This window comes from Wyeomyia smithii, chromosome 3 (assembly GCF_029784165.1).
Source record: "Wyeomyia smithii strain HCP4-BCI-WySm-NY-G18 chromosome 3, ASM2978416v1, whole genome shotgun sequence".
Classification (NCBI taxonomy): Eukaryota; Metazoa; Arthropoda; class Insecta; order Diptera; family Culicidae; genus Wyeomyia; species Wyeomyia smithii.
The window spans coordinates 261,477,964-261,766,321 of NC_073696.1; the positions used below are offsets into that span (position 1 = coordinate 261,477,964).

The 288,358-nt window shown below is 38.3% G+C and overlaps 14 protein-coding genes and 2 long non-coding RNA genes across 37 annotated transcripts; 9 read left to right on the forward strand and 7 right to left on the reverse strand.

Moving 5' to 3' along the window:
• Window positions 1-8,801: 8,801 nt before the first annotated feature.
• Window positions 8,802-10,012, forward strand: LOC129732882 (uncharacterized). The gene is made up of 2 exons (XM_055694261.1): window positions 8,802-8,958; window positions 9,020-10,012. Exons 1-2 carry the CDS (start codon window positions 8,938-8,940, stop codon window positions 9,965-9,967), a joined length of 969 nt encoding a protein of 322 aa, XP_055550236.1. The 5' UTR covers window positions 8,802-8,937; the 3' UTR covers window positions 9,968-10,012.
• Window positions 10,013-10,064: 52 nt separating this feature from the next.
• On the reverse strand, window positions 10,065-113,449 carry LOC129732881 (dual specificity tyrosine-phosphorylation-regulated kinase 1B). 7 transcript variants are annotated; one of them, XM_055694254.1, is made up of 10 exons: window positions 112,868-113,449; window positions 88,117-89,862; window positions 36,599-36,720; window positions 36,310-36,447; window positions 24,098-24,266; window positions 23,873-24,040; window positions 23,638-23,811; window positions 23,467-23,579; window positions 22,831-23,407; window positions 10,065-15,401 (listed from the first exon to the last, which is right to left on the reverse strand). In XM_055694254.1, the coding sequence occupies exons 2-10, from the start codon at window positions 88,850-88,852 to the stop codon at window positions 14,401-14,403; spliced, it is 3,198 nt and encodes a 1,065-aa protein (XP_055550229.1). In that variant the 5' UTR covers window positions 88,853-89,862; window positions 112,868-113,449; the 3' UTR covers window positions 10,065-14,400. The 7 variants fall into 7 exon arrangements, with proteins under 7 accessions (XP_055550229.1, XP_055550232.1, XP_055550230.1 ...); XM_055694257.1 differs by lacking the exon at window positions 112,868-113,449 and adding an exon at window positions 108,837-108,996; XM_055694255.1 differs by lacking the exon at window positions 112,868-113,449 and adding an exon at window positions 108,655-108,996.
• On the forward strand, window positions 45,898-46,896 carry LOC129732883 (uncharacterized). Its single transcript, XR_008729372.1, has 3 exons — window positions 45,898-46,004; window positions 46,098-46,254; window positions 46,366-46,896. It is a non-coding gene; the product is annotated as an uncharacterized LOC129732883 (long non-coding RNA).
• A 5,239-nt stretch (window positions 113,450-118,688) lies between the features above and the next one.
• LOC129732884 (small G protein signaling modulator 3 homolog) lies at window positions 118,689-122,019 on the reverse strand. The gene is made up of 4 exons (XM_055694262.1): window positions 121,793-122,019; window positions 120,751-121,715; window positions 119,706-120,543; window positions 118,689-119,649 (listed from the first exon to the last, which is right to left on the reverse strand). The coding sequence occupies exons 1-4, from the start codon at window positions 121,859-121,861 to the stop codon at window positions 119,110-119,112; spliced, it is 2,412 nt and encodes an 803-aa protein (XP_055550237.1). The 5' UTR covers window positions 121,862-122,019; the 3' UTR covers window positions 118,689-119,109.
• Window positions 122,020-123,816: 1,797 nt separating this feature from the next.
• LOC129732885 (DNA-directed RNA polymerase II subunit RPB7) lies at window positions 123,817-124,664 on the forward strand. The gene is made up of 3 exons (XM_055694263.1): window positions 123,817-123,973; window positions 124,038-124,496; window positions 124,560-124,664. The coding sequence occupies exons 1-3, from the start codon at window positions 123,962-123,964 to the stop codon at window positions 124,608-124,610; spliced, it is 522 nt and encodes a 173-aa protein (XP_055550238.1). The 5' UTR covers window positions 123,817-123,961; the 3' UTR covers window positions 124,611-124,664.
• A 2,318-nt stretch (window positions 124,665-126,982) lies between these two features.
• On the reverse strand, window positions 126,983-128,015 carry LOC129732886 (60S ribosomal protein L32). 2 transcript variants are annotated; one of them, XM_055694265.1, is made up of 3 exons: window positions 127,877-128,015; window positions 127,444-127,539; window positions 126,983-127,374 (listed from the first exon to the last, which is right to left on the reverse strand). In XM_055694265.1, the coding sequence occupies exons 2-3, from the start codon at window positions 127,534-127,536 to the stop codon at window positions 127,063-127,065; spliced, it is 405 nt and encodes a 134-aa protein (XP_055550240.1). In that variant the 5' UTR covers window positions 127,537-127,539; window positions 127,877-128,015; the 3' UTR covers window positions 126,983-127,062. The 2 variants fall into 2 exon arrangements, with proteins under 2 accessions (XP_055550240.1, XP_055550241.1); XM_055694266.1 differs by having other exon boundaries at window positions 127,444-127,542; window positions 127,877-128,002.
• A 1,104-nt stretch (window positions 128,016-129,119) lies between these two features.
• Window positions 129,120-166,050, reverse strand: LOC129732888 (axin). Of its 7 annotated transcripts, none has more exons than XM_055694271.1 (11): window positions 165,597-166,050; window positions 163,878-164,445; window positions 140,102-140,476; window positions 132,915-133,720; window positions 132,152-132,280; window positions 131,835-131,940; window positions 131,635-131,766; window positions 131,202-131,424; window positions 130,830-131,142; window positions 130,520-130,756; window positions 129,120-130,447 (listed from the first exon to the last, which is right to left on the reverse strand). In XM_055694271.1, the coding sequence occupies exons 3-11, from the start codon at window positions 140,192-140,194 to the stop codon at window positions 130,321-130,323; spliced, it is 2,166 nt and encodes a 721-aa protein (XP_055550246.1). In that variant the 5' UTR covers window positions 140,195-140,476; window positions 163,878-164,445; window positions 165,597-166,050; the 3' UTR covers window positions 129,120-130,320. The 7 variants fall into 7 exon arrangements, with proteins under 7 accessions (XP_055550246.1, XP_055550242.1, XP_055550243.1 ...); XM_055694267.1 differs by having other exon boundaries at window positions 163,878-164,737; XM_055694268.1 differs by having other exon boundaries at window positions 163,878-164,737; window positions 165,924-166,038.
• Window positions 154,674-156,897, forward strand: LOC129732889 (uncharacterized). 5 transcript variants are annotated; one of them, XR_008729376.1, is made up of 3 exons: window positions 154,674-154,827; window positions 154,892-156,330; window positions 156,397-156,897. It is a non-coding gene; the product is annotated as an uncharacterized LOC129732889 (long non-coding RNA). The 5 variants fall into 5 exon arrangements; XR_008729377.1 differs by having other exon boundaries at window positions 154,892-156,296; XR_008729375.1 differs by having other exon boundaries at window positions 154,892-156,094; window positions 156,158-156,897.
• Window positions 166,051-177,699: 11,649 nt separating the features above from the next.
• On the forward strand, window positions 177,700-183,506 carry LOC129732895 (ninjurin-2). 4 transcript variants are annotated; one of them, XM_055694283.1, is made up of 4 exons: window positions 177,700-178,085; window positions 181,959-182,135; window positions 182,546-182,830; window positions 182,884-183,011. In XM_055694283.1, exons 1-3 carry the CDS (start codon window positions 178,035-178,037, stop codon window positions 182,783-182,785), a joined length of 468 nt encoding a protein of 155 aa, XP_055550258.1. In that variant the 5' UTR covers window positions 177,700-178,034; the 3' UTR covers window positions 182,786-182,830; window positions 182,884-183,011. The 4 variants fall into 4 exon arrangements, with proteins under 4 accessions (XP_055550258.1, XP_055550260.1, XP_055550257.1 ...); XM_055694285.1 differs by lacking the exon at window positions 182,546-182,830 and having other exon boundaries at window positions 182,884-183,506; XM_055694282.1 differs by having other exon boundaries at window positions 182,546-183,012.
• An 8,168-nt stretch (window positions 183,507-191,674) lies between these two features.
• Window positions 191,675-192,904, forward strand: LOC129729228 (odorant receptor 94a-like). Its single transcript, XM_055687726.1, has 3 exons — window positions 191,675-192,510; window positions 192,577-192,855; window positions 192,898-192,904. Exons 1-3 carry the CDS (start codon window positions 191,675-191,677, stop codon window positions 192,902-192,904), a joined length of 1,122 nt encoding a protein of 373 aa, XP_055543701.1.
• A 19,429-nt stretch (window positions 192,905-212,333) lies between these two features.
• LOC129729229 (odorant receptor 94a-like) lies at window positions 212,334-215,671 on the reverse strand (the record flags this gene model as incomplete). Its single annotated transcript, XM_055687727.1, is given in 4 exon segments — window positions 212,334-212,660; window positions 212,724-213,527; window positions 214,570-214,675; window positions 215,616-215,671. Coding segments are annotated over 4 exon segments (1,293 nt in total), but the record flags the coding sequence as incomplete, so codon positions are not given.
• Window positions 215,672-231,554: 15,883 nt separating this feature from the next.
• Window positions 231,555-232,952, forward strand: LOC129732893 (odorant receptor 94a-like). Of its 2 annotated transcripts, XM_055694280.1 has the most exons (3): window positions 231,555-231,626; window positions 231,680-232,503; window positions 232,565-232,952. In XM_055694280.1, exons 2-3 carry the CDS (start codon window positions 231,817-231,819, stop codon window positions 232,889-232,891), a joined length of 1,014 nt encoding a protein of 337 aa, XP_055550255.1. In that variant the 5' UTR covers window positions 231,555-231,626; window positions 231,680-231,816; the 3' UTR covers window positions 232,892-232,952. The 2 variants fall into 2 exon arrangements, with proteins under 2 accessions (XP_055550255.1, XP_055550254.1); XM_055694279.1 differs by having other exon boundaries at window positions 231,594-232,503.
• A 314-nt stretch (window positions 232,953-233,266) lies between these two features.
• On the reverse strand, window positions 233,267-236,334 carry LOC129732894 (actin-related protein 1). The gene is made up of 4 exons (XM_055694281.1): window positions 236,107-236,334; window positions 235,354-235,418; window positions 234,298-235,171; window positions 233,267-234,228 (listed from the first exon to the last, which is right to left on the reverse strand). Exons 1-4 carry the CDS (start codon window positions 236,152-236,154, stop codon window positions 234,085-234,087), a joined length of 1,131 nt encoding a protein of 376 aa, XP_055550256.1. The 5' UTR covers window positions 236,155-236,334; the 3' UTR covers window positions 233,267-234,084.
• A 4,079-nt stretch (window positions 236,335-240,413) lies between these two features.
• LOC129732890 (uncharacterized) lies at window positions 240,414-245,902 on the forward strand. The gene is made up of 5 exons (XM_055694275.1): window positions 240,414-240,610; window positions 240,674-241,027; window positions 241,085-243,778; window positions 243,853-244,050; window positions 244,107-245,902. Exons 2-5 carry the CDS (start codon window positions 240,710-240,712, stop codon window positions 245,757-245,759), a joined length of 4,863 nt encoding a protein of 1,620 aa, XP_055550250.1. The 5' UTR covers window positions 240,414-240,610; window positions 240,674-240,709; the 3' UTR covers window positions 245,760-245,902.
• Window positions 245,903-246,059: 157 nt separating this feature from the next.
• Window positions 246,060-247,852, reverse strand: LOC129732891 (ATP synthase subunit beta, mitochondrial). The gene is made up of 2 exons (XM_055694276.1): window positions 246,766-247,852; window positions 246,060-246,697 (listed from the first exon to the last, which is right to left on the reverse strand). Exons 1-2 carry the CDS (start codon window positions 247,760-247,762, stop codon window positions 246,165-246,167), a joined length of 1,530 nt encoding a protein of 509 aa, XP_055550251.1. The 5' UTR covers window positions 247,763-247,852; the 3' UTR covers window positions 246,060-246,164.
• A 5,398-nt stretch (window positions 247,853-253,250) lies between these two features.
• LOC129732892 (suppressor of fused homolog) lies at window positions 253,251-255,404 on the forward strand. Its single transcript, XM_055694278.1, has 2 exons — window positions 253,251-253,561; window positions 253,617-255,404. The coding sequence occupies exons 1-2, from the start codon at window positions 253,422-253,424 to the stop codon at window positions 254,827-254,829; spliced, it is 1,353 nt and encodes a 450-aa protein (XP_055550253.1). The 5' UTR covers window positions 253,251-253,421; the 3' UTR covers window positions 254,830-255,404.
• Window positions 255,405-288,358: the final 32,954 nt, after the last annotated feature.

The following is a 288,358-nucleotide window of genomic DNA, read 5'->3' on the forward strand; positions in this document are numbered from 1 at the left end:
CTTCTACTTTACTGAAGACCATTTATAAATCAAACCAAACGTTCTGGCTTTCAATATAAATTTAATGAAAAATTTTAATTTTTTGTTTCTCATTTCTTCATGACCGGAAAGCCATCAATGCTAAGCTAACCCTTTATAGTTTTTATAAACTAAAAATAGATTTTAAAATTGAGCTATTTTTGATAATAACCTCTTACTTATTACTTATTACGGGAGTCACTTCATGGTCAAATATAAATGACTCTCACTCTCACTTCACTTTTTTGACTTATCCCGATTCCTCCTCAAGTGAGTTGAGAAAAATTAGTTTTCCAAAAAGTTTGAAACAATCTGCATTCTCGAACAATTTCTAAACCTGCTTTCAGAACCTTATAAAAACTGATGTCTTGAAAGAAAACATGCCGGTTAAAGCAACAGCACCAGTAGAGTAAAGAACCGCAGGTCTCTCGTCGTCTATGATTGCAGCGGTACTCTTCTATTCGTACTGCAGCGGTACTATTCGTATTGCATTGGTACACTTTTCTTCGTACATTTCTATACTACGTGTGCAATCGAGGAAAAACTGCAATGCTGCTGTTGATGGTGATTGAAAGTTTATCTCATAAATATGATAACCATAAATTACTCAACAAGAATTGTAAATTTCTGCAATGGATATTTATTTAATTTTATCTTCGATATTCACTAAATAATCGTGACCGGATAGTATCGAAGATTCATTCAGAATCTCCTTTTACATTTCAAAATTGTTAGATGAAATACAGTGATCACCCGATTATATTACCCCCTTGATGATTTTTAGGGTGATAAAATAGGGAAAGTGATAAAATCGGGAAATTTTTTTTTATAAATATTTTGTTATAAAAGATGGTGAACCATGATTTAGAACGTAAAATCAGCGATTAAAATTACGACAAGAAATCTAATCATATGAAAAAGCTGTTCTATCTGTCTGTCTGTCTCTCTGATCCTTATAGACGTAGAAACTTTTTTACCAATCAGCGTGAGAAGTTTTATGTAGGGATTTTTGAGGCCAGAAAAGGAGTAGCTTTAGACCCCTCCCTCTTCTTATAACACAAACTTCTGCGTAACTAATGAAACTAATCAAGAAAATGGAACCATTTTGACATGATGAGGTTTTCAGGAGTAAGAAATATGTCAATGGTAACTTGATACCCCTCCCTCCTCTGGAAGGAGAGGCTCTCATATAAGTGAAACATAAATTGCGCTACTAGTTCGTAGGGGTTAGGTACTAGTGTTTGCATAAAGCTGTGAAGTTGTGCTGTTAGTGTCATATGTACCTCAATCAGCTTTAAAAATTAATTTCTCGTGATTTTCAGCTATTTTCTAAGGTAACGGAAGAGGGATCAGAAATGACCCTAAATATGTATACGTGGTTTACTGATAGCCCTTTTACAAAATTTCTCTTAATACATTTTAAAACACATGAAAATTGAGACTTTTTAGTTTTGCTTCATTCACCCGCAAGCAGAAAACAGAAGAAAACTAATCGATGACGTAGTTGAAACAACACCGATAAACTTAAAAATAAAAGCTAATCGAGGATGTTGCTCACACTTTGAAAGACGAAAGTTTGTATCTTAATTGACAGTGGAACTGTCACTTGTCAATAATTGCGAGATTTGGAGATGGTGGACGTGCAATTACCCCTGAAAATATTATTAGATGGCAAATAGCTTGTTCATTTTATTAGATTAAACATATTTTTTTTTTGCAAAAACATGCATTTTTGGAAGGCTTATAACTTTGTAGAAGGTTTAAAAATTCGGAAAAATGTAAGAAAAAGTAAGAAAGAAAATTGGGATTTTCAGTGCCTTTTACAAGACAACTTCATATTGTTCGTCATATATAAAAGATTTGCTGAAGACACTATGCGTCTATCTCAATCAAATGAAGAAGGAATTTTTCTATCTAACTTTTAGGTGAATTGATCACCCATTTTTCTATATCAAAAGATGCGTGGTTTAATAGCCTAACAAATATATGAATATACGTTATGGTTTGAATAACTATTCAATTATTCGAACGAAAACGTCAAAATAAAACACTCTGCAATGGTTGAGTTTTCAATGAAACCTATATCCAGAATGATGTTATCCTACACAGAGCTGTGCAATAGTACTAAAATATTGAATCTAAATAGAAAATCAGTTCATACTGACATTTTTTGATGAAATATTATATGGTGATAAAATCGGGTGAAAAAGGTGATAAAATCGGGGGCAGATAAAATCGGGTACTGATATAATCGGGTGATTACTGTATTATTATTCTAAGCTTTACCATAATAAACGTTTATTAGCTGTCTTCGTAATACAGCGAATGTAGTTGTAGACAAATGAAAAAAATTGTCAAGCAAAAAACAAAAATGTAATTGTGGATTGCTACGATTTTTCGCTGGAACTTGTTAATAGTTTTGTTAAAATATCTCCTTATGTTTGCCACTTAATGAACTATTGTAAGGGCTCCCATATTATTTTGAAAGTAAGATCCATATTATAGATTTTATTTAACCAGAGTTAAATAAGACAAACCCATTCATTATGACAACGTAAGTATTATTGGATTTGGTTTTTGAGGATATAGGTTAATTCTGACTTTGACGCATTACGAGAAATTCTTGGTGCTTCTTCAACAAGCACGATATGCTTGTGCCTTGTCAAATACATGTCGTTTGCAGAAAAAATACTACAGGCATAATATCATCAGATATAAACAATATTCGTTCGAGTGTTGTTGAATATATTTCAAAAATTGATTTCCAGGGGAGGCTGAAAATAAAAATACGTACAGTCGCTGAGCAAACACATTGATTCTGTCTGCAGACTCTGTATATCTTGTAACAAAAAAATTACAGAAAGATTGTATGCAAAGCCACGACCGCAAGGTTGAAGTAGAATACTTTTACAAAAAAGATAACCCGGCTGCTGGCGTGTCAGTCATTTTTTCTAGTAAATAAACGCTGACCGTTCATTGGCAGTATTATAATTTCACTTTGTTTGATATTTTGAATGAAGTTTATTGAATATTTTTATAATTTTGCGCAAATGAGAAGTTGAAGTGCTGCCGAATTATAATATGCACATTAAATACGACATCATTAAACGGGAACGGAACAAAGGCTACAGTTATGCAGAACGCGAATGACGGCGCGATGCGATTCGCCTTACCGTGGTTAAATGTACAGCTCTTTTTACGGCGAAGTAGAGCTATACATTTCAACACATTTCGTCTTACCGAATCGCATCGCGCCGTCATTTGCGTTCGGCATAACCGTAGCCAAACATTAAGCGACGCAAACACGCAATAATAGTCAGAGTATGCATATATATGAAGATAATTAACTTTGGATTATAGCGCAAAACGAGAAAATATTAACTCTTCAAATATTCATTTGTGTTCTTTAAATTTCAGTTGTTCTATTCAATATCTGATGGAATGTCTGTTTGATATCTGATGAAGGCTCTTATATAGGCCAAATAATGCATTTCCAATTTACTAGGTCCATAACTCTGTCGACCGTGCTTGGGAAAGCAATCGTATAACGACCAATCAGAGGTCGAATTTTGTGTTTTGACAAGGCTTAAGAATTTTCAATAGTACAATATACTAAAGTCGCTTTTTACGCGGGGGATACATGCCGCGTAAAAAAAAACCGCGTGAAACAAAAAACCGCGTAAATTCCGGAATCCGCGTGAAAAACCGCGTAAATTCCGGAATCCGCGTAAAAAACCGCGTAAAAAGCGACCTTAGTGTAGTTCAAATAAAATTGCAATTGGTCACCTGAAGATTGGAGACAGTCCCTGAGACAAATTTCACCTCCTCGAGTATTTCAGTAAGTTTTGAGTCGTTATTTGTATGAGGTTTCAATGACTCAGCCTCTGTGATTGAACTAATAAAATTGCTTGTCAGGCTTGAGAGCCGTTCGTCAAAATATTTATGTATTTTTGTGGCATCGTTGAAAACGACTCGCTGATGCCGGTCAATGTCGTGTGCAATTTATTGTCACACGACTTTATGTGCTGCCCGACCGCACTGCACATGTTTTGATTGCTTTTGTTAATCGCTGACAAAGTTTCTTTGACATCATTAAGCAGGTGCTCAATACTGTCGAACAATTCTGACACTAAGCAGATTTTTTTTCATGTCCGCAGCAATGCGATGATTGGCGTCCGTCTGTCGATGAATTGCCTCCACAAGCTGCTCCTGTTGATGAAGCAGCTTCCGTACGTCAGCTTCCTTCCGGAGAATTTCTTGACATTCCGTACACAATGGCGCCATATAAGATGTGATGAAAAGTTCGCGGTGTCGTTGTACGCCGATACACGCAGCATGGTAAGTTCTACTGCAGAACTCGCACTTCCAAAGAAAGCGGTCGTCGTTTATGCTGCACGAATTTACACTGCACGGCATGGTTATTTACGTTAATACACTAAGCGGAAAAGTTACGACACGGATGGTCAGCAAAAACACGCGACGTTGTCAAGGTGTGAAAAAAAAAACAAAAAAAATGTATACTATACAAGTTAATTGCGGAGCGAAAAGCAAACGCGTCCGCGCCCGACGACTGTTCGAGACGAAAAAAAAAAGATTTACTGCATTTGGTAGGAATTTTGAAAGATTTTTTAATCGATTGCCGCAAAAACGAAGGAAATCCATCGAAAACGATCCGGTTTATTAGCATTTGAAATTGGACATATTACTCACTTTTTTCTGTTTTAGATTTTTATTTCACATCCCTATGTAACCCAACTTCCTGAGAGAAGTATTCTACTTCAAAATCCCCTAATTACAGTGTTTAGTCCCACGTAACCATTGCCAACCAAATTTTCAATTCTTGTTGAGTAATTTATGGTAATCATATTTATTACGGATAGAAATGTACGAACAAAAGTGTACCACTGCAATACGAATAGTACCGCTGCAGTACGAATAGCAGTGTAGAAGAGTACCGCTGCAATCATAGACGACGAGAGACCTGCGGTTCTTTACTCCACTTGTACTGTTGCTTTTACCGGCATGTTTTCTTTCGAGACATCAGTTTTTATAAGGTTCTGAAAGCAGGTATATAAATTGTTCAAGAATGAGGATCGTTTCAAACTTTTCGGAATACTTTTACCATTATTGTGGAATTTCGCTATTTTGTTATCCGAATAACAAAATTCGAAAAATTTATTTTTAGGTGTTGCTTTGTTTATTTATTTTTGAATTCATTGGTTGTAAGTTTGCAGCTGCTGGAGCTGATGCTGCTACGGAAGCTGCGCCTGGTGCTGCTGCTGTAGCATTGGGAGCTGCCCTGGCTGCTGATGTTGCGGGGGCACATTCAGGGCTTGCTGTATTTCCCGCAGAATCGCCATTATTTCGACGTGTCGTTGGTGTTCTACAGTTGCCAGTTGATCTAGCTGTTGTTGAACCTGGACCAAGCTCGCGCTCGGCGGACGTGGCGTGAGGATCCACCGCCAGTGTCCACGAGGGTCCCCGCGTCCGTCCCGCTAGTCGCTGTATTGCACATTATTATTTTGCATGTTTCAAATTTGCATATTAAATAAAAAACAAAAACAAAACAAAATTAAATTTGGTACTTACTTTTAATTTAAGCCGAGCCGTAAATTTTTTCGCGCCTCGCGTTTAATCGTAAAACTTTTTATAGCGCAATGTTGACTAACTTTTTCATTTGACTCGTATAATCGGTGGTGACGATAGAAGTACTAACCCGAAAAAAACCTTAAAATTGCTGTGATTGTACATAGCTATACCATAATTTAACTATGTTTTTTCATTGTAGATACATCAGTTTTACATTACCAGAACAATAAAAAATATCGTTTTTGCCATTTTTACCATGAAAAAGGGGGGTCGTTATGTATCTTAACAGCATTTTTCAGGCACTTTTCCCATACATTTTGAAGTCACTGACAATGTTTTTCATGGTAAAATTATTGTCGGTGGTAGATTCAACAACAAAAAACGTTGTTAAAACATGGTAATGACAACAATCGTTTACAAGCTTACAGTAAAAATACCGTTTTTTTTATTGTAACTAAGCCCCTCTTTTTAGGAGGGGAAAGAGTATCGAACCATCAAAGAAATATTACTTGCTCCTAAAAATCTCCACATGCCACATTCGGTTTCATTAGCTTGATTATCTCTCGAGTTATGACGGAATTTATGTTTCATTTGTATGAGAACTCTTCATTCCAGAGAGGGGATGGTTTTCAAACCGCCATAAGAGCCTTTTCCGGCAACAAAACCCCTAGATACAAATTTTTACGTCGATCGATTCAGTAACTTCCAAGTCTAAGGGCCAGACAAAAAGAACTCCAATTTTCTAGGTTTGAATAAATTGTCATATAGGTATTTTGGTAGGTGACGAACGGCTTTTTGGTAGATGAATTCACAAAATCGTACTTTACACACTCATTTCGCCGAGCTGTCAAACCTGCAATTCATCCAGCAAAATAAATTTTGCTGTTTATCCAGTAGAGCGAAACAGTTAACCAGCAGTAGGTTTGCTGTAACTTCAGCAAACTTGAATTCAACTACTGAATAATCAGCAATTTAATTTCGCTATACATTCAGCAAAGCAAAGTATATTCCGCTGGTTAACTAGTTAGAGTAAAGGAATCATGTTGCCTTCAACCGCCACCATTTACCCACCCACAGCCACAGCATCATAACCAAATTACTGTTGAACAATACATGTGTATTTATCATTTTTCTTTTACGTTTAATCTAGCTCAACAGTAATTTATTTATGGTCCCATAGCGGCTATCAGTAACATAGCTGTGATCCCGTATGAGCGTCGCAGCAGTTTGGCGGATTTTACTAATGACAGTTTGACGTGAAAATTTTTAACACATCGATTTGCTCGCTGATTTCCAGCAAACATTCATTTACTGTTTTGTGTTCAGCAAATTGTTTTGCTGTATTTTCGTGAATCAATGAATCGACTACTGATTTTCAGTAAATTAATCAAATCAATACTGGTTTACAGTAGAAATAAAATTGCTGAATGAAATTTAGCAAATTTTGGAACTGAATTACAGCAACATTTTAGAAAGAATGCTGTTAACCAGCAAACTAGCGGTTTGCTGATATGCTTTCAGCAAAGTATTTTGCTGAACCACGAAGAGACATTTCGGTATGTACCTAGGGGCCGTTCCTAAACCACGTGGTCATAAAGAGAGGGACGGGGGGTTTGTCAAAAGACCATGAAAGACCACGCACGAGGGTGGGGGGTTGACGAAATGACCACGTGGTCTTTTTTTTCTGTCTTATAATTTATTGTTGCCACTTAGTTAAGAATGAAGCTTTTGCATTTTAGCAATATAGAATGTACTGAAAGTTTAACAATAAAATGTAAAAAAATTAAGCGAATTTTCGGCACTTGACAAATAAAAAGACCACGTGGTTAAAGTCACAAGGGGGGGGGGGGGGGGTTGGCCAAAAGACCACGAAAGACCACGGGGGGGGTACGGGGGGTATAAAAAGTGATCAAAATATGACCACGTGGTTAAGGAACGGCACCCTACCAAAATCTAATCTACCAAAATTGTTAGTTTTAATACCAGCCACTTTTCCGAAAGGCGCTAGTTTCCAAGCGATTTATAGCGGAAAAATTTCATTTTGATCGCTCACTGTAAATAAAAATCACGTCGAAGTAAAGTGATTTGCTGTTGAATTCGCACTACTTGCCTAACATTTCAGAGTTGAATGGAAATCTTTCGAAATATAATAATGCAAAGAACGATTAAATCAACAGCAAATCACTTTATTTTCTGTTGTTATGTTCATCTTTCTTTATATGCTTATGATTGAGATACGGAATGTCGGTCAATTGGATAATTGTATAAATTCACAATAAATTCAAGAGACTTCTTTTTATTTCAGATTTTTCATTTTTATTTTTTTCAGATTTTTAATTTAATAACAAGATGATCCTACATAGGGATCGATTCTATACTTTGTCCTATAGCTGTTTTTTTTTTTATTTTCCGTACTATCCCGGACTACCCTGTTTCTGTTCCGGACAGTCCGCGAAAGAAACAGAGTGCAGTTTTGAAGACACCAACACATTCACACGTATGTGTCAAGATCAAAAAAAATGTCGAAATCGGTTTGCTTTGATTATCGTTCTTCGTGTGTCAAACATCAGGTTGGATTTATTTATTTTATTTTATTATTTTGTCATTTTTCAGTAAATTGGCAAATTTTTCGTAGAGAAGCACAAACGCGACAAAAAGACAATGGCGATAATGACCAAAACAAAAGTGACAGCTACCTCAGGTATCACGCACACCATTGCAACTGCTCGGAAAGTGTTTTTTTTTTCAGCTGCAAAGTGTAGTCCGAGACGGTGTAGTCCTACCGTAAAAACGAAATTTTCTCAAAATATGTACATAATTTGCGGGCTTTTGTCCATGTGAATTTAAATCTTTAGAGCAGATTTATTTTTTAGCCGATTTTTCAAGGGAATGGTAGCCTTCAAGCGTTACGAACATCTATTTCTGTACCGTTTGTCCCAAAACTAGTTTTTCTGCTGTCACAGTTTGCTTCACTTTGCTTTGGGACACAATTAATGTACTAAATATCACTTAGAACATCACATACCATGTGAAAACCTTAAGAAATTGCTCAAAACTGTCTGATATGCTATTAATAATTGCAGTCAACATTTAGCCGGTTTGCCCGAATCAACATAAGATAAGGGTAAACTGCCCACTTTTCGGGTGCCAGTGCCAGTGATGTTGGTAACGCGTCAAATGTATGGTAGCTGACAGCGATGCCATTCCCGTGCGATTTTTAGCCAACTTATTTTGGGTTTTTCAAAAGCTACTGGCATCTCTGAAACAAGGTTATTCATATGTTTATTTTATCAATAATACTAAAAACAAAGTACATTTTTGTGTGAACAGATGGATAAAAGTATCGCAAGAGTGAGTCATATTACCGGTGTACAGTCATTAGTATCCAAACAATAAATACGATTCATTCTAGGCTAAACGACGACAAGACAAGAGTCACAAAAAAAGACCCCCAGGAAAAGGAAGTGAAGCTGCTCCGAAAACAACCAAACCAGTTGATACTCCCGAACCCCTCATTGTTTATGATGATCGCTATTCGAAACGTCCAATCCAATCGAATTGGTCCGCCCAACAAGAAATATCCTCGGACGAGTCGGAAGACGGCCAATCTAGAGCAGCAGATTTTGAGAAACTCCTTCGACAGCCACACTCCGTCAGTGGCCATTTCTTTCTCAGCACCGAAAAGCACTGGGTCAAGGAAGCCTCCGAGCCGGTCATCAGTACGGGAAAAGGCAACGAACGGTTTGCGAATCATTTTAAAATCGATACTAAACAGTTGAATGCAAGTTTCGCCACGATTCCATTCCACGAACGAAACGAATATCCGCTGGAAATATTTACCGAATCGGAAATAAACTCCATGAAACTGAAGGCCGAACTGGAATCGAAAAAATACCAGAATCTCTGTAGTAAACTTGAAGCGAGCAAAAAAATGGCCGATTCAAGAAAACCCGTTAAAAATGTTAAGGAAAATGACGCACTGCCGCTAAGGATTTCATCGAAGAATAATGCGGCACAAGTAGAGACCAACCAGCCTCAGCAGCCAGTACCCTGTTTGATTGGGCCGATGGCACTACCTCCTGAATTACACCACAATTCGAACGACCAAGTGACAATTCAGCCACAGCAACCAGTGCCTTGTTTGATAGGACCGATGGCTCTGCCTGCAGAATTGCGCCATGATCCGAACGTAACGGGAAGCTATAATTCTTTACAACAAGCAACTAGTACCGAAATTACAACGCCTAACCGGAGCCAAGATGCACAGGCTGCAGCCGGTGTTAAAAATTCTACTCTGACGAGGCAAGAGGACACTAAGGAAGCCATCCAACAGTGGCTTGACGATATACTTGATATGTGATGTGTTACACAATTGTTTTTAATAAATCAGACATTTGAATCGTCAGTCGAATGGACTTTCTTTACAGCTTTCTACCAGGAAGCTCATCATACACCTGTTTTTTTTAATTGTTACTCGCATTCATTTACTTTTAATACACTTTTCTCGTCTCAGTTTTGTGGTTTTCTCTTATTTGTTTTTTTTTTTTTTTTGTCAATTAGTTTTATTTTGCATCAATTTTTCACCGCTTTGCCCTTCAATGATTTCCAATCTACAATTTTTGCTTCGGTTTCGTGTGTTTTTTTATTCATTCCTTCATCAGCGAACTCGCGAGAGTTCAGCGCGTTTCGATTTGGGGAGGGGGGGGGGGGGTCTCGCACGCTCACACACCCGGCCGCGCGTGGTTTCGCGACCGCGCACTCTTTCGCACACTGTTCGCACTCAGTTGCCCATCTCGGTACACTTATTGCTACTTTTCGGTTACAGCACTCTTTACTCCTAGCCGTGATCGCGTCATCTCCCCACACAACAGCCAGTCATCTTCAAATCAACAATATGCCATTTTTTTGTTTCTTTACTTTGTTGTTCTGAATTTCGCGACGCAGTTGGTATCTAATTGTATGAGATTTATTTTTTGGATTTTATGATAGCTTTTTTTATACAAATGTCTTTTTTTTTGTTCTGTCATATCATTGATTTTTTTTTTGCAATTTGTTTTCTCTCTCTCTTTCGGATTCCCTTCTCTGCTGTTTGGCTTCCAGCGGTTTTACGTTCGGTTCTTTTCGTTCGGCTTTTTCTTTGTCTCCGATCTTAGGTGTATAAATATAATAATTTAAGTTTACATTACTCATTATTTTTTTGTTTTTCCATTTTTTTTATTTTGTATTTCGATATAATAATTAAAGAATAGAGTTTGTTTCCTTCTGTGCAATTTGTTCCGTAAGGAGACAGCTTTCTCGCCGTCACTGTTTTAGTCGCTTGTCTGTGTGTTTGAGGGTGTTTAAGTGTATGTGTTTGTTTGGTTTGTGGAAAAAAAAGATTGAATGAAATTCGTTTCAGTTCTTTGCTGGCTTAATGTATCGACCATAAAGGCATATCTCTGCATTTTTTGTTAGGAAACGTACGGATATACTTTTATGGGCAGTTTTAAATGGTTCTATAGCATGATTGGTATGATGGCTGTTTTCCTAATCCAGTCGTTTTTGTTAAAACTTTCTTCTATCGGACTCCACTGTGATTACCTGCAGGTACTCCGACGGAGGGAGATGAGTTATCAGACTCTTTACTGCATGTGTTTGTGTGTGTAAGTGTATGTGTGTGTGTGATTCAGTTAGCAGGTTGATCACTGGAAACAAAACCCGATGAGTTTTCGCGCATTTTTTTTTTTTTTGTATTTGGCTCGACTTGGCTAACCTGATTAATTTTCTTAGCTTCTTTTACCCGAGTGTAATCTCTAAGAGAACTTAGTACAAGTTAGTACAGCCGAACTGTAACTGTACACCTCTCTCGCAGGGAGTTTTCTTTTTACGATGCTTTGTTTTCACTAATTCACTGTTTTGTTTGCTGTTAGCACTTTTTCCTTCTTTATTACTTATCAATTGTCCTTACTTAGTTTGCTGGTTGTATTTACTTATCTTACTCGCTACTGTTTAGGTATTAATTTAATTCATTTACTTCCTTCCATTAGTTATTGATCTAATTTCTCACCATTTTGCAGTGTTTGTTCTTTCCCATTTTTGCTTACGCTTAATCTTGCATAAACGTATTGTTTTCAGTTTTTTTTTTACTCATTCCACTAGTCATTTTTATTAGTACTATCAGTTACTATGTACAGGGAAACATTGTCCAGTTCCATGCCTTCTCCGTTTTCAGCTTTAGATTAGTTTTAAATAAAAATTTAATAAATTAAATGATTGGTCTGACCATTCTTTTTTTTTTCTTCTAATATTCTGTTTACATTGTTGCCCCTCTGCTTACGGAGTATCCCCGGATTTGCCCTTAAATAAACGTGTTTTTTTGTTTTTGTTTTGTTTTGTTGTGTTCGTTTGTAATTTCCGTTTCGTGTATAACCGAGAAAAAAAAACTAGTTATTGGCGTATTGATCGCTTTGATGTGTTGTTGGTGTCTTTCTGCGCTCAGCAAAGTTCGCTGGTGGTTGCGTACGTTTGTTGTAGCGTCGTTTTGTTGTGATTTCCAGATATACTAAAGAGATTTTTCGTCGTTACATGAAACTACGCGCAGCGGCGACATAAAAAAGATTAATTTACACGTACGCGTCGTTTGTATGCACGTACGGGCGTGATTGGTGTAATGCAGTTTATTTGTAATGGTAGTAGAATGTGGTTACTTCTTCTTCTAGTTCTTGTTCGGGAACTCAGCATTTTTTACCTATAGGATCGTTTGATTTGCGGAAAAATAAAAGCGCTGTTGATTTACATAAACAGAATGACAGTGAGAAGGAAATGTGATGAAAATTATCACCACAATCAGTCAGTATGAGTTCGCCATATTTCGTAGTAATGGGTTAAGCCGTCCCTACTTATACCGGATATATGCTTGATCTAGTTTCGTTTTTTTTTTTGTCCTAACCATAAAATGTGCACTTTACGTTTCGTTCAAGCTATACACTATCCTTCCCGCGCGCGGGGGTTATCAGTTATTCACCTTAGTATTCATAATAGCCTTGATCTCCTCTATAGGTAGGTTGTACAAACTGTACAAAACTGACTAACTGATTCTGGTCTTCGAGAAAAAAACATAGCAACAAAAGTGGTTGGTAGTTTGAAAGTAGGACTTTATAGTGAAAGGAAATTGCTACACATTGTGTGGTGCCGATTGCTTTTGCCGTCCCTAGCCAATGAATGCAAACTCCATTCTAAGTTTTTTTAGGTTAGGGTAGTTTGTTAAAACTAACAACTATTGCCACTGAATTTCATTTATTACAAAGATTTTCCACCGTAACCTTAAGACATAGATGCATGAGGATTATGCTGAGGAATTCCCTTCTAGACCTTCTGTTCGGTTCGGTTATCTTCGAGGTACGATGCTAGTCTGAATGAACACTCGCAATGAAAAATGAACTCTAACGTAATTATGAGTATCTTATGATGTTATCGAGCTCGATTCTCAATCGATGCCAGAAACTCTACGGATCATAAAAACAATCTCAAATGAAGCGGCGCATATTTATGGTTACTGAACAAAACTTTCAAGCAGGTTGTTAGCATCCTTTACAAATAGTGTCTTTCAAGTTGACTATTTGATATACCATCATGTAAAGAGAGAGTTTGTTTATAAACAGCCATTGGAAAACAAATTTTTGCATCGTTAAGTATATTACTTAGATGCATTCAAATTGTAAATATGACAATGTTACATACCTTGCTATCAAAATTCGTGCTTCTTAAAAGCGCCTCACAAGTTAAAACACATTTTTCTAGTGAGCAAGGAAACATAAACAAGGAAAAAAATCTCCAGAGCCTACTTTTTGATCAAACCTTTACACCATGTTCTACTCATCATGGGATTCACGGTACGGGTCGTAGAGTAATTTAATATTGAACCGTAAAATTATTCTGAACAGCTGCTAGTGGTTAGTCTGGACTCATCTGGAGGTACGATGCTGATCTAACAAATAAGGCGTCCTATGCTCGAGTACCAGGTTGGCATAGATCCGTTGACCGTTCTAAAAGCTTCATTTCAATTCTGTGTCGAGATGAAATCGGACTCAAAGATTGAGTTCTTATGGTACTTTCCGAACTCCTCCCGGCAGGAAGTCGATTATTTATCCGATTAGACCGTAAACTGACAATGATCCTTGTTTACGCTCGAATCTGAGAACGAGAATTTTTCACTCCTATTTTCGTTTGGATAACGATATCATGTTGAGGTCAAATGAAACTTTAGTCCGTAAAAAAAGCTTTGCATCGCTGCAGAACCTTCTAGCTAGAGAACTCACTCTCCAACGTTTTGTTCCACCTGAGCTGCTTGGTTTCGATTTCAAGACAACTTTCGGTGCCAAAATCTGGAACATTCTAGAGAAATACTCCGCGTTTTCCCATTTTATTGCACTATTTCGAAAAGCATGTCTATATACTTGGCCCATAATATTAATTATTCTTCGGTACTTATACCTACACTACCTTGGAGAAAAGGGGATGTTTTTTTACAATCTCATTGTCCTAAATGTACCGAAACCTAGCACCGTGAGAAGAGTTAGAGTTTGCATTCAGTCGCCCTATTATCACGTAAACCTTCGGCATCACAAAGTGTCAAACCTAAGAAAACAGATTCTCTACAATAGTACATAAAGTAGTATTATATAAAGCCGCAGTCGATTCCCCGTGTATCTCTCTCTCACACACATTCAGTTCCGGGCGTATATTAGTCTGCACCATTTCGGACGCACTTCCACCTCATCCTGTTCCCCCGCCGCTTTCACCCAACCACAATCGTCAGTGGATTATGACCGGACTGGGCTGGACACAGACTCCAACCATGGGTGATTCGTCCCGTTCGCTAGAAGCCGCGGCAGCGACCGCAGCAGCCCGCCCTAAGCCCTTGGAGCTGGCACTACTACTGCTGCTGCTGCCGCCCCCGTTGCCACTACCCACGCCGCTTCCGATAGGTCCAACAACACCACTACTAATGCTACCAATCAGCGAGTTCGGACCGCCTATCCCGCTGTTACAGATGGGACCTACTCCGACAACCGGAACCAGCCCTAGAACTCCACCGTGACTGCTTCCGAGACCGCCGGTGTGACTCATTAGCAAGGCTGCATCGTTCATAGAAAAAGGTGCATAGCTCGCGCTGTGAGATAGTAAACTCCTACTGTTTCCATTGCCGTTGCCGCCACTACTGCTGCTGCTGCTGGTGCCTCCAACCCCCGCTGACGGATGACTAATAAAGCTGCCAGACATCAGTGCCGCTGCAGAGGAATCAATCGCTTGGCCAACATGCGTAATGCCCCCCAAGTCGATTGGCAGTGAAGCAGGGGCGTAACTTTTGTGACCAAGCAGCTGATGATGCTGCTGTTGTTGCTGGTGGTTCTGCTGCTGATGCTGAAGGTACCGGCTGCGGTGATAATGGTTCGGATTGGTGGAGTTTGAAAGAACAGAATGGACAGTTGCCACCGGTGGATCACATTCCATGGCCAGTGGGTTGTTGTTGCTGCTGTTGCTGATGTTATTACTGCTGCCGCTGTTGTTGGCGCTGCCTAGATTGTTGACAGTAGTCACCGTAACGCCTCCGGAACCGGTGCTCCCACCCAGGCCAACGGCTGCCGCCGCTTGCGAGAGGAGAAGCATACTTGCAGATTGCGCCTGTACAGCTGTAGGTTGATGATGCAGCTGTTGGGGTTGTTGTTGTTGTTGCTGCTGCTGCTGTGGTTGCGATTGTTGCAGTTGCGGCTGTTGATGCACTGACTGAGCTTGGTGTTGTAACGATGATAGACCTAGGAAGGAGAAAAGGGATTTAATTCGAAACTTGCAAAGAATGTTTAGAAAGATCAAATAGTAAAAAAATGGTGGAAACCATAAACATGCTTCTAGTGATTAGAATTTAGTTGATAAAATGATTGTAGTTAGAAATGTATTATGCATACCTTCTACAAATTTCAACTAATTGAGATCATGAACAAAATGCCGCTACTTTTAATCAATGGCGTAAAAAATCATTATCAGACGGAAAAATTTTGAGTCATTACGAAAGAAGATCATGAAAATTTTACGTTATTCGGAAATAACTCGTCAGAAATTTCTAAAATAATGTTCAGTAGTATAAATCTTTACTACTGGGGAATCCAATTTAACGAGGAAAAATATTATTTATGAGGTGTGAGCGAGTGTACTAAAAATAGTAACTAATCGAAAAGGTCAAACGATATTTACAGATGATACAACAACTAACATAATTAAAATACCTTAATCCTAGGGAGTAGGTATTACAATTACATAAGTGTAAGCCTATAATTTCGATAACACCAATATTGGTAACAATTCTATTTAATAAAAAAGAATAATTGAGGAAACATTACAAAAAGCTGAACAATTGAGCTTAAAAAAATCTATACAATAATATCTACATTAACCATGCACAATTGCTAGCAACAGTCAAAACTGGATAGAAGAAAAAGTTATTAGTTACCTAAATTAATCTATTGGAACACAGTTTTTTGTTTAGTTTTGGCAAATCGATTTGTTGTTGTTAGTGTTGGATGAGTCGTGATGTTTGTGCCGGCCCCGCCTGCAGCTTGTCTCGCGGATCGTAACGACAATAATACTAATGATAATAACCTTCGGTGCATCCGTTACACACACGCACGCACGTGCGCACGCACACACAGAAAACTGACCAGAATGCAATTCGTTTCGGCAATCAACAACTGTACAAAAGTTTCTCTAGCTTTCCCTCCTGCCGTCCTGCTTTTCTAATCGAGTGTGTTTTTTTTTTATTTCTACATTCTGTTTTATCCCTCGGATTGCTATCGCATACTGATTATTATTTTCCTAGTAATACTCGTTCGGTGCCGTTTCACTACCTCCTGCCTCTTTCCACCAGCTTTATCACACTCACGCACATTTTCTGTCAAACTTTGCTCCATCTACGACGGCTGTTGCCACCAAGTAATTTTAACAGTTGGTTTCTACTTCGATTTACAGTTTTGCTCTGCTGTCTGGTACTCGGTTTTGGATTTGTTCTGCTATGTGGTATATATTTTGTTCGCTCTCTTTCCTGGAGTTGTTATGTACTGTTTTTGCTTTGTATTATTAGTTCAAAATTTTGTTCGATTTGATTTTGCCTTTTCGTGGGTTTTTTTGTTTGTTTTGTTTTCCTAAAAACTGTCGTCGTATTGTAATTGTCGCGCTTTGCGTTCTTGTTTTTGTTACATCTGAAAAATTTCAGTTTATTTTTGCTTTATTTGTTAAGATTGGTATGCCAAAATAGGTAGAAATTTCAAGGGAATTATTATTCATTTTTTGTGTCAAAGGTATCAATTTAGCAGTATCTTACTTTCTTATCCGTTTTTCATCTGTAAACTACCGTTCTTTCCTAAGAATTTTGTTTTGACTTATTGGGTATTTGGCTTGCGATCATCCTTAAACCTGTCACTTCCATCACAGCAAGCACGCGTCATACGCTGGTATTGTAGTCAGTATTTCGAGAGAATAGTTATTCTGGGAATTTTTAATGTTTACACTTATCGAAGACATTGTTTACTACAGCACAAGCGCACCTCAGCACCATAAAACGCTAATTCAACCAACTCTGGAACTAGCTTCCTTCCATTCTCTGGCACAGGGGTTAAGACTAGAGTAAACTATAGGGTAGAGTCAGCCTGTTCTTTTTTTTTTCGTTTCGTAGTTTTCTACAGGCCTTTGCATGTCCTATGTAATCTTCCTGGTGAAGACATTACTGTTCCTGCTGTTGCCTACTGTTGTTAGTGTTATTGTTACCGCTGTTAGTATTAGAATTATTTTTATTATTATTGTTATTATTACTGCTACGATGTGGCTGATGCTGCTGCGACTGCTGATGAAGAGGAGGATGATGAAGGCGAGATTCTCTTTCACTTGACTCGAGTCATCGGCGGTCATCTGCTGTACAGTGTGGGTTAGTAAAGGACAATGGCAGAGGAATATGTTAGTTATGGCAATATGCGTGTAGATGCGACTTATGAAAATAATGACTTTTCGTTTGGAATTGTTAGCGGTTATATAAACTATTACTAAAGAACTTCCCCGAAGGCAATACTTTATTTGAAACTGAAATTCTATATACCTCAGTCGCGTAATTCACAATCCAGAACTCCAAATTTAAGAACTAACCTGGATATCAAAATTTAATAATTAAACTCTTAATTTTGAAATTGAACATTTAATATCCGGAAACCAAAGTCCGGAATTCATGATTTCATCAAAACCAAAAAATAACAGGAAACTTCAAATGATGGTTGATTCTAAAAAAAATGAATGGGAATCTCAAATTTCCATTCAAAAGTTCACGAAACTTGTTGCTCTGAAACCCAAAATCCCATATTCCGAACAGAAAAATCTTTATCTCGAGTTTCCCAACACGAAATCTAGAACCCAGAATATATCAACTAATCTAGAACTAGCAATTCGAAACCAGTACTAAAAAACCTTCATCACAGAATTATTATAATTCAAAATCTAGTAATTATAAAGCCAGAAATTAAATACGTGATACGTTTTCTAAAAAAAAAAAATAGATACTATGTAAATTCCAAATTAGAAACATGAAATTTAAAATCCTCAAATCCTAATCCCAAACCTGACTACAAAATCTTGCGGGGGCTGATTTTTAAGAATTAAATATGAAAAATATAGGATTGAATACCAAAACTCAAATAGGGAGTCCCGTGAATCGAAAGGTCAAATTTTAAAGTCCAAGACTTTAAATCCAAAATCAGGGAAATTGTTCCAAAGCTGCAAATTCAAACTCTAAGGCTTCAAACGCCAACGTCATAATTCATAACTTGCGTCCAAGATAAAGTTTATCATGTGCAGGATATAGAGCATGGTTTTGGTCATTTTCAGTACATCTAGAGTTTCAAAAAAATCGATTTCGACAATTTCATGTATCACTACCTGTGCTTTTTTTTCATCGATATTTTTCGTGAAACTTTGACCGCTTTGAGTCACGTTTCCCAATATCCGATCGAGCTAAAATTTTGCATGGTGACTTTTTTCGAGGAGACGAAACTTTTGAGTCCTACCTCTTAACGATATTCAAAAAACGATTTTTATTGGCACTCTACAGTGCATCCAGCTTTTCTGTTCGTAATGTCTTGGCGAGCCTTGACCCATTGATGTTCCTTATATATATTTTTTGAATTCATTCATGCCCATCGTCTACTTCCATTCTCTTCCACTTACAACCAACGAAACGGCAATACAATTGGACCCTGGATTGCATACAGACCACAAAACCTACTCTGCTTAATCAGCTGTCTTTAAAAAAGCTGTATAGCGTACACTCACATATTAACGTGGAGGATTCTCAGATATATTTTACCTGTAAGATATCTCTCACAACGCCCCTCAAAGTACATTAGAAAGGTGTCTTTTAGGAGTTAATGATCACACGGGGTGGTTGGTAAATGGCTGAGCACGTGTCAACTGAGATCCTATTATCCCAAACCTCCACGATGCGCAGGTCGGGATACAAGAAAACTTAGCCGAGATCGGGTATCCAACCCCCGGTCGAAACTTTGGTCGTATGCTGACCAGGTAGAGCGATCTTAAGTGGCTGTGCAATCCAAAACTAGTGCTGAGACTATCCGGATTAAAATATCTGGATATCCGACCTCGGATATCCGACAAATATCCAAAATCCGGGTCAACCAGATATCCGGATATTATACGACAAGATATCCGGATTTTCGGATAGTTGGATATCCGGATATTGTATCCGAACATAGTTTAATGAGAGTTATGTAAATAATTACTTACGAGGAGATGGGCGATTGTCGAAAAACCCATTTTTCGTGTTATATTTCATTGAAACAGGTTTAAAAGACAGAAAAAAAATCCGGATATCCGGATAGTATATCCGGATATCCGACTATTCCATTATCCGTATCCGGATATCCGGACATCCGAATAGTATTCGTTTACACATCCGTGATCCGAGCTTCGGATAACCGGATCACGAATATATCCGGGTAAAAGTCCCAGCACTATCCAAAACAAGCCTAACGGGATCGGCCTAATACGGGAAATCGGTATGAACCTAGGCCAGAGGCTCCCAGATGTTTTGCTCGGCGGAGCACTTTTTAAGTTAAAATTTTTGGCAGAGCTGGTAAATTGATCCGAAAATGCAGGTTGGTTAGCCAACTTTGACTGTAGTGTAAATCGAGGCTCTGCTGGGACCTGTAACCTCTAGCGAGAACGTCCCTATTTGAACCTTCTCTGGGATGTGAGTAACCTTAGTGAAAATTGGGTCTCAATCTCAGTAGGAATCTTGGTCGTGTGCTAACTTTGGAGAGTGTCTGTTTTCTATATCGGGCAGCGTGTAACTACGTCTGATTCGGAGCGACCGGCTGAGCTATGGAATGCTGAAGGTGCCCTATTACGAACAATTCAGAGGTAAATACGAATCGAAATAGTCGGTATGACTCGGGTGAACAAAATAAGGACAATTACTGTAAAATCGGTGCTTGGAATATCAGGAATATACTAGAACTGCGAAATTTGAAAGTGGAAGTCGCAGCCATCCAGAAAGTGCATTTGCCGAAGACAAGATAACGTTAGTTTCGAGTGGTAGATTCTACCGCGGAACGACTTTCAAATACCACATATACTGTAACGTCGTCAACAGAGGCGCACGAGACGTCGATTTCGTCATGTATCGGAGACCGCTTATGCGTATTGAAAATCGAGGGCAGGTTCTTCAATTACAGCCTAATATATACGCACCGACAAGCGACAAAACCGATGATTTAAAAGAGGAGTTCAAGGATCTCTTCGATAAAACATGCAGAGTACCCAAAACATGATATAAATATCGACACCGGGGACGTAAACACACATGTTGTGTAGGATAAGTTCTTACAGCTAATGTACGCACGATTGTGGCAGCGAATTGTGTGACACGCCAGACGAAAGTGACGCATCGGGAGGCTAGAGTAGCCGAAAAGAGTTTCTACCAACACGACACTAGGTTTTATATAGTAGTCAATGAAGTCCGCAGCTGAACTGTACCAATCCCTGCCAAGTGCAACGACACGAAAGGTAACCTGGCAACCAGTGAGACACTGGTGATCATGCGTTAAAAACAACAATGTTTAACGACGAAGAGCAAGAGCAATCTACAGGAACAGGAGAGAAATTGAGGAAATTGGACAATCCGTAGATTTGCCAAGCTTGAATGAGGTCAAAAAAGCTTGGAAAGCCACAGTACAGCTGAAAAGGAAGGCGTCTCAGCCGAAATCTGCCGACGGCTGTGAGATGTGTTGCACCTTTAACATAAGATTCTGTCCTTGTTAAAAAAATTTAGGTTCTCCGACAAGTTTAAAAAAAATTTCGCCGATGTGGAAACCTGACAAAAAATATCTTTTCTTTTGTGGTTGGTTTTAATTTTGATCAAAAACGCCACGGAGCACTTGCAAATACTTCGCGCCCGCTTTGGGAATCCCTGACCTAGGCGATCAAAAGAGGAATTACGAGTATTGGAAGTACTGAGTACTTGTAATGTAATGTATGTCTACTCGAACCGGCACGCGCAGGTATCCTGGCTCAAAAGCTGCGGAAGGTGAACATGGATGTCGCAGCTATTCAGAAGGCCTAAAACGAAGGAATGTGTATTCCGTTCAGTTGATCTGCGGACATTTCATTCAAGTACCACATCTATTATGGTGACTGCGTTAAAGCATGAAGAGGAGTCGGTTTCGCTAAATGGGAAACAAATGATGGATGCAGAAAGTTGATAAGCGGATCAATGAGCAAGTTGCAGGGAACCTGAACGAACAGTGGAGACATATTCACAGTACGATGAGCACCACAGCGCGAGAGGTTTGACGCTGAGGACCAGGGAGTAGCGGATAAAAAGAACCGCGCCAGAGGTCACACGTTGGTTACGGCTCGCTGGAAGAAATGTCAGCATTGTAAGCGTGTTCTTGCGAAGGCGGAGAACTGCTTCTCTAGGCATGATGCAAGTAACTTCTACGAAGATTACCGGAATCAGGGACCGAAACGTGTCTGCTCCTGTCTTATGCAACTACAGAAAGGGGAGCCTGATTAGTTATTAATCAGAGGTGGCCAGGCGATGGAAACAACATGTTAGTAAGCTGTTGAACGGCGACAAAGACAAAGGCGTCGGAAGGAGCAGGATAGATATTGAGAATGATGTACAAGCTGTAGATCCCACCATCTTTGGACGACGTGGAGAAAGCAGTTGAAGAGCTGAGGAACGCCCAATTTCCGCCGAATTTTTGAAAGTCGAAAGCGAACAGCGGTATCGTGCCATTCATAGGATCATACTGAAAGTGTGGGCTGCTGAAGAATTAATACTGAGGTCGTTGCAGGAAACATTTGTTGACGAATATCGATGTGTTTTTCGAGAAGGACGCTCTACCAGCGACCAAATGTTTACTTTCCGTTAAATCCTCGATAAATTTCGAGAATTTAACTAACAGACTCACCATCTGGTCATAGGCTCAGGGCAGAATACGACATCATTGGTACTAACCGTAAAGCGGTGAAAGATGCCTTTGGACCTCTCAAGAGGGAAACTGCGAGAATTACGCTGATCTTAAACTCTGCCAAAACTAAATACATTGTGGCTGGTAGAGGCCGTGGTAGCCCGTCGATGCTGGTGCTACGGTGGTGATAGATGGGGAATCTTTTAGGTAGTCGACGATTTTTTTTATCAGGGTACGTTCAGTTGGTGACGTGCGACAATGAGGTTAGCCATAAGATATAGAGTCGGATAGCGACCGCAAACAGGGCTTTTTACGGTTTGCTTAACCAGCTGACACTGATTCTCCCGGTGGCCCTATATGGCCATGAAGCATGTACATGACGAGGTATCCTGATTTCGGTACTGGATTCGACGCAAAAGCAAAGTGAGTAACAGCGCAAGAGATGTTGTTCACATTGTTCGAATTTCAAATGAAACAGTTTCCTAACCATTCGATTGTGCACTACACCAAAAATAAGCAAAATTTGTTAACGGTGATCAATGGATTGTGAAATGTTGCGAACCGTTTGACCCTCTATTAGCTAACAGATTAAATACAATTGCATCCAAAACCCAGAACCATTAGCTGAAGATTAACACAACAGTATGACATTGAAGCGTAATAGAAACCCCTCCACTTATCGCTGTACCATGACATGACCATGATTTTATCTACGCACCGTGATTGCTGGGGTCCTGCGTGCTAACCGACGGACTCGTGCTGAGCGAGCTGATCGTGTTCGCCGTGTTGGTGCTCTCGTCTGACGTTCGCTTGAAGAAATTATGTTGCAAGGCATAGTACGGTGTACAGCGGGTTTTCGGATCGTAGTCCAGCATCCTCAGTATCAGGTCCTTGAACTTCAGGTAGTCGGAAACGCTGTGGCCGGGCTCGCCATGCCTCCGGCCCCCAGGGCCACCCGTTTCCACCCCCAGGATGTCGTGCAGCTTGCGCGAGCCGGGTGCCTTGTACTTGCGCTGGTTTTGCGTCTTCCGCAACACGTAGCTACCGTCCGGGTGTTTCTCGAAAAACTTGCGAGTTTTGTGCGCCTGATCGAGGATGTGCTTCGGTGGCATTCCGAGCACCTCCACAATCTTGTTTATTTGGTCTGCTTCGTTTGATCCGGAAAACAGCGGCTCTCCGGTGTGCATTTCCACCAGTATGCAACCGAGTGACCACATGTCTATTGCTAAGTCATACGGGATGCCTAGTAGTACCTCGGGCGAGCGGTAGAAACGTGATTGTATGTATTGATATATCTGGAGGGTGGAACAATCGTTAAAACCCGAACAAACTTTAATCACTTTGATTCACTTACCCTTTGTCCTAGTTGACACGAACTGCCAAAATCTACTATCTTAATTGCTGACCGCTTAGGGTTACATAATAATATATTTTCTGGTTTTAAATCACAGTGTATGATATTTAATTCTGGAAGAAAAAAAACTGATTAGAGAACAGTAACTTTAACTAGGCTTTTGTTTGTTACCTTGTGAACTTAAAAATAATAACGCCGTACACAATTGCTGGGCAAACTTTCGCGTCAGATTGAGTGAAACACCGCGGAAGTTCGTATTGCGCAGTAAGTCGTATAAATTATAGGATAACAGCTCGAATACTAAACACAGATGATTTCGCCACATGAAATGTCGCTTCAGCTTAACTGTAAACGATAAAAGCAAAAGTTAGTACAGCTAATTATTCAAAGTTCCACCGTAACGTACCGATGTAGTATTTGTTCTCCGCGTCCGCTCGGTTCATCATCTCCAGCAAGTTCACCTCGATTTGCGCTTGGCTTAGGAAGGGTCTCTTGTTCTTGATAATCTTGATCGCCACCTGGCATTCCTCTTCGTGGTCGTACGCTTTCACTACCTGACCGAAGCTACCCTTGCCTGTAGGAACAGTCAAGATTATTGTGGGTTAGAGTTAGAAATCACAGGACAGCTTACCGATAAGCGAATCGATTTCGTAGCGATCGAGAAACTTCTCTCCGTTTTTGATAATGTAGTCATGGTTTTCGTCGTCATAACCATCGTTGTACAGCTTCCGCTCCTTTTTATGTGACGTATCTTCACCCTGGGTCTGTTGAGCTCTTCGTTTCTTTTTGGCATAGTAAACCTGTATGAAACAAGAGAGGATTTAGTGGCATTCGTTTTTTCTGAAAGTTATATTTGTAACCTAATTTATTCGAAATAAATGCAACGTATTATAGTTTGTTGAGAAACAAAGTACCATGCGTACTCGCCAAAAAGTAATCCGTTAAAAATGTTCACCATCCTATGCATCTTTCATGTGAATCTCTGCTGGTAGAGAATTGTGCCGATTTTTTTTCCTGCGATTTCGCTATTTAAGCATTGCATTTGCACATTGTATGCGTGTGCATACGAGCCCCCGCAAGCTGTGAAAGCTTTCCACTTATGCAACAAACCACCCGGCCCACTGCTACACGCACACCATTTTACCATGAAAGCACACCGTCCGCATATCGATCGAGTGAGCCACTTTTCGATCGCATTTTCACCACGGCACTGAGCGCTCACGCCTCACGACGACGTCCGTTTGAGTGTGTGTGCGCGACAACACAGCAAGCTTTTCCAGCAGCCCCCAAAGAAAGAGGACGATAGGGTGGGGTGACCATGCTCTGGAAACAAAACCGAACCCCACCCGCACAGACCGTGGGGCGACGGCTACACGGTCTGCCGATAAGGTAATTGTTTTTGTTATTTTTTTTTCGTGCGGCTGCGAAAAATAATCAACAGAGATGAATCGGGGTGTTAATTTGCTATGTCGCACGGCATGCCTTGGACAGGACGGCTATAGGTCGAGCATAAACAGTAAGAAAAAAGGACGATGAACCGAAAAATGCTTGATTCATTTGATACTATCCTTCTAGTAATGCTCGCCGTGAAAATGATGACTGGACAGTGATTGATTCGCGGTTCCCCGACGATTTGGGTTGAATAATTACAAGATTTTGTTTGGGCTAAACGAGCGTACAATTCATGGAAAGAATAGCACGCTCTAGTCGAGAAATGATATTCAGAATTATTCATGCAATAATAATAGGATTCTGTTGAATATTACAACGGCAAACATATCGCCATATGACATTTACTTGGGAAACGGGCGAATTAAAACTCATTTCAATTCCAGTTTAGTGGTGATGGAAGATTGTTTCAAAATTGTTTCCGACAATTCCTGGAAAATGGTGCGAGAGGCAAAATCATAAAAGGTGAAAAATAAAGAACAGAATAAATGTAAGGTCGGAAGCAGGAGTGATGGAATTAAATTAAAAGATAAAATCACAAAAGCCATTAATACTGTGTAAACACAGAATCACACATCTTAAGCACAAATTACAAATTTATTCTGCCAAAGCAGAATACTTTAATTATAAAATACAGAAGTGTTAGGTGAAGATACGATCCGAGAGAAATTTCACAAGCAAAGTTATAATTCAGGAACGTTTTGAAGATCACAAAGAACATATAAAATAAAATTTCAAATGATATGTAATATACAATAATTCAAAAGTGGAGAGTATTATCAAGTAAAATCGTAAAAATAGAATCATTAATGCGCAGACTGACATATTGCAGAAAATCAAACAAAAATATTCCTTTTTCTCTTTTTTGCTTTGTTATAGAGACAGAAACTAATAAAAACTAATAGTTTCAAAAGCGTAAAAGCCGGCAAAAAATGTTGGCCTAGGTTTTCTAGTGGAAATCTTTATTTATTTATTTGTTCTGGACAAAATAGGCTGTAGGCCCGTTATCTACACTTATTGTCAAAATACGATAAACTAAAATCGAAAATACATCATTGAGAACAAACATGAAGTTTTCCTCTTAAATATAAATTAGATCGATTTTTTGAAATTACTGGCGACATGTCAATTTTAACATGATGGGCGTAAAAAAATCCAACAAGTAAAAAGAAAAATCAACATTTCAACAGTAGAATCCATTAGTTAATTTAAATTAACGATTAGAAGCACAAAAATTGACTCTAAACAGAAACAACAACAACAAAAAACCTATTGGCCAAAGCAACAGCAGAAGCAAACTTTTTGTGTTGTCCTTCTGCACGCGGCAAAAGATGAAAACGTGGCTACCAACGCTGGTGACTGTTGCCAACTGAACTGTTCGCTGGAACCGACTCCCTACGCCGAAGCTGGACTATGTCGACGATGACAGTGACAACGATGATGATGGTAATGATGATGATGACGACGACGACGACGACAACGACGGGAATACCGACTGTGGGAAACACATAGGGAAAACACAGGATGCAACGACGAGAACGTTTTTGGCGAATGCGACGACGATGATACCTCGGGCGAACGCGTTGAAGAGCTCGAAGAACATACTCAACATTGGAGCTGGGGTGGGCGAATCAGACAGCAGGAGATGCAGACTGCTGCCGTTAGAGATAGAGGTGCTGCTTGGATGGGGAGGGGAAGGCTGATGTAAGCACCGGAACTGGAGCGTCGGCCGGAGCAGCGGAGAGGTCTCGAACCAAGAAAATCGATATTGGGTGGTTGGGAGAACTGCTGCTGCTGATGCTGACTGAAAGTTGGAATGTATGGCGAGAGTTAGCACCAGCATCAGTAGGAACACGAAACGAAGCGCTGAAAAGTTTTTTCGAATTGAATTCAGGTTTATGCGATTGGTATGCAACCGGCAATCCGGAAGTGAACGAGTGGGTCGACTGGAAGCGGACGGAAGAGGTTTACTTTTATTTATTTATTTTTTTTTGCTCTCCCTGGCAGATGAGCGGGAAGGAGAAATACTGCTGATGAAGCTTAGGGTGGCACAATCTACCCGCCCATCCTACACTGTACCCGTTTTATTTGGCCCCGTATACTCTCAACCTTTCGCAGCCAGACGGTTAGCGCACTCACTAATACAATTATAAAGCGCGATTTCTTTTCAAAAGCGTAAGGGCTTGCGTGAAAAGTGGAGAAGACGTCTGTCTTGCGAGAGCAAAAAAATTAACATTAAAACTAAGACCACTCATGGCTTCCGGTGTGCATTATAATGTTATACGATTGGTCGAGCATTTGTGTGGATTGTTAATTAAAACTTTAACTAGCAATAGTGATTAGTGGAAAGCTTGCGACAACCCTGTTCGAATCGTTTAAATCTACAGCATTAGTTCTGTTCTGAAAGTGGCTGAATAAATCTAAAAAATCCTCTTCATTACAGGTAATTTTCGTCGATTTTTCGCTTTGAGAAGAAAGAACTATGCTTTCAACTGTTTAACTGTCAAAGAAATTTTATTTTGCCTTAGAAATATAATGAACGCAAAATTCCTTGCACTAATAATTATATTAGATTTTAGAAGGGTGTAGACTCGGGAGACGTGATCCCTGGAGAAACTCGATCTCAGTATTCACAGACAAAATGAAATAAGTTGGTCAAAAAATATTCTAGAGGAAATCGGTTAGAAAACACAGGATTTAAAAATATAAAAGATTAATGAGAAATCGTATCCAAACACCCCCAGGTTTTTTTTTTTAATTTAAATTTAAGATCTTCAATATACCATCAGTCATAATCAGAAATATATGAAATTCATAAACATAACATTGATAAATATGTAAAATAAAGGAATCCATAGTGTTTGTAGCAGTTTCTTTTAGAAAGCTATTTAAAAAAAAATTTGCTGAAATAGTTCTTTGAATAGACTTGATTCGTCAAACTCGTGAAGACATAATCCCTAACTTTATTGGAATAATATCGACAATGAGTTGCATATGAATTAGATGGGTGAACATTGAAATGACACAATTAAACATGAAAAGCTTTTGGAGAGCAATATGCTTAACTGATTTATTCTTCTTTTATAAATACACGAAAAAAATTACAAATATCGGTTTATCTCGGGACTTAAGGGTGATTCTTCAAATAAAGCGTCATTCCTCCTTCTCTTCGTAGACTTTCGTCTCTATATAATTTTGGAGTGTAGACTTTGGTCGGATCCCCCTGCCCCCGAAAAGTCTACGCAGTTTATAGATTCCCCCTAGCAGTCATCCACATTCCGCGTGACAAACTTATGGGGAGGAAAAGGAAAAAAGGAGAGATGATTTGCGAATGTTCGCGATACATACACCTTTTAACGAATTTATATGGACGAACGAGGAGCTATGATCACCAAACCACCAACCTATTCACGTGGAATGTGAACTACCTTTAAGTGTTTGCGTAACAAATGAATTACTGCTTAAACTTTATATCAACATAAAATAAAGAACAATATGTTTTTCAAAAATGTATTCAGATGAAATTTTTTTTATTTTTGTAAGTTTTCAAAAATGTTCCTTTTTCACTATACTTTTTACATTCTGTAAAAACTGAGATGAACCCTCTAGTGCTCAAGTTAATTATCGGACGGACTTCGAAAAAATCACTATAAATTTTTATAGAGGCTAAACTGAAAACCGTCTAAAGGCGGCACTGGGCACTAGAGGGTTACCATGTAACGATTTTTGTTGGTGGAATGGATTATTGTGGTACGGATAGCTAAAATATTCAAGCTCTTAATAATATAATAATCGCCGCCATGCCATTTTCTTGGTACATGGTAAATATTACGAAAAAGTTTCAAGGTCAAACATCCACATACATTTTACATTCGATTGGTTTATTTCCTTGCTAAAATTGCCAACTAAATAGCAACATATTTGGTCAAAATTTTTACATTGGTACATAACATCTTCGTTCTGTGTAATTTTCATTAGTTCCGTGTATTCTTGCTGGCAGATATTTGTACAAAATTCATTGCATTGCATTGCAATTCCACAAAAAAGAGCAACCAATTTAATTCACCATTTTTGATTTGGCTGAAACTTTGTATAGATGTTTCTATGAGAAAAAGGTGCCATTTTGTGCTATTGGTTTAATTTTTGGAACACAACTAATTTCTGGGGAGCTAGTAAACAATGCTTTTTTGGGAAGGTGATATTGATGATGAAATATTTGTGTATTTTTAGAGCCAAAACGGTTTGTTTGATCGGTATTACGTCCTCGGCAAAGTTGTAGATAACAATTCTGTCCTTTCGAAAAAAACTAATACTCTAAAAAAATTATTATTTTCGAAGCTTAAAAAATAAAAATTATTTATCTAAAAAAGCTCATTTTTCGAAAATAAAACTACGAAAGATAACCTTTTTCGAAGGACAAAATTGTTACCTACAACTTTTTCGAAGACACTATACTATGTCAATCAAACAAATCGCTTTGGGTGTAGAAATATCTTTAATTTCCAGTAGAGCATTCTGTGAGGAATTGAAAATATTTTTACAGTCAAAACGGTTTGTTTGATTGGCATAGTGTCTTTGGCAAAGTTGTAGATAGTCATTTTGTCCTTCCATGAAAAATACCCTGTGAAAAAATATTACAAAATTTTTCATAACTTCACTTTTTTCCCAATTTCTCCATGACGAGATTGGTTTCATTGTTTAGGTAATCTTTTGTAGCTTTTATAAAAATAAAATCAAATTTTTAAAACATGAGTTTTTTGAGATAAATAATTTTTAATTTTTCTTTTAACTTTGAAAAAGAAATATTTTTTTAGAGTGTAAATTTTTTTCGGAAAGACAAAATTATCATCAACAACTTCGCCGAAGACGTCATACCGATCAAACAACCTTTTGGCCCTTAAATTATTTGTAATTATCAATACCTTTCCAAAATAGGATTTTTTCATAGCTTCTCAAAAATGAGTCATGTTCCAAAAAATTAAACCAATAGCACAAAATGGCATCTTTTACCTACAGAAACGTCTATGCAAAGTTTCAACCAAATCAAAATTGACGATTTAAATAAAATATTAAAACTGGGACATTTTTTGTGGAACTGCTCTGAAGAATAATTTTCCCAATACAGACATCAAATAGATAGGCTAAATAATTGCTAATACATTTTCATTAGATAGCAATGTTGATATTGGTTTCACATTTGAGCCAATCTTTTGGAGGGCACTAATAATACAGCAAAGATCTAGCATACCAGTCTAGGAGGCAAATGACCATCAGTTTAATTTATCATACCACTCGTAGCCCTATACGTCAAACCTAGATATCTGCACTAAGGTCATTACTTGCCCAAAATTCACACATTTTAGCTGTATTTTGTCTTCCGTTAATTCATTGTCCATTTGTCCGTTTTGAATATTTGTTATTTTTTTAGTGACCTATCACTGCGACTAGAAACGTTGATCTATAATTGTGATATCCGTATCCGCAATTTTTTTTCTGTCTCCCGTGATATCCGCAATTTTTTTTTCTGTCATTTGAAGCACGTTCAAATCAAACGTGACACAAGAAATGGCTTCTTTCACAATCCCACATCCCCTCGTAGGTAATTATTTACATAATTCTCATTAAACTATGTTCGGATACAAAATCCGGGTATCCGACTATCCGAAAATCCGGATACCCTGTCGGGTAATATCCGGATATCCGATTGATCCGGATTTTGGATATTTATCGGATATCCGGATATTTTAATCCAGATAGTCCCAGCACTATGTTATACACGCAAAAGTTGGATGGTGCGAAACCACATCAATATTGTGCGAAATTAGCGCAACTTTTGATTAAGATTGAAACCTGGATAACGAACGTGTTTTGATAATTGTTCATTAGACGCCGAAGTTTTTCTAATCTTTGTCAATGTATTCATTCGATTTTATTCTTTGTCAATGTATTCATTGTACAAATTGTGCGGTATGCATTTTACACATATGATGTGAAAAATGATAGCAAAAATTGCGCGAAATGAAAAGCCACATTGGTTGATTAAGACTTGAACTTTTGCGTGTAGAGTTCAAAGACACGGGAGGGTAAGTGGGAAAGCTCATAATAAAACCAATGCTTAAGTGTTGTGACATCGAAAAGCCTGATTCTACAAAGATTCAAACCTGTGACCATTCGCTTGTCAAAGCGGGCTCTGTAACCCTGCGACTACGCTGCTTCCCAAAATTTGTTATTTGAAATAAACCATAGGTATTTATTACTTTTTGGAACCTGTTCTTGAACTTTTGAACAGTGCAATTTTTCGGAGGTGTTTTGATTCCCTTTTTTGTAACGCCAAATAAATCAATCTACTAACATTTTGCCCCCTAGGAACTACTGTCATTTGAGTTGCCTCATGATTGCCTCGTAGATTACCAGAGTTTTCAAAACAAATCCAATAATAGTAATAAAGTCACTTTCAAACTGTTAAGAAAACATCTTTATATTTTTTAGGCGCTCAAATTTTTTATTCGGCCATGATGCAATCGACTGCATTTGACGACGCTAGCATTAAAAAATCTTTAAAAAATTGTTACTTTGCAAAAGTTCCAGAAGGTCTGTCAGGATAATAAGGTGTTAACCAAGTTGCTCGCTGTTTTCCAAATAAAAATGCCACTTTATTCGAAAAACAGGATAAGTTACCTATAAATCATTCAAATTATTGCTCATCGCTAGCTACAATTTTGTCCCATTGTTCTGGCAGAGCACGAATATATTCACGATAAGTGTTCGTCTCTTGAAGCGAATCAAACCATTTATCGATGTTTTCATATGAACAGAGCTCCTGATCACCCAGACCATGTGCCATCGTACCGAACAAGTAATTGTCTGACGTTGCAAGATCTGACAAGGTGTCGAAAACCTGGAAAATCAGGGAATGTCAGGGAATTCATTCTACGCTCAGGAAAAACAGGGAATAACAATGAAAACAAAAATATATTCAGGGAAAATATTTTAACAAAGGCGCGATTCTTATTTAAACGACTCTTTAGCGCAAAAACTGATTCTTTCAGCATTAAAGGCTATTTTGGGACCTCTACGCTCAGTGGGGCGGCTTTATACAAAGGCTGGCCAAGCAAAAAAAAATCGATAAATGCGATAAAAACTTGGTATTTACATAATTTTGGGGCGCTGAACACGAATCTGGCATCCATTTTTTGTTTGGGGCCGTCCATAAAGCATGAAATCCAATTTTAAATGTTTTTTGGCACTTTTTTCCTTAGGTTTTTTTAGTAGAACTATATGATCTTTGGCCACAAGTAGTGCCACTGGGCGTCTTCCCCATTGAAAAAAAATTACATAAAATTCAACGAAATTATGAATTTGAAAACCAAGACACTGGGATCACCTAACGCTCTAAATGAATACGAAAAGATGTGGAAGGCGACGAATGCACTTTGTTTTTTTCTTATACAGCAAACTGTGTGCTTTATTTTTGTATGCAAACGAGTGCGAAGCAAAAGCAATCTGCAATAGCCGGAGTTTATAAATTCATACCATAATTTGCTGCTAGGATTTGACACTTCAATCAGTTTAGCGAATTTCTTGATCATAAATTGAAAAGGACTGAATGTTTTCATTATTCTTTTAAATATAAAGAAAGTGATAAATTAGTTTGACATAATTATTTAATAAATGATTGTTTACTGTTTTCTTTTCAACACGTATTTTTATATATATTTCTATTGATAAATTTTATGATTTTTGTCCAAATTTATATTTTATACTTACGGATTGAGTTGAATTTGGATGAAATTTCATCTTCAAAATTAAAAATATAAAAATCTGCTATCGTATTTTTTAACTAAAGTGACAATTTGCTCAATTTTGCGCTACAGCGGACAGTATGCATTAGAAAACTTACGTTTTTACCTAAATTTTGAATGTAGTCACAACCTTAGCAAACTGCGGCAACTAAACTTTTAAGCCACTTTTCTACAAAAATAACGTTTTTTTTTTTATTTTTTCAGTGTCAGGCCTACTATGACAAAATTTTGCAATATTTAATGAAAGGGGTTTGTTTTGCACAATATTTACAACAACTTTTCCTTTCACGTCAAAAAAATCCAAACTATCATTGAAGCTACGTCAATATTCAGAGCTTTGAAAAGTCATGAAAACTTCAGATTTCATGATATTGCTTTCAAATTTTGGATTTAGACACTTGAATGTTATAAAGGAAAAATGTTATGAAACAGCTAACAAAAAAATTTTGTTTTGGCTGATGACCAGCGATTCCCCACTATGCTACGATTCGGTTCCATATCCGATTGAATACTTTTTTCACTGGGATTCCAGAGTTGCGTTGATCTATGTTGCACTTTTTGATAATTTCTTCGTCACCCTGTCTGAGGAATTTGGCGGGTGAAGTAGGACTTCCGATATGAGCTTTAACGACTTCGGTAGTATGAGGCCAAGCGTTGTCATGCAGTAGAATCACTTGTTCGTACCTCTGCTCGTATTGTGGCCATTTTTGATGAATCCATAAATCCATTTTTCATTACCCGTCACGATGCGATGAAAAAAACCCTTACTTGTGTTTGAGTCATTCATAAAACATGGAAATGGTTCAACGGATAACTCTTAAACATGAAGGACACTTTTTCAACGTTTGGCACCGATCCTCTCCAAGCCATTCCTGCATTCAGCGCTTTCGAAGGTTTATGATCTTCCTTAAACATCGAAATTATCGTCAGTGTTTGCATTTTTCCAAGGTTTGTTACACTGCACTGTGAATAATATTTTTCTAAAGGTTTTTGAGAATCGTCGGTTGAGATAACAACTTTTGGCTTTACTTTGAATGTTGCTGTATCTGGCAATTTGGATAAATTTCATGTTCAAAAATCATAATTTTTAGCTTGACTTCGAATACAGTTACCAGGAACCCAGCATAAATTGATCTGGTTTTTCTTAGCCAGCTGTCGAAGCGATAGGATGCATTCTCACACTAGGAGGAGAATTCAGAGCTTCAAGTGCTGACTATCGCAGAATATGCAGATATTTGCGTGTCGGTACTTTCTTGCCAGACATGTATTATTTTATTTTTATTATCACGTATATTTTATTATCACGTAAATTTCCGCCTGAAATACTGTTGGCCAATGTCCCATGAGAAAAAAATTATTAATTTCTGGCCCTGCACAACCCGTTACCGCGGAATCGTTAATTTTAGAACCGTCTGTGTAGAAGCGAAGTAAGCCGTTACGAATTTGGGGCTTGTTCCCAAACTTTCTGCGCTGTCTCTTGTATTCTGTAGGAAATTACGAAGTTATGTTTTTTTCCACCCAATCCTTGTTGCTTTTTGGTTAGTTCCACGCCCGTAAAACGACAAACGCCCGTGAAACGGCAAAAAATTCACGTACGTGATTCGCCGCTGAGATATCTTTAACCGATGAAATGGATTGAAAGTTACAAATATTTAAAAAAAAGATTTCCTATTTTTGGAACACTCTAATTTAAAAAGGAGTACCCTAAGGGCTGAACCAAAAATACGGGTCTAGAACTTTTCGATAAAGAGCGAGTACATTAATTTTGACCATGAACGAAGCACATGATCATAAGAAAGGACTAACGACACTTTAAGTGAATAAAATTTCTGACATCAGAAATTAGATTAGCACCCAAAATTTTTATAAAAAATCATTTCCACTTTTGTTTAGAGACCTGTCGTAGAGACTTACGTTTTTTCACCTAGCACAGCATTTTCGAAGATTTTTTTTTAATCTCGATGCGTTTCAGCGCCGCTTTTCTAGTAGACTCTAGTAGATGAAAAAAGAAGTTCGAATGGGAACAAATCTAAAAATCTTAAAAAAATAATTGAAACATTTTTCTATGTTTAAACATACTTTAAATAGAAAGGAGAAAAAGTCGTGAAAATTTTAAAGGAATAAGTTTTCGGGCAATTATTTTTATCGAGCATTTTTTATTTGGCTGAAACTTTGCATAGACATTTCTACAGGCGAAAGATGCCATTTTATGCTACTTGATTATTTTTTTGAAACACGACTCATTTTTGAGGAGCTATTGAAAAATGCTATTTTGGAAAGATATAGATTATTACCAATATTATTAGGACCAAAACGGTTTGTTTGATCGGCAAAGTTGTAGATGATAGTTTTGTCGTTCCAAATCCTAAAAATATTGTATCAGACGTATGCTAATTCGACATGGCTTTGCGCCACCACCACCAATTTCTTTTTTTCGTTTGTTGTACATTGTAGTTGTCCCAAATTTTAAAGACAGTTGAAAAGCACTTTTTTTCTGAAATTGGATTCGCAGAGCTCCAAGAGAAAATTTAAATTTTACTTCAATTTCGCTGTAACTAACGAACGAAGCGTCAGCAAAAACAAAGATTAGAAAGATCACATTTAAATATCTTCGGGAACCAATAACCTAGAAACTTGCCACCCTAGTAATAACGGAGAATAGGGAGCATCGCGGACAAAGACAATGTGCGAAACTGAACATCGATACGTCACTAGCGGAAAAATAATTTTCTGTTGACCGAAGAAAATAAAATCGCCATTGTTTTAAAAACAACCGTCTACAAACTGACATTGCGAATATCGGAATTTCAATGTCTATTCCTCGGTTTGTAATCATAAAATATTCCACCCCATCAGCTGCAAAGGTTTGCCCCACGTTTGTAGTCACCTCCAAGGCGTTGGGCGTCGTTTAGCGAATAGTGGGGACTGCCAATTTTCACCAAGAAGATGGCACCGACTACCGCCCTTTGTACAGTCGGAGCTGACTTTCACACTGCACCACAGTGTCTTGTACCCAGCTATTCCGTTGGCAGCTTGTTGCGTGCAACAAACTCAAAGGAGCTGGAGAAATGACGGACTATTTCATTGTTGGCGTGCTTTCCGCTTTCCTTTTAATATTTCTTTTAAAAGCGTTCCGTACCCTCGTCTGTGTGCACGCGGTAAGAAGTTGCTTCCGAAAGATATGGTTTCAGTCGAAGTACGAGAAAGTCGTGTGGCATGGCAGCGAGATCGTGCAGGCCAAAATTTGAATAAATATTTGCCAAATTATTTCTGTGGCCACACATTGACGAGGCGTGAATTGCTTCAGCGTGGCCCTCAAGCTAGTTCCGTATTCGTGATTTTGAAGGATGCACACGCGAAGCTCAAGTTTTCAGTTAGTTCAGCTAGCTTTCGCTAACAAAAAAGTAACGGAACCCTCATGATATACATAAAGGATTACAAATTCACCATGGAGGCGCTATGTACTTTAATTTAAAAAATCAATAACAGTAAACAAAAGACTATGGAACAGGTTGCGAAAAAATATATCAACCAGTTACACATTTAATCTAAGCGTACATTTCAATTTCCCTGAAAAAAAAATCCCGCTTACCTCATTAATGTGTTTGTAGGTTTTGATCAGATCCACGCTCAGCTTCCGCAGTGGCGCCGTCGATGGATCTCTAAAATGCGATGGTATTCGAGCTTGCATCGCCCGAATGTCTGTCGATGATGTGGGACTAATCGTACGCTGGAAATAGAAATTCCCAATGAGTTCATGATTGCTTGCTCCGGCCTGAGGGGGTTGTTCAAGCACTACGTAAATTGTTGGTTGAGCAAAAAAAAACCCAGCGTACCAAATTTACGTAGCATCTTTTCAAATCCCATTCCGCGCTACAAACCTGATGTATATCACGATGAACGGCAGGTAAGTGTTCTTCTGTAACCAGTCTTCCGTAGAGCGGCGCATGATGCCTTTGCCGCGTTGAGTCAGGAACATTTCCGGATGCATATTGTGCTGCTACTGTAAGTAATGATAGCGAAAAAGTAGAAAAAAAAAGGTCAAGATTGGTTTTCCATCGTTATCAGTTTGATTGGAATATGGAGTTTAGTAGTTTAATATGTGTATACCTCTTTCGGACAAAGGAAACGAGAAAATTGCTTCTCGCTTCTGTTTACAATTACTCTGGCCGCAGCAGTCAATATAGCCAGAATCGACAACCGAGCCGGAAATACTTAATCAGGGAAAAAAACGGAGGGTCATTCGATTCCCAAGAAGGATCAGGATGAACCCTAATTTCCTGCTCTGAGTGCGGTTTTGGTTAGGCCAAAAATTGAAAGAAATATACGCCGTGCATACATACAATCGGCCGATGTATGTGCGAACATGTACAAATGGAGAAGGAGGCCCACCGTCTGTATGCCAGCGGCACAAGCGAGAGAGAAAAAAATAATTGAACCGGAAATAAGGTTAACGAACTTCGATCTCTGCTGTGAACTTCGCAGCACGCGGCAACAGACGCGCGGCCGGCTGGCAGGCGGAAAGTTCTTTTTTCGATTCCTTCTTTTGGCCTCCGAACCGCTCATCACTGCCGCTGTTGTTGTTCTGTACGCGAACAACAACTGGGAGGAAACGTGACAGCTGATGCCATCCTTTTAATGTGCAAACGAGATAGCGAAAGAAGGGAGCCAAAGAGCGCATGAATGGTGAATACGTATGACACGGACCCAAAAGAACTCTGCTAGCTTATGTCAGGGTTAGTTAGGGTTGGTCAAAACGTTGGATAAGATTATGGAAATTCAATTGAGACAGTAAACGACAACAAAAGCTCTGTTATCGGGCAACCCTAGCGCGGCGCTGTAACGAAACAACCGAAAAAAATCTTTATTTCAACGAGAAGTTATCTTCACTGAACTTTGCACATAATAATTCTGTTCTGCATCTAGAAAGATTAGTTCAACGAGGACTCGAACGGAAGAACACTTCACCATCTTCTGCGAAAGTTGTGACAAGTGTGTTGTTGTAGTCACCATAATAGCTGAGGACACGGAGAGAGAAGCAAAACTCACAGATTGAGCATCACCGAGAGCAGGTGCAAATAAATTGTAAGGATGCAGCAGCATGGCAAATATTATTTCCTTAGTGGAAGCGAAGATAACACTCGAACACCTGGCTTTGTTAGCAGGGAATAACTGGTTTGCGACGAGTGTAATCAAATTTCTACTCCATAATTAGGAACGAAATTAATTGAGGTATGTTCAATTATGAAGAAATCTAAATAATTGAAGGTATAGTTATTTTTGTTTTTGTGAGCGTCTTGATTGCAAACCAGAAACATGCAGTTTCATATTTTATAAATTAAATTTCGTAAAGAAATAACTGTCATATTTTTACAAAATCTAAACAAAAAGACTCCAGGAATTATTTTTCTTACGATAAACAGTCTTCTTGTTGTGAAAAACGTTTCTATTTACTTTATCGAGTTGACATACTCGAATCTCTTAAACATGCTAAGAAAGCTGCTATGGAGAGGTAACTCCGGAAACAACTCATCTTTACAACAACTGGTTACAAGGCTGTGATTACTAGCGACTCCAATGTTGACCAAACTAGAAACTTCGTAAAAGAAGCTAATGACTACTAATGTGACTCATATGCTTATTGCGATTGTATTGGTTGGACCCAACGTATGCGTCTTCTTACTTGTTCTTTACATACTACAAAAAACCAACCATCGATACAAACAGAGAAACCGTTCTATTTACCCGTCAAATCGTCCATTTCTTACCGTTATTCCTTGAAAATTTTCACTAATGTCTCCTCAATTAAGTTGGACGAAAACATATGTATTTGCAGGTAACGAATCGCCACGAACTCCACTTTTTCTTTTGCTACCCTGAATTGCCGCATAACTCGTCTTGCAAGCAACAACTCTGCAGTCCGACCGAGTCCTAATTACCATAAACGACATTAACGCCGCACGGCTCGTACGAATATGTGTCATCTTTGAGAATTATGGCAGTGCAGGACACTGCTTTCGGCCGAATGAATGCACGACAACGAAAGGTCTTCAATTCAGCATAAATCAAGTGGCACTTGGCAACAGCCAGTGGTGGTGGACGACCGACTGCTAGCTGGCGCCTACTCGCCTTTGCCTGAATAGGAAGCGCACGCTCGGCGCATGTTCGCACCCGGTCCGAAGGTAGGCAGGCGCGACTGTAGGAGGAGCGGCCACGCTTACTCGAAATTTTCCGTTGCATATAACGTCTTATGCATACGATGCCAGATACACATATGAACTAATTGCGATCGATTTTAAAGGTATTAAAGAAATGTATGTTCGAAAACATATTTCCATTAAAAACCATAAAATATGAAAATATAAAATTTTATGTAAAAATGAAAACAATATCGGAAAAATGAAAAGTCGCTAGAAAGGAATTGCAGAAACTCGATGAAATGTAGAAAAAAAACGCAAATACTACAAGGTATACAACTGTTGGGTTGTATTAAATGGTGACGTAGGACAAATATAAATATTGGTTTTAACTCTCGTTTAACATTTTTCACTATGCCTGTCTAACGTCGATAACGATAACGATAACGGTGTTCGAGTGGGCATAAATGAACAATTGAACCGGAAAATCACTCAATTTAGCAGTGAAAATTCTTGAAATGAGGGTTATATCTTGCTGCGATAAACTGTTCATAGGTAACACTACCGTTTATCTTTGGTGTCCTGGTCGTTATTGTAAAAATGATTATTGAGAAATACATGAATACATGAAAATTTCACTAGTAGTAGTTGCGAAAATTCTCATAACTTTATTTTAAAGCATCTATAGTTCTTAAAAGAACCGATTCCATAATATTCAGCTGGAAATGTGTGCTACAGAACGCTGATGATCGCACCAACGGTACCATTGAATATTTTGCTTGGCCGCGCAAAATAAAATTTGCTCTCCGCTGTGCCCTCCGGTGGCTGTGCCAGCAAAATTTTCCGCAGTGCCTGGAAGTTGACTCGTATGCAGCTCTCGTTTCCTAATATCGCGTAGCTCTAATAGCAATACTCCACTCGCTACCGTGTGACAAACTAGTAGGGATGGGCGATACTTGTATCGATACCAATGGTATCGATACATGGAGCCGAAGTATCGAGTATTTTGGCATCGATACTCGTTGCTGGCGATGAGCAGCGGTATCGATACTTTGCCAACGATACTTTGAAACGATACCGATACCACCGATGCCTTCTATTGGGGATAGGCGACAGCAGTATCGATACCAACGGTATCGATACTTCGGCCAAAAGCATCGAGTATTTTGGCATCGATACTTTCTATACCGATACCACGATACTTGGTATCGTTTTGTGCAAAAGTATTCGAGTACTCAGGTATCGATACTTCAGACAGTATCGCCCTTCCCTACAAACTAGACTGAAGCTGAATTTTTTACAGACGCAGTCTTTTGTATTAAGTTAAGCGCAGATTTTTGCCATGGAGGCGTGACCACGTAGTCTCGGGAAAAAGAAACGAAACAAAACACACAATTTATTCCGTCCATGTTATTGTCATCCGTGCTCTGGAAGCAAAGCAATATTGAGGAAAATGTATGGGAAAGCTTGACCTTGGAACTTTTCACCATTAAGCAGTAAAGCTACAATGTTAAACATTATATCAAACAATTGTCACACATTTCATCTATCCACCGACACATAAATGACTAAGATGCATTAAGTCGTTCGCTTGCTATAATCGTTAAAAATCCGACGCAACATTTGCCAGTTTCATTTTCAATTTTACAAAATGTAATTTATAAATAAAAAAATCTATAAAAAAACAAAGACGAAGTCCTACGTCAAAAAATTGTTTCTTTTCTTTTTGTTTCTACGGCAGTGGAATGTCAGTGAACGAATACCTGAAAAAATCGATTAAAAAAATATCAAACTTCTGAAAAGATTTTTCGAGAACAATTTTAATTATTTTGACGTAGAATCACATCTTACGGTAACATTCTGGAAGAGGGGTCACGAAAATTGTGCAATGTCAAATACTCATAACTCAGTCAGTTTTGGACGGGTTTCCTTCATTCTTGCAGTAATCGATTGGGAATTTAGTAACGCGACCACCAAAATGTGCAACATTGTGATTTTATGATACTGAAAAATGAAACACGGAGACGTTTTTTCTAGGGTTTGCAATCCCGGGAACGATTTCCCGGGAAATAGCTTTTCCCGGGGAATAGCTTTTCCAGGGATTCTCGGATCCCGGGAACAAAAATATTGATTCCCGGGATTCCCGAGTTCTGCGAGAACTTTTGCAAGATTTACTATAGTTTCTTATGCAATTGTGCAATTAAATTTAGCTAGTCAAACTGGTGCGACCTGAAATAAATCATTTAATAAAACTCAAAGTCAATATGGTATTTCAACGTAAAAATCATCTTTACATGTTAATTAGTAGATATTCAAATTTTTTAAGACTGACTTGTTTTAAGTCGTATTGAACTGAATATTTAATATTTTATCGTTTTTTCCGGTTTGTCTCGGTCACAGAAAACCACCGAATGGCGAAATAACTAAATAACGTAGTTAATCAACCAAAATTCTTCCTCGGAGTCCTAGGTACGCTCCAATCAATGGTGACATCAATGGTGAAAACTAGATTTGTGACAAAGTTTATTTAAAAAAAATCGCACCGTGTAATGTTATAGCAAATATATTTAATAAAAAAAAATAGCGAATAGGTTTGCTACCGCTCAAGTAAACAGTAAATATATACTGTAGTGTACAACATATTTTGCCCAAAAAATCCGTACCAAATATAGCAAATATTTTCCTCGTCCAATGCCTGCCTAACGCTCAGTTTTCTCTTCAACAAACTGAAAGCCTCGGATACCAGTTTTCAATTTAATTGTAGCAAGAGCTGAAATCGGTGATTTAAGTGTTCTAGAAATCGAACATCAGCGGTAATTCAGCGGACTTGAGCAAAGTCTTACAGAAGGAAATAACATTTTTGAGCTTAACGGAAATTTGTAGCGGATCTGAAGCGATTGTTTGACGACATAAGGACCTTCAATCCTCCTCTTCGGCAAATATATGCTACAAAAATCGATCACGAATTTTTGTCGTTAACTTGAATATGTTTTGTTTTTCATTTGTTTCTTTTTTTTTTGTTTTTCATGCGAATTGTATGAAATTGTAATCAATTTTTTGTTACCTTTTACTGATGAACTTCTTTTAAAATTTGCCAAAAATTGTTTTTTGCTAAAAATTCTTCCGTTCCCGGTTCCCGGGAATTCCCGGGAAATAAGATTTTTCATTCCCATTTCCCGGGAAATCGACTCCCGGGAATATTGCAAACCCTAGTTTTTTCATCCAAAGTCGGTTGTAGTTCACAACATACTCTCCTTTTAGATCGATACTGCGAGTCTAACGATTCTCTAATTTTTTGATACCGTCCGAAAAGTACTCGACCGAAAGGTCTCCAAAATACGCAGCTCCTCCTCATTTGCCATCTCTTCGGGTTAGGGACGAGTAGTAGTCGCTGGAGACCAGTTGTGGTGAATACGGTGGCTGAGGAACTAATTCGAAGCCGATGTCATGCAATTTTATTGTGCAACTAAGCATGAAAGTACAAGCGCATTTTCGTGATGAAAAAGCGGTTTCTATTTATTTCTATTTAGAGGTTTGACTGAAGCCCGCCAAAGACAGCACTAGAGGGTTAATATGGGTATTTCCGGAATCGAAACGATGCTCAGAAGCCGGAAATCAACTCCAGACGCCATTTTGAAGATGGTGATTTCGGGTTTCTCGAATTCAGCCTAAAATGACCAAATACAGCCTAACAAAACCTATCCAGTATTTTCGGAATGAAATGCCTAGATGCCCAGAGTTCGGAAATTAAGTCCAGACGCCACTTTTAAATCCGAGATGGGAACTTTTGTTCTCCGGAAAACAGCCCAAAATGAGTAAACAGCACGTAATAAGAGTATTTCTGGAAGGGGGGTATCCAGAGGTCGTAAATAGACCCAACGTATCATAATGAATCTTTTCTGAGATACGTAGTCAAGACGAGGTAGGTTATTTGGGAGGTTGTTATGAATCTCATCTCACGGTGACAAGGAAAATCCTCACAGTGAAAAAAGACGCGGGACGCTTCATTCATAACCGTCAAATTTATTGCGAGAAATACATTGACATAAAACAGGCTGTCGTACTTCAACGTTACGTTTCATACTCCAATTTTGATTATTAGACTTTTTTTCAATTAGACTCCACTGTTAAATTGTTTCTTTACTCATTTTAAATTTTATTTTTTACTTTACGTGAAAATGAGCTTTTTTAATGTTTAAAACATCTCTTTGGGTCTTTCGTGATTATTCAGTTTTTTTTCTGTATGGACTAATCACAACCGCCTTTCTATTATTGGAAATACCTCATGTATATGCTTATACCCTTCCTTTTACGCTTACTGCTCTACTAGAGCGAGTCTCGTTCCTCGTGTCAAGTATCGCCAATTACATTGAATTACATATATCTTCATTCAAATAAAAAACAGTCAATATTGGATGGTACGTCATTTGGCATGGCTCGCGTGTTATGTTTGCGTAGAGATAAAACTTTGAAATGTATTTTTTTTGCAATTAAATGAATACGAAACAAAGGCTTCATATGCCATAAACTTGAATAAAGAGAGGTTAACACGAAATTTCATTACCAATACGCCAAACCGAAAAAAAATAAATCACGTGCTTGGAAAAGGCAGCGAATCGTATGTATCTGAGCTTGAGGAGCTTGAGGAGTTCGCAAAAAACACCGTAGTTGAATCTGAAATATCTTTCTTGAAATTAAGGATATTACGCACAATAACTACAGAACAGTGCTCACTGCAGTGCTTTAAAAATGCGTTTAAAGTGAGTCTCTTGAACATACATCAAATGAGGGGAGCATCTGGGTAGAAAGTAGATTTCGTTTGCTTTGCATCCTGAAGCTGGAAAAAATAAACCCAGGCGCCTCTCCGCGCCACATTCTTTTACGAAGGTTAACTCTGTTGTGTTACCATTGTGTATTCTTACTAGAGTGATTCACCACTCGATGGTGGTGTTAGCAGTAAGCAAGTATTTTTTTTTTTTGCGAGCGGCAGAAGCACAAAACAAAGCAGAAGAAAGGAATGTGGTGCGAAAAAATGCTAAATTCAGGGCTAATGTCGGAGAAGAAGTGTGCGATGAGTTTAAACTCCGCTCTTTTCACGTATTGAGAAGGATAACAAGCCTGGCGTTAGCACGAACACAGAGATAATCCAGCGAACGAATTTGATTAAAATTATGTCAAAAAGTGGTTTTGACGTAGGACTACGTCTGCGTTTTCTGTACTGTGATATGTTCTGTAAAAGGAAAAATGAAACCGGTCACACGATGGATATTAATAATCATCATGTCTTTGGATACATGACACAATGGACAATTTTGTGACATCTCAGTTTTCATTATAACTTCTTTTTTCAGAAGCGTAGTTGACGAAAAATCATAGACACCATGAGTAGACACCAACCGTGAGCTGTGATATCCTCTATAACAGTCCTCCCCGTCCCAACAGGTCAACTAATGTTTGCTTCCATGACCATAGACTATTTCGATATCAGACCAAGATCTACTGTGGAAATGTTACTACAACTAATGTCTTAAAGGAAAATATGCTGGTACAGACAACAGTATACTTGGTAAAGTAAATACATGCGGAGAACGCTGTGGCCACTGTGGCCGGAAATCTGCAATTTTCATGACAGCTTTCTTATACTTTGAATAAACTATTTCGAGCTTTCTTATACTTTGAATAAACTATTTCGAGCTTTCTTAAACTTTGAATAAACTATTTCCAAAGTTTCATGGAAATCAATTAAGTTACCGATTTTTGGCAGCACTTTGAATGTTTCTGTGTCAGGCAATTCCGATGATTTTACCATTTTAGGCTAAACTTACCTAAGAGCAAAGCTTTGGGGCTGCATTCCGATTCGGAATTTGACCTTCTGTTTTTTATACACAGACTTCGCAGCCGACTGTTAAGTGTACAGGACAATTGCGGGACTAGCGCTACGATCCTACTGACACTATCAGTCTCTCCCGCGCCGAAACTCGAACCTACGAAAACTGGCTTGATTAGCCAGCATCGTACCTTGAGACCATCTGAGAGATTGCTTAACTTACCTATAATACCTGTAACTGCTTCAATTTTGATTCGATTTTGGATCAATAAGTTTTGTTTTTAATTTGTATGGTATTTTTTGATAATTTTCAACATTTGCCAAATCCGTCAAACGGCCGAAAAATAACGAACGATCTTTCACGTACAAATAATTGTTTTTCCTTGAAAGGCTTATTGGTCACCTCCAATTTTCCATTGAAAGATTTTAAATCGGTCAAACAGCTTGAAAGTTATAAGTTTTTGAAAAAAAGATTGTCGATTTTCAAAAAGGGGTACTCTAAGGGCCAAGCAAAAAAAATACAGGTTTGAGGTGTTTTGATAAGGACTAAGTATACCAATTTTGAGCATGACCGAAGCAAAAAGAATTCTTTTAATAGGAAAGGTCTAACGACACTTCAGGTGAACAACACCTTTTTACATCAGAAAGGAGTTCAGCACCCCAAAATTGTCCTAATATGTCATTTTAACTCATTTAAACAGGACTTTTCCAATACTTCTTGCTTCCTACCTAACACTCACTGGGTGCTTGATGTTCGTATTTTCCTCGGCACGCAACGGATGAAGAACAGCACCACACAGCGAGTATCCTTTTTATTGTGCCTTTTCTACGGTTACATGAAACGTCCGGTGTGGCTCTGAATTATTGTGTTATGAGTAGAGAGCCACTGGCCTAAAACAAAAGACAACGTCACTGAAAGCCATTCGCTTTCATACACATCCAACAACAAAACAACTTTCATTGCAAACAGATGACAGTGCAACAGCACCGTCGCTATCGTTTGATTCTTTAACTTGATACCAGTCGCGCAGGCATCGCCGCAAGCGAAAGCCATGCAAAGCGAAGGGATTCAAATTACACATATTGAGTAGAGCCAGTGCCATCCAAATTCTTTGCCTGTAATATATCGATCCTGCCTCTCTAGCCTTCTCTTCCATTCTACCGTTAAGATAGGTATATAAGGGCATAATTATTCAATAAACATTACAATTGGTAACGTTCTTTTGAGTTGTTCATTGCTGTGCGTTGCCAGGTCCCTTCTGCTGTATATCCTGGAGGTCTTCACTTCTCCGATCCAGCATAGTTCGGAAACCAGTGACCCAAGTAAGTCCGTCCTCGAAAGTATTCATGTCGAGCATAACATATTTGTTTGTCTTTTTTTTTTTGGAATTCTGATTATCATTTGCTATATTACAGATTGTAGCTGGAGTTCTATGCTTAGAAGTGTAGTAGTCATTTTGCAGTTAGAGCGTTTATGGAATTGAATGTCATGATATTATTGCATTAAAATCTCTATATTCTTTTGAGTTTTTATATAGTAAGCCTATGTGAAGGCTTCGAAATCATTTTCAGAGTAAGATTCCTATGTTAAACCAGTCCTAATTATTTGACTTGAGCATTCAATACAAGACCACATTGTTTTTCTTGGTAACTTCAGGAAATAATCTCTAACTGATTCTTTCAGGATGCGAACCTACAACTACGCGCTTGTCAAAGTCGACAATGTAGCTTTGTAAGTAACCCTCTAACCGCCAAAAAAGTTCCCACCCCCCGAAGATGAATTTTACCATACGCCGTATCAAGAAATTAACGTTATGAAAAGTGACTGGTGACCGTATTAAATCGAAACGAAGTAATGAATGAATAACCTTAATCCTTCAGAAAAAATGGTTTAACATTTTGTTTCTGTTCAAAGAACAGCTCATAATAACTGACTAAAATTTAAGACAAGATCTACAAACCGGGCACCGCAACGCCTGTCGCAAAAAAAATAACAATAAATAATGTTATTGAACCCGACAACGTCGTGAAACGTAAAAAAGAGCAAAGCACGAGTTATCGATACCCATACGCACTATCCGTCGCTGTATAGGTGGTATTAATGGATTCCTGTTCGGGGCAATTCCACCCCACAGTGGAATTACGTCACGGTGGTCAATTCGAAGAAACCGCGAAAGTGTGGCAGGCAATTAAATTGAACATCACCTTTCGTATTCTGCAGTGTGGTGTCTATATTTGCTTTGTCGCGAGTGTTGTATTGTAAAAATAAAACAAAACTTATTTCGATTAATAATCGACTTATCATTTGCCATGGCGACTCTGAGAAAAAATATTCGTTGTTTCAATAATCGAGACAATACTACCATCGCTGTCGAGAAGCAGAAACCAACATGCGCAAGCTTTTTGTTCTTCAATTCCAGCCACAAGCGGTGGTGGGGCTGGTGGATAGGGGTCTAGTGGAGAAACCATGCACATAACAGTAACGCCAGTCACAATGCTGAAATAAGTTTTGCTTGGCATTCTTCGCATTCTTTCGCGGTTATTTAACTCTCATTCGGCTGTGTTTTTGTGTGTATCGGTAAGGACTTCCGTGCACTTGTTTTGTTTTTATATGGGCAAGTTTGGTAACGTTATGTTGGCATATTTTCGCCTCATTGTGTATTGGTTTGTTTTGAATCTGTTGCCTCTGAAGCTCCCGTCTTTTGTAACTGTTCTTAGTTGTGAGAGAAAGAGGAAAGGCAATCAAGTGTTTCGATGCCCGGATGAGACTTAAAAAACTCTGCTATGGCTTTTCCAACAAATGGGTACAGCTTACATATAGCAATCCTGATAACTGTTACATCCATGATCAAAGAGATTGCAAAATAAACTTTCCCGCGCTTTTCCTCCACCGCTTGTTGCAAGTATTTTTGCGCTGCTTATCGTTATTGCATCAGTGCAAGTGAATATTTTCTGTCTTTCCTTCTGTGTTTGTTGACGTTGTTCACCGTCATCGGCATGCACAGCTCAATCGAAAACCAGAAAAAAAACTAATTGCACGCTCATCGCTTCTTTTACGCGTGCATTCCCTAGGTTTAAGGTAAAACCAATCTATTCCAGTTATCGTCCGGCTAAGTACGTCCTCGGTTGTTTGTTACCTCGAAGTCACGTGCAGCGGCACGTTGTTGCCGTCGTGAAACCTAACCGGGCGCCGACGGTTGTTTGCTAGCTTGAAGTGTTTTGTTCGCTAGAACTGATTCATAATATCGTCTTTTTGCAGAATTGTATGAGTTAAAATAGCCAAGTTATATTTCGGAATACACACGAAATTGACAAAATTATTATTAGCAGATTTCGAGAAAATTTGTAATTGATTATTTGAAAAGAAAAATTGCATTTCAAACTAAAGCATTCAACTCAACCAGATCGGATTGACCATCATTTTCTATACATCGGATATAGAAAATGATGGCCAATATAGGCATAAATGATCTTAATACCACGTGGGCAAAGCGAAACTTTTACCTACAACAGACTGTATTCATAGTACTCATTTGCGACAAACATTCAGTGCTTCAAAATGGTGAGAGTGACACATTTCGGCACAATCAACGTTGATAGCTTTGCATCCGGCTAATTATCATACATAGGTACTCACAGTATGGAAGCGCATACCGAGAAGGTAAAAAGAGCTGCAGTGATGCAAGGTGAACCAATCTTAGCATCCGAGCGATTAGTCAGTCTGAGCGCCCACCGTTGTGTCATCTCAGCAGTATGAGCCGGTTGTGGGAGATTGCCCCAACTATGTACAACTATATTAAAATTGTTTCCCCAGTTGGTGATGATGAATTTAATACGCTACCAAATGAAGAATTATTTCAGTCGCTGCCTGCTCCAACAAATCTCAATTTCCTGTTGGATACAGGTTTTAGAAGCTACGTACAAAAAAAAGTATATTTACTACCAATCACCACATCACCAGTACGCAAACCGTACTGGCTGAAACCTACGGATTTCTGTGATTCAGCAGCTATTTTGGTTCACTCAAGGTTGCCTTCGCTGCTTCACTCCGGATTCATCGGCTCGACCCAGACTAGCGCAATGGGGCGAAAAATAACAAAAACAAACAAGGCAAAACCGTGGAATGCCAAGTTGCATCAGCATGTCTGTAACTCTCCGCGTTGGTTGTACGTCAATTCTTAGTCATCTCTGTCGAAATCCGAGTCTACTGACAGATTACGGCTCCCCTCCTCCTAGAGCGGTTCAACGGTTCACTCGTTTCGCCATCATTCGCCAGCGAAACTTACGCGTGGGCTGTTCCAAACGCTTATTTTTACCTACAAACAACGGATATATAAATAGATCGCATCGAAGGTGCTGCCAGCGCAAAACCCAGTGCTCTTTCTCTAGCAGCTCCATCGGCAGAAGACAAATCACTTCGCTTCCGGGAGGGTCAGCTGTTGCCTGGAACCGAAGAGATATGCAACACCGAGCGAGGGAGGGTATTTATGTCTACTGACATTGCATTACTTGATAATTAGGGACTTCACAAATTATACCATCTAACAAAGAAGTAAAACAAAAACAGCCCACAACCACCCTAAGCCCATTCACCCAACGGAGCCCACAACGGGAGGCGGTTGATACAACAAATGGATTTGGTGTCACAGGCGGGTGGATTATGTGAAAGGTGAAAGCATAGGCGTATTACCGTGGGCAGTCGAGCGTGGGAAATTTCAGTCTTGTCTCGAGCCTACGCTGACACCTGCAAGCCTCCGGACGGTAGATAAGGGTTTGCGACCTGTGACGGCCGACAACTGCGAACCAACATCGAACGGAACCAGTTCAACCTTGCCATGCGGGCTGAGATTTGACGATGGTCGCTGGGGACCAATCCTTGTTTCCGGCTGTTTTTTTTCGTGCTTTCTCCTCTCCATCACGCAAAGATTTCGGGGCAATATGATTTTTCGAAATTGCGACTAGATGGCTATGGCAGATATGATTTTGGTCAAACGAAAGAACATTCACGGAATAACAAATAGCTGAGCTTGTTTTGATGGCCAATCATTAACTCGCAATTGTGATCTGAGAATTGATACCTCTGACGACGAATTGGGACTTCATCCAGGCAGCACTAGTGTCTGCTTTTATCTTTTAGAGAATTATCATATGTTAACTCAGACATGTTTTATTATAAGAGGGACTTTTTTGTTAGGAGGAGAGTCAACAGGGATAGTGTAGATTCTTGCTTGAAGGATAATGTGGTGGGCAGCCTGAGAATAAACCCATGTTAAAGTCCTATGGTAACCAAATGCCTTATTTTACTAAGATTAGAACCCACGACAACTCGCTTGTTATATCGAACACTGTAACCTTACGGCTACGGAGCTCCATAATGGATAAAATACTTGAAAAACTGTAGAATTCTATGGGACTCTATCCAACATGTAATTACACTAAAGTCGCTTTTTACTAGGGTTTGCAATCCCGGGAACGATTTCCCGGGATATGCCTTTTCCCGGGATTCCCGGATCCCGGGAATAGGAATATTGGTTCCCGGGGTCCCGGGATTCCCGAGCTCCTCGGAAAATTTTCCATACAATATTGCAGCGGTTCTCAACCTTTTTTTGTCCGCGTACCCCTTGGCAATATTTTTCATATCGATTGTACCTCCTGGCTTGGATTTTTCTTGCAGAGTGGAAGAGAGTAATGGTAGATCATGTTGTGGTAGTCTAGTTAAGGTTCCAAATTAAACTGTAGCTTGTTTGATTGGTACAGTAAGGTTTTAGGGGCTAGATTGACCAACAAATGAAGTTGAAAAAAAAAATTGAAACCCGTAAATCAATGCGACCAGAAATAAATAAATTAATAAAACTCAGTCAGTGTAACTTGGGTCGTGGCCGCGATTTCACATTAATTACGAAGGCATTCAAATGCTCTAAAATCTGGCTGCCAAACACTCAGCTTTATCTTCAACAAACTAAAAATATTGGACTCTTCAGTTTCTAATGAAATGTAGCAAGAGCTGGAATCGGTGATTTAGAAGTATTTTAGAAATCAGACACCAGCGGTGATTCAGCGATCTTAAGCAAAGTTTTACAGAAGGGAACTACATTATTTGGGCCTAACGAAAAATTGCCAGCGGAACTGAGGCGATTGATAGACGATTGTTCAAGAATTTCTGGAGTGAACCTAAATAAATTTTGTTATTCAATTGGTAATTAATGATGAAGCCACCTAGCACGTTGGGCCTCTCTGTTGTAATGATGAAGCCACCTAGCACGTTGGGCCTCTCTGTTTCTGGTGCCGGTGAGGTCCTTAAAAAAACATTTTATCGCACTATCGTCCGGCATTCTTGCGACATGTCCAGCCCATCGCAACTTTTTATTAATAAACTATATTTGAAATCTCATTTTTGCTAAGGATTTTTCCTTTCCCGGTTCCCGGGAATTCCCGGGAAATGAGATTTTTCATTCCCGTTTCCCGGGAAATCTATTCTCGGGAATATTGCAAACCCTACTTTTTACGCGGGGGATACGTGGATAATACGGATATTAGCTTTCTGCATTGGATCATATTGGGCTTTGTTGTGGTGCGTCTTGGTCACGAACTTGTTTGGTAATAATCGTAATGTTTATATAAAAATCAAGTATTTTAGAACGAATTTCGTCATGAACATACAACATATAGATCCTATAATCGTCCTGCACATTCAATGTCACTTGAAAATGATTACAAGCGCCGTAAATTGCGTAAATGCTTAACTGGTGCGATTTTTACAATTCTCCCCTACCAGCATGTTGTCCTCCAAGACATCAGTTTTATAACACTCTAACAGCAAAAGGATGTTGTCACGAACTTCTTGAAAAAGCTTTAGGCAGGGGGATGTTGTCATTTTTTACCACTGATGTAGAGGACGCTGGCTCATGGCGTATCAAGAATTTTTCTCCACTCGCCTCAGTCCTGGGCTACTCGTCACCAATTTCCTAGACTCTCCAACACTCGCAGATCAACCTGATGAAGCCACCTAGCACGTTGGGCCTCTCTGTTTCTGGTGTCGGTGAGGTCCTTGAAAAAACATTTTATCGCACTATCGTTCGGCATTCTTGCGACATGTCCAGCCCATCGCAGTTTCCCGACCTTTGTCAGGTACACAACGGGAATCTTTTCAAGTAGTACCTACAGATCATGATTCATACGCCTGACCCACTCTCCGCTTTCGGATTGTATTCTACCAAATATTGCCCGCAACACGTCCCGTTCAAATACGGCCACTACGCGTATTTCCTCCGTCATGGTTTCAAGTCCATACAGAACTTACTTATTTCCTGGCGTCATATGGTTAGGCGCACTCGGTTCATGGTAGCTTGTCTCCAGTTTCTTAAGCGTCCTGCATTTCCGAGATTTTACTCCATCTGATCCAACCGCATAGCTTGTTGCGCGTCTCTACGTCTTGTGCCGATCGGATTCGAGACGAACACCGTTTTTGCGGGATTGTTGTCCGGCATTCTTACAAAATGTCTCGCCCATTGTTTCCTTCCAGCTTCAGCGATTTTCTGGATACTGGCCTCGCCGTAGAGTTCGGATGATCAGATTCAGATAATCCTAAGCATACGTCGTTCGAAAACGCCTAGCGCTAGTGCTATGCATATTTAAGGCCGCATAACATAACACCTGTAGGTGAAATGTTGAACAAGAGGCAGGAAAAACCGTTGCCTTGTCGAAGTCCCTTGCGTATTTCAAACGAGCTTGATATCACACACGAAATTTTCACACAGCACTGTACACCATCCATCGTGGTCTCAACCAGTCTTGTTAGTTTCGCGGGGGAGCCATTTTCATCCATAACTTTTCGTGGTGCGTGGGGACTTGGTATTCAGGACACTTTTAGAGAATCTGCCGCAGCGTAATGATTTGGTCCGTTGTCGAACACCCATCCACAAAACCGGCTTGACAGCTTTCCACAAACCTTCGTGCTAGCTGTGAGAGATGGCGGAAGATGGCTTGGGAGAGCACTTTGTAGGCAACGTTGAAAATCGTCACTGATCGTCGTGAAAATCACATTCCAACTTGTCACCCTTTTTGTATATTTGGCATATTACTCCCTCCTTCCACTCCTCCGGTAGCTGTTCTGTATCCCGGCTCCTGACTACAGCAGATGCAGACAAGAAGCGAATCTATCCGGGCCCAGCTTGATGAGCTCCGCTGCGATGCCATCCTTTTCAGCTGATTTGATGTTCTTGAGCTGCTTGATAGCATCCTTCACTTTGCTTATATCTCCCTCATCCGCTGTGTTGACGAAGTCGTTCCTTCTACCGTCGTGGTCCTCTGCCTTTGAGCCATTAAGGTTTTCATAGTAGTGCTGCCGTCAATTTCAGTTCGCGGCAAAATCCAGCGCGAAGTGAGTTTAGTTTCTTCTAGAATCTACGTGCTCCTTGAGAACGATACAGCTGCTCCATTTCCTCAAACTCCAACTCTTCAAGGCAACGCTTTTTGTCCCGGAAAAGATGGCTCTGCTGTCTTTGTTCTGTTTGTATCGACTCACGTTATGACGGGTCCTTTGCTGCAGCCAAGTCCATAGAGAACTACTAGTCTAATTCAGATTTTGTACATCGTCACTTACATGCGGCGCCGTATGCTTCTGGATCGAACCGTCTGGCCGAAGTAGGCCAGATTTCCAGCTTGAATACGTCGTTGGATCTCCTTACTTGCACTATTGTAGGCGGTTACCAGAGATCCCGTGTATACAAACTCATCTTCCACTTCGAAATCATCACCGTCCAAGGTCCGTGGAGAGCGAATGTAATGTCGCAAAGTTTCTCGTTATAATGTCAAGGTTGTGTGCGAAGTTGAATACCTTTGTTAAAAATCGTGCCTGTCGTTTCAATGCCCGCTCGTCGGATTACACGCTCAAGAGTAGTGTTGAACAACGTGCAGGATAGTTTATCTCCTTTTCTCAACCCTCTACACGCTTCGGAGGGATTCGAAAATGCCCTCGATACGCACACGTACCACATAACTCGACCCAAAGTAGCTTTAATGAGTCGTGTCAGTTTATCCGGAAAATCTTAGTCGTGAATAATTTGCCATAGCTTGTCTTGATCGATTGTATCATACGCTGCCTTGAAGTCCACGAAGACGTGATGTGTGGGCACGTTGTACTTCCGGCATTTCTGAAGGATCTGCCAGAGAGTCAAGAGTGCCCTACGAATCCTTTTGCTAGCGGAGAAAGACGGCGGAGCAAAATCTGGGAGAGGACTTTGGAGGCCGCGTTGATCAAGATTGTGCCACGGTAGTTGCTGCATTGTAGTCGATTGCCATTTATATAGACGGAGCTCTTTCTTTCTTCCAAGTCCTGAAAATTACGCAGTGGAGTGAAGTTGCTAGTGCCGGTAGTCTGCCCTTACCTGCGGCTCGATTGTTCTTTAGTGAACCCAATTTAATCTTCAGGATATCGAGAACTGGAACACTGTAACTGGTTTTATCATGAACTTTATCGAACAAGTTTCTAGCGTCTCTTCGACATGGCTGACGTCCCGGTTATTTCAAGTCTGTCCTCGCTAGTGCCTCGTTCCACCTGCTAATACCAGGTCATAATCACAATTCTCTGAACAGGTCCATAATACTCTGGTCAGTTTTCTTACAAGAAAGAAAAGATTTATATTTCGTCAAGAAGAAGGAGTCTTGTCAAAACCTCGTTCCTCCAGCCAATATCGCGTCATAATTACATTTCCCTGGAGAGAACTGTTATACATTACTCAGACCAGTTTTATCATGAAAGGGACTTATTTTTGTTAACTGGAAAGTAAACAAGGATATTGTATAATTCAGCTCTAGGTGGGAGTGGTGGGGAGCCTAAGAATAAACCCATGTTAAAGTCTGATTTTACTAAGATTGAATTTACGACCACCCGCTTGTCAAAGCGGACTCTGTAACCTTGTGACTAAGATTCCCCCTATCTGCAGCTGAAACAAGCCTAACTAACGGTAGGTACTCAAATCTCAAAAGGCTTGCGCTATCCGTAAAAAAAAATCTGCGTTTGTGTTACGTAACCGAGTTTTTATTAGTGACGACAACTGTATGTCAAAAGGTTGTGGAAAAGATATGGATGACAATGATACGGTATGTTTTATGGTAAACAATAATTCAAAATGTATGTTTAATAGGGTGGGGAATCGTTATATGGAAAAAACGGAACTTGATAGCAAAAACCCAGAACCAGGTTTTTTTTTGTTCTATTCGGGGCCCCAAACAATCCTAAATTCATCGGAAGTCGATTGGTTTTGTCTTCGCTTGGCGCATTGCACTTCAAATTTATATGGAGATTTGTATGGAAAAACAAACTTTTTTGCATTTTCTATTCTAATAAGCTCAAAATGGCCCAAACCATAGGTTTCATGACTTCAAATGGTAGGTTTTTTGATGCCTAACAACTTGGCCGAAAACACTAAAGAGCTAGGGTGTCCCAAAAAAATACTAGAGCTGTTCAAAGTTGATTATGTCGAAATTTATGTTGCAAATCATTTCTTCTGCCAACACTGCCAGTGTACCGGCGTCAGTCAAATTTCATCTGAAGTAACCTCTGAAACACGTTGTAGACTTTACCTACGCCTAGAATATTGACCTAAATTTTTCTCCACCCTAATGCGTATAGCTGTATGTACTCAGGATTAACAGTTTTAAGATTGCAAATCGATGAAGAAATTGGTTCAGCACTGATTAGTTTATTAGTTAGATATTTTGTTGACGAGTTTGGAGCATTGTTTTGTTTCATATGTATTAGGGTGGGGAATCGTTGTGTGGAAAAAACGAAACTAGATAGCAGAAGGCCAGAACCAAGTTTTTTTTGTTCTTTCTGGGGCTCCTAACAATCCTAAATTTATCGGAAGTCGATTGGGTTTGTCTCCGCTTGGCGCATTGCATTTCAAATTTATATGGAGATTTGTATGGAAAAACCAACTTTTTTGAATTTTCCATTCTAAAGAGCACAAAATGGCTCAAACCAAAGGTTTCATGACTTCAAATGGTAGGGTTTTTGATGCCTAACAACTTTGCGGAAGACACTAAAGAGCTAGGGTGTCCCAAAAAATTACTACAGCTGTTCAAAGTTGAGTATGTCGAAATTTATGTTGCAAATTATTTTTTCTGCCAACACTGCCAGTGTACCGGCGTCAGTCAGATTTCCATCAGAAGTGGCCTCAGAAACACGTTGTAGATTCTACCTACGTTTAGAATGTTGACCTAAATTTGTTCACTTGATCCAGCTGAGTGTTTAAACTCGTTACGGCAGGTTACTTCTGATGGGAATCCTGCTGACACCGGTACATTGGTAGTGTTGGCATAAAACAAGATTTTCTGCATTTAAATCGACATACTTAACTTTGAACAACTTTAGCTCTTCTTATGAACATCCAAGCTCTTCAGTGTCTTCGGCAAAGTTGTTAGGCATCTAAAATACTATACTTTAACATAATGTAGTGCATTATTAGAGTATTATTGAGCTCTCTAGAAAGGTAAATGCAAAAAAGTAGGTTTTCCCATATAAATTTCCATACAAATTTGAAATGCAATGCGCCAAGCGGAGACAAAACCAATCGACTTCCGGTAAGTTTAGGGTTGTTTGGGGCCTCAAAAGGAACCAAAAAAACTTGGTTCTGGAAAATCGATCATTTTTCCCCACCCTAATATTTAATGTACTTGTTTACAAAGACGTGAAATGTTTTCACCTTCACCTATACAAAGTTGATAATAACATTGTATGTAAAATCCTGTAATATCGAAGTTTAATGATAAAATAACAAAAACAAAATCGCATCATAAGACATATCACATGCTTTTTCAGTACAAATTGATTCGTTTACAGATGCGTAACAACAAAACAAACCTTGAGGATGAAATAAATCAGGATAAAACTTTTTTTTAATTTTCCGTAGATTTTTTTCAATTTCCCAACGTTTATTACACAAACGTTAAAAATATTTTTAAAAAATATCATAAATACCCAGAAAGTAAAAAAAGTCAAAAATCTCGAATATGTCAAAGGTATCAATAATATCAAGAATCTCAAAAATGTCAAATGAAGCAAAAGTGTTAAAAATATCGAACATGTAAAAGGTGCTAAGGTATGTCCTATATAAATTGAGAAAATTAAGTTTTAAATTCTCAACTTTCTCATAAATGGTTTCACAACTCGCCTCTCGAGTACAGACGTGATGCAAGCATTGCTACAGACGGTCGGATATTCCGTGGATTGACTAACGACCGGGGGCAGTTAAACGCGCACATTGCGGTTGTTGCTCCTGGGTTGCGGTGGGTGTATGCTTATGTTGGATTTTTTTTCCTCTTCGTCATCAATGGAAAAAATAATTTATGATATAAATAAAAGTTCATTCTTCCAACGTGTATCATTGTCTATTTATATCCACCTTCCTTTCGAGAATACCTAGTGAGCGCAAGAAGGCGATTGCGGTGCTCCGATTCAAAAATTATAACCGATCTGCTAATTGGAAGTTCCATTGGCTAGGAAGTCATTAACATATGTACACAATAAAAGACAGTTTGCTAGTTTACCTTACTCTGACGAGAATTCGCACTTACCTGGAAAGAGAGAAGTGAAAAAAACAGTTAGAAATTTAGGTACAGCAACAAACAGACTGTAACAGATCCGTTTTTGAACGAATACCATTACCTGGACAATAGTTAGCAAATAATCATAAAACATTTATAAAACAAAGCAATCTACAAAGAATAATAGGCAGCAGAGTAATGCACAAAAATTTACCGAAAATCCTATTATCCCTTGAGGCTTAAAATTGCCGGTAAAATTATCTCCGCCGTCGTTAAACTGTTCACAATGGACAGGCGACAAAAAGAGCGGAAAACGAAGGATAAAATGATCAATGGATTTGCGCAATCAGCGTACAACGACCCGAAACGAAGGAGAAATTTGATGCATCCGTAAGTTTGAGGCGTGAAATTAGATTTAATTAGGCGGGGGAGTGAAAATCTAATGACGAACAAAAAGGCCACCGATAATCCAGCCAACCGACCACGAGAGCTGCTGGAAGCGGGTTTTGTTGGAGAGTACCTGCCAATTGGATTACTTTCTACGGCCGCAAGCGAAACCGCTCTGCACGCCGCCGTCAAGAGGCTGGGATGAAAGAAACCTAACCTATTACATGTTGGATAACGCGTCGAAAGCAATTAAAATTTACTGTACATACATACACAGCGGCACTGAGATAGCATTGGAAGTAATGCACGCTACACAACAGCCAGCATAATAATTTAATTAAAAATCAACAAAGTTGACGCTGCGGTGGCGACCTTCGGGTTGCGGGGATTTTTTTATTAAAAATGTTTTCTAACTAATTACAAACATATTTACTCACTTCGCGAAGCTTAAGTTTTCTCAACAAATGTTTATTTTAAATGTATTTTTACACCCCCTGGATTTCCTTTGTTGCACCAACTATGAATTACGACCGCTTTAAACTTTAAACTTTTCAACATAATTCAGTCTGAGTAAAATGTGCGTTCTACGAGACATATTGGACAGTGTTGGAAAACCATCTACTTTGCCGCTTTTTTGTTCACTTTTTGACGATGTGTATTTGATGTAGTAAAAAGGGTAATATTTATATTTCGATAACGTCAATCATCGGGTTTCGGTTCGAGTTTTTGAACAAATTTCACACAAATTCGCCAACAAATGTGCAAACGTAGCTAAAGTCTTTTTTAAGATAACAAAAACGTTCCAAAAACTCAACAATGCAAAGTTCATTCTATCGTGTTCTATTTTTTCTTATTTTCAGGAGAACAGTCTGGGGCACGTCGGGATATCCGAAGCAAAAATTCATACACCAGCAAACGGTTGGACAAAAAACCATTCAAACGAGACGAGAAAAGATCCACTGCTACTGGTCGAAGGAGAATGTCCTTGGTTCATCCGCAGAAATTATAGGTCATTCACTTTGATTGGCATTGACGGCGGGCAGCTGGTCGGATGTCGGAAAACGACAACACCGAAAGAGCTGTCCCCCCGAGCAAAAGCCACGCGTCATCGCCGAGGGTGTTGAGTGGAGAAGCAGCAACCTTTCGGAAGAAGTTTGAACAATGAATTTGTGAGGCCTAGACTCGAGTTTGTTTTACTGCTTCCGATGACGATGACGACGACAGGTCCCAAATTTGCGTGCAAATCAAAAGCAGCAGTCCAGTAACACGTTGTCGGCACGACGGGTAGTTTAACCCAGTCACACTTTGATGAATAGGTAAAAATTGCACACGAAGGAAAATATATGTTGTCGCAGTGATAAATTGGTGTAGAAGGTGAAAGTCTTGTGTATAACTATAGTGTTGGTCGCATGATTGATCGGTATCGAAAAGTAGAGAAGTAATATTTTATTTTCGAGCGCTGGACTTCGAAAAAGAAAAAAAAATGAGACTCCGTGTTCCAAGTTTTATTAATCAATTTATCTATTAAAAAAAACACCAGATCTCGACGATCGATTGTTTTATAAGACATTTGGCATAAAAAAATAATAAGCCTGCCGAAAATTTCATCCAATTTTTCTCATCAGCGACCTACAGTTACCAAGAAAGGGAATTTTATCGCTACTCATTTTCTATTGCCCACTGATTTTACTGCCATGCGGTAGTTGTTTTTCCCACGGAAAACAACATAACAGCACTTTATTCCGGCGAAGTAATATCAAGAAATGATACTCTCTCACACAGTATGCAACAGAAGGTTGCTTTAAATGTCTCTCTGTCTATGGGATTAAAATTTCGTGCCTATATCTGGTTCTAAGTATGATGCTGTTGCACGTAAGAGCTGAAAATTTACATAGAGAGTTTTTGCAAGAAGATGAAGTTTTTGAACCTACCGTTAAAAGAAACTCAGAAAGTCGATTTGCAATAAACAACGTTTCGAATGTTGTTCTCGAACTGACAATTGACTGAAATACGCAACGATTTATATTAACAGCATGTGCGTTGCACGGTAAACGGTATCGCTAATGATAGCAGGTAAACACTTTATCTTTTACTTTTATCTTTCTTATTCTCTCTTTTCAATACTCTCCTGCCCACATATCCCTACCACAACGCAACCAGTATTGAGAGCGAGTGTTTTCTAATTCCATTTTGCTACACGATAATCATTAATTTAGGTTACTCTCTCTTCAACATTCTCAAAATTCACATTTTTTATCAACATTACCCCCAGGGCTAATTCGTGGCTACGCAACTGGGTTGTATATAGTTCTATGCCTGTGAGAGGTTGAAGTTATACTCTGATATGATTTAAAAAGAACATGAAGTGCTCATGCTGGTAGTTAATAATTGTAGTTGGTTTGATATGACATTCGTTTTTTACTGAGCGCATATAATAAAGCCGGAATAAGATTAAATAAATGTGTGCTATAATATTATTTGAGTAAAAAAATGTGTGCTTTAATATATAATATTACGTTTAGGTATCTTCTGGTTTTTTCGACCAATTATGGAGACCTGTCGCTTCATGAAAATGGTGCTATTTAAAATTGTCCCCTCTTCAATAATACTGGAATACTGAGGTTCTACACATGAATTTTGCAGCACTTAACTCAAATCCATTGCTTTGAGATTTTTTAAGCTAAATGCTCTACAAATTTTGAATTCATAAACGAATTCAATAATCAAGGTCAAGCTTATTTATCCAAGAATGAGCTCCATCTCTCTCTCTCTCTCTCTCTTTCTCTTTCTCTCTCCCTCTTTCTTTATCTCTCTATCTCTTTCTCTCTTTTTTCTCTTTCTCTCTCTGCTGCAATCTCTCTCTCTTTCAATATCTCTCCCTCTTTCTATGTCTCTTCAGATCTATATATCTCAATCTCTCTCTATCTCTATCCCTCTATCTCTATCTCTCTCTCTCCTTTTCTCTTTTTCTCTCTCTCTCTTTTTCTCTTTATTTCTCTTTCTCTCTCCCTCTTTCTTTATCTCTCTATCTCTTTCTCTCTTTTTTCTCTTTCTCTCTCTGCTTTAAGTCAGTATTTTTGTTTTCCTCATACATTCTCAATTCTGTTCAAAGTGACATCGAAACAAGAAACATTGTGCAAGCTCATTGTACAGTTCTAACTGAACCTCACCAAAATTTCGACAAAAGGTTGGCGGTTCACCATTTTACAAGCGAAAATCGACTGTGTAAAATATCCAGCATACCTCAACAATAATTCGCAAGAAAGATAGCGAAATACCGACCGAAGTTATGGACAAAAAAGGACTTCCTTCTTTCTTGTCTTGATCAAATTTCAAGCCCAGTGGTGTGGCTATCAATCAAGATGTGTACCAAAAACGAACGTTTGAGAAATATTTTAATTCCATTGTCTTTTAAAACAACGTGCCGAAATTCATGTGTTTTGGCCAGATAAAGCTTCATCCCATTACGGGAAGAAACACAAACATTCCTGAACCCGTTTGTACCCAAAATAAGCAGCCCAATGAATCTGGCTCAATGTCGCCAGATCGAAGATTTCATTGGATAGAGTCACAAGATGGATTTGAAAACTCGACGTGAAGGCCCTAGTTCTACCGCTCCTGAACCGGCATTTTGAACTAGCTTCTCCAGATAGCAAAGCCAAAGCCAAAAGCAAAGCATTGGTGCTACATTCCGATTCGGAACTCGACCTTCTGTTTATTATACACAGACTTCGCAGCCAACTGTTAACAGTACAGGACAATTGCGGGGCCAGCGCTACGATCCTACTAACACTAACAGTCTCTCCCGAGCCGAGACTCGAACCTACGACAACTGGCTTGTTAGGCCAGCATCGTACCTCGAGACCAGCTGGGAGGGTGCTCATTATAAACGATTCTCAAATGTTCATTAATTTTTTCCTAAATAATGAATGAATTTATGGGACATAAATCAGTTTTTCTTTAGATATTTTTCCCTTTTATTAACAGAAGTATAAATGAATTCAAAATTTTTATATGATTCTATAATTCCTATTTCAACTTTTCTTCCAATGTTCACCTTTTTTTAAAACATTATTAGCAATATCCTCTTCTACGAAAACTGTGTCCATATATTTGTAATATTGCCAAAACTATGCACTTTTCGGGAAACCCGGAAGGTCTACCAAGTTTACCACATTAATGCTGTTGAAGATAATAAATTTAAAAATCTGCTCATAGATGCTACCTGGTGCGAAATTTCGAAAGCAAACGAAACGAAAACCAACATATTCGGTAATCAAAGGATTTCGCATAAAGTTCAGTCCTAATCCTTTTCGCAGTGCCCGGTGACCAAAATCCGTCCAGCTCTTTCAAAGAATTATTAACCAAAAATAACCTCACACACAGGGCACCTTGTAACAATACAGTGGTTTCTCTATCATGCTGCAGCTGGAGTGACCAGCAAGAAGGATAAATGAATCCTTTTCAAATTGAAAGATATCAGGGTTATTGCCGGCGGTTGATCCATCTCAAATGACAATCGACGTAAATTTACCACTGATACGACGGCCGATGCGGAGTCCAATCTCGTATAAATGACCAAACCGAGCAGGAAATGCCAGATTGAATTACCGTGTCTGACAGATACGGATGTGTGCGTGTGAACGCGGGTGGGGGATGATGTGCAGTAAACCGTTAGAATGGTTCAGGGAAGACTCAGATTGCCAGCTCAAACTGGCTGAACAACCGGTTAGCAATTTCTGCGACGCACTGCGTCACGTATAAAGAAGGAAAATCTACCATCAAGAATCAACCAAACTGAACCGTTCTAAAAGCCACACAATGGATTGAGACCGGCGAGAAATTTCCTTCTTCGTCAGTTCGAGTTGGAAATATTCTGCCGGTGCGTCATCCCAGCATCATTGCCCGAACGACACCCACAGCTGTATCATGAGTATTTATATATACACACATACATAAGGACAGCGGCCAGTAACTATAATAGTACTTAAAACGCAATAGGAAGTCGCTTGTTATAACTGCGAAAAAAAGCTGTATATCAATAAATGCGTCACCGTAGTCTGCTAATGGACCATATAAAAGCCAGGATACGACGCCAGCTGACCGAAGAGAAGATCTTTATTGAAAATAGCATTATTTTTATTGCGCAGGGTAAAAAGTCTGACCGCATTCAGTCCAGACAGTTGTGGACAACTTAAAAGACAGTTTTGTTAAAAAAGTTGTTTGATCTGATTTCGCCCAAAAATTGCACGAAAAACATAATTCAATGATTATCTAGGATTTGACAGCAATACTGTTAATAATCATCTAGCGGTTTCTGTTGACAAAAACATTAACAAACTTGTTAAAAAGTAGCATTATTGCTATAATAACTAATTGCATGTAGAATTGGTTAACATAGCGAAGATGATAACTTTAATATGATAAAACAAAATTCTTAAGCGTACTTAATTATAGTATATCGCCAAAATGCGCCATAATTATTAAATTAAACTGATATGAACCGTATAAATGAACTACTGCTAATCGCACTCCCTTATCATGGGATGAGCTGTTCGCTTCCTGCGGCCAAATTGTCGAACGAAAACCAAACGAGAAGTGTTGACTGTTGTTGATGGCATATACACGTACATTCCACCGATTAAGAAAGGTCAGCAACGCATTCCGATCAGTGCGTTGATCCGTTTAATAGCAAACACACCAGCAGCGAAATACCACCCGGCAGTGCCAACACCAACACTTACCGTAGTCATCCTTGCGGGCCCAGGACTGGGTCAGCGTCGACGACGAAATGTAGCACAGGCCGCTGGTCATTGTGGCTCCCTACACTGAGCACAAGCTTTTCCCTCGAACCTTTTCCACCAGACGACGACGTACACAGACTTTCGCCGCCCGAAAAGCTCTTCTCTAGAAGAACCAAGCTTCGCCCGCTCGCGGTGTCGCGCACGCAAAAACTTCACTCGCGCAGTCTATTATTATCGACTTGCCGATGCTTCTTCGCTCAAACCTATGTATCGCCCGCAATGCGAATATTTATTTTTATTCCCCACTGGCGATATTTCCTAGTTCTTCGATACAAAAACAACCCAACGATCGGCGGTCGCCACCAACGCACACTATCGCTAAGATTATGCAATTTTAAAGATCCACTTCAGCTACGAAACCCAATCAAGGTGTTATCGCGCTATGAAATCACCAAAACTTCTCCCGCTGCCTAAACGCTCGACGGAAACGGATGCACCACCGGGTTTCGGATTTCAATCGCTGCCACTAGAAGGTTTCCTGCGATGAACCGCACCGGATGGACGCCGGGGAGCAGAATTTCCCATCCGTTCTGTCAGAACTTCAAAGCAACACTGTATGGCCCGCATCTCATCGCACTTCTTGAGTCAATACGCGACGCGAGTGTCACACTTGGTAACAGCGGAGCTTCGATCGGCGAAAGGCGAAACAAAGCTAAAAAACTCGGTACGTGTCTTTGTGTATCAGCACTTAGGCTAATGACATACTGAGGCGTCAAAGGAAGCGAAGCGTTGAGCGTTCGAGAAGCGGAATAAACAGAAGCGTTGGGTGAAGCTTCCTATGACATACTGGAGCGAGCGTCGCAAATGCGTTGTATTGTCATATTCCTAGATTTCAGTAGCGGTTTTGTTTGAAGGAAATATGAATTCGTCCAATGGAGATTTTTTTGCTTCTTCAAGCACGGTAAATTACGTTTTTAGTAAACATAGAGATTTTTTTATGAAATAAAATAATATTACTGAAGTGAGTTGCGCTACAGACGTAGTAAAAAATATTAGAAAATATTCTGAATTTTAAACCCGTTGACCCCGAGCAACATTCAACTAGTTTACAATATCTATTAGAATTTAAAAAACCCATGTGAGCACAGCTAGTTACTCAGCGGCTTGCATTTTCGCGACCAAAGAAGTTCAGCATGCTAGATTCCTGACCATTCGAATCAATACTCAACATCAATCAAAAATACCAGTGTTGTTTTTCCGACGGCCTGAAAACTTTTCCCGATAGTATTTTCTATCCTCCTCTATTTTTAAAGATTTAATACCAAAATAAAGCAAATATAAAGCACCTGGCGATATCAGGTTTAGTCTGAACATGGTATTACTACACTAACAATTTCTAAACATTTTGACATTTTCTAAACGAAAATGTATTTTATTTGCTTTTTTTCAATTACCAAACCAAAACAAAGCAAATATGAGGCACCTGGCGATGAAAGATTTAGTCTGAATATGGTAGTACCGCGTACGTATACGCGCGTCAAAACACTACTCGTTCTGTTTCGCCGCCTCTACCGACGCGTCTTTGCCGCTCCAGTATGACCGGTTTGAGCGTTTCATATAGACGTTCGAAGAAGTAGCTCAGACGCCTTTACGACGCTTTTTGCTTCGCTTCGTTTGACGCCTCAGTATGTCAGTAGCCTTAGGAAATCGTTGTACAACGCGAAGGCTGTGCGGCATACGTAAACAGTAACCAGCCAACAACGGCAGTAGCGTTGGTGCGCGAAAAATTGCGCTGCTTTAAAATACGGAGTTGATGCGAGAGAACACAAAAAAAAAACAGACGGTTCACGTCTTTCGTCACACCACCACGCGAGGGCGAAAGAGCGAAGGGAAAAACAAAGACATTCTGCTGTCTTTATGAAGCTACATATATATGTACACTACCCTGGTAATCGCGTCGACAAACAGACAATCATAAAAAAAGCTAAAACAGCTGTTGCGTCTTGCATTGCGATCTAATCGGCAAATTCTACACCCCATTTAGGTGCCCCCATATACATATACCATGAGAAATTCCTCCAAACACGCGAAATTGACTCACTTTGGTCAACACGCGTTCTTATCGCTCTCCTACCGACCTCAAATTATCGTCATGTCACTGTTCTCGGCAAACCAGTGATGGCGTACTATGGAAAAAAAACGTTAAAAGCGCATTTTGGTATTTTCGGGATCAAAGGTCCGCTTTTTAGGAGTTTTTTTGTTTACCGCGTGTTCTGGGGGAAGTTTTGAAACCAGTCATTTGAATGAAACGCATTTTTTCAACAAAACTTCCGCATCTGAGGTGTTTTTATCACAAAATGTTTCATACATGCAAAGGAACGCAGTGTAAGTAGGAAGCAAACAGCATCTTTTGAAAAACAATATTATTTCAACATTTTTTGGCACTTGAGCTTGAGCTTGAACGATCGCACATTTTGTAGTTGCTTTTCCATGATGTATCTGAGCTAGTGAAGTTGCACGGAAACCACCGTAAGATGGGTAATTTGGGATTAATCTAGCATCATCAATGTACAACAATTCAGTAGCTTCCGCTTTGTATGGATCAGTAACGGCGCCGGCTACGTCGGTTATGGAAAGAAAGAAGGAAACGTTACAATCGTTGTTGCCAGAGATCGATTTAAACTCTGCATTTCTAACTATTGTTACGGAAAGGAATGTTCCATTGTCACCGTGGTAAGTGACGGATATTTATACTTTTACCCTTATATAAAGACTCTACAGCTCTTCTTCGCCGAGCCACGTACAGAGGGGGTAGACAAAATGATTGAGACAGGCAAAATTTTGTTAAAATTCAAACGATCAGGACTTCACGAAAAATGAATCAATTTTGACGAAACAGGTTTCATTTTACTGGAAAACTATCCTACTTTTAAAATATTATGTGAGGACTTGATGCGGCCAATGGACACCGGAAATGTTCCGGATTTTAGGAGTGTGTCAAAATGTTCATTTTTGCAACGCTTAGAACTTTTTCTGACAGCTAGTTTCTTGTAGATTTCTATGTTGCCAATAAACTAGAATTCATTCCGCGTTCATTGATACCCAAAGGTTGGAAATCCGTCAAGGAACCATCGAGATACGAATTATTTAATTATGAGTGTTGTTTTTAGCAGGTTTTTTTCCTGTTGGGTGCATACATATGTATTCCATTGCGGCCAGTTTGTAGCCTCGTGCAGTATCTGAGGCCCTAAATATTGTAAATGTACTGGTAAGAGCGGCAAACATAACGAGTGGTAGTGTAGTTTCATATATACAGTGTACGAGGCACCCGACTGGGTGGTAGTTGCGACGTCACGATCATATTTTTTCTTCGGCAAGTTCATGATGCAACGTCACTTTCCATCTACGGAAGGAGGAATTGATGTCTGACTAAGCTCGGTGTGGTAAGCGGATTTCCAACAATCAGTATACAGTCAACTCTCCTTCACTCGATATTATGTATTTGGGCCACTTTACTCGTATTTTTTTTTTAAATTTACCTGACTAACTCTATACCCTCGCTAGCTCGTTGATCCCTGTTTCTTCGAAATCGAGTTAGGGAGAGTTACCTGCAATACCATGGATGTTTACTTGTATGAGTGACACAAGCGATTTCACAAATTTCTACTCATATTTGAATATTTCAATAGAAAGGGAACACATACTGTTTCATTGCATCATTGTTTACTTTTAAGAATGTTTAGCAATGTCATTCAGCTAATGGTGAACCTACTCCGTACTAATAAATGAAGTACAGTAATTCGAGATTGCTCTTTTACATATCCGAAATCCTAAACACATCCATTCCTCTTTTCAGAAGTTGTTTTTATGACATACTGCTTGTGCAGAGTAGTGTTTATTATTTCCGAAAATCCTTCTTCCACAAAAATGGTTGCATCTCGATGGTCCCTTGGCGGATTTTCAAGCTTTGGGTACCAATGAACTCGGAACGAATTCCAGTTTATTGGCAACATATAAGCCTTTAAGGAACTAGCTGTCAGAAAAAGTTCTAAGCGTTGCAAAAATGAACATCTTGACACACGCTCCTAAAATCCGGAACATTTCCGGTGTCCATTGGCCGCACCAAGTCCTCACATGATATTTGGAAAGTAGGTTAGTTTTCCAGTAAAATGAAACCTGTTTCGTCAAAATTGATTCATTTTTCGAGAAGTTCTGACCTTTTGAAAATTGACAAACTTTTGCCTGTCTCAATCATTTTGTCTACCCCCTGTAAGTTACTCTACAAGTATCGGCAATTATGATTGTCTTGAGAGATATTTATTCAACAACTCGCTGGTTTAGCACGAATGAACTACACAGGCTTACTAATGTGGAAACATTAGAAAATATGTCAAACCAAATTATCAATAAGTTCCGACAAAAATCGTTGCAATCCTCAATTACAACGATTAGCTCACTTTATAGTCAGTAAGATGGGTGTAAGATTAGATTAAGGTTTAATTTTAAAATCCTTTTTTTTGCTTGACAAGTAGGTTTACAATTTTCCTACAATTATATTCACTTAACTGCGGAAGCAATTACAATCTTTTAATGAAATAAAACTTAAAATATATTTAATAGTGTTGATATGTCACCCTTTGTTGCAGAACACACAATAAACATTCTGACTTAATATTAGTAAATGATTAATTCATCACAAAACATTCCCCTATCCCCCCCCCCCCGCTATTTAAAAAAATGGTCAGATCCTACTAAGGTTCGAACATTCGCTCGTCACAGCTGACTCTTTAACCTTGAGGTTACTAACTTCCCTTCAATTTTTGACGTTGGACTAACGTCTATATCGAAGTTAGGTGCCTAAATTTGAAAATCTAGGAATTCAACCCGAAAAAAATCAGGGTTTGAGCGCTTGTAACTCAGTTATTTCTTTAAGAATATCGAAGTGTTGGCATCAACCGATCAGAAATTCTTTTACGGTTAACTTTATGCAACAAATGCAACCTATTGTTTGAGAAACACTATTGTAAAATTGGAAAATAACATCGATTATCTAAATCATACCGAGCAACCAATTACTACCTCGCTTCCCAAGCACAGCCGACACCAACGGATACAACCGATCTGACTTTGTAAACGATTTGTTGTTGTTGTTTTACTTGAGGTCACTTTCTGTTTCCGATGCTTTTTTACTTTCCTTACCATTCCCTATTCTTCTAGACTCCTCCCTCTTTCCAAATAATTGACGAAACCTTGATATATAAGGTACCATTAGGGCATTTCACCCTATCATTTTTATTCCAAAACTTTACCGGTATCACACGCACGCCATCGAATTGAATTTCTCAATGGTGCGTTGAGCGGCAAAGCGGACGGTTCTTTCTGGAGCAGCAGAAAGCGGGTGGTGGCAAAATGTTGGTCGCTTATAAAAGCGCACGGCATCGAATTGAATTCTCATTTGTTTATTGACCGGCACGGTTCTTTCTGGAACAGCAGAAAGCGGGTGGTGGCAAACGAACAAGGTTGTTAATTCGACTTTACAGCAGCGATTTAAACTTCTTCAGCCAGTCTTTGTTCATCTGAGAACAACTACTGCCGATGGATGTTCAACACTTTTTTTCTGTGTGGACTCATCACTGCGACCAGAGATTATCTTCAGTATCATTCTTCATATTATTTGCAGTATCACTATTGAAGTAAGTGAAACGCTATCTTTCAAGTCCGTGCTTGTTTGTAAGTTTTACTCTCCGTTTCAAGCTTACTGCTCTACTACACCGACCCTTTGTCCATCCTAACAATATCGCTTGACTACAATTCCCTGGAGAGAACTTCCATATGTTACTCACACCAGTTTTATTATAACAGGGACTTATTTTTGTTAGAAGGAGAGTCAACAGGGGTACTGTAGAATTCAGATTGAAGGAAGGGTACGTGGTGAGGAGCCTGAGAATAAACCCATGCTAAAGTCCTTTGACAACCAAATGGCCTGATTTTACTAAGATTCGAACCCACGACCACCTGCTTACCAAAGCGGACTCTGTAACCTTGCGGCTACGGAGCTCCCCTATGATCAACACTTATTTGCTATAAATTTCATTTAGATCAAAACAGGTTCTTTTAAGTACCATAAATATTTTCAACACAAAAGATCTAAACACTGGTCGCAGTGGTACAATGTCCCCAACAAGGAAAAAAAAAGTACCATAAATTATCGGTAAAATTTTTTTAATGAGCATACATTTAATTTTTGTTTTTGTTTATCAGTGCGCGGTTTTGTATTTGTTTCTTGCAGAGAAAAAGAAACAAACTTGTCTCTTTCGAGAATATAACAAAACATTTCGAAATGCTCTAAATCATAATTAAAGAAGTAATATATTTTCCTGCCACTCGCCAAAACCTTGATAACAACTACGCAAAAAGCGTGTATTTGAGTTATTGAAATAAACGTAATTTATTAAAATACATGAAGTTATATGCTGGGCTGGAGCTAAGGGTTTCTGAAGTGACAGCGCCAAATTGAAAGATCCATTCTTTAAGTATATATTATTATTTATAACGCCTCAACTTCTCAGCATTTAGAAATGCACTGTTAGATAAAATTGTAGAAAATACTAGCATTACAATTCCGTCTACTATTTGTTTCAATGGAATATAAAAATACCGTCAACCGTCCAACGTCATGCGGTCGTGTCTTGGATAGCATCCTCCTTTTTTTTTAATTTCATACTACCAAAAAAATGAATAATAATAATAATGGAGTCTTCTCAATGTTTGATGTCCACCATAAACACCATGAGTCTCCATTGAAAAGAGATACACCTTTTTTTAAATATATTTATTCGAAACGCATAAACATTATTGATTAAACAATCACGTTTTCGGAAAATGAGAAAAAAAAAATCATCAAAATCGGTTCTTTGTTTCACAAGAACATGTAATGAGCATTGAATTATTTTGATCAATATGAAACTGTTTGTTGGTGAAGAATGCTGCCAACATTCTCCCTTAGGTAGCAGACCAGAAAATTTTTAAAAATTTAAAAAAAAAAAAAAATATATATATATATATATATATATATATATATATATATATATATATATATATATATATATATATATATATATATATATATATATATATATATATATATATATGTTTTTTGTATTACCAAATTTATTCATCCAGGTGAAGAGACAGCAATTTTAAAATTATAATAAATATGGACAACATGTATGACAAAACAAACCTGAATAAGACGTAGAATGATTAATCTTCAACACAACCAACACCTACAACTTTTGATTAAACCATAGGGTTTATTCGTCTGTTGATAAAAGATTAGGAAATATTCGTGTAATTACTTGAACGATTTCAATCAACGAATCTTTGTGCAATAAGAAGGAAATGTAGGAATCTTATCATTTAAAAAAAACCTAAATTAATCCACCTAGCGGTCAGACCCAGCCTTTCTCATTCAAACTTATATCAGATTGTTATGAAGTTTGTTATTTGTAAACTTGAGAGATGACTCGTTCGTATGACACAAGTTATGTTCAAATAAGTCATGTAATCTTTGAGATAATAGACTTTCGTTGTTTTATTAACAATTTAATACATAACGGTTGCTTAGTTCGATTATAATCAAATGAAATGGGAACGTATAGGGCAGCCAAACTTTGAAACCACGTGTTCAATCATAATTTATCAGTTAACCCTTAACTAGCCCGTTCATCTGATAATACTATTGATCAAATCGGTTGTGTACTTTCTGAGATAATGAAGTTTCGTGATTTTCACAATTCGGTACATTACAGACGACGTTACAGTTCGATTACAGTAAAATTCAATAGGGTGTCATGAGGCAGCTAGACCTTTCATTTGACACTAATTTCGTGAAAATCGGTTCAGCCATCTCTGAGAAAAGTGAGTGAGTTTATGTATTCTTCGGAATATGATTCTTTTCATAGCTAGATTTCACATTTCTAAACATAACAGGCAAAGTAATAGTCCGATTGCGAAAAAATCAATAGGGTCTTATGGGGTAACTAGACCTTTCATATAACACTGATTTTGTGGAAATTGGTCCAGCCATCTCTAAGAAACATGAGTGAAATTAAACAGTCTTCAGAAGAAGTTTCTTTTCATAACTTTTGAACCACATATTCAATCTATATAAAATTCAATTCCAATTTTATTGAACCATACCAATTTTATTGAAATCGGTTGTGTGGTTTCTGAGATATTGATGTTTCGTGACTTTTACATTTTTAAACATAACCTCTAAAATACCTCTAAAAATCCAATAACAATGAAATTTAATAGGGTCTTATCTTTCATTTGCATATAATTTAATTAAAATCGGTCCAGCCTTCTCTGGGAAAAGTGAGTGAAAATTAAAAATCTGCACATACACACACACACACAACACACACACATACACACACACACACACATACAGAAAATGCTCAGCTCGTCGAACTGAGTCGAGTGATATATGCCATTCGGCCCTTTGGAGCACTTTCATATCTTCGGTTTTGCAAGTGATTGCCATACCTTTCTAGGAGAAAGGCAAAAAGTTAGAAAAATTATTAATTAGGAGTAAAATATTTGTGCTGAAGAAATACCGGGAACGTACGAATAGCACAAAACCAAATTTAAATTTTGTTGAGGCCATATGTTTTGATCAAAGCAGTTACAGTTTTCAATAGTCTTTGAATTTCGTTTCTTTTCATAACTTTTGAACCACATAACAAATTGCGATGGAATTTCTTACTTGTGAGTTTGAGAGACAACCCGTTCAAATGACACTAGATATGTTCAAATAAGTCGTGTGATCTTTGAGATAAAAGACTTTCGTTGTTTTTATAGTTTAATACATAACGGTTGGAATAAAAATACGATTATAGTCAAATAAAATGGGAACCTAAAGGAAAGCGAAACTTTTCATTTGACACTAAGATTGTTGAATTTAGTCCAGCCATTTTTGGGAAAACGAGTGAATTTGAAAAGTCACCGGAACATGTTTCTTTTCACAATTTTTGAACCACGTGTTTAATCACTATAAAGCTCATCAATTAACCTTTAACTAGCCCGTTCATTTGATACCAATATTGTTCAAATCGGTTGTGTACTTTCTGAGATAATGAAGTTTCGTGATTTTCATATTTTGATACATTACAGACAAAGTAACAGACTGATTACATTGAAATTCAATAGGGTGTTATGAGGCAGCTAGACCTTTCATTTGACACTAATTTCGAGAAAATCGGTTCAGCCATCTCTGAGAAAAGTGAGTGAGTCCAAGTAGTCTTCGGAATATGTTTCTTTTCAAAGCTGGATTTCACATTTTTAAACATAACAGGCAAAGTAATAGCCCAATTGCAAAATAAATCAATAGGGTCTTATGGGGTAATTAGACCTTTCAAATGACACTGATTTTGTGGAAATCGGTTCAGCCATCTCTGAGAAACATGAGTGAGGTTAAACACTCTCCAGAACACGTTTCTTCGAATAACTTCTAAACCACACGTTCAATCTTCATGAAACTCAAAAGTTAAGGGTTTTCTAAGTAGCTTGTTCATTTGATATCAATTTTGTTAAAATCGGTTGAGTAGTTTCTGAGATAGTGGTGTTTCGTGATTTTCACATTTTTAAACATAACCTCTAAACTAAAAATCCGATTGCAATGAAATTCAATAGGGTTTTATGGGCAACTAGACCTCTCATTTGCAATTAATTTCATGAAGATCGGTCCAGCCATCTCTGAGAAAATCGAGTGAGATTGGGAGAGCGTTACACACACACACATACAGAAAATGCTCAGCTCGTCAAACTAAGTCGATTGATATACGAGATTCGACCCTTTGGAGCACTTTTATACCTTTGGTCCAGTCATTGCTATACCTTTCTAGGAGAAAGGCAAAAACCTTTCCTATTATTTTTTCAAGAAATACTCGATTGTTAGGTTTTATGTATTTTTGCATCCAAATAAAGTCGTTTTAAAATTCCATAGAGCCAATATTGACCAAGATTTTCTGATCAAGTTCTCCTTTTTTTTTCGAATATAATCTCAAAAGCAATTACTGAATAAACTAATAGTAAACATTTCCAAAAATACATAAAAATTTCATGTTGCATGCATTTTATAACTGGAGGCCTGCTGAATTTTTGATTGCAAAGGCCAGTAAGCAATGAATTCCATTCAAACCCTAATGAAATTTATCAAATCAATGTGACGCTGTAGAGTTGTAGATAATAAAATACAGACCCCGTTCAATTTTGGCACATGTGCAAAAACGAACGGTTTTTGTCACCTTCAACAAGTTTAAGCGCCCTTTTGGGAGAAAATATTTTTTGGATGTCTGGATTCTGCTAATAATCATGAATTAAGAAGAAGAAAATGTTTTTTTTTAATGCTGTTATAATTGTTTGCTTATCTTTTTAGAGCTGCTTTCGAATCATTTTTAATGTAGCAGAAAATTTTGTGAAGGAAACGCTATAATGAACATTCCCAGAAAATGGTCTTGGTAGGATTTCGTTATTCTGGTGACAGCGATGGAATTTGATCCCAAGCTATTTTTGGCTTTATTTCCATTAAAAAGTAGCTGTTTTTCGCCCGCACAGAAGTAAGTCATTGATGTTGTTCGTTGAATTTTTATACTTGGATATACCCTATGTCTAAGCCAAAGGTACCCAGGTTTTCCCCTCTACACTCTGGGTACCAGTTTCGTCTATGTTCTCCAAAATTTGAACATTCGATTCTAAAATTTTTCTTCAACATTTAGGTTAATTTTTCCAGCACCATTAGGGGTTTTTTTGCTTCGACAACATTCAGCGTTTTCAAGTTTACAGCCAGTATACCAAAATATACTACTTTGTCACTCGATAGCTTTAAATCCTAGTTGGAAGATACAGAAACACATGAAAAATACAATAGGGATCGTCGTACAAAGAACGTGCAGCTTCATTAATGTCTGTTATGGCCACATTGAAACGAGAAACTGAAATATTTTTAATGGATATACTCTAAAATGTACCCATATTACGATCAAATCTATTCAATTTAATAAAAACAAATCAAACTCGACATTTTTATAAAAAACACCACTGCCTTTTCTTCTATTACGTCTCGTAGCGATTTCATTTTCATCCTAGGTAATTTGTTTCGTTCGCTCGAACGCTGAAAATAGTTATTTACTCGCATTTACGAGAGTTTGGATATACTGAGAAGAAATGTGTTTTCATGAGACCGACATATATTTATGGTAGCACAGGTAAGTAAAGCGAAAATTTCGACAATATGATTCGCCAATTTAGGGCGTTTATGTTTGCGTTTTGATTAGCGGATTTGGGTAGTGTAGAGAAAAATCTCTACACTACCACTCGAAATGATTGATACCCCACTGTAGGGGTAACAGGGTATGTTCGAATCAAGAAGCTAACCGGATTAATCCAAACAACTTAATGACAGAAATTATTGATGAAAATGTACTGCAATTTCGGTGATAAATGTTATAACACAATACATGAATAAATAACTATCGATGGGCTTTAAAAGTGTCAATATTATTGTTAGGTACAATCCAGAAGACTGGAATTGCAATTGAAGTTTTAATTCTCATTTCAAACAGTTATGATAACTGTAAAATATTGCGCAGACGTTTTTAGCTTCGAGAAACCAAAAACTGATCACACAAACCCCGGTCTCTCCTGCGTACCACAGAACAGCGACGTTACTAGGTCAATAGTTCGTGTAATTCCTGGCAACGGCAGACATCCAGACAGAGAAAGAACTATGGCAAAGTCGAAATGCCGCGTATCATCCATGCAAAAAAACACGAACGCACCTAAACCACGAACATTTCTGATGACGCCGTCAGTTATGACACATGGTTTCGCGTGACCAGCGAACCACGCGATTCGGATCGATGCACACTGTGTGCCGCGTCGCGGTGCTTTGCATAGAGTGAGCATGTAAATCGATAGAGAAGGCAAATAAAACCTACACTGGCGCATGCACCTCCTACCTACTTTCCTATCACAACACGGTGTGGCCCATATTCTCCACAGTACAGTACACCCACTTTCTCAAGGGAAGGGCAGAAAAAGTTGTCCACATGCTTAGAATTACGGGGTGGAGTTTTCGGCTGGTGAAACGTGGAATACATCTTGAGAAAATGTTAGCCCTTCCATGCATTTTATTTGGGAGTAGAATCCAACCAAGCACGCTCATAATATAATAAAATGTAAATATTATTCTTTTAATCAAGCTCATATCATATCATGCTCGAGGGACGTCTGCCAAATTGTTATTCAAAAAGACATAAACATTCTGTCAGAAGTGATAATAAAATTTGCATTCAACTATTAGAATATTCACCGAATACCAGAGTGTGAATCAGAATGCCGTTAAAACTGAATGTTTATAAATATATACATCGTTGCTGGTCGTTGCACGCACGTCTCCTTAATCATCTTGATGGGAACTAGTAAACCGTGTATTTTTTATTCCAATTCCAATGTTACGACACAGATCGTCTTGTTTTTGTTTGACCTGCATAAAAAACAGAACATCATCCGCTTGTTGTTTTTTAACAATGTTGCATTCGAGCACTTCGATAATTAAAAAAAAACAATGTGCACAAATTCACCTTCATGGAAACAGCGCATTTCTCAATCAACAATCTAATATTGATTGATATACTTTTCTCAGTCAGTCACAATAAACATCGCAGCAACTTAGTAATTACAGACGATATTTACTTTCCACACGCATCCGTTATCTGCTCCAATTCTTTTTTCCTCTCACTCGCTTAGTGACGCCGCACGCACTAGCCATATTTCAAAACTCTCACCACCATTGGTGTGCTTCGCTTCATCTTTCAGTGATGACCTTGTGTGCAATTGCTTGCAAATTTCCTTAGCCACTCAGCAGCGCCGGTCAGTAGTTGCTAAGTGATAGCTGTCAGAAGTGGTAAGAAAGCTCAGAGTCCATCCAGCCTGACAACGCGACGTCGTCGCCGAACTGTACCCATAGACTCAACAGGACCGGGCGGCAAGCGAGGGAAAGTTTGTGACTGACGAGCAGAAAATTAGATTTTCATTCCTTCCTTCGTGCCATGGTGGTGAATCAATATTATTTCCTTCGTGGGAAGTCAATATATATGTCTGGAACGTGTCCGAGTTTCCTATCTGGACCCTTTGGAGCTGAATTTGATTAAGAAGCCAACGCAAATTTCTTTCCACACAGTTTTTTTTATTAAATGTAAAATATCATCAGAGCGAAGCAGGTTATTTAAAAGTGAAACAGAATTTGTCTTTGTTTATTTTAAAATTATTTCCGAATTTATTTTTTTATAATATAATGCAAAATTAAGGACCTTAGTTTTTAAAATTTAATTTTATAAACAATACAAATTTTATAAACAATACGAAGAAAACCACTGTCGAAGCCATTCGCTACCCTATATTATTATAAATAATTTCAATCGAATAATCGATCGTATAACATTTTCACCACTAATACACTTTTGTTTTATCCGCTAGACAACATTCATTCCTGACGGAGCTCACAATTTACGCACAACATACACTATTCTTGCAATTGTCACTGGGAAAAGATTGCAATGCAAAGTTCATGCACAAAGCTCCGCCTGAGAGTATCAGCGTCTTGTGAAGCGCAAATTTGAAACGAATCTGCAAGTTACACCAAGTCGAAAAATGTATCTTCTACTGAGCTGATTGCGTTTCTCGGCTTCCATATGTTACAATATAACATGTTTCAATTTTTCGGCTAAACGTAATCTCGTTACATTTTTTGACATCAATTGGAGCGAATTTTAATTGCTTAGTTGTAGAATACGTTGGTTTTTTTCCCGAAACTCTTCCACGTCGCTAGAATTGCCAATTTCCATGAAGAGTATCATGTCTTTTGGTGTTTTCAGTTTATCAAATTTCTAAAGGAAATTTTATTTCCATACAAAATGAAAAGAAATGGACTCAAATGTAAACCCTGGGGCACCTCAGCGCAGGCTGGAATGGGTTTCAGAAATGTTTTTTCAGAAGCGTACAATTTGTTTGGCAATCTTCCAGATGGTCTCGAGGTACGAAGCTGGCGTAACAAGCCAGTCGTCGTAGATTCGAGTTTCGGCTCGGGAGAGACTGTTGTTAGTGCTAGTGTAGTGATCGTAGCGCTAGCCTCGCAATTGTTCTGTACACTAAACAGTCGCCTGCGAAGTCTGTGTATAAATAAACATAAAGTCAAGTTCCGAATCGAAATGTAGCATCAAGGCTTTGCCTTTCACAATTTGTTTGTGATTCGTTATATGCTTGGAGACATCCTAAAGGCCGAGACCCATTCCCATTCATTTTTGTAGTTTGAAAAGTAATAATGGTGCCGATTTGGTCAAATACTTTACTAAAGCATACAATACTCCTAGTTGCCTTTTACTCAGCTTGTTTTCATATTTACAATTAGCTCTAGAAAAGCATCAAAATTAATAAAATCGTCGAAGGTCGTGTGAAGCTTTGATGATTGAACAGTAAATCTAGTTAACTTAAGAAATTCCTGAATTTCCGGTTTTCCAAGCAAACAGCAAAAAAGCGTGGATGTCATTGATACCTATATAATAAAAATGAGCTGGAGTCCGCCAATCACGATTCAACTTAAAAACAGATCAGCGAAGGTTATTATGCTGGTTTGAGATCCCTCCCTTCTCTGGAACGGATGGCTTCCATACTAATAAAACACAAATTTCTGCACAACGCAAAACCTAATCAAGCATGTGAATGTTTTTTTTTTTTTTTTTTATTCTCGCTTATTTTCCGTCGGTCTAGTTCCGCCACTGTTGTGGCCAATCACCGACGCCCAGGGAGGCGACTCCACACCCACGACCCTAACTCACGACCCGTTTATTAACGGACCGGCGCCAACGGCTTTACTTCCTCATGCGATGGAAGGCGTGATCCCAGAGATTTTTCGCCTCAGAAAATCTCCCGGTGTCGGCTAGGATTGAATCTAGACCAGTTGGGTTGGTTGTGCGTGGATCACGCCACCTCACAACCATCGACACCTATGTCGGCGGTGGGATTCGAACCCAGGCGTCGAGCGTGGTTGGCGAAGACGTTACCAACCACACTAGGCCCCCGCTGTGTGAATGTTTTTGAAAGCAAGAAACATTTCTATGGTGGTACGACACCCCTCCCTTCACTGGAGAGGAGGGCTTTCATACAAATGAAATTTCTACCAATTTAAAAAGTAATCGAGTAACTGGAACCAACTTTAGCATGTGAAACTTTCTGTGAGTAAGAAATATTTCTATGGTGGTTTGACATCCCTCCCTCTTCTGGAAGGGAGGGGTCCCATACAAATAAAACAGAAGTTTCGGCAAAACCCGAGAGCTAATCAAACAAATTGAACCAAATTTGGCATGGAGGTTTCTGGCAGTAAGAAATATTTATGTGGTAATTCGGGACCCTCTCTCCTCTGGAAGGGAACGGCTCCCATACCAATGAAACGAATATTTCTATATAACTCGAGAGCTAATCAAGCAAATAGAACCAAATTTGACATGAAGAGGTTTCAGGAAGCAAAACATGTTTTTATGGTATTTGCTACCTCTCTCTTCTCAGAAAGGGATGGTTCGCATACGAATAAAACACAAATTTCTGCATACCTTAGAACCAATCACGCAAATGGAACCATATCTAGACTGTAAGGATTTTAAAGTACGAGAAAGGTTTCTATGATGATTTGACACCTATTTCATCTCGGAAGGGAGAAAGGACAAATAAAACGCATATTTCAAACATTTTTTTCGGCAAACAGCATATGATCGAGATAATGCACAGAAGCCTACAATCAATCCCCGACACCATTTCAAATTCTAAGATGGCGACTTCCGAAGAAAACAGGCCAAAATGGGCGAAAATCACCCGATATATTTTCGAGACCAGAATGATTTACAGAGATGTCAGGTAAAATCAGAGATGACGATCTCCGGTTTCTGAAAAACGGCCTAATATGACTGAATACTATCCAATAAGGTTATTTTCGTAATCGGTACGAGGGACCATCCACATTACATGTGGACAGCTTTGGAGATGGGGGAGGTCTGTGTAATTTCCACGGTCCATAGAAAATTTTTAAAATTTATATGGGTAGTTGTCCACGGAGGGGGAGGGGGTGGGGTCAAAATCGTTGAAAATCTGTCCACGTGGAATTTGGATGATCCGTGATGCATAAAAGCCAAAAATTGATTCCAGATACCATTTTGAATTTTTTCAGGGCCATTATATTATTTTCAATAAGTTATTTTACTACTGTTAAATAAAAGTAATGGATATAAACATATATACACATCAGTCTATTGTAACATTAAAGCCTATAATTTAAGGAATTATTGAAGAGGAGAAATTTGTTTCTAACTTATCATTTGCGATCACTCTCGAACACAACAATGCATTTAATGTAACAAACAGCCTTATGTAATTTTACGTTAAACTTGCGGTCGTGGTTTTGCACACCACCCTTTCTGATTATTAAATGTATAATTATAAACATTTGGCTGTTCCAGTATTCGACAGCAGAAATTTTCTCAAAACAATTGTCAACGTTTGGTAATGGAGAAGCCCCAGTTGAGGTTTTTGTTTGAGGGATTTCATTTCCGCAGTTATGCAATAGTTTTTTATGCAGATAACAGATCTTTGCAAAATTTTTAAAATTTAATTTTGAAGAAGGATGCGAAGTGTTCAGTAAAACAAAGTACACATTGCTGAAAGTATGTTTAATACACATATTCATTGTTCTGGAGAAAAAATTGCGCCTTTCTAAAGTATTCCCGCGCTGGAGCTCTAACTATCTGGTCACTTATACTTTTAGCAGAATTCAAGGCGTGAATATTATCAATCCGATAAAACCAACTTTTCCAACTAATTTCCTTTTGAATTTAAACATATTGCATTTGCATACTATAAACAAATCACAAGGGTAATCTTTGAAAGTATATGGAATCAATGAAGAATTCCTATGCTTTCAATGTTTAAAACTATTTAAGAAAAAAAAATGGGCAGAACGAGGTTTGCCGGGTCAACTAGTTTTAATTTAATCTGTCGAGTCTGACACTATCTGTGACAGTCAAATTCCTTTGCCGCTTAAGCAGTAAGAACAAAGTCAACACAGTTAATTTATAAGATTCAAAAATTCAATACTCAATACAAGTTGAAAAAGGTTAATTCTTCTTCAACAGTGAGCCGATAGATTGTTTTGATTGGAACGCTGAACAAACTCAATGACAAATAAAAGTACAAAGTCAAATATTCCATAATATATATTTTGTAAACAAATCTACATAGTTGTCATGGAACCATGTTCTTGTATCAGTCTCAGCTCAGCTACAAGGCAAGCACTCGCTACACTCAGAGAACTGTACATCTCAAAAGGCAAAGCGCGGGTTACGTTACGCGGCCTTCTTCATTTTTTTGTTCGTTCGACAGACGTTTCAACTATCAACAAGGCCAAATCAAAGTCCACCCGAAACAAAAAATGTAGGCCACTCGCCTCCGACGAGCATAAAATGAAACTGAAATATGACCTTGGGCTCATTTTCTACGAGTGTCTCTCTCCCAATTCACCTGGCACATGAATGCTAAGTGAAATTATGACGCATTCGCTTCTGCTATGTCACAATGCGGCTGATAACACAGCTTATCGGCGTTGCTGAGTGGCTGTGCAGAGCGCCACCTCTAGCGCCATTAGCCCTCCTCTAGGCAACACCAAAGTCAAAGCCGCCGTTCTGAAGTATTGGTTTGAATTGTACAATCGCGTGCTCGGGCGTCATCGTGCGCAATTGTTTGCCATGCGAGGCGGCGATGATTACTGCAGGTACACGAGTGTGAATTGTTGAGATAGCGCACCATTATTACTGAAGTCGGTGTTTAGTAAGCGCGTTCCAGACTGTACACAATAGGCAGTAGAAGAGCCTAGAGTTAGGAAGCATCGTGAACCGTTTTGCTTTGGAAAAATTACGTTGCGAATATTCTTCTGCAAGGCTACGGAATAATACAATAGAATCTGACGGACTTTATCATACCATTCGCATGAAATTAACTGAAACCCAGTTTTTTTCTATTTTTTATTGACAAATGTAAATAGAGACATTAATATGGCCACGAAATCTGCCTCATGCAGCAACAATAACAATAAATAAAACACCGGACATGAGAGCTGCTACTTGGTGTCACATAAATGAAGGGAAAAAAAGTTATCTACAAATAAAACTGCACAAAAATCTGATTGATTGGAGCCGGATGACAACACCGTGAACCAGCAACAGCCCACAGCCATTACGCATTCCCACACTTTATAGCGTCATTCGGAATTACTAGCGCGTTTTGATTTTTGTTTCTGTGCACTGATAACACCGGCAGGCAAGGCAACACTGGGCACTGTAGCAGCTTTGAGGCTGGCCAACGCAAACGAAACACCTCGATCCGATGTGTGCTGATTTCTAGCGCACCGACAGAAACTAGGTCTGTGTCAGAGCGGATTTATATTAAGGAGAGCCAAAAAACAGAGTAAGACTGAGGTTTGTGGCTGTGTGTTTGTTCATGCGTGCATGACCGAAACTGGAGCAACAGATTGAACGGCAGCGTACGGAGCATACAAGTACCACCGAACTGGTGGTAGGGATTAAACGTATTTAATAGCTAGCAATTTATTACCGTTTTGATATCCAATTAGAAGGAACTTTCAATCCTCAACCAAATTTTTCTTTCGACCAAAAAATTCTTCCTAATTAGCTGAATTTCTAATTAAAGAAAATTTATAAGCAGCAAGTTACTACTAAGTTCTGATTTAGGTGCACAGTGAATTTTATATATAAATTCATCATCATTAATTTATACACTACTTTCTCTACAAGTCTGAAGACATTCCAAATCAAACCACGAATATCCTGTATCAGAAAAATGTTTCGCAAATTGCACATTCGGCCATCCACAGTTTTCAATACTTTTTTTTGGATAGCTAGTTTAGGTTAGCGTCGCATACGGAAACCCACACGGAAACTGTAACAAAGTTATGGTCGATTCCCGTGCGAACCAACTGTTGCTACTAAAATGTACTTTATATGCCCGCCCTTGTGATGTAATCCGTCTAGTTTCCAACGGTTGTCATAAAAATCCAACGCCGAACCCCCGTTAGATAGCGCCCTGCTACTTCGAACATTGGAGCGACAAAGTTGCCGACGCGACCCGGCGCATACTCTTCTATCTACCCAAAACGGATCGCAGTCACAGCAGTTCTCTAGTGGCCCCGCAAGCCGTTTACAGCGCTGCCATATTTTTTATACAGGTGCATTTTATTGGCCCCGCCATTCTGACGCAAATGGGTCTCCGCGGGTGTGTATAGTTTGTCTGCTCCAGTAAAAGTGCAAGTTTGTTGTAGCACAGGATGCATACCGAAGCCGTGATTTGTACAGGCATTAGCACGACCCACCCGTTCGTTAAGGTGTATGAGAGCGTAATCGCCACTTTTGAAGGATGAAATCAGCTTCGCTGTCAGTAGCTATTTTAAGACCACATCTTTTAATATTCTTATTAAGAGGTTCAATCCCTCTCAGCTGGTCCCGAGGTACGATGCTGGCCTAATAAGCCAGTCGTCGTAGGTTCGAGTCTCGGCTCAAGAGAGACTGTTAGTGTCAGTAGGATCGTAGCGCTAGCCCCGCAATTGTCCTGTACATTTAACAGTTGGCTGTGAAGTCTGTGTATAATAAACAGAAGGTCGAGTTCCGCATCGGAATGTAGCACCAAGGCTTTGCTTTCATTAAGAGGCTCTTTAATATTTTTTATTAAGATGTTTGAAATGGTCTACCAAATTTGTGAAAACAGTGGGAGGAAAAATATTCAAGCAAAGCATTTTAACATTTGATCGGAAAAATCATGAAATAGAACTTGGTAAATTAGCACGACTCGGTGTCTCATCGGAATCCGTATACTGGTTTAGGTCTTATCTGACTGATCGAAACGAGTGTGTGAAAATAGGTTCAGCCGTTTCAAATCGTCTTTCTAGCATATCAGGGGTGGTCCCGCAAGGTAGCAATTTGGGCCCGCCACTCTTCTCCATATTTATAAATGACGCTCCACTATTGCTACCACCAGAATGTCGACTATTTTATGCGGATGATACGAAAATATTTTAAATCACAATTTGCTAGCGCGATTGTTCGGAGCTGCAGGAGCAAATTGGTGTACAACGAACGGATCCTCGAATCTAATCTTGTGATATGGAGAACCCTTACCATGCAACTCGGTCCAACAGAAAGGACACGATACAGAAAAAATTCGTACGCTATGCTCTTCGTTATCTCCCATGGCAGGGCACACCAAACCTACCATTGTACGAGGACCGTTGTCCTTCTTCTACCCCCCCATACTGCACAAGCCGTTTTCGCAACTAAATTACTTACTGGCCACATCCACTATCTAGCCTTATTAGCTAATTCATTATGCTTCCGAGGATCCGTAGCGTTTCGTCAACGACCCTGGGATGCTTCCCGAAGTCTTTGATGATTTGTTTTATTTTAATTTTAATTCATTAAGACTTATCCTTGTCAGATGACAATAACTCCGTTAGAGTTGCATTCGATACCTACACTACCATAAGTTTGGAACCACTTTACTAAGCATTACAACTTAGACTTTGTTCACTCAGTCAACTTCCGGTCCTCCTGCTGAACTTGATACGGCCGCACGTGATTTTGAACACAGGATCACTGATGCCTATATGGCTAGTTATTCTCTAGAGGAAAGGTTTGTGTGGCGCAATGTGCCTTGGTGAAACGAAACGCTCAATAACCTCCGCCGTGAGACCAGGCAAACAACAGGGCTAAAAGCACATCCAATTGGGATGAGTACAGTGCGTCGTTTACTAAGTACAACTCTGAGTTACGCAATGCAAAAAAAATTTGTAGGATCTAGTTCAGTGAGGACATTCAAACGTTGCCCGAAGTTCGGGCCGAAGCATCACGACTCCAGAAAGCGATGTCAGTAGACCACACCAATGGTCCAGGGCAGTTGAAAAGAGAGGACGGCAGTTTTACCGTCACACCTAGGGAATCACTGCAGGGAGCTCCTTTGAACCAATGAAGTCTCCTGGACCAGATGGCATCCTACCCATATTTTTACAAAAATCAGATGGTGTCATTATGCCCGAACTGATACATCTGTTCCGTGCAAGTTTCACCCTAAGTTATATCCCAGATAACTGGCGGAGAGCCAAGGTGATCTTCATACCGATAGGGAAAAAAGACAAAAAGGCCTTACCTAAAAGCTTCAGGCCTATAAGCCTCATATCTATATTCCTAAAGTTGGTGGAGAAAATTATACGAAAACTGCTCTTCATGGCATAGTTATTCTCATCGAAAAGTCGCTGAAGTATCAAGAGACGGCACTATGTACATTCCTTTATATTGAAGGCACTTTCGACAATACATCCTATGCTTCAGGCGGGGGCCTGGCGTGGTTGGTAACGTCTCCGCCAACCACGCTCGACGCCTGGGTTCGAATCCCAACGCCGACATAGGTGTCGATGGTTGTGGGGTGGCGTGATCCACTCACAACCAACCCAACTGGTCTAGATTCAATCCTAGCCAACACTGGGAGATTTTCTGAGGCGAAAAATCTTTGGGATCACGCCTTCCATCGCATGAGGAAGTAAAGCCGTTGGCGCCGGTCCGTTAATTTACGGGTCGGGAGTTAGGGTCCTGGGTGGAGTCGCCTCCCTGGGCGTCGGTGATTGGCACAACAACAGTGGCGGAAATAGACCGACGGAAAATAAGCGAGAATAAAAAAAAAATCCTATGCTTCAATCAATACAGCTCTTCTGAATAGAAAAGTTGACAATACTACAATCAGGGGCGACTCGTGGCTGTTGAACCTACCTGTTCAACTAGAAATTCTGAAAATCAGAGTTTGGGGAAGTAATTACAATTTTAACCGCGAATATAAGCAAGTAATTCCCTTTGTTACTATTCAAAAATAAAACCAAAAAATAAGAAAATAAGAGCATGAATTTGGATTTTAGACTCATTTTTTGCCTGACGTCCCCATGTGCATTGCACAGGTTGCACCTATGGACGAGTCGCCCCTGCTACAATGAGCTGGAATCAGAATATGCTATCGAGCAGAGAAAAGACAGCTACAATGGGAGATGCTTCGATTACGGTCACAGCGACGAAAGGCTGCCCACAAGGGGGAGTCCTCTCTCTTCACTGAATGTGTTCCTTCTGAACTTCTGTAAAGAAGTGAAATACCTGGCTATCAAGCTGAATTGGACGGCTCAAACTGACTACGTAGTCAAAACAGCTACAACGGCAATTTGGGCCTGCAGTACACTTTTCAATAAAACCTGGGGGCTGAAACCACAATTGGTCCGACATAACTATTGGACGACCAAGAATTACCTACGCCGCTCTCTTGTGGTGGCCAAAGATGAATGAAGTGACAGCCAAAGCAAAGCTGAACAAAGCTCAACGACTGGTCTGTCTTTCCGTCACCAGCGCCATGCGCACTACACCAACTGCAGCCTTGGAGGCCATGCTCTGCTTACTACCTCTACATCTAGATGTTAAGAAAAAAGCGGAGCTTGGTGCACTAAGGCTTCAACGAAAGAAAAAAAAATGAGTGCGATCAGGTTAATCATCTTCGCATTTTAAGGGAGTTTGAACTTACACCTTTAGTCACCACAGTATCAGACGGAATGGCGGTTCAGAACAATCTTGACGTTCCATCTAAGGTGATCGAAACCTATCGCCTCATGTGGAGTAGGGATGGTCCTACACTTCCATCAGGCATAATCTGTTTACATACAGATGGTTCAAAAATAGGATCCAACACTGGCTCCGAAGTTTACGGCCCCGGTGTTAAGAAAACTAACTGCGAAACTGCGCCAAGATATGTCTTAAACGTAATTACAGGCACGCGAAAATCGGCATCTCCTCGAACAGTCAAGCCGCACTATTGGCACTAAGGTCCGTCAAATGCGCGTCCAAATTAGTTTGGGAGTGAAGTGCAGTACTACAGCAGAACCAACCCTACTATAACCAACCCTCCAAACCCTACTATAACCAAGAGGCTTCTCGGTCTCAAGCGTGGTGAGCTACGTCTCTACACAGGAGTTATTACCGGACACTGTCCTGCTATTTACCACCTGAAGAACATCGGAATCGTCGGATTTGATAACTGTCGCTTCTGCAACCTTGCAGTTGAAACGTCCGCTCACCTGCTTTGTCATTGTGAAGCTCTTGCATTTGAAAGGTACTTCTTCTTCGGACGTTACCTTCAAACTCCATATTAGGTATGGAGCTCTAATCCCAAAAAGGTCGTTAGTCTATTTGACTATGCGATACCAAATTGGGCCAAAGCATTACTACCAACCAACCCTACTCCATCAATGAGTACGGGTACTTCGTAATCTGTGTACAGCAATCAGGGCCTGCCAAAAAAAATCAATATGATGGTCGCAATGGCTCTCGCACCCCTCAAAGAGTTTAGCATCGCCTGAAATAAGAAGTCAAGAGCTAGTCAAGGGCAGTCCCAAACAAACTATCCATAAATCAAAAGTCCCTGATCTCATAGCCAACTTTGTTAAATTCACGAAATAAAGTAAGTAGAGAAAACTGAAAACTTCATAAATACTTGTACCACGTGTGGCAGAATACTGGACTACGTTATTAGCTATGCAAACTCTTGACCTTCTGAACAACCTCACTGAAAATGACATCTTTTTAAATGGTCAGATTCATGAGATGAATTAAGTTTTGAAATATACAAAACTATATGTACACTAGTACCAGCGTTGCAGCTGAATTTAAAACCGTACTGTTCGCCGACCACAAATCCTCGACCTCCAAAATAACTTTACCGAAGGCCACAATTCTCTTATCAGTCGGAATCGCGAGATAGAATGATATAAATTATCCCATTTTAGATGATGCCAAACATTTATTCAGTGCAGTGATTTCATACCTATGGCGGGGAGTGTACATCACAGTGGGGCAAATTTCTTTGGTAATATTTTTCAGCATAAAAATATATTTTCAAAATGTATTTAGGTAGCTTCAATATCCTTCCCACAGATGGTGCTAACATCTGTCTTCTAAATAAATGGTGCTAGCAAATTTGTTTCTTCGAGAAAGCTATTCAAATCATCAATTGACATAAAGTTATTGAAAACATTAAAATTGTAAGATTGTCCGTTAACGAGGTATAAATATTTTCAATATTCATAAACTTAAAATTGCAATAAATAATTATAACTGGTATGCTTCACTCTCAGTTATATTGAAACATTGAAGTCGTCATGGAATGGTATATCAACAATTTTATGAAAGCGGATGTAAACTAATGAAACCAACGAATCTACTTACAAATCTTTCAAGACAAGTGCTGGGCTATGATACAAATTATTTGCTTTTTTGTTAATAATTTTTTGAAATGCATCAGAATGTCTCTATCATCATTTACATAGCCGGTGGATATCAAAATTCTTTTAGAGTGTAAAAATCAAAAGCAGCCTTCAATACTCCTTGAGTGTCTCTTGAAACTCATTTCTCGCTCGTCACTTTGAAACTAGAAACAAAGATTGATTCATCTCGCTACACCCAAACATCCTGAAAAAATTAGCCTAAAGTATGTGGAAAGCTGGTCAGGGAAAATTGAAAACGCCCCAGATATTGTTACCCTACTATGTATAGAATACTTACATTTCTGTTTTGCCTTGTCCGTCAGCATCTTACTGCTTGCTATGATATCCGATTCAATCCAGTGATTAACTTGTTGCTGCTGCTGCTGTTGCTGCAGATGATGATGATAAGTTTGATAGTTTAACGATGCAGGCGTTTGAAGTTGCTGCTGCTGCTGTTGCTGCTGCTGAATCGGTGGCAATGAGCGCAACTGATGTGAGTGATAATGGTGATAAAATGGCTGATGATGCGGATGCTGCTGATGAAGATGAAAATCCAAGTTGTCCTGCGACTGCGATTTCGCCACTTTTAGCGACTTGAACCCATTTATGATATTGTCATTGATTAGGGAGTCTAAATCACTGCCGAACAGTAAATCGTCAATGTTGCGATTGACCGCGAGAATACGATTGCCGCTGCCGTTGCTAGATCCGGTGCGGCTGGAGCCGCTACCGCTGCTACCACTTCCGTTACCGTTTCCTCCGCCTCCACCACCCCCCGTGAGTATGAAACCACTTAAGCTATCCTGGCTGTCGCTAACCGCTAGCGACGCTCCGGTTGCTGATGTGATTCCTCCCGGTACTATCCCAACTCCGAGGTGGCTTCCCAATCCAGCTGCTACTGCTCCTCCTACCCCTGTGGCGGCCAAACCACTGCTACTGCTACTACCGCTGCTATTTCCAGTACTGTTATTATTACCACCGGACCCCCCACCACTGTTGCTGAGTGTTGCGGCCAGATGAGGGGGGACTATCATGCCCCCGGTAAATACATTCACCCGCGCGTTCAATATAATCGGTTGCAACTAGTTAAGGCTCTCCGATATGAGCTCTATCTAGCCCACTCCGGTGCCTTTTTTCGCTAATTCTTTAAACCAGCTTAAAAATATCGCCTCTAATCACAATTTTCTCTCTCAGCCAAGATTTTACACTCAGTAATACATATATACAATTATTACACTTTTGGCTCTGCACTAAACGCACCACTCGATGGACTTGATCAGCGCTTATTTTGGAATTGCTCACTTCCAAATGCTTCTATCACTGAACATCGCACGACCGGCCCCCGGTCGTTACTAGCGACGCTTATCAATTTTTTATGCAGCTCGAATTGAACACACAGTAGCACAGTAGCACATTTGCATTGGCTTCTCGCGAAACAAGCACTGAATAACACTCACGAAGCTCGGCGTCGTAGTTGTCGGCTAGTAGAACACATCAAAAAAACATTTTCACCCACAACAAATTTTATTCTGCTATCTTCATCCCAGCTGCGACGCTCGCGCGCTCGCACACATATACACTAGAGACACCTTTCCGCCTCGTCCAAGATGTGGAAAACTCCGAACCTCTTGGATGACAAAGAAAATCTTCACGATTAGTCACGCAAACTATTTTCTAGCTACAAAACGTTGATTCTCTTTCTTCACGAACGAAGAGCGCTTGTCTTACGCTGCAGCTGCGGAGTGCCGCCAACACGTAGATACTGCTGGTTGTTTCCTGTTCTGCTGCTAGCCCCGATCTGCGGCGAGCTTCACAAACAATTCCGCATTTCCGTTCAAAACCGACTGACTGACTACTGACTGACTCTGGCCAGGCTGAATATCTCCGCTCGAGTCGCTTTGTTGCTGTGTATTACTTTATTTTTGCTATTGCGTTTATTTGCGCAGGGATCACCACCATTGCTGGCTTGCCGTGTTTGTCCGACCGGTAGTACCGCACTGCAACCTAGGGCGATCCTGCACTTGTGGCCGCTTGGTCAATAGGTCTGCAAAACACAAACAATAAACAGAAACATAAGTTGTCAGCGGTACAAAGAAGGGAAGGTAAACTTAAATCAAATTTCAACCGGGTTTTGTTAGTGCGTAATAGTGATTAAAATCTTTTGGAAAACACATCCTTACACAACAATATTTGTTTTCTTTTTATTTATTTATATATGTATATGAATCGTCTTATCAATACATGCAACTACTCAAAAGACAAGAAACCCCTTTCTCCAGGCATCACCCGCTGCAACTCGCACACACTGCAGCAAAAGTTCACCTAGTGTGATTGGAACGTCGCAATTTCTAAATTGCATTATCATCAATTACATCAAAAGCTCGCGCACAGAGCGTCAGGCTACTGACATACTGAGGCGTCAAATGAAGCGAAGCAAGAAGCGTCGCAAAAGCGTCCGAGCTACTTCTTCGAACGTCTATATAAAACGCTCAAACCGGTCATACTCAAGCGGCAACGACGCGTCGGTAGAGGCGGCGAAACAGAACGAGTAGTGTTTTGACGCGCGTATACTTACGCGGTAATACCTTGTTCAGACAAAATCTTTCATCGCGAGGTGCTTTACATTTGCTTTGTTTTGGTTTGGTAATTGAAAAAAAGCAAATAGAATACATTTTCGTTTACAAAATGTAAAAATGTTTAAAAAATGTAAGTGCAGTAATACCATGTTCAGGCTAAACCTGATATCGCCAGGTGCTTTATATTCGCTTTATTTTGTTCGTAAATATAGAAAATATCGGGAAAATTTTTCAGGTCGTCAGAAAAATAACACTGGTATTTTTGATTGATATTGCATGCCTAACATACTGAACAGATATCATAAACTAGTTGAACGTTACTCGGGGTCAGCGGGTTTAAAATTTAGAATAATTTCTTATATTTTTACTACGTCTGTAGCGCAACTGACTTCAGAAATATTATATTTCTTCATAAAAAAATCTTTATGATTACTAAAAACGTGATTTACTGTGCTTGAAGAAGCAAACAAATCTACAATGGAAGAATTCATATTTCCTTTAAACGAAACCGCTGCTGGAATCTAGGAATATGACAACACAACGCATTTGCGACGCTCACTCCAGTATGGCTATTGACATACTGAGGCGTCAAATGAAGCGAAGCAAGAAGCGTCGCAAAAGCGTCCGAGCTACTTTTTCGAACGTCTATATGAAACGCTCAAACCGGTCATACTCGAGCGGCAACGACGCGTCGGTAGAGGCGGCGAAACAGAACGAGTAGTGTTTTGACGCCCGTATACTTACGCGGTAATACCTTGTTCAGACTAAATCTTTTATCGCAAGGTGCTTTATATTTGCTTTGTTTTGGTTTGGTAATTGAAAAAAAGCAAATAGAAAACATTTTCGTTTACAAAATGTAAAAATGTTTAAAAAATGTTAGTGCAGTTCAGACTAAACCTGATATCGCCAGGAGCTTTATGTTCGCTTTATTTTGGTCTTAAATATAGAAAATATCATGAAAAATTTTCAGGTAGTCAGGAAAATAACACTGGTATTTTTGACTGATATTGCATGCCCCACATGCTGCACTTCTTTAGTCGCGAAACGCCAGTCGCTGAGTAACTAGCTGTGTTCAAAGGGGTTATTCAAAGTCCAACAGATATCATAAACTAGTTAAACGTTACTCGGGGTTAGCGGGTTTAAAATTTAGAATAATTTCTTATATTTTTTACTACGTCTGTAGTGCAACTGACTTCAGAAATATTATTTTACTTCATAAAAAAATCTCTATGTTTACTAAAAACGTGATTTACCGTGCTTGAAGAAGCAAACAAGTCTTCATTGGACGAATTCATATTTCCTTTAAACGAAGCCGCTGCTGGAATCTAGGAATATGACAACACAACGCATTTGCGACGTTCGCTCCAGTAAGTCATAGGAAGCTTCACCCAACGCTTTTGTTTATTCCGCTTCTAATACGCTCAACGCTTCGCTTCATTTGACGCCTCAGTATGTCAGTAGCCTCAGGCTATTGACATACTGAGGCGTCAAATGAAGCGAAGCAAGAAGCGTCGCAAAAGCGTCCGAGCTACTTCTTCGAACGTCTATATGAAACGCTCAAACCGGTCATACTCAAGCGGCAACGACGCGTCGGTAGAGGCGGCGAAACAGAACGAGTAGTGTTTTGACGCCCGTATACTTACGCGGTAATACCTTGTTCAGACAAAATCTTCATCGCGAGGTGCTTTACATTTGCTTTGTTTTGGTTTGGTAATTGAAAAAAAAAGCAAATAGAATACATTTTCGGTTAACAAAATGTTAAAATGTTTAAAAAATGTTAGTGCAGTAATACCATGTTCAGACTAAACCTGATATCACCAGGTGCTTTATATTCGTTTTATTTTGGTCTTAAATATAGAAAATATCGGGAAAAATTTTCAGGTCGTCAGGAAAATAACACTGGTATTTTTTATTGATATTGCATGCCTAACATACTGAACAGCTATCATAAACTAGTTGAACGTTACTTGGGGTCAGCGGGTTTAAAATTTAGAATAATTTCTTATATTTTTTACTACGTCTGTAGCGCAACTGACTTCAGAAATATTATTCTACTTCATAAAAAAATCTCTATGTTTACTTTTTTAGTGATTTACTGTGCTTGAAGCAGCAAACAAATCTACAATGGAAGAATTCATATTTCCTTTAAACGAAACCGCTGCTGGAATCTAGGAATATGACAACACAACGCATTTGCATCGCTCGCTCCAGTCGCTCCAGTATGTCATAGGAAGCTTCACTCAACGCTTCTGTTTATTCCGCTTCTCAAACGCTCAACGCTTCGCTTCATTTGACGCCTCAGTATGTCATTAGCCTCAGAAACCATGTCGTCCGCCGCTTGACGCAACCGTAATAAAAGGGCAAAAGCTGCGACGCCATACATGCCAGTAAACAGATGGGGAAAACACCCTATCAGCCTGATGAAAACAAGCAGAAGCACTAAACACCGGACCGGGTTTGTGGCGAGTGTGGAGGGCCTGTTGTTGCTGCACCGAGCGACCGACCGCCCTGAGTAGATAGGGAACACCTACAAGTTGCACTAAGTGTCTTATTAATCAGGCAAACAAAAACTGGAATAATCCATCGGGTTTTTTTTTCTATCCTTCGAGCTCAATTATTGCGCTTCTTAAAACATCCCATAAGCTGCATGGATAAGTGTGTTTATTCATTTGTTTGCAGTGTTTTCCGGATTGAGATGAAACAGAGCCAATTATGCACGGAAATAGAACCATTTATAACTCCGACTGCAAGGAAGGATGCTTCACACAAAAGTACTCATGAGAAAAAAGGTTAAATCATTCTCTATTATTCGTAACTTGCATTATAACTACAATATTCTTATTATGTGATGTAAACTAGAGAAAAGCCTCAAGATCAAATTTCCCCAAACTTTTTCCATACAATATGCTCGTTTACCCACCGCTTGACAACTGCGAGATAGACTTTATGATTCCAAGCATACATAGCAGCAATGTACATACATACACATAGCAATGTCAGCCAATTAGTGTCGCATTCGAGCAATTTCTTTTTGGGAAAATAGGTATCTGTTGAGCGATGGAAAATTAACATCCCGGTTCGCATAGATTCTCTAGGGTTACCCACGTTGCCATCATAGGCATCCTCGATAAAAAATCCTAAAAGTCACCTGTCTATGAGACTAGGAGTTATGAATTAGAATCCATCGGATTTGAAACCTTTCACTTTTGAGGATTCTAAGAATTGGAAACGATCAGATTCGTCTTAGCAGGTATGCGAGGATTTTGAGACACTAAAGAAAGTATAATGTAACTCGTAAATTTGAAGAATGTGAATTCTCGTCATATGTCACCAGTAGGAATTGGGATGCCATATGAGACAAAATGGAACTGCAGTTGAGTTTACATGAAGATTGTTATTATATTTTTGAGAATATTTTATGAAACAAAGAATCAAACATATTCATACATTTGAGTTTACACAAAAATCAACATTTATTCATAATTAAGAATCGGACGAATCGTTCAAAAATTTAGCGAAAATAGTACAGTTTTTAACAGTGGCGTAGCTATGGTTTGGTGGGCCTGGTGCGGTAACAAAAATGTGGGCCCCCAATGGAAATGACTGGGCAGTTTTTTCTTCCATAGAAGGAATTGAGACAAACAAAAAACTTAAATTTTTTACTTATTTATTCGGTTGTCCGCAAAATCAATAATTAGGTATTTAGATACTCACTTTCCGAGCCGTTTGGTTGACAAAATCAGAAATTACGATTTCACGTTCGATTGATAAAATGGCAAGATTTGTTAACCTCAAATAGTTCTTGATCAACTTTAACTTAGAGAAACTTGATCAACTTTAACTTAGAGCCAACTGTTTTCGAGTGCATATAGTCTCGCGTGAACGCAGGTTATTTCCCTCGTTCTGGTTCATGTTTTCGTTAGCCACACAGCAACACAGATAGACAGCGTTTTCCAGACTTGGTAAAAGCACCGCTCCGAGCCGCTCGGTGACATCGCCAAATTATAGACACCAAGCACCACGAGCGTATTATCGTCTTATGTGACATTCGTAGCTAGCACCAGCTCGGCGCAAGAGCTGAAAAAGCTACGAATGTAGTGCGATAATTTTGTGTTCGTCACCTGTAGGCACGTTGAGCGTTTTTTCTTTTTCGTTTTGTTTTGATCCGTGAAGAGATATTTGCTGTGTAATACTTTTCTTAGTTTGTTGCGCACCAAGCTGGAGACCAAAGCACCTAGCCCGAGTGCGTGTGGGTTATAGAGCTAGAGCTACAATCAAGCTCTGCTTGAGATGCTGTGCGTACTTTACCAAGTTTGATTAGGAATTTTGTATATATTTTTATAAATATAAAAATATATTTTTTAATTAAGATTGATGATTATGCTTCCTGGAACGACAGAAAGTATCAAAATAGTGTCTTGATTGTATTTCACTGTATTTTCTGGCTGAAAGCTCAAAAATATAAAGCAATTTAAACCTCATATTACAGGAAATATTTACCGAAACGCATGCTTTTTTAAACGAAGCAAACAAATCCAAGTAATTGCAACTGCTGCAGGTAAAAAATTTTCACGGCATTCTCTTTTGAAACTATTAAACAGAACATGGTTTTGCTGCTTTATTACATTAAATTTCATACCATTGAATTCACGACATTCAATTTCAAAAACAACACAAACATATAGTTATAGATGAGGAAAAAAAAAACAAACATATAGTCACCCACTCACCCGCATACGTCGTCAGCGCTCACCCTCTGAACTAGCTGTAATGTGTAATATACATAGCAAAGAGAATCAAAGTACAAGAAGACGGAGATGCCACGAAGCAAAAAAAAGCAAAATGATTTGGGGCTACACCATGCGCTCTATGTAACTTTAGAAAAGCACCAACGGAGAGATATCCGCTCTGTGGTGCTGGTGGTATTTTTCATTCTTCGCGAGCCGAATCATCGACCGAAGCACCCAGCTCAAGTGCGTGATACCTAGCAAGCAAGAGCTCAATTTTTGTTCCCCTTCTAGTGCGGTGCGTGCTTTACTAAGTCTGGTTTTCAGGACTGCAAGAAATCGCTCCTTCGTTGCGTGTTTCCACGTTGCATCGAATGTTTTCCGCGATCGTAAAACATTCAACTTCGGCGTCAGACGAATCACGAATCATGGTAACAATGAACACCGGTATCACGTATACTTTGTCCGTGTGGATCACGAGAGAAGAGTGGCGAGTACAAATACATGAGGTTAGGTTCAGGTGGGCAGTTAGACCGGTTCGGTGTTCGCAAGATTATGGGGCCCCCTTGAGTGACGGGCCTGGTGCGGACCGCACCAACCGCACCCCCCTAGCTACGCTACTGGTTTTTAACATCCAAATTGTAATTCCGCTCGCATGTTCAAGGTTACTCAGGAAACCACCGAACTGTTCGTCGAATATTTTAAGAATGTTTATCGAATTGATAACAACGATGAAATGAACAATCCAGTCGAACCTGCTACCGATAAGTAACTGGAGTAACATCGTGAAGAAGGGAGGCAGGCGTTTTCTGAGCCTGAGAGTTTCTGATAAGTCAACTGAATCGGACTGACCTCCAGTCAAACTCGTTGTCATCCGGTCATTTTCCACCTCTATGGAAAATCTTTTATACTACTCCATTTTATGAAAAAGGCTCTCGTTCAAACGCTGAGAACTACAGGGGTTAACGATTCAGTCCGCTGTACCCAGGTTATTCGGTTAATCTACTCCCATATTTACGAACGAATAGGAGAGCACGTTTGAGCTGCACAACACGGCTTCTTGAAAAGAAAATCCGTTGTAACGAATCTTTGTGAATTCTCATCTATGGTCACAGATTTTATATCTGAAAGTCGACTGTATATATACGGACATAAGCAAGGCCTTTGAACCGCAGCTAACTTCAATATTTTTAGAAGTTGTTGGCATGGATCAAGACATATCTACAGAACAGAATCCAATACGTATTCAACAAAACATCCAGCACTTTTGATGTTCAGTGAGATGTCTCACAAGATAGCCACCTTGATGTTTTTAATGGTTATGAATGAATTACCAACTTTCGCAGATAATGTGAACATTTTTCAACCAATATATTCCAGAGAATCTAAATAATTTTGGAAGATTCGTTGATAGGAATGGACTTAGTATGAATGCGAGTAAATGCCTGTAATCACGTTAACCAGAAGAATTCGACCGATATTATTTGACAGCATTTTAGGACCTCCCATTTTACAACGCGGAGAGAATGTTCGAGACCTGGATGTGACGATGAATCAATCTTGCACGTTCAACGATCATAGCGATAGAGTGGTAAATGAATCGACTCTATTTGGTCGTGTCCAACGCGCAGATAGGACACCGCAGTATTCAGCAACTTTTTTTCTTTAAAATTTTTCCACAACTTTGCTGAAGGAAACAATCTGGTATATTGAAAATTAGAATGAATATTTCTTTAGCTAACTGTTAGGTGGATTGATCGATTTCATAAAATGGTGGTTGCAAAACATGCTTTGCAATATGTATTCCGTCATGTTTCTATCACTTTTTTGTACTTTACGACCTTCAAAAGGGCATTATTCAAAAATTTACCGTACGACGATTTTAAAATTTTGACCAGACATTTAGGATGTCATAACGAATCGAATGGTGTACTCAGATACTTTGGTGCATTTTATTTTATGATAATGGTCTGTGGGAGCACCGTGCTATATGAATATGATAACAGATGTGATTCGAAGTAAACAAAATTATATTCAAGAAATCAACAATGTACAGTAACTGTTCGCTAACTGGGCGACGAGCACTTCCCAGTTATTGAAATCAGCTCGCCAACTGGGATATCATCTCAACGCCGAGGAGGAATTCGATGGATAACGCCGCTTCGCGACAATTTCATAAAACGCTTTCGTTATCAAGTTCGTTTTGATATTTGACGTTTGTTGTCTTTTCAACTAGGAATCCTCCCAGTTAGCGAGCCCCCAGTAAAAAGAAGCCCAGATAAAGCGTGCCCAGTTAGCGAATAGTTACTGTACTTAAAACGCAAACATGTATTGTATCTACATTGGATTCATCAGAAATCAAAAAAAAAGATTTTTCATTGCAATTCGCGAAAACGGTCCGTCTCAAGATTCTGTCACCGAAATAAGGGTATTCTGAGGACTATCACCCAAAATTTCCTATGTGTTAGTTAGGGATGCCTGTTTAGGAGTCAATGGATCACTATTGGAATCAGTTGTAGCAGGGTGGCAGTGAAAATGATTTTTAAGCAATCTGTTGTTTTTTTTTTTACTTTGTACTTATCACCGTGACCAGGAATATTTGATCAATAATAAAGTAACATGCTTATCATTTATATCCGAGCTTGTGTTGGGTCATGCCGAGCTTGTGTTGGGTCATCATTTATATCCGAGCTTGTGTTGGGTTAGCCCACACGAGATTGCCGTCTAGGAAGTATCAACTAGAGTCGTCGATCTTCCATCAATCATTCCCGATGAATCTAAAACATCTGCTGATAAGGTGTTAGCTGTTATCAAGCACACCAAGAACATGAAAGACGCCGGTGTCAATGAGGTTCTCAATCTTGAGTTGAAAAACTTGAGTCGAGAATTATTTGAACATCTGGCAGCGATCTTTAATAAGTGTCTGGAGCTCAGCTATTTTCCGTCTCGCTGGAAGTTAGCTAAAGTGATCCCCATCCACAAACCCGGTAAGGACCCTACCAACGCTAAAAATTATCGTCCCATCAGCCTGTTATCGTGCATCTCTAAGTTGATCCTTAGTCGTTTACTGGAATTCGTAAACCAAAATAATGTTTTCCTCCCAGAACAGTTCGGTTTTAGGCAGGGTCACTCCACCGTTCATCAACTCGCTAGAGTTTCTCAGATCCTAAGGCGGAACTAGTCCGTTAGTAAAACATTTGCACAAAAGGCGTTCGATAATGTCTGGCATGATGGCCTGGTGTTCAAGTTGCAGCGATTCAACTCCCCGATCTTCCTCGTAAAGATCATCAAAAGTTATCTGTTGAACAGATCATTCCAGGTCTTCCTCAACAACATTCCCTCTGATACGTTTAACGTAGATGCTGGGGTTCCACAGGGTAGCCTTCTCGGTCCCATCCTGTTCAACATATTTACCTCAGATGCTCCTCTCCTTCCGGGTGGTGGCATCCTGTCTTTGTTTGCAGACGACGCTGCTATTATCTACAAAGGTCGAGTGATTAGAGCCTTGACGCGTTGACTACAGGGGGGCCTGGATGTTCTGTCCGACTATTTTAACAGCTGGAAGATCTGCATCAATGCAGCTAAGACCCAGGCTATTATATTCCCGCATTCAAAATCAACTCGACTTGCTCCGCCTGCCAATGTGAGAATCCATCCAAATAACACTCCCATCGAATGGTCGAATGAGGTTGTCTATCTTGGTCTCCCCCTGGACCAAAAGCTTCTGCTTCGTTCACAAGTAGAGAAAACTGTTACCAAGTGCAACATACTGACCAAATCCCTCTATCCACTCATTAATAGAAATCCACCCTTTCCCTCACCAAAAAGCTTGCCGTTCACAAGCAAATAATTTTACCGGTCATAGGCTACTGACATACTGAGGCGTCAAATGAAGCGAAGCGTTGAGCGTATTAGAAGCGGAATAAACATAAGCGTTGGGTGAAGCTTCCTATGACATACTGGAGCGAGCGTCGCAAATGCGTTGTGTTGTCATGTTTCTAGATTCCAGCAGCGGTTTCGTTCAAAGGAAATATGAATTCGTCCAATGAAGATCTTCAAGCACGGTAAATCACGTTTCTAGTAAACATAGAGATTATTTTTATGAAGTAAAATAATATTTCTGAAGTCAAATGCGCTACAGACGTAGTAAAAAATATAAGAAATTATTCTAATTTTTAAACCCGCTGACCCCGAGTAACGTTCAACTAGTTTATGATATCTGTTATGTTTTGAATAACCCCTGTGAGCACAGCTAGATACTCAGCGGCTGGTGTTTTGCGACTAAAGAAATTCAGCATGTTAGGCATGCAATATCAATCAAAAATACCAGTGTTATTTTCCTGACTACCTGAAAAATTTTCCCGATATTTTCTATATTTACGAACAAAATAAAGCGAATATAAAGCACCTGGCGATATCAGGTTTAGCCTGAACATGGTATTACTGCACTAACATTTTTTAAACATTTTTACATTTTGTAAACGAAAATGTTTTCTATTTGCTTTTTTTCAATTACCAAACCCAAACAAAGCAAATATGAAGCACCTTGCGATAAAAGATTTAGTCTGAACAAGGTATTACCGCGTAAGTATACGCGCGTCAAAACACTACTCGTTCTGTTTCGCCGCCTCTACCGACGCGTCGTTGCCGCTCGAGTATGGCCGGTTTGAGCGTTTCATATAGACGTTCGAAGAAGTAGCTCGGACGCTTTTGCGACGCTTCTTGCTTTGCTTCATTTGACGCCTCAGTATGTCAGTAGCCATAGAGTACGCTTTGCTTGTCTGGGAGGGCTGAGCTAAAACCCACCATCATAAACTTCAGATTGTTCAAAATAAAATATTACGTATGATCCTAAACACCCCTCCGAGGACACGAAACTCTGAGATCCATCGCCTGGCTGGTCTTCAGGTGCTGGAGGAACGGAGAACAACATCGTTGACTAGGTTCAGAGAGTCCTGCGCCAGGTCACCTCACCAGATCATTCGTGAGCTGGTACATTAGTTTCAAGTTAATTTTAAGTTAGTTATTTATAGTTAAGTAGGTTATAAAATTTATTTTTCAATTAAAAGCAAGTCCTATAAAGGACGAACTGTAAAATTCTACACAAATAATGTAAATCTATAGAATTAAGTAACCAGCAAAACCCAAGAACAAAGATGCAGAGCCTTGAAAGGCTAAACAATTTTTATGTAAACCATATGTAACCATATGAAAATATAAAAAAATATAGTTTGAGTTAAAAAAAAATTTAAAAAAAGGGAATAACCTCCAGATTTAGTTACTTTAAGTAACTGATGAGTAGTCGAATGCCCATGGCGAAATCCAAACTGCTCATTTGCAAAAATTGAATTTTCATTAACATGTGTCTATTAAGAATCATTCTTTCAAAAAGTTTGCTTATAGAAGAGAGTAAACTAATTAGACGATAACTTGATGCTTCAGCTGGATTTTTTTCAGGTTTTAAAATTGGAGAGACGTTGACATTTTCAAAACTATGACAAATAATTCAAATATTTCAAGCGTAAAAAGGAAATGCCATCTGAAAAACCACAAAATTTGATTCAGTAAAAATCTGATGTTATCTAATGAACTGTCGAAAATTTACTTTATCATTGCATACAGTCGTGACTTTTAGTGACCTCCCAGTTGCTTATGAGGCACCGACGTTGTTTCAAATTAGGGATATTAGTGTAAAATAATATTCGTTTCTCTGTCTCCAGAATCCTGTTGTGATTTAAAACCAGTTTTCTTTTGAGACATCGTCGTGGTTCACCTCTTAAGATTTTTTTCCTTAAATAAACTAAAACTGGGCGGCAAAAACCTGAAGTGAATAAACTAATTTTTTGCCTTTCTCCTAGAAAGGAATAGCAATCACTTGCAAAACCGAAAGTATAAAGTGCTTCAAAGGGCCGAATGGCATATATCACTCGACTCAGCTCGACGAGCTGAGCATTTTCTTTATGTGTGTGTGTATGTGCAGATTTTTATTCTCACTCATTTTTCTCAGAGCTGGTTGGACCGATTTTCATGAAATTAATTGCAAATGAAAGGTCTTGGTGCCCCATAAGACCCTATTAAATTTCATTGTGATCGGATTTTTAGTTTAGAGGTTATGTATCAAAATGTAAAAATCATGAAACATCATTATCTCAAAAACTACACTACCGATTTGAACAAAATTGGTCTCAAAAGAACGGGCTACCTAGAAAACCCTTAACTTTTGAATTTCATAAAAATTGAACTTGTGGTTCAAAAGTTATGAAAAGAAACGTGTTCTGAAGACTGTTTAATCTCACTCATGTTTCTCAGAGATGGCTGTACCGATTTTCATAAAATCAGTGTCAAATGGATAGTCTAATTGCCCCATAAGACCCTATTGATTTGTTTTGCCAGTCGGACTATTACTTTGCCTGTTATGTTTAAAAATGTGAAATCCAGCTATGCAAAGGACATATTCCGAAGACTACTTGGACTCACTCACTTTTCTCAGAGATGGCCGACCCGATTTCCACAAAATTAGTGTCAAATGAATGGTCTAGCTGCCTCAGAAGACCCTATTGAATTTTACTGTAGTCGAACTGTAACTTCATTTGTAATGTACCGACTTGTGAAAATCACAAAATTCCATTATCTCAGAAACTACACAACCGATTTGATTATTATTATCAGATTAGCGGGCTAGTTAAGGGTTAACTGGTGAATTATGATTGAACACGTGGTTTCAAAGTTTGGCTGCCCTACACGTTCCCATTTCATTTGATTATAATCGAACTTAAGCAACCGTTATGTATTAAATTGTTAATAAAACAATGAAAGTCTATTATCTCAAAGATTACATGACTTATTTGAACATAACTAGTGTCATACGAACGAGTCATCTCTCAAACTTACAAATAACAAACTTCATAACAATTTGATATGTGGCTCAGAAGTTATGGAAAGAAGAGAAATTCAAAGACTATTTAAAACTATACCTGCTTTGATCGATATATGTGGCCTCAACATAATTTAAATGTGGTGTCGTAGTATTTGAACGTTCCAAGTTCTCATATTGGGTGATATTTGGTCACTTTGGACTGTTTTTCAGAAGCCGAAAGTCGTCATTTTGGACTTTGAAATTGCCTGTGAAATCAATTTTTGTCATCTGGGCGTAATTCCGGTTCCGAAAACATTCATATTGAATGGTATTTGGTCATTTCCGGCTGTTTGCCAGACACCGGAAGTCACCATCTTAAAATTCAAGATTGTGTCTGTGATCAATTTTTAGCTTCTGTGCATCTTCCTGGTTCCAGAAATACTGATATTTAATGGAAATCGTCCATTTCAGGCTGTTTTCCAGAAACCGGAAGTTGCCATCTTACAATTCAAAATGTTGTCTGAAGTTGATTTGTGGCTCCAGTGCAACATTACGGTTCCGGAAATTCCCATATTGGGTGGTATTTGGTCATTTGCCGCTGTTTTTCCGACACCGGAAGTCGCCATTTTGGATTTCATAATGGCATTTGGAGACAATTTCTGGATTTTGAACAGCATACTGGTTAAATAAACACTCATATTGGGTGGTATTTGATCATTTTCTGCTGTTTTCAGAAACCGGAAGTCGCCATCTTAGAATTTAAAATGCTATCTGTGGTCGATTTTAGCTCCTGTGTATTATTCTAGATCCGGATATCATTATATTGGGTGGAAATCGGCCATTTTCGGCTGTTTTCCAGAAACCGGAAGTTGCCATCTTACAATCCAAAATGTTGTCTGAGGTCGATTATGGAACATATTTGTTGCCACTAAAAACATTCACCTGCCAATATGGTTCCATTTAGTTGATTAGTTCGCGAAATGTGCAAATATTTGTGAAGAAACATGTACTTCCAGAAAATGAAGGGGCGTCAAACCATTATGGACATATTTGTTACCTCTAAACACATTCACATACCAAATTTGGTTGTATTTTCTTGATTGGTTCTTGAGCTGTGTAAATTTGTGTTTCATTTTCATGGGATCCCTCCCTTATAGAAGAGGGAGTCGGGTTTCAAACCATTATGTACATATTTGTTACCACTAAAAACATTTACCTGCCAAATTTTGTTTTATTTGGTTGATTAGTTCTCGAGATGTGCACAAATTTGTGTTTCATCTAACTATTATGGACATATTAGTTACCCCTTAAAACATCCACATGCCAAATTTTCATTTGCTTGGTTTGTTCTTGAGTTGTGCAGAAATTTATGTTTCATTTGTATGGGACCCCTCCCATCCAGAAGAGGGAGGGGTCTCAAACTATCATAGGAACCTTTATCGGCACCAAAAACCCCTACATACAAATTTTCACGTCGATCGGTTCGGTAGTTTTCGGGCCTATATGGATCAGACAGACAGTTAGACTTGACTGCATTTTTATATGTAAAGATTACAACATCAATATTTTAGAACTTAAAGAGTGAATAGACATTTATTGGATTGAAGCGTTCATGTAAATCTATTTTTACAAATAAAAAATTGAATGAGAAAAGCTGGATCTGACCGCTAGGTGGATTAATTTAGGTTTTTTATTTTCAAACACATATTTACGAAATATTTTACACAATATAATAAAACAAAAATTGATTACAATTTTATGAAAAACGAAGTAGTATACAATAAAGCAAAATCGGACCAATCCCCAGACTTACATACGTTCTCCTTTCGGAAGAGTACTGGGAAAATGGCAGCAATAAATGGCAAATGCAAAAAAAACGCCACTCGCCGTGGCAACAGCTGCAGGTACCCGAAAGGAGCAACCATGCGCCACCACATTCGTATTTATATACATTGCCAATTTTCTTAGCTCCTTCTTCCCCATTTCCGTCTAGACGCTACCCTGCAGTAAGTGTCTGCAAGCGGAAGCAAAATCAGCTCAACCGAATCCACATAGTCGTAGGTCGTCCATTTTCATCAACTCTTCGATCATCATCGTCATCATAATCATCATCAACCATATCTCCATCATCGTCGTAACCAGCAGCTTCGCCCTGAGTGGCGTCGTTGTCGCCAACGGGGTAACAAAATGATTCTGATGTCGTCAGATCAATACTTCGATTCCACACACCGAATCTATAGGAAAAAAATCGACTTGGACTAAGACAAGAAGGGGTGGTCCTTTATGAGCGTTGTGTGAATCCTACATCATCTACCCTAACAACTTGTGTTTTTTTTCTCGTCCCCAGACAAGAGGATGACGATGCTCGTGTAGCTGCTGTCACGATGCTTTTGTGTACGTAAACAGTTTAGCAAGAAACCAAACCCACAGCTTATGCAGCTGCAGGTTGACAAACTGGGCTGTGCTTTAGCTTAGAAGACTGAGGGTGTTTCTGAATAGCAAAAAACTGTTGGATGTAAATAAACTAAACTCTTCCTGACTTAAACTATAATAATAAATGCACAGGATGAACTCGTGTACATGATCTAGAAGCGGACTATGTGCAAAACATTCTTCACGATTCTAAATTATTTTATAAACTAATCGTTCTTAGCTTCGTTTTTTTCTTAATTTTGATAACATAACTTTTCGGCGAAATATTTTTTAATGGGGCTTTTCTTGCGAAACGAAATTTCTTCAACAGAAGTTTTAACAATTTCAAATTGTCAAAATGCTTTACAATGCGAGACAACTGTAATTCATTCAAAACAAAAAACTACACATAAATCTGTTTGTATGCGTGATAAATGGTGTGCTCGAGTGGAATTTTCGTGTCGAAGCATCACGTTGTTCTTTATACTTCTTACTCTTCATCTTCTATTCGATCGAAATCTTTCGCTCTTTTTCGGTTAGATCTTTTTTAACCAACTTCTGTACCGTCATTGCATTGTTTTTGTGGAAATTTACTGTTTAATTTCTAGACAAGGATATCTCCTCTTACTTCCATTTGATTTTTCCACTCATCTTTTAGGTCTCGAATATGGATCATCAATTATTGCAACTCCTCCATATAACATTATCAACTCAACTAGTTGAACTGTTAAGAATCCTTGAAATCCTTTTAGTAATATGCTTCCATTATTTCGCCAGAAAACTTGATGCGCTGGTTCAATGAAGTGAGCATCGGATACCATGGATCTGCACAGCCCATTGCCAAGGAACCAACCCAGTGGTATCTAAAAAGGCAAACAATTCCTCGTACATGGTAGGTTGTACAGATAAAGCAGCATCTGGAATCGGCAGATCCCATTTCATTGATCCTTATCACCCATCCAGCATTATGTTTCTCCAGGATCTGGATTGCACCAAATTGTGACAAATTCACTGTTTCAGATTTTTCGCTTAAAAAGCATTAATCGTGTCAATGACGTCCTATAATATGAGGCAGAAAATACATACGAATGATGAAGTTTTAACGTTCGAAACATTTTACTTTCCCGTTCTTCAACCAATGATGGATGATTTAGCCACTCTCTGGACAATTCTTTATGCAGTGTTCCCCAGTGCAGTTGCTATGGCAGTATGTGTGCGTACTTAAATTCAACCTGCAGACGGGCGGATATTACAATGTCTATCATAATGCACGTAAACCGAGCTACGGCTGCTGTTGCTGTGAGCTGGCTGGAAGCGTCACGCCCTTGGGGTCGCATGGGTAGCGAGAGGGGAACGGTCCATGGACAGTGCAAAGCGACGGAATGTGCATCCATCGCTGTTGCAGCCGACGTTTGTCAGTGCGATTGTATATTTTGCTCAGACACCCACCATTCCGCGCCAACGTTCCGATCACACTCCGGTTTCTGCTTCCGCAGACTTGGGCCAGACCTCGCATATGCGCAAGATCATTCTCACCGATGCGATGACGGTGAGAAGGTGTGTTCCGTGTAGACAACTAATACTTGCGGATATTTGATGCACACCATTTCAGTGCTGGCATGCACGGCAGCAGCAGCAGCAGCAGTGATTACCTCGGGAGATGTACAGAGCAAGAGCGAAACCCATACAACTGCAGCGCCGTGGTAAATCATCCTTTTTAAATCGTTTCGTCACCTTCGGTTTGACACTAGGTAAGACATATTTTTAGGTATGAACAATAACTTGCAAAAAAAATTAAACTAAGACTGAACATCTTTTGTCAATACAGAGAAAGCTAGGATTCGAGTAGCCCTGCATATGTTGAAAATAGTTGCCAAAATTTATTACATCTCTATTCCAAGCATAGAAGATTCTTTATTACATTCTTGGAAAAATCTAGTTTATTTCGTTGCACTGAACATTGTTTTTATAGTCGATTATAAAGTCAATGAAATTCACATATAGCAGATTTGCTTAAGGTTCTTTTTTTCATTGCCCACTTTTTATTTCTAAGACGTGAAAAGTATGTAAGTATATTTTTCCACAATATGTTCTCACTTTATCACAAACAATTTTCTAGTTGATTTTTGATATTCGCAAATGTCTCCAATTCTCCAAATAAAATTATATATTTACATTACATAGATTACCAAAAATATGCTTTGAGAACATATACAAAAAGAATTTCATATTCATTTAACCCTCTAGTGCCCAGTGTCGCCTTTAGACGGTCTTCAGTTAAACCTCTAAAAAGCTTCAATCAATACTTAAAAAATGTTTATAAATTTTTGGTGATTTTTTCAAAGCTCGTCTGAAAATTAATTTGGGCACTAGAGGGTTAATATAGGGAAACAATGCATCAGCTGATGTCATTCATATAACATTCAAAAAGTCCTTCAAAAAATGTTTCACCACATCCTACATCTTTGCACCGACTCAAATACTATTGATCGTAACTGCGTATAGTGCGTAATAGGATAGTCTGCGTCATGCTGTTCATGACTTCGCCATATGCCACTTGCACTGGGAAATTCCAACAATGACTTTATACATCGTAAACAGGACTGGCTGTCGACTAGGGGGTGACTCATGTTTTTCTCCATCTGTACTTTGTATCTTCACCGACAGTAAAAGAGGACAATGGCCTACGATGTAATACTCTTTGACAGCAATTGTAAACAATGTTTTTTTTTTTGTGAGAACAGAAAAAAAATATCATATGAGTCTAAGAACAAAACTGTAATTTGAGTGAAAATATCACTTCTCCTTTCAACTCAACAATAGACAGTGAAATTTTAATACACAGAAACGTGCAGTTCTTGCATTTACTCACGCGTAAGTGAGCTACGCAAAAATCGCCGTTAGCTCCTTTACTCTCTGATTAAAACAAAGGGGAGTGAGTAATGTAAAATGTTTCTGACACAAGGCTATAAACTTTTAATAGAGAAAAAAATCAGCTAAAACAAACTTAGATGCGCTTCGATATTGTAACAGCTTCTCAGTCATTAAAGACGCTGTTAACGGTTTTTGTCATTCTATCAGCAAAAGTTGAATTTGTTAATGGCAAAATCAACTTTAATTGAATCAATAGATGTAAAATAGGTCTACATTGTAGTTGCGAATCACTGCACATTTTTATTTTCAAACCGCAAGTACATTTAACACTTGATAATTCATTTTTAAAGCACCAATTACTGCTCCCCAATGTGGACACGTGTTTCCAACAGGGACATCACATCCGGAGTTAACCACACAAACTGTGGGAATGAACGTGTCACTGTTTTTTTTTTGCCTCTACCTACATGGTAAACTAAAACCTAATTTCCCAAAAATCACACCCGCGCGGCAGGTTGGTAAACGCGACCATCCGTGAATCATTATTTAGGGCACATTCACATCGGCTCGCCACGTCCATCGTCAATAAGACAAACTCCAATTCGAAAAAATCGCAGCCTCTCACTCTGCACATTCCAATTAGTTTCGGTAAAACTGTGCACAGTTGTTTTTGTTGTTACTCTTATTGTTGTTTCTTTTTTTGCTAAATCAAAACTTTACCACGCACACACTAGCACACGATACCAACGGAGCGGACGAACAGACACCAACACCACCAATTACTGTGCTGTGGACACACCAAGCTGGAGGCAGCGCGAAACGGTGTTAGTGTAATATCAAAATGGTGGACGTCATTTTCCCCATTTGTTCCAGAGGCAACGGCAACAGCAGCAGCATCAGCGCCAGACAGCAAAAGTTTCATATAATTTGCTGCTTGGATGAGAACGGGTACACTGACCGGACGGGGTTTGTGGAGGAGCAGAAAAATAAAGAGAAAAATGCGACCTGGAATCGATTCTGAAGCTCTTCGCCATTATAGGATGGTTGCAGTTGATGAAATTATCGTCATTTATGTTTATAGGAAAACTGCGAACCAATATTTACCACTTGTGTATATTTAACTGTAACAGATGCTCCGTTGCAGTGCGATTGTTGGAAATTTATCCAAAATGGTAATCCTCAGACCATGATGTTGTAATGTACATTTCCGTGCACATGATGTATTTTCGTTGGCTTCTAATTAATTATTACGTTACAAATGCAACTTTGTATCATCATGAACTTCAACAACTTTCAACACAAATTACATACAAGAACTGCACTTTTGTTTCGATTCATTCTTTTGATGTTACAACTTGCGGCAAACTTGTCATCTGCCTTGGAAAACTCACTTTTTGATTTCACTCTTATGATCGCCTTCACTCAATCTTTCACCAGCGTTTGTTTTCGTACCACATTGCGATGAAAAAAACTATTCTCGGTGCTAGAAAACAGGGACGAAGCATTGAAACACTTCTCTTTTCTCTAATCAAATAATGCAATTAAAAACCATAAGCCAAACAGCGAAACGCACCCGTGTGTAGTATGAGATTCGTCCGCAAGTGGGAAAACCGCAAGTAAGGAGAACGAAGGAAAGTATTCACCGTTTCCATTTGCTATACCGTCGTGGAATATCCAAAATATACCAGTCAAAGCATTGAAAAATAAAATTTCTTAGATTTCGATGAAAATACACTCACTCGCAACTGTAAACACCAATATACTGAAAAGCTGACACCAAATTTCTGTTATGCGAGGCAAGCGCGCTGTCAAATCGCACACACACCGGCGAGCGAGGCCAAAGCATCAATAGCGCACACCAGTGAAGCTGCTGGCAAACGCAGAGTAGAACTCGACGAACGACTGACAGCGGAACGATGAACTGTCACTTGAGACTACGACTAGCGCAAGGCGGGCGTTTGTGGTGTGCGTGCACTTTTTCGATGTCGACATTCAATCAGGGGGATTCATGATGACGGTGATGATGATGACGAAGACTGCCGTTCGGGACAATGATGACGGCGCACGAGAACCGACGAAATGCAGAGTGTATTCACCTTTTCGTCTGGCGCTCGGCAGTGTTGACAGAGCTGCAAGCAAACATATATGTTGAGTGAGCTTAGCGCTATGCGGTGCCACGATAGAGGAAATATTTTTTAAAAAGGATATATCAATAATGTTTTGGGTATGGGATTTTTTTGACAAGCAAGATTTATAGTGAATAAATTACAGTGAGCAATTTGACAGGATGGATCCAATTAAAATAAAAAATTATAAAATAAATTTTTGGTTATAATGTACCAGTTACCAGAATCAGAATGGATTAGTTGTAAATTAGTACATAAAAAAGTTCACTAATGTCATTAAAACAATATGTATCCTAGAACATATCGAGATCTCTGTGAAATGCGAAATACCTTTTTCCTATAATTGGTAATCACGCAGGGTTATGTTAACTGCATAGAAATTATTATTTTCGAATGTACGACCCTTTTGCATAGCTGGTGGGGATTCTGCTGCATCAAAAAGTTCGAAATTCTTGCAAGCAGATTTTTATAAACTCTTACAACTGCTGTTAAGATGTTCAAATTTACAATACCCGAATCTGCTTAGATCACATGCAAAAATAAACACTGTTAGCTATCAAACTGGTTAATCGTGTACATTTAATTTGAAGTGCGTTTCGAAGTTACCGTGAAACTCAGCAGTGCAGAACAACAATACGTGACTTGTTGAAATGCGTTTTGGATGTAAACGAGATTTTATTACCTCATGCATCAATTTAATTGTTTATCAATGCATTCATAATTGCATGCGAGCATTAAATTAAATTGAATTGATAGTGTGAAATAATATTACAGATAAAAAATATTTCGTTCTTCACAATTGAAAATTAAATGAGCCTATCGCATTACATTTCATGTTCATTCATACATTTCATAGGAATTTGGTGTATTCAACAGGGTGTTTTAGGCATACGTATGTTATCATTTATTATTTGATAGGAAATGTCAAAAGAAATACGTATAACACATCGATTTATAAAGTTAACAATCGTAAGTGATTTCAATATAACCCTGCCATCAAGAAATGACGCAGGCATACTAGTTGATGTTTCAATGTCTTCACACCCTTCACACATACGAAATCTGCAAACACGGTCCCCAATGAAAGTTGACGAAAATCGCAGTAAACACATTGAATGGGGCGCGGGTAATATCATGTTTAGCCTTCCAATTCTTCACACGTGCTCTATTGTCTTCGAAATTGAGACATGTCTTCACATCTGGCATCCCTGTCATGGCATGTGAACCAGGGATGCCACACAGGCCAGCAGCAGAAATGTCGTTTTATGCACTACCAGGGTTATACTAGCAATACTCAGAGGGAGAGATACAAGGGCATAGTAAGGTAGCCTTCAAGCGTTACGAACATCTATTTCTGTACCGTTTGTCCCAAAACTACTTTTTCTGCTGTCACAGTTTGCTTCACTTTGCTTTGGGACACAATTAATGTACTAAATATCAATTAGAATATCACATACCATGTGAAAACCTTAAGAAATTGCTCAAAACTGTCTGATATGCTATTAATAATTGCAGTCAACATTTAGCCGGTTTGCCCGAATCAACATAGGATAAGGGTAAACTGCCCATTTTTCGGGTGCCAGTGCCAGTGATGTTGGTAACGCGTCAAATGTATGGTAGCTGACAGCGATGCCATTCCCGTGGAGAGATATGCGAAGATGATGTGAGCCAAACGAACATGTCAAAATCTGACCCAAACGAACAAGAAAGGTAACACACTAAAAGGTATTGCAATCAGGTACAATAAAGGATATATTTTTCTTTACACGTTTTTCATGTTTTATTGCTAAACAATGAATTGAGAATGGTCCAAAATTGCTGTATCATTTTGATTTTCAACTAACCACGAACAACGAATTTAGAAATACTGATTTTCAACTGGTGGTTCACAAACCTTTTGTTTGGTCAACAAAATAATGATCAATTATGGTTAAAGTATATTAAATTAAACATACACTTTCGCGGGTTTTATGAAGCTCTTTCTCATTTCTCAGGACTTCCACCGTCACCATCAGTTATGCGAGTCAAATGAAAAATTTAGTCCGCTTTGAGAAAAGATCTGGCACCTCTGACATGTGAAACCATCGCTTATCTATTTCTCTGAGTATCTCTAGGCTATACAGCATGTTTTTTTCGTGCTGATCGATGTTAATTCTCTCTCCCAGATGGTCTCGAGGTACGATGCTGGCCTAACAAGCCAGTCGTCGTAGGTTCGAGTCTCGGCTCGGGAGAGACTGTTAGTGTCAGTAGGATCGTAGCGCTAGCCCCGCAATTGTCCTGTACACTTCACAGTTGGCTGCGAAGTCTGTGTATAAATAAACAAAAGGTCAAGTTCCGAATCGGAATGTAGCACAACGTAAAAAAAAAAAACAATGAAGTACAACGATACACCGTGCCACAGTGCTGAGTCGAGAAAATTTCCAGAAAATTTACGTAGTGCCTACAGAAAGGTTGGTCATCGATAAGTATAAGAAAAAGCATGTATTGTTCAAATAAAAATCCCCAATTGAAACGTTCCCTTTTTTTCAATTCCGCTGCATTTATTTTTAAGGAATATTAGCTCTGAATGTTCACTGATTTTGCCTAACCTTTTTATATTTTTACCAATATTCAGCTCGATTTGCAGGTAAAAATAAAACTGCGATTGATTCTGTTTCGAAAGTATTTAGCAGAAAAGCTTAAAAACTTTCAGCTAATTATGTTTTTTACACGGATTTCAAAATTTCGCAGATTTCGGAATTTACGTGTTTTTTACGCAGATTTCGGAATTTACGCGTTTTTACGCGGATTTTGGATTTTACAAGAATAATAGTTAAGCTTTAGTGAACCTGAATGTTAGAGCAGCGGTTCTCAATTTTTTTTTTGTCCGCGTACCCCTTGGCGATATTTTTCAATTCAATTGTACCTAGCTTGGAATGTTCTTGCAGAGTGGGAGAGAGTAGTGTTAGATCATGTTGTGGTAGTCTAGTTTAGGTTTAAAATTGAACTGTGATTTGTTTGATTGCTACAGTCGTGTTTTAAGAGGAAGTTTGAACAACAAATAAAGTATTATAAAAAAAATGCTTTGTCCGCCATTACTGATTTTTCTCTCGCGTACCCCCTGAAGGCTCTCCACGTACCCCAGGTTGAGAACCACTGTGTTAGAGAATCGCCAAGACACTCAACGTCAAGGCAACTGTCAACATCAAAACGAGCGAGCTGTATAATTTTGCTTTGTCGTTTATCGTTTTGTGGTTGACAGTTGCATTATTGGTGTCTTGGCGATTCTCTAACATACAGGTTCACTATTAAACTTACTTTAGTTTATTACTGTAGTTAGTATTGGTAACAAGCATGTTAAAAATTGTGTGATGTTTTTTTTCCTTGTTTATAGCTAAGACCTATCGGTCCATAAAGCTTGTGTGATGTTATTGCAGTTTACGTTCAAGAACAAGTTTGTAAGTGCAAATATTATTTTGTTTTGTTTACAAAAAGTTACCTTCGAATTACTCGTCACTGAAGTTGGCAACACTTGTTGCAGTTTCTCTCCGACTTCAGCGTCTCTCAGGATGTCTGTTTATGTATTTGTGGATAGCCAGCAGTAGCATACATGTCGTCTGCGAATAGACGGATTCCCCGAAAGGTACTGCTGCTGCCACCGCCGCTACCGTTTCTTTCATTCAGAATGAAGAAAAAAAAATCCCAGACGAGAACTTCTTTCCCAATAATTCCACAACAGCAATCACATTTCTATCTACTGGTTAGCACAAAATAAAACCACTGCACGTCACTACCGCTTCCGACGAATTGGGAAGCCGGATAGTACTCCACTTTTCCACGAAAAGCACTTTACGGAATACCGCAAGGCAGAGAAGCTGGGGTGCCGTGCAAATGTGAAAAACAGTGACTCCACTAGCGAACACAAATTCCACACTGAAAACTGCGCTCTGTCCAACAGGAACAAGTTACATTTACCGCGACGATTCGTAATTTAACAGATTTCGACACTTTACAGCGGAAACTGGTCACTTTCCGTGGAGCAATATTGGATCTTGTCTTTCCAGACTAAATCAGAGACACTCAACACAACTCACTCATCATTTCTCCGTTTTCTCCTACGTGAGGTGCGTTTAGCGATTCTCATCATCGCTCACCCTTCACTGGCGTGAGGTTTAAAAGGGAAATAGAAGGTGGATTCTGATGGTGAAGCATACGTATCGCTAAAATGTTAATGTGAATTTTATTGGAAAAAATGGACAAATTATCAAAATATCGCCGAAAACCGTGGAGATGAAAAAATGATTTTTAAACCATTTCCCGAAAATGATTCATTCAAAAGCCATATTTTTGAAAAATATTTTTTCAACTGTAACACAGGCTCAAATGACGTTACCTCGAATCTGCCATTTGCCCGAAACAAAGTGGTATGGTATGTACCAATTTTATTTTATTTCTCAAAACTACAACCAAATTTTTTAAATTTCAAACAATTGATGCTTGAATATCGAAAAATTATATAAGTTACTTTTACATATATGTAGAAGTATAGTAAGAAAACACATCATGTTTCTTTGTCAAGTTCAATTCGTACAGAATAAAAGAAATATATTGACTCATGCTTCCTTTTTAGCTAATGCAAATTGCCGGACCTTTTTCTTGACTTCTTCCATCAAGTTTTGCACAGCCTTTTTGGTCACTTCACCGGAATAACTGTCTTGCTTGAAGGCCTTCTGCACATAAATTTTTGTTGACGGAGCTTTTGCTCCTTAAACCACAGGAACAGATAGGCTGCCACACGAGATATTTCTTTGCAAACTTCGACAGCTTGAAATGTTTGAAAATCTCTGCCACCTTTCCTCTTCCAATTGCCGTATAATATTCCTATCCAAGAAACTGTTTAAAGTCTGCCTTGACGTAAGTTTCATCATCCTGTTCCACGCAATTAAACTTCGTCAGCATTTTGACGTACAGCTTTCGCGATCGTTATTTGGCTGACTTGTTTCGCTTATCGTCACAGCTTGGAGTCGCCATTTTTTTGTAAGTCGACATTCCGGCTCGTTTTTTAACTCGATTCATTTGTAGACGACACTCCCGGCTTGCTTGAAACATCTCGGACGGCAAAGATGGGATTCCGCTTGAGACTGCTGGCCACTATTTTCGTCGTTTTTGCTGCCCTCTGATTTCGATTTTGTCCCGATCCTGTCTTCCTGACATTCGACAAACGTTCTTCAAACACTATAATTACATTGATGCCAGTTGATTTGGCTACAATTTTACTACTTATAGCGAATTTCTTTATTCCACAAGCTCAACTCCTTTTGACCTGAAGCCCACCTAGCTGCTGTCAAAACCCTTCTCTATTCGCTCGATTTTGACCCAGTATTGACCTGGCGTGCTGCCCGAAGCGCACCGTAAAATTTGTCAGGTTCAAGCAGTTCAACCCACCTTTGTACGTGCTTAGTTCGTAAACAATTATCTGGCATCTCTTTTTTGCTTGCGTCGTAAATCGCGATGTCGTTTCTTTATTCCTCGACAGATTTGCCCTGACTCAGGGGAATAAAGAAATTCGCTAATAGCTTGCGAGTAGTTCGGATTTTGCGATGCGCGAGTAAAATTCTGATGCGTTGCTTCTCTTGCCTTCGACGCCTTTTTCACAACTGAAGAGTAAATGTCAAAATCAAACATATGATATGTACCTAAGAGGCGCCATCTGGCTTCTTACTCTTCTTCCTCATCCACCCCGATGATCCCTGTTGTATTTTTCGTAAATGATGCCATTCACTCGGAAAAAACTTGAATGTTTTGAATGCTTTTTATCACCATTATGCACAATTTCTCCTGCAGGCGACAGTTTTACCGTCTGAGGGTTACTGGAGAATCTGCATCTTTAATATACTTAAAATCGAAGGTGTCATCCATCAATGATTACACTTAGATTTTATTGCCGAGAACTCAACAGCTGATAAACTCAGCGAAATGTTCTACAAGTTCTCGGCAGAATTTTTAAGAACTTCGGCAAACGAAACGTCAATACTTGCTGGTTTACGGTAAATCGATATATTTGCTGAATGTTCGTCGAAATATATTGCTGACATTCGTTAAAAACTTCGCCGAGCTCAATCAGCTGTTGGGAAGTTTGCCGAGATAAATTAGGTGTGTATGATTCATTCATTGACCCAACTGCATTATACTCTCCGCACAAGCAATATGCCTCAACAGGTATATTTCAAACTTAATCCAGAACGGATTCAAAAGTAGAAATAAGCTCACACTACACACGACATTGAGCAGCGGTATGCTGTTCTTATGCTTCACGCAAAACCGTGATAACTCCTTGCGCACTTTTGAATCTTTTGGTAAATGATATAAGCGATGATCAAAGTCGGATCTCTTACTACACCCGTTTATACGCTCTGTACTTTATTTTGAATGTTCACTTGAAATTATTTTAGAATATAACAGGTGACATCATAAAAAAAATATAAATCATAACAACAAAACATGTTGTTCAGCAACACTGCCAGCAAGCCTCATGATAAATTTTAACGCACTCGGGGTTTTTAATTTCAACCAATCAGCGAGTGGTTCCCAAAGTGGATGCAAATCTATACCCAGTTGTCTCCCCTCTAAGAGCAAGCCCACCAGTGGCTAAATTGAAGTTTCTAAAGCTAGTTTGGCAACTCCCACCATAACGCGGCAACCGCACCGGGCGTAGCTATGTTGGTTTGGGAAATAGCAATCCCCACCTCGGGTAGTAGCGAGTTATTAAATTTGGCAACGCGATAGCAACGAGCCGAATCGTTGCTATTTGATGAAATGTCAAACTGTTGTTTTTTTTTTTGTGCTCGATAGTGAATGTTCGTAATAATATTACGAAGATGATGAAAGTTTCGAATGCGGACTCAATTGGTCGGCCTCGGCCTCGCTTGTTAAACACGTCGTAGGACGCAAGTGTCGGCGTAAACCACTATTCAATTTTATTTCCGATTGAGCTGAAATTTTCCACAGGGTGTTTTTTCGGGCAGGTAAACATTTTGTATAGGTTTTTTATTGAGATGACCATTTTGGTCAGCAACCTACACGATGCGGAAAGCTCAAATCCTCACAAGATTGGCCAATATGATTCAATGAACCTGGAAGGTTTAAGCAAATCTGCTCAGGAGTATTACCAACTATTTTCCCGTTTCGTTCGGTCGTTGTATAAAAAACCATTTTTCTCCTTTACTGCTGTTTCAATCTTCAAAAACAACCTAATATGCGTTCGAAAGCGGCGTTGGAAATGGTCATCTGTATTGACCGGTGTTTCCCATAAAAATATTGTTAAAACGCTGGATGGCACCTTCCTCCGTATGGCGGTCAATGTTTGGCTATTTACTAGGCTGAGAGCCGCCCCGAATCTTTCCAAAAACCCTTTTCTTAATCGCGTATAAGGAAATTTGTTTTGCGAAATCACTTTCTTCATCACTAGAATCAACCAAATACTCGAAAACAGTTTCCGCGTTCTATATTCAAGTTTTTTTTGGTGGCAAATTTTCAAATATTAATAGCAAACTGTGTTGAGAATATCATTTCGCTACAGTTACTATGAAATGTAAATAAAAGCAATTTGCCATTCATCAGGCGCTTTACTTATATCAGTTAAGAATGTATCTTGATAAGCCAGCATGTATGCAATATTTGCACGTAAAGCTTTAGGTGGGAAACTCAAAGCTGTACAACACGTGCGCGGCAGCTTAGGTGTGCGTGCTACAAGCAATAGTAGGTAGACAAGTCTAAGAAAGAGAAACACAAATTGAATGTAACAATCGCTAGACCAACACGGTCGCTTGTAATGACCTGACGAGATGAGTTCGAATAAAGATTAGTTCGCCAGCTTTCAGTATAATAGTCGTTTAAGCCAACGTTGCTGGACGTGCCCAGTTTTACGAAATTACTTTAAATAAACATGTAAGGATGAAAAATTCATGTACGCACAAGTAAAAAAACCTGCAAAAGAATTATGGTATCGATAACTTGGGAAAACGGAAACAAAGTTAAAACAAAGTTGCGTGAAATGGAGGGAACATTTTATGAAGCAGAAAGAACGTAGATCATTCCGGAAAAGATTGACTGACGGATAGGTTGGTTATTACTAGATACGCAAAAAATATGCGAAATACATCACAAACAAACATTTTGCCAACGCTGGCTAATGACGGTCTTCAGATATTGGCAACTGCCGGTGTGAAAAAGAAATAGTGGAATTGGTAATCCCCATTAGCAACGACCGGTGCGAAAATCGGTTGCTATCCAAAATAGCAACGGCCAGCGTTGTGAAAATAGCAACTCAAATGGCAACTCACCGGTGCGCTTGCTCTTAGGATATGTACTAATCACACACAGGGATGCCAGGTGATTTTTCCAAATAAAAAATGTCTTCACATGTCTTCCAACCCGAGATGGCTCGTCAGGATCAACCAAAGACGAAAAACTTACCGGCAAATCGAAAACTGTCGGGCAAAAATAAAAGGTCACGACCTCTACAAAATGCGGGTAATATTCACCTATTTTCTTATATCTTCACATTTTTTCGAATGTCTTCCATTTGTCTTCACAAACAAGGATGCCTCCACCGCAGGGTAAATGTCTTCCATTTTAAGACATGTCTTCCAATCTGGCATCGCTGTTCACACACACCTTTAAAAAGAGAAGTGTAAAGGTTTTTTTATTGCACGACAAAAATAATAGTTACTGCAGATTGAACTGTCCAATTTTTGACCGTCACACCCTTTTTCTATTCGCGTTGACGGTGTTGCTGATATTTGTTTGGTTTTTGCATGCGAAAAAGAAAGAAGGAAATATTTTTGCTTTTGTCATCACGCACATTTTGACAATTGGATATGAGTGTTCACGTAGGTGCGAACAGCCTTCAAAATCTCTTTCAACGCGAATTACCCGAATTTGCTATCATGTTTGAACTTCAGTTGAACCTGAATAACAACATGCACTTATATATTCAATCATTAGTGCTTAAACATTGTGCAATGAATAGAAAGTTGATTCAACGAACGACAAAAACTTGTTCACAATTTGAGGATTTGCACGAGTGCTCTTGGCAAATCTTAATGATGGTGTATGGTTTCTAATAATTTGAAAGATTAGACTTTGATTTGTTCACAACTTCTATAACATCAGTTCTGTATGCTTGAATAATTAAAACACATGTTTTCATGTTCGTTCTATTACGCAAATATAAAAAAAATCAACAACTTTGTTAACTAAATGAAACTACAATCACCACAAACAAAGGTTTTCGGATATACAGAGACATCAACCTTCCATCTTTGTTTAATGCTAGTGGATTTTGTTTATATATATTAGAATAAATATATTATTTATTACTGGTTAGAATTTGTTAGAGTGCTGTGATGAAAATCTTTGAAACATACATACGTTTATCTAATGGAACGTAATTACTATTCACAACTAATTTGAACTTGATTGAACGATGAAGATGACGCCCAGTCATCATTTCTAAGATTTGCCGTTAACCTTCTGAGCATAAAGTAACGGCAACCTAGAGGAGACTCCTAATTTGCTAGCAAAGAAGCATTCCTTATTGTCAAATTATAAAAATTATCATAAATCAACAAATCATTCATAAACTTCCAAAAAAATGAATAAATAAATAATAAAAAATCTCATCTGACATTAAAATAACTTTGAGAAACTTTGATCTTTCATTTTGCTAACTATTTTGCCTTACAGATCCCACGAGAAGAGGTGATGCTTAACTAACATATCACGCACGCCATCCTTCAAGGGTTGGCTCTGCACGGCTTCCCGCTTTGCCGGCAGCTCCCAGTCCGGGTTGAGATTGAACGCGAACTGTGACAGCAACCGCAGTTCGCATTTTATCTGAACCCAGCCGGGTGAATAGATAAAGCTCCACGGTTGATACCACTTTTGAACAATCTCCGAGCAGCTGCAGAGCACCTCCATCCACAGGTGCAATACCTGCTCGTTCAAACCGAGACAGATAAGCGAACGTAGTTTAACGTCCATCTGTGCGTGGGTTGCGTCATGGCTCTGATTCACCGATTGAACACAACGATATAGCAGCTCCTCCGGGGTTAATACTTTACCATCTTCGTCCAAGCGATAGGTTTTGCACAGCACCAAACGCGAGTAGACCGACTCGAAGTCCTTTTCCACCTCACGTGTGGCAGCTTCTTCAATGAATAGCCACGGATGGCAGGGACCCCCGAGAAACGATGGACGCTTCATGCCGTGCTCCAGGACCTAGGATTGATTTATTTAAATATAAATACTACATTAAACGACAGTTCAGGTCTCACCTGTTTGATGGTGGGAGCCAGCGTTCCGCGCACCAAATCCGTTACGGTTTCTGAAATAGCATCATCTCCGGCACAACTGTACTGCTTGCTACGCTCGTCCAGCAGTTCCACGAATTTGGCCGGAAACCAGCCGCGCAGTCCATTCAGTTCCCCAACCCAGCAGTGCTCATCCTTCTGGCTGATGATCGTTATGATGTCATTCTTCCTAAAACCCAATTCGTCGTCGTCGTGTCGTTCGAAATCATGCAACGCTTTCGCCCGCCGACTACGCGTTCGAGACACATTGATGTAGTTTTCGTGATCTTTGGCATGACTGTCCATGCTGTAGTCAGCAATCAGTTTAATGTGTGCTTGTAACTTGGGCTCGATAGCCAAAAAGTGTCTCGCCACCTTTAGAATTGCTTCTCGCAAATCGACTAGTATTTCCGTCTGACGAATGTTCTTGTTCTTCAACTCGTCGTCGCCGGTGTCATTACCAAAAAGAATTATCTGCAGCATCGATTTAGATTTCTTCACTTGTCGGCGCGCCAGATGTTGTTTGGGCAAGTTAGAACCGGCCTCGGGGTTACCGACTAGGGCTCCCTGATCGGCCATCAAGTAAGCCAAATGCCGACGGCGGTGTGTTTCGATGACCATTGGCGACAGAGAGCCGCCCACTTCCATTGATATGGAAAACAGGTGCTCCACATCGTCTATATCGCCGGGGATATCCGATAAGGAGTTGAAAATTTGGGCTGAATTTTCTAAATTTTTCAGTGAGGGTTCTTTGATTTTGAGCAAACCAAGCGTTAGTTGGAACAGTACAATTGAGCCATCGTAGAAGAACCAGTCCCAAATTCTAAAACAGAAAATATTATATATTGTAAGCTGTATCTTATTCTAAATTTCATGCGTTGATGAGGAGTGATTGATTGATGATCGAATGTTTGTGCATAGATAGCCAGTTTTGATTGATAATCAATGATCCAACCGAATCTAGTGTTATCAGAAGACCTTATCTGTTGCCTTTTAGGAGCAACGATCGTTAGCGTCTTGCTTCACTTACCTTAGTAAAATTTTCATATGAACGACACTGGCAAACAGTGTCAAAAACCAGTGAAGCGTAATCAAGGACAGCTCAATGTCGTGACTCTTAAGTGTTTCGTCGACAACGGTCAAATAGTTGCCAATCAGCGTCTGCATCACACGCTGGTCGGCCTGAATGCCGAGCAGTGTCGAGGAGTAATAGGACGCCGGCAGCAAATCTTCCACGATGGTTGCCATCATCCAGAAGGAGTCTTCTTCCTCCAGAAGTAACAGTAGTGAAGCAGCAATTACACCCGTCCCTTGGCAGTAGCCAATATCCGGATACAGCCAAGCAATTCCGCGAAGAATTCGACGCAGCCTGGGAACTCCGGTGCTTGATAATGAACTAAAACAGGCATTAGTGGGCATAATTCTGAGCAAATCTTTTTCAATCTGTTTCGAAGTCATGAGGGCGTCGTTAGAGGAAACTTTTACAATCTCCTGATATGATGTTTCCGATTTCAATTTCTTCTGGAGCGCCCCAGATAGACGTAGCCACATTTGTGGCCGTAAAGAGTGCGGTATTCCAGCGCGTACCATGTTCCGTAATTTCTCCGTTCGCGGAAGAACGACATCTACACTATCCCACGTGAGCTCTGTAGCTTCCTTGTTATGCGAAAATTCCAGATGGGCAACCCACTGTAATCTCTGCGCGGGGTCTTCCATGAAGGGGATACTAAGCAATTTGTTCGAACTTTGTTCCGGGCCGTCTTCTTCTTCCACGCGAAACCCGAACTCATCGAACCGATAGTCCGGCTGATGGTTTGGGGGTTCATCCGGGTCAGGTTGCCCTAGCTTTGCCAGAATGTCCTGTGGCCACATTGACGGTGTCAGGGCAGAAAATGGCCCACCTATTGTAGGCCGTAGGCCTTCGGAAATGTGCAAACTTTCACCCAGCTCGACCAGTTCTCCATCATCTTCGGAAATAGCAGTTTCCAGCTTTTTCTGCAGAAATGCAATTTCAATTTAGAATTCCATTGCAGTCCCGTTTTATCAATATCGTCATCATCTCGCCCACTTACCATATGTTCATCTTTACCAGCGTATCCTTCGTGGTCGCGAGAACCGAACAGCGACTTGGCTACATCCATTTAAATGAACAATTCTTCCTCCAATCGATGGACCTTCAAGCAATTGGGTAAAAGTGGGATTTCTGCACTTGTTTTAGCCAAATTTTAATCACTTCGACGTCGCTTGATGAAAATTTTGTAAACATTTGTATGGATTGAATTTTAAAGTGACATACGCGATACGCGAAGCGAGTGAAAATACACACACGCAATCATACCCGTCTCTGAAAACGGATTCAGCTGTACTAGATTGTACACAGCGATTGTAAACCAACGAAGCGTGGAGTTAATCGTTACACTACATTACAATCGATTGAGTTATTCACAGCAAAATGACAAAAAACCAGACCGATGTCATGACAACTGTTTCCTGAAGCCGCCGCTGTTGATCATAAGCTTTATTCATTGTGGCGCATGTGTTACTGTACGGATGTTTTGGTGCTCCTAACAATGTTCAATGTAGGGCTCTCCAGAACGTGTTGAAACATGTTTGAACGTGACCATTTATGTCCTGCTCAAAATCCATAAAACGTTTAAAACGAAACAGTCGCTCTTCGCTTTTTGCATTTCTGCACACCATTTACAGCAACAGTTTATCTCGCATGGATGGAGCTTATCCGGCTGTTTCGCAAGCACTGACAACTTTTTGACGTATAACCGAGCCAGAGAAAAACGGGTTCAAGCAAAATGAATGAGTAAGACGTTCGTGACAAGGATGTCAGTATTTCCCAAGAATGCTCTGAATTTTAGTGACTCCTATTATCTATTTATTTATTACTTATTCATTCATTGACTAATGCAACGTGCAGACAACGCCTTCTAATGTGCTACAAAAATACTTCTCGTTGATTGGATTGGATTGGTATTCGTGTAGCTTCTAACTTATATTTTTATATTTTAAGCAAGACTCGATAGAAAACGGTAGCGAGTTTCAGTGAGAAATGCTTCAGATTAATATGAAAAAATGTTCCTCGCCACTTCGTCCTGAAGAAACATGAATGCAATGGGGGTTAAACAAAAAAACAAAAAAAAAATAGCGACGCTAACCGCTAATCCGTTAACTGACAAATTTTGCTCGATAATCAACGAACGACTCACATTAAAGGATTTTTTTAAATTAAAACAATTTTTAAATTGTTTATTGAAATAGATGAAAATAACTACTTTTTAGTGCAATTTAGATCAAGCTGGTTTTTTTTCTTTGGAAAATTTACAAAGCGATTTTATTTTTTCAGAGTTTTGTGGAAAAAAGGCAGAACGAATTTTTTTTACTATTTCAATGAAGTAACCCTAACCAGATTATAGATTATATTATAATTGGGTTAGCTCTATCCGAATTTCTGATTTTTATATATCAGAAAAAAGAGTGAATATTTCTGAGCACAATTGATTTTTTTAATTTTTTTTTGTAATAAACAATAAAATTCGCTCTAAATCGCTTGAATGATAAGTTGATACATGAGCGGACTGTCATTGAAGCGATTTTGAGCTGTTTCAATTAGTGATTGAAAAACTGAAAGACGACATAATTTTTTTTAAGTCTTATTTTGCTAAGAAAACGCAGCTTTTTCCAATGATATCTTAAAACTCATACATCTAAATAACCCAATTGAATAAATTATACCAAGGGGTGGAGGGCATGTTGTGTTAAATTATGAGAGGTATACACGAATGACACTTTTATAGTTAAGGTTAACCTCCTGTCTGACAAAGATATTCGAAAAAACAAGCAAATTCCACCCACAAATTCAAATTGTATGTTACAAGTACGAATTAGAATAATTATATCACTTATTCTCAATGGTGATAATGGTAATAATAGAAGTGGGGAATACAGCAAACACCCGGGCGATATCACAGAAGATCAATGTTTCTCGTGTTTCTAGTCGCAATGATGAGTTCATACAGTAAAACATTTTAGCTCACGAGAAAATGGCTAGCGGACCATGTTCTAGTACTTCACGAATACTAAAGTTCTTACCCACCCCTGTTATATTCTGTCAACAATATCAACAACGTCACGATCGAGAAGAAAAATATAAATAACGCTTCCAACAAACGGTGTCTGCCGGCTGTACATTCTTATAGCTTGTATTTCAAGACGAATTAATATTTAAAACAATGTTTTATCATGTAAGTTTCATGGCTTCATACATGAAGGTACATTAATGTTAAAGAAGTTGCTGTTTCTTTTCAGATATCTTTGGAACACGAAATTCTACTGCATCCGCGGTACTTTGGACCCCAGCTTATCGAAACAGTAAAACAAAAACTGTACACAGAAGTTGAAGGAACTTGTACCGGAAAGTACGGCTTCGTCATAGCGGTGACTACAATCGACGACATTGGCTCCGGTGTCATTCTACCAGGCCAAGGCTTTGTGGTTTATCCCGTCAAGTATAAGGCAATCGTGTTCCGTCCCTTCAAGGGGGAAGTTTTGGACGCCGTTGTAACCCAGGTCAACAAAGTCGGAATGTTTGCCGAAATCGGACCCCTTTCGTGTTTTATCTCCCATCACTCTATTCCGGCGGATATGCAATTTTGTCCGAATGGTAACCCGCCCTGTTACAAATCGAAGGAAGAGGATGTTGTTATTGCGCTGGAAGATAAAATTCGACTGAAAATCGTCGGCACGCGGGTGGACGCCACAGGCATTGTAAGGTTTACATTAGTTGGGTAACGGTTTGAGGGGATATCTGATGTTGATTCTGTTTTTTAGTTTGCTATTGGAACATTGATGGACGACTATTTGGGACTGGCATGCAGTTAATCATTTCCACTACCCTCTATTTTATTGAATAACATAATATACTTCATAAAATCAGTTCCACTCACCAAATAATTTTATTATTGCGTCCCTTGCCAAGATCAAGTTCTTTTGCCACTTTACAGATAATTTAATAGTTCGAAGCTAGTCGTTTGTTTGAATCTCAGCTGGAAGACATTATTGTAGTCAGTACGATCATAAGCCACGGTTTGGTTATTGTGTCAGAGTACAGCCCTTTGTCTTGTAATAGCTTTCTACCAATAGAAATTACATTGATACAATAGAACACTCTCTAAATACTAGTTCAAAAATTATCAATCGATACTTTGGGCCCTATTATAGAAACCGAGTGGACTCGACGTTGTTGGTTGAAGTTCTGTAATACTCGTAGACAATTCGCCACATTATAATTCTTTTTTTTTTTCATAATAAATTATTAAGGCTTGGGTAAAGCTATAACAAAAAGTTGAAGAGGTTGTTTATAAGACACGACCGCAGAGGTAACGTAGAATACGACAGCCTGTCCTATGCTAATGTGTTTCTTGGAACAGGTTTGGGAATACACTGAATTGGGTTTAATTCTTCAGATAAACTTTGAGGTTAATTGTGTTTGTCAATGCCATTTATTGACAAGTGAATATTTTTTCAACATGGCAAATTTTTTATTTAGTTTTGAATGATTCACAGTGATAATCAAATTCTACATGAGGTGATTTGTTAGCAATTACACTACCCGTCATAAGTTTGGAATCGCTTTACTGAGTTTTGCAACACCCAGTTTGAATATTGCATCGCCTCCCGAGAAGTTTAGCATCACCTGCAATAGGCGGATATCTCGTGTTTTTGACAACCTAGAAAGTTGCGGTTTTCAGCAAACTTGTTCCGAAGGTCAAAGGCTACTGTATGGTGGCCAATTCAGTGTGAAATTTTATCGCTATGTGGTGCTAGTGGGCACACAATGAGTCGTATTTTGAACTTAACTAATCTCACGATTCCGACCTGCCAGAAAGTTGCGGTGTTCAGTAAACTTGTTCAGAAGGCTAAAGGCTTCTACATGGTAGACAATTTAATATTGAGTTACCCCGCTATGCGGCGCTAGGGTGCATGCAGTTTTTCATATTTAGACTTCAACTTATCGCGCGATCATTACTACCCACAAAGTTGCGGTGTTCGGCTTGTGCCACCAGTTCTGGTAAGCATATTACAGTTACAGTTACAGAAATTTGCCCATTTTGAGTGATGCTAAACTTTTCGGGGTATTGCAATATACAAACAGGGTGTTGCAATACCCAGTAAAGCGACTCCAAGCTTATGACGGGTAGTGTATATATGAAAATTTCAACCGCTATACTGCTAGCCACGCACGCTATATAGTAAGCCACACGCGCTATGAACATGCACACACGCGCTACAGGCATGCATACACGCCATAAACATACACACACGCTTTAAAGCAAGCCACACACGATAGCCACACACCTTATATATTAGGGACACACGCTTCAAATATTCACACACGTTATGTGCATACACCCTGTATATACATACGCTGGATGATGGTGGCTTCTCAAACCACCTGGCGGTGCGAGTCTCTTTCAGTTTCGGGTTGTATTTGCCCAACGATATCTGAATCGGATTACCGCTGGTGGGGTCCAACTCAGATCGAAGGGGAGCCGAACTGAAAGAGGTAGGACTGCAGCTAACCACTACCACCGCTGCTGTTGCTCGCTGCTGATCCACGCTGCCTTCGCCTACTGCCATCGGTGTTGATGTTCGATGCTGCTGCCTGCTGCTAGTCAACTGATTTGCTTGAGGAGAAACAGTCTTATATAGCCCAAAGAGTGCATTTCCGGCTAACTAGGTACTCCATTCTGTCGTCCTATTTAGGGAAAGGCAGCAAGCGACCAATCAAAAATCGACATTTGCGTTTCGACATTGTTCAACAATTTTCAATATTACAATAGTTTGAACAATCAGATTAAAATTTTCTGCATTTGGACGGGTGCTAAAATGATTTTCCAGTCGATTGCTGCAAAAATGACAGAAATCGGTTGAAAACTGACTGAGTTTTAAGCGTTTGAAATTGGACAACTTTTGTGACGCTCTCGATGTTTTCGGTTTTGAAATTGGATCCCTGTATTGAAATTGGGTCCCTGTAATTGTTGCCGTAAGACGTATTCTACGTCAAAAAACTGAATAGCAAACTAGTAACTTGTGCCTCAAAAGTGGGTTTTGAGAAAGGAACATTTAATTGTTTTTCTTTTGTCTAATTTCAAACCGTCATATCGTTTTTTTGCTTCTTTGTTCAAAGAACGCCAACTTCCCCCAACTTCACGGCATGGAATTCTTCACAAACTCCGACAATTACGAGAAAATTAGAACTTAATGATTTTATTTGAAGATGTTCTCATACAATCCCTGGCGTATGTCTTATCCCTTACATTCCCAAATAAGCTTACTCGATCTCCTGTGCACGCAGTCTGCCGTTCGGGTTCGTAACGGCAATGGCCAGCTGTTTCGCGCGCTCAACAATCAATTTACGCTTCTTGGACGACACACCGTGGGCAATCTCGGCACTGTAAACGCGGTTCTGCATCAGCAGCACTTCCAGCTCGCGAACGTTGTGGACCAGAAATTTCTTGAATCCATTCGGCAGCATATGACGAGTGCGTTTGTTCGATCCGTAACCGATGTTCGGCATCAGATACTGACCCTTGAAGCGACGGCGCACTCGGTTGTCAATACCTTTCGGTTTGCGCCAGTTTGGCTGAAAACAAAACACAGAATAGAATATCAACAATCCAACTAGTGGACGAAATATTGCGTATTTACTTACAGCAAGTTTGTCATAACGATCAGACTGGTGACGAATGAACTTCTTCGTTCGCTTTTTCACGATCTTAGGCTTATACGCTGGTCGAAGTGCCATCTTCTGCTAGAACGAAAAAAGTGAGGTTAGAGTCATATACTGTTAGCAATTTTTTTCAGAATGCATTAATCACAATAAAACTGTGTTCTTTCAAACAATTTTGGTTCAGAATCTATTTTTCATGTTGAAATGAACTTATTATTCCATTTAAAATAACTAATTTTCTGAAGTACCGTTCCACGGTACACACTTGTAAACAAATTTTTCAAAAGACGTTCTACTTCGAATGTGAAGACTAATTTGTTCGAAATTTGGGATATTCCATTGAGCCACCAATTTATGTTGACTAGTAAACAATTTTCAAACGTTTTAACGCTAAAAAACTAGAAATATTTCTTACTTTTTATTGGAATTCAACACGCGGCTGATCGTTCAATGTGGAAGGAACAATCAAAAAGAAAGGAGAGAAATACGGACGCTTTGACAGCACACGGTGTCAAATTCGTTTTTGACAGCCTACCGGATGAATTTCTAAGCAGTTGGCACAACTGGCTGGCATACACTGTGGGAAAATACTAACTTGAAACAAGCATTAGTGATTTTATTTTATACTTTGATGAACGTATTCAATAAATATGCATGTTCATTTCATTTTATTTCAAGTCATATGGTTGAAATATTCAAACAAATAAATTGTATGTAAAATATACATTTACTTTACCATTCTGATTTCAAATTTAAGTTTTCATATATATTTTTTTCATAAATCAATTTGGTCGAGTTAAAAGTTAACTTAGCATGGTTTACTCAATTATTTTTTGCTTGTACATTTTTCCAAAATGCAGCTTGTTGTATGAGTAACTCTTTAAATTTCTTGTGTATCTGAAACAAGATAAAGCAGGGTAAACTACAGAGCAGACGAAATAAATAAGATAAATGAACATCTGAAAGACAAAGTAGGGCCGCAGATGCAGATAAATCTCTCCTATATCGACATACTTTATAGTAGGCTGTTAGTGTAAAAAACATTAGATGCCGTTCTTCACATTTACGCTTTTCAAGCCCTGGTCCTAGTGGACGCGAAAAGCGGCGCGAAACGAGTCGCCCGGCCGTAGGTTAATGTACAGCTCTACTTACGGCTGTATAATAACCAACGGCCGGGCGAACCGGTTCGCTCCGCTTTTCACGTTTACTATGGCCAGGGCCTTAGAGTTCACTGTGACGTGAAAATTTCATGCCAGTATTCATTTTTTAAGCGCATGGAAAAATCAAACTCGCTCTAAAAAGATCCGATGGAGCGAATTTGCAGGTTGTGGTCGTCTCTTTTTTCCTTCCCTTTTAAACGTATGTCATGCATACCCTAGTGAAAAACTAGGGAAAAGTTGATTTTTATTCGTATGGTCGACCAGTACACTTTCCAATAATTTTGTTGGTTTACAGCTTACCTGCCTCCGATCCAGTTACTGATTCTTTTTCAACCGAAATGTAGAATGGAGATGCATATATTTTGTTTGAATCATTTATGTAGGTTGTTTCTACGTGTCTTCATGCGTATAAAATCCTAATCTGTTGTAGCTTCATATATCAGCCAAGGACACGTGATATACACTGGGTTATAGTGAACCATAGAAAAATATAGTTTCGTTATAATAGCTTTCATTACTTGCCTATCGTAATATGGGTATAAGCTTCTAAATATTTCTCGCAACCACGATTCAACCTTTTTTGCTGTTCCTCTGAACCGCAAGATAGACACGTTCACTATATGCGAAAGAATTAAACAATCATGTATGCAACGTAAGGCTGTGTAAGGATGCTCTGAGAAATGTTCAATTTGGATAATTCGAACCACTAATTCAGTTATCGTTAACGCCTTATCCTATCCAAATGAGTCTTATCTTTCCAACGTATCAACGTTCCTTCCTTATTAGGACAGAAGAGGAGAACATGGTGAGACCATGAGAATGCAGATCTCATGTTGTCTCTGCTATCAATCGGCACAGTTATTGTCTATACACTGGATTCAACTGCGAGCAAGAACATAACAGTTTGCTAAAATGTCGACTTAGATTGTGGAGCATGAGCTTGACGGGTGGCCAAGTTCAGGTCGCGTTTGTCACGATGGGAAGGCAATTTCATTGGACATAAAATAAATAAATGTGTAAATTATTGCATACAGCACGACTTTTCGAGCCGTGTTCTTCGTCTAAAAATAACGTTACTAAATTACAGGAAAAATACTGTTAGACTCCAATTCTCTCCGTTATTTGAAAGATATATATTGCTATTTCTGCGACATTCTTTTTTTATACATCCTATTTTGGTCAGCTCTCGTTTATTTTTTTGTTTCGATACCGCATGGCAATCGTAGTTGACGTTTTGATATAAATCAGTACCAATGGAAATGCGGAGATGCTTTCCACTTGCTAGGTGCACCTTCTGTTTCATTAAAAATGTTTCATGCACACTGCTGAACAACACCTTCCTCCCATTGTCCATTTCAGATTTGTTTACATTAGGGTAGTTTTTAACTTTTACCAAGGCACTTTAACTGTTACATATTTCCAAGCGATTTTAAAGATTTTCGTCATAAACAAGTCTGAGCGTTCGTTAAAATTTTTACAATTAAATTTCACCAGCGAAGAAGCGTTCGGAACATAAGAATATCGTTACATTGAATTGGCATCACCGAATACCAGCCGAAAAAAAAGAGCGCAGAACTGTGTAATGGAAGAAACGCTCAACGCTTGGCCAAATGCTTCTTTCTATAGGCCACCAAGCCTCAGTGGTTAAACGTGACATCGTAGCACAGTATACCTTTCTGATAGTGTCCCGAGTCACGAGTTAGTCCAACGGTTTGACCGTTCCCATCACTTTACCCTCGAACAGGGGTAGCACTTCGTTGTCGTTGCTGATCTCCTCCTGGATCACCGGACTATCCAAATCGTCGCAGCGAGTTTTGAAGAAAAATCTGCGAAACGATTAATAAGAACGTTGTGTATCACACAGAATGGAAAATTTGTGTAAAAATAATGGAACTTACCGATAGTTTCCCTTTTTGGGTAGATAGTCCTTGAACTGCTTGAGCGTAGGCGGATGGCTACCGGGGATTTTTATCCGGTACGGTACCTCTTCGTCGCAGAACAAGTAAACTACGACGGTGAATTCCGTTGCCGTTGAGCTCTGTGGTTTGGCAGGTATTGGTGGTGGCACTAGTGAACTGGAGGTGGCAGCTGGTGGCAATGGCAGAGGCGGTAGCGGGTGCTGATGTCGTTTCGATCTGTTGTGATAAATGTATTTATAAAAAAACATTAGTTTGCTATCAACCAGCTACGACAACTGAGGCACCGAACCTTCTCGCTTCGTCGTCCAGCCGCCTGCTGGACTCCTGCAATAGGTGGGTGGTGTTTCCGATCGACATGTCGGCGTGCATCGTTCGGGAAAGTGGTCGCGAACTGTTTGTACTCATGTTGGGCGGCATATCCTTGCTGCTATACTTGCTTAGGGTATCCGTCGACAGCAAGCTGATCCCACTGTCGGTATAAACCGAAGGCCATTTGTTGTTCAACGGTTTGTTTCGAGGCAAAGGTGGTGCAGCAGGACCAGCCATACTCAAGGGGTGACCTTCTGGCATTGACTTCGAATGTCGCATTGACGATTGTGCACCTAGAAAAAAATCAAAAATTGAGAACTGCGCTTCACGTACAAAGCAGATTTCAACTCACTAATCGATCCACTAGCGAAACTTGCTAACTCGTAACGCCGCGTGCGGTTAATGTTAGGACAGGGTGACATAATGTCTGGCGATCGACTGGGCGTAAGATCCGACCATACCCTGGACACATGTTTATCTAGGATATCCTGATCATTATCGTCTTCCACTTGAAGCTTCTGTCGAATGGCATCCGCAAATGATCGGTTACTCTGGTTCTTGTCTATTTGGTCAATCTGAATAGAAGAATAAATTTGAATATAGTGCCAATCGCAAGGTCTCATGTTTGGCATGAGAAATAATTACTTCGTTTCGACAACGAAATTGATGCAATTTGCTCGATATTATTTTTATTTTACCATGAAATATTTTTACGTGCTCGCGGATCAATAAACCAAATTTGAACAAAGAGCAATTTTTTTCATTGTTATTGCGCGCAAACCTACCTCTCGAACCTTTCTGATGACTTCACCTTCTTTCTCCTGTGCCTGCTGTACTGCCAGCAGTTTCTGCATTAGTTCAGTTTGAAACTGTTCAGTAGATAGCACTTTCGGATGCACGCGCTGACTTCGAGGTATCTGCAGAATACACACAAAAAATTCAATCAAATTGCTGTTATTTTGTCATCAACATCAACCTAACTTACATGCTTAAGATTGTCGTTAAAAATAACGTTCTCGTTGATTTGTCTTTGCTCGAGTGCCGAATGCTGCCGGGATTGGTGCCTTCGTTGCGTGTGAGACTGACCGTCGCTGTAATGAGATACAAACAAATCGAAATAATTTATTAATCTTAAGGAAAAACATCCAATCCTATCAAATTACACGGCACACTCAAAAGGATCAAAAGGAAAGGTGTCTCTAGTGGTGTAAAGTTATCATTTACTAAAACATGTTTCGATTTGAACCAATTCATTAAACACAAAGGTTAAAATCAATTAAAAATTTAAGGCTCAATACTTACTGGTACATGGCCGGTGGTGGCATCTTGTCGGACTCTGTTCTACCCGAACTGAGACTGGCCAGTTCCGAGTCACGGCGGGAGACCGGGTTATAGGATGCATAGTTCATATACACAGAATATCCGTGTGCTCTACATGCAGAAGTGAGAGATATTGGTGTCCCAGGAAATGATGGAAAAGGCGGGTGAATTTTGTAGTGTGGCACCGAGAAGAACGTATTTACAAAGGGTTGTAGGTGGTAGGCGGTGTGTTGGAGGTACGCACGCAAGTAGGGGCAGAATGAATTAAAGCGCGTACAACGGCCATCATGGATGCACAGATGGAATAGGAAAAGATTTCAACGAGAGGGCAAGCGGGAAGCACACAGCGAGCGCATGCGTTTTCGAACGGTAAGGATAACATAACGAAACGATAGTTCAAAAAGCGACAGGAGTGCACACACAAACAAAGGGAACACACAGGATTGGCGATGTGAATAAATGATGATGGAAAATGAAAAAAAGAAAGAAAATAAATATGGTTGAATTAAAACATACAGAAAAATGATAATAATACTCGTCACAGATTTTGCCTTGACAGAAGCATGTATAAGATCAGCACGCTCACGTTACGTTAGCCGCAGCTTTTTGCATTCGTCAAACGGCAAACGATCTGTGTAAAAATTTTCAACTTATAGAGGTATCAAAGCTTTAACGCTACATTGTCTAAATAATGTAAAGCACATTATAGTATAGCAACCACGAAACGCTATAGGCCTTGGCTTACCCGGGTGGTCTCATCTCGAGACGTCTCTTCTGTGTAGCCATAAGCGCATCCTTGGTCAGCGTCATTGCCGGTTTCCCGGCGGGCAAAGTGCCACTACCAGCTCCACTGACGCTAGAGGAAACGGATATGCTACTGCCGGCGATACCAGGCCCAAGAGCCCCGTACAGCTGTTCGATCGAATCGGCGTTGACTAGTTCGGAATCTTCGTGGAGCGTTGGCAAAGCAGCGGAACTATGCATCACCAGTTCCGACATAGAGCTACTGTTCGTCATCGATGACATCGTACCGGTGGAAGTTCCTGATATTCCCAACGGTACTCCGACACAGCTGGGTGCCCCGCTTCCGCTGCCGCTGCTCGTTTGCATATTTTGAATATACTGTATGAACAAATCGGACTGCAGAAAGTTAGGATAGGTCGTACTGCTAATGACCGCCGCCACATCAGCCTGCATCTGATCAAAGATGTCCGGAGCCAGAACGATCTCATTTTTCAGCCCAGCTTTGATCATGTTGCGCATCTGATCGCTAACATGAAGCTTCGAGCCGCGTGGGGCCCGCTTTAAAAAACGCTTGTATATTGCACCGATCAGCTGGGTCATTTTGTCGTTGTCCCGCTGCTGCTTCAGACCCTCGCAGGCGAAGTAAAAGTTGAGCTGGTTCGAGTGTTCATCCCCCTGCAGCTCGACGAAACGCTTGAACAGTTCCGCACCGTCCACATCTTCCAGCAGGCTCGATAGCTTCTGCGACCACCGACAGTAGTTCGGTGGCGAGTCGCGGGATTTTTCCGTATTCAGGTTGTCCGTCATCTGGAAAAGAAATAATATATACAGGCAAATTATAAATGATTACTAGTTTGTAGATTTATTTAGCACCAGCAAGGTTTTGTATACGTAATGCATTTTCAGAGATTCGAATTAAATTTTAAAAAGAAGGCTCTTAAAAAATCACCCTTCAGAGGGATAACTTGAAACCATTCTTAAAGGGATGTAACGATCTTAACCCTAGAAAGGTAGTCTGTGTCAATTTGACTTCTCGCTTTTAGTGACATTTCCCATTAACCTTCTAGAGCCAAAGTTAATTTTTAGGCGGACTTCGGTAGAATCACTATACATCTTTATGAACATTATTCAAGTATTTATTGAAGCTTTTTTGAGGTTTGACTGAAGCCCGTCTAAAGGCGGCACTGGGCACTAGAGGGTTAATAACGTAATGATCACTGATTATTTAATTTTAATCAAAAAAAAAATGCATTTTAAATGATTTAAAAATTATGCATCAATTTAACGCCAAACTAAGATTATCTTTCCAGGGTGAATCAGCAGAAGGTATTTATCACAAGTCATACCGAATCTATCTATTTCTGGAAAACTGTGCGAAGCAGCGTATTTGTGATAATGGTTAAATTATGACTAAAAGTGTTTTTTTTTTGAAAGCCTGCAGGGTTTCTGCATTATTCGTGGCGCCTAGGATAAACCGCACTGACATAAAAACATCTCACTTTACTTGACAGATTTTGTGACAACGCTTTTTTCCTGGTTTGGCAACACCTTTTTAGAATCAAATTAAGCTTTATGGGTGTGAGAATTAAAGCTAATTGGCACCTTTTTTACAAAAGAAGTCTACAGTAGTACTTGTCAAAGAGGTTGAATTTGTCTTCCTTTTTTTGATTTACGCTAATTCTCTCGTTCATTCTCGTTTGATTAAATTAGAACAACGCAGAACAATAAAATAAGAAATTAATTTTAACGCAAAAGAAGTTAAACTTTATAATTTGTACTAATATAACTATTTGTTACTAATTTCTCTATCACGAGGTTTTTCAAATTATAAATGCTATATCAGCTAGTATTCTAACGACAATATGAGAAGGAGAAGATATAAGCTTTGCGATTACGATATCTAGTTTTCAATCATCAATACACGCAACTATATTCAGCGATTAAATCAGGATTTTTTTAACCAAGTCTGTGACAACTAAATTTGTTCACTGTTAACTTAAAATCTTCTAACCCAACAGCAGTGTATATTTGTACACAGAGATTTTCGAGTACAAGGCGTGTTTTTGTAACATTGACTTTGCTGCATTTCCCACAGCTGTTTTTCGTGAAAAATTAGGAATCTAAACATATAAAAATGCAGTTCTGTCTGTCTGTCTGTCTGATCCAAATAGGCTCGGAAACTACTGAACCGATCAGCGTAAAACTTTGTATATATGGATTTTAGGGGTCGAGAAAGGTGACTAAGATAGTTCGAGACCCCTCCCGCTTCTGTAAGGGGTAACAAATATGTCCATATTGGTTCGACACCCTTCCCTCTTCTGGAAGGGAGGGGTACCATACAAATGAAACACAAATTTCTGCACATCTCGAGAATTAACCAAGTGAATGGAACCAAATTCGGCAGGTGAATGTTTTTAGGAGTAACAAAAATGTCCATAATAGTTTGACACCCCTCCTTCTTCTGGAAGAGTGGGGTTTCCTACAAATGAAACTCAGTTTTTTTTTCACAACTCAAGAACTTATCGAGTAAATGGAACCAAATTTAACATGTGAAGCTTTTTGGGGGCAAAAAATATTTTAATGGTGGTTCAACACTTCTCCCACTTCTGGATGGAAGGGCTCTTATAAAAATCTAAACATACAAAAATGCAGCTCTGTCTGTTTGTCTGATCCAAATAGGCTCGGAAACTACTAAAACGATCGGAGTAAAATTTTGTCTACAGGGGTCTCAGGGGCCGAGAAAGGTGACTAAGATAGTTCGAGGCCCCTTCCTCTTCTGGAAGGGAGGGGTCCCATATAAATTTGGTATGTGGATGTTTTTTGGAGTGTTCATATTGGTTCGACATTCTTGCCTCTTCTGGAACGGAGGGGTTCCATACAAATGAAACACAAATTTTTGCACATCTCAAGAACTAACCAAGTAAACTAAACCAAATTTGGCAGGTGGATATTTTTAGGGATAACAAATATATCTAAAATGGCTTGACACCCCTCCCTCTTCTGTACAAATAAAACACAAATTTCGCACAGCTCGAGAACCAATCAACCAAAAACAACCAAATTTGGCATGTGAATGTTTTTATAGTAAACAAATATGTCCATAATGGTTCGACACCCTTTCCTCTTCTGTGAGAAAGTGGTTCCAAACAAATGAAACATAAATTTCTTCTCATCTCGAGAAATAATCAAGTGCAGGTCGGACTCGATTATCCGGAATTTAATTTTTTGGTGTTTATTAAATTTTTGTTTTGAAAATTTACGTTTACCATCCCTTCTGAAAGATTTGTTACCATTGATGTCACTTTCGGCATGTTTGGGACATGTTCGAATTAAGTGAAAATAATAAATGCCAATTTATTTTTTTTTGCTTCTCAGGATTTTACCGAAATGATTTCTGGTTATCATTTAAGTATCATTTAAGTAAAATAAAAAAGGATTTTTTTATGTTCGTTGATAGGAAATTTGAACATTTTTTTCTGTGATTCGATTATCCGGAAAACTTGATTATCCGGAATGATAAATTTTTTCGATGCTCCGGATAATCGAGTCCGACCTGTAAATGGAACCAAATTTGATATGTTGTGGTTCTTTAGAGCAAGAAAATTTTTTATGGTGTAAGGCACCCCTCCCTCTTCTGGAATAGAGGACTCATACAAATGAAACTAAGATGAAAACTTCTTGTTTCGATCCGAAAAATGTCTCCAAATATCATTTTAAAATCCAAGATGGCAACTCCCGGTTACTGAAAAACAGTGAAAAATGATCAAATACCACCCAATATGGGCGTTTCTTTAACCAGAATGATGGTCAGAGGCCAGAAATTGTCTTCAAATCCAAGATGGCGACTTCCGATTTCTGAAAAATAGCCTAAAGTGACCATATACCACCCAATATGAGTAACACCGGAACGATGCAAGGAGCTACAAATTTACCTCAGACACCATTTTGTATTGTAAGATGGCAACTTCTGGGAAACAGCATATTTATTTTTTTATGAGCAAAATTTTTATCTACAACTTTGCCAGACACTAAAAATATTTTTAATCTTTAATAAAGCACTCTATGGGTATTTGATTTTTTTTACAGTCAAAACGTTTGTTTTGTAACCATACACCATACTTCAAATGTTTTTGCCAGGTTTCGCTTATTCATTGCTAAGAACGGCACCACTGAGTGCTCGGTTAGAAATAAATGACAGCTGTCACATTTTTCCGTAAATATCGGTTTAACCTACAGTGTCGGACATGAGTTACGCAACTACTTTGAGGCATGCAAACTAGACTCAAAAAATATAGATTTAAGCGACGCTCATTGCTTTCGGGTTCGGATGTTTTTTTTTTATTTACATCTTTCCAGAGAGGTTGCAGTTATTTATTTTAAAATAACATTGAAATAACATTATGTAAGTTTGGCTGTATTGAGCACTGAATTTTTTTGATAAAACCAATATTGTTACTAGGGATGAGCAATGAGTCCTGGATAAAGGCAGGAATTGAACCGAATGCATAGATAGGCAAGAGGAGACCGTAAGAATGTTGTCTTTGAAACCCGACAAAATCGGCGTTGTTACGAACAACAAAATTCTTATCCAGATATTCGTGCGATATTTAAAAAATCGAAAAAATTCTTATTGCATTGTCTTAAAGTTCAACTTCTAGAGCACATTCACAAATTTTCATAAAAATCTGAGCAACAGGGAGAAAGCTAGAGCAATTTGAAGCGCGTTTCGTCACGGCCACATAAGCTAAACTCACGATTTACGCGTTTATCTGTGAGAAAAATATGCTAAAAATCTAGACAAAAATGTTCCCGTTTTTTTTCCTGCGTTTCATATTTCGATTCAAAGATTATTATTATTATTAGAAAAAATAATTTCAACAACGATGAGCGTACGGTAGACCTGCGCACGGATCATATTATCAGTGGCGGCGGGGCCATACACAAATGTCCACGCTTGTCCACGGGAGGGATAAAATAATAAAACGATAATATCTACGATATTTTTCACAAAAAAATGGAAATTAAATGTCATTTTCAGCTATATTCCAGATAAATGTCGAATCACTTTATTCATGACCTCTTCGTTTTTTTTTAGAAAGATTCTTCAGACCTGTCGAGAACCTCTCAAGAATTTGATGTAAAATAGGATATATTTGAGCGTGTTTATGCGTTCTAAGTTAAATTCGATATATTTTTTGCTTGAGTTTGGAATTTTTTCTGGTTTATTGCGATTTTTTTAAGGTTTTTAGATACTAATTGGAATCAATTTTTAGAAGTTTTTTGGTTTAAAAGTTTCTCTGCTGCTTCGAATGGCTTTGTTGTTCAATTTGAAACTAATTTCTGTTGTGGCCTTTCTGCTATTTTTTTTTTTCTTTCGTATGCCTTTGAGGTGCTTCCAGTTATTTCAGAGTGCATTTTTGATTATGTTTTTATATCCTGGGTTTTCCAAACTGTGAGAACATTCTTTTTGTTTAGAATATATTTGAGCCGTTTCGAGGAATTTTCATAACTTAATTTTAATTCAAGTTTTTTCTTACTTCTCCTACGTTTTTAGATTTTCATTTTTTTCCCATGACATATTTTAGTCACTTAAAGTTGTATGCAAGACTATTTTTATTTCGACTTCTTCTGAATTTTGGGGATGTTTTTTAGCGTAAACTTTTATATGCTTTCTTCTTTCTTCAAGAAACTTTAGTTAGGGTTATTTGGGATAAATTTCTGAAGTAACTTTTAACCTTTTCCTGACGCTCAATTTACAAAAATTTTCTGTAACGTCAATGTTTGCTTTGATCTTTTCTAATCCTTTGGTATATTTCTCAGCCCTTTTAGGCTTAATCTTGATGGGATTCTTTTCATTTATGGCTTTTCTGGTCTAGGTGGTTTTGGGCTGAGTCTGAAATAATTATTGTTATTTTTTGCTAACATTTCTCATGGCTTATCACAAACTAAACCACAAAATCAATCGTTTTACAATTTTTCTTTGCAAGAAAATGTCCACGTGAACAAAAGGGGCTAGTCTAACTTTACAGGTTGTGTACCAGAAGTCAAAATCTTATAGATTTTCTGTTAGAGTAGGTGTGCCTCAAGGTTCAACTCTGCGTTAAGTCCCGTATAATTGAGTCATTTCAAATCTTCCTGATTCACCGTCAGGATGCAAAAAGCCGTTGTTCTGTGATGACACAAGCACTTCCGTAAAGGGAAAAAATCTTCGTGTCATATGCACTACCCATGATCGCAAAGTTGTAACATTTGCAAAATTTGTTGTTCGAGTAAACGACACTTTTAAATTTTGACCTTAAATGCATTGTTCCCAAAATATCTTGCAAATGGATAGTTCAACTGAACTTAATATTATGAAGAAAGTACTACTTTATACTATGTATACATTGAACATAACCTTTGAAGTTAGATTTGTTGAAAGTATGACAACGATATTTTAATGCCGTCACTTTCAAGTTACTTTTGGAATATAACACAGCGGAATTGAAGTTTTTCTTGGTTTCAACGACCATAAGCTGAACTCCTGAAATGGATCACCGTTGGTTGGTTACCGGGACAGAATAACTTCCGAGTTACAGTGTATGCTGATGTAGATGGCAGCTTTCTGACGAAAAAGTTCAAAAATTAATGTAACGATTATGCGGATATCCACGCTATGTGACAAAACAACTTGGTAATTTTTACAACTTTTTTCGAACAAACATAATTATATTTTTGCATATGTATAAAGTACATACATACTATTTCAAGCATTTCCCTATAAAAACACGAAACCCATAAAATACCGAATGTTAAAGTTAAGCGATCAAAGGCAAGTAATCAAATGCAAAAAAGCTTGGATATTTTCTCGCCCTACTCACAAAAGTTGAGTTATCAAAATAAAGGTAGGTACCTGGATCCAAATTACGATAAAAACTCATTATCAAAAAGGACATTGAGAGTATACAAGTAGGATTAAATATATGAGGTGTTTATATCTTCTCATTAACAGAAATTCTAACATCGTTCAAATGACTTACAAGCAAATTTCTAGATCAGTAATACTTTTTGCTATACCGATCTGTTTAAGCTGTTGTTTCAAAAGAAAGGGTTCAGTATATTTCATACTGAAAGTGATATTCAAGCGCTCTGCTCTGTCCTGGAACTAAGCGTACGAGGTAATCTAAGTTTTACAAATCCAAAACTTACCTTACGACGACTTTCTTTTCCTGGTACGGGTGGTCTAGGTCCACTAGACAGGCAGGCAGTGTCATCAAATTTGTATGAGTTGTACTGACTCATCGGAAAACTGTTTGCGGTTTGCGGATGGCCGGCACGGAAGACGATTTGGCGAAGGTTAGCGTTCACACGTCCTTCGAGGCAAAGCTGACTGCATTGAAAATTGGCGCCGAAAAGTTTCACTCGATTGAAAGATTGCGTTTTCCTTCCTGTGAGGTGCAACTCAATTGTGGTTATCCCAATTGATATTTGGATAACAGGTCTGCGGTTTTATCAGCAGCAATGAAAATAAGTCTCCTTTATCGAAATCGTTGTGTGTGTTCCAATAGGTGAGTTTTGAGTTATCTGAAAAGCATGACAGGTGAGGAAACGATGCGGTTAAAATTATGAACCATAATACAATTAGGTTGTAAAAATTCAACATTTACTGTGTTGCATGGAAAGACAAGAAGAAGCTCGCCGCCCTAATAAATGAAAATGTATTTCAAAACCAACTCGACAGCTCAGCATGTTATAGCGATTCGTATATTCCACGCATGAATTCATTTGTATTGCTACCCCCATTCCATTGTTCGATGTTGAAGGATCAATTCATCCTCTACATAGACGTCATGTACTTACCTACCCTTCAAAGCGCATATACATAAGGATATCGCAAATGGTTGGCAGAAAAACAAATACAAATTATTCGAAAATTCCATGGTTACACGCAAGAAAAAACCCACAGTACACGGGGAGTACATTCCGAACCCAACTCAATATGTAGGAGTTTGAGAAAGAATCATCGCAGACGAACGCTGATTTTTAAAAAACCTACGAATCAACGTCACGCCCTTGTTAGGCATGAATAGATCTCAACTAGAAAATGTCACCAAGCCACCGCTCAGGTTTGAGTTTTCCGTCCCCCAACAGTCGCGTCAAGCAGCCATTTGCGCTCGCGAAGAGACCATTTGTTAGATGAAGAACCAATTGCACGAATGAGGTTCGCGTTGTTGATAAGTAAAACCCACAGACGAGCAAAAGAGAGAAATGGTCGAAATATGGTTGCATAATAACGGTCTATCCTGTTGAGTCGAGAAGGCTTATTTTCATTGTTTGGAAAAAACAAGGGTGTATTTGCCCCCAGCATCAGTTGGAACAAGCTCTTGATTTATTTGTGATTTCCAACATGTTATTGTTGGCGTCGTTCATTAAAAGATATCTGTACATTATTGTTGTTTGATTTGACATTGATTCAAAAATAATTTGAATTGATTGAGACGTTTTTGCAATTTAAATATAGGATTTCGGCTCAATCTTCAGGGGGTAAATGATGTCCAAGATCGTCAATTTCTTGCATGATGGTTCTTCATAATGCAGAGTACCTCTTTGCAAAATATTAGTTCTCTATGACTTCATTAACTCCCCGGACCATAACAGGTAAAACCTGACGATAATAGAGCCGATACCCTACAATAATAATATTTCAAGCACAACCGTGTGTGCGGTTTCCAATAGCCGAATATGTTTGTATTCCAACTTGGGAATAAACTAAATGAGACAGAAAAAGTTTTATCTTGGTAGGTCGATTCCAAACTCCACCACGTTTGTTATGCGTCCTTTTAAATTGCTTCCCTGTAGCCGAACATCATTATCATCTTGGTGAATTTTACAAACGTTGACCAAACGCATCGTTTTAATATTTTTTCAACCATTTTCAACCGTCCCACCGTTTTATCATTTTGTACCGCTTTTTGGACACTTTTTGAAAAAAATAAAAAAAAAACTTTGTTGTGATAAACTATTTATGAAAACAGAGTCCACTACAGTTGCACCGTTAAAATATCTTTCGAAATGAAAACAAAAAACTAAGTTGCCAGAAATTTGCTACAGTTACTGAGTACAGTATGAGCCTTTCTGGTAATACCGCACCCCTGAGATGGATATTCTTTATAATAAATGGCAGGTACCTAAATGGACTAACGAAAAACTGCGATTGCAGATCACGAGAACCATAATAATTGTTAGGTTAAATTTCGATCTTCAAGTGACAAACTTCCTGATCTTATTTCCAATAATCACACTCTACTGTAAATTTCATGCTAAAGTGCTTTTTTGGAAGGTTCATCAAAGTAACGAATAATAGTTTGTACTTTACCCCGCTTTTTGAAATCATTTGTCCCGTTTTACTCCTTACTGTGAAGGAAAATGAAGATCAGCCTTACTTTACACAATTTGACTGTTTTGGGATGCAACTATTCTTTTATAATATTTGCGTTCGGAGCATGATTTGTTTTTTTAGTATCTGTCTGTTAGCTCTTTGATAAAAAGCTAACCATTTTTTTTATTCATAGCACCCTAATATATTTTAATGTTCCAGTCTCGCTATTAACACCAGCAAATGATGAGGAATTTGATAAGGTCAATGTTTTCCAACCATTTTGGCTCCACGACCCCTTTTGCTAAACAAAAAAATACCGCGGCGCCCTTCGCGAAGTACAGAGAGCTTTGCGGTCACCCAAAAGCATTTCAAATACAAGTTATACAACACGAGGCTGCGTTTCATAGTCTTGTGTCGTCCTGCAAGTCTAATTTGTTTTCGTCTTGGTCTTAATACGCAGAAGAGTTGAAAATCCGCTTACACAGAGATATCTAGAAAGAAATTTCAATTACCTGTCAAGTTTACCAAGAGCGTCGCGGCCCCCCTAGAAGAGTCCCGCGGCCCCCTTGCCAGTCGCGGACCCCCGGTTGGGAACCACTGGTTAAAACCATTATTATTACAGTCATATCTCGATATAAGGCAACCTCGATATAACGTAACTTTTTAAGATGTACTGAAATTGGAAATAAATGATACAGCAACTGTTTTCAAAAAATGTTTGTAGTAAGTTTTAAAACCAATGAAACCAATGCGAAAATTGTCATAAATGGGCATAAGCAAGGTTTAAAAATACTAATAGGCGATGGGAAATAGGTTTTCACGCATCTTTGAGTAACCATCAGCAGTCTTGCGTCAATTAAAAAAAATTTTTTTTTGCTTGTTGAAAATTGTCTTAAATGGGCATAAGAATGGTTCGAAAATACTGATAGGTGATGGGAAATAGGTTTTCATGCATTTTAGAGTAACCTCTTGTATCAATTTAAAAAAAAAATCTTTTTTGATTGTTGGAAATATTTCTAAATGGGTATAAGAAAGGTTTAAAAATACTGATAGGTTATGGGAAATAGGTTTCCGCTCATCTTTGAGTAACCTTTTTTACTTCGATATAACGTAGCTCGATATAACGTAACGGGAATAAAAATAAAGTTGCCTTATATCGAGGTATGACTGTATTATTATTTTAAAAATATCCAACTATAAGTGCTATCTGACTTGAATCAGAATCTTCTTGAGTCATTTTTTCGGAGCTTTAGTGATTCAAAAATGATCCTACGCGTGATGTTTTTTTCTCTCACCCAATATTATTACAACATGTGATATAGCTTTTTGCAGTTCAAAAAACGATTTTAACAAACAGAAATGCATTTTTTTTAAAACCAGACATCAAGCAGTGCATTCATGAAGTTTAGTAATCTAACTGAATTAAAATCGCGAAACAGCCTTTGAAAAGCTTGCATTTAAGGGGTTATATACCTTTTTAGTATTCAAAAAATCGAAAAAAAAATATTGCATTATCTTAAAGCACAACTTCTGGAGATCATTTTCACAAATTTTCATAAAGATCTGAGCAATAAGGAGAAAGTTAGAGCGATTTGAAGCGGGCCTCACGGCCGCATAAGCTAAACTTGAAACTTTACATGCGTTTATCTCGAAATGGTGTTTCTCAACAAATGACTTTGCCGTGCTTACGGATGCGATGAAACTACTAAATCAATTTTCTTCATCGTTTTTCAATGTTCTTTATCAAATTCCCCGGTCATTGAACGATCGTTTTTTGATACACGAAGTTTAACTTTGTTTCCACTGAAAACAAAATACCTATAAAATCGTTGAGATACCCGACACACTTCTAAACAAATGAAAAAATATGAGTTTTTTCAATTCAGTTGATCTACTGGGTCTCTATCGTAAACACCGCAAACCTCTGCAAAAAAAGCGTTTTGGGGAAACGGCCATTACTTCACGAATAATTGTTATTTCTTATGAACAAAAGCATTTTGTTGTTGTTGAATAGCTGAACTTTCAGAAAATCACTACTTTTAGCAATAAAAAAGGTGCTACACGTTAAAAAAATACAAAACTAACCTCTTTTTTGTCGAGCAAAAAGGTATATAACCCCTTAAGACTTTTTGATGGTTTCTCAAAATTCTTTGAATGAAAAAATTGGTCGATGAAAACAGGTCCACTTGAACAGTTTAAAAATCTTCACCAAAACGTACCAGTTTTTTATACCGAATACTCTCTAGGATTATATCATATCTTCCACTGATAAATGTCCTTTCTTCCGTTAGTAAATCCGATTAAAGATAACAAAATACATTTTTTGCTGAATCTCAGAAATTATTGGTAGTTAGTAGTAGGGATGTTACGGCTATCCGTATCCGCATCCGCAAATGCGGAACATCTGCATGAAAATTGATATTCGCATTCGCATCCGCATCATACCATGCAGATAATGAAAAAATATCGCTTTATAAAATATTGTTGAAAAAGATGAAAGTTGAAGATGTCTGCAAAATCATATCCGTAACATCCCTAATTAGTAGGGAGTAGTAGCGCATTCGCATCCGCATCATAGCATGCAAATATTGAAAAAAATATAACTTCATGAAACATTGAAAAATTTTCCTTGGTGTATTTACTGCTCACTTAAATATTTTTTGCACTGGGGAGGGACATGGTCATGTGAAATAAGAAAAATGAAACGCAAGGGATACTAGGGATATCCGCATCCGCGAATGCGGAACATTCGCATGAAAATTGACATCCGCATCTACATCTGCATCCGTAATCACACATCCGCATGCGCATCCGCATCTGCAGATGTCTCCGTGGTAGTTAGTCTATTCGAATTCTATCCGGTAGTTAGTCGATATCCGAAATTGTTCATCAAGCAAGTCATCGTATGACCGAATTTCTACTAGAAGATTAAGATTATTCATGATCCAGGGCTTTGACTTTTTTCACGATAGAAAACATTGCGTAAATCTCATTCCAATTTGGTCGCAAATCTCTACGTTGACATCATTGTTTTATTTCTATATAATAATATCTAATGCTAAGGGTTTTCCGATTTTTGGAAAAAAATTTCATAACTCTGTAAGTAATACCTTCTAAGATAATGTGTCATGATCGGAGCAATTTAGACTATTTTCATGGTACATAAATTTTCATTAACATTTTTATCATTATTATCGTACTAAATCATGAACAAATTGCGTTTGTCGAAACTATTTTACAAAAACAATAATATATAGCTAATTCGCGGTAATTTCTTTCAAATACAGGTCGGACTCAATTATTCGGAGTACCGTCTGCCGGGGTGAGATTAAGCCACGGGGGTGAGATTGAGCCAAAACGGGAAATGTTTGTATGTTAAATTACTTGAGATTTCCAAAACCTAATACCTCAAATTCAATACTTTATGAAACATGACATATTTATTCACAACTTAAAATGGAATATAGATAACATCAGTGAACTGTTTCGCTTAAAGAATGTTTCAAAGTACAGGGTGAAAAACATGCACAAAAAACGTTATCTAAAAATGTCCTAGGAAGTCTGCAGACTTTGTATATTTTGTAACAAAAAAATCCCCTAATTACAGTGTTTAGTCCCACGTCACCATTTCATACAACCCTAGGGCTGTATACCTTGTAGTATTTATTGAATAGTAGAAAAATTTTGCATATAAAAATTGTTCTGATCATGGCACATTTTCGGACTGTTTCGGGTCATGATGTATTACCTAGCTACATTTTTTGGGCTATTGAATCGTATGTTCTAAGCATATGACTACTGAATTAGCAGCTAGAAATAAAGTCCCAAAACGGTATATCCGATTCTGAGAGGTTATACTGGATTGGGATGAATGAAATCAGAATATTATGAAAGTAATGAAAGATGTATGATTTTGTGTTGATTTCTGTCGAGGATCAACAATATTCGGACACAGGCTGAGTTCTTTGGATCGATGATTAAAAAACTGAGCAGCTGTTGTGCAGCATTTTGTGTTTATTGAAAGCACATTTGAAAGCCTTCTAGCTTTTTTGAGTGCTTTTAGGATGGATTCTGGCGCTTTTCGGTATTTTGTTTTAATATAGTTTGAGGATTATTTCAAAATTTAGAGTGTAATGAATATTTTTTTCAAAAAAAAATCAGCCAACGTTCTGATGACTTTTCACTAAATTTATAAAGTTCTAAAGCTCCTTCAATAGAATTAGAAAGTTTTTTCAATAGATTTTCAATGTTTTGTTTGATATCATTGTTTACCGTATTAATAATATGAAAAATATGAGAATCGCCAAACTCTTTTAATTTTTGTTTGCAAATTCGCATTTTAATAAAAGCTATAATGCGGATTGCCGGATTTCTTTGAGAAAGAGTGAAAAAAGTAAGGTGGATTATAACATTGTTTTGTTGATTTTGGGTATGATTCGTAATTTGCTCTCATCGGAACTGTTATTTGTATAGAGCATGCACAACAAGAACTGAGACAAACAAAACCAATCACGCTTCGTTTCGTTGCATAACACAGACATACAGTATGCTTTCTTACATCACCAGTTGTCCAGATGTTCAGAAGAATCATCGCAAATGTGAAAATTATACAGCAAAAAAAGAAATGTGACTGAGAACTTTCGGAGGAAGTTTAGGCTAACAGGTAAATTACCTCTCCGCTCGTTATCGAAGCGTGCATGTTGAAAGCGTATTTATGAAAATCATGTTGTGAATTATGTTCGACGTCGAACATGAAATGGTTATCCGTACAGTTAAACGAACAATACAACAGCTGCCAACCGCTCCAGTTACAGTGGAGCGCAGATTGGAGTGGCGTCCAGATTAAACCTGGAAGTTAAGAATTTCAGATTGTTAACTTGTTAGAATGTTCAGACTGCAGAAAACAGTAAATTTTGCAAATTATTCTGACCTTTGGCAGTTCCTGATTACCATTTTCTAGGAATTTTTGTGGATTTTCGCAAAACAGCAGCGTTTTTCTGTATTTTACACTGGAGTACAAGACTCTGTCAATTTACTACAACTTATTTTTAGGTAAATAATCGAGCCTATTACTACATTCAATCTTATACTAATGCGCCTTGTGTAGAGGGCATGCATTTTTGGGTAGATTTTGAAATGCATAAATGAAAGCTTGATCGTGATTTCGAATTTCCGAATTAAAGACATTTTTTTAAGCATAATAAATAGAAACATTCAAATTATACAGATTCAATGCCTAGAGCTAACTAACAGTTCTAAGACTGACAGCAAATAGCAGAAACAGATGCAGAATTGAAAGATTTCCTGAGTCGGTTTGAAATTATAGCTTTCAAGCTTTTGAGATTAAAAATTAATCAACCATTTCCAGCACAGCAGTCATTATGTACTTAAAAGATTGATATCCCTTCGTTAGCAGTCGCGCAAGGACCTACAATGATGGAAGCACCAGCGTCATTCATGCATTAGAGGACAGGCATGCACTTCGAGTACCTGCCTCTGCGATAGGAGCAAAAAAAACTTATTTACTTTGCCGTTCATTTCATTTTCGCAACCAACAATAGGTAGTCATTATTTTTCTTACTGCGGAGTAATAACAGAAGGGTGAAACCGAAAGGGGCTGGAACCTTTGCTAGTAGTACAATCGGAATTGGGTAGGTATACGGGTGTGTGTACACCCCTCCCTGTCAGGAACTGAACGAGAAAGGGGTCGATTTCAACAGGGATTATTGAATTTTTAAGACGTTAGATTGCTCGATGGTCAAGGTGTTAAAGTATCTAAGAATATAGTAAAAGGCATAAATAAGAATTCAATCTTTTTGAAATGCTGCACTGTTTTACTAATTAATTTGGAAAAATTTAGGATGAGTCCCGAGCTCGTCAAAAGCCAAAATTTCAAGTCAAATAGAAAGGTTGAAAGCACACTTTCGTTCTGCATTCCATTTGTACACATGATTTTAAGTCGAATTCTTTTTTTCGGAGGTACTACATCAAAACTACACCCCGCGTGCTACAACTGTCATATCGCATTGAAAAAAAGACAGGAGCATGCGTGGGGTTGTAGTTTTGGTGTAGTCGTCCCTCAAAAACGAATTCGACATTAATCTTTTATGTCAAATTGACTCAATCTATTTCGTCGAAAACGGATTTCAAGTATAATCTAACAAGTACATTGCGCCTAACTAATTCGTACGTTACATTAAATTCCACAACGTTTACAGGCTCGATCTCAGGATCACTAAACTGTGAGCAGAGCACGTAAAATACCGAGTTAAACACCGTAAAGTTGCGTCAGTTGGCTCGATAGCCTTATTTTGTAAATAGGGTAAATGCCATCATCAAGCCTAACCTACGGTCTTTGTTCATCCGCTGGAATTCTTAGAAAAAAGTGTTTCGAACTAGAAAGACATATTTTAGTGACTTTAATTTCAATTTTCTCGATCCCGATCAAGACAATTGGCTCGTAAAGCTGTACCAGTTTTAATATTTCTGATTGAAACGTTTTCTGAGTGAAACGCGGTTTTTAAAAAATGGTTATCATTGTCTTCCTGTTTTCAAGAATAAAAAAACTGTTCAAATGTGTTGGATGACAGCTCACCCATGTACCATGTAATCCAACACAATCGAAAGACATTCAAAAACATTTTTTTTAAATTACGTTTTGATCAGAAATCAACATTTTTTCAGCTGATACATGAAAATCCTATGAAAGTTATGATTTACACAAAATAAGTTACACAAGTTTGTATTTGTATTTGCAAGTTGGGTCGAAAATGAAAAACTCTTGAATGTTCACTAATCAGTACGTAGTATATTAATAGTATATCGCAGCAAAGCACGTAAATATTGCGCTGTCTCAAAAAAGTGTGAAGAATAGTTCCGTTTATCAATAGATTTTTTTACAGATGTTTCAATAGGTATTATTGCACAAGCAGTAGCAAGCCACAATTTAAATTTGCATTTTTCAACTTTATTAAATCGTGTCATATTTATAATCCGTGTAGACTGAAAATATGCACGTTACCTATTCTCTCCTCTACTAGAGGATAATAATAGTGAGGCTCAACAAGAAATGTATAACGATTGCTACAAAACGACTACCCTTCACTAATGAGTCCAATAAACTCGAGTTTGGCGAAAACAGATTAAAAAATTATGAAGTGGATGGCCGCAATCGGATGTCAAAATTTTCACTCGCATTATATTTCGAGTAAAAATTTGTTTAACATTGTTGTACCTATAAATGTTAGTGAGTAAAGTAGTAAGAAAAGTAAAAGTGAGTTTAGTTTCGAAATTTATGAGTGTTTTTTTGGAAGAGCCGGTCGGACGCTCGTCGGGTGTCGGTGGTTTACATGTTACGTCCGGAAATGTCGCGCTTTTCGGAGTATATATTACCTAAAAAAATGTGAAATCTATGTTGTAATTGTGGCTGATAATTTATGCCCAGTGTATTTAAAGTAAATGTGCAATTCACAAGTGTTTAGCGGTTTATAATTCTTTTCTGCTTCGAAAATGGCTGCCTTGAAGTTCAGTGTTGTGTTCGTGATTTTTAAGGGAGATTTTTTTTCTTCCTCTCTAGTGCATTGTATAATCCGACAGACAGCACCATCTGCTAAGAGGCAGAACGCGGAGAGAACCATGGAAGGGGTCTGCTTATGTTTGGTTCTGTAAAGGCAGCGGAAAAAGTCTGCGCATACGTTGTTGGATTTGATGGTGCGCAATGAAACAGTTCGTTGCGACTAGAATGGTGACCTGCACATACGAAAAATCTTAGGATTTCGTCAAGATAAGTATTCGAATTACAGTGCCTCCACAATTATGGGTCAGCTGCGATAGTGGGTCGCTTTAGCGCAAATACGTCTATTCTCAATGGTATTTTTTGTAACTCACTTGTACTGCAACTAGATTGTTCGTGTTCGTGAGCGTGTGTTATACAGGGTAGTGAACCTGTATATTAGAGAGATGACGGGGCACTCACCGTTGGGGAGGCTGTCAACATCAAAACAAGCGAGTTGTATAATTTTGCATTGCCGTTATCCGTTTTGATGTTGACAGTTGCCTTAACGGTGGGTGTCTCTGCGTCTCTCTGGTGTATAGGCTGCCTAATACAGGGTATGCCTCACGATTCCTTTGCTGGTGGGTTCGTGCGACATTTAATGTCGAACACGTTACTCCGGTGTAACATTTTCATACTGGAATCATACGTCTCTGATTTCGAACTGCACCAGAACATAACTTGAATCGCTTGAGAAAGTGTAGCACGCAAGTGGAATAATAATCTGATAACATAATTCTGATATGCATTCAATTTTTATGACTTCTCTAGATTTTGAATAAATTTTTAGCTCCTAAACAAATTTTACATAATTATTCTAAATTTTCAAAACTCAGTCACTTTGAATTACTAATGTTTATTTCGGCATGTTTTAAATAGACTAAAAATGTTGTATTGTTACTTATACTTATAAGATTTCGCAAAATGAACCCAGATATTTGATAATATCTGTCTCATCATCACCGTTTAGCCGGAATCAGCTCGCGCAAACTATATTAATACATCGCGAATCGAAGTAGGTTTCGTTCAGTCGATAAATATCGTGTTTAATCGAATGACTACGCGATATATGCCTTTCAAAGAACCGCGTTTGCTTTCTCGAGGATATTCTGGATTAGTAATAGACAAATATTTGAATTCTTGGTCGGCCTAGCACATTTTGTGACTCGGTGCCCGCATTTTGTACGCCGTATATCAACAAAAACGTTGACAATAAAAAAAAACTAGTAGGGCTTCAGGATTTGAGTGGAAGGAATGGAGAAAATAGCTCGTATGCTACGCAAGATAAGTAACCTTTTTTTATGGAAAAATAACTGCGCGCGGATTCATCGTTTTAATTCTATATTATACCGCTCCGTATGGGTTTTTATATATACAATTCAAATAGTATTTTTGCTTCGTTTCCTTAAAATCACCTATGAAAATAGTATGTTGGTGAAGCAGTTGATAATTTTCCTATATGATGATTTTCAGGTGCGGGAGGTGGTTCACATGCTTTGTGCCACCTGCGACATATCAATGGTTGTCGTTGACACTAGGATTTTAGCGGTGTTATCGATGGGAGGCGGTTGTCGATGTTAAAGATGGGTACCAATAACTTTTCTATAATGTAATGGAAAATATGGGAAAGATCACGAAAGATCTTTATTCTTGTACGAAAATAGACCTGGAACTGAAATTTAAAAAGCAGGGTTTTCTATAAACTGCACACTATTTACCAATGTCATTGTCGGACTATGGTGCAGTAATGATAGCCAAAATATTGTGCTTCACTTTTTCGATTTTTATAGCTTTTGGGCAGATGTTTTATATAATACGTTCCAATTATGACTGGTTCGGCATTTTGTTAATAAACTTGAGACTATATATTGGTCAATATGGATAACTTCGTTTTTAAATTATGAAGGCTTTGTATGCATGAAACTTTGCCAATTTTTCTATTAAATAGGTAACATTCACATCGAAATGTCGTATCCCCGAGCGTCTGCGTCGGTAGAAGGAAAAATAGCGGTCGTGCGTAATGCTTCGGTGTAAACCGCGTTTCCGGTTTGGGAGAGTTTTGCTCATATGAACGTTTTCGAAATTAAGTGATTTCGCGGAGTTTACTCAGATGCTTGTTCATGTCTCACCGAAGATTTCGTTCGGTCGATAAATATCGTGACTAACGAAAACGCGATGTATACCTTCCAAAAAATCGCGGCCAACGTGTACTCGAGATTGACAAATAGCTGGTTGCTACAAGTGGTAAAGGCTACTTCACGCGCGTCGTACGCAGAGGATCGCGGTGTTTGGCAAGAAAGATACTCATGGTTCGTTTCCGTAATAAGCGCGCATCATTTTTATATTCCGTTTTTCAGGTGTGTTTTTCGCGGGATCGTTTTTTTGGAGCAGACGAAGTGAATACGAGAGACGTCGTTAGTCGATCTGTTATATAGAAAATATCCGGTTGACCGAACCTAGAGAGACTCCGCGTTTATACATTTCAAGAGGCCTATCTTCAGATAGATCAAAAACGCGCAATAGCTTTCGGTATAAAGAGGATCACCTTACGAGGAGATATCCGATCATTTGAAGTTGTCTCGATTCGGTCAAAGATCCAGTATCCTTGCGTACGATTTATTGTTGCTGTGTTACATTTTCAAACTGAATAAGTTCGAATCGCATTATGAATATCGTGGCGGATGTAATGAACTCAATGGCGCGACACTTGTTGTAAAGAACCCGACGCTCGAAATCAGCGCATCGTTCACCAAAACGAACCCTGCTGTATACCTTGCCCTTTCTCCATCATCCCAGTGATTTCTCGTGGAAGTGCAGAGGTGTTCTCGGCTTCCATAAAGCGAGTATCACGTCAACATTTTCCTATACAAACTCCTTCTTTGACCTGCATTCGGATGCGGCCGGCGCTGGTATTGCCTGATAAACATATTGAGGTCACCAGTTTTTACACATTGAGGATGCATGTTGGTCCCAAGCATCATCTATTGGTTCTCTGTGTAATTACTGCTGATCTGGCAATAACGGAGTAGCAACCGCGGGCGGTCAATCATGCTCATGCTCATGCTCAACAGATTAAAAAATTATGAAGTGGATAAAACTTCAGGACTGAATCACGTATAAGGATTCCTTGATTCTCCAACACCAAAAGGTGTACAGAAAACTTTATGATGTACGTACTGGCCAAATTGCGAAATCTTCACTTGTATAGATTTGTCCAAAATTCAGGTGCACAAAGGGAAACCAAATGAGATAATATCTGTTAGCGACGTACCTACCTAAAACTGGACGCAAGTATCAAAACTGGGCAGAATTTTTAAACGTTGTCTGCTAAAGTGCAGTTTCACAAAAGGTAAACAAATGAGACACAAAAATTTTTGATTTTTATGAAATTTCATAACTGACTCATGCGGACACATGCCTTTTCCACAGGTATTTGGACCAATTTAGACTCGTGCGGCATGTAAAAAAGAGTGTATCAGTTTTAGTAGGGGGAATCTCTAAAAAGAATTACGCGACTTGAAAAAGTTATATACTCAAAAAAATTTACTGCTTTCTTCAATTTTACATGGGTAAAATATTTTTTTTTTACAAATTTACTTTAAAGTTTTTATTCGCTATGAAAAACAATACTTTTCATAATATTTTTCACTACAGGAAATCTATTTTTTACAACTAGTACATAAAAAAATGTTTTGTAATCGAGAGATCAAAGCTTTTGAGTAACATTTTTTCAAAAATTTCATCTTCTAAAACGTATACACACTGTTTTAAAAAATAAACCTTGAAGTAGAATTGCCTAAATCCTTGTGAAAAAGTCAAGTTCCATCAGAATCAAAAATGTTCGTTTCAGATTCCAGCACTTTCAAGGATGATTTCGCTTGGAATTTGTGTAAAATCACGCGAGGTATCACCCTCAAACATAAAAATAATTCAATTTAAATTTTATAATTCCCGTCGGCGAGAGTGATTGGCAAATTAAAGTCTCAATGTTACATTTCCATGGCACATGTTCCTCTGTTTTCATTAACTTCACACCTGACGCTTAATCCAACTACTGTAGACGTCACAAATACGAGACAGTCTGTAAGGCACAATAGTTTTTAACCATCAAAAGCGTCACATAAATTTTTAAGCAGTTTGACTTTACTTGTCATTGAGGCAAAACACAAATACGATTCCGTTTTGTTACACATTAAACGTTGCGTTAAACGATAGCTCAGCATCTAATTCCAAACATCACAAAACCATCGAACCGTATCACTTGGGTTTTTTCCTCAACACTGTCTAAATGTCCCATGCAATACACCGTGATCGAATTTTCTTTTGTCGTCCTTCGAAGTCGAACAAAGCTGATCCCGAAAAAGTGTCAACACAACTTTTGTCACCCGTGGCAAACTGCCACAGCAAGCACAATAAAAATAAAGCCGATGCAACTCACACGCGGTCGGTACGAAACCCTAGATCCCTATCGCCGTCGCTACAAGTGGCCGGATAGGATGCCGTAAAGCTGACTTGCATTGACACTCACAGTAAAACTAGAACTGAATGCTGCTGTGTAGTTGATGTTTGAGTGAATCTGGTGATGGCCAGAGGATTTATATCGCCGTTGCCTGAATCAATGTAGTTTGTAATCACCACCATCATCATAATCATCAGCATTTCGTCGTCCTTTCTGTATCACTTGTAGCATAATACGCTCGAAAAGGAAATCTCCTCCGAATCAATCGTGCGTTCTGTCCCTTTCTAGCATGTGCACACCAACTACGAACGCATAATTTGACACATGCGCAGCTCACGCGATGGGGTGAATTTGAAATTGGAGATCAAAATACACACTGTGTTTATCAGGACCGTTATGAGGGGGTGCATCGCGTGCAGTGGGACCAGACGACGAATAATTTCTCGCTTAAGCAACGATTCCCACTAAGAGCAAAAAAATGTGAGCAGTTAAGGTGAAAGCACGATATCATGTCAACACTTGGTCCAGGAAAGTTATTACCACACGTAAGCCAGTGAATAGAAATTGTATTTTCTTGAAGCCTAACATGACGAACATTTTATATTGCAGTTGGAAAATTAATTTTGCCAACGAAAATAGAACCTTTCCTTGGCGAGGAGAATAACATTATCGTCATATATTTTTATTAGGGATAACCTATCCTGCTGCATAAAATATGCATTTTCAGGTGAAACTTGCATATTTCAAGAGGCTACTCTACTGCGTTCATGTTATTAATTTTTTGCGTGAGTTCGTTCGCGAGTGGATTTTACACCTACTTTAAGGTGAAACTGTGTTGAAGCCACAAACGGCCGACTTTGAGTCACCACTTCGAATTTTCAAAAGCACAAGACTCAGAAATATTTAATGCGTTCCCTGTGAAAATGCTATTTAATGTTTGCTTCACCACAGCAAACATAAAGTAGTGTTTTCACAGAAGACGCAGTGAGTCTTGGCCTTTGGAAATTTGGAGTGGTGGCTCGAAGTCGGTCATTTGGGGCTTCAACACAGTTTCACATTTTCAGACACTAGGATTTTTAATATGAGAAAAAAAACTCACCATTTCGCATGTTGTCACACTTATTGTGAACTAGTTTCGTTTACATCGAATAAGTTTAGCAATGCGGTTGGTGTCAATATTTTTTTCGAACTATTTTATATTTTTATAACATTAATTTCCTTGATATTTTTACAGTTTTCAGCACAAAAAAGTGCAACATATATGAACGCAACTCTGAAATCCCAGTGAAAGAAGTGTTTGATCGGAAATGGAACCAAACAGTAAAGGTTCACGTTTTAGCCTTTTACGTTAAAAAAATCCGTTTTGGCGCAAAAAGGCCGTTTAAAAATTAATCGCTTCCCTGATTAAATTTTTCCCCAGTTGTTTTTCAGTTTTCCTTGATTTTCCTCATTGAAAAATGAATTCCCTGATATTCCCTGCTTTTCGAGGTTTTCTACACCCTGTATAATTAGCTCCAGTTGGTCCACCTCGTTCGCCAATGGGTGCACATATTTTTAGAGAAGTTAAAAATTAAATATTTTTAGCATGCTATAGCTTTAAATGTTCTCCCAGAACCTCCTACAAACAGCACAGGAAACAGCTAGGATTTTCATATAGTGTTCAAATTTCGACCACCATCTTCAATTTACCGACATCTAGAATTTGTTCAGCAAAACGCGTCTTTAAACAAGTTGGTAACCATCGATTTTAATTTTGAAACCGTCATTTGAAAACTGAAATAAAAAATCCTCAAGATACATTAAGAAATTTAGGTGTATCACGTCAAAAACATGCCCGTTGAGTCAATTTTCTGTAACTCAACATTTTTGTTTTAGTTGTGATGACTAAGGGGACCCTGCTGTACCAGCTACTAATATCTCCGATAGTGAAATTGCTACCCGAAACGAAAGTGGAACTGTCAGGCGGGCAGAAGCAACAGACGATTGATAGAAAACCTACTGCATACACGTCGAAGTGAATTTGCGAACCAATCGTTGGAGTTTAGAAAGTTAATTATAGCTATATAATCAAAATTTGTTTTTTTTTTATTCTCGCTCATTTTCCGTCGGTCTAGTTCCGCCACTGTTGTTGTGCCAATCACCGACGCCCAGGGAGGCGACTCCACCCAGGACCCTAACTAACGACCCGTTTATTAACGGACCGGCGCCAACGGCTTTACTTCCTCATGCGATGGAAGGCGTGATCCCAGAGATTTTTCGCCTCAGAAAATCTCCCGGTGCCGGCTAGGATTGAATCTAGACCAGTTGGGTTGGTTGTGAGTGGATCACGCCACCTCACAACCATCGACACCTATGTCGGCGGTGGGATTCGAACCCCGTCATTAAATAGAATTAAAATAGATTCACATATAGGATTGAGTTACGAATACGTGAGTAAAAATAAATTATATATAAATCAAACCTAACAAACTGTGTCTGAGCAGGGATTTGTGCGAAAGTGGAGAAAAAGGAGAACTTTGCCTGTAATTTTGTAGTAAAGACCGATTTATGTAAGTTGCAATAAATAATATAAAAAAATCAATTAAAAATAAATATTTCACAGCTAAAAGCTGCATTCGTTGTAACCTTAAACCTGCGTGCTGCTAGAAAGAATTCGATTCTTCACACAACTCCAACGCCATTTCGCCACAAGTTGTTTTCAGCGAATAATTTAGCTTAAAATTTTATTATTATTTCTTTTAATTCAGTCGACTCCCTTTTTTGTTACCTTTGTTGTTCTTGCTGAGCGATTCACTAATAAATGTTCTAATTTAAATATTTTGTTTATTTTCATTTTTGATTTGGATGAAACTTTGCACAGAAGTTCCTGTAGGCTAAAATGTCATTTTGTGCTATTAGTATTAAAGTGAATAAAACTCCTCAGTTGATTGCCGATACCCTTCCTTTCCGTAACAGACGTTAGAAATGCAGCGATGAGCTCGGTCTCTGGCAACAACTATTGTAACACTCCTTCCTTTCTTCTCTAACCCGGCCGTAAGGACGCAGCCGGCGTCGTTACTGATTTTTACAAAAAGCAGAAACTACTGAATTGTTGTAGATTGAAAATGGTAAATTAATCCCAAGTAGCCATCAAGATGTGGTTCTTTGTGTAGCTTCACTAGCTCAGATCCATCATAAAAGAGCAACTACGAAATATGAGGTTGATCAAGCTCGTATGCTATTTTCGGCAAAGTTGTAGACAGTTATTTGATCATTCCAGAAAAAAATATAAACCGTAAGACAAAATAAAAACAATAAAATACAGGTCGGACTCGATTATCCGGCACATTTAAAAAAAATCATTCCGGATAATCGAATCACAGAAAAAATACTCAAATTTTCTATTAACGAACATAAAATAAATATTTCCTTTTTTTATTTTACTTGTAGTATGCAGTTGCGTAGCTAGAAATTATTTGTGAAGCGTAAAGGGGTAAATCTTGAGAAGCAAAAAAAAAAAAAAATTGGACATTGATTATTTTCACTTAATTCGAACATTTCCCAAATATGCTGGAAGTGACATCAATTGTACCAAATATGCCAGAAGGGATGGTAAAGATAAAATTTCGGAATAAAAATTGAAAATGAACAAATATAAAATTCCGGATAATCGAGTCTAAAATTCCGGATAATCGAATTCTAGATAATCAAGTCTCCGGAAAATCGAGTCCGACCTGTAACTCAAAAAGATTACTATAAATTAAATATCCCAAAAATTCCACTTTTTTTAATTTCTGATTTCTTTCTACGAAAATTACACAATGTTATTAAACAACGATAGTTATTAGAGCTTGGAAAAAAAAAAAGATTTAAATTTACCTAGACAAATTTTTATTTCAATTTTTCACAGCGCAATTTTTTGAGGGATGAAATTATTATCTGCAACTTTGCCGGAGCTCTATACCGATCAAACAAACCAACTTGACTTAAAAAAATATTTTTATCATACCCTCAAGAAATTTCCCCAGAGCTAGATACTTATTGGTTGCCCGTTTTCCATGGAATTGCACTGCTTAATTTAAGGCTTCTACCAACTGTAAAGAAATTTTAGTCTTATTTTCAAAAAACGATCTTTATAAAATAGTGTACAATAAAAATAAATAGAAATCCGCAAATCACGATGTAAATCAAGGACGAATCAGGTGATTGGCGTGGAAATTTGTCGGGCCGAGAAAGGTAATTATGCTGGGTTGAGACCGCTTCCTCCTCTGCCGTACAGATGAAACACAAATTTCTGCTCAACTCAAGATTTATTTAAGTAAATTCAGCATCTGAAAGTATTCAGAAGCAAGAAATATTTCAATGGTGGTTTGACATCCCTCTCTCCTTTAGAAGAAAGGGGTCCCACATAAATGAAACACAAGTTTCTGCATAACATTTGTTTAAGGAGTAAATGTAGTAATATAGAAAATGGAATTAAACTGAAAATATGATTGTAGAACTCGAGAGTTAATCAACCAAACGGAGCATGAAGGTTTCAAAGAGTAACAAAAACATATTTATGCGGTAGTTCAAGACCCCTTTCTCCTCTGGAAGGGGAGGGCTCTAATACAAATAAAACACAAATTTCTACATAACTTCAAACCAGGATTTTAGAGTACAAGAAATGATTCTATGATGATTTGACACCTCTCCAACTCTGGAGACCCCTCTCCCCCCACAGAAATGTAACACATATTCCAACTAATTTTCCGAAAAACAGCTTTAAATGATGCACAGAAGCAAAAAATCGACCCCAGAGACCATTTTGAATTCTAAGATGACGACAAACTTACAGTTTCTGTAAAATAGCCCTGAGCTACCGAATACCACCAAATGGGTGTTTCCGCAATCGGGATGATGCACAGAAGCCTTAAATCAATCCCAGACACAATTTTTAATTTTTTGATGGTGACTTCCGGTTTCTGAAAAAACAGCCCATAATGGCTGAATATCACCCAATATGGGTTTTTCCGACACCAGAATATTTTTCAGAGGCTAGAAATTGATTCCACATGTCAATTAAAATCCAAGATGACAAGTTCCGGTTTCTGAAAACAGTCTAATATGACTGAATATCATCCAATGTGGATATTTCTGTAATTGCTATGATGCACAGAAGCCAAAAATTGATATGTCATTTTGAATCTGTTCAGGGCCACCATATTATTTTTAGAGAGTTATTTCATTGGCGTTAGATAAAAGTTATTGACATAAACATATTGATACAACATAGTCTATCGTAATATCAAGGTCTATGATCCGAAGAATTATTGAAGAGAAGAAGTTTGATTCGAACCTATCATTTGTGATCACTTTTGAATGCAAAAATGCATTTAATGAAACAAATGTATTGTATGTATGTATTGTATTAAAGGCTGTGAATATCGATTTGAGCACGAACGAGCTGGAAATGAAATTACTCTAAGGTTCAATCGGTTGACACTGGTAATACTGACTACTGCGACTTCGCACGCGCTGTGTTGTTTTAGCGATGTTTGGGGCTGTTCCTAAACCACGTGGTCATTTTTTGATCCCTTTTCATACCTCCCGTACCCCTCCGTGGTCTTTCGTGGTCTTTTGGCCATCCCCCTCCCCCCCCAATATAATTTTTTTCGCTGACATGATTTTCATCGAGAACTGACACGGGTGGCAATCAATATCAGTCTCAATCTGAGAGAATGGAATTGCTGTTGTGTGAAATTCATTTTGTATTTTCGCATTTCTGAGCATAATATCGACGAAGGAAAAACTGGGACAAGAATGGACGTTAAGCATCCAAAAACCAATGTATTGTAAGTATCGATACTTTAGGCACAATTCGAGACGTTGATATCCTCGTTCCGATTAAACCAAATGTTTCAAACAATTTGCCTTTTGAGTTTGAACGTATCCAATATTAGATTCGTCATGCAGATGCCGACTATAAACAAATCGCAAGGTCAATCTTTGGAAGTATGTGGAATAAATTAAGAATTCCCTTTCAATGTTTAAAATAATTAAAAATTAATGCAGAGTAAAAATGGGCCGAACAAAGTTTGCTGGATCAGCCAATATTATATAATTTCGTTCTACAAAAAAAATTAATTATCAATGTCCCCAAAGCTACAAAGTAAAAAGCCAGCAGAACAAACAGTTGACCCTCTAGTGCCCAAGTTAATTTCTAGACGGGCTTCGGTAAAAGCATTAAGAATCATAATAAACACTTTTTAAGTATTTATTGAAGCGTTTTAGAGGTTTGACTGAAACTCGCCAAATGGCGGCATTGGGCACTAGAAGGTTAATAGCAAGAAAATTTAGTGTTCTTTCGATGCTCATTAAATGCCATAACGCCGAATTTATTGCTTCGTCATTTCTTTAAGAAATGCTGTGGTAACATATATTGTTGATAAGTTTATCAGTAAATATCGTGGAATGTGGATATGTTAACGAAAAAAACGAGCAAACAAAGAGATGTTATATTTGTTAATTTCGATATTTTGTAAAGCAAATTCTGTTGGTTGTGAAGCAAAGATGTATGCTGCACATAGCCCATTTCTTAGGCCCCCGTGATTCTGTGGTTAGCGATGTCGATCAACTAGCTCTCCCACACGGGTATGATATCGGGTTTGATTCCCTATCAGGTCGAGGATCTTTTCGAGATGGAAATTTTCTCGACTAAGCACAGGGGCACGGTTCATCGTTGTACTTGCAAAATGTGCCAAAATCAATATCGACAACGAGTTCTCTCAACTAATATAGTTGATCGAGATCGCTATTAAGCCCCATGGTCTAGCGTGCGATATTTTTTGCTGACATTTATTGAGCGTTCTGTTTTTATAGTTATTCAATAGTAGTCCACATAAGCACTGTATTTAGCAACCGAAATACGTATTGGTAGTAAAATCCAATGGAAACACAACGTGTTCTCATTATTAAATTATTTAACAGTTCATTTCTTTAACTCTCACTTTGACGTAATTGTATGCAGCACATGTTCTATTTTGACATTTCATTTAAAATTTACACAAAACATCCCTTGGTCTTCCAGGGGTTAAAGATGAGACAAGAGTTCTTCTGCCAGAGAAACACGTTGTTAGAACCTTTTCAAGGAATTATAATTGGCAATACTTAACAGGATGAACGACTTAGTATACGTAGTAGGGCATGTTGATGGGTGAAAGCATACATACAAGCACAGATAAGTAATATGCATGTCCAGAGATGTTAATCTTTCAGTTTAAACTGGATTCTTCCAATTGATGGTAATATGTCATAACATTTCAGTTTTCACAAAACCATTAAAACAATGTAGAAGAAAAGTAAAAAACAATAAATTAAGTAATCTGTTTGAAAATTCCTATCTGCAAATAAAAAAGGCTGACCTAGACGCAAGATTACAAATACAAAAGATTATAACCTGGTGCTTGTCACCTTTGCCGCTGTGTGTAAAACTGACACTCAATTCAACGACATTTACAGGGAACCCATTCCTAGCAAAATTCAGTGTACATAACTGGGCATAATCTCATAAAATTCGCATATTTTAGCTATGTTTAACTTGAATTTTGGATCGAGTCTTTCACAGTTTTATTCGGAAGATTATTCAAAAATTGCGTAGGCAGCTGTTCTCAATAGTGGCGTATGTTAATAAAAGTAATGCGGAATATAATACAATAGATCAATGTTACTAGTCACAGTGAGTAGTCCATATATTTCTATCCTTTTGAAATCACGCGATTTAAGTTTCTGGGCATTTGACCAACTCTTAAGAATACGTTAGGGAGAACTAATTAAATACGGTTCACTTCATCGCCTTCAACTGCCTATAAAATTTATCAAAACCGCACTTAAAAATTATTCGAAAATGAAAACTAACATGACAAAAATTAATACGCGATTCTATGTAGAATGCTCGAATATAAAAAGCAGACGCAATAAAAAACATAGTTCAGTAAAAGGGGCCGCGGAGCCAGAAAGTTTGGAAACCACTGGTCTAATAGATCTATCTTCAATGTGAAAACTAGTTTGTACGATAAATAGGATCTACAAGTCAAGAGTTACTACTATTATTATTTTTAATATCCTGAAAGGTATTTTGCAATCGACGTATTCTGATGGAAAACTTCTCTGAATTTTTACGGCGTACAGAGTATCATAGATACATTTGAGATCAATAGTTACCCCGTCTAAAGTAAAAAAATGTCCTGATCCACGCACAATAGCAAAAGTTAATCAAAATATATTCAGGTCACATATGCGTGAAATATTTCCAATACCCACGAGCTAACTATATCCTTTGCAAAAGCAATTCCGAAACCGTATATATTTCGTATACAGAAACAAACTGTCTTAGCCACAGCATGAATGGTTGCAATACCGCCCAATGCTGTCTTTCAGGGTACCGCAGTCGCACCGAAAAAAAAAGGAAAAAGTTGAATAGTTGAGTTAATCCTTATCTAGGAAGGAGGCATCGGCGAAAAAGGAAAACGGCAATCCCCTTTTCGGATTGAAACGATGCATACTGTTCTCTTCGTTGTCCTCTCCAGACGTGTCTGCATTGTAACCGATCGGAGCCACACGGGGGGAACATTGTTGCGTATGCAATCAGCACTTTTATCACATTTTTTCCGCAGACGGTTACCAACAATCAAATTCAAATCATCAGACAGGAACACAGAAAATTCAATTTATCGCAACGCACCTGATTTCACTTGCAATCTAACTTTTACGCTAAACTTGAATGCAAATCTCCAGCCGATAGGCGACGGATTCTTTTCTAAGTTTAATCTGGAGATTAAGGCACACCAGGGGACGCCAGACTTGAAAAAAATATATTTGAAAAAAAAAGTCACAATGCAAACATTGAATAGGCGGCACTTTTGCTGATTACAAAGAAAAATTCAGTGGCACAGGTACGATTTTCGACCAATCTACCACCCAGACGGAGCGATTTTATCAAATTTTCAGGGCAAAAATGAAATGAAAAACGTTCATAAAGTGGTTCTCATAGACCACCTATTTTATTACAGTTCTTAGACTTTTGTACCTGCCGGTAAAAAATAGCCTGTACCGTTACGATTCGGTCGGGAATGATAAAAAATATTAGGGGTTTCCTAACGTTTACCGCACATTATTGGCATTAATAAAAAGCTAACACAACAGCTCCGTTGAAAAAAAAAACGGAGCCACTTCGAAAATCTTATTCGCCTTTCATGGTCTGAGCTTATGACATAGATTTTATACATTTATGATTTTAAGATAAAAAAAAGGATGTTTTGTGCTATTGAAGCCCTGTTGGAGGATTTCAATATTTACCCTTTTAACTTCAGTTTAACTTGAATTTCATCATTTGCAGAGTTTCAATATTTCGCTTTGCCTTCTGGCTGCTAGCTGAATTCTCTACTAAACACTTAACTGTATCCGAGAATTTTTATTTTTTACTGTTAATTCACAGATGAATTTAAACTATTTTTAGTACTCTAAGATAACTTCTAAATTAATGACTATTGACACTGATTTTTTTTTAATTTTCAAATTCAAATTCTGTAATCAGCTTGAAAAAGAAACTTTCAAAAGATCGAAGTTCTTAACTCACCTCAATTTTTTATCCTCAGTACAGCACATAACCGTAATCCAATTATTGTGTCATCAAACACAACTTCTTTTTCATATGCGGTTCAATTTTATTAGTATCGTAAAATAAGCACCTTTAATTCATCTAAGCTTATTTCAAATCACATTTTTTAGACTTTCGCATAGAGCTTGGAAACAATAACGCATTCAACACAACACTTTTTGTTTTCGGTAAAAACATAGGCCACCTTTTTTCGAATTTTAATTTGATTTGCGATGCTGTAGGAAGCACTAGGTGAGGAATTGGCGCGGGTCGGGAAACATCACAATAAAATAATTAGCCGCTTGCTGACTCTAATGTTGTCAGACCAACTCTTTCTTGCTACCGCGTCCACACAATCTCTTCTCGGATTTGTCGGCGCTTTTCATGTGTAAAACTTGACTTATTCTTCAACGACGGCTTAGTCTTCTTCTGATTTCTGGGCTTTTCGTAGCACTCTCGATTAAAACCTGTTTATTTTCCTCTTCTTCGTGTACTTTTTTTTTTCAATTTGGATGTAAGTGTGAGTTGACCGTTGTCGACGATACCGCTGCGGATGATGACTTTGTTGTAGGTGAATTGGCCACTGATGCCGCCGCGTTGATGGCAAAATTTCAATGGTCTGACCAAACCTCTTCCGTATGATTTGGACACATAGACACACTTTTGTCTGCACGACAGTCTTTGTGGTTCGTCGTAGGAGACAATTCGGAATACCTTGACTCCAGTACACGTGTGAGGTAGCTGTTCTACCGATCAGGTGTCATGACAAGCTTGTGCCACATAAACGGTAGTAAAATTTATTTATTACAGGAAGACTAGTATACTTGGAGAAGTAACCACTGAAATTAACAGTATAAGAAAGAAAATCTTTAATCATAATTTTCATTGGCAATAATACATTTTGCATATTGCACCCACAAATTTAAAACCAGATCATGTTAGTTGGAGCAATGCTGCTGAGATGAAGGCAGCACTCGGAAGCAGGGTGAAGAGGCGAAGAAGTTCGTATATTTTTAGTTGTAACATAAACAATTATCGCGCGTTTTGGTGCGTGTTGAGCTCAGAATAAAAAATGTGAGATTTTAAATAGTGGAAAGGAGAAACGTAAAGAAATCAACACTTTTTTAATTCATCTTCTGTTAGTTGTGTTTGATAGTCTCGCACACACATTCAGATGCAGTGATGCCATTTGAATGTGACTAACGTTTGTGTAATTTTGTACTATTTTCCACTTGAGAGGGAAACTCAATTTTGTGTACAGTTTATCTAACACAAATTGATTGATATTCAAACGATAGTTTATCTACTGCTCAAGATTATGTTGTTTTTCGATTTTTCCCTTCAGTTTTCAATAGCATAATGGCAGCATTGCCTCGCAGTTGTTTGTCTGACAGTATATTTTTTCTTCTCTCGTTTGCTTTCCTGTGCCGCGCTGCTAGTGCGTGCTGTCTCGGAACACCTCCAGCCGTAAAACGTTCAGAACAGGAATAACAAATACACTGAATGTTTCGAAACTCGCCGCACTGGCGGCGAAACGTCGATACACACATCGAAATTCCTTCGGCACCATTTTTGCTCTTTCCTTCCTCCTTTGCTTGCATGAACGGTTAATCCAGAGAATCATTTACACTACTATTGGGGGCTCCCGAAATTCTTACATTCCGACACAACCAATCGAACATGCTAAATTGGCATTACCTAGCTAACGTAGCAGCTTCCAATGATAGTGACATTTTGTATGCAATTTTACAAAAATAACACCCGCAGATATTTTAACATTGCTGTTTACTCTTCAAGTAATTCACTCAACACAAACCGAGCACGGAAAGTTTCAACTTAAGACTATATCAAGTATTCCGTAGCAAAACTACATTCGATAGTCCCACTTTGGTGTATCACTTTTTGCAAGACCAATGCTTATTGCAAAACGTCATTATTTTATAGCTTTTAAATCGTAATTTAAACACCGTTTTCTACTGGAAATACCAGGCAAAAGTCCAACACCGTACAACTGCGTTCTCGTACCTCACTGGCAGTCAGAAAAAAAACGTTCACTATCGAAATAGTTGAAGAAGGCAGACTTATGAGAAGTTTAGAGCTGGAATCCGCAGTGTGTGATGTCTGCCTGCCACTACATTCTTCTTCTCGCTTTTGTTGCACGTTCGTATTTTGACAGACAAACCCATACACGCACATCATTCGGTAAACATTGGCTGCGTGCGGACGTTCTACCAACCTACGAGCGATAAAAAAAGCAATCGATTCAGGATTTGGAGGATTTGATATGCACGTCTAACTAAAATAATATATAATGGGAATACTTCTTAGTTATGTATGCGCTGGAATTCAAATTGAATGATAATGCAACATGTTTACATTGCAGTTATCGAATGCCGTTCAATAACTGCAACACTTGACACATGCCAAAATTTAAAGGGGGGTCCGTCACTATCATTTTTGTTTTCAAAGATGTTGAAATGTATTTTTTTAATGGAATAGTGGCAAAAAAGAAGAAAACTAAAACAGGTAAGCTTTTCGATCAATCAATTTGATATTCATGTTTCCGCATAATAATGTATTGCGTTTTAGTAACTACTTTACATAACCATTATGTAGGCGAAGAAAAAGTTCATCACTACAATAGACCATTTTACGAGACTGAACTCCATTCATGAATGAAATTTTGACAGAAATCTCGGAACCGCTGACATAACGCAAGTAAAAGCAACATCAAGGTCAGCAGGATGTGTGACACCTGTCAGTTCGTAAAATGGTCTATTTGACGCTAGGTCACAAAATATTGTTTGTGATCTACTATGCATCGTCTCGCTGAGTAGTGAAAGCTAGTCAAATAATGCACAAGGGATATTTTTTTTCTTATAATAATTACGGAAAGTGAACCACATAACATGGTGATTTTGCTTCATTAATTAATTGTGGAGATCAATAATCTCCCATTAAGAGACAACAAGTAAGCGAAATCGAAACAAAATCGAGAGAAATGAATGAGTCTTTTTAAAATGTTTCTAGACATTCAACAATTTTAATTTTCGAATGCATTTAGTATCCCCCCGCTAGATCTGTTTGGCATCAGATTTGACGGATTGCGGTCCGATAACTGCAAAGTTGTTGCAGTTATCGGTCTTGCAGTTGACTAGCGTTGCAGTTAAAAGTCTTGCAGTTATCGAACGACGACTGTAAGTGGCTACTGTCACTGCAAGCGTGAAACCAAACAGATATATAAAAAATTGCTTCAAAAACAATCTAAGAAAATTTTTGCTCAGGAAAGTGTTGTTATTTATGAGCCTCATTTTCACCAACTCCTTCTCAAGTTCATGAGAGCAATTCTTGCCTTCGTCCCACCGGTGACGAGGTTTTTAAATTCGCGTTGACGGCGTTGAAAGAGACTTTGAACGCTGCTCGCACTTAAAATATATTTCCTTCCTTCGTTTTCACATGCAAAAACCAAACAAATCTCAGCAACATCGTCAACGCGAATAAGGATATTTTCGTGCTAAATGGATTGAAAATGGAAAAATGAGAATACAAACTTGGTTAGTTCATATTGATATTGATGGACCTCTCGGACATCGAAGGATCAAAAGGCTTTCAGAAAAGCTGTATTTTGCGCAATTCTTGATCTCTTTATTGATCTGTATCTCTTGAATTTGTCATTGTACCCATAAGATTATTTGGTCCCTAGATAAGTATAGTGTGCCCATTGTGTTCGAGGTGAATCATGTTGCGCAAAAGATCCCAAGCACTAGAGTCGATTTGCGCGATTCGACTTGAAAATTGCTTTGAGAATCATGATCTAGTAGACCCACCTCTATTTTGAGCTTTGTTATAAACCATTTTACGAGACGTTTCTGAACTCAATTCATGAATGAAATTTTGACAGAAAGCTCGGAACCGCTGACATAACGCACGTAAAAGCAGCATCAATATCAGCAGGATCCGTGACACCTGTCAGTTCGTAAAATGGTCTATGGGCAAAAACTGCCAAAAGAAAAAGCAGACTACACTGAACCAAATTGCTCGCACATAAATGTATTATCTTTCACTTGACTTAAGCAAAAACATCATATCAAGAAGACTGGCATCTCTGAATCGATCCCATATAAATGGCAAGCGTCAAATCAAACAGCGCACTCCATCTATTAAAGGTGGAAGTTTGCTATAAAAGTGCTGGTAATTACATCGCTGCGAAGACAGAGTGTGTGTATGTGGTGGTCCAGCATGTGCGTTCGGCTTGCATTCGCATCGCCAGCACACACACACTAGCATGTGTCAGTTCCACTTTTACTCAAAAGACTGCGCTGCCAAAAGTGTCGCTCAATCACAGGCAGAGTTCCCAGTCTTCTTGATATGATAGAATAGGTAGAATTTACAACGTGTTTCTGAGGTCACTTCTGATGGAAATCTGACTGACGCCGGTACACTGGCAGTGTTGGCAGAAAAAATGATTTGCAACATAAATTTCGACATACTCAACTTTGAACAGCTGTAGTATTTTTTTGGGACACCCTAGCTCTCTAGTGTCTTCGGCCAAGTTGTTAGGCATCAAAAAACCTACCATTTGAAGTCATGAAACCTTTGGTTTGAGCCATTTTGAGCTCTTTAGAATGAAAAATGCAAAAAAGTTGGTTTTTCCATACAAATCTCCATATGAATTTTAAATGCGATGCGCCAAGCGGAGACAAAACCAAACGACTTCCAATAAATTTAGGATTGTTAGGGGCCCCAAAAAGAATAAAAAAAAAACTTGGTTCTGGCCTTCTGCTATCAAGTTTCGTTTTTTCCATACAACGATTCCCCACCCTATTAACTATGGACAAATATCACTAAAAATATATGTACATGCTAAATCATTCATTGATAATATTTTTTTACCAGCGTACATAGCAAATCATAACATCAGATGTAAATTATCAGTGCATCGAGTATTTCGAATGATTTTCTAAATTTCACCCGTCTAATACTTCTGAATAATAAATCATCTAATAAAGGCTCTATGATTCCGTTCAGTGTAACGGCGTTTGACGTTACGTTCCCCAGCAGATCAACTCTATACATATTGTCGCTGCAGCACTACTCTGAAATTCGCTGGTGAGTCCAGCGACGCGAAAATTTCTAGCGATGTCATATTGCATGATTATTTCTCGCACAGTACAATGCAGTTTTAATGTTCTTTGATAAAATTGACATAGTTTTGCGACTAGAAAACAATCAAAACTATTAGAAAATAAAACAGTCGCATATTTTGGGACATTTCATGTTGAATCAAAGGCTACTTTATTTTAAAACATACGAAATTCGCTGGAAAATGCTTGTCAGACGAGCAACTCGTCGCTTCCGATTCTTCTCTGCATGCACAATAACTTATAAAACGCCAGCAACTTTACTTATCTAGGGAATAAATAATCTTATTTGAACCCCCTATAACCAGCACATCGTGGAATATGGCTTATCCAAACTGCCACAAAAGATAATCAATATGATGGTCGCAGTGGCTCTTTCAGTCCCAATGCCCTTCAGGCATACACAAAAATGGCTTATTCAAAAGTCCAAAGTTGCATGTTACGTGACGTCTCGGGTTTTCGTTGAGAAGAAAACAACCTGAAAACAGACCTGATGAATATTAAAAAAAAACAAAAATAAGAAAAACACTTTAAATAAAAATGTAGGACATATCTAAACACAATCTGTGAAGATTACGACAAACTCCAAGCCTTTTTTATCACAAATTCAAAAAAGGGATAGAGGGATCAAAGTCATCCCGGTTCACGGTACTCATGAAGAAATGCATCGCAAACGCAAAAAAAATCTGTATTTTTAAGGTTAGACTGTGTGGAAGCCACCACGTGGCCGACTGAGGGCAGAATTCGAAAATAGTGAATACGTTACCTGTGCAAACACTATCTTATGCTTGCATCATCACAGCAAACATGAGGATATATTTTCACAGGTGACGCATTAACTATTACTGAGTCGTATGCCTTTGAAAATTCAATGTCGTCCATTTGTAGCATTAACACAGTTTTACCTTAAGTAGAAAGTGGTTTTCCATTTTTCATAGGTTCATTTATTTTAGCAGAAACATTTAAAAATATAATAAAACAGACAGTAATTGAGGTTGTAAACCTGATGGCAAGACTTTTAAGCATCTATTTAAAATTTAGCAGTTCGATCCTCTCACTGAAGGTAACTCTTCTGTGGAGCACAGGAGCACGCTATCGCTGTCCAATCTCATATATTTGCTGTGTACTTAACCACTCGATGATCCGTGGTCCGCCTGACAGATGTTACAAATCCCAGCTAAAACCTTCATTCAACTAAGAGTGAACATCAGGAAAAACTCATTATCCTCAATTTGCACCAACAAAAAGCTGGCAATTAAGTTCGCTGCAAAACATTCTGCATCAAAATGGAAATTTCTCGACAACTGAAGCAGATAGAAAGGTGGTGTCATAGAACGAACTTTAAAGCGGTTCTAGAAGTTTAATTTAAACTAAAAATAACAGAAAGGTTGTATGCAAAGCCACAACCGCATGGTTGACGTAGAACTGCATAAGTTTGATTGTTACATTACACGTATTTAGAAGTTATAAAAAAAATTAAATTGAAAGGGAATAGAACAAACGCTATGCGGCGCTAACATGCTCCAGCAGTCAGTGTGCTTGCTGGTTAAAATATATTTTTTCTTATAATCTCAGCGCAAAAAGAGAAAATATTTAATCAGTTTTAATATATCACTTGAAAAGGACGCGTTTTTTGAGCATAACGTGATTTTGAAAAAAATGTTTTTCGATGTGTATTCATGTATTAAGAATAAAAACTGCTCGAAGTGTATGAAACTTGGGGAAGTGTATAAACTTGAGGACTCATTTAAATGGTTTGATTGTCCCAAAAAGGACAATTTGTTGTTGTGTAATTAGCGCCTCTGTGCTACACTTACAGCAAGAATTATGGTGAATATCCGCTGTCCCGCTGCTACTTAGTTAGGACCGTCCTAGTGACCATCCACTAGTAAACTGATTGGTTTGAACAGAGAAAGGCATTCTCGATTAACTAGGTATAGAATTCTATCGACCGTGCTAGGAGAAATAAGCATAAAACGTCCAATCAGACCCATCAAATTTTGCGTTTCGACAAAACTTGACAATTTTCAATAGTACAATAGTTAATTTGGGCAGATGCATAGATGATTTTCCAATCGATTGCTACAAAAACGAAGGAATCCATAGGAAACTGACCGACTTATTATCATTCGAAACTGAAAATATTTTTCTCTTTTTTTGTTTTTTTTTTTTTGGCTTTTGCTTTTTATGGTCCAGCGATGGACCAGCGAAAAGAAATCACTTTAACTTTCACTATTTCACTATGAATAATAAGTAATAAATACAAGAATAGGGTTTTACTATTATTATTTATAGCTATGAGAAATCGACTAGTTATGAATATTCAAAATTGATGATCATGCAACACGAAAAAAAAAAATACTTGAAGTTAACCAGCGAAACATGTGGTCCTGATTTTCTTGAACTTCGTTTTAGACCTTGGTCTGTCTAAAAATATTTCAGGAATCTCTGAGAGACGTTCAGGCCCAAACCTATATGACAACGCTAGGTTCACTCTCGCTCTTTCTATAACGATAAAACTGTTTGACAGCTAAGTTACGCATACATGGATCGGGAATCTGGATATAAAGTTAGGTAGTTGCCCAGTGTATATGGATTAGTCATCTGTTGGGCCAGCGAAAAAGACATCTCCATATGATTAACACGGATCAACAAAAGTAAAACAAAATTTTCGTTGTTGTCGAATATTTTACTAATAGAGACGTACGTTGGAAATTTTTTGAAGGTTTCAAAAAATTTAGACGCATTTGCAAAGTGCTGGGTTCCAACATGCTATGATTGGAATTTGTTTCGCTTTTGTTCAGTTAAAATACTGATAAATATCGAATTTTTACTTTTGTAGATTAAAAGTACAGTCTGCTCTCAACACTCAACGCGATCACAAGTTGTGTGCTGTAGCTCTGAAAATTTGAGAGTACAATAGCCTTTGTTCATTGCTTTGTTTCAATTCGATTTATACTCGTGAGTGACCTTGATCGCTATGGCGTACAATCAATTTAGCCGAAAAATACGTTTATCATTGACTTTTCTCCTGTGCCGCGTCAAGTTAGAGATGCCGAACTTGTGTCTTTCCTGGAAACCAAGCTACAGATTACCTACGACCACGTGATATCGTTACAACCAAAGCGTAACTACATTTATATCGAAGCTCCGAGCCTAGAAATCGCGCAAGGTTATGTTGATGACCACGACAATAAACACGTGATTCGAATCGATGATCATGATTATACCGTTAGACTAACAATGGAGGATGGAGGCATTAATGTGAAGGTTCGTGATATTCCACCTCAGTGGGACACTGATATCATCGTAGAACAGTTAAAACATTACGGAAAGATAATCTGTACCAAGGACGATGGTTGGGACACTGGTATTCTGACGGGAAAACGTAATGGAACGAGAACGATTAGAATGGTCATCTTCAAACCGATTCCCTCATACCTAAGGATTTATAACGAGCTAGCATTTATCTCGTACCCGAACCAGCAGCACACGTGCAAGTCGTGCCATAACCCAGTACACCCCAACAAGAAATGCTCCGAAGTCGCTCAAAAAACGTCAAATCTTGCTCAACGTCTTGAGATGTCTGGTGATGACGAAAATGAAGGAAGTGAAAACCGAGTTCATGATCAAATCTTCAATAACGACCACGAAGCTTTTGTAAAACAGCCGCCTTCGCTCCAGCTACCGCATCTGACGCCAGATTCGTACGCCGCCACTTTAACTTCCGGAAGATCAAGTGTCAATTTGAATCAGCTGAACAAATCTCTTCGTGATGCTGCCAGGAAACGTGGACCCCAAGATAGTGACCTGCTGACCCAAACGGATCATCCGGGTGATCAACGGACTCTGTTGAATGTAGTTCGTAATTTGAATAAACCCATCGAAAAGTCTTCCCGCCAGGAGAAACATCCGACTGATATTGAGATGTGATTCAAGCAGCTACCGACTTTCTCTAGTGCAACATAGGTATAATGAATAACTCAAATGATACTCTGACCTATACCATTAATACGATCAATTTAAATGGTATCTCTTCACTGGATAAAGTTCAAGCTCTGAATAGTTTCGTTCGTTTGATGAACTTTGACGTGATATTTTTGCAAGAAGTGGAATCAGAATATAGATGAGAAACACCGTGGAACAGCAATTGCTGTTAAAAATCATTACAAAATTACAAGAATTGAAAGAAGCTTAGATGGACGCATCATAACTGCTAGACTCGGTGAAAATACCCTCCTTTGTAACATTTACGCTCCCTCAGGCTCAGCTAACTACTCAGATAGAGAAGTTTTCTTTAGCAGCCGTTTACCTTTTTTTCTTCGTGTTAATACAGAAAATATTATATTAGGAGGAGACTTCAACTCGGTAGAGCGAGCAGAAGACTCATCAGGTAACAGCAATTTTAGTCCTTCTTTGAAAAGATTGACCGAATCATTACAACTTAAAGACACTTGGATTGTTTCGAATAGATTAGTGAACGAATATAGCTTCATACGTAACGGTGCCTTCTCGCGAATAGATAGAATCTACGTGAACCAGTCACTAAAAGATAAAATTTCATCTGTTCAATTCCAAGTCTGTGCAGTGTCAGATCCCAAAGCCTACATCACTAGAATTCGATTACCGAAAACTGAGATTAAATACTGCCAAGGCCTGTGGTCACTTAAATCTATCACACTCTCAAATGAGAATATCAATGAATTTTCACATAAATGGCAATACTGGATCAGACAGAAAAGATTTTATAATTCGTGGATGGATTGGTGGTTAGGTTACGCCAAATTAAAATTCACATCTTTTTTTAAATACAAAACTAAGCTTATTTATGATTCCTTTAAGCTAAATATGGAGTTTTTGTACAGTAGGTTGAAATCTGCTTATGATGAGTATATAACGAATCCAGATGCGCTAACGGAAATCAATAGGATCAAAGGAAAAATGCTACATCGGCAGAGAGAGTTTTCAAGATTTTATTATAAAAATAATCCGCTTTTTTGTGAATTTGAATCGATTAGTACAGCTCATTTAGTAGTTCGCGAATCAAGAAAAAAGAAAACTAAAATTGAAAAACTAGTGGTCGAAGGGGTTGATTTTGAGGGAGATGATATAATAAATAATTTGATTGTTAATCATTATGAAAAACTATACACTGCTTCGGAAGACATTACCGATAACACAGATTTCTTTCCACAAAAAATAATAGAAAACAATCTACCAGAAAACAGAACATTGATGAACGATATAACTGAAGATGAGATATTTGATGCAATAAAACAAAGCCAATCTAAGAAGTCACCTGGTTCAGATGGTCTAATTCGAGAGTTTTATATTAAAACATGGCAAACAATAAAAACTGAAATTTGTTTGATTTTAAACGAAGCGCTTAAAGGAAATACACCCAAAAAGTTTTTAGATGGCATTATTATTCTTTTAAAGAAGAAAAACTCAAACGATAGCTTAGATGGTTATAGACCTATATCGTTATTGAACTTTGATTACAAATGTTTTACTAAAGTATTGAAAAACAGGCTTAACAAACTTACCCCTTTTCTTTTATCGAAGCACCAGAAATGTGCGAATGATGATAAGTCAATTTATGATGGATTATGTGCAATTAGAGAAAAATTTACAGAAGTTGTTTTGAATAACAAACACGCTGCTTTGATAACATTTGATATAAGTCAAGCTTTCGACAAAGTTGAACCAAAATATGTAATGGATATTCTGACCAAGATGGGCATCAACTCAAATTTCATAACTCTGTATAAGGCAATCACAGAAAATACCTATTCTAGATTATTAATTAATGGCCGCTTATCAAAAGAAATAAAAATTACGAGATCGGTACAACAAGGAGATCCTTTGTCGATGATTCTATTCGTCCTGCAATTGGAACCTTTAATTCAAAAACTAGCCTTAATCTGTAATGGTTCAAATGATGTTCTAACTGTTTATTGCGATGATATAACAAGTATAATAGACGAAACCAGAAAATTTCAATGTTTGGTAGAAGAATTTAAAAAATTTGAGTTAGTATCGGGTGCGGAATTAAACTTAACAAAGACTGAATACATATCACTAGGTATCCAACTAGACGGAATTAATCAAAAAGATAGTATAAAAATTCTAGGAATAGATTTTAATAAAAATTTCAAGACAATGGTTCAATCAAACTGGAACAGAGTAACAAAAAACCTAAATTTAAGCTTACTTTCGAACTCGCATCGTTCTTTAAATCTATATCAGCGCGTGAGATTTGTAAATCAGTTTGCTTTGTCTAAAATTTGGTACGTAGGATCGATAATATCGCTACCGGATAATCAACTTGCAAAAATAAAGACTAGTATAGGATGGTTTATATGGAAAAGGAGAAAACTCAGAGTTCCTTTAAATCAACTGTTTTTAGAAAAGAAATCAGGTGGATTAAACCTACAGTCGCCTGAACATAAGTGCTGTACGCTCCTCATTAAAAATTGTTTGAAATATTCGACAGACTCGAACTTATTTGTTAGTTATATTTTGCCTAACATTACGAATCCGCCTAATAAGAAACCAGTTAGCAAATTACCGCATATTTATCCATCCTTGATGAACTTAACTTGCGAACACAATCTTGAAGCCCCTTTTTCTATGAGAAAAATGTATTCTGAAAAAATAAAATCATTACCCAGACCTGCTATCGAAAACAAAGAACAAATGAACTGGTCTCGTATCTGGAGCAATATTTCGATTAAAAATCTGAATTCAAATGAAAAATCCTTTCTCTTTTTACTTGCTAACAGAAAAATGGAGCATAGAGCTCACATGTATCGTATTGGTATTACAGATAATCCTAACTGTCTTTCATGTGGTTTCTTAGAAGATCTTGAACATGTAATATGTAAATGCTCCACAATAAACCAAGTATGGAACTTTTCATTAGAAATTGGCGAAGTAATTTTGACTCTCGTTTGACGCGATATTTAACCTATTCCAGATTGATATCTCCTAGTTTAGAAAAATTCAGCAGAAATTGGGAAAATTTTGATTCTTAAAAAACTTTCACAGTTTATTCAATACATTGTCAACACAGAACGACACATGACCTCCTTATCTAGCTTTAAATTCTTTTTAGATATAAACAATTGTAACTAGCGTATAAAATAAAATACTAAATAAAATTAGTTCGTAAGGAATGATTTGTAGAACAGTAGCATAGATGAGAATAAAGATTTTACAAAAAAAAAGTATTTAAAATAGAATAAGGGCCTTTTTTGCTGAACTCAGTAGATTCACGATTACAAGAAGTGCATGCTTACCAAAAATGATGTGTTACCCGTAATGTAATTTTTCAGGTTATGTGACACAATTCATATTGATGTATCTTGATCCTTTTCAAAAAAGACGAAATAATCTAATCTTTTGGAGCATGATAGTCAAGAAACATTCTAGTAGCGACCAACTGTTTAATTTACTTCAATGAAATTACTACTGGCTTAATTTATTTCAATGAAATTACTAGGTCAATGTTAACTCTCGACAGCATTTATACGAACTATTCAGTTCATTTTTTCTTGCAGAGCGAAGATGTTTGTTTGTTTGTTTTCTTCGGTTGAGAAACTCAATTTTTTGACATATATTTATCAGATATAAATTTTTTTATCGAATGAATCATCCGTATGCTAAACAGACGACGAGTACAACGACTATACAAAACTAATAAACTGAAAACATAAAATTCAATTTACGTCTTTTTTGCGAAAAGGGTTGTGAAAGAGAATCTAGCCTAATTTTCACATATCAGCTGACGTTACGACGAAAAAAACAACTACCGAAATATTAAAGTTTTCAACCATGAAAGCATTTGCTAAATTCGTCGAAAATATGTCTATAATCATTGTTCAAAAATTAAGTTGACGGAATCAGCTTTCAATTATCTTGTCATAAATTACTACATTAGAGAATGCTATTTTTTCTAAGTTATTACTACTCTGAAGATTCTTTTCTGCTTCAGATTATTCACCTAACTATTCTTTGAATTTAGCAGCAAATTTTAATTACTTGTGCCGCAAAATGGCGCAAACTGAATACAAGTGAAAACGTTCTACTCTGTGGTTTTACCTTTTACATGAAATATCATGTTTGACATTTAAAATAGAAATAAAATTTAAGATTAGAAATAGGTACTTATGAACAGCTACATCGCTAAAATATGTTGCAACTGCTTCTGAATAAAGAAACTCCAAATTCCTTTTGACGCATTCTTACATTTTTGATTTATTTTTCATGCATAGTCAAACAACTTACATGACAAATTATGTTTTAGAATGCGGTCAAAGTTCGTAGACCTATACAGAAATTCCTATCGTTCTCAGACGGTGACGTAAAATGCATGGAATAAGAAAAATGTGCATGTTAACATATCATTAGCAGTATTAATCACTGCTTGTGCAATAGATTATGTGTTGAAGTAAACTTGTAACAGTCATAGTTGTATTCTAAGTCTCCGGTAGTTCGCGCAATACCTTATACCTTACTTGTTTCTAGCGCAAACGCCTTTTTCAGCTACTTTCGCGATGCACTTTTTGTTTTACTGCCGGCCGTTGCTAGTCAACGGAGCGGAAAGTGCGGGAGGTTTTCCACTATAGGAAACTGAATCACTTGCACAGTGATAGTGATTCACATAGGACTTGCTCAGTATGCAGCTAGGATATTGAAACTAGTCATGCACTCGGACTTCAAAAAGTGAAAACTTGTCTCTAGAAGGTATTGATTTGTCACAAGGGGCCAGTGCAGTGAAAAAGCGGACTGGAGTACAAAGGACCTCACGATAGTATAAAAAGACCCCCGCAAATTGCAGGTCAGTTTGCTCAGTGAACCGAACCCACCGTACTTGTCTCCGTTTGAAACAAACCGTGAGAAGAGGTACTGTGGCCTGTGAAACTACGCTAAACTTGTAAAAATAGCTTCCTCGTGGTGGAATACCGTTAGCTTGTGGATACCAGTGATAGAAATGGCTTCGATCCTGCCAGCAGCCCTCGGTGGAGGTGATAGTGACCGTGTCGTAAGTGTGATGGAACATAGTAATTATTATCGCCTAGTGGTTAAAAGTCACAGTTACAGCTGAATGGGAACAGTGAAATGTGTGTGGAATAAATTATGAACCCGTGCCATTGATAGCGTTCATCATTGATGAGTGTGAAAATGTTTAGTAAAAATCAATACAAAATAAACAACGTCACTAGTCCCACTAGCTAGATAGTTACGTGGATGAGTTATATACTAGGCTTTTAACAGGTGCTGTTTATTTCAGCCCTAATGTGAATATCATTTCGCTAAGTTATCGATTACACTGGTAAACAGCCATTTTGATCCACAGTTCTTAGTATGCTGTTTCGGTACTTTCGACTCGTTGATTTCAAAAATCTCTTGAGCCTAGTTTTAAAACGCTGATTTTTAAATCAAAATCCTGTTACAACAATTGATTTCAATCGTCAAGCGCAAAATAAAGAAGAGTCTGGAAAACTTATAGAGTTGGTTGATACTTCCAAAATTAATAAAACAAGTACCGCTCTATCAACATATTTTATAGCAAGAGAGGCTTTTCTTCGATGGTTGTTTAATTTTGATTTCTGCTATTTTGTCAAGATTAAGTAAAAATTGCAGCAGCTTTACGTTCGAAAAAAAAATCAGGTTTAGATAAACTAAGTTTTTTCAAATTTGAATTTAGAGATTTTTCAAGAGGTACGCAAAACAAAAACTTCTTTAATCTGTAGTTATTACAGATATGAAGCAAGCAATTGAAAAGCATTTCAAGCAATTTAGTAAATCTTCTGACAATGACCGATGTCTTTTAAAAAATCGCAATGAACAACCGAAGGCCTAGTTCATACAATCGAACACTGATTTTGCGAACGCGTCGGAATGAATTTGTTCGTGAAACAAAATTCCTAAAATATATTTGGTATCTGAACTTAGTTCAATCACATCTGGTAAAATATTCTTTTGATCTGCGCAAAAGTGAATTATATGGAAGGGCTCGCCATAAATGCTTGCTTCTATCACAATATTCGGATTCTCCTTATTAGCTCAATACACTCCAGTCAAACACAGGAAGAAGTAACAAAAAAAAGCGTTTCCTTCTTTTGGGGCATCGAAACGATTACCGTTGCTCGCATTGATCTTTGGTCAAATTAGATTCGTTTCACGCGTGACTAGAATAATACAGAATTTGTCCAGCTTTTGTTCGGTTTCTCGAATGCAACACATTTCGAAGAAACTGACCCCTCTCGAATTTGGAGGCATAGACGGAACTGATTATAGCATTATCCGTACTTCTATGTCTATCTTCCTTTCGATTGTTACTCACAACAACTGATGGAACTATTCCAAATTACCCACAGTCATTGGCAGCACGCTCTACCCCAACTGAGCTGATTTATAAAATCGGCCAGCATTTCGCTATTGTTTACATGTCAGTGTCAGTGGAATATAAGCTTTAACAGTCTGTATGCTCTGGCGGATTCAGCAACTGTTGAGCTCAACTGATGCATGGATGATGATTTTTCCCGTAACCCTCCTCCTGTGTGTGTGCTAAACAAGGCTCAGGTTTCGACAATACGCTCGTCGACTCGTATTACATCGTAGGCCGCCAGGAGCAGGCAGAAAATTTGCCTCGGGCGAGAGAAAATTTGAAAACCCGGTAGTCCTTCCTGGGGTGCATGGAAATAAATAACTATATTACAGGACACCCAAAGCTGAGAACTGTTATTTCGCTTGAGAGGAATTTGAGGTGTTCGACAGCAACTGACGGAAAAATCGATTCAATCTACTCCGATTTGGTCGAAAAGTTGTAATTTTTTAGTACATTCTGCAAACGCTTTTATTTTCAATAGCTGAGGCTCAGAGAGTTGAACTATAGACAAAATCAACTTTGAACCCTACATTCCGGATTTTCAATTGCTCATACTACTGCTAGTTCTCTACTACAATAATAGTTATCAATGGCCTTGGAAAACTAATGAGTAATGCGCAAGCGAAAAATGAAACATTTTCAAATTACGGATTTTTAACATTTTCAAACATAAATTTCGAACTGAAAATCGGATCATAACAAAACAAGTGACAAACTAAATGTCAAAGCTGGTAGAACTTGGGAGAACGCTTATATCGCTAGTGTATAGTATACCCTAATCACTAGGGGCGCCCCCTCGAAATGTTATGCAGCTGTTGTGTTCTACAGTTTACAATTTGAATGTGATGTTTTGATCAAGTTAAGTTTGATTTTTGTCGCGGACCGCGTACAAACTGTGTGTTTGTGGTGAAGGGTTGTACGAACAGTATAGCCTCGGTAATTCGTCAATCGGTCAATCGACATAACTGAATCGTTTACACGAAAAATTCAACTAGTACCTATTCAACTGGAACATTGTTTAATTTTTTTTTGGTCATCAGTCGTATTTGTAATTTGACACCATTTACCGAGACACTCTTTTGCTAGCATGGACTTTGACTACGCCTAATCTCGGCATCTAGCCAAAATAGAAAAAAATGGAAAAATCAAACAGAAACCACCTCCTGATCCGACTAAGGCGATACGCGCAAGTGACAAAAATTCCCAACCATTCAGAAAGGGGAATCTTTAATCACTTTTATAATTGTATTACGAGAGTGTCGTACAGGCAGAAACAGTTATTACTCGCTCAGGGAGGGGACCAAAGTTCGTGTGTCCTCTGAATACTGCAGGGAAAGAAGGTGTAAAATCTTTGTTTACTTTTTTGTAGCTATTGTTTTGCTGAACATGTTGAATTTTTTTTGTAATATCTAAAACATCTATTTTATACAAAAAGTTGAAAACATTACCGACACTCAGTTTGAGATATGTACCCGATATGCGTTCTACACCAACTTCCTCCTCGATAAAATCGTTATTATCGGCAGCACTCGGTAGAAACAGTTTTGTTCCCTTCTGACATAAACTAGAACTTCAAGCAAGCCGATATGCTTTTGGGTGCAGTTCTATCTGTGATAAGGTTGTGGCCCTTTTCTTTCTCTCAAATATCAACCTGGATTCTTACGCAAAAGACTGTTTGATATTATGGTTGGTATTCCTAGATGATATGAATTCAACTACATATTTTCACAATTAATATTACATTGAAGTCTATATAGAAAATTGGCTCAGCACCCTAACTCGGCATGAAACAAATGGGGTGAGAAACTATATGTGAAAGTAAAAATTAACAAGGGTGCTTCGAGCGCGTAAAGTCGTTAGCGTGCAATTTTTGCGTTTTCCGATCGCCCCGCAGCTTATAATCCTGCTATTATTGTCACATCAAATTTTCTCGCTACGACGGACTCGGCCGCTTTGAATGACAACCCGTCACGAGGGGTTGCAGATTTCGGTGCTACTCTTTTAATTGGCTGCCGCATCAGTTATGCACGATTTCTTAATGAAATTAGCATTAAATCTACGACTGCAGCGCTGCTGGACGTGTTTGTCAATTCAAAACAGAATTCAGAAGAATATTATGTAGCAATTGCTGAAAATACTGGAAAATCTGAAAACAATTGAAAAGATAGATATCTAAGAAATATTATGTAAGAAACTGACTTTAACTGTTTGTCGAACAGTATTTTCTCAAATTTAACGTTAAATACCTAAAATTAGTTGGTGTTATTACTTACAAACACTTCCAAAAACTTGTAATATGTTGCCCACCTTTTGATAGCTCTGCTTAGGTCAGCTTCAAATCTTCGTAGATTTAACAAAACAAAATCAAATTTTACAACCTATGAATTGTCAAATCACCTTACAATTAAAAACTGACGTAAGCAAAGTTGTCAATAATACTGGTTAGTATATTGAGGCGAACAAAACTGTTAATAATAAATTGTGATTTTAGTCTAAATAAAAAATATATCTTACCATACACAGTTGAAATCGATGGATGCCAACCGGTATGCCACCAAGAAGACGATTGCCCAGGGCATGCTGGACATCGCTCTGCTGACGGCCAACGCCTCCCAGCTGAAGTATATCCTGCAAGTAGGCGAGAAGCACGAGTTCTACACCTTGATGCTCACTCTGATCAGTATCTCCATCATCCTGCAGGTTTGTTTATTGACATTTTTTTTTCTCCTAATCATAGCCTACTAACAAACACATCACATCTTCACTACACAAAATCATAACAATAGGTTTTGATGGGGGTGCTAAATCTGTCACTTAGTTTGCTCCGCGACTGCCGACTGCACCTACCGCAGTATCATCAATCGGCCAATGTAATTAATTATTTTGTAACCGGAGCCGCTTTCTTGGTTACCATGCTTAACTTAATGATATCGGCCTTTGATCCTAGGGTACTGAAGTACGTGGTAGAGTGAGAAGATTAGGTTACGGATATGAAATTTGCTCTCTCTGGTTGTGAACAAATGAAAATAATAATTAAACATATTTAGCGTGTAATCATAGAATTATTTGCTGTGTAGCTAACCATCACCTTCACTATCCTATCGTTGCAGCTTGTGGTAGGAATATTGTTTGTAATAATTGGTAGCCTTAACATAAATCGAAAACCCGAGCAAATGACAGCCATCATACTGAACGACATCATTCTAGTGCTAATATTTCTCATTTCATTGATCAATGTTATAATATCTGGCTTTGGCATAGAGTACTCCTCGCAACCTTTGCGACTGTTAGAACGAGAAAATTATGACTACGGCACCGCCACCACAGGCAGCGGCAAACAAACAACCTAGAACCGAGCCAAATCCCCCCGTCAACATCTACTAACCTGCATATGGGTATAGAATACGAACAATCCTAATAGACCCCCTTCACATAACCTCATTCACAGGTTTCGGCCGCACTGCTGGCCGTCATACTAACACTGGTTAACTTTCACAAAGGCGAACTGCAGCAGCGGGTAGCTAACATTTTAAATCACTTTTCGCTGGGATTCGTGGTGATAGCATTGTTCTGCGATATAATCAAAATGAACTTCGGTCTAGATCCGGCCGTTCCATATATTCACAACTAAGTAAAAAAGATACACACTTTCTCGTTATAAAACGTAGATCGCCCAAGGTGTAGCCTGTATCGTGCTCGCCAATTTCGACATCAATAAAGAGGTCAACCACAAAATAGCGAACCTGGTCCAGAACGTCTCGCTCGGATTTAACCTGTCCACGGTTGTGGTCAACATAATGATCAACGCACTAGAGGTGAAACAAATGAATGATCAGGGCTCCGGATTGAGCATCAAGGAGGAGTAACAGGTTTCAGAGTGCCGATGCTGTGATGGCGGTGTTCGTACTGTCTTTTTTTTTTGTGAATTGTAAACTAATGATCTCAAGTTTTAATTATTGAGTGCTAGAAGCCAAATACGAAAAACCCGAATGTTATAATTTAAGTAAGAATTGAAACTCAACTTTTGGTGTGAAATATCTCTTTAACGAATGGTGCAAGATACAGAATAAACCAAAGCAAATTAAATTTTTGTAGTAAAATATATTGTATCATAATTTAGATTGCAAGAATATCACAGCATTATCAGAAGAGATTTTAAAAAACCATGGCCAGCCCTTTTTTTACCTTTAACTTGGTGACGGAATGGTGAAAGGAATCGCAAAAACGATCCGGAGGATTCCCACTCAGGATTATTATTCAAGAATCCTAGAGCCATATACAGGACATTCCTAGGGATTCTTTTTTCAGGAATCCTTTTCAAGGACGCTCACGAATCCAATGTGAGGAATCCTAGAGAATCTATGCGAATCGTATGTGTTCGTCCGGGACTCATGACAACCCAATATGCTGCACCGAGTTCAGTGAGGCTCCACTCCCTTACCAACAAGGATAGTCGACGATCTTCGTGTAGCTAGTGAGACAGGTTTTTATTTTTATAGATTCCATCATGAACCCAGTACAAATTGACCTGGTTTTTCTTGGCCAGCTGGTGGAGTGATTGGATGCATTCCCACACTAGTTTAGAGTGACTAGAAGAAGAATTCAGGGCTTTTAGTGCTGGCTGACTATCGTAGAAAATGCAAATATTTGCGTGTCGGTACTTTCATTCCAGACACGTGCGTTTATTTTCGCCAGGAATACTCTTGGCCAGTGTTCCATGACGAAAAAATTAATAATTCCTGGAATTGTGAATCCCGCTCCTACGGAATCATTCATTTTAGAACCGTCTGTGTAGAAGCAAAGTGAGCCTTCCCAAATTATGGACCCATCTTGTGGTCCCCGTGGTTCTGTGGTTAGCGATGTCGGTCGGCTAGCTCTCCCACACGGTTGTGATATCAGGTTCGATTCCCGAGCAGGTCGAGGATCGTTTCATGCTGGAAATTTTCTCGACTCAACACTGGGGCACGGTGTGTCGTTATACTTATCCTACAACATACAAAATGTGCCAAAAACAATATCGATAACGAATTCTCTCAACTAATCTAGTTGATCGAGACCGCCTTTGGCCCCACAGGCGATATTGTTGTTGCTCCCAACTTTCTCGTACTGTCTTTAATCTTTTTTTGAGATTTTCGAAATTTGGTTTTCTTATTTACTCAATTCTCGTTGCTCAGATTATGCACAGGGAAATCTTTAAGTATTCTTAGTGGAAAATTCTCTTCGTGGCCAACGTACCTTTTGCCTATTACATGGTTAACATAGTGTACAAATTCCTCACCTTCTTCATACCTGCCAATACTGTTAAATTCAAAAGCCTAAAAGTTGATCTCGCACGAAGGACATTACACTGTAAAAATCACGTATACTGCGAGTGGTCTTGCTCTTGACTCAATAGATGTCCTTCCAGATATCAATAAGTCACTTACTTATCTGCTGCGCCGGGTGTCGAATAACGATTTTTTTTATTTTAGCTTATTTTCCATCGGTCTAGTTCCGCCACTGTTGTTGTGCCAAACACCGACACCCAAGAAGGTGATTCCACCCAGGACCCTAACCTACGACCCATTGATTACCGGACCGGTTAATCTTAATTTTTCCATTGGTCAAATTTTTAAAAGGAGGATTAATTGTCTAATTTTTTGTGGGAAAAAGTGTATCGCTATCTGGTAGTTTGGAGAAGTTATGTCCGTTTTTGCAATTTTCTGACTCGATTTTCACGAGAGGTTATCTTGCGGAAAGGCAAATATTGGCAGTGCCTTCAGTTTTATTTTGTTCGGACACTTGTTTCCTTCAATTGTGTGTATATATCGTACTGGAATCGAGGGGGACCCATAATAATTCTTCGGGAATGAATCTGCAACTTTTTTGAAATTTTGATTAATTTTTAATCTTCGTCACTTGCGGAATCGCAAGATATGATCTCGTGAACATTGTGTCAGAAAATTGCAAAAACAGACATAATTCATCCAAACTAAGAGATAGCGATATACTTGCTTCTACAAAAACTTGACAATTAGTTTTAGTTTGAACTTTGTAGAACACTTAAACAACACAAAAAAGAATATAAGAAAGTTTTCACGCAAAAACACATTTTCAAGAGGGTGCTTTACTTTTACACCTTATAACATATCAAATTAAAGGATAGAATTCTTCAATCTTCTTTAAACTCGCTCAAAACAGTTAGTTCTACATATGTCGAAAGAAAGATATCAAGTTTATCAAGAAATAAAAAAGTTAAATATTTTATTTTAGTGTACATCTTCTTTAAACAAAAAATAGGAGGTGGTATCCAAGACACGACCGCATAGTTGACGTAGGACTTCAATAGTTTTATATTTCCTTTTGAAGCCATGTTCGATTTGAGCTCGTTTTACTTCCGACACGGTTCGATTTTGGAACACATGATTCACATTTTTTAGTTTTCTTGATTTTTTTCACCAATTTAGGCTCAACATCCTCCAGAAGAAAAGTATTTTGGTTCTTTATGTTGCCGAAGCGGATGACCGGAATCGGTAAAATAGTTCCTGTTCCTGATCATGATCAAAGCAGTACTATGCCTCTAATTTCTTGGGTGGTAATATTAAGTATCTAGGTCGTCAGCCTAAATTCATCAAGCGATACCTCAAACGACGTGGAACTAAAACTAGTTCATTGGTGGCCATATCAACTATTAAGATCGTCATAGGCCATTTAAATAGTAGAAACACAGTCATGAAAAGAAAACCGTTAATTTTTGGTATGGTTCGATTTTGGCAACAGCAAAAATTATGGCGTGTTGCCAAAATCGTACGGAGTCTGTATTTCGATTATTTTTTTGAAGCACTCTAATTTAGAAGAATAGGTCGGCGTGCGACCAGACCGAACCAAGCTCCATTTTTTTAAAAAAATGAGTCATTAACACCAGTCGATGTGAGAATGAATAATCTGTCTCTGATGAAAAAACGAAATCATTTGAACAGTTCATTATGATATTATAACAAAAATTGTGCAGAGCAACTTGCAGGAAACTTACGGGATGGTTAAACTTCGAACGCCGATTACTCGGAATAATGTTTTTGGCGCTTGGCTCGGTCTGGCTGCATGCTGACCAAGTATTCTCTTTAACATTTATGAATAGCTTTCTCTCTGACACAGTCAATTTTTATCAATCTAACGACATATTGATCATTGTGATCCATCATGTGGTTACATCAGTATTACCGTTTGAAATCTTTCATTCAGACGTTACACCTTGGTTTTTAGTTTCCTCAGAATGTATCTCGATATAGTGCGGTTAGACATAGTCCTACGTCAAAAAAAAAATTACCATCCAAATAATCTTACATAACTGAAAGACTTGCTAAAAGACATCGAAACGCTAAAACCATGCGTTTCGTCACAAACGCCGATGTCTCACTCTTTTTGATTTCGTTCCGATAGAAGGCGTGAGAGGTCAGAGATTTTTTGCCTTAGAAAATCTCCCCGTGTCTGCTAGGATTAAATCTGGACCAATTGGGTTAGCTGTAAGTGAATCATGCCACTCGTCAACTATCAACACTCAGGCCACCACGTAGTGGTGATCACGATGGTGGAGCTGTTGAGCGGCTATTACACGAAGTAAATATTTGCATAAAATGACAGTTATTATTTGTTTGTCCGTGTAATATCAAAATATTATTTGCGAAAAAATATTTGCTATTGCATTGCTAAATAAAATATTAGCAAAGGTTTGCTTCGTCTAATGTCTTTCTTTGCTAGTAAATTCACGACTGAGCGAATATGTGGTTGAATTTTTTCTTTGGTCATACTGAAATTGGGTATGAGCAAACTACAGCAAATGAGTATCAATGTGTCAAATCAGTTTATCACGTAGCAGACTATCCAGTGCGATATTTTATGATATGATTGAATCGTGATATGATCGTGTGTTCATTTTGTAATTTTGTATTCACTGCTGCTATTGTTTGGACTGCATTGAATCCGAAAACCATTCCACCAATGACATAATTTTGTTTGACATTGGTTCAATTTGAAGATTAGTGGTAGATTTATTGTCGTTTTTGTATCTTAAATACTAATTATTATTAATACAAATATTAAAAAAAAATAATACAAGTCATGTTTTTCCTTCTAATAATTTTGTCTAATAAACAAAACAATTATTACACGAAATTTTAATAATTCATTTATATACGACCATATTGAAAATTAACTTCCCCTTCATGTACAAAATATTGGGATAATCCATCACGTGTTTGTTTGCCTTTGTTACCTACAAAAGTGCGACATTCGAGTGGGCAAAAACTATTCTTCATATTGTTAACTCTACGCCAATCATCATCAATGACACTTCCTTGATCGTCGTAGCGATCGCCCATAGTAGGAATAACATAAATTCTGCTTCGCATCATAAGGTACCTAGTTGTGGAGAGCACAGCAAGCAATATTGTGATTCTCATAAAGTATTGGAATGATTTCAAACCTTTATAATTATAATAAACACCTCCTGAATGTGCTGGGGCTTTTATCACGATGTGCTTTCCATCTATAGGCCGATGCAATGAGAAAAATTCCATTTATTGTTGTAATTTTCAGCTAATTCCAGCCAATATTCTTCAGTTTATGGAAACTATGACATAAACAACATCGTTAATTGTTGAGCTAAAAGATGTTTGAGCTTTGTATATTGCGTCACAAACTTTGTGAATTATTGTTGATTTTGGGATACGAAAGAGATATTGTAACGACATGAGACTATCACCTGTTGCAACAAAGCGCAATGTGAGAGCTAGCCTTTCACCGGCAGAAATACCTTCTCACATGTTTGAATCCAGCTTTTTGATTAATGGATATACCAATTCCAAGAGAGTGTAAAAATCGTCTATGTTCATGGGCACAAAGTTCTGATATAACAGCGGCCCCTCATCTTCGAGCTCTCGAAGAAGTTGATTGTAGAACCTTCGGTCTTTTCGTCGTTTCACCCAATCACGCACCCACAGACTGCGCATCCAACGACGTTTCCGATTCTCACCATTTTCAATTGTGAATTGGCAAGCATGACCAAAACGCAAACCAACAGCGAATCTTCTTCTTTGAAATCAGCCATTCTCACTTAAAACAAAATATATAATGTCGAACACTACCGTGATTGAACCAAAACCATTAAAACACAGAAACAATGTTTTCGATTGACAGTTGAATTATTGTGCTGTGTATGAGAACTAAATTTGCTTCATATTTTTCGCTTTGTGTAATAGCATAGCAAACAAATTTACCATAAAATGAACAAAGAGACTTTGCTAGCATTCAAGCAAACAGGTTTTGAGGCAAATATTTGCTGTAGTGTAATAGCATAACAAATAAATTTGTTCGTAGAAAAAATTTGCGCAAATAAATCTGGTATCAGAAATAACAAATATTTGCTTCGTGTAATAGCCGCTTTACCAACTACGCTAGACCCCCGCATATCGATGAAAATATGTTTAATGCCTAACGCGTTGTTTGATCGGTTTAGTGTCTTCAGCAAAGTTTTAGGTAATAATTTTATTCTTCCAAAAAAATAGGATATAGAAAGTCTCCGGCTGTGGCTTTCTTCTGTAGGTTTTTGCATAATACTGCTCCAAAAACCACTGCCGAAGACATTCGATACCTTTTTGTTTTTTAAACATTTGGCACGGTACAATACAAAAAAAGTTCAGCGGCGCCAGTTCAATCTAGTGTCCTAATTTTTAAGGTATCTTAAAAACTAGAAGCAAATTTTTTATCCTCGCTGCCGACTACGAGCTAAATTTAATTCTAGAAATAAAACTAATATGTTTTTTTTTCAATCGCTGGTTCGTTGTTTACTGAGTATCTTGATGTTCTACTGAGCCTGAAAACCATGGAAGACTTGTATTCTTACGTCCCTGTCAGATTCTTGCGGTTTCTAGTTGCTGATTCAAATTCCGTGGTCAAAGTGTGTTCTTGCCGTTTTGTTGAATGTAGGCGGAAGGGAATGGGACTAGAGTAAGGGATGGATGGATTTTAGGAAAACGTATATGAGGGACATGTAGGGTAGGTCAAGGCTCGCCAAGACATCACGAACAAGAACAGCTGGTTGCCTAAACCTGGCGTCACGGCGTGCTCTATGTCGTAAAAACTGTGCCTGTGGTACAAATACCACTTTCTCCGAGCCCAATACGACGGAGATTCGCGTCAAATCTGTTCGATATCTTATGTGAAACATTTTTTTTTTTCATTTCAAAAAATTATAATTATTTTTAGTGTTTATTTCTCGTTTGACCATCAATATTTTGCTAACAAAGTTTTTGACAAAAATAGACGAAATAGTAAGTTTTTTTGAGATGTTTAATCTTCAAATATTTTTTTTGATGCATTTCAAGAAAAACTTTTTTCTGACAGTGTATTTTTTCTGAAACGACAAAAATACTGTCTACAACTTTGCTGAAAACATCACATAAATTAAACAAACCGTATTGGCTCAGATAAAAAATGTGTTGTTTTGAAAATTATACCTTCTGTTTTCATGTTCATATGAAATGAGCTTTTTGAGATAAATAACTTCCAAGTTCCTAAACCGCTATCGCTGTCATCTAAATCGTAACAAAAAGGCGCAAGGAATTTTTAGAAGAGGGGCACAAGAACGATTTTCAAGCACAATTTTCAACCGATGAAATTCAAACCATACATTTCTATGTGTAATTATCACCTTTCACACTGTAATTAATCCCAAGAAAGGCTGATTAGCGGTCATCGGTACGTAAACAATCAAAATTAGTTGTGTCATGACAAACCTGTTACAAAGTAGTTAAAGAAATGTCAGGTTAGTAACAGTGAATCCTTCGCAAAGTACAGAGACATACTGTGCGATTGTGAAGGTCTATACTATGTGTATTGAATTACATTTCACTTTTTTCAAACTGTTTGTTTTTTAACGCTATTGAATTTTTTTCTTTTCCTCTGTAGCTCAGTGAAAGAGCAAAGCGTGTGAATAGATTGTATACGTTTGTTATTATGTCTTACGAATGATCTCTATTCGTCTAAAAGCTACCGATTATTTCCGAAGCACTGCAAGGACATCGAGATGATAATTTCCCGCATGCAAAACCAATTAGCATAAAAAGCAGGTGGATACCTACACTATAACTTTCAGTCGTTCTCATTGATAAGAGTACGATGTTGTTTTTGTTTTCTAACACTAGATACAGATAAATAAAAATTGATAACTACATAAAATGCTAAGCTATTTACATCCGAATTTTCCAACAGAAAACTTCTCTTTGGTTTTGGTAATGAGAAATCGGTCAACATACTTTTCTGAGTACAAGCTGCATTGGCCAATTCTGGAACAAACTGCATGCCCCGAAGACACCTGTAGTAAGAACATTTACCCCACAGCAGGTTTTGGTCGATTCCTAATCTTGATGAACCATTCGCTTCAGGAATGGTTCTTCCACCTAGGCCCATGATGCAAATAAGCATTCTTATCAGGCAACCCATTGAAAAAGCCATGCAAAAATTAATAAGATGCCGTGCCTATCGGAACTCATAGATATTCCCTACTTTCAGAGACCTAGCCCACCTTTGTGGTCAGAACATGAGATTTTAAAAGTTCCCCAATTAAATGGTGTTCGAATTATTAAAATCGAACAATATTTGGCAAAGTTACCGCATTTCAACGTTCATCGAAATTTTGTCTATCCTACTTTTTTAGACTATCCCCTGTTCACTGCTGGTGTCAGAAGCTATTGTATCATAAGTCAGGTAGTTTCTGTGGTATTATGAATGAATATGCTATGACGAATGATCAGAGGTTTCACTATGATTTTCCTGCTGTTCTAGAATTACGATACTGGTCTTACAAGTCAGTTGTCGAATCGTATAGTCGGAAATAATATTTTACAGTGTTTTTGTATATGAAAAGATAGGAACTCTATGTATATTCACAGATTTTTTTTCTAGATCCACTTTACGAATAACGCTTGAACACTTCACCGGTAGAGAAACAATCAAATGTTGATTGTGGCATTGTGGGTGATTTCTTCGAAACATCAGCTTTAGCGCCAGAGTCTTGAGTTACACCCCTGCTCGACTACTATGAAATTAGGAGTACTCGAGTGCTAGTAATTAAAAATGTGTTATTCAGTAACGTAGGTACATAATTAAAAACTAAGTACAATTTTGACTCATATATAAAAATGTCTTTTGTACAATGTCAGTGACAACAGAGCCACCGAAGACTCCAAAGAATAAGTCCTACCATGGAAGACCACGTTCTGTGCATTCGGCTCACTTTCAAATTTTTGAAATTTGTTGCCTTCTGGCGAGACGAAAACGAAACGCGTTTGTACCAATGTTTCCGCGTAGTGTTTTTTGTGATTTTCTTTCTACTGTACCTGGGGACAATTTTAGCAGGATTGCTAGTCACCAACACGATTGATCAGTTTTTTTCCGAGGCATTGTACATATCACTAACGGAAATTTCCATGGCCGTTAAAGCGTACAGTTTGTTCAAACATTTTTACACTGTTTTACAACTACATCAATTAGCAGTTTCGAAAGAGTTCCAATCGATCGGTGAAGAAGAATTACACCTGGTTCGCGTTTTACTGTGGAGATTCAACACTTGTTACACGATATTCCAGGCATTGGTTCTGACGATAAACGTGTCAGCCATATCGCTTCTTTTTGACGGGCAGTACAAATTGCCCTACTTTTCTTGGATCTGGGGCTTACCCTACGGAGTTGACGCACCATACACCTATTTATTTATATGGTTTTATCAAGTTTTTGGAATGTGCATTCACGGTATTTTAGCCATAGCTGTTGAATCGCAAGCATCATATCTTCTAACGGTAGCCGGAGCTCAACTAGATTTCCTCTCACGAAGATTTTCACAATTAACTTGCTCTCATGGATCGACTGATGAAAATTCGAAACATCGCAAGTCGTTCATCCAGTTTGTGCAACACTATAATAAAGTATACTGGTTTGTTCGGGATACTGAAGATGTTTATTCAAAACCGATGTTTGCTCAATTTTGTGCTAGCGCCATAAGCTTGTGCGCCACAGCTTACCGATTGTCTCTGGTACATGTGTGAAATTAAATGCTTGTTTTCGTCCTCATAAAATATGCTTCCAATTTTTCACAGGTTTATTTGAGGAAAGATTTTTCATTGGTTATCGCATCGTCGCTTTATTTGTGCGCGTTATTATATCAAATATTCCTCCAATGTTACTTCAGCAACGAGGTAACATTGAAAAGCGATCGTCTGACCCATGCGTTGTATTCTTCTGAGTGGTACAATTTAATCCCTCGAAACAGCAAAGAGGTTGAGATGATGATGATCCGCACCCAACAACCAATCCGTGTCAAGGCTGGTGGGATAATTTACTGCGATTTGAAATCTTTAATGTCGGTATGGACTCGAAATGCTTTCAGGTATTTGTGAGAAATAATCTACCATTGCATTTTTTTTTTCAGACTCTGAACCTGGCTTACTCTGTGTTCTGTGTGTTGCAAAAAAGAAAACAATCGCCAGGTCAAGAATAGTGATTTGACTACAGAATTTTTACCTAAAAATGTTTAATTATAAAATTATCCACATCAATTAAAATAAACAAGATAATTATGCAAAAACAACTTCGTTGAGAACAAAATCCTCTATTTCTTCAATTATAACGTGCCTTATTTTCAGTCAATTTACTTAACAAGAGACGCATTTACCATTCTTCCCCCTTATTTTCTGCCTAATCACAACTGCGTCTATTAATTAGGACTATTCTGCCGCTATTCGCATAATAGTCCTATGTAAAAGTTGCGAATCCTATGTAAATTTTGCGGAAATGGGTCCATTTTGGCATGTTTTTCAAGAATAGCCATTAAAAAAGTGAGGTTTGATTCCCACAACCTCGATTTTAATGGCTACTCTTGTAGAGCATGCCAAAATGGACCCATTGCCGCAAAAAAACAAGAAAACGACTCGCTCTACAGCGTTTGATCACATTGCCAAATTTCAAGGGGTTCTAGTAGCCCCTTTCCAAATATTTATTGACATTCTTCGATTGAACAATGTTCCACAGTTCCAGTGTACATGTTCAGCAGTTTTAGTTTTGAATTGCCATGAACGACATAAATATTTGGGCTATGTCAGACCCGTTATTACCCAAACATGTTTATATTAGGATTTAGGAAGTGGTTTCGAATCAGTAAAAATTGGTGTTGAACTTTCTCTTACTAGGCTGTTACCTTTATATATATTCTTTAATACCACAATGCCTAGGTATCCAGTTTAGTTACTACGTTTCTACTTACCAATTATCTTGCAGAAAGAATGCATTCTGACCCGCAGCAGTTAGAACTGCTTGACTTTCAGACAACAGGCAGATCTTTACAAATCTTTATTTGCTTGTTAAACAAACATTCACACATGCAATAATGGCCTGAATATCCTATGACCAGACAATCATTTTTTTTTTTATTCTCGCTTATTTACCGTCGGTCTAGTTCCGCCACTGTTGTTGTGCCAATCACCGACGCCCGGGGAGGCGACTCCACCCAGGACCCTAACTCACGACCCGTTGATTAACGGTCCGGCGCCAACGGCTTTACTTCCTCATGCAATGGAAGGCGTGATCCCAAAGATTTTTCGCCTCAGAAAATCTCCCAGTGTTGGCTAGGATTGAATCTAGACCAGTTGGGTTGGTTGTGAGTGGATCACGCCACCTCACAACCATCGACACCTATGTCGGCGGTGGGATTCGAACCCAGGCGTCGAGCGTGGTTGGCGGAGACGTTACCAACCACGCTAGGCCCGGCTAGGTTACAATCAATTGATTGTAACAAGTGTTCCGGCAAGTTAGATAGCTAGATATGGGTCATTCCATACGAAGTGACCACGAAAAAGCACAAACTTGGACACGACCATCACAGATTTTGCTCAAAGTTGGGAGAATTATTCATCTACCGTCACTTTGGAAAAATCCCAAATTTGGTGTCAATTGGAATACCCCCCGCTCTGTGGGACCCCCCTGTTTATTGCAAAGTCACGTATTTTTTGTTCAAAATCTCTTTTTTTCGTATTTTTTGTTCAAAATCTTCTATTTTTCATAGACGTTAGATGTCCGAAAAATACTGACAGATGATATTTGAAGAGAATGAACCAAGGAATCCATAAAAAATATAAGTTTTGACCGGAAGTGTCGCCAGATAAATTATTTTTGTATTTGAAATCTAAATTTACATTTTTCGGCAAATGAAGCCTTTTTTATTTTAACTTTGATAATTTCATCGTGTTCCTTGGAAAACTTCACATAAAAAACAACTATCATCCCGAGGTATTATGAGCCAATCTCGAGATATAACATTTTTACAAAAAAAGTTGTCAACTTCGTAATTAATTTTTTTTACAATTTATAGACGTAAGACACCCGAAAAATAGTGATAGATGAATTTTGAAGAAAATGATCCAAAGAATCCAGAAAAATATTATCTTAGACCGGAAGTGTTGCCAGATGGATTATTTGTGTATTTCAAAACTAAATTTACATTTTTCGGCAAATGCAGCCATTTTTATTTTAAATTTGATAATTTCATCGTGTACCTTGGAAAATTTTACATCAGAAACAACTATCAGCCCGAGGTAATATGAGCCAATCTCGAGATATAGCATTTTTACGAAAATAGTTCTGAATTTCGTAATTATTTTTCGTAAAAATGTTATATATCAAGATTAGCTCATATCACCATGGGATGGTAAGTGCTTCTTACGTAAAATTTTCCGAGAAATACGATGCAACCATCAAATTTAAAATAAACCTAGCTGCATTGGCCGAAAAATGCGAATTTAATTTTAAAATACAAAAATAATCTATCTGGCAACACTTCCGGTCAAAAACATTTTTTTTCTGGATTCCTTGGATCATTTTCTTCAAAATTTAACTATCACTATTTTTCGAGTGTCTTACGTCTCTAAATTATAAAACAAAATAATAGCGATGTTTACGACTTTTTTCGTAAAAATGTTATATCTCGAGATTGGCTCATATTACCTCGGAATGATAGTTGTTTCTTATGTGAAATTTTCCAAGGAACACGATAAAATTATCAAATTCAAAATAAAAATGGCTGCATTTGCCGAAAAATGTAAATTAAGTTTTCAAATACAAAAATAATTTATCTGACAACACTTCCGGTCAAAACTTATATTTTTTCTCGATTCCTTGGTTCATTTTCTTCAAAAATCATCTATCAGGATTTTTCGGACATCTAAGGTCTATGAATTGTAAGAAAAAAGAGATTTTTGACAAAAATTGCGTGGCGTTAAGAGGGGGTTCTAGAGAGCGGGGAGTATTCCTATCGATACCAAAATTAAGATTCTTTCAAAGAGACAGTAGATGAATAATTCTCCCAACTTTGAGCAAAATCTGTGATGGTCGTGTCCAAGTGGCATGTACACTTCGTATGGAATGACCCATATGTTTTTAAAATGATACTTTCTTGGGTTGTGTATGGCTAGTACATGTACATAGCTCTAAGTGCTTTGAGTGGTTTTTGCACTCGGAGTCATTACCATCTTGACTGGTGACATCCTCTGAGAGCCATCCAATCAGCTACCACCTGTTGTTCTTCCCAGCATTTACGGTAGGGAACCTACTTTAAGAAGTTATGCGGCCTCCTGTGTATTAAGACGAAATACTCGAAATGTGTAAAATGAAATACTAACATAAGTATATCAATTTGTTCACTTTCTTTTGACGTAGGACTACGTTTTTGTTTTCTATACTAGATTACACTTTGTGAAAATGAAAATGAAACTAGCAAATGCTGTGTCAGATTTCAAACGGTTATAGCAAGCGAACGACTTAATGCATCTTAGTCATTTATATGTCGGTGGATAGATAAAATGTGTAACAATTTTTTGATATTATGTTCAACATTGTTGCTTTACTGCTTAGTGGTGAAAAAAGGTGAAAAGTTCCAAGGTCAAGCTTTCCCATACATTTCCCTTGTTCTTGGCTTGCTTCCCAAGCACAGATAACAATAACATGAACGAAATAAATTCCACTGCCTACATATTTTGACTCATCAAAGTGTTTTGGTTTGTTTGTCTTTGTCTAAGCTGCGTGGCCACGCCTTAATGGTAAAAATCTACGCTGAACTCGATACAAAAGACTGCGTGTGGAAAATTCAGCTTCAGTTTAGTTTGTTCCACAATAGCGAGTGCGGTGCAGCTGTTAAGCTTTGCGACATTGAGAAACGAGAGATGCATACGATTCAACTTCCAGGCACCGCGGAGCATGTTACCTGTATTCTGCACACGGCAGCAACAGTTACCATCGTACGCTGCAGGATATTTTGCTGGCACAGCTGCTGGAGGGCACAGCGGAGAGCAAATTTTATACGCGGCCAACAAAATAATCGATGCTACCGGTGGTGGTGTGATTATCAGCATTCTGTAGCATACATTTCGAGCTGAAGATTATCGAATCGGTTCTTTTTAGAACTATAAATGCTTGAAGATAAGAGTTAAGAGAATTTTCACAACTACTCCTAGTGTGAAATGTCCATCTATATCTCAATAATCATTTTTACAATAACGACCAGGACGCACCAAAGATAAACGGTGGTGTTACCTATGAATAGTTTGTCACAAGATATAACCCTCATTTCAAGAATTTTCACTGCTAAATTGAGTGATTTTCCGGTTTAATTGTTTGTTTGTGTTCACTCGAACACCGTTATTAGTCAAATATCAGCAACGAAAATTAGTTAATCTAAGAACCAAAGTGATTTTCGCATCGGGAAAGCAAAAACTTTCTTTTGATGCTTATGAAAATCACTCAGTAGTATTGAAGATGTGTTGGTTTGTTTCTCTTTCTTTCTATAAGCTACGTGGCCACGCCTTAATGGTAAAAATCTACGCTGAGCTCGATACAAAAGACTGCGTGTAGAAAATTCAGCTTCAGTTTAGTTTGTTACACAAAGGCGAGAGCAGTGCAGCTGTTTAAGGTACGCGACATTGAGAAACGCGAGCTGCATACGAGTAAACTTCCAGGCACTGCGGAACTATGTTACACCTTTATTTTGCATACGGCAGCAACACTTACCATCGTTCGATGCAGGATATTTTGCTAGCACAGCTACTGGAGGGCACAGCGGAGAGCAAATTTCATGCGTGGCCAACAAAATATTCATGGTGCGATTATCAGCGTTCTGTAGCACGAATTTCTAACTGAATATTATGGAATCGGTTTTTTTTAGAACTATAGATGCTTAAAGATAAGAGTTATGAGAATTTTCGCAACTACTACTAGTGTAAAATTTTCATGTGGCAATTGTGCGTATAGTTGATGAGTAAAAAAGTTTGAAGTTCTTTCGAGGTAAAACTTATTTCTCTCCGCCGCGATAAGGTTTATGGTGTCTGTTGGTCGCGGTTCACTAGCTCCCTTTCGTAGAGCTTCCAACGCTAAGACGGGGTCTTTCTTTCCGCGGACTTGTGTGAATCGTTGCTTCAGCTTGTAAATCTTACAAACAAGAACTTTCAAGTCTTCGGGCTTTTTGCTCCTTTGGAGGTTTGCCTTATGAAGAGAGAAATATTCAAGCTAGAAAAATATTACAAGTTCCGGCCTTTGGGCTAACAAACGAGTATATTGCACAACTCAAAACTCACCGCTAGAATAATTCTTGGCTGAATGAGTGGAATCGTGCAAACAATCTGCTGGTCGCTCTCGAGCTGGCAGTGAAGTAAACCTCAATGTTCAAGATTAAAATTCAGACTGAGATATGACTTGATTTTTATTCAACAATTTCAAACCTTATACAGTAAAAATTTGGTTAAAATTATGTTCTGTAGGGGGTAAAGTAACTAATACTATAATAAAAGCTAGCTAGGGAATTCCTATACTTGTATATCTTCTTAGCCCTAGCTTGATTTACTGAACAAAGATAGTGATATAGTTCAATTTACTTAACAAGAGACGCATTTACCATTCTCCCCCCTTATTTTCTGCAGAGCCTAATCACAACTGCGTCTATTAATTAGGACTATTCTGCCGCTATTCGCATAATAGTCCTATGTAAAAGTTGCGAATCCTATGTAAATTTTGCGAAAATGGGTCCATTTTGGCATGTTTTTCAAGAATAGCCATTAAAAAAGTGAGGTTTGATTCCCACAACCTCGATTTTAATGGCTACTCTTGTAGAGCATGCCAAAATGGACCCATTGCCGCAAAAAACAAGAAAACGACTCGCTCTACAGCGTTTGATCACATTGCCAAATTTCAAGGGGTTCTAGTAGCCCCTTTCCAAATATTTATTGACATTCTTCGATTGAACAATGTTCCACAGTTCCAGTGTACATGTTCAGCAGTTTTAGTTTTGAATTGCCATGAACGACATAAATATTTGGGCTATGTCAGACCCGTTATTACCCAAACATATTTATATTAGGATTTAGGAAGTGGTTTCGAATCAGAAAAAATTGGTGTTGAACTTTCTCTTACTAGGCTGTTACCTTTATATATATTCTTTAATACCACAATGCCTAGGTATCCAGTTTAGTTACTACGTTTCTACTTACCAATTATCTTGCAGAAAGAATGCATTCTGACCCGCAGCAGTTAGAACTGCTTGACTTTCAGACAACAGGCAGATCTTTACAAATTTTTATTTGCTTGTTGAACAAACATTCACACATGCAATAATGGCCTGAATATCCTATGACCAGACAATCAATTTTTTTTTTATTCTCGCTTATTTACCGTCGGTCTAGTTCCGCCACTGTTGTTGTGCCAATCACCGACGCCCGGGGAGGCGACTCCACCCAGGACCCTAACTCACGACCCGTTGATTAACGGTCCGGCGCCAACGGCTTTACTTCCTCATGCGATGGAAGGCGTGATCCCAAAGATTTTTCGCCTCAGAAAATCTCCCAGTGTTGGCTAGGATTGAATCTAGACCAGTTGGGTTGGTTGTGAGTGGATCACGCCACCTCACAACCATCGACACCTATGTCGGCGGTGGGATTCGAACCCAGGCGTCGAGCGTGGTTGGCGGAGACGTTACCAACCACGCTAGGCCCGGCTAGGTTACAATCAATTGATTGTAACAAGTGTTCCGGCAAGTTAGATAGCTAGATATGGGTCATTCCATACGAAGTGACCACGAAAAAGCACAAACTTGGACACGACCATCACAAATTTTGCTCAAAGTTGGGAGAATTATTCATCTACCGTCACTTTGGAAAAATCCCAAATTTGGTGTCAATTGGAATACCCCCCGCTCTGTGGGACCCCCCTGTTTATTGCAAAGTCACGTATTTTTTGTTCAAAATCTCTTTTTTCTTTTTCTCACAATTCATAGACGTAAGATGTCCGAAAAATACTGATAGATGATTTTTGAAGAGAATGAACCAAGGAATCCAGAAAAAATATAAGTTTTGACCGGAAGTGTCGCCAGATGAATTATTTTTGTATTTGAAATCAAAATTTACATTTTTCGGCAAATGAAGCCTTTTTTATTTTGAATTTAATAATTTCATCGTGTTCCTTGGAAAATTTCACATAAAAAACAACTATCATTCCGAGGTATTATGAGCCAATCTCGAGATATAACATTTTTACAAAAAAAGTTGTAAACTTCGTAATTAATTTTTTTACAATTTATAGACGTAAGACACCCGAAAGATAGTAATAGATGAATTTTGAAGAAAATGATCCAAAGAATCCAGAAAAATATTATCTTAGACCGGAAGTGTTGCCAGATGGATTATTTGTGTATTTCAAAACTAAATTTACATTTTTCGGCAAATGCAGCCATTTTTATTTTAAATTTGATAATTTCATCGTGTACCTTGGAAAATTTTACATCAGAAACAACTATCAGCCCGAGGTAATATGAGCCAATCTCGAGATATAGCATTTTTACGAAAATAGTTCTGAATTTCGTAATTATTTTTCGTAAAAATGTTATATATCAAGATTAGCTCATATCACCACGGGATGGTAAGTGCTTCTTACGTAAAATTTTCCGAGAAATACGATGAAACCATCAAATTTAAAATAAACCTAGCTGCATTGGCCGAAAAATGCGAATTTAATTTTAAAATACAAAAATAATCTATCTGGCAACACTTCCGGTCAAAAACATTTTTTTTCTGGATTCCTTGGATCATTTTCTTCAAAATTTAACTATCACTATTTTTCGAGTGTCTTACGTCTCTAAATTATAAAACAAAATAATAGCGATGTTTACGACTTTTTTCGTAAAAATGTTATATCTCGAGATTGGCTCATATTACCTCGGAATGATAGTTGTTTCTTATGTGAAATTTTCCAAGGAACACGATAAAATTATCAAATTCAAAATAAAAATGGCTGCATTTGCCGAAAAATGTAAATTAAGTTTTCAAATACAAAAATAATTTATCTGACAACACTTTCGGTCAAAACTTATAGTTTTTCTCGATTCCTTGGTTCATTTTCTTCAAAAATCATCTATCAGTATTTTTCGGACATCTAAGGTCTATGAATTGTAAGAAAAAAGAGATTTTTGACAAAAATTGCGTGGCGTAAAGAGGGGGGTCCTAGAGCGCGGGGAGTATTCCTGTCGATACCAAAATTGAGATTCTTTCAAAGAGACAGTAGATGAATAATTCTCCCAACTTTGAGCAAAATCTGTGATGGTCGTGTCCAAGTGGCATGTACACTTCGTATGGAATGACCCATATGTTTTTCAAATAATACTTTCTTGGGTTGTGTATGGCTAGTACATGTACATAGCTCTAAGTGCTTTGAGTGGTTTTTGCACTCGGAGTCATTACCATCTTGACTGGTGACATCCTCTGAGAGCCATCCAATCAGCTACCACCTGTTGTTCTTCCCAGCATTTACGGTAGGGAACCTACTTTAAGCAGTTATGCGGCCTCCTGTGTATTAAGACGAAATACTCGAAATGTGTAAAATGAAATACTAACATAAGTATATCAATTTGTTCACTTTCTTTTTCTTTGTCAGCACTTGTTTTCAGATTGTGAAACTAGTTTCGCAAACATTAACCATTTTCAATCGAGAGAAACTATTTCAATCAGCTTGAACCTATTTTAAGCAGTTCGCAACTGTTTTGCAAAGGATTTTCTTCAGCGCCCAAATGGCGACACGGTTGGTACCACTAGGTGAACCACTGTACTGTGATCGAGAAGCGCAAAAAGAGGAACTTAATTCCATAACGGCTTTTGAATTCATCCTATAACTTAACCTATTCCCAACCAGTGATACCGTATGGCATCACCTGATATATAAATTTCGATTGAAGTTTAACAATTATACTTGAAAATTAGCACGATGAAACTGTTTAGTATGGGTAGAGAACAGTTTGGTCTTAAATATGCAATACAGTTTGTGGCAATTGTGCGTATAGTTGATGAGTAAAAAAGTTTGAAGTTCTTTCGAGGTAAAACTTATTTCTCTCCGCAGAGATAAGGTTGATGGTGTCTGTTGGTCGCGGTTCACTAGCTCCCTTTCGTAGAGCTTCCAACGCTAAGACGGGGTCTTTCTTTCCGCGGACTTGTGTGAATCGTTGCTTCAGCTTGTAAATCTTACAAACAAGAACTTTCAAGTCTTCGGGCTTTTTGCTCCTTTGGAGGTTTGCCTTATGAAGAGAGAAATATTCAAGCTAGAAAAATATTACAAGTTCCGGCCTTTGGGCTAACAAACGAGTATATTGCACAACTCAAAACTCACCGCTAGAATAATTCTTGGCTGAATGAGTGGAATCGTGCAAACAATCTGCTGGTCGCTCTCGAGCTGGCAGTGAAGTAAACCTCAATGTTCAAGATTAAAATTCAGACTGAGATATGACTTGATTTTTATTCAACAATTTCAAACCTTATACAGTAAAAATTTGGTTAAAATTATGTTCTGTAGGGGGTAAAGTAACTAATACTATAATAAAAGCTAGCTAGGGAATTTCTATACTTGTATATCTTCTTAGCCCTAGCTTGATTTACTGAACAAAGATAGTGATATAGTTCTGTTTCTCTTCTTATCTCAAACGTACTGATTAGAGTTAACATACATGACAAACTTCTTAAACACAGAGAAATCCGAATTTCCATACAACACCAAAATTCAAACATCTACCTCACGCATAGATGATCCATGCACCACGCATAGATAAGCAGTTGCATCGGAATCTCTCTTTCTCTACTACGACGCACGCATGCGTATATCAAACCTGCACAGTTTATTTAAACGTAAAGGGAGCGCGTAAAGTTAAGATCGAACGAGATCTCCATTTTTCATATCCTTTTCATTTCACTTTCGTTCTCGTTTGGTCTTAACTTTATTCAACTCGCCTGTTTCTGAGTCAAGTATGGATTTCAAATAATGACGATAGCATAAGTTGCCGTGCGTAACAGTGTCTTCGGAGCAATCGTTTGCATGAATAACACACCAATTTCGAATCGTTAGCATCCAGGTTGGTTTGTAACCGATGTAAGTAACGAGAAAAACTTGAAGTAATGGAATTTCGAATCAATTTTTTTGGAATTCTATCTGATTATTTAAAATTTTATGAGCTGCTAGTGGAAGCATGTATCTAGAATCAATTGATGGTTATAGGTTATTTCTTCGATCCATCCGGGTGGATAGATCCGGATTCTCAACTAGGGTAGAGAACGGCTTAAGCAGTAGCGCCTATTTTAATCAGTCGAAGAAAACAAGCCTCAAACTCCTGCATTTTGATCAATATCGACAATTTCAAAAATGGAAACGAAAATTTTGATTGTCTAGCTGTCTTACGAATATATAAAATACTGTTAAACCTGCAAAACAGATGAGAACTGCTTAAAATAGGTTCGGGGTGATTGGAATAGTGTCCCTCGATTGGTAACTTTAATTGATTATGGGTAAAGCTAACTTAGTTTTACAATCTGAAAGCAAGTTCTGACAGAGAAAACGATAGAGAACAGATTGATATACTACTGTTTGAGTTTCACCTAACACAATTCGAGTGTTTCGTCTGAATACACAGGCGGTTCCTAAAGCTGCTTAGAATATGCTCCCTACCCTACTATGAAAATAAGATTGTCCTATTACTGGCAATTATAAATTTGTAATGGTGAGATGTAATTAAAAACTAAGTCCCATTAGGCTCAAGTAAAAAAAGTCTTCTGCTCAATTTCAATAACAGCAGAGCCGTTAAAGACTACAAAGCACAACTAAGTACCTACCATGGAAGACCACGTCCTGTGTATCCGGCTCGCTTTCAATTTTTTTAAATTAGTTGCATTCTGGCGAGACGAAAACGAAACGCGTTTCTACAAGATTTACCGTGTAGTGTTTTCTGTGATTTTTTTTCTGCTGTACTTAGGAACAATTTTGGCAGGACTACTGGTCACCAACACGACGATCGATGAGTTATTTTCCGAAGCGCTTTACATGTCACTAACGGAAATTTCCATGGCCGTAAAAACATACCATTTGTTCAAACATTTCTGCACTATTTTACGATTGCATCAACTAGCTATTTCGAAAGGTTTCCAACACATCGGTGAGGAAGAATTGCGACTAGTTCGCGGTTCACTTTGGAGAGTCAACACTTGTTACACGATATTCCAGGCATGGGTTTTGATGATAACTGTGTCAGCCATATCGCTCTTATTTGATGGACAGTACAAATTACACTTCTTTTCCTGGGTGTGGGGCATACCCTGCGGTGTTGACGCACCATACAACTATCTAGTATTATGGTTTTATCAAGTGTTTGGAATGTGCGTTCATGGTATTTTAGCCGTTACTGTTGAATCGCAAGCAGCATATCTTCTAACGGTAGCCGAAGCTCAACAAGATTTTCTCACACGAAGATTTTCACAATTAGCTTGCCCTTATGGATCCACTGATGAAAACTCAAAACATCGCATATCATTCATACAGCTCGTGCAACACTACAATAACGTATACTGGTTTGTTCGGGATACTGAAGATGTTTATTCAAACGCGATGTTCACTCAATTCTGTACTAGCGCCATTAGCCATTACCGATTGACTATGGTACATGTGTAAAATTAAATGCTTGTCTTTCGTTCTTATAAAATATGGCATCAATTTTTCACAGGTTAATCCGATAGAAGATTTTTCATTGGTAATCGCATCGTCGCTTTATCTGTTCGCGTTGATATATCAAATATTTCTTCAATGCTACTTCAGAAAAGCAGTCGTCTGACTCAGGCACTGTATTCTTCGGAGCGGTACAATTTAAGCCCCCAAAACAGCAAAGAGGTCGAGATGATGATGCTCCGCACGCGAGAACCAATCCGTGTCAAAGCTGGTGGATTAATTTTCTGCGATTTGAAATCTTTCATGTCGGTATGAACACGAAATTTGAGGATAGTTATATTAGAAAATCTATCATTGCATATTTTTTTATTTTAGACAATCAATCTAGCTTACTCAGTGTTCTGTGTGCTACAAAGAAGAAACCAATCGCCAGGTCAAGAATAGAATAGTCAAGAATAAATCAGTCGTTTCCAGTGTTAAAAATAAGATAGTCATGCAAAAACAATTATGTTAAAAGTAAAATCCTCATTTTCACAGTTATTTTACTTAGCTTTCACTTTTTGTAGAGCCAAAATACAACTGCGTCAATTAATTAGGACTATTGTTGTATGGTCCACATTTGATTTGCAATTAGTCAAATATCCTATCACAACTAAGGTATGAGATGGACATTTATTGACATAGTATCTGATCCCAGTTAGGATTAACCAGGATCAGGTTCTAGTAGCCCCTTTCCAAATAATGACTTTCCTACTTCCACAGTTACAGAGTATACGCTCTTAGTTTCAGTTTCAAATTGCTATAAACGACATACATATCCGGGCTGTAACCGGTTAACCGACCCGTTATTACCCGAAGATGTTTTTATAGTGATTTAGTAAGATCCGGACTTCTATTGCATATTTTTTATTAATTTGTTGGCTAGTTTCAATGTATTCAAGGCCTTTCAGTTCTATTCTGCCAGGGACATTACTCAAATTCCTTTTCCAGTTCTCAGAGCACATTTCGTTTCGGATCAGTAAAACTTAATGCTGAACTCTCTCTTGCTATGTTGTTGGCCGGCACCCAGTTTAGGTACTTCTTTCATAATGGCGGGCTAGTAGCGGACTTGGAGTAAAATAATAGTAACTTTAGTGACTTTTTTTCTTTCGAATAGTGACCAAACAGTGACCAAAAAGTAAACAAACGAGGGCTTTAAAATTTATTGTTCAACCATAAATGGATTAAATTTCATTTAAAATTTATGTGTTAAAACATAGGATGTGCAATGACTCGTTCTCGTAGAAATTAGTCGAACTAAAATCTATATCATTGAAATGGTTGTAATTACACCGTGTTCAATATATTCGAGTGTTTGTTTTTCCGTTTTTTTTTGTATATTATACGAAAGCATGACAAATGCGCATGGTGTTGGTTGTCTGTCAGTTGTGTTTAGTTTTTGATGTGCGATGTAGTATTTTCGGGAAGTCGTAGTGAAACGGTTTTTGGTCAGTGACCGCCCTTGCACAATATTCAAACGTCTGAGATCATGTGAAGTTAGACGAGACTTGGTTTATAAACCCATCGAAAGATACAAGGAGACATCCTCTTTGGAGGAGCACCGATTCTGAATTAGGTTCTAGTAGCCCCTTTCCAAAGATGATTATGACATATAAGAAAGTTTTGTACTGACAAGGGGCTGTCTATAAACCACGTAAACTGAGGAAAATGTCTTGTGTTTTCGAATAAACGTAAATAACTCGTTAGTGGAACGAGATAAACGATTATTGTTTTCAGCAAAGATGCACACAATAGTAAAACGCTTCTTATGGCTTTGAGAGTTAGTTCGCGATTTGTCCGCAGAGATGGCGCACGAATCTAACTTTTGATAGGAACATCCAAGAGATATGGTTTCTTCAGCAAAGTTGTAAAGCTATTCAATTTGAACAAAACTACTGAAGTTAAAACGATTTAGCAAATCTCGATTGTAGAGCCTCCAAATGTTGATACAGTTTCCTATGGTCTTGTTTGTAAAAAACTGTTTCAAAACAGTGATTGATCAATTCAATGCAATCATTTATAACATTTTCTGTTCAAGGTTGTAAGAACAAACTCACTAAATCGACCTTATTAACTTCCTCGTAAGACATTGCTCGCCTCTTCGTAAAACACTTGAATAAAACTTCGGAATATGTGCCACCCCAACAAAAAGCGAAGTTAAGAATGCGATCCGGTAGCTCAAGAACAACAAATCTGCCGGAAATGACGGTTTCGGAGCGGAACTTAAAAAAATGGGCCCATACAAATTGACCAGCTCGCTGCATCGGTTGATCAAGATCTGGGAGACAGAACAGCTACCGCAGGAGTGGAAAGAATGGTTATCCATCCCACCTACAAGGGCGACAAACTAGACTGCGAAAACTATCGAGCGAACACAGTCCAGAATGCCGCCTACAAAGTGTTTTCCCAAGTCATCTTCCCACGCCTGACACCATTAGCCAGTAATTTTATAGGGAGTTACCAGGCCGGCTTCATTGAAGGACAGTCTACGAATGACAAAATCTTCATACTGCGCAGATCCTCCAAAAGTGTCGCGAGTTTAGAGTCCCTTCTCATCTAATGTTTAACGGAAAACCTTTCTTTCACTTTCTGTTTGATAACGAGACAGTAGCTACTGCTGCTGCACCGGCACGCAAAAACTCTTTTGTCTTGCTACTCAGCGACTGAGAAACGTGCTGAGTACGTGAGTTCCTGCTTGCGAGTAGGAATACTAAAATTGCTTAACTAGTAGTAGTGCTTGAAAAGATGTACTCGAAAATGAAAATGCTTTCGTCATCTAACCGGTTTACTTCATAGTCTAATGCAAAACCAGCCGAAGCAAACCGCTACCGAAGTAGTCCGATACTCTATTTGAAATATTTTTTGTTCCTTCGCAACCGCCGCAATGCATCTTGAACAATTGTCTTCGGCTGGTTGTGCTCGCGAATGGGGGAGTACACGCGAGTAAAAGAGTAGGCGCGAATGTGTGCATATGATATCGGGAGCGACTACGACCAAGGAAGACAGCAATAAAGAACGAGAGATAACTTGAATGAGAATACTCCAGTATGTGATATCAGTAGCAACGACAACCTCACTTGAGGTGTTGCATGCTATTTATGGGTAAGACCAACAACACTGGTTTAACGTCGTAGAGTGTGTTTTGGAACCGGCGGGATTTAACATGGTTATCGGATGACGTGAATATTGTCGGTAGAAAATTTGAGACGGTGGCACACCAGTGTAACCGACTGAAACGTGAAGCGGATAGGATTGGATCAAAGATTAATACGACTAAAACAAAGTATATGCTTGTGGGCAGGTCCGAGCACAACAGGGCACGGTAACAATTGACGGGGATGAGCTAGGGGTAGTCCACAAATTTGTGTACCTCATCTCTCTAGTAACTGAGAACAACGATACCAGCTGAGAGATTAGAAAGCGTATTACCAGAGGAAGTCGTACCTACTAAAGCAAAGAAAAGCCTTGGTGCTACATACCGATTCGGAACTCGACCTTCTGCTTGTTATCAAAGATGACTAGAACTAGTTCTAGTCCTTTGTTGTTATACACAGACTTCGCAGCCAACTGTTCTAGTATACAGGACAATTGCGGGGCTAGCGCTACGATCCTACTGACACTAACAGTCTCTCCCAAGCCGCGACTCGAACCTACGACGACTGGCTTGTTAGGCCAGCATCGTACCTCGAAACCAGCTGGAAGTCGTACCGTACCTGAGTTTCCACACCAAGTGTTTTCTGTACAAAACGCCATTGAGCGCGGTCGTTCTCTAAGGTCATGAGAAACGGACAATGCTCGAGGAGGACTTACAAGCGCTCGGAGTTTTGAACGTCGGATGTTAAGAACCATCTTTGGTGGTGTGCATGGGGACAGAATCTGGACGCGTTGGATGAACCACAAACTTGGGCGCCTCTTCGGCGAACCCAGTATTCAGAAAGCAGCTAAAGATGGACAGATACGCTGGGCATGTAGCTAGAATGCCGGATATCTAATCTGCAAAATTCGCTTCAAATCCGGTAGAAACAACAAAACGAGGGGTGCAAAGAGTGAGATGCGTGGACCAGATGGAGCGCGATCGATAGAACACCGGGTGCATTGTAGCTCAGACTTTTCGTTGTATAGGAAACAGAAGTGCGTCCAAGTGCGGCAGAGTAATTGCTCAGCGGATTCGTCGCTTCTAAGTTGGCTTATGGGAAAACTCATTCAAGGCTCTGAAGATGTTATCTATGCTAGGGGAACCAAAATTCACAGACTTAAAAAATCATAATCTTTCATTTTTCTAGTTTGAGGTTTAGGGCAAAACCTGCATTTACCAGTGTAATAAATTGTAGGTGATTTTGGAACCATTTGTTCTAGCGCCGGAGTCTCGGGTTACACCCCTGATTGACTGCTATAAAAAATAGGAAAATCTAATTGATAGCAATTTGATATTCAGTAACGCCGGTAGTTACATAATTAAACGCTTAGTCCAATCTCGTATAAAAATGTCTCTCCTTCAGTCACGGAAGCAATGTTCTTTCAAAGATACTTTCTTGGGATGTGTATGGTATGTTACTACATGTACACTGTACATAGCTCTAAGCGCTTTGAGTTATTTTTGCATTTGGAGGTATAACCCTCTTGACTGGTGACATCCTATGAGAACCAACCAATCACCTGTTGTTCTTCCCAGCATTAAACTTTTATTTTTATTGTACAGTTTGATATTCTGCAACAGGTGTTTTCCACACTAAATGACCTATTCTCCAATTTCGAACGAAACTTTGCACATTTATTTGGCTTAAAAACTGATTATTTTTTACGGCGAAAGAAATTATTAATTCTTCTTCGAGCTTTTGACAGAATCTACACACTTTTACATTACACTTTTATTTCACTTCAGTTTTTAATTCTATCACTTTTTTTTATAGTAAAAGTGAAGTGAAACAAAAGTGTAATGTAAAAGTAGAGAAATTATTTAGTCTTAACAGTGATTCGCTGAAAAATTACAGTATACAATTTATTAAAAATATTGTAGCTCAGAAGTCTTTGGTTGTATAAAAAATTTGATAGGAATGGGTTCTAGGGAACCAATTTCTCGAGAAAAAAACATACACCATGGAAAAATTGTTTTTTTCCGCAAATGTATATAATATAAGGCTGAATTTTGAATAAAACATATTCATTGATTGCTTCCAGTCCTCATAGTGATAGAGGTAAATTTGAATTATTCCGGTGTCCCGAAAATGAATAGACCATTAGAAATCATCGGAATACGATTATTCTATGAAAAATTTTGAAATTCAAAAATCTTCCGAAACTTAACCTTCAGGAGAAAAATTGTGTGACATTTTTCCATCCTTTATATTTTACCACCATTTATGTTATGAATTCATGTTTTCATACAATGAAAATTTGAAAAAATGTTTTCGAAATATGGTGGTAATCCTGAGTATATTTTCTGACAAAGCCTAATGTAGCTCCCTACAATTCACTCTAAGATCGTTTTTCTATACAACGAAAGGTCTAGTGCTACAATGCTTTAAGTAAAATGTTCACTAAAATGCATACACCTTTTTTTTAAATTACTCTTGAGTCCTTCTGGCCGGAAACGATCAAAAGGGTTATGAGTGTGAGTTTGAAACTAGTTCAACCTTTCCATTGTCCTCAATACCGCTGTTCCCTGGAACTCAGTACAAGCTGACAGAGTTCGTTTGACAAAGACTTCGTCATGAAACAATGCACTCCCAGACAACTTTTAACGTACATTGACTATCAGAGAAAATTTAAATCTTGACAAATAAAAAAAAAATCCATCTTCTTAGCGCCCCTTTCCCGAATTTGGGATTATTAGCATCCAGGTTGGTTTGTAATCGATGTACGTAACACGAGAGACTGCGGATGATGGAATTTCAAAGAAATATCTTTCAAAATATTCAAACCATCACGAGGTACACTGGATCACATTACTAGTGAAAGTAGAATCAATTGTTGGTTACTGGCGATATCTTCAAACCATCAGCTCTAGAGTCGAAGCCTCGGGTTACGCCCCTGATCAACTAGTATTCTTGTCCAATTACTATCAATTAAAAATTTGCTATTCAGTAATGGTGAAATGTAACTAAAAACTAAGTTCATGTACTAAATTGTCCTTTGTTCATTGTCAGTAACAGCAGAGTCGCCGAAGACTACAACGAAAAAGTCAAGTGCCTACCATGGAAGACCACGTTCTGTGCATTCGGCTCACTTTCAAATTTTTTAAATTAGTTGGCTTCTGGCGGGACGAAAACGAATCGCGTTTTTACAAGATTTACCGCGCAGTGTTTTTTTGTGATTTTCTTTTTATTGTATCTGGGGGCAATTTTAGGGGGATTGCTACTGGTTACCCACACGATCGATCAAGTATTCTCCGAGGTATTGTACATGTCACTCACGGAAATTTCCATGGGTGTGAAAACGTACTATTTGTTCAAACAATTCTACACTATTTTACGACTGCATCAACTAGCAATTTCGAAAGATTTCCAACCCATCTGCGAAGAAGAATTGCAACTGGCTCGCGGTTTACTGTGGAGAGTCAACACTTGTTACACGATCTACCAGGCATGGGTTTTCATAATAAACCTGTCAGCCATATCGCTTCTGTTTAACGGACAGTACAAGTTGCCCTATTTTTCCTGGGTGTGGGGTATATACTACGGGGTTGACGCACCAATCAGCTATTTATTCCTATGGTTTTATCAAGTTTTTGGAATGGGCATCCATAGTATTTTAGCCATAACTGTTGAAGCGCAAGTAGCATATCTTTTAACGGTAGCCGGAGCTCAGTTGATATATCAAATATTTCTCCAATGTTACTTCAGCAACGAGGTAACATTGAAAAGCGATCGTCTGACCCAGGCGTTGTATTCTTCAGAGTGGTACAATTTAACCCCCCAAAACAGCAAAGAGGTCGAGATGATGATGATCCGCACGCAAGAACCAATCCGTGCCAATGCTGGTGGGTTCATATTCTGCGATTTGGAAGCTCTCACGTCGGTATGGACAGAAAATTTGTGGGCAATTGTGTAAAATAATCTATCATTTATTTTTACTCTAGACTCTCAATCTAACTTACTCGGTGTTCTGTGTGTTGCAAAAAAGAAAGTAGTCGCCTGGTGTAGAATTGGGACTACAGAATTCTTATTTTAAAATGATCGCTTTCTACGATGATATGATTTGTTTGAGTAGAAAACTCATCTATACAGGCACATATGATAAATAAATTAGAATGAAAAAATAAAATAAAACCTTAAATAACTATGCAAAAACCGTTTCAATAAAAGTAAAATCAGACAATAGGGAATTCGCGATTTTTTGGCTAACATAGTAACTCTCATTGTTTAATGAACCGCCGGAAGCTCTGGCGAGTGAGATGACTTTGGTAATAGTGACCTAGCATTGTTTTAATTCCACAACCACCGTGAGAAGAACGCATAACGTGATAAACTGAACCATATAAATATTCGAATTCATTGTGTTGAAGATTTGGTCCTTGTAAAGAAGTCAAAATAATACTGTTTAAAACCTACAAAAATTTCAAAACATTTGACTGTAATGAAATTAGACTGTTACAGAGGTTGTCTTTAAACAATTAAGAAAATATAAATAAATCTTACTCTGCTTTGTTAAATGAACAGGAGATCACCTCGTTATTTCAAGTCCGAAACGAAACATTTGAATTATCAATTACCTCATCAAATCAAAATTGACTTATAAAATATGGGTTTATTTATTAAGTGCTTAATTATTTAAAAAAAAAAAACGAAATACACAAAATATTCCTGATTTACATTTCTATTTCTTCTAGTTCTGCTTTTCTCTACGTTTTAACACAGCGTAAATACTATAGGCGGTATTCAACGTCGATGTGAACGTTTCAAGGTTATAATTGAAAAAACGTCCTGCTTTTAGTGTTATTGGTTTGTTGGTTCGTAGCATCAACCGTTGCATGTCTTTTTTGTACGCAGCGGGCAACCTGAGCCAATCGGATTTGAACAGAGCATTCGTCAATTGGCTGCTCTTGTAGGTGACCTCGTTATCGACCAGGCAAGGTAGAAAAATTTGCACCAATATGGCTAGAAGATAGAACAACATTGGAATCGCAGACTTCGGGTCATTGGTAATGTCCATCTGTAATCATCAGGGGTAAAATGTTGTAAGTATTTCATTTCACAATTCACGGTTATTGATTACCTCAGACAAACGAAACATGACCGCACAAATTGTTATACCACTAGCGCAAATTTGTACAAATATTGCCAGTGAGAAAATTTCCTCTACTTTCTGTGTGAAGCTGTAAATTCTGTTATACTTTTCGATGGCGTTGATAAACTCACGGTGATATACTTCTTTCTCATTCTCTGAGGCAGAATCCGAAACACCAAGACCGTTCAATTTTTCACAAAGATTGTACAGCTGAAGTCCAGCTACATAGAGTAAATATGCAAGTTGTGAATCTGCTGTAACGTTCAACATAGTGTGTCCAGTCATTCCAAACATTTCGTAGGCAAACACGAGGTAGTAGTTAATCAAGTTCTCCTCGTCCATTGGAACCAAATAAAACGAATTGAAGCATGGAAGTTTATATTGGCCTCCGAAGAGCAGTTAAAGATGTGTCCAAAGAGAAATCTCGGCGCAGATGTAGAATGCTATCATCGTGTTGCTGAAACGCATCAATTTCCGACGATGTGTTTCCGCTTGTCGAATCGTTTGCGGATGAAAATCGTCCGAAATAGTTTGTTCGTGTAGTCCGACAATCGTTTCAAAATTATTCACAATGAATATACATTTCACAAACATAGCTGTATCGGTTAGCAATAAAAACATCACCTATGACCATAACTCCTTAGCATTTTCGGCAAAGAAAGCGCTCATGAACATTGCAAATATGTAGATGAAAGTGAAGAAAAAATGATATATCCATCGATAGGCACGATAGTATGGACTTTCGTCTTTGGTGACTTCCATTTTGGGATTGCCTGTCGATAACCGATAATTCTACAGCAAAACTTTGGAATCTTTTTGGAGGTTGGAAGGCCGGGAATGTGACAACGAGGCATATGGACGCAAGGCATTCGGATTTAATGCATAGTTTGCTAGGCATAACAGACCTAAGGCATAATGGGTACGAGGCATACTGCACCACAACGAATCGAGTCACCGCCCAGTCGTCGTAAGCAGCGGCCTTGCACAAGTAAACAAATGATCTACTGATCTGTTAGAATATCTCAAAGATTTTTTCTTTTCCTTAGTTGAATTCTAACGAAAAAATATTTCTTCAAGTCAAAAATCAAATAGAAACAATAGATTTTGATGGCCGCCCAACCTCCACAAATTTGTATCTACAGATTACTCACAAAACGCTATGGGTAATGGGAACCACGTTGAAACTCCTCATGCAGACCTTAGTAAAGCCATTAACCGGATTGACTTGCCTAGCAAAGCAAAGCCTTGATGCTACATTTCATATTAAAACTCGCCCTATAAGATAATAAACAGTGTTCCAGTTGAAAATCGAAATAGACGACTTCGATTTTTTACCTTATGGGCACACGGGTAGAGTAAAGACTCATGGAATCATGAGCCAATTGTTCGTAACGCACCTTGTGCGTTACTGTTTTGCTGACATCATATGAGCGATTTCGCATGGAACCATGATTTATGGGTCATGAAATTTAGCATTTGACTCATGAATTCAGGCGTTCGATTTATGAAATCTCGCTTTGGCTCCTGGAACCATGATTTTGACTTATGAAATCATGAGTTGCGAGTCAGGACATATAGCATTTGACTCATGGAAGCGGGTTTTCGATTTATGAATTCTTGCTTTAGTTTGCTTGCTTGCTTTGGCATGAGTCACGAGTCATGCAATTTAGCATTTGACTCATGAAATCGGGCGTTCGATTTATGAGATCTCGCTTTGGCTCCTGGAACCATGATTTTTAATTTATGAAATCATGAGTTGCGAGTCAGGACATATAGAATTTGACTCATGAAATCGGGTGTTCGATTTATAAAACGTTGCTTTGATTTAGGAAACCATGAATTGAATCCATGATTCAATGGGTTCGCATCGGCAGAGCTTGACGTTTCGCTTTTGTTTTATTTTGCTCTGTTGATTTTGCTCGTAGGTCGAATTGTTAGTTCTGCAAGTTCCGCAACTTTATTTAAATAATAGTCATCGCGTGTTCTACCTGTCCAACTTATGAAAAATACGTGGAAGTCAAGTGATTAAATACAAAAAGTAAAAATTTCTGAAATATTGTGAAGCGTGATTCGCAAATCGTGTAATGTGATGGTGCTTGATTGAATGTTTCCATTTCAGGCTGGCTCTGTTATACTCTACAAATTATCAAGTTTTGTTCGATATATCGAACACCTGGGCCAAAATGGGTCGTTCGCATGCCGAATGCAGAATATGTTTTCAAAGACAGTGTTTTTTTACAGATGTATTTTTTTTTTTTTATTCTCGCTTATTTTCCGTCGGTCTAGTTCCGCCACTGTTGTGGCCAATCACCGACGCCCAGGGAGGCGACTCCACACCCAGGACCCTAACTCACGACCCGTTTATTAACGGACCGGCGCCAACGGCTTTACTTCCTCATGCGATGGAAGGCGTGATCCCAGAGATTTTTCGCCTCAGAAAATCTCCCGGTGTCGGCTAGGATTGAATCTAGACCAGTTGGGTTGGTTGTGAGTGGATCACGCCACCTCACAACCATCGACACCTATGTCGGCGGTGGGATTCGAACCCAGGCGTCGAGCGTGGTTGGCGGAGACGTTACCATTTTACAGATGTATCTCAATGCTGAATGATAAATGGAAGAAAATACAACGACAACCAAAGGTCAGCGGTTTCCAGAAATGGTGAACTTTAATCTCGGAAGTGATATTGTAATGAAAAAGCATTATTGATGCATAAAGTTTTTTTCATTTAAAAAATAAAATGTGTGTGTTTAGTAACAGTAACAAATAAACAAGTAAACAAAACGGTTATAACAAGTTACAATTCAAAATTACGAAAAAGTTAGTTGCCAGAAAAGAGAATTAGTTTTGTTAATGTTTGTCTGTTAGAAGGTTTGAAACTGATAATTTGTTTTGCATAAAATTTGAAGCATACCTATGTTTAGATAACTGACAATTATTTTCTTTATCAAAGCAGCTCGGTTTGATGTACCGTGCTGGATCGAAACCCGTACAGTATCGAAATCCGTACACCTTGATGTTTTTCTTCAGTTTTAAGCATTATAAAAATGAAAATTCATATGATAGTTACATGTACATGTCCGTGGAGCTGTTGGCCTTCTGTTAAATTAAACTATGCGCCAGTAGGCCATGAAATAAAAATATTAAAAATGAAAAATCAATCGTGTATCGGTTTCAGTTGTCATTTCGTTGTATCGTTAGAGAATTTACTAAGGAAACGTTCTTCAGATAAAAACGATTTTCAAGTGGGATATAAGTGTTTTACTCTGTGAATCTTTTTAAAATTGATGGAAAAGGTAAGTCTTTGTTATTTTCCAGCTGTATATTGTCTAATAAATAGTGTAAGTTGTATTTATTCAACAAAAACTGTGCCGTACGGATTTTGATTCTTGTTATTTGCTTGAATCTAAATCCGTACAGCGTGTGTATCATGCATATATTGTTGAACTTTCTTTTTGTTTTCAGCTTATAATGGAAGAAAACAAGTATAAATATACGGCAAACAATTTTAAACGAGCTGTGACTGAGGTGCGCAAGGGAAAGTCGTACCGGGAAGCTTCGAGAGGTTCCGGCGTTCCAGTTACTACGAAACGCTACAAAAATTGCACTATTTCAGCTGATATCAAAAATTAGAAAACCGTGTGAAACTTTAGGAGCCAGTTGATCCTCAAAATATACTTATTCGGTAATTTAAAGATAAATTAGAAATAAAAGATTTTCATATTTGTACTTCTTCATCTATACGGAGTATGATTTATTGTTGTATGGACTTTGATCCAGTCTATATCGCGTGTGTGCGGATTTCGATTCAAAAGTGTACGGGTTTTGATCCACACAAAAAACTGTGTACGGATTTCGATTCAAAACATGTTCTATTTAAACATGATTTTTTCGAGTTTCGGAGTGATTTTAATCATTTTGCTGGAGAATAGTGATAAAATATAAGTAGACCTATAACTAAACATGTCAGTTTAAAGCAATATGTGATTTCTTGATTTTATATTGACCGTCGAAGATTTTCGTGTGCTTAGGTGTACGGATTTCGATCCAGCACGGTACAGGTACTCTAATCGGTATATAATTTGAGTATGCTCTCGAAATTTAGCAGAGAATCTAGAGTGGATTCTACCAGTTTTGGTTAACTTCTATCTCTTGCAGGTAACGTACGAATAGTTGGAACGGCTGAAACTTTTGTTTGACGGTAAAAGAATTTGTAAAGTATTTAAAATGATTATTGTCTTACCATATTTTACGAGACACGGTCGATGACCAACAAGAAACCGGCCTTCGAAGTCCTCTGGCTTGAAGTGCTGGAATCGCACAAACTTGGCATCAACCGACAACGGACACAAAATTGAGCCAACTTTTTGGGCCGCGAAAAACTATGCATGCTAAAGCATAGTTTACAGTTCCAAGCGAAGTGAAAAATTTGACAAGTGAAAAAGCGTAAATTTTCGCTTGCGAAATCTGTCGTGAAAACCCGTTTGTGGAACACGCAGGTATTTCACCAGCCTGCAGTTTAAAGTTTAAGTGAAGCGAATTTCACAAGTTTACACTCCGAGCGAAATGAAAATTGGCTGCAACAGACAGAATATAAACGCACGCAAGTTTTCGCTTGCTGCTGCTTTTTTCACTACCGTTTGCATGCGTGAAAAAAGAGAACCCCAGTGAAAAAGATGAGATCCACATCCTTTGATTTCGCTGGATCGAATTTGTTTACAGTTCCAAGCGAAGTGAAATTTTTGCAGGTTGCATTTTTCACGAGCGTGAAAAAATGAACATTTTGTATGAGATTTTCACTTCGCTTGGAACTCAAAATAGGGCTTAACTGTTAGTTTGTCTTTCCGTATGTTTCATGATGAAATTTCACGTGATTTTACTGAGTAAAACATTACAACACTCCGTCAACTTAGAAGAAATGAATGCACTTCAATTTTCAAAACAAACTTTGTGACGTAATACCCCCGAGCGCTTTGATCGGATTTTATGTCGGACATGTTCATATAGGAAGCATGCAACATTTTCACCAATACGGCGGTAGGTATCTGCCTAACCTCTGCTTTATTAATTTGGGTTACTGCTCTGACGAATGCGTAAATAACAAAGAGTTTCTCGAAAGTGTGTGTGCAAACGATTGGAGAAGTCAGAACAGTACAATGTCGTAGACAGTAATTTTGACCTTCCGAAAAATTCTCCGTAGGACAAAATATTTTTTTAAAGTAAGAACCCAAAAATATAATTATAAAATATACATTAAAAAAAAATTTAACTGTGAAATTCGATTTTTTTTTTCTTCGAAAACTACACGCACATTGATTTCTTTATAATGACAGTTGCACAAACAAGAATGAAAAAATGTCGAAAAATCAATTTTTTTATTTTTTTTTATTGTAAATTTTTTTGTAAGGACAAAATTACTATCTACAACTTTGCCGAAAATGTCACACCGATCAAATCAACCACTCTGGCTCTAAAAATATTTGTAATTAACAATACCATTTTAACCTAAACCGTTATCACAAATTAGTCGTGATTCAAGAAAAAACCATTTTAAATGTTATAGATCGTTATAGTTAGTAAACTGTGTAAATGTAGTAAAAGCTGTTCCTATCATCAGATAGGAAAAAATATTAAATAAATATTTATAAGTTGTCATCAAAATGTCGCCTCAGATCCTCTAAGAAAGCAATATGGGTCATTCCATACGAAGTGACCACGAAAAAGCACAAACTTGGACACGACCATCACAGATTTTGCTCAAAGTTGGGAGAATTATTCATCTATTGTCACTTTGGAAAAATCCCAAATTTGGTGTCGATTGGAATACCCCCCGCTCTGTGGGACCCCCCTGTTTATCGCAAAGTCACGCATTTCTTGTTCAAAATCTCTTTTTTCTTTCTCTTAAAATTCATAGACGTAAGATGTCCGAAAAATACTGATAGGGGTAAGCGGAGTAAGACCGCCCCCTTAAGCAATGCTGTTTATAAAAAAAAAAGTTGCGGCTGCAATTTCATTTTTTCTTCGCTAAGAGGTTCTTCTATTCAATACCCGCATTTAAAAAATAAGAACTGAATTTTTTTTTGTTTATTTTCCAGCTTTTTTTTCAATTTTAAAAATTCATTGAAAATGTACAGATCTTTTTCATGCGGGGTAATCCCGCCCACCAGCGGGGTAAGATCGCCCACCATTTTTTGAGAATAACAAATATTTTTAGGGCCAAGTTGGGTTGATTTTATCGGTATAGTGTCTTTGACAAAGTTGTGGATGGTATTTTTTTTCTTTTTTGATAAAATATACCTACACTGTGAAAAATCTGAAAAAAAAATTTTCTAAGTTTTAACTTTTTTTGTTTTTTGATTATCCAAGTTCAAATCAATGTTTAGGTAACTCTTTGTTGTTTTCAAAATACATAGATTTTTCAGAATTAGGGTCTTTCAAGATATTCAATTTATAATAAACCTGTCTTTAAGCTTAAAATACAAACTCATTATACCTGTCTGTATGATTTTTTTGAAGACTTATTATGTATAGAGTAATAATAATAATTATAGATTTTTTGTTCATATTTTCAATTTTTTAAGGTTTTTTTGACGAACAAAATTACCAACGACGCCCAAGAAAAAATCTTTACAAAATTTGAGCTATAAATATTTCTATTACTCCATGATCAAATAACCATCAAATTTTAGCTTACCTTTTGTAGATTCTGCAGGCAGAAACATCATTTTTTTAAATAAATTTAAAAAAAAAATTAATTCTATTTTTATATCTTTTCTTTAATTTTTTTACAGTGTATTCTTTTTTCGGAAGTAAAAAACTGCTATTTTCAACTCTGCCGGAGAAGTCATTCCGATCAAACAAACCGTCCTGGCTCTAAAATTTTTTTTGTTCATTAATACCATTTTTACACAAGTTTACTTTTTTCGAAAATTAGTCGCGTTAAAAAAAAAATTTCTAGAAAAGCTTCTACCAAATCGAAAATGGTCGATTAACATTGATGTCTTATGTGGCTTGAAATTACTTTACTGATCCTGTAAATATTCCCTTTGTAGTGTTGAGGCATTTGGGTCTTGAAGTAAAACAACAAGCACGTGTATACGTGGCGGTTTTACCCCATGTATAGTGGGCGACTTTACCCCCAGTGGAACATTTTCATATTCCATCGAAAAAGTAGTCAAAATTACAAGATTACTCACGGCCTTCGATATTTCCGAAAGAAGACAGATTCAGGCAAGCGGTTAAACGTATATTCACGAATAAAACAATAGATTTTTAGACAGAAAAACCTTGAGTCCCGTTGCCGCAAAACGATAGCGCGTTGACTGGTTGCCAGCGGAAAGGTTGTTTTTAATTATTTCTGTGAATGTTCGCGCACTATCAAAAAAGAAAGGGGTGCAAAATGTTATGTAATTATACTGTAATAGACATGTTAAAGAATTTTTCAATTATTATATAACTTGGTAGTAAAATACGGTGGGCGGTGGGCGGTCTTACCCCGCTGGGCGGTCTTACCCTGTTTACCCCTACATGATTTTTGAAGAAAATAAAGCAGGGAATCCAGAAAAAATATAAGTTTTGACCGGAAGTGTTGCCAAATAAATTATTTTTGTATTTGAAAACTAAATTTACATTTTTCGGCAAATGCAGCCATTTTTATTTTAAATTTAATAATTTCATCGTGTTCCTTGGAAAATTTCACATAGAAACAACTATCATCCCGAGGAAGTATAAGCCAATCTCGAGATATAACATTTTAACGAAAAAAGTTATAAACTTCGTTTTTTTACAATTTATAGACGTAAGATACTCCAAAAATAGTGATAGATGAATTTTGAAGAAAACAAACCAAGGAATCCAAAAAAAAATATTAGTTTTGACCGGAAGTGTTGCCAGATGGATGCTCTGAACTGGGCGCCTTCGCATTATTGTGGAAAATATCAACAGGGTCTACTTATAAAAAAGTTGGTCACTCAGTTATTTTTTCCTTGGTGCATATTGAAATTCCGAGTTCGTGCTGAGACATGGAGATGAAATCGAATTTACAACCGTCTATGTCAAAGCACACCAACATTTTGAAGAAGATGTAATGAATGAACAAGAAAATTTAAAGTCTTAATTGAATATTCATCCTAAAAGGACAATTTGTTTTTCAATCCAATTTAGGATATGATGCTGATCCCATCTCTGTGCTATTCCCGACATTGAAAGCTGTTTTCGCACTAAAAATTTGACGGCAAACAGATTTTGATTGCCAACACCCCTGTTTGTGTGTTGCCAAATTTTTCACTGGAGGAATTGCCGCTACCGCATAAAAGCAGCGTTTTTTACTAGAAGATGTAATACCGCTACATTGACCGCTGACGCTACTACTACTACAGCTACTGGTACCTAGTTAGCACCGTCCTTCACTAGTTAACTGAATGCTTTTTTAAAGACTTTTCAATAAACTTTGTTTTATTTCTTGTTATTTTAACACTTTTCAATAAAAATTTTCAATAGTAGGGTAGCGAACAGCTTCGGCTGGTTTTCTGCAGCAATCTTAACCACTGCCGAAGCCGTACGGTACCTACAATAGTTCAAATAAACAAATTATAATTGTTTGCATTTGGGCTGATGCATGGATAATTTTCAATTGATTGTTAAAAAACGACGGAAATGCGTTGGAAACGGCTTATAAGCATTAAAAAAACACAAGTTTTGTCTCCTTTTCCGTTTTTACATTTTCATTTTCACCTCAATGTAGCTTATCTTCCTGAAAAACGTAGTTCTACGTTAAAAAACAAGTTTTTGTTATTCTCAACTTCAGTGATGTGTCAAGATAGTTTACAGTTCCAAATTTCCGCCAGCGAAATTTGTAAGAAAACCCGGTTGGAGAACACACAGGTATTTCACCAATCTGCAGTTTACAGCTCATGCGAAGCGAATACAACTACCACCTAACAGAAGGGGGAAGCGGAGGTGATAGATGCTACCGAAAGATCACTTAAATCGATCCAGTTAGTGCCGCGGCTAACAAAATCACGTACCACATAACCATTACCAACAGTATCTCACAGCTGTTTAAATTGAACAGATTTTGTTGGCACAGCCGGCACGTTATCTAGGTTTTCGGCAAAATAGGCACGAATTCTTCTATAGCCGATGTGACGAAAAGCGTCGCAGAAACCGCGGGGCACTGGTTTCAAATCATTAATAGGCAAATGTAACTCGCCACACAGCTTCTTATCCATCAATTCTAGCAGCAATAACAACAACGAGTTTACATTTCTAGCGATGGAACTCTAAACTGGGCTTGATGGAAAATACAAACTTCACGGCTAGCTATTTGTATACGAGCACTAAGTAAATAACCATATTATATTATAGACCTGGTATCAGAAGTTGTTTACTTCTTTTCGATCTCCAATCCGATTTTTTTTCGATCGTATATTCTCTGCCACAGTTGTTTTAATCGCACTTTATATTACTGTGTTGAGTTAATTTACGCGACCGGACACTTGTCATATGTTTTATAAACACTTTCACTCGCGAAAACCTTGTTTTGCACATGAAATACGCTAGTTCACCTACGGTATTAATCACGGTTTCTAAACTTGCAATCAATGAATATACCAGCACGCAGTTTGACAGATATGTGTTACATTTATAGCAGTCATGAGTCGTATTTATAAAAACGCTCTGAGTAGCTCATGATATTCACAATTCAACTAATGGTATCATGAGTCATGACTCATGATTCTATGAGTCCATGCGGCAGCGATGTGTTACGCTTTTAATAGCCATGAGTCACATTCATGAAAACGCTCTTCATAGTATTCGGAGTTGAGACCATGATATCATGAGTAATAGGTCATGATTTTGTCGGAAAACACCATTCATGATTTCATGACCTAAAAGGTCATGAAAACGGGAAAAGATTTTTACCCGTGCATAATGCCTCATCTAGAGCGCTGTATTGCGCATCACATGCGCTAAACAGCGCACTAGATGCGACATTATGCACATCGTGCATAAGCTGAAAAAAATCGAATAAACGAATATTCCAGGTGTTCGTAGCACCTAATAATTTGAGAAAGATTTCTCCAAGGTTTCCATTTGTGTCGACTTTCTTTTATCTTGTATGTAAACATCGTTTACTTTATTCTCAAGTATCTGGAAATAATCACATATGCCGACGATTCGACTACTTTTCTCTACCTCTTATCATTATCGTACTTCCAGGAGTACGTGCTAGAAAAATTTTTCCTAAAGAGTGCCCATTTCTATTTGTCTGGAAAAAATTAGGCTACTAAATTATCTATCTAAGAGCCTTATTTTGAAACAAAAAATAGACGACCGAGTTTTTGGGTTTAAAATAAGTTTATTCGAGTATAGGATTTCGAATTTATTTTTTTCATTTTTTTTTAATTTCAGACAATTTTTAAAAATTATTTCTTGACAACTTTTCCCTTTTCAAATTTTTTTTGTAAGATGTGGACCACTGCGACCATTACTTTGATCTTTTGTGGTATTTTTTCAAATGTTAGTACAGATAAAATTTCAAAAAAAAATGTAAAGGTTACTTAGGGTAGTAAGACCTGCACAAGCACAAAGTTTCATCGTCGAGCTGGTCCGAAATTAATCAAATGTAGGAAAATGCGAATATTAGAAAGCTATTTCGGACTTCTAACGGTTTTTAAAGTGGCCACTACAACACTCAAAAATCGAGGTAAATAAAATGATCCATTAGGCGCTTCTACAGAAATTTCCAAGTTCCGGACAACTATTAAAATCCATATTGCCCATGTGAAATCAATACTGGTATATTACAGTATTCTACGATCTTTAATCTCGTGAAGAAAGGATAAAGTCGCTATCTATTTCTATGATGAGCTCGCTGCATTAGGATCCAAAAATAATAATTTGCAAAATATATCGTAATGAAGCAAGATGACTCAGCAAAATTACCGAAACAGACTTTTAGGCATTAAAGTCTTCAAACCCGTAGTTTATTTGCTCTCAATCATCTTCACATAGAATACGCAAGAATTAGACAAACAAATAAGAATGATCAATACTGCGGTAAAATCTGGGCATAAATTGTAACAATATTTTAGGACTCTAAGGACACAAACTAATTATTCTCTATATTCATGCATAATTATTGAAAAAACAAATGTGAATGTACTAGTCTATAAATGGTCGCTGGAATAAATAAATTTATATTCAATACATTATGTCAAACGCTTGTATGCCTAACAGAAAGTCACCATTAATTAACATGAGCTGACGAAGAAGGTGTCTAATCAAAACATGAAAGCCGCCATTTTCCGGATTATCAATATGCTTGCTGTTGCAGTACGACTAGTAGCGAAAACTGCTCCGGATGCTTTTCAGCGAATTCGTGACTGTGAGTTCCATGTTGGTATCGAAACGTGCCCAATTGTGTTTTGTTCCTTGGACTATCAACGACTTAAATCGGTATAATCCGGATTTAGCCAATAGCTATTTCCTGAATGTCTCCGGCGTACGTCTTATAGCTACCTTGGAACTGATTGGTTGATCTTTACATAATAAGACGAAAATCTGAGGACCCGAAGAAGAAGATCTTAAAGTGACCCTTTTTCTACAAATAGTTTTCCGGAGGAAAGGGTGTTTTGTTCCGGAACTCGTACCGTCAGCCAGTTTCAGACTTACAGATTTTCATAACAAATGTGATGAACATGTTGTTATTGCAACTACAAAAATTGAAATAGGCTATTCTGGACGATTCAATTTCGACGCTTCTTGAAATACCTGTTGCAATCGCAGATTGCCCTAATATTTTTACAAGAGGCACCGAAATTCACAGGAATGGTTAAAAAGCTATAATTTTTCAAGTTTTCCAGTTTGATCTCTAGGACAAAACCTGTGTTTACCAATGTTATTCTCCATTTTATAAAAGTTGCAATTTTGTGATCCACCTAAAAGTGAGAAATGAATTTTACTTTCCCCATTTGGATATAAAAATCCACACTTTTGTGAAGTTTTCTATAGAGTGAAAATCTATCCGCGATAGTCGTGTACACCAGCGGTTCTCAACCTGGGGTACGCGTACCCCTGGGGGTACTCGAAAGTCTTCAGGGGGTACGCGAAGGAAAAATCAGTAATGGCGGATAAAGCAATTTCTCTCTATAATATTTCATTTGTTGGTCAATCTAGCCCCTAAAACATGACTGTAGCAATCAAACAGGCTACAGTTTAATTTGGAACCTTAACTAGACTACCACAACATGATCTACCATTACTCTCTTTCACTCGGCTAGGACATTCCAAGGCCAGGGGGTACAATCGATATGTGAAATATCGCCAAGGGGTACGCGGACAAAAAAAGGTTGAGAACCGCTGGTGTACACCATAACGATTGTCTGCGAAGTACATATGTGTCGAATAAACAGAAGGTCAAATTCCAGAATAAAATGTAGTACATAGGCTTTGCTTTTTGCTATTTCTTTAGTTTTTGAAGATTTCAATTGTAATAATGCCCCAATTTACTAACAGATATTTACAAAACCTGCAAATATCTGCAATTTAAGAATATTCGGCACAAAATAAATATAGAACGCTAATTGATTCCTAGCAGAGATCAATAACATTATAATATTGGTTTATGCAAAAATTTGCTGTAAATTATTCGCAAATTATATATTTGGTAATATATACTTTACACAAAAAATTCTATCAAATAGTTCTATTGGCATTGGTGTTACTTTTTTTTCTGGAATTCATGGTGAATTTTATGCTGATAAAAATAATCAATAGCGGCTTTCAAGTATAATTTTGTTCAAGCTAAGCAATGGCTTCATAAGTGTTACCGAGCACCTGCTCCAACTAATCTAACCGCAATGTACTTGTTCGCATAATTTTGTCGTAACCTCTACAACCGACGCTCAAGAAGGAAGTAAAAAATAAACGATCCAAAATGAATTTTAGCAAGGCATTTAAAAAAAAAACGCGTCGGTCATATACATGAAACATGGATCAACCACTACACTCAGGTATAAATTCGACGACTATCTTGACCTTAGTAAAACAATATAAAAACAATATATATTATTGCAAAATATTGAACCGATTAGAGGTGCAAATCAGGATGAAACGGCCGTATATGCGAAAAAAGTGCTCTTTCACTAAGACAACACTCCCACTCAATTTGCTTACGACATGATTGATAATTTGAAAGATTTGTGCTACGAGCTGGTTCCTCACCTTCCGTGTTCGTCAGATTTAGCCCCGAGTAATTACTTTTTGTGTTTCGGTTTAAAAATGTGAAGGTTAATCAAAATGATATATTTTTGCAAGTATCTACCAACCTAATAAAATTTCAGGTACAGAAAAAAAAAATACAAAATTGTGAAATAACCTGTATTTAAAATTGCATTTTTCTTTTCAACAATGACTGAAGTCGTCTTATACTATCGGTTGCGACAACGGTCTAGACACACAGCAAAGATGTAAGTGATCGATTTTTTATCGAAGTGAACTTTTTAATCGGAAAAAAGGTAGAAAAGGACATTCACTTTTGAAAGTGGGCTTATATCCATAAATGTTCTAAAATTTCGAGTGGGGAAACGGGGAAAAACTCTATGGAATGTGATTCTTGCGCTGTTAAGAAAGTGTTTTACTTTCATAAAAAGTGAAGCCATAATAGAATAATTGCACCACGGTGCTCCCACAGACCGTTATTATAAAAAAATGCACCAAAGACTCTGAATACACCATTCGATTCGTGATGACATTTTGAATCTCTGGTCAAAATTTCAAAATCATCCTACGGTACATTTTTGAGTAATGTCCTTTTGAAGGTCGTAATGTACAAAAAAGTGATATAAAATTGACATAATACTTATTGTAAAGCACATTTTTCAACCATCATTTCAAGAAATAACTTCCAAATTATTTTAGAATTGACTCCACACCCTCTAGGGGGTAACACCCATGAGGAAATTTTTATACGTGTCATCCTCAAAAAGGTGACATTAATTATCAATTAGATGGTGGTCGCGATGAAACTCTCGAAAATATATAAATTTTCTCCTAAGAGTATAATCTAAGCCAATTTCACAATTTTTGATAACAAAAGGATTTCACTGCAACCTGGTGGGGGTGACACCCAGGGGGAAAGGGTTGACACCCAAAATAACCGGGTGTCACCCGGTCACGCTACGCCACTGGTTTGAATGTATTTCGTCAATTCATGCAATTGCAGACTACGAACAAATCCCAAGGTCAATCTTTAGATCATTTGAAAATGTTGAAAATTATTCAAATTAAAAAATGGGCGAGACGAAGTTTGCCGAGTCAGCTAGAACGTAATATAGAATGCATAAATATCGAATTTAAAGAGAATGTACTATTATTTAGTTTTATTATGTATGTAGTGGATGCTTGAAGATTTTGCAATTAGGAACATCTGGCATTTGATTGACTATTCATACTGAAATCATGCATTTCCTATTTGCGAAAAAAATTCTACTTATTGTCTTAAATAATGTACCAGACATGTCAACTTAATTGAGGACATATGTTTATAGCAAAGCACCTCAAACGTCCTTTGGAAAGACTTTGATGAGCTTTTTGGTCATGTTCATATATAAAGAGCTTTACAGTCCACAGGCAAACCCAAGCTTTTGAAGTAGAATACTTCTCTCAGGAAGTTCGGCTACATAGGGATGTGAAATGAAAATCCAAAACCGAAAAAAGGGAAAGATATGTCCAATTTCAAATGCTAATAAATCGGTTAGTATTCGATGGATTTCCTTCGTTCTTGCAGCAATGGATTGGAAAATCTTCTAAGATTCTTCCCAAAAGAAGATAATTGTAATTTTATTATTCACACTATTGTACTATTGAAAATTGTCAAGCCTTGTCAAAACGAAAAATTCGACCTCTGATTGGTCGTTATATGATTGCTTCCCAAGCACGGTCGACAGAATCATATACCTTGCAATTTAAAACATGCTATTTGGCCTATATAAGAGCCTGTTTCAGCCGGAGCCGCTCATAATAGTTCTAGACAGCGACAACAGCAGTCGTCCTCCCTCAGCAGCAGCACTAGCAGTGCAGTGGATACCAGCGATGGCGGAAAGCGGCAGCGGATTCCAGCAACGATAGCAGCTGGGCCAGCTGATGCAGGGACAGTGGATACCAATGGCAGCGTATAGCGGCCACAACTGTGGCATGGCTATGTATAACAAACTAGTTGCAGCGGATCTGAGCATCGATAGCGGCTGATGCAGTGAGGTACTTTAGTGAAACGCAGCCCCTTTGCGATAGTGGGCACTAGTAAATGCATTCAATGAAAAGTTGACTCATTTTGACAACACGTGAGCCGTCTAGTTTTGAGTGTTAAATCAGCTTTTCATTGTTTATGTTATCGCAAGGAATATTTTATTCACACTGTAGTGATAACGCAAAGATGTGATCGGCATTTTATCCGATACAAAAAAAACAACAAATTGCCCTTTTTAGGATGAAATAAAAACTTGATTGAAGAGTTAATATTTTCTAATGAGATAATTCACATTTTTAGATTTGTAAAAGTTATAAATTTTACTTTATCTCCGTTTTTCAGAACGTACTGAATTATCTTTTCGTTCAGTCATACACACGACAGCCAAAACTTCCATTATCTGCATAAAAATCAATTTTTCGCATTATCAAAATTTAAAAACAAGCCCCAAGTAACTTACTATATTATTGAAAATGGTCAATCCTTGTTGAAGCGCGAAATTCGATAGTCAACGTTAATTTACTAGAAAAAATGAATGACACGCAAGCAGCCGGGTTATCTTTCTTGTAAAAGTATACTACTTCAACCTTGCGGTCGTGGCTTTGCACACAACCCTCCTGTTATTTTTTCAGTTTTTTCTCCCAACCGTTTGTTCTAAATCGTGAAAATATATAAATATTAAAAATCTTAAGTTTAGTAGAGCGGGCAATGCATCCGCGCAAACTGCATACATTGCCCGCTTTACTAAACTTAGAATGTAAGTCATATGACAAAAAATGGAATTAGTTCGTAAAGTAAATTAAAAAACTTAATAACAGTTTATTTACTATAACAAACCAAAAAGCAACTTATCAACCCGATATGCCTTTTGTTTCAATTTCAGAGGTTGACTTCGATGTACTCAATATCCAGATTCTCTATGTCAGTCCACGCGCGTGGCTCAAATATGTGTAGTCAACTCATTTTTTTTAACTCTACTACTCAATATTTTTAGCTATATCCAAACAAAAATCCGTCATCATCAACGAACATAATAACTTAGTGTACCAGATATGGTAAATTAAAAAAATACTTAGGTAAATTACAATCTTTTTCATTAATTTACAAAAAAATCGTCTACAAAGCAAATCTTATGTGTAAAATACAAAGCCTTTTAAGCTCCGCCATTGTTGCTGCACGTTTTACTTGTCTGGTCATCGAATTGAAAAAGTTAATTTTTTTGTAGAACAGAGAGTTCGGTGATCTACTAAATAAAAAGTGTGGTGTTCTAGCGTCTTCCGCGTTTCTAGAGTTGTACCTATGAAAAACACTTCCCCTATCAATTCGATCACTCAAATATCGAGGTAGCATATTATTAAAAATTTAACAAAGGAACGCCATTGTCAAAAAATATGCTCGTTGCTTCACAGAAAGCCATTGCAATGCGTCCAGTATGAAACTTGAGAAAGTGTATCTATCACATCCTATAATTAATCGCATTTCTCAATTTTGTAACCGCTGTACTGCCGCTATTCGCATAACAGTCCTATGTAAAAGTCTTGTTTTTTGTTTTTTTTTCGGAAATGGGTCCATTTTGCCATGCTCTTCAAGAATTGTCATTCAGATCGAGGTTGTGGGAATCAAACCATACTTTCTTAATGACTATACTTGAAAATCATGCCAAAATGGACCTATTCTCGCAAAATGAGAAAACCCTCAAATTATACATAGGACTATTTTGCGAACAGCGGCAGTGTAATCTCAATGTTTGTGTATTATTTGCAAGGACTAAGATGGAGAAGCAAAAGTTTATATGTGGTGAGACGACTGACTTATACAACAAAACTTTACTACTAACAGTCAATTCATTTTTGAAACGGCATAGAGTACCGTATTTTTTAGCTATTTTTTTGATGACGTTATCAATGTGAGACTTGAAAGTTAACTTGTCATCGATGATTACTCCATGATATTTTAATTCATTCACCCGATCAATCGTCTCACCATTAATTGCAATATTAACGTCTGGTCTGGAGTTGGCCGAAGAAATGATCATATATTTTGTTTTGCTAATGTTAAGGTTGTTGAAAATTTAACCAATTCGCCAGATAATATAAATCTTGGTTTAAAAGTGTTTCAACATCATTTGGATTTTTAGCCACAATGAATAGAACAGTGTCATCGGTAAATAAATTTACATCGCACAACCGTAAAACTCGCTTCAAGTCATTAATATAAATTATAAACAAAATGGGCCATAAAACACTTCCTTGCGGTGCATTGGTTCTTGTTGCAATAAGGAGGTGCTTTCTACTGCGGCACCTCAGTAAAGGGCTCATGAAGCGATTTTGGTATAGTAATCATATGATTATGTTATCAATTTCCTCGATGCCAACGCTCAGTCAATAGTTAAATGTATTTGTGTACCCTTTTTAACAATTATGAAAAAAAAATTCACCCGTTCTTTTGTTTTTCTTCTTGATATTATCATCATTAGTTTACCCATGCCACCGAGTTGTCACGACGATTTGACGACCTTGAAGAAGGACACCTTGAATAAAATGAAGAAAAAAATGCAAAAGTTGAAAATAAATTGAGATAAGTACTCATTTTTCCATTTTTTCCACCTCATATTTTACATTTATTGTCATGCATCATTAACATTTGCGCTCGACAACAAGCGTCCGACGACCTGTGGTCAGGAAACCACCGGAATCAATTTGCTACTGTGTTTTTATAAGTCGCCATAGGCTTATCTCGTCAGCCAGAAATGATTCTTGAAGGCTCTCTGACCCGATGACTCGGGCCTGCTGTAGCGCTTCGAACGCTTGACGCACCCAGCCAGTAACCCCATAAGAGAATAAAAAAAAAGGGTGGAAAAGAATAAATCTTCCACAAGCACCAAAATCGTGAATGATTTTTCATAATTTCTACTCGTTAGCACTATTATTAAGTTTCCATTAATTAATCTCTGTACATTACCTTACATTAGATTGGCACACAGGTCTAATTTTAAGATACCAGAGAAAAACAGTATTCTTCATCTTCCGCTAAAATTTCTTTTTTTGTTATGCCCGAAACAACAACTAGCCACATGCCACGGGTCTTATCTCAATAAGCTATCACTCAACTGAATTGTTTGTTAGTATAAAAAAATAATAAAGGACCCCAAAGGAACCCGAAAAGTGCATTTGGAGCGAGAAAATAACACAATCACTTTTTCTCATATAATCGTGTCCCTGATGTGTAATGGAAGAAAAATTGAGATAGATTTTAAGATATCTGTGTAATTTTCGGTAATTTTGATGACCTCTGTTAAAACTTTTTATAGAAATACTATTATTTGTGTTGTGACGATTTGCTAGTGAGCAATATCATACCGAAGAGTATTTTTTCGTTATGAGGTGCCAATTGTGACCACCAATGGTATCCTTTGCCGGATATAATATTCATAATTAATTTCACTCAACCATACCTACGTTAGAAGCTGTCAGTTATCACTGGATTTGTTTCAAAAACTATAATAACCGGTTACGCAGGCCTCCCAGCTGACGAAGAGATCACAAAGTTTCGTTGTCAAATTACCGTTATTGACAGGCAGTCACCCAATAAGGTTGGAAAACTTTTTCCAATAAAATCCTCCCTGGAAGTCGCACTGAGTTGTCAGTCGTGTTGAAACATTTGTCCACCCAGCTTAACATGTCCGAATTTTCAGAGTATATACTATGTGAACGGTTAGCGTTTTGGATATGGAAAATTTACGGTTTCTGGGCCATCAAGGATGAAAGTCCATACTATCGTGCCTATCGATGGTTATATCATTTTTTCTTCACTTTCATCTACATATTTGCAATGTTCATGAGCTCATTTTTTGCTGAAAACGCCGAGGAACTGTGGTCGGAGGTAATGTTCGTGTTACTAACGGATACAGCTATGTTTGTGAAATATGTATTCATTGTGAATAATTTTGAAACGATCATCGAACTACACGAACAAACTATTTCGGACGATTTCCATCCACAAACGGATCGGCAAGCGGAAACACGTCGCCGCTTATTTAGTCGCTTCAGCAACACAATGATAGCATACTACGTCTGCAGTCTGATTTCTGTTTGGACTCACCTGGAAATGCTCTACGATGGTCGATATAAACTCCCATTCTCCAATTGGTTCTATTGGGTTCCAATGGACGAGGAGAATTTGGCTTACTATCACCTCGTCTTTGCTTATGAAATGTTTGGAATGACTGGACACTGTGTATTGAATGTTGCAGCAGATTCACAACTTGCATATTTACTTTATGCAGCTGGACTTCAGTTGGACAATCTGCGTGAAAAATTGGTTTATTTAGGTGTTTCAAAGCCTGTTTCAGAGAACGAAAAAGCAATCTATTATCGTGCGTTTATCGACGCCATCGAGAAGTATTACAGAATTTACAGCTTCACACAGAAAGTAGAGAAGATCTTTTCGCTGGCAACATTCCTACAAATTTGTGCTAGTGGTGTAACAATTTGCGCCGTTATGTTTCGTCTGTCGGAGGTAATCAATAACCATAAATAGTAGAGTAAATTTCAATCAACATTCGAATTGATCATTACAGATCAACATTGTGAAGGAACTGGAGTCCGCGATCCCAATGTTGTTCTATCTTCTAGCGATGTTGGGGCAAATTTTGCTACCATGCCTAGTCGGTAACGAGGTCACCTACAAGAGCAGCCAACTGACGAACGCTCTCTTTAAATCTGATTGGCTCGGGCTGCCCGTTGCGTACAAGAAAGACATGCAACGATTAATGCTTCGAACCAGCAAACCGATAACACTGAAAGCAGGACATTTCTTCAACTACAACCTTGAGACATTCACATCGACATTGAATACTGCCTATACTATTTACGCTGTGTTGAAACATAGAGAAAGAAATAATTAGAAGAAAAATAAATGTGAACTACAAATAGATTGAGTGTTGACTGTTAGTTTATGGCCAGACTTTTTGCTCTTTGTCAAATTTTATTTGGCAAAATAAAATTTGGCGATTCGATATCGAAATCGGGCGGTTTTGGTAGCTTCGGTCCTTCATGCTCGGAATTGATATAGAAATAAAAATTTATCAGAAAACAGTGAAAGATCCTTCTTGTCCTAACCATCAACTGATGAACAAAAAATAGCTTTGTTGCTATTGAAAATGGAAAAATATAATTTAGGTTAAACCTTAACCTTCGAAAATTCACTCTCAATCAAAAGCCTATACCATGACAATAATTATAGCTTCTTTCCTTCTATTTCGAAAAGCAACTAACCGAGCTAGAGTTTTCTTATAGTGATATATTCTTTTTTCATGCTTGGAGTAACACTTTTCTGCTGTGCAAGCTGCATTTAATTATCGTTTTCTCCAAATATTATCCTTAAAAGCTATCGGATAATATCTAGTAGATTAGTTTATATTATCTTTCTCGGAATTTTCTTCAATATAAATAGTTAAATTATAACTAGTGCCTTAGAATTTTTGCGGCTTACTTTTGAAATTATTCATACTTATGTATGATGCATATAGAATAAAATGAGACAATTTTCTATTTTTTTCAAAAGAATATAGAACATGTTAACAGCATTTAGAGAAGGTAAAACAGCACAGACAAAAAACAAAAAAACAGATGGAATGATTCGCATCTTAGAGTGGTACATTTAAAGACACCAGTAACGTAGATAAGAAAATGGGGTGTACTTGAAAAAAAACCATTGTGCATTTCTCGAATCACTAGCGATTCAGACTCAGTAATGATTTGGCGAAAAATTCAATAAATAGACATTTTGATTAGGATCCTCTGTCCCATGCGGAAAGTTCAGTTTCAACTGCTGCTAGTTGCTTGAAAGCCTATCAACAAATCTCACATTGCCCTTAACGAAGGTCTTTTATAATGGAAAAACATTAGCTAATACATATTCACATTTGTTGATGCCTACTGGAATACAGGAGAGGCCTACCTTTTCGTCCACTGCCAGCTTAGTGGGTTTCGTTCAACAAACAATGATTGATGTGAACTTTATATAAGAACCTAGTACTTCTAGTGAGTTTTTTGTTTGCTTGTAAGAAAGTAATTCAGTTTCATTGCGCGACTACCTTTAGAACGTTTTCCGATGAATTGCGCGCTGTCCGTCTTCATCGAACTCCCGTTTGGAGACCCACATCTTCTTGAACGTGTCAAGCGATGCCAGAATGGAACCACCCATCCATGTTGAATAGATGCGTTCTTGCGGTGCGGCAATCTATATTAATATAAAAATAAACGACTATCAGAGCTTGTGAACGTCGCATAGAGAAAAAACAAAACTTACCCGAATTTTCATGTCCTTCGCAACGTGTTTTCGAATCTCGGACAATAATCGATCACCGAAACCCTTGAAAAGAGTGGATCCACCAGAGAGCACGATGTTCTGATACAGCATCTTTCGCAGATCCATGTCAGACTTCTGAATCGAATACATTAGCACTTCGTGGATTCCTTCGCATTCCTCTCCGAGCATATGCGGGCGGAAGAGCACCTCCGGTGCGCGATACCGTGCTGGTCCAATTTCCAACACATTACCATCCGGCAAAGTGTACTTGACCTTCTCCGTATCGACTGACTCTTCCTTCTGAGGGATGGTAGGTAAATAACAGATCTTCTCCTTGATAGATCGTACAATTTCAAATTCGGCTGTTGTGCGAAAATTGAATCCTTCCTTTCGGATAAGTGTTTTGAGGTAGCGCGTAACGTCCCGCCCGGCTATATCCACCCGCATTATACTATGAGGCATTGCAAAACCTTCGTAGATTGGAACAGCATGCGTGACGCCATCTCCGGCGTCTAGCACTACTCCAGTCACACGCCCTGTAGCATACAGACTAAGAACGGCCTGCATCGACACGAACAGGGCTGGTACGTTGAAGGTTTCGAAAAATATTTCTGCTGCTTTTTCGCGATTTCTTCTAGGGTTCAAAGGAGCTTCTGTTAGCAGAACCGGATGCTCCTCGGAGAACGTGGATAGCTCATCTTTGCTGTAGATGTACGTCCAAATCTTCTCCATATCGTTCCAATCTGTAACGATACCGTGCTCCATTGGATAACGAATGCTAAGCAGGCCACGGTAATCTTCAGCCTTTGGTCCAACAAATACATCGCCCTCGAGTGCACCGGCCATCACGCGTACGTGTTTTGGGCGTCCCATACTGTGGGGAAAAAGCAGCAAATTGTGGTAAATGTTAGTCTGTTGTTTAATAGCAACATGAGTTTGTTAGAGGGACAGAATATTTTCTATTGAGATGAATATTTATATTTTGAATAAATCGAATAGAATACATGCTTGTGTAATAACATTTTTTGACCAAGCAACCTATGACAATATACTTACTAATTTGGGAATCGACATTTTGGGATGTGATCGCCCGCGAAGCCTGCTTTTATCATTCCAGATCCCTGAAAAAAAGGAAAGCATTGTTAGTAGATGGATCGCGCTAAAATCCGGCGACAAATTGGTCGCGTTGTTTCCAAAGGAGGAAATTTTACCGTATTCGACATGTCACGATTGCAACAGGCCGATCAATTTTATCTGGACTGTCAAAAACATCGAGATTTTTATCGGGACCACGGCTGTAAAGAACACAAGCTACCCTCATTTGAAGTGTGTTGGAAGCGCTTTCCAAATTTACCGAGACCGACAGAAGAATATCTTAGACAGTGCTCCGATTACCCGAAGCATGCGTATGCAGTAACTTGCCCCGGAACCGATCAACGCTATAGAATTGTGAGTCTCATTGATCGCAAGATAAACCTCTGTGGTAAACGTGATACAAGTTTGTAAAATTATTTTTTTTTTTTGAAATTATAGAAAGCTTCCATGCAAGAAAATGCATTAATTGCCTTTTTCATTCCCAGCTTTGCGATGATGTCATTATTTGTGTCTGCCTGATCACAAGCGGTGATGAAAGCATCTGGTTGGTTTTAATCGTTGGCTGTTTAATCATGATTAACCAATCCACCTCGTCTCCGTTATATTTTATACGATAGTAATAGTTGCTTGAGAAGTTTCAAATTTATTTTGCACCGAAATCACACCCCGTTCAATTTTCTTCTACTTTTCATCGAGGTGATTATTTGTACTTACGTTGTCGATCACCACAGGTTGGTTAACTATCACATCATAGGGTTCCATTTTATTCGCACACCGTTTTTGTTTGTTCGTAAGAAGTATAAATCAGATAAATTATCAGTCAAGCCGGAAAGATGCCCTTTTTCAAAATTCTTCTGGGCAGCTTGCGGTTCTTTTTTTTTTTTGTAAACCTCACCACAATCGTTGACGTCTACGAAAGTTTTTCTTTTTCTTCGAACACTGACAGGACGGTGATTAATCATAACATCATAACACTCGTAACAGTTTGACACAATAAAAAATACTTAAATTCGCGACATACGAAGTTGAAAGAGATTTTAAAGGCTGTTCGCACCCCACACACTCGTCAAATTTAACTCTACACGCTCGTAAATAATAACTCTAAAATGAGTAACATTTGACGCATTTTCCTAAAAAGTGGAACAGCTCTTAAATTGTGTAACTCCACAAATACTCAAAACTGAGTAACACTAGGCGTCTTTAAAATTAGTCATTATTACTCAAAATTTGAGTACGACATTACTCATTTTTTGGGTACAGTTCAGTTTCATTACTGGCTAGAAATCCGCCACGGCCAATAAACGACACCACATGTTCATCAATAATTACCTTGTAATAAAAGTAAACAGTTATAATGCCTTCTGAGGGGCGCACACAATTAAAACACATATGTCACAAACTGAAGCACATCGTAATCATCTTTCAAAATGGACGTCGTTATATGCGACGTTACTCAGAAAGAAGTTATATGAAGGGAACCCAAAAAGTGAGTCAAAGTTACTCAAAATCAAAAAGGACTTCTACTCATTTTTTGACGTCTACGAACATCGTTCTAAACTGAGTCAGAGTTGCTCAGTTCATGAGTTATTATTTACGAGCGTGTAAACTGAGTGAGATGTCACTCACTTTCGTGAAAAGGGAACCTACTATGAACAGAGTTTTTATGATATTACTCATTAATGGGTAGAGTCACCATGTGTCAGAAATTGAGTAAGAATTACCCTCTTCTTAAAAAACACTTTTTTCAAACAACAATAACACAACATCTCTGAAATTGAGTCACTCCAGAAATAGAGTGCCTGTAAATATATAAAGTGGCGACACTGTCGAAATTGGAATGAAAATTATCTGTCAGTGTCATTCCAATTGAGCAAACAACCTATTAAACACGTGTGGGGAAAAGAGAAAGGATGTTCAGTGTTACCAGTGTTACCAGCGTTACTTTGGATAACACGGCGCCACTCTAGTTATATATAGGCACTCTAACTTTACTTACTTTACTATTTTGGCTAACGGACCGTTCACCGGTCTAGGGCCGAACGAATTAGAGATGTCCAGCTTCTTCTGTCTTGGGCAGCCGTTCTCCAGTCTCCCCGTACACCAGCAGATCGTGCATCTTCTTCCACCGCGCACATCCACCGCGTGCGAGGCTACCACGGAGTCGACGGCGTCTTCCTGGTTCTCTACTGGAGATAGTTTTGGCGGCTCTCTCGTTAGGCATCCTGGCTACATGTCCAGCCCACTGAAGCCTGCCCGCTGTATTACCTTCACTATATCAGCATGTTTGTATACCTGGTACAACTCGTGATTCATGCGTCTGCGCCACACTCCATCTTCCAGTTTACCGCCAAGTATCGATCGCAGAACTTTACGCTCAAAAACTCCGAGCACTCGTCGATCAGCTTCCTCCAGCGTCCATGCTTCATGTCCGTGAAGGGCCACCGGGAGTATCAGCGTCCTATACAGCGCTTGTTTTGTGCGAGTTTGCAAACTACGGGAGCTCAGCTGGTTACGCAGTCCGTAGAAAGCCCTGTTCGCAGCTGCAACTCGTCGTTTCACTTCACGGCTCATATCGTTGTCACATGTCACAAGCGTACCAAGATAAACGAATTCGTCAACCACTTCAAATCGTGTTCCATCTATCTCCACCTCAGTACCAACACCACGGGGACTCCCACGCTCTCTGCCAGCTACCATGTACTTCGTTTTGGCAGAGTTAATGACAAGTCCCAATCTCGCTGCTTCTCTCTTAAAAGGTACGAAGACCTCCTCCATGGCCTTACAGTTGATACCGATGATATCGGTGTCGTCCGCAAAGCCAAGAAGCATGTGAGATTTCGTGATGATCGTACCGTTTCTTTCCACGTTTGCTCTTCGTACTGCACCCTCAAGAGCGATGTTAAACAGTAGGTTGGAGAGCGCGGGGACGGGACACGAGGCATATGGACGCTAGGCATATGGATGTTAGGCATAGTATGCTAGGCATACAGACGCGAGGCATAATGGATGTGAGGCATAATGGATACGAGGCATACTGCCACAAGGCATAACGGACGCGTGGCCGAATGGACGCGAGGCCGAATGGACGCGAGGCCGAATAGACGCGAGGCCGAATGGAGGCGAGGCCGATTGGACGCGAGGCCGAATGGACGCGAGGCCGAATGCGATGTTGTACGATCGCATGAGATCCAATTATGTAGTTCAGGTGTTATTATATTCCTAAAGAGTTTAAATTGGGTATGATACCTTTCTTGAAATCATGCGGCGAAGACGCATAATCGAGGGCAAGGAAACGAGGCGGCACTAAGCCGCCGTGGTTTCCGCAGTCCGAGCCGGCCGCCAACCCGCCGTCGGAAGCGGCGGCCTCTCGCACCCAAACGACTGATCTACTGGTTTGCTAGGTCTACTCAAACAGAGTTTTCTTCCCTTAGTTAAGTCCGAACGAGCGGTAGCGAGTAAGGACAGCATTCGCTCGGACAGCGAGTCGGCCGAAGGCCGCGAGTGTATTGCTTTTCAAATGACACTTTGAAGCGAAATACATGTTATCGAATGCTGTGTTGATGATGACGATAATAACACATTCCATATCACTTCCCCTTGGCCTTGTGTCCTTTCGGCCTAGCGTTTATTCGGCCTCGCGTCCGTTCGGCCTCGCGTCCATTCGGCCTCGCGTCCATTCGGCCTCGCGTCCATTTGGCCTCGCGTCCATTCGGCCTCGCGTCCATTCGGCCTCGCGTCCATTCGGCCTCGCGTCCATTCGGCCTCGCGTCCATATGCCTCGTGTCCGTATGCCTGCCGTCCATTATGCCTAGCGTACTATGCCTCGCGTCCGTATGCCTCGTGTCTGTATGCTTAACGGGGTGTCATCGAAAGCGCATCCCCCTGCTTCAGTCCATCTAACGTTACGAACTATATATACTTTCCCGAAAAGTTATAGAAATGATGTTGAAACATGTTTTTTTGTGAAAAATACATAAACATGCGGGGGTTAAGGTAAAATATGCTGTTTTTCATCATTTGCCGGTAACCTTTTTGCACTTTTCATTTTTACCTTGTACTCTAAAAGCGCTTCTAAATAGAGTCGCTTATGTTTCATACAGTAACATGAGCTATGACAATGATTGAGATTATACTCCAACTATTAGAAATATAGCATTTTTATATATTTTATTTCGACATATTGTCGCAATTATTCACACTTAATCTAAAATAATATTAATTTCTAATGTGTTTCAACTGAAGATTCACTCTCCAACCAAAAAAAATAATTATAAAACGCGAAATTTCCAAAAATGTTCCGAATTCCATACAAAATGCGAAAATTTTCGTAACGAGATTTGTTTGTGTGCGTGGATAGACAAAAATCTCATATTCAGCAAAGCGTTATATTGCATGTGGCAAACATGTAAAATTGCGTTACATGGTGGGTGGGTATTGAAAATTGCCAAATTCCGCGTTATGTAATATATGAATGGTTTCATATCTTAATATAACTATAGACCTTTTTACGTACGAATGTATTAGTGCACCTAGTTAAGGAAAGTATTTACAAATCGCCTTTTTGTTTGCTATGCCATGTTTTTGGCAGCTGGACAAATATTCAGTTGAATACTTATTATAAGTTCTAAACTCGTTTCTGAATGAATTTTTCATTCGTGATCATGAATCGGGGGAAGCTGCTGAACATTATCGACCAAAAATGGTAAAAAGTGATAAAAAGTCGGAGCAACGAGATGCGATGATTTACAGTTTGGAGGAAACAAAAGCAAATTTCCATGAGTTTACACGTTCATTAGTGTGCGTAGGTGAAAAGTCACTTATTGCTATACACACTTGAACACCACAGTGAGTGCTTCTCAACAACACATTTCATTTATTCTTCTAACCTGGCATCATTGGTGTGCAGTGTGGCGGTTAACAAACGGACCGTTACAAAACGTTATGTGCTAATTTGAGACGCTGGTAACACACAAGGTAACCCACAGGAAAAAAATATGTTGAATAGGGGAACAAAATGAAAACGAAACTCAATGATTACAATTGGAAGCGGGATTTCAACGCCAACTGTTAAAATCTTAATATTTAGTTTAATAAACTAATAAAAGTGTACTTTATCTGTGTAACATTTGCCATCGGAAAGTAGATTGTAAATACTCTATTCAAAGTTTTCTCTAGCAGGATCGTGTGGAACAATATTCAAAAATACATTTCGCTAACGGTAACGTTTCAAACTGTTTTGAATAAACAATGCGATCATAACCTCGGCTGTTTTTTTTTATAGTGAAGTGATAGCCGGTAAAATCAGCCTGAGCTGAAAATGTCCTTCAGCGCCAAGTTAGACCTACTGAGGAAAGGTTTCGCTCGAAAGTCGAGTGCCGCCAGAACGGTTCCCGAAATGCGAGATCTGTTAAAAACTATAGCCAAACAGGTAGACCGGGAAAAAGCGGCCCTTTACATTTTCAAAGAACTGCTGGACGTCTACATGGAACTGGAAGACGAACAGCAAGATCACCGCGAAGTGTTATTCGAATCATTTTCCTATTTGCTCGAGCAGTGTCAAGAAGCGAATGTGGCTATTAAAAAAAGTTTCGTGCCGTACGTTAATAATGTGATAGCAAAAATTTTCGGTAAAGAGGTAGGTAGCATACATTGTAAATTTTACCTTTTTTCTAATGTTTGTTTAAACTTTTAGAACAAAAGACTGATGACCATACAGTGTTGTAAATTACTGAATCAATGTCCAATGGGAGAACACCAAGATTTGTTTTATCGTGTTAGCAAAGTGGCACTCAAAGTAGTTTGCGATTTAAATGCCCGAAAACCAAAGACTAGTTCCTCCGCAATGGAGCAATGTTTGTCGGATGGATTAGATTTTATTTGTACGGTTACTTTACAACTGGTGAGGCATTGGTCCCTTGCCGAAACTGGAGAAGAGCGGAGTAAAGCTTTAACGATCTTTCACGATATGTTCAACAATTCCACAGCTTTGCTTTATAGAATATTCAATTTAGAATCAACGAAAGCTTCGCAATTGTTTCGGACGTTTGTTGATATATTCCGGAAAGAAGCGAAGTTCAGTGAAAAAGAAATAGTTGGTCTATTTTCGAAAAGCATTTCCTATCTGGAAAGCATACTAAGTTTAGGCGAAGTCAATAAGCAATACCTAGAGTTTGCTGGATTTGTGGAAATTTTCGATGTTATTGAGCAAAAACCCGTCGCTAGTTTTGTTGAAATTTTGAAAATGTACTTGAATTTTCAATCTGATTTCGTACCAGACGTGCATAAATTGACGGGAATCTCGGATCAGCTACGCGTTTTAGCAGTTAGCTTCGTCTCTGATCCGCTTTTGATAGATTTGGTTGTTTTCATTGTGATGCAAATGCGAATTCATCTCGGTCAGCTCAAACAGCGCGCCCAAGGAATTGCGCTGGAGGTCATAGACCTATGCAAAACGCTTACCAAGTTCGTTCGGCACTGCCCGAAAAGTCTTTCGCAAGTTTGCTCTCGCTGCTCTAACTCTGATCGACATTTGGTTGATTATATAGCGTCAATGGTAGCCCAAGAGGCTATGATAGCGGCCAAAGAAGGCAAGGATATAACGCCGGAGCTGTTTGCTGTGGTGAACGGATTTATTCGGAATCAACTGCTAACGCTGGAAGCCATGAGCTGTGAAAAGAAGCTTTCCTTGATTGACTCTGCATTACGATATACAGTAAATTGGGTGAGAATTTGCTCACGGAGTTTCACGGATAAGGATCTTATCGAGTTAGTGCGAACATTAATCGATTATAAATATAGGTATAAGTTCGACTTTCTAACACCCAACTATTTGATGAGACTGATGGAAAATTGTCTGAAAGAAACGCTGTGTTGCGCTACAATCATTGATATCAAATTGATAAGAATAATGCTAGCTTTACGAGATGAGACGGTTGTCGCAGGAGATTTCAAAGAAATAGAAGAGGCAGCCTATATTGTTGTGAATTATCAAATGAACTCCAGCGATGAAAAACTACAAGACATGAATTTGATCGAGCTGATAGAGCGCAGCGACCGTGAAACATTTGGTTTTCCGAACGAACAGCTCAGTGACTCGGACAAAGTTACAATACTTTTTGCGGAAATTAGTTGGGCTTCCCGTTTCAAACCTTCAAAAACTCTGGATTACATTCACCTGCTTTTGAAACTTCGAGCTGATCCATTAAAGCTAGGAATGACTATCTACATGCTTCAAGATGGTACTTTTTCGCAATTATCAGAGAAAATAGTAGAAAAACTTACAAGTAAAATTAAAAATGCTCGCCCGGATACTAACATTGATAAAATTCGACGATATGGTTCACTGGCAGTGCTGAGTTATTACGCGTACGAATCGCACTCGAAAACGATCGTCTCCCGGCTGAAAAACTGCCCACTACACAAGGACTCTCTCCAGAATGACCAAATTAATGAAGTTCTGCAGGAAAATCTGATGGACAATGAAGCTGCAAGTGTTGAACTCCTGGAGGAAACCTACAGCAATTTTCGGCAGATGGTTATGACAATGGCAGAATCTTCCTTCCAGCATTTCAACCTGATCTATTCGCTGAATCAAATCTCCTCAATGTTGAGCAACATTTGCCATTTTTATCAGATTTTTCATCACCCCAAACGATCGGTAGAACTGCAGCTGCTTTGCTACGTACTCGTGAGCCAGAAAGCAGATCGTCCGCTGGACTTATGTCGTTCGCTGGGTTTTCTAATTGAAAATCATCAACTTTTTCTAGAGTTATTACAAGATCCGCTTTACTGCAAACTTCAGTGGGTGCCAACACTAGAACAACTGATTAACAAAACAGTCGAGATAATCGAAAACCACGAGTCAAACTTTTTGTCCGTTCCTGAGACACGTCGATACCATTTTCTGAGTCTCTACTTAGCAGTAGCGTTGAACAATGCCCACAAGGGTGCTCTAAAAGCGGCCGTTGCGTCGTTGCAAAAACTTAACCCGCTTCTCAAGCAACTGTCTACGCACTGCTCGAGTACCGTTTCTATCGTTCGTGGTCGCACCTATCACGTCTTGTTTCGACTGATCACTTGCTACGGGCTATCAACGCCATGCGAAATGCCCCCGCGAATATTCATCCGTATGATGTTGAGCCACTTTAATGAGATACAGAAGCTGCAAACCGATCACACCTTCAGTGTGACCACCGCAACGTTGGAGATGACGATCGATACGGTGCGCTATTTGATACCGCGCTACAGCGCCGGAGAAATTATCGAACCATATGTGGAGCAAATTTTGCGCTTTATCTTGCGACGAGGAGCTGGCTTACGGGCCTTACAGGTGTTTGCCTTGTACGCTGCTTTCAGTGCCGATAGCGAAAAGTTCGATAAATGTCGGGTGAGTAATGGTTACAGTTATCTAGTAAAAAGGGTTATTCAATAGGTATAATAATAAATTTTCTTGTTTTGCAGATGCTGCTCACGTACATGGATCGAATATTGATGTTTCGGCCGCTTGAAACAGATCGTAAGGATCAACTGTCCAGCAAATCGGTCGAATCCATCCAGCAAGTATACGAACAAATGGAGATACCATTAATCGAACTCGATGACCGTTCCAGTCCAGTAGATCAAACCAGAAAAGCTGCCAAATATTTAAAATCCCCATCGGTATGTCGTTCTCAGCAGGGATATAAATCAAAACTTATGTTGTTTCACATTTCCAGAAACGAAGCTGTTCACCCAATCTACTGCCCGAATCCCAAGTGGATGGAAGACAATACATAATTCAGCACCATACAAGCTGTACTTGTCAGTACTGTCGGTACCCTCAGTATAAATGTTTAGCAATAATAGCCGCTGCTGGCTACGCTCGGTTGGCATTTTTGCAGCAACGTTTCGACGAGTGTAAAAACCTATACCAAATAATAGTGAATCATTGGGATCGAAAGCGGACTTATTACAGCAAAACTCCTGATTTGATGGGGTATCGAGAAGAATTTATATTCTTTCTAGCAAGATCATTCATGCATTACGGTCAGTATCTAGTAAAAAGTGGTGAGTTAAAGGAGGCCCGCAGGCTGTTCGAGACAAGCATTGAGGTTATCAAAGGTGAGGGGAACCATGAGCTAGTAATGATCGAGGAAATCCAAATGAATCTACTGTCTCTTCAAGACATAGAGAATTCAACAGCCACGAAAGAATCAGTATCAGTACTTAGCTACGAAGATTTCCTGAAAAATAACCCTGATCTTGAAATAACATCTCTGCTAGATGTTGGACGTTTGGAATTGAAAACACCTAAGGTTAGAACGAATAAAATAGTTCCTAGAACAGCCTGTCGAGCAGACGACCTGCTGAAGCAGGTTGCTCGTAAGCATCTGAAGACATACCTCACTAAAGACTACACTCAAGAATCGGAAATAATAACTGCCATATCTGGTCTGTCTGTTGCCTCGGAGAAAAAACCAAAAGCGGTTAGCATATTCATCGATTCACCGGAGAATTCCACCGGTTTCACTATAAAAAAATCCAACACAAATTTGTTCGGCTCAAATCCGAAGGAAGCAGGCTTTTCGCCTAAGAAGAAAGGACGCAAGAAAAAACCTGACGGAGAGACTCCTGCAGCTCCGAAATCCACTAGAAAAAAGCGTATCGCTCTTAGCCCTACCGTTAAAACGTCCTCCTCGAACGAGTCGTTCAAAGACACACTGATCAAAGGAATCGATTGTAGCACCCCCAAAGTGAGTGGCCCAATCGCAGGCAGGGCTAAATGTCGGTCTACAAGCAAAAAACCAAAGTTAGCTATGGCTTTTCCACGACTCAAAGATACCGTCGAATCCACTTCCCCCGACGTTGAGGAGAAACAAGTTGATCAATCTTTGAACGGTTCCTATCGTGACGTGTTACTAAAATCGCTCGTGGGAAGCAAAAAATTATTTTCTAAGGAGTCGAGCGATATAATTGTTTTGGATAATTCAACGGACCAAGAGGACGTTGTGAATACCAGTCTATTCGAAAATCTCTCAGTTACCGAAACAAACAACGGTGCACTTTCACTTCGAAAATACTCGGATCGGAAATTAGCAAACGCAATTAGTAGCACCAACAGTTCAAACAAACCTAAAACCAAAACACGGCTCGTGTTTGATACCTCGGGGGTGATTGACATAACGACACCCGTCAGCTCTCCGGTAGTCGACGTAGCTGGCGCCAGCAGAGAAAGCTCTACTGGTTCCTCAAGTTCCGAAGTGGTGGTACGAAGACCAAGAGGTAGACCCCCTAAGGGAAGCGGAAAGACTCCGAAACCGTCGAGTGACCATGTAAGTAGCTCCGTAACACACAGACGAAAAGTAAAAAAACAAAACGCAGACTCCTAAGGCTCGTACGCCGGGATTCCGATAAACCTTGATATTTATATTTTGACTTTTACCGTTGTATAGTGTAAACATTTTTCTAGTGGCGATTGTCACTTTTTGACTTTGTTTCAGTTAGTAATAAAATGAGGTTAATTGTTCCTTTATATCTACTGTGATATGCATAATGCCGAAATCATTTCATTGACATGTGAGATTAAATTTTATCGTCCTCGGACTTCCCCATAAATTAAATTCCGGGGATTTAGCTTTATAACATTTCATTTTGTGAATATTTTACTAGAAAAAAATCACAACTACCGGTTTATGTTTTTCAGTTTATTTACGTTAGCTCCGAACAATACACATTATGCCATAGTATAGCATTCGATTTTAAAGTGCTTATCTGTTTGTTAAATAATTATCAATTCAAGCTGCTTCCTTCGCCAAGCGTTCGGCCTTTTCTACGACCTCCTCAATCGGACCGACCATGTAGAAGGCGACCTCCGGCAGATGATCCAGCTCGCCATTCAAAATCTTAGTGAATCCTTTGATAGTTTCCTCCAATGGCACCAGCTTTCCTGCGTGGCCGGTGAACACCTCAGCAACCTGGAAGGGCTGCGACAGGAATCGTTGAATCTTACGGGCACGGGCTACGGTCAATTTATCTTCCTCGGACAACTCGTCCATACCGAGAATGGCGATAATGTCCTGAAGTGATTTGTAATCTTGCAGAATTTTCTGCACACCACGGGCAATATTGTAATGTTCGGCGCCAATGATGTTGGGATCCATAATACGGGATGTTGAATCCAAGGGATCTACGGCCGGGTAAATTCCCAGTTCGGCAATGGCACGTGACAACACAGTTGTTGCGTCCAAGTGAGCGAATGTAGTGGCCGGAGCGGGATCAGTCAAATCGTCAGCCGGTACGTAGATAGCCTGCACCGAAGTGATAGAGCCTAAAGTGAAAAACAGCATAATAGTGTGAAAATTTTGATATTGTTACTTCAGTGTCGAATTGCCATACCTTTCTTGGTAGTGGTAATACGCTCCTGCATGCTACCCATGTCCGTGGCCAGGGTTGGTTGATAACCGACAGCAGATGGAATACGACCCAACAGAGCAGATACTTCGGAACCGGCTTGGGTGAAGCGGAAAATGTTATCGATAAACAGCAGCACATCTTGACCTTCCTGATCGCGGAAATACTCAGCAACAGTCAAACCGGTAAGGGCAACACGAGCGCGAGCACCGGGTGGCTCATTCATTTGTCCGTACACAAGTGCTACCTTAGAGGACTTGTCCTTCAGTGAGATAACACCGCCCTCAATCATTTCATTGTACAAATCGTTACCCTCACGGGTTCGTTCGCCCACTCCAGCAAACACAGAGTAGCCACCATGCGCCTTGGCCACATTGTTGATCAGTTCCATAATCAATACGGTTTTACCAACGCCAGCACCTCCGAATAGACCAATTTTACCACCTTTAGCGTACGGAGCGAGGAGATCCACAACCTTTATTCCGGTTACTAAAATTTCCTGCTCAACGCTCATTTCGATGAACTCAGGAGCTTCGGCATGGATCGGTGCCGAGAGGTTGGTATCAATAGGGCCACGCTCGTCGATTGGCTCACCGATGACGTTGATAATACGACCTAACGTTTCCGCTCCGACTGGGATACGGATAGGAAATCCGGTATCCAGTACCCGTTGCCCGCGCACTAGTCCCTCCGTACCATCCATAGCAATAGTACGGACAGTGTTCTCGCCGAGATGTTGGGCCACCTCGAGCACCAGCCTGGATTCACGGCCTTGAACTTCCAGTGCATTGAGGATGGGTGGAAGGTTATCATCGAACTGTACATCAACGACGGCACCGATTACGGCGACAACTTTACCTTGCGCACCGGCGGCCGCCTTAGTCGCCGCTTTGGCCGCATAGCTCCGGCTAAATTGTTCAGCAAAATTGATCTGCTGGAGCTGGGAACCAACTTTCAACACATTTCTTAGCGACGATAACATTTTGACCACTATTACGAGTGCAGGAAAGAATTTTCTCCACCCGAACTTATGTAACACATGCGGCAAGACAACGACAGCAGCAGAGCAGAGTCTATGTGTATATAGAGTCGCGCGAAGAGAAAATCTATCGTTTCGGCAACACAGTTTTTGTGCCGTTTGTTGCCAAGAACTATACAGTTCTGTTTTTCACCATGCATAAGCGAATATCATTTTTTGAAATTCTTCACAAGGTACACAGTTTTGAAAGATTACACCGGTGATGTTTTGTTAAATTTAAGTGAACCAGTGTACAGGTTTAATGTTGGATTAAAATGTGTAAGTGAAACTTTGGAAAAACACATGTTCTTTATTACGCTCAATTACAACACTTTTCATCCACTCCTAACATTATCACCTTGTTTATTTACATTGCTCGATTGGTACCCTCGTTTGACACTGATTTGGTTCCTTTGGTTTCATCTTTGCGGGACTCTTATTATAAACATAGACTCTGCAGCAGAGCAGATAACGAGGCGATGATGACGACAAAAGGCAGAGGAAGTAACGTTACGATTCGGGAAGCTCTCGTAACATTTTACGAAGGATAGACAAAGAAACAGCTAAGAAACACTGAGAAAAAATGCTTTAGAGCTCTAGAGTTAACGAGTAATTTGCTATGTTTGTTAATTTTAGAACGCGAAGATAATCCATTTTAATTTGGTTTCCACGCTAATGTAGAAGCTACAGACATAAAATAAAATCCAACCGAATTCAGTAGTAAAGTCGAAATTCACTGGTTTGGGCTGCTTGGAACATGACTCGATTGCAAATCAACTACATGTAAAAATCTCATGTCAAATTGAAATTAAAGATTTTGAAGGGAAATTAAAGTGTATCTTGAAAAAATACTTAAAAAACATTTATTTCAATAAGTTATAAGAATGTTCATTTAGAATTCATGAGACGTAACCAAAATCGATGAAGAGTAATAAATTTTCATGAGAAATAACAAGGTTAAGAAAGAAATTTTACGTTAAACGTTGTTGTTGGGTCCTAATCAACTGCAATATTTTTTTCATGATCCCGAAACACTCATTTCCTTCCAAGAGCTAGCAAATCAGTTCAAGCACGTTCTCCTTGAGCTCTTTCGATGATCTTTTTTTTCTTCGGAAGTGGAAGATTTATGTGTTTCCGCTTAGCACCTAATGGCAAATTCCTTTGAAGAGTGCTGGCGATAACATCGGGGGATTATCATGGTTTTCAAACATCTTTGACAACATTTGTTTCGATCGGTTGACTTATTTATTTTTTCGCGTTAAGGACGAGTCAACCATGTGTAAGTTAAATGATAATTGCAGAAAATCAAACATTTGAAAAATTACCTTACGAAACAGCATCAAAATGTATCACTGATAGGGTCTGGAAGGTGATCTCCGGGTGAACGCGAATTTTCTTCGGGTCTGGGAGATAATTTCCGGGTCTCTGGGTAAAAAGCGAAATTTCTCCGCGCCAGCCAAATTATTTTCAAATCGCTCTGGAAATGGCATAAGTCATAAATCTGGACAATTTTTTTTCCAAGTGCTACGCACCTAATCGCCAAAAACTTAGGAATTTAGCGAAGTGTTTAACTTTTTTAATTCTGAGCATTTCGCCAGATGTTAAAGCTGTCGAGTTAACGGCAAATCTTTATCATTCACTAAATTTCCTAGAAATATTTAGTAGACATTGTCATAAAAATCACTATAAAGTATCCGACTATGCAAATGGTAAAACAAACAACAAACACAAAACAAACAGTAAAAAACTAAAATTTATAAAAATCCAAGAACATAGACAGTCCGTAATTTCGCCGCTAATCTCTGCACATCCCAAAAAACCTAGTAGAACAAGTTATACCATAATTTGACTATGGCCCCTATAACAGAAGACGCGGCGAGCAGCTCACTTCGCCAGCAGTCACTGACGAGGCGGCCAAAATATTGTATTAGAGAACGCGAGTGAAACTTGGCTGGTGACAGACGATCTACTACGCAAAATCCAGCCAACTCGCCATCTGCAATATAAAAACTGGTCCAGCTCGCTTCTTCTTCTTCAATAAGGACCTATGTTTTCAATTGAAAATAAATCAATTTCACATCCAATATCATTGTACAGAACTCGAAAAAAACATTATTTTTGCCATTTTTACCATGAAAAATTGTTATGTATATTAACAGGATTTTTTCAAGCATTTTTTCCCTACAATCCGAAGTCATTGATAAGGTTCTACAAAGTAAAATTATTGTTGGTGGTGGATTCAACAACAAAAAACGTTATTAGACCGATCATAACAGGGTAATGACAAAAACCCGTAAACATTGAAGCTCACGGTAAAATTATCATGTTTTTATGATTACAATGAAAAACATTGTCCATTCGTTATTCTCGACGATAAAAACATGGTATCTTTTTTCGGGATTTCTTTGACTGCAAATGCCAGCGTTACCCAACTTTTTTTTTTTTTTTTTGTATGGACCCCACTGCGACCAGTAGTTTTGTTTTTATCTTTTGTGGCATTGTCCGAACGTTTTTGGTGTTCGCACATTTTTTGGTTTTTTATCCTTTTGCAGTGCTACTTATTAAGAAGTAACCTGCTCCGTTTTATAGTGCCTTTTGTCTTCTCATTCAGACTTAATAACCTTCTTTTTTTCTTATCGACCTTATCCTTCTGCAAGCCATCACTCTAACAGCATATAACGTGCTGTAGTATATGATATTATCGAAGCTTTAGATCAGCGGTTACTAAGTCTGGAGAGAAGATTTTGTGTGGATGAGCCTGAGAATAAAAGAAAAAAAAACACAATACCTACAATTGCATTCGCTGTATTACGGAGATAGCTAATATACATTTGTTATGGTGAAGCTTAGAATAATAATATATCATCTAACAATTTTGAAATGTAAAAAGAGATTCTGAATGAATCATAGTAAAAAAAAAACAAAAATTCACAAGCATTCGCCGGCTCTTACTCTTCTAGAAATTTGTGTTTTTGGGAATTTACTCTTTCGATACTATCCGGTCACGATTGTTTAGTGAATATCGAAGATAAAATTAAATTATAATCCATTGCAAAAATTTACAATCCTTTTTGAGTAATTTATGGTAATAATATTTACGAGATAAACTTTCAGTCACCATGAACAGCAGCATTGCAGTTTTTTCTCGATTGTACACGAATATAAATGTACCAACAAAAGTGTACCACTGCAATACGAATAGTACTGCTGCAGTACGAATAGTACCGCTGCAGTACGAATAGAAGTGTACCGCTGAAATGTACGAATAGAAAAGTACCGCTGCAATCATAGACGACGAGAGACCTGCGGTTCTTTACTCCAGTGGTACGGTTGCTTTTACCAGCATGTTTTCTTTCAAGACATCAGTTTTTATTAGGTTCTGAAAACAGGTTTAGAAATTGTTCAAGAATGGGGATTGACTTTTCGGAAAACGTTTACCTTCGAGAAATCATATTAGTCTAAGCTCATGGAAGCAAAAATAAATTGACCTAATGAGACGGGGAGACTCTGTCAATTTTTATTTCGATATTGATACTGAGAAAATCACAGGAAACGGATGGTGTCGCATGTAATTGGTTCATTATTCGCGTAAATTTGTCATTGAAACTTTTTATCAATTTTACCGCTTAGCAATGAAATTAGCGTGGTAACTAGCATATTACAAAATTGTTCTACATTTTATCTATCTAACAACATATTGGTTATTATTATCCATCATGTGGTAATGCTGTTATTAACGTTTGAAATCTGACGTAATATTTGCCAGTTTTATTTCCAATTTTGCAAAATGCATCCTAGTATAGAAAACAAAGACGTAGTCCCACGTCAGAACTGGAAACCTTTGTACACACCTAATTTATTTGGCAAACATCCCAACAGCTGATTGAGCTCGGCGAAGTTTTTAACGAATGTCAGAATTATATTTCGACGAACATTCAGCAAATATATCGATTTACCGTAAACCAGCACGTTTCGTTTGCCGAAGTTCTTAAAAATTCTGCCGAGAACTTGTAGAACATTTCGCTGAGTTTATCAGCTGTTGAGTTCTTGGCAATAAAAACTAAGTATATAAGAACAGAGGACGGTGAAAATGGGTTCGAAAGGCGTTTAACGAATTAGCCAGTAAAACACCGTACGACGTTTTTAGATGCGCAGTTGAACTTTCGTTCAAAAATACAAGTCGCTACACTTTTAGCGGCAAAACAGCATAAAACGCGAAGCACGTTACTACACCACTGGCTGCTTTTGAGCTACAGTGCGTTTGTACACTATTGGGTATGTTTTTTGTTCTGTTTGGGTGCTTGAACACAGACACAAATACCGTCATAAACACATTATATAATGTTTTTATTCTATACTTTCAGACAATGTTATGGCCAGATTCGCTGTAGATAAACAAATCGCCCAAACCGAATTGATTGAAGCTATAAACAATTTAAACGAGGCAACGGTGCTTGAAAAATGAACGTAATTGAAATAAATATTTTTTCCATGAATATCAATGTTGACTTTTGTTTGATTGACAATACCTGATACTGACTAAATGAAATGAAAGTAATACAGTAGCCAGTTTCACTACTAAAAACTTCTACTTCTATCTCATATAGACAGATTTCACAAAAATCACATAAATTTTTGCAATTAGATTTAACAAATGGAAAATAGATTTGTGACACAAAAAAATTATCGTTTTTAGCACTTAAATTTTATGTTTAGGCCAGAATAAAATTTATTTTCTCTGGTAAATAGTTGTTATGTGTGTTGTATATAACATGTATGCGTTAGCAACACATTTTTATTAAGTCTGATTCAAATGAGAATCATCATAACACAAATAATATTTTGTATATGCCATGCGAATATGCTTTATATGCGTGAATAATATAGCGTGTTATTGCGCTCGTGTGTGAAAACCTGTGGAATATGCTCATCGACGTAGTATGAAATAGTGTATTATTTATTGCCACAATTTATTACAGTACATGATTTATGTTACATCATATAATATACATTTTAATTCCTTTAACTATGAAGGTGTTATTCAGATAGGTGAACTCTATTGTATATTATATTCTTACATTTGAGTTGCTCCATTTGGTTAAAAGATTGAAGATTTCGTCTACAGTCCACGCCACGCGGGTTTCTCAGATTTTAATATGCCTTCAACTTCCATAGCCAAGTTTTATATTGCAGCATACATAAAAAAAGTATGCGATTTGCATATACCTGTTATAAACCATACCATAAGAAGTAAAAGGTTTATTATGAAATTTATATGTACATTATTTGAAAAAATGTTCTGAGTATCATATAAAAAGTATGTGATTTAACCAAATAAATTTTACGTTGATAATTTTATTAGTGTGGGTGAGCTCCTCCCAAGGTTACTAAAATGATGGATCTTTGTACATTGTGCATACCACCCTGACACACTTTGACAGTACGGTTATTCTCTGCGTTATGTCGTCGTCCATGTAACGGTAATCGTTGTTTACCTCCTCTCCATTCATTAGTTATTTCACTTCACCCACAACTTCGAATTTTGTATACAGCCATTTTTTTAATTTAAAAATACCACTTCTCTGCCTTTCCACTTACGAAAAATTGTTAAATACAACGAAATATGACAACGGTCAGTGAAAAAGAAGATCCTTTGAAACGTCGTTTGGTTCCGCGAGGTCTCCAAAAATTAATCGAACAATGTCTGAAGATCTATCCGGATCAAACAAATCCCCTACAAGTCACCACCGTTTTGAAATTTTGGTTTGTATAGCAGCGATGTTTAAGAATGTGTGATATCTAATTTGATTACTTCCAGGCTGGGTGGTCAGGATCCCCTCGATTACATTAGCATGTATCACAATGCCGGCGGCTCGGATCAGAACATTCCACCGCACTGGCACTATATAAGCTTCGGGCTTTCGGATTTGCATGGAGATGGAAGAGTTCATCGAGACACTATTGGAGGATTAGAGCCACGATCTGGGATGGGTTTCGAGCTCACGTTTAGACTGGTCAAATCCTCCGATGATCCAAACGAGAGACCACCGACTTGGCCGGCGAATTTGTTGCAGTCGCTAGCGAAATACGTTTTTCAATCCGGTAATCGACTGTGCGCAGGAGATAACATTCCTTGGCGTAGATCACTCGATGGCAAAACGTCACAAATTCAACATATGCTTATCGCGGAGGATTGTCAAATGTCCCGCACAGAAACCCCTTTCGGATGGGTTGATTTCTTACAGATAGTAGGGGTAACAAACGAAGAACTTGAGCAAGCCTCTCGATGGAATGGTAATGGTATTTTGAACTTGCTTCAAAAAGATCCTACCACTGGAGGTCCATGGTTGATCACAGACATGGCCCGATCCAAAAGTGTGTTCGAATTATTCCCTGAAACTCTCCGACAGTTGGATATTGATCTCGAACGAGAAGGCTCTGATCTTGCCGGTGTCAATGCTGATTTCACCTTCAAGGAGTTACCTAGAATGACAAATATCAAAAAAGAAATTGTTGACCCAGAAGAGGAAATCACCCGAAGCATTTCCTCCTGTAACATTGAGATCAAAAAAGAATTTAACGATGGTCTTGAACACTCCGGGTCATCTGATATGGTGAATCCATTTCATCATTCGCAGATACCTTCAAGAATTTCACCCCTGAACGGAATAGAGCTTACGCTGGCACCATATGCCGCCAAATTTCTTGTTCTTGCCATCAAGGATCGAATACGCCACGGTCGACATTTTACCTTCAAGGCGCAGAATATGGCCGTTACATTTGTCGCCGAATCGGTGACAGGTTCATTCGTTAACCGAGAAACACCGTACGGAGTGTTAGGTTACTGGGTACAGATACTTATACCGAATGCGCTAATCGATAAGATGCTAGATACGTTCAGTGACTTGAACAAAAGCTCAGACAACCTGCAAATACCGCTGACGTATGAATGGCCAGAGTATAACTTGAAGTTTATCATCGATAATCCACCGCCGGAGTTGCTTAATCAGCAAGGACCGATTTTAGCGTGAGCACGCTTGCTGTATCGCATAGACTGATAGACTGCTTCCATTTTAATGTTAGACGTAACTATTAACTCACATTTTTATTAAGCCGAAAAAATCACGAACTTACTGCGAATCTTTCTAACCAGGCCGGCAAGTTTTTCTAATCAATTTACTAAGACAAAACTGCGCTTCCAAATATATTTTTGAAAAAGTCTGATTATGGCTTTGAAAATTGTTTATCTATAGCAAATTTAAGCAAAGCAACAATCAAGTAAAAACATTAGTATAGTTTTTTCGCCAATTGGCTGGTAGAAAATGCTATTTTAACGTATTTCAGAATACTCAAAGTGAAGGTTTCGATAATCATGCCATCCTGAATAACGACACAGCTCTTAGACTAGCAATAGTTGGTTTTTATCTACTAACTTTCTCATATTCTTTAGTATTAGGTATACATATTATTTTTTACGCATTATTTAATTCCATATGTGCCTCATGCAAATGCGAATAAATACTTTTTACATAAATATGTACTGTAATTTATCTCTCTGACAATCATCTTAATGTATGGGGTGGCGCCCGATACAAATTAGGGCTGAAAATTTTATATATATAAATATTTTAAAAGAAGCTAAAAACACTGAATTACGATAACCGAAAACTCCTGGTAATACGTCGAATCAATCGTTCTTGATGCATCACTATAAAATATGCCCTTGTGAGCTGATAGAATTATTGCAAGTCCACGGTGTAAGAAATCTTGAAAGGATGTGGGAATTCCCGATCGTCTTACGGGTGCTATTTGTTTAAATCTTTCCATACTATACGAATATATAGAATGTTATATTTAACAATATTCATATACTAATTTCTTCCAAGTTCCAATTATTATAACTATTCACGTAAAACGATCGTTCTTTGCTGCCAACCATGGAAGATATTACACAAAGCATTCCGCGGTTCAGATACCACAAAATAATTAAAATGAACAGACATGAATAAGAGCTCAAAAGTTGGAAAATCAGCTTCATGGAAACAGAATTATTATTACAAAATATTTAACCGTAAAAAGGAAAAGTTTCTCTCGTGAATCCATTGCCCCTCGGTCGTCAGACCAGCAGCATGCGGGTGAAAAGTTTACCATTATCATTCTGAACCAGACCAACACACTCGGGGGATGTACCGACCGTTTCAATAAAGGTGCAGAAATCTCTCCTGCCGATAAAGTAAAGGAAAATCCAATAAAAAATCAAAAACACGCGCGCCGCCCTCCTCATAGACCACCGCAGCGCAGCATTAGCGATGCGGCAAGGCGAATAACGGCTATATAAAACTCGCACATTATCAAGAGATGAAATATTCCACGGATTTGTGAAAAACAAAAACAAGTGAAAAAACAGCAGATCAAAAGCATTCCAGCGGCCGTCTCCATCCCTTGCATTTGGGCAGTCGAATTACACATCCAATAAAACATCATACGGCATTATTGTACGGTGTACAAGGCTAATGCCTTTGGTGGACGGCGTTTCGATGGACGACGGAAAATAGCTATTTTTTCATTATTATTGTTGGGCAAGTTGTTGTCTAAAATGTAGTAGTCCTTCACTAGTCGCTGATTGTTGTACAAAAATATATTCGCAATGAAGATACAAAAACAAAAAATGAGAGTTTCTAGCATTATAATGAAAATTTACGATTATTACCATTGATTGTTGCAATTTTTGCATTTTGGCCATTTGTGTCAGAATTCATTTCAACAGCTTTGGTAATTTTTGTATCTTTTGTGCGTATTTTACTCATTGTATTTTTTGGAAAGTAAGAATCTTCGTAGTTCTATAATTCGATATTTGGCATTTTCAATAATTTTAGAATTTCTCAACATTTGAACATTTTTAGTTTTTTTATTTTTCCTAGCTTTGCTAGTTTTTTCAAACTGTTGTTGTGAGATCAATTCGGGATCATTTCATTTTCTGACCTTCTGAAGCCTTTTCATCGGTATTATGAGCCAATTTGGCATTTTAATTTTTTGATTAGACATGTGATATTTTTTATTGATCTTTTCAGAGCTGAAAAAGCATTTTTTCGTCCTGATGACGTTTTGCTATACAGACGCACTGTGGGGCAGAACCTAGAAAAGTCGCGACAAAACTCAAAAAAATGAAATTGAGTTTTCATGCCTCATTTCATTTTCTACTTGCAGTAGACATGTTATCGACTGGAAATCATGATAATTTACTTTGAAAAATAATTTTGAAAATGTGCTATAATATTGTGAAAGTGAGGATTCACAAGGCTTGTAAAATAGAAGAAAAAAATTTTCACAGATATTTTCCAGTAGGGCATGCAAATACTTAGAAATTAATTATCTAACTCATATGATCCTCATAAAATAAAGTATAAACTAAAAGGTTATGTGATATTAAGACAGTTTTGTTGAAAATAGGTTCGAAGGAGGCATAGTATGTAAAATAAGTTTTTTTTTTTGTAATTTTTCCTCATTTTCGGCAATATGAGAAACATAAAGTTCTACGTTGTTCTGCTATGACTCTATTGTACTTAAATACAAGGTATTGGCTAGTAATACAGACGGCACCGGTAACGACAATGAACAACAGCAGAAGCTATGTGCAGCTATGCAGTTTCACTTGCTGCCGTATCCAAGACAAGAATGAAATTGAATTGTTTTGAGGTTGTCTTTTGTATCAAGTTGCCCTGAGATAACTTAATTTAGGCAGTGGCTACGAAGAGGTTATAGCCGAGGGCCAATAGTGCATTCCCGGTTAACAAGGTTTAATACGAACAATTTTCTGCAGTTTGTGGTAGCGTACATAATTTTAAAACTGATTGCTGCAAATAGTAAAACTTGAGCGAAAAACTGTGTGGTTCAGGCTCACTGGCTCGAACATTCTTCAAATAAATGTTAAAAAAACATTCATTAAACTTTGAGACTTAGCTAAAGTCAAAAGAGGTTAATAATGTATGTCAATGCCATAGCAATGGGCGATCTTTGAAAAAAAAAATCGATTCTCCTGCATCGATTAATCAAAATAAATAGATTCGATTCATTAGAAAATCGAGGCTGGAAAATCGATTCAACAAAAAATCGATTTTTGTTCGGTATAAGCTTTTTACGACCTTTTTTGGTTATGTTTATGGAGATTTTGTTTTGTTTGCGTTTTCTGGTGTATCAATCATGTTCAACGAGTTTTCGTTCACAACATCTACTAACGATACGGCTTTTTTAGTTTATTGCCATCTTCTTTTACCGCGTGTACTCTTTTGGCGGTTTTTTTCTTCTAAGAGTTTTCGTTGTCGCTCATCCCATAGACCATTTCACGAGACGTTTGTAAACTTGATTCATGAACGAAATTTTGACAGAAAGTTTGGAACCGCTGACATAATGCACGTGAAAGCATCATCAACGTCAGCAGGATCCGTGACACCTGTGAGTTCGTGAAATGGTCTATTGTTTCGGATGCACTAAGAGCAATCCAAACCTGTATAATTGGGTTGTTTAGCTATTCACGGATTTCCGATTTTTATATATCATCCAGAAGAGTGTAACTTTCTAAGTAAAACGTGATTTTTCAAAACTTTATATCATTTTCCTTCGGTTTTTAAGGAAAAAAAACAAAAGCTCTAAATCGCTACAATGACAGTTGGTAGTTGGGCGATCTGTCATTGTAGCGGTTTCGAGCAAATTTCAAGCAGTTTCAAATCGTGATTTAAAAAGCGAAGGACAATGATATATTTTTTTTTTAAATCACGTTTTACTTAGAAAATTCAGATCTTTCAGATGATAGAAAAAACTGATATAGCTGAACAACCCAATTCATAAAAAAATCGGAACATCCGCAGCACAAACTCAAATAAACAAAAATGGCGAGCGCGACACCATGCAGAACAGAATGCAGCACGGCATATGCACGAACATTTAATTCATCTTTTGCAATATTTGAGTTAACGAGTACCCCGCTACTCATAGTTGAAAAATAAGCGCATATGCCTTTTCTACCGAAATCAAAAAATTGGTGCTTGATAGTAAACACCCACAACGATAGTAAACAACGTCCCTACGGAAGCCAATTTTCAAAAATTACACTTGCAGAGGTAGCAAATATGAAATAATGTTGGCCAATATCCAAAATGGTAAATTCAATATCCAATGCAATGCAAAATTTCAGCTCAATCGGAATTTAGGAGTATTTGGTCTAAATTTCACTTTCTCGACTTCTGAATAAAAGCACAGTTTGTAATAGTTTTTGTTTGTGCCAAATGTCTTATGCCTTGTTCACACTATAGCAGATATCACGTGATATCGCGTATCTTGAAACATACATAAATCTAGTTTTCACGAAAAAATTGGAGTATGGGATTTGAAATCAAGATGAGCAATATTACATCATGTGAACGGGTTATTAGAAATGCATAAAACGTCGAGGTCGGGTGTTATCCAAAAAATCGAAATTTTGCTAACTGTGAACATTGAACACTACTTCTAAATGGAACTGTCAAAGTCCATTGCCACCCCAATCTACACCAATCAGTTAGTAATGATTGTATACAATTAGCAATGGGCGATCTCTGAAAAAAAATCGATTCCCCTGCATCGATTAATCAAAATAAATAAAATCGATTCATAAGAAAATCGAGGCTGGAAAATCGATTCAACAAAAAATCGATTTTTGTTCGGTATAAGCTTTTTACGATCTTTTTTGGTTTTATTTATGGAGATTTTGTTTTGTTTGCGTTTTCTGGTGTATCAATCATGTTCAACAAGTTTTCGTTCACAACATCTACTAACGATACGGCTTTTTTAGTTTATTGTCATCTTCTTTTACCGCGTGTACTCTTTTGGCGGTTTTTTTCTTCTAAGAGTTTTCGTTGTCGCTCATCCCATAGACCATTTCACGAGACGTTTGTGAACTTGATTCATGAACGAAATTTTGACAGAAAGTTTGGAACCGCTGACATAATACACGTGAAAGCATCATCAACGTCAGCAGGATCCGAGACTCCTGTGAGTTCGTGAAATGGTCTATTGTTTCGGATGCACTAAGGGCAATCCAAACCTGTATAATTGGGTTGTTTAGCTATTCACGGATTTTCGATTTTTATTTATCATCCAAAAGAGTGTAACTTTCTAAGTAAAACGTGATTTTTCAAAACATTATATCATTTTCCTTCGGTTTTTATGAAAAAAAACAAAAGCTCTGAATCGCTACAATGACAGTTGGTAGTTGGGCGATCTGTCATTGTAGCGGTTTCGAGCAAATTTCAAGCAGTTTCAAATCGTGATTTAAAAAGCGAAGGACAATGATATAATTTTTTTTAAATCACGTTTTACTTAGAAAATTCAGATCTTTCAGATGATAGAAAAAACTGATATAGCTGAACAACCCAATTCATAAAAAAATCGGAATATCCGCAGCACAAACTCAAATAAACAAAAATGGCGAACGCGACACCATGCAGAACAGAATGCAGCACGGCATATGCACGAACATTTAATTCAACTTTTGCAATATTTGAGTTAACGAGTACCCCGCTACTCATAGTTGAAAAATAAGCGCATATGCCTTTTCTACCGAAATCAAAAAATTGGTGCTTGATAGTAAACACCCGCAACGATAGTAAACAACGTCCCTACGGAAGCCAATTTTCAAAAAGTGCACTTGCAGAGGTAGCAAATATGAAATAATGTTGGCTAATATCCAAAATGGTAAATTCAATATCCAATGCAATGCAAAATTTCAGCTCAATCGGAATTTAGGAGTATTTGGTCTAAATTTTACTTTCTCGACTTCTGAATAAAAGCACAGTTTGAAATAGTTTTTTTTGTGCCAAATGTCTTATGCCTTGTTCACACTATAGCAGATATCATGTGATATCGCGTATCTTGAAACATACATACATCTAGTTTTCACGGAAAATTTGGAGTATGGGATTTGAAATCAAGATGAGCAATATTACATCACGTGAACGGGTTATTAGAAATACATAAAACGTCGAGGTCGGGTGTTATCCGAAAAATCGAAATTTTGCTAACTGTGAACATTGAACACTACTTCTAAATAAAACTGTCAAAGTCCATTGCCACCCCAATCTACACCAATCAGTTAGTAATGATTGTAGACAATATATGTCAAACTTTCGAGGCGGTCTTGTGGTCGGTAATTTATATTCAGTTCGAGGTGCAAACTTATTTCGTCGTTCTTTTCACCCTCGCTGGGGATGGGCGAACGGCTCGGCCGTTCATATGAACCGATTCTTAGAAAAGAGCGAAAGAACGAACAGCTCACGAAAAAGAACCACGGTTCTTTGGGCGCAGCAGAACTTTTTGGTTCGCGTGAACCCGAAGTTTACCGAGACAACACGAACTGTCAACGCTCGTGAATCATTGTGAACCATGAGCAGCGTTGCCAGGTCATTTTTTCAAAAATCTGGATAAGGTAAAAAAAAAATCTGGAAAAAATCTGGAAGTCATTTCTTGGGGTGAAAGGTAAGTTCTTCGGATAAAAGTCTTGGGGTACGTAAAATTTGTGGTGACGAAATTGCAAAATTTCGCGCCAAATTTGAAGTTATGACCTTTTTGCGGAACAGAGAAAATAAAATCTGGATAAAATCTGGATCATTCATGAAAAATCTGGATAATTGGACATCAAATCTGTCTACCTGGATACATGTTCAAAAATCTGGATAATCCAGCTAAATCTGGATACCTGGCACGCTGACCATGAGTCAGTTCAGAGCCGCTCTTGCAAAAGAGCCGTTTCACCCATCCCTAATCCTTGATATATTTCACAACGCATGCGTATTAGCCAAATTTCATACGGGTTTGTCTATTGATGTCGCGTTTACAAAGGCAAAAAAATGGTTACTGCGTTAAAAATACTGGAGGGATTTAATTTGGCTGCGGATTGTTCTTTTTCAGCTCGACGACAAGGTTATCCAGCTTCCCTGACCTACAGAAAACGTCAAAATGGGCAGCGTGCCCTATCCGCCCTTACCGTTCGTGGAAAGCTGGATATTCTGGAACCTTGTGGGGGTGGTGACATACTCATGAAAAAAGTTGTCATGGACGTAGACAATTGTTTGAACCAGCAAAAACATTTGAAATGCGTTTTCCTCGGTTTCATGTCTATTGAACTTTAGCCCATTCTTCAACTATGGTCATCCCGGTAAAAAATTGACACATTTTTCAGATCAGTGTCCGAGTTCCGAGCACACACTTCTTCGGAGAAGAAAAAAATTTTGTATACTATCAATGAAGAAATTTTCTTCTCTTCAAAAAAAGTGTTCTCGGAATTCGGCCGCAGATTACGTTAGCAACAATAAATGCAATCACTATTGTCTTCAATCCGTTTTGCACACATTTATTTTTCAGGCGAAAAAAAAACGATCTTGCCATCCAAAGGATCGATTCAGTAGAAGATCGCGCGCAGAGAAATCGATTCAAAAAATCGATGAATCGGCCCGAAAAGATCGATTTTGCAAAAATCGGATCGATTTTGCCCATTGCTATATACAATTCGGTTTATTCGCGTTGAAAGAGATTTCGAAGGCTGTTCGCACCTACGTGAACTCTCGTATGTAATTGTCAAAATGTGCGTGCAAAAATACGTACAAAAGCAAAAATATTTCCGCCAATATATGTCAAACTTTCGAGGCGGTCTTGTGGTCGGTAATTTATATTCAGTTCGAGGTGCAAACTTATCTCGTCGTTCTTTTCATCCTCGCTAGGGATGGGCGAACGGCTACCGAGACAACACGAACTGTCAACGCTCGTGAATCATTGTGAACCATGAGTCAGTTCAGAGCCGCTCTTGCAAAAGAGCCGTTTCACCCACCCCTAATCCTTGATATATTTCACAACGCATGCGTATTAGCCAAATTTCATACGGGTTTGTCTATTGATGTCGCGTTTACAAAGGCAAAAAAATGGTTACTGCGTTAAAAATACTGGAGGGACTTCATTTGGCTGCGGATTGTTCTTTTTCAGCTCGACGACAAAGTTATCCAGCTTCCCTGACCTACAGAAAACGTCAAAATGGGCAGCGTGCCCTATCCGCCATTACCGTTCGTGGAAAGCTGGATATTCTGGAACCTTGTGGGGGTGGTGACATACTCATGAAAAAAGTTGTCATGGACGTAGACAATTGTTTGAACCAGCAAAAACATTTGAAATGCGTTTTCCTCGGTTTCATGTCTATTGAACTTTAGCCCATTCTTCAACTATGGTCATCCCGGTAAAAAATTGACACATTTTTCAGATCAGTGTCCGAGTTCCGAGCACACACTTCTTCGGAGAAGAAAAAAATTTTGTATACTATCAATGAAGAAACTTTCTTCTCTTCAAGAAAAAGTGTTCTCGGAATTCGGCCGCAGATTACGTTAGCAACAATAAATGCAATCACTATTGTCTTCAATCCGTTTTGCACACATTTATTTTTCAGGCGAAAAAAAAACGATCTTGCCATCCAAAGGATCGATTCAGTAGAAGATCGCGCGCAGAGAAATCGATTCAAAAAATCGATGAATCGGCCCGAAAAGATCGATTTTGCGAAAATCGGATCGATTTTGCCCATTGCTACAATGCCATTTATTGACAACTGAACATTTTTTTTTTCAACATGGCTAATTTTTTCATTTAATTTCGAATGATTTACTGTGATATTTAAAATCAACATGACGTGATTTATTTGCAACAATATATGATAATTTTAATCGCTATACTGCTAGCCACACACGCTTTATAGCTAGCCACGCACACTGTAGATATGCACACAGACGCTATATAGCAAGCCACGCACGCTATATAGAAAGCCACACACGCTGTAGACATGCACAGGCACGTGGACAGTCCCGCGTAGAAAAACATCCCGCGAAATGTCCCGCGTTCATCTAAAGTGTACTCTAAGTGTGTCTCGCGGTTTAAAAAAATTGAACCACCAAATATTACATATTTTCACTGGAACGGTTGTCGGTATCGATTTTTGTTAATGCCAAATGTCTCAAAAATGCATGAAATCTGGTGTTATCCCGATGAAACGACTTCCTGGGAGTTTTCAGCCAAAAATTTCCGAAAAAAAATTAAAATAAAATTTAGAAAGTCGATTTTTTTGATTTTTTTTAAACAACACGTTTCATACATTTTTAAATCATTTGCCATTAAAAAGTTCGATACCGACAACCGTCCCAGTTCCAGTTCATTATCAAAATGAACATTTCATGAACTTTAACAGTCAAAATAGGGAAACTTGGAATGCTTTGAGGCATAACTTTTCGAAGTCCAATTGAGCTGAACTTTTGTTTGTATGAGAACATTGTTCAAGAATACGAAACCTTTGAACCTTACTGAAAAACGAAATTCAAACGTCAAAATTTTTTTCAAAGTCAGGTCATTGCCACCCTACTATGCACGTGTTATTTTTAGTATTTTGAAGAAAAGTATTGAAACCAAACCACCCTCCCCCTCGTCTAAGAACTGAATTGGTGTCCCGCGCTTAAGTCCTAACTATCTGGTCAATTTACGCTATAGACATGCATACGGAAGCCACGCACGCTATATAGCAAGCCACACACTCTATAGACATGCACACACACGCTATAGACATGCACACGCACGCTATATAGCAAGCCACACACGCTATAGACGTGCACAGACACGCTATAGACATGCATACATAAGCCACGCACGCTACAGACATGCACGGATACGCTATAAACATGCACACGCAAGCCGCACACGCTATAGACAATGTCTACAACTTGTTCTTCCCAGTATTCAAGTTCCATTTTTGTTGTGGAATTCGAGATTCCGCAAAAGGGTTCCAGTTCAATAAATTGCGAGTTCGTCTGCCTAATCATTATCTCTGCGGCAGCCCTGGAACCCAGTACAAATTGCAGGAATTCATATGGCACAATCTACGCTACGCAGTTAAATAACGCACTCCCGGACGATTTTTGTCGTGCATTCTCTTCAAGCAAACGTCCAAACGTTCGATTTTAGCGTGATTCTCTGCTTGGAATACAGTTGGCCAATTTCCCATTGCCGCTGATATCTGTACTCCAGAACCAAGGATTCTCGCGCTAGTTTTTGAACCGATTTTTAAGCCATACGTGAAGAACACCTGACAACCATGAAAACTCCGCACTCCCAGTCGAAATGCGATGTTTCGATGTTCTTTTGAAGCATTGCAGAATATTATGATGACCAAAAAGATCACCCGGTAAGAAATTTTGAGTTTAATTTGAGATTATTCTCTTTGTGGCCATCAAAGTATTTGTTTGCAATTTGAGCTCAATTTAAGATTAGTTTTCTTTTTCAACATTGAAAGCGTATTTTTTTCATTCTGAGCCATGAAAAGTGTGTAATAACAGTTTGAGTTGAATCTGGGATTACCTGAAAGCGCTACGCGCTTACGCACGCAACACTTGCTGTATCTAACTGTTTTGGCTTCCAGCAGCGTATTTCTGCGATACTGCGCTTGGTTTGGTGATGAGATGAACGAAAACGTTAAAAAATGTATGATCCGAGAAACCAGCTCGAGGCTAATTGTCGTACAGACCAGTGGTAAATCCATTACATTTCTGATTAGGCAAAGCTCAATAATTATGACTCAACTTGTAACAGAAGATGACAAAATATTTTTAATAATGATTCCTCATTCGCATTCCATATGCACCCCGGTTCTGTTTATTCATCTCTGTGGGTACAGCAGCTGCTGCTCTGACCTCCCCCTTCGTACGATTACGTATTTAGGGAAATCAGAAACATAAGGTTGTCGTCATCCTTTCTCGAACAAGTGCCATGTACCCCTTGATATCCGTGAGAAACTTTCCGGGAGGGAAGGAGGTTTTGTTCGAGATTTATTGCCATGCTTTTTCGGGGGAAGAATATTTGCTTTCGAATTAGTTTCGGTTGTATTATTAGTTTTTATTTGATAACCGTAATGATGCTTATTAAAATGTCATCTTGTGGAGAACGTTTTGGCTGACATGTTTTTCTGCCCAGTGGATCGAAGTGCAATAAAACTCCATTTCCGGTTTCTTTTCTTTCTCAAACGTAACAATAAAATCTACCCTGACATGCCCAGCAAACAGACTAGCCAAGTGATTTATGTCTGTTAATAATAAATAAATGTAAAACAATTTTCTCTATTTTATTTGGAATTTCCTGATGCTTCTTCCTCCTTCCGGAGAGCAACAAGAAAATTTCCACAAGCATTCACAGATTCAATTCATGCGGCACCAGGCACCAGCCCCGTCGTTTTCCTTTAATCTTTCGCCGGTACGAGTCACTTGAACAAGGCACAAGGCGCACTTGACGCTTACTTTTCGTTGTTGTCGATGGTGCTGCTTGCAAGTGTACAACGCAACCCCTCCCCGGATCCCGGTGGTAATGGTGATGATGATGATGCTGCTGCTGCCGTACGGTGCTTCCGAGATTTGGCGGTGATGAGGTGGCAGGATATTGCTATTCAGGGCAAACGTTTAGCGTGTAGGCACCGAACGTTGGGAGATTTATCACAACTAGTTAAATTAAATCTGTTCTGGGTTAAGTGTGACGTCGGCTACTGGAGCCGAGGGATTCCTAGGGATTTATTTTTTGATTTATTATAGAGAGCCCCTGTTTATGTTTGCGATATAAAGTTTGTAAAAAATACATGGAACTGCTTTGTAGCACCTGCCCAACAAACAATTTGGTAGTTTAACAGCTCACTAGGCTCTAATTCATCCGGAATTTACTTATTAATTTTATCGACGTTTGCGGTAAAAAAATGGACAAAAATTGCCGATTTTTCATGGGTTTACCTTTATTCGCGCTGACGAAACTACTCATGCATCATCAATCATAGTTACCCATGAGTTAGCAAAAAAAAATTGACAGCTCTATCAGTCAAACTCTAACTGTGATGGTGAAAAAAGTGAAATTTCTCCGTTCAGAAGTGTGCGCGTTCAGAGAACGTTACCCCGCCGCGTCAAAAACGGACATCGTGCGGCACTTTGTATGTATTGACACTATTGGACAACGATCAGAGCATCGAAAGAAAGCCTGGTTCTGGACGACCAACGACCCTAAGCGACAAGAAGCTTCAAAGGATGCTGAAGAGGAAGACCGAGGGTAGAGTGGCTACATCGCTGCGTGCACTTGGCCGGGAGGTTGGTGCATGCGGTAAAACAGTGAAAAAGTATCTTGGGAACATGGACATACATGTCAAGAAGCGGCAGTCCCGTCCACTGGTCTCGGAGCTGCAGGCAATGACGCAGCGACAGCGGTTGAATAAGTCGATTTTCCTGGCAAAACACGACGTGGCGGCGATGGACGACGAGACATGATTTACCCAGGATGAAAACGATTAGCAGGGCACTTCGTAATTTACCTCTCCCACGAAGGAAGTGTGCACCGACGAGAATTTTATTTCACAAACCAAGTTCCCCAATAAGGAGCTGCTGCGGCTGACAATCAGCGAGAAGGGGATGTCAAAGCTGCTCTTCTTTTGCTCAGGACTGGCCGTGAACGAGGAAATTTATAGTACGAAGTGCCTGTCGGAAGTTGCGTCGTTCATCAAGAAATACCAAAAGGCCGAAGACGAGGTGTTTTGGCCGGATCTGACGTCGGCCTACTACTCGAAGCGGTCGTTGGAGGAAATGGAGCTGCTGAATATCGATATGATACCCAAGGGCGGACCCGCCTAACGTCCCCAAGTGATGCATCGAGAATTTTTGGCAAACTTGAAGCGCAAGATCCATTCCAACAATTTCGTCGCGAAAACGGAGGAGGAATTGATAAAAAAACGAAGTAAGAGCTTAAAAACATGCCAACACGCATGTTTTCGTCCGCCATGGCGAATGTTCCGGTTAACTGCCGGAAGGCCGCTCGCAAGGGCGCAGCATTTTTTTTTGCAAATAAGATAATATAATTACCTTTAATGGGAAATTTATCCAACTCAATTATCTGTCTTAGTTTTTTTCATCACCATCTGAAAAAAGTCCCTTTTTTACCGCAAACGTTAAGCTGAAATCAACAAAATTGTTTGCTGGGTGGATCGCTAAGAAAAAATTTGATTAAGTACAGCTTCTTATACTGACACATTAGATAAAGTTCTATTCAAAAATAATCAGTCGCTGCAACTTCGAACCATTTCAATGTTTTCCCGCTATCGGTGGCCCCGCAGCGAAAGATCTCACGCAGGATTTTTATGCCACTCTGACTCGTGATTTGAATCGGTTCGGCCGGCCGTTCCTCAATCGGAATCATTATGTCTAGCAGGACGATGAAGCGCTCTCGCTATTCCCCTAGTGGCAATAATGAAATGATAGCGTAGCGAGAGGGAGAAGATTCGGTTACTGTTTGCACGTGGTTCCAAGGAAAAACCAGAAGCGGGGTGTCCGTCAGCTGCTTGTGTCCTGCACCTTTATTGGGTATTTAAGCATGTAAATTTAATTTAAATCTATTTAATGATGACGACGACAAATTTACAGCCAAAATGATGAGGAGGGTTTTTTCCCGTTCAGATGCGTTTGTAAAATGGGTGGGGAACTTTGTTGATGTTTGGAAACGAAAATGAGACTGACTTTTCGGTTAAATCACCGTAGCAAATATTGGCACGCGTTTGGTCATGGGTTGGCGGAAATTTAAAGCGCTGCTTTGTCCCGATCTATCGTGGTCCGTTTCAATCGGGGTGGATGCGTACAAAGGCAAAGTGTAACAGATCTCAAAATTGTCACTTGGAGAGCGAACACGTGCTGGTGTATTCGAAATTGCATTTCAACAATTGTTCCAGTTTGTTCACTATCGGTCGGTGCACAGTTGTAATCCGTAGTACCGTATTGATTCGTAATTTGCGAGCTTTGGTCGCGTGTCACGAGTTATCAGATCTTTAAAATAGAGATTTTGTAACACTTATGTGAAGTAATTGATTTTTTACTATGTGCTTCATAGTCAAGTCATAGTTTTGCAGGGCGAAACCGTGCGTAGGATTCTCGTTTGAGGAACTTAAACATCAAAGACTCTGCCGCGATCAGACTCTGAACCGCATTTCGAACTGAACTTCTCGGATCCTACCCGATTCAATCTAGATCACTTGATCAAATTTTAATAATTTGGTTTTATTTTTCGACATTTGCCACTCAGATAATTTTTGTTTACCAACTGTAAGCAAATTTTTCTCAGTGAAATTTTTTTTTTCTGAATGATTCCAATCGCTTTAAGGCTTTTTGAAAAATACAATGTATTAATGATTTGTTATAAACATCATCCGAACACCTGCCGGCACAGGACATTTCACGCAGGGTACAGTGTCAAACCTTACATAATCTGAACCAATTAATGAGCTTGGCTGTAGCTAGGAGTGACCAATTTCCTGCAGACAGAATCCATCCGAAAGCTAACGAACCACTAGCCGCTGGTTGACCATCGTTGGGTCCACATGAAAAGCGTAGGCGGACATTTAATCTCTAATAATCCTATTTTGAAACAGTTCCATATCCGTATCAGCTATGATGTGATGAATAATGAGTCGTACATATGTGAATACCGGATGAATCCGGAAGGCTGGTTTTTGGGAAATGCAAATTTTCATTATAAATCCAATTAGCTCGGAGTCGTTTGATGATGTATATCTATCTGTCCGGCTCATGGGCAGGAAGCTGCAATAGCAGCAGAAGACCATGGATTGTTTCCATTTCCAGCAGGGCTTGCAAAAACAATTATAATTGGATGAAGCGCATTTGCCATTTGCCGACAACCACCGACCGGTAAAAATTAATATTTGACTTGGGCGGAGAAATTCTACCGTCAGTGGAACATCAGACGACTGCTGCTGGCCGGTGCATTCACAAAGTTTTAAATTAATTGAAACAATCGTCCATCTTCGCATTCTGTGATTATAATTGCAACTAATTAATATTTGGAGAATTTGTTTACGGTGCTTGAAATGTTGGCATTTTTTTGTTACATTTATTGACCATTTTGTTGAAAACCCTTTTGGAAAACATTTGACTAGTCACCTTCCATATATTCCACCTAAATTAATACAATATTTGTGAAAGAGCCATAAGAGAAAAATTGCTTTGATGAGTTCTACTACAGCTACGGCCAACAAAACGAACATGGTCTCCCAACTATTAAATCACTGATTGACCTCATAAAACTCATAGTTTCGATAAAAGAACGAACGCCGGCAAGGGCTTTCGATTTTAATTTGTGCAAATTACAGCCGGTGCAAAAATTGAACGTAAATTCGCAATAACGTCGTTCTCTGGGCTCAGCTTCCCTTATGACGAATGCCCCCCGCCGACTGTACGAAAGATATCAAACGGTAAAACTTGTTGAAAATTGTTTTAATATTCGTTAGCTCTTCTGGTTTTTTTTTTCTGTCTCTCTCATGGAGTGCAGGTTGTAGCTGGATTATTTGAGCTGGAAGAAGTCGATTCAGAACAGTGTAATATTCTCCCATTACGCTTTGGAGAAATTGTCAGAAGTGCTGCTACTATCTGATGGATGGATTCTTTGTTGATTGTATGAGAAAACCAATATAGACTAAGAGAAAATATTTGTTTATGCTTCAGAGATTGTTTTGGTGGATTGCAATTGTGATCAGGTTAAAACCATTAATAGATTTCAATTACTTTCGCAGTTAATTGAATATGATTTTAGAAAAAAAAATCAAACCTGCTTATCAAGCAAAAAAATGGAGTAAAATGAAACTTTGAATTGAACTTAAAACTATCTCACTCAGTATAAAGTAAGCTAATCGTTGTAATTAAGGATTGCAACGATTTTTGTCGGAACCTGTTGATAATTTGGTTTGGCATTTTTTCTAATGTTTCCACATTAGTAAACCTGTGTAGTTTATTCGTGCTAAACCAGGAAGGATGCTCAAATATTATTTTCGAATGTTTATCAGGAATCCGTTGAAAAATCTTTTCCCTGGTTACACAACAACTTGTCCAGATGAGTATTGCATATAACATTGCTGGTCTGAATATTTGTTTGTAAAATAACAGTTTATTTTTAAGACGTCGTACACAAATTACGTAACGCTAAAAATCTAGATTTCAGACCCCCTCCCCCCTATGTAACGATAGGTAACGTTCGATATGACTTCCCCCCTAAAATTACGTAACGCTGAACAGCCTGGCCCTTCTTCGAAATTTTCAATTTCGAGCAAACATCACAGTTACGTAACTGTCTCTATTACCCCCCCCCCCCCTCTACGTAACGATAAGTAACGCAAACTCAACCTCCCTCCCCACCCCCTCATGCGTTACGTAAATTGTGTACGACGCCTAAGACGAAATCTAAAATTCCTGTTGATGAAAACAAACAAACCTTTTTCACACCAATTGCACTTTAATCGAATATTTTCAATGTTCTACTTGAAAGTAAGATTCTCATCACGAATTAGCCGTACGTATTTAATTGAATCAGACCAATTTAAGACTACACCGTTCATTTAAATTACGTGTTTGTTAGTGGGTTTGGATTGTAAAATGGCTGGGCACGTGGCACTTGAGACTCTATTGTGGTCACCCACCTCTGTCTAGCAACTCCTATCCCAATCTTTACAAAGACGGAGTCCGGGTAACCAATCCCCGGTGGAAACTATGGTCGTATGCTAACTGGGAAGGGGGAACGTGTGCGGCTGTATCCCCATGTACAACAGCGTCTCACTCGGGGCGGGCGGAAAGCACACCTGGATGCACCCAAATGGAGAGGCCTGCTGTCAGATCGACCATGTTCTGATTGATGGTCGCCACTTTTCAAATATTACAGACGTGAGGTCGTTTAGAAGACCAAACCTTGACTCGGATCATTATCTCGTGGTATCCAAGATTCGCGCCCGGTTGTCCAACGTGTTAAAATCCAGGACGACAAGGAGGATACAGTTGAACATCCTGCGGCTATCAACTGGAGAAGTGGCTACAGAGTACCTGCAGAAGGTTGTGGAGCGGATCGAGAATCAAGTGGGAGGTAACCTGAATGAACAGTGGAGGCATATCCACAGTAAAATCAGCAACACAGCAGGAGAAGTGTTGGGTACATCTGCGACAGTCACTTCCAATGAGTGGTTTGAGTGCCAGCGAGCGACGGATCAAATGAGCCACGCCAGATTTCTCATGTTAACCACGGCTGTGAGCGTAGGAAGATACCAGGAAGCTAGAGCTGTTGAAAAAGACTCTATCGCCGGAAGGAACGACAGCATTGGCAGCGTATTCTGGCGGAGGCAGAAGGTTGCTTCTCCAGGCACGAGGCGAAAAGCTTCTACAAGAAGATTTATGGAATCAGTCTAGTCTAGTCTAGTCTACACTAACACAGCCAGTACTTGAAAGGATCCTGGATATTCCGGATATTTCGTACCAACCGATCCGTATGTAAGAAGTAATATACCTAATTCGTTGGGAGTGATAAAGCTAAGAAAGTACACTTCTTTGCTGACCAATCTCCTGGGATGGAACATAAGCATTTTCTCCTTATGTTCGGGTTTCGAAACCAGGGATATAGCGCCTTTACTCGCTTCAACTGTTACGGTTGGAACTTGAGTACAAACTCTAGTCCAAGCAATTTTAGCTTATGGTTATGGCGCCATTACTCGCTCTCTGAAAGTTACGCGGAATAAAAATTTGTAAATGAAAAATAAAAAGCCTATTACGCGTTGAAACCCTTTGTTTTAGTAAATAAAGTAAAATAATATCAGGATTTGCCGTGGTAGGCAATGCGATCGAAAACTTGTTTTAGTCTCGTGCGTGGATGTATAATGCTAAACATATGTACAAACAAAGCCGCAGGAATCCAGTTGGTGCAATGCATTGATATTAAACATAATTGAGACGAAACACTAAACTAAAAAAGAACGCTCTTACCAGCCATAATGCCATCCAGATCCTTTCATTCAATCCTTATCCTGTGTCCCTAATCGATCATACTCGTCGATCTGTCGAGTATCATTCGGCTCCAAGTTGCAGAAAAAACTCTGGACATTCAGTATCCTTGCAAGTGTAGCAGGAAATCCTCCTTATGGCCCCTTCGAGATCCTTCGATAAGGGCTTCAGGCTCAGGCTGCCTCAGGTTCAGATGTTTGCTTCACAAGTCACTCCCTAGTTCTTGCTTGACCGTCATGCACCAACCCACCCTTTGCTGCTTCTTCATAGCAGACAATCAACCAATGCAGTTGGCATTTCTTATCGTTATCCGAAAACAATAAATAAAAATAAATAAAAATATTCCACGAGAAAGTTGTGACGCAGGAAAAAATTGCGTCCGTTCACGTTCATGGTTTACTTCGAACCTACAAGAAGATTTATGGAATCAGGAACCGAAACGTGTCAGCCCCTGTCATGTGCAACGATAGGGAGGGGAAGTTGAAAGGAGCAGGATGGTGATCAAGGGAGATGGCAAAGCTGTGGACCCACTATCCTTGGACGAGGTATAGAAAGTACTGAAAGAACTGAAGAACTGCAAGGTACCCGGTAAGGATGGTATTCTAGCCGAACTCTTCAAAGTCGGGAGCAAACAGTTGTATCGTGCTTTACGCTCGATCATGCTGAGAGTATGGTCCGTTGAAGAATTACCCTCGGACTGGTTGGAGGGTCTCATGTGTCCGATCTACAAGAAAGTACGCTTGGACTGTAGTTATTATCGGGGCATAACCCTTCTCAACACAGTTTACAAAATTCTCTCCCGTATTCTGTTCCATCGACTGAGGCCGTTGCAAGAGACCTTTGTTTGCGAATACCAATGTGGTTTTCGAAGGGGGACGCTCCACTACGGATCAAATGTTCACCCTGCTACAGATCCTAGATAAATTTCGAGAATTCAACTTGCAAACTCATCATATGTTCATAGACTTGAGGGCAGCGTAAGATACAGTTAAGAGGAATGAGTTATGGTGAATTATGCTCGAATATGGTTTCCCAACAAAACGAATAAGGCTGATACGTGTCACCCTTGAAGGCTCTACGTCATGCGTCAGGATAGCCGGTGAGATATCAGACGCATGAACTATGAAGTGTACCAGGTGTACAAATCGGCGGATATATTGTAGTTAAGCGGATAAAACTCGGCAGGTTGCAGTGGGCTGGGCATGTAGCTAGAATGCCGGAAGAACGACCAGGAAAGACTATATATTCAGCAGAAATCACGATAGAGGCCGTCGACTTCGAGGTAGGCCCCGCACTCGTTGGATGTGTGCTGTTAACGAGGATGCTCACGAAACAGGTGTTAGGGGAGATTGGAGGATAGCACTGCCGTACATCCATTGGATCACTTTTTCAATACGGCCCAAAAACGAACGGGTTACTTGTCACTTTTGTATTAAAATGGTGCATACCTCATTTCGTTTTCTTGATTTTATGCAACATACGAATAAGTTACAACTAAAAGAAAGATACCAAAAGATGGGTCTTCGAACAACGAACAAATTGGCATAAGAACCCCATATTTGAAAAAATGATTACGGCAGAGCAGCCCAAGACCGCGTGACATGGCGACGTATTCTGGATTCGGCATTGGATCGATAATCGATCTGTCGCCGTCGATCTGTCGGACTACCGCGGGGAAATAATTACACGCTATCAAGAAACGACGAATGTGCGTGTCCTCTGTTTTGATCAATTTGGAGCGTAGTATTCGTTCTTCCCTCTCAGGTATAAGGCAATCCACGAGACAGTTGCAATCAGCTGATTTCAGTCTGTTTTTAACTTATGACAGCTTTATGTATGTTCGATCGGTCACAACTTAGATGCAATCCGGATCCAGAAGCGTGAAAACAAACGTTATCCGATCGGTAGCTCTAGTATCGCGAGTGCCAATCCTAAATACATCAATAAAAAATCACTTTTGATATTATTGCCGACAATAAAAGATTTCGGTTATGGACGTGTTTTGGTTTTGCAGCTCGAAAAACAACAACAATAACAAACGTACAAACAGTGAAACGTCACCCGTGGATTACCTTATTGACAACAGATTGTTTTGAATACCTACGTTGTCTGGATGCAATACTTTTTCAATCTGGATATACAATCAAAGAAAATAGGTTACTGTTTACCCTCACAATTATCACATTTGAAACTATTAGCGGTCTCTTTTACGGGACAATGGTTAGAAATAAAGCTAACAGACATTTTTTTTAAATAATCAGAGCATCAACAATTAGAAAACAACAATAAGAAAATATCTTGAAACACCTTTTGGAATTATAAAAACCGGACGGGAAATTTGGAAACAAGGAGGCCCAAGTATTCTGTCTGTGATAAGGTTCTGTCGTCTTTTACACATACGGCTCAAACAATTCAATCGGGGCAGCAAGATGGAAAAAAGTTGTGTCTAGTATTTCAACAAATAAACATATAACTGTTTTTTTTACAATAAAGTCTCGAATTATGAAATAACAAAAAACGGCAGCTTTTAATTTGTACTACTGACATTAAACAGGGGTATATCTAAACTATCTATATCAATTCACGATTTTAAGCTTAGAGATCACTCTCTCAGTTACAAAAATAAACTCCCACCAGGCAGTGTGTGCAGTTCATCGTTGGCGTGCTGAGATACGGGAACACAATAGTAGAGGGTGATTCGACTTTGATTTAGAACTAGTTATACCTTTCCCAGTAGTTTAATTGGCCAAAACACCTTGCCGGAGACAACGGAGATTGCGGGTTCGAGTCCCGTCTGGACGAGGGAAATTTTTTCTAAGCCTAAAAGTCACACCTTCTATTCCCGTTCATTTTCGCATCCTCGCAAACTGCATACATTGCCCGCTTTACTAAACCTAAAAAGTAAGTTGACACGTTTTGACAATGGCTAGAGGCACCAATTTTCATAAGAATGGGTATAAAGCTATAATCTTTCTAGGGTAACTATTTTGAGCTTTTTGGATAGCATTTTGTCGTTATTGACCAATAAACTATCAAAAGACACGTTAGTTTTATCGTGGTTGTGATTAATTGAAAGCGAATATCGAACTACCCTATAAACACAAAATGAAATAAACAGGTCTTCGTGTCATATGCAGTCGATTGCAGAAAAGTTTAGATATTTTTTATACCTACTTGCAAAAGTGGAAAATCTCTCCCAATATGGTTCTAAAACTCAAATGATATTATATATATTTTATCCCTATATAACTAGGGCTTCTTCCCTCAAGCCAAACAATAATCACGTTGTCAAGATGAATGGAATTATTTTAAGTTGGTCTGACAAGGTTAAGTACTTGAGACTAATTTATGATAAAAAACTTATTTTCAAAGAGCACATTGAGAAGCAACATGCATCAAATATACGAGATGTTTATATCCTCTCATTAACAGGAATTCTTAACTTTGTTCAATGAATAAATTTTTGATTTAAAAAAAAAAATTCTAGACCAGCAATGCTTTATGCTGTACCGATCTGGTCAAGTTGTTGTTTAGCAAGGAATAAAACGCTTCAAAGGATTCAGAATTTAATTTTGAAAATGATTTTGAAACGTCCTCCTTGGTTTGGTACACTCGAATTACATAGACTTACTGGTGTTGAAACATTTAACTTTCCCTTTTTTGACATACTCATTGTTTACAAATATTTATCATAAATACTCATGCTACTTAAACCCCCCCCCCCCTTATTTATAAAAAAGATCTTGCCTTTTTTTCTTTTTACTGAACAGGATTATATTATTTAATTTATTAAATCAAAATGATGATTTTGTTCAGATAGAATAAACTTCGAACGAATCATATTTTAATACTGAAGTATAATGTAACATTATTCGACAAAACTAAAATGTTATCCAAAATTGAATAAAAGGGATTCCTTTTACAAACGCTACACAGCACTTCTCGAATTACAGGATTAACGAAATTTTGGAGAAGCTCTCACTGGCTATGCATCTCTAAACAATAGCAGTGCTTCGGTATAAACAATCTCCAAACATTTATCAACTAATTTCCAACAAGGCACTCTAAGCTTTATTGAATCGCTGGCATGGCAGCCAATTTCCATGTCTCAAATTATCAGCAAAATTTAATTAAAATTTTATATCAATTATGATAAAATCATTATCCGATCCATCCACGGCGACTCTACCCACAGGTCGCGATCATCGTCACGTTGGTGCACCGGGAAGTTGATAAAGACACACGCACACAATTCCTCCCCCAAGCCGCGCTTGCTAACGACTTTCGTTCTCGACTTTCGCATGGAAAATTTGCGCTACATAATGGCACAATTTTCCGAAATTTTAATTAATGATTTAATTAATTACGTATCGCGCATATTATCTGCGTTGCCCACAATAAACGACACCGATAATTTATGGCTGATGTCATTCTTCTGTGTTACTACCAATTGATAATAAGCTTCCGCCATTTAGATGGCGGCAGGATTTTATTACATAACATAATAATAATGATGATGCGATGATGATGCCGCCCGTTACGACGGATGCTGGGGACCACCAGCCGCAGCGAAAATAGCGAATCAATTCGAATTCCATGCCCTGAAGGGTGGGTGCTCGTGGAGTACTGGTACTACTGAGAAGAGAAAGATGCTAGTCGGATCATAAAAGTTTGCAGGGATCGGCTAGCTATAGCGACAAAAACTTGTCCTCCGGGTAACAGAAAATAAGGGAGCAATTCAACGAGCAATAAAAATTCGCTACAAAATGACGGAGTAAATGTTTTTATGAGATAACATAACAATGCAATAAATGCGTATTGTCCTGTTTGATGCCGGCGAAGTTACCCCGAATTCGAAGCTTGTTCTAAGTTTGTTGCCATAAGCAAATTGATGTTGCTATTGGATAAGTACAGCACTTTTGCCAGTTGATAGCTTCTTCCGAGTGACGCAACTAATGGATAACAATTGGCTTTATTTTGTCATTACAATAAAAATAAATAAATCTTTAAAAGAATACAATGTTTCAAGTCCACTGCAAAGTGGAATTTCACAAAAACAAATTAGTTTTTTCCACAAAATCAGTTAGTATAGTACTTGTTGATTTTTGGCAAATTTTTCTCTAGCTTGAGAATATCATAAATATCAATACCGGCTACAGCATGTGACTCTAATATTTCCTGACGGTTATATTTTTTGTCTAGATATCAACCCTGTCTATGAACAGAACTAAATACCGATTGATAACAGATACAAACAAAAATTGAATACAAAATTGATTGACTCTTTCTGAGTTTGATATCGAGTAATATAAATGTTCGGTTTTCAAATGTTGTTTTTTTATATTTTTTTTCATAGTTAAGTTCATAGTGGAATTAAGGATATGAAATTTAGGACTTCAATTTTCAGTTTGAACCAAAGTGCTTTGAGATCCGATTCATCCAGTTTATGTCTTCATAATATCGCAGCAGTGATAAAGTTTTGTTTGACAAAGTAATTAAATACGTATAGTAGCATTTTTTGCGTTATTATTGCACTTTTTTTTCGGAATACTTCCGTTAACAAATAAACTTGGTAATCCTTCTATAGTCTTTAGTCGGATGAATTCTCATATTGATTAACAATTTCATAACTATCTTTGAAATCACGGCCACAAAATTTAATGATCCCGTGATTTCTACAAATTTTCAACTTCATTATCCCGGCCAGAAACGTAAGATATAATATGCTCTCAAAGCCAGCAGCCTCATATATTAGTAGCGTGACGATTCTTCCGGAATTTCTTACCACCCACCGACGCACGTTCGATCGGTCGGAATCATCAGCATGGTTTAAAGCCAGCCACCAGTTAATGAAGCGATACATTGGGGGCAAATGAGTTTCCGGTGCACGTATTTACCCCCTAGCGGTCCTCCTTTCCCGTGCGGTGCGCTCTCAACTCAATCCACTGAATCATCGAGCCCTGAGCCGCTAAGTGTGTAAATATTGTGCCAAACAAATTGGGCTCAACTCAGTGTGGGTGGTTGGAAGGAAAAACAAAACATTATAAATACAGACCAAACATCCAGTTGTTGGCATTCTGCTCTACCGTTAGTGAATCATACCCTCCCTCTCTCTTTCTCTCTCTTTGAACTGCACACATTTCAGGGGAAATGAGAGTGGAGAATGATTCGGTGTACGTGGAAAAACGGAAAAAGGCGGAGTTTTATGTCGTCTATGTACGTGGCATAAATGGAGTTTGTATTGCCCCCTCTTAGTACTAACACACCATTAAGGGTTGTTTGTCGAATGTGGACGTACACAAATCTTTCGTAGTTTCACTTTCATTTTTTGGACTCCAATTGCATCGTTAATTGTTTTTCTAAATGCTACCCGCCGGAGGTGGCTAATTGATTCCTCACTAATACGAGCGATGCTTTTTGTTCAGCTGTAAAAAAAGGGTGTGCGACTGACGATTTTTTGAGGACGTAAAAAAATAGCATTGTGAAGTTTGGAGTACAATATAATCAATTTGGTTTTGTTGTTTATATTCGTCTATAATACATAATTAAATGAAAAAAGTGTTTCAGATATTAGGTGTTTATTTAACTGGAAAATCTTTTGTACTCTTTTTAACTAGCTTGATATGAAATTAAGCCCTAAGCTTCTCCGTTTGCGAGGAAAAAATAAAAAAGCCAATACATTGATATTTTTTCAGATTTTTTAATATAGTATTCGAACTGACGTTCTAGTAAATCTTTTAAGAGTAAATGTACCGCTCTAGATCATTGCATTCATTGCACATTGAAGAAGGTTATTACCAGAAGCACTCTACAAGCCGTTCTTAATAATTTTCTTTCTACAATAATGGTTTTGATTTTTGATGTTACAAGAATATAAAAATTAAATTAAAAGATCAAAAGATCATTTGAAATCAAGCTTTTAAAGTTCTTGGCGACTAACTATTTACATGCATCAGCTTTTAAGATATTTCAGGATGCTGAGCGGGGCAAAAACTGGCGTGTTCATGCTGAACCCAGTTTTTTCTCCCAGATGATCTCGAGGTACGATGCTGGCCTAACAAAAGCCAGTCGTCGTAGGTTCGGGTCTCGGCTCGGGAGAGACTGTTAGCCCCGCAATTGTCCCAAACAGTCGACTGCGAAGTCGGTGTATAAATAAAAAGGAGGTCAAGTTCCGAATCGGAATGTAGCACCAGGACTTTGCTTTGCCTTTACATATCAGATTTGACATCGAGGGTATTCCTCTTAGAGGAGAACACTTCAGGAATCCAAAAGAACAACTGAAACTCTTATAAGCAACCTTTGGTTAACTCAAGGACATTCTGCCACACGAATAACTCCAGCTGAATTGGACATCACAGCAAGTGCTAATGGCACAGAATCACGGAAAGGAACAGTCTGCCGTGATGTGCCCTGGTGGGACGAAACTCTTAGCAACCTTCGTCGGGAGGCTAGACGTTTGGTCAACAGGGCTAAAATCACGTCCAACTGGGATGCTATAATTATTCTGTGAGAGCATTCGGATTCTGCCTGAGGCAACGCGACTGCACAAGCGATGTCCAAATATCATACAAATGGTCTTGGGCAACTGAAAAAGGGAGATGGAAGTATGACTGTCACTACCGAAAAAACGCTGGAAATACTTATGAACATTTCACTTTCCTGGCTCGAAAGTGACCTCCTGGCCGAACCTTGAAGAGCTACAGGGCCTTAGGTCTAGTTCACGGCGGCTTCTATCAACTCGGCTTTTTTGAGCCCATGTAGTCACCAGGACCGGATGACATTCTACTAATTTTTCTGCAGAAATCGGCCGGAATCATCATGTCCGAACTCGTTAGCCTGTTTCGAGCCAGACAGCTGGTGAAACGTCAAGGTGGTGTTTATACCAAATCCGAGCAAAAAAAGACAAGCTTTCAGTTGATGGAGAAAACTACGGATACTACTCACTGCACATAAAAGCATATGGAAATGATCACGATTGAGAAAATTGCAAATAATAATTTCTAAAACGACCTGCGTTTATTATTATTCCTAATTGTGTCTGCCATATGAACAGTTTATTTTAACTCGACATTTTTGGGTCATATTTACGAACTGCAACATGAACGGGTGCATGTTATTTACCAAAGAGCAATAACAGCTGATAGACGAAAGCTCGTTCGACATAGAGTCTACACCAAAATTCCTATAGTGACCACTTTAATTCCATTCATCCTGATGCTAAGAAGGATTTCTGGAAACAGTTGTCAGAATACTTTAACTTTGGATTTTTTTTTCGAAAATACACAGAGGTTTTAATCAGTTGTAATATCCCTAGCTTGTTTTAAATTGAACCTTGCAAACATGAACTGTGTTTTAACTAACTTAAACCAATGATATTTTTATGTGAACACTTTTTTTTTAACTGATAACAAATGTGAAATGTTGTTTATAAAAGACGATTGAATATATACTTAGGATGGGCCTCGTGAGGTTCGGTATTTTCCCACTATTTTTCAGAAGAAACTTTTATATTTCATCATGTCATACGAAAATTTGAACAAAATTAGGTACATTGGCAGCACAAACTTAAATTTGCCTGAAGTCATATAAGGCTTTTATACTTTCACCGCATCCGCAGCGACTTGCCCTTACATAATCATCAATATACTTATCAACAAGGTAAATACAATGGAACCGCTTTTCATTGCCTAGTGACGAAGATCTAGAAGTCACTGTAATATAGCGAAACAGCGGTCTGCGATTTTCTTGATATTGAGGGAGCTTTCGATAACACGTGCTTTGCATAAATTTACACGGCTCTACAAAATAAAGGAGTCTACAATACAACAATGAGTTGGATCCATGCAACGGGAGATAGGTCTGTCACAGTGAAAAAATATCTTCAAGGGGGAGTTCTCTCATCACCGTTACGGACGTTCTCCAAACCGAGCTATCGCAACTAGGCTACGAAGTCATTGATTGTGCTGATGATGTAGTCTTTATTGTTCGGGGAAAATGTTATGCAACTTTATCTAGTCGCATGCAAACGACCCTTAACCCTTCAACGGGCCAAGGCTAAAAAAAATGTCATTCATTTTTATTGTTTATTTTTGATCACTTATCATAACTCGCAATTATCAAGCAGAAAAAAACGGAAGTTGTTGGTGGCAATATAGTTGCCACTGCCTTATAAAGGGTTAAGGTATGTTTAGACTATCTGATTTATTCATCTTATTCGAGCTGGTTGCTCGAAAATATATCAAATGCAATGCTGGTTTAAGGTACGTTTAGACTATTAGACATGTCGGTCTGATTTTGAACACTGCAGAAATCGAAAGTCTGCTCGATTTGCCGTTCGACATAGTCTGTCGAACCTGTTTTTATGGCGGTGTTCACACTGCTTGCACAAGTCGAAAGGAAGAACTGCCAAATGAATGTCAAATGAATTCTTTTCTCTATTTTAATATTTGCCAGCACACAAAAAAACAAAAACGATGTTGGTTATGGAAAGCAAAAACAACAAATTGAAAAAAATCAAAGATTGCTATGTTCTTGGAGTCGAACGAAAAATAGAAACGTTCCTATTCCATTCGACATATCGAACGGCATGTCGAATCATAATATCGAATAGGTGTAAACGTAAACCAACATTGCATTCGATATATTTTCAAGCAATCTGCTCGAATCAGATGAAAAAATCAGATAGTCTAAACATACTTTTACGCTTACACCTATTCGATATTGTGATTCGACATGCCGTTCGATATGTCGAATGGAATAGGAACGTTTCTATTTCAAGTTCGACTCCAAGAACATAGCTACCTTTGATTTTTTTCAGTTTTTATTTTGGCTTTTTATAACAAACATAATTTTCGTTTTTGTGTGCTGGCAAGTATTGAAATGGAGAAAAGAATTCATTTGACATTCATTCGGCAGTTCTTCCTTTTGATTTGTGCAAGCAGTGTGAACACCGCCATACGAACAGGTCCGACAAAGTAAATCGAGCAGACCTTTGATGTCTGCAGTGGTCAAAATCAGACCGACATGTCTAATAGTCTAAACGTACCTTTAGCCCCACCTCCCAGTGGTGCTTATGAGAAGAACTGAGCGTTAACCCCACTAAAACAGTCATTATACCCTTCACGTAGCAAAGGATGCATCTATTCACTCCTCCACTATTGAATGGAGTAAGACTAAGTTTCAGTTTTCAGTAACATACATCTATACTACGATATGTGTGAATCGCAACTATACACATGCTAAAATCGTATTTTTCAGGCAGTCAGGCTACACTTGGTACTGGCATTAAATCTGTCACATGTGTTTCCAGACAAGTCTAGAAGTGCATTGTAACACTTAGGGATTTTTCCCGTCTCAACAAAGCAATTCATTGGACCAGAATCGTTTCGGGGTACCTCTGTATCTGCCGTTAAAGGTGAACTAAGGCTAGAAATAGCAACACACGCAGGCTTTCAGACAAACCAAGCAGTTTATGTACCCCAACTTTGCGGCTACCAAAAGGGTACTTAGTTTACATCGTAGTGAACTACGCATCATCACGGGACACCTCACTGGACACTGTCCTACTCTTTATCGGCAAAGTCCCAAACGACAACTGCCGCTTTTGCAACACGGGGCTTTTGCTTCATCGAGGTTCAACTTTTTCGGAAGTTACCTTTCAATTACACACTAGTTATGAAGTACCAAGGGGGCAAATGCCCCGGGCCTCACGATTCGAGAGGCCCCTCTAGTCTAGAGCTAGATGGTAAGACAGAGTGATTTTTTTTGCTTGTCACCTTCCAGTAAAGCGCCCCACGAAAATATCTACCCCGGGCCCCCACCTCCTAAATCAGGCCCTGGAAGTACCGATCCAAAAACGGTCGCTGGATTTTTCAACCATGGTTTACAACCAACTGGCTCAACTCCATCAATGAGTTCGAGCATCTTGTAATCTGTGTAAAGCAATCAGAGCTCGCTACAAAACACATCAACACAACACAGTTCCAATATGTGAGAAGAGCAGAATGAATATTTACCGTTTGCTTCTTGTCCAGCATAAGCGCTGCGTGTACCAATTTTTTACACTACACTTTTTTTGTTTTGTACTGTGTTTCTGCTGCTCGTAGAAAAATTAACATACACAAGAATGGCGAATCATCCTAATGAGAATACACACAAGTACGTCACAGTGTGCACTGCTGAGATAAATTCGGAGGCATTCAAAGAGTCAACTAGCGTGACGGGCGGCTGGATTTATTTTTCAATTTCGAGATGCAAAGCAAACAACGCAATTTATTTCTTTTACCTTCATGCTCAAGAGCGTAATGTCGTTTCGCGTGAGAAAGCTCACACCAGTTCATTATCTCTCTGGATAGATATTTTAGATTCCCCCGCGGTGTTTTGCATAATCCTAAGATATAGGTACATGACTTTTTGATCTCTTCAAGCAAGTGCGTCGCTTTGTCCACCATTGTGAGAGCAGTTGTTTTTGCAGTGAAAGCTAATCTCCCACACGTTAGTGTGAGAAGAAAAGATTGTTTCTAGTGTTAGTTTTATGTTTCCTTCGATCAAATTAACCTAAGGGCTTGAAAATGACACAAAAGGCTGGTTCTAAATTTTACCGAGTATTAAATTTTTGTTTCAGCCAGTATTTACGAAAATTATTTATTTATTGAGAAATTTATAAGTTACTGTAAAATAAAAATGAATACATCAAATGTAACATCGAAAAGTACGATTTCCGAACGTAAAGCACTTTAAATTAATAAAACTTTGCAAGAAAATCGTGAAAACCACCAGTTTTTGATGTATTTCTGAGACATTTGATTTAAAAAAAATCGATTTCCAACACTTCATAAACACTATCCGTGAATTTTTGAGTCAAACAAAGAGTGCAACTTTGACCGCTTTGAGGCACCACTTCCCGAAGTCTGGTTGAGCTGAAATTTTGCATGGGAACTTTGTTCGAATTTTACTTATTGCGCGCGAGTAATTAGGTACATAAAAAATGCTCAATTTTTTTTTGGTTTGGCTGAAACTTTTTTATAAGCTAAAGATGTCATTTTGTGCTATAAGTGATTTTTTCTTGCATTGATGTTTACGAATATTTTTAGAGCAGGTTTTTTGATCTTAGGCAAAGTTGTTGATAATCATTTTGTTTTTTTTTCGAAAAAATATACACCACAAAAAACTGACAAAAAAATAAAAAGGATAAAAAAACATAAAAGAAAAAATAAAAATTTATTACCTCAAAAGATAATTTTCTAATTTTTTTTCTTTTGTAAAACCTAAAAAAGTTTAGCCAAACATGGAGAGATAAGAGAAAAAAGTTGAAATTTTTAAAATTGGAAACATTTTCTAGAGCCAGAACAAGTTGTTTGATTGGCGTAATGCCTTCCGCAAAGTTGTAGACAATAATTATCATTTTAGAAAAAATATACACAAACAAATGAAGAAACAAAACACAGCAAGTTCCTTTAAACTTAATATCTCGAAAAACCCACATTTTTCAAATTTGTTTATTTATGGAAACAACACAACATAGTTGGGGTATGAACTAGAAGTGAAGAAATCAGATACTAGAAATATTCTTTCTCATTAATAGACACTCGGCGGAGGAAATAGTCCTGAAGTTTGATACATGTAAGCACAAAATCAGGGACATGAGAAAATTTGAAAAATGAGCTGTTTGAGATAATCAATTTCCTTAATCTTTTGATTTTAGTTTTCGCTGGAAATTTTTTTTTCAGCCGTGTTTATTTTCTCGGAAAGACGAAATTATTATCTATAACTTTGCCCAAGACGTCACACCGATCAAACAGTTCGTTCTGGCTCTAAAAATATTTGTAATCATCATATACCCTTTTGACCAATTACTAGTCATAAAAAAGTAGGAGGGTGGTATTCAAGACACGACCGCATGACGTTGGACTACGGTATTCTTATATTCCATTAAAACAAATAATAGAGAGAATTGCAACTCTAGCATTTGCTGCAATTTTATCTAACAGTGCATTTCTGGATGCTGAGACGTTAAAACGTTATAAATAATAATATATACTAAAAGAACGGATATCTTCTATTTAATCGCTGTCATTTCATACATATTCGAATCAACCCTTTGTTTGCTGCACTACCAAGACAATCATTTAATTAAGCGAATTGGTAAAATTTTCCTATCTAAGCAAAAAGCAAACTTTACGAAACTATCTGAAATTGGAGCCCAGAACGATTCAACCGAAAATTTTAAATTTGAAAATTGTTTGACATTTAATCGATAAAACTCATGCTAGGTTAGTTCCAGCCCAGCATATAACTTCATGTATTTGAAAAAAAAAAAACGTTTGGTTCAATAACTCAATATAGCAAGAGCTCAATCACACGTTTTTCGGTAGTTGTTATCAAGGTTTGGGCGAGTGACAGGAAAATATCTTAACTTCTTCAGTTGTGATTTAGAGCATTTCTAATTGTTTTGTTATTTTTCACGATAGTGACAAGTTTGTTTCTTTCTCTGTGTGCGAGAAACAAAATCAAAACCGCGCACCGAGAAACAAAAACGAAAATTTAATGAATGCTCATTGAGAAAACTTGCAACTCTTTTTACCAATAATTTATGATACTCAAAAGAACCCGTTTTGATCTAAATCAAATTTCTAGTAAATAAGTGTTGATCATTCATAGGTAGTAATTTTTCCTCGATGAATAAAGACTGGCTGAAGAAGTTAAAATCGCTGCTGTAAAATCAAATTCACAACTGTGTTCGTTAAGACGTTTTAATATTTTCAATGACAATAATAATCTTCGATAAACTCCCGCTATAGTTATTCACACACATGCTATAACTATCTAAACACGCGTTAAAACTATTCATACACACGCTGTAGCTATAGCTATCCATACACACGCTATTCCTTTCCATACATCCGATACAACTATCTATACACACGCATAAGCTATCCAACCATGTGCTATTACTTTCCATACATACGCTATAACTAATCATTACACACGCAGCAGCTATCCACACACAAGCTATAACTATCCGTACACACGCTGAAGATATACACGCAATAGCCATAATATGCTACACATGCTAGTGTCTTACACACGCTATAGCTAGCCATACACACGCAACAGCGCCATCCCTATCATCGCAAATGTCATAGCAATACAGATGCACATACGCTATATGTGCACACTGCACACACACTAAATGGCGGTAGCTTTCCTAGTGGCGGTGCTGGCTCGTGCATTTTCTGGCTGTTTTCACCAACGATATCTGAATTGGATTACCGCTGGTGGGGTCCAACTCAGATCGAAGGAGAACCGAACTGAATGAAGAAATGCAGCTTCCCACTACCTCCGCCGCTGCTGCCTGATACCACCGCTCTGCTTCTGCTGCAGCTCAGTTTGGCCGCTGGAATCAGCCACCGCTGCTGATTATACAAGACCGGCCTGGTGGCCTTTCATTTGTTAACTGACGACTGCTATGAGACGACACAGGCTATTATATAGCCCAAAGCAAAAATCCATCCGCGAGCAAACAAGAAGCGAGCTTGTGATTGGTTGAATGTGCACGACTTTTAACACAACTTTTAACTAGTTTAGTATCGAAAACATATTTAAATTATTATATGCCAATCTTGCGCAATATTTCCCCTATCAATCAAGCCATTGGTGTTTAGAATCTGTTCAGTGGTAATGATAAAAGAAGCATTTTAAAACGGTGTTGAAACACCTGTTGCAGCTACCGAAAGCGAGCTCGTTATTGGTTGAAAGCTGTGAGACTGTTTACAAAGTCAGATCGGTTGTATCCGTTAGTGTCGACTGTGCTTGTGAAGAGAGGTGGTGATTGGTTGCTCGGTATGATTTAGACAATCGATGTGATTTATCAATTTTTCAATAGTGTATCTCGAACAATAGGTTATTTTTGTTACATAAATTCAACCGTAAAAGAATTTCTGATCGGTTGATGCCAAAACCTCGAAATTCTGAAAAGAAATGACAGATGTATAAGCGCTCAAAACCTGACCACTTTTCCCTGGTTTTCCCCGGTTGAATTACTAGATTTTCAAATTCAGGTGCCTAACTTCGATATAGACGTTAGTCCAACGTCAAAAATACCAAAAGCACAAAACGACATCTGAAATTCTGGATTTTGCATAAAACATACTTGACCTGTAAGGTGTTTTAAATGAAGTCTGCCAAAGGCTAAACATTTATGTTGAAAAGATCGCTATTTTTTATTTTTCATTTTTTTTTTGAGGTGAAAACACAGGAAGTTTATAGAGGTCACAGAGGAATGATCATTTTCATTTATTTGGACAACTTTCATTAATTTTGGACAACTTAAGCCTTCCCGATATTTTATACTTGGAAGGGTCGCTTTTTTAACAACGAAGGTGTTAAAAAACAACGATTTTCTTCTCTTTTTTTTGTAATATAGCACCAGCCGCCGTGCGAGATTGTTGTTAGATCTGCTTTTTAGGGGAAACATAGTTCTTCTCGTCTCTAAATCTAATTTCTCTGCGTAGCTTTTTTAACCTCGAAAATTTAAAAAAAGAGCCGCCTTTTTTAAAACATACTGAGACCCTCTTAATCCAACCTGCGAAAAAAAAATCAGGTAAAAACAACGGAATTTGATTTTGGTAATTCAGCCGAATGAACGTTTTGAAAAAAAAACTCG

Bases quoted from the DNA above. Each gene is read 5' to 3' on its own strand.
- LOC129732890 (XM_055694275.1), top strand. From the start codon at position 240,710: ATGTCCTTCAGCGCCAAGTTAGACCTACTGAGGAAAGGTTTCGCTCGA. The intron at 241,028-241,084 runs GTAGGTAGCATA...TTAAACTTTTAG, and splicing joins CAAAAATTTTCGGTAAAGAG to AACAAAAGACTGATGACCAT. The intron at 243,779-243,852 runs GTGAGTAATGGT...CTTGTTTTGCAG, and splicing joins AAAAGTTCGATAAATGTCGG to ATGCTGCTCACGTACATGGA.
- LOC129732893 (XM_055694279.1), top strand. From the start codon at position 231,664: ATGTCCGAATTTTCAGAGTATATACTATGTGAACGGTTAGCGTTTTGG. The intron at 232,504-232,564 runs GTAATCAATAAC...TGATCATTACAG, and splicing joins TTATGTTTCGTCTGTCGGAG to ATCAACATTGTGAAGGAACT.
- LOC129732888 (XM_055694271.1), bottom strand. From the start codon at position 140,194: ATGAGTCAGTACAACTCATACAAATTTGATGACACTGCCTGCCTGTCT. The intron at 132,281-132,914 runs GTAAGCCAAGGC...TTCTGCATGTAG, and splicing joins CTCGAGATGAGACCACCCGG to AGCACACGGATATTCTGTGT. The intron at 131,143-131,201 runs GTGAGTTGAAAT...ATTTTTTTCTAG, and splicing joins TTTCGCTAGTGGATCGATTA to GTGCACAATCGTCAATGCGA.
- LOC129732892 (XM_055694278.1), top strand. From the start codon at position 253,422: ATGACAACGGTCAGTGAAAAAGAAGATCCTTTGAAACGTCGTTTGGTT. The intron at 253,562-253,616 runs GTTTGTATAGCA...GATTACTTCCAG, and splicing joins ACCACCGTTTTGAAATTTTG to GCTGGGTGGTCAGGATCCCC.
- LOC129732882 (XM_055694261.1), top strand. From the start codon at position 8,938: ATGGATAAAAGTATCGCAAGA. The intron at 8,959-9,019 runs GTGAGTCATATT...GATTCATTCTAG, and splicing joins TGGATAAAAGTATCGCAAGA to GCTAAACGACGACAAGACAA.
- LOC129732884 (XM_055694262.1), bottom strand. From the start codon at position 121,861: ATGGATGTAGCCAAGTCGCTGTTCGGTTCTCGCGACCACGAAGGATAC. The intron at 121,716-121,792 runs GTAAGTGGGCGA...GCATTTCTGCAG, and splicing joins CTGGTAAAGATGAACATATG to AAAAAGCTGGAAACTGCTAT. The intron at 120,544-120,750 runs GTAAGTGAAGCA...TTTCTGTTTTAG, and splicing joins CATATGAAAATTTTACTAAG to AATTTGGGACTGGTTCTTCT.
- LOC129732891 (XM_055694276.1), bottom strand. From the start codon at position 247,762: ATGTTATCGTCGCTAAGAAATGTGTTGAAAGTTGGTTCCCAGCTCCAG. The intron at 246,698-246,765 runs GTATGGCAATTC...TTTTCACTTTAG, and splicing joins TATTACCACTACCAAGAAAG to GCTCTATCACTTCGGTGCAG.
- LOC129729228 (XM_055687726.1), top strand. From the start codon at position 191,675: ATGGAAGACCACGTTCTGTGCATTCGGCTCACTTTCAAATTTTTGAAA. The intron at 192,511-192,576 runs GTGAAATTAAAT...GGTTTATTTGAG, and splicing joins CGATTGTCTCTGGTACATGT to GAAAGATTTTTCATTGGTTA.
- LOC129732886 (XM_055694265.1), bottom strand. From the start codon at position 127,536: ATGGCACTTCGACCAGCGTATAAGCCTAAGATCGTGAAAAAGCGAACG. The intron at 127,375-127,443 runs GTAAGTAAATAC...TTTTGTTTTCAG, and splicing joins ATCGTTATGACAAACTTGCT to CCAAACTGGCGCAAACCGAA.
- LOC129732885 (XM_055694263.1), top strand. The intron at 124,497-124,559 runs GTAAGGTTTACA...TCTGTTTTTTAG, and splicing joins GGGTGGACGCCACAGGCATT to TTTGCTATTGGAACATTGAT.
- LOC129732895 (XM_055694282.1), top strand. From the start codon at position 178,035: ATGGCTTCGATCCTGCCAGCAGCCCTCGGTGGAGGTGATAGTGACCGT. The intron at 178,086-181,958 runs GTAAGTGTGATG...TACCATACACAG, and splicing joins GAGGTGATAGTGACCGTGTC to TTGAAATCGATGGATGCCAA. The intron at 182,136-182,545 runs GTTTGTTTATTG...CTATCGTTGCAG, and splicing joins GTATCTCCATCATCCTGCAG to CTTGTGGTAGGAATATTGTT.
- LOC129732881 (XM_055694254.1), bottom strand. From the start codon at position 88,852: ATGATAGTCCCCCCTCATCTGGCCGCAACACTCAGCAACAGTGGTGGG. The intron at 23,580-23,637 runs GTAACAAACAAA...TTTTTCTTCCAG, and splicing joins ATTATTTTTAAGTTCACAAG to AATTAAATATCATACACTGT. The intron at 15,402-22,830 runs GTGCGTAGATAA...TCTCCTTCCTAG, and splicing joins GCAGGACCCCAGCAATCACG to GTCTATCATCGTTACAACAC.
- LOC129732894 (XM_055694281.1), bottom strand. From the start codon at position 236,154: ATGGAACCCTATGATGTGATAGTTAACCAACCTGTGGTGATCGACAAC. The intron at 235,419-236,106 runs GTAAGTACAAAT...CCTTTTTTTCAG, and splicing joins AACCTGTGGTGATCGACAAC to GGATCTGGAATGATAAAAGC. The intron at 234,229-234,297 runs GTAAGTTTTGTT...ATATTAATATAG, and splicing joins CGAAGGACATGAAAATTCGG to ATTGCCGCACCGCAAGAACG.